We start from the raw sequence: 288358 nt of genomic DNA, 5'->3' as shown, positions 1-288358 counted from the left end.
AATAAGCATTTTTCTAGTTTCCAGACAATAACATGTGTTCAAATGTATGGATCTCTCTGAAATTGTACTGCAAGGTACCATACCACAAAGGGAAGGCTGGGATTGATTTTAGGGGTAATTCCCTCAAAATTTTAGTAATTAGGGGCCATAAAAGGGCAAAAAAACAAGCATTTTTCTAGTTTCAGGACAATTACTTGTGTGTAAGTGTATGGATCTTTATGAAATTGTACTGCAAGGTTCCATATCACAAAGGGAAAGCTGGGTTTGAGTTTGGGGGTAATTGCCCTAAACGTTTAGGAATTTGGGGCCAAAAAACAAGCATTTTTCTAGTTTCCAGACAATAACTTGTGTTCAAGTGTATGGATCTCTCTGAAATTGTACTGCAATGTACCATACCACAAAGGGAAAGCTGGGATTGAGTTTGGGGGTGATGAATCATAAGGGGGTTCAAAAAATTGGGGGGGGGGATTTTTTTTTCCTTTTTTTTCTTTAAAATTTTCCATTTTAAATTGGTTATTTCTGATTTATATATAAAAGCAAATAATAATGATATGGTTTGAATAGGTAAATTAAAATTTTTTAAGTTCTTAGACCACTTTCATTCTGTGTCAGAAACCTATGCTGTGTCAAATATTTAATTACAATCCAAATTCAGTGCTGTATCAAGCTTGAATGTTGTGTCCATACTTGCCCCAACTGTTCAGGGTTCGACCTCTGCGGTCGTATCAAGCTGCGCCCCAGTGGAGCATTTTATTTACATTAAGAGTTACCTCTCTTACAATGTTTAAAATTACATGTATCATTTATGTCGGATCTTTGAGATGATATGCAAATAAGAAGCTGTCATTTTATTTAAAAATGTTACTAACAATTTTGCTGATTCAGATAAATGAATAGTAGTGATTATTGTTTGACCACATTAATTCTGTGACAGAAACCGATGCTGTGTCAAATATTTAATCACAATTTAAATTCAGAGCTGTATCAAGCTTGAATGTCCATACTTGCCCCAAAAGAGTACGACCTTTGCAGTCGTATCTTTTAATCTGCACCCCACGCAGCATTTTATTATTTATTGTTGAAAGACGTAGAGCGACCTATAATTTTATATCCACTTCACTTGAACTCTGGTGGATGATTGTCTCTACATCTCCTTATTTTCATATTAAACTATCCTGTATGGTTACCAAGGACAAGCTTCACATGGTCTATTGAATACAAAACCATGGCCAAGATCAGGGGACAATGACTAGCTGTCAGAATCAAAACATGAAACCATACCCAAACAATTTTGTCCTAAACTAATTGAAGAGCAGACTTGCACATTCGTATTGATATAATTAACATCACTAAGTAATACTCAGGTTGGCAGAGACAATGACCAGTTAGTAATTTTCAAGCAACACCTAGTATCTTCTATATCTTTCCCTGGTTTGTGGTTCAGACTTTGTATTGACCAAGTTATGTTCCAAGTTTTAAGTGTTCTCTGTTAAAACCTTTCCTTGATTGCCAATACACTTGTTGCTTTTGATTTGCCTCGCTTATGTAAGATCTTCAAGAGTTCGCAAAAACTGACCAACAAAATTTTGCAATGGACCGACACAACTTTGGTATTTTGCAATGGAGGTGATAGTGAGGACCAGCCGATTTTCTTCAAGGACCACCAGGGAAATAAACATTTCGCGAACTCTGATCTTCGAATTTCTGATTACTGAGATTGGTACCTTCTAACTACATGTTATTGTTCATGTAACATTGTTCCAGGGACTCATCACAAATAGGTCTTTTTACGCGATGTTGAAAGATTAATCAATTCTAGTTTCAGGGAACGCGGTAATCTGCATATTAAAGTAAAAGGATCTTATATAGAACTACTCAATTTTTGTAAACATTTTTTTATTTCCTAACATAATTGTACAACAACAACTAAAAAAGCTTTCATATTTTCAGCAAAATTTAACAATATTTAAATAGCACCAACATCTTAATACGACAACACTTATACAAAAATCACTAGACTAAACAACACAACATTAATCACAAAATCTTAACTTGTAACCAATAATAAAATAATTCAATGTTTTTTGGCTACAAAGTTTTAACTATTTGTAGATTTCTCAAAATACTATTTGTTCAGAGCATGTTCTTTGATTTAAAAAAAAATCACAATTTCCATACACTGTGGATTCATTTATTTTCTTGTCTACCAATTTTCGTGGATTTAGGAAAAACTGCACTTTCATGGTTTAACAAAGAATTATTTGAATCTGGAATAATTTTGAATTCTAACAAAATTGATAATAAATGTATGATGAAAACTAATCCAATTTAGGAGGGTTAGCCATGCATGCATGGCTAAGCCATGCATGCATGGCTAAGGGGGGGGTTACTTAGTTCATACTGTAATATCAGTGAAAGTAAAATTAACCTGAGCCATGTGTGCATGGCTAACCCTATTTACTTGGTTAGTTTTCATCATACATTTGTTATCAATATTCCAGAATTCAAAATTATTCCAAATTCAAATAATTCCTTGTTGATACTTGATTTTGTGGTTTTGACAAATTCTGTTTACAAGTTTTATAGGAAATTTGTATTTTGTTGTGCACTTAAATTCATAGTTAACTGAAACACAGAAAATCCAGGAAAAATTGGTATCACATGATTAATAATAAATTCACAGGTAAATACTTGTTTATTTTGAATAATCAAGTACTATAAGTAAAGTTTATGACTGAAAGGTCAGATATGAAGGACAGATTGTATCAGGCTTGTAAAAAAATAAGAGTTCAAGGTATGATATGTTTCTTAAAACATTATGTCTTTTCCCTTAAAAAAAATACACCTTGTCTCTATTCGTCCGCCATTACTGGACATCACAAAGGTTCCTGTAAAATTTTGATGTCAAAATAGAAAATATTTGACACCACAATGGAAAAGTGATTGTTGTATGACATCAAAAGTTCAAGAGACGAAGATTCTCAGGTCATGCAGCACAGATTTCCAAATAGCGATCAGGTGTATTTAAAACTAACACTTTATAAATTTGTGGTCTCTGAATTTTCCTTCATCAGGATCACTCATACTCAAAATTTGAATGCCCTGTTCACTTAACAACTCATCTTATTAAAGGGGCACTAGCTGTCAAATTCGTGTTCACCGATTTGACTCAAATTCTCATATTTGTTATATAACAATGTAAAACATTTATCCAAATTATAAAAAATCTAAAATAAACAATTTACAGGGCATAGGGTCAATAATATGTAGCTTCATTTTGTGTGTATTTTAGTCTAGACGCTATCTAATTAACTGTCGAGTTGACTCCCGAAAACCACTGATGCCCATATAAGAGAGATATAAACATAAATAAAGATATAAATAGATAGCGCAACTCGTGCAGTTGGATTCTTCTAGGTCTATTTAATTTCATTTATAGATTAAAAATATATGTTAATCATCATTTTTACCTGTATAAGAATGATTTTTTTGAGGATCAAATCAGTCAATTAAATGAATAACCTTTGTTTACTTTCAGTGTTGACATTCTTTTCCTTTAAATAATCAAATATGCACACAATTCATGTGTTATCCAACTCTATCTAAGGGGTTAAATTGAAGTTCACATGAATACGGATTCAATGAGGTCGAATTATTCATCATCAATATTTATTTGCTTATTTTGACAAAATTAGACAATACTGGCTGCTAAAAGCGAATTATTATTTCACTATTCTACTTTCATTAATGATTGAACAAAAAAAATCATATTTTATCATTTTTTTATATCTCGTAGCTAGTGCCCCTTTAAGTAGGCATTATGTTGTAAAAAGTTATAAAAAAAAAATTTATTCCAGAATTGTGGCCACAAAATATTTTTAAAAAGCCATGTGCCTATTTAAGTTTAACTTGCCTATACTGACCTTATCACAAAGCTTGACTAAGAAACATGATTTCCAAACATTTCAAAAGGAAAACATTATGTCTCGTCTTTTATGACATTTATCACAAACAAAATATCAAACGGCTTTTTTCCTAATATCATAGCATACACTTACATCTAATATTTACCTGATTTAAAAGTTTATAAGTTGTTTTATTTTGTAGTAAAATAAAGTGAACATATTTAACTCTCTGATGACCATCATACTTGTTTGTTTTAAAATAACTTTATAGTAATAATTTTTCATTTCTTTGTTTATATCACCAGAATTACCTCCCTTGAATTTTCACCCTTGAATTACCTCCCTTGCTAAATTTAACCAAATTTAATGTACACATGGATATGATGGAAGCCCTTTTATTTTTTTACTCCTTTGTTGTGACAAAATATTAAATTAATATTAATCATATTGTAACCTGTACCAAAAAAAATAAACATTAAACTTGTCATTCAAAATAAACTTGCACTTTAGTTACCTTAAAAATAAATTTAACCTTCCCCAATGAAGAAAATCCTTACTTATTAGATGATTTAACTTTATTTTTGATACAATTTTCAGTTTAACATCCTTGGTTTTATAAATTTAGACAATTTAACTTTATTTTTAAGACCATTTTCATTTTAACATCTTAGGCTCTTTAAATTACGATAATTTAACTTTATTTTTAAGACAATTCTCAGTTTTAACATCATTGGCTCTAATTTTATTAAGATAACATGAATTTATTTTTAAGACAATTCCAAGTTTCACATCCTTGGCACTTCAAATTAAGATAATTTTACTTCTTAGACATTTTTTCTTCTTCTTAATATCCTGGACTCGGTTTGATTTTATTAATTCAAAATCTTTAGCACTCTACTTCCTTTATTAATGGGAGATAACTGTCTATTTTCTCTATTAATGGGAGATAACCTCTCTACTTCCTCTATTAATAGGAGATAACTCATGAGATGTAAACAATCAAACACTAGACATACAACAGACATACATATTTTGTAAATAAAATATTAATAACAACAATAGCACTTATTGTGATGGAATAAATAACAAAAAAGTTCTAAAATATCTCTAAAATAATAGAAAAAGCAAAAAAAAAAAAATCACTACCAAGTTACAGTTTATATTGCAATTATAAAAATATTCCATTGGGACAAAAGCGTAGAAAAATTTATTATCAAACTGATCAGTATATCAGAAACATATAAAATCCTCAACATATATATATATATATATATATATATTTGAAATAAACTTAAAGATAGAGACCGTTGGGTCATAGGGTCAGGAATTGTTTACAAGATTTCAGTATTTTTTGGGGGGCTAGAAAATCAGATTCAATTTTATTTCAAATCAATTCATACAGATGTAAAATGATATGAGTCATGCAAAAGTGTAAAACTAAAAAAAAGAAAAGTTGCAATTTCCATTATACGAACTACCCTTGTTGGCATGGGGTCTTTCCGAAAAAACAACCTCATAGGACACTATGATATGAAGATGAAATTTGTAATATCATATTTGTGGGGGATAATGCACAAATCTGAAATCAGGTTTTGATTTATGACAATTGGTTGTGTCCCAATGGAATAATTGCACTACATATTTACAGCACAACACTTAGACAATGGAATAAAAGTACAAAAATACTGTCTGATATGGTAAAAACAAAAGTTGTAAAAATAATAACATTATGATGAGATTCTACATGTGAATATTGCAAAAATAATGCTTTGATAAAAACACAGTTATCTTTTTAATAGTAAAAATATCAAACAAGATGACAAAAAAGTTTAAGTTAAGGTGGTTCACTTCAATAAATGAAGTCTTTTAAACAATGTATAATACATAAAACAGTTATCTTTTCATAGTAAAAAAAATGACAAATTTGAAATGTGTTCAGGTAAAGGTGGTTCACATCAATAAATAAAGTCTTTTTTCTTCAACAATGTATAATATATCAATACCATAGAGAATTATAGACATATCTATAGGCTTGTGTTTGAAGAAAAAAATGGCGGGAAAATTATGTTAGGTGATCTTTTGTAAAAAATATACAAATGAAGTCTTTTTCAACAATGTATAATATATGAATATCATAGACAATTATAGACAGGTCTGTATGCTTGAAGGAAAAAATGTCGGGGAAATTTATGTTTAATGATCTTTCTTTCGTAAGAAATATACAAATGATTGGGGAGAAATGAATGTGTCAGTGTGTGACCGATGGAAAATGTAGTAGAAATAGAATCTGAACTTAGAAAAATAGAAAATTTCATAAAAATCTGAGAAAATTTCATAAAAATCTGATGAACAAAAAATAATGAGTCAAATCCAAATCACAGAAACTTGACTAATTTTGATTATAAAAAATCATTTTGTAAAAGAGAGTTTGAGTGTTTTTTAATGAATTATTTGGTAATTCACCCTATATTGCCAGATAAGGGTTTCTTAATCACAACAATGAAAGATATCACTATACTTTTTAGGTGAAATACTGTAAGCACACATTCTTTACCTTAATCCATTGTTAATAAATCATACATATATTCTATACTTTATCTCATAACAAAAAATGTTAGCACCAAAAGACAAAGAATGGAAATAAAATCATTACAAATAGTCACTCTATTAAAAGTTCCTAGTAACAAAATTCCTTCCAAAAGGTTGTGGTTTAACAAAAAAAATTATTAGTAAATTGGTTTATTTGAATAGTACTTTTTCCATTGGCAAATTTTACCTGCCCGATACCTGCCCCGGGGTGACAAAAAGTAGAAATGCGACAAAATTAATGTACCCATAATGCAATGTTTTGTTGTTGATTCAAAACATTACTTTGGTTCTAGATACTGTATGGTTAAAAAAAAAACTTAAATTTTGGCAGTCAAATTAAAATACATTTGATACAAACAAAAATGCTGACATTACATGAAAAAAATGTATATTTTACAAGACAAAATGCTGATAATTATGCCAGTTACATAAATACATAAATACACAATTTACAACAGCTACAATCAGCATGTACATATATTGGAATGAAACTAAATAAATCTACGAGGAATTAATGGTCGCATGATGTAACTGTCACAACTCATGTAAAGGCCAAAATAATAAACATATACTGTAAATTCAGAAATTATTGCGTTCATTTTTTATTGCGATTTTTCAAGCATGGGCAAAAATGCGAGTCTAATTATTGGGATTTCGAAAAAATCTACTTACCGATCTATGTTTCAGTTATCAGAATGCGAGTTCTTATTATTGCGATACTCACCAAATCCCATTTTTCGCATTAATAAAAACCTCGCAATAATTTCTGAATTTACAGTAGTACCTGGTAACTTGATCAACCCTGTTGTTTTAACCACTGACTAAATTTTTTTATTTGCGAACTTGAAAATTTGGGTCCCATCTTGTCATTGTATATGACAAAGGAAATATTTACTACATATAATGTCTGAGCTTCAGAAAAGAATTCTGTGAAAAATCTAAATATTGTGTTTGGCCTACTTTAGTTTATTTTTGGTGATTTACTAGATAAACCTTCTGATAGGCATTACAATTCAGAAAGACTCCAAATTGTTTCCGTAGATTCGATTTTATTCTGTTTTTACACTTATAACATGGTATAAAGTTTGAAAAATACAAAAATTCAACCTTACCAATTTTCAAATTCTTTACCGGGAACATGAAATATTTTTTATTAACCTCAACATTAACATTTATACTGGCCAATTATATATTTACATGTAAATCAAAATCATAAAGCATTAAGATTTCTATTGATTTATTTGTTACCATTTATACTGAGACAGCAATCCAACAACAAAAGTTCACTTAGATATAATAAACGAGTGACAAAGAGATATGTCTCGCTGCAACTTTTGAAATTTACTTAATCTCCATAGAAATGAGATGTGCCAATACTTATTCAACTGCATACCCAATACTTATTAAACTGCATACCAAATATCATTGACTTACAAATCAGTGGCTTGCCTTGAAATTGACCTAATCACAAACTTTAACATTTAACCTTTTTATAATACAACAATTTTTCTGTATGTAAAAGTCCTAAATATCTTTTAGAATAAATTATCTTAAAACTTGGAGTTAGTGCAATTTTCTCGTTTTAACATCTTGACAGTTGAACGATCAAGCAAACCAAAGACTAAATTTGATGTCATAAAAGCAAAATATAAATTGAATCTTTTAAAAGGACTGTTCTGCTTTTTAAGTATACTTAACAGGTCTCTTTATTAATATCACATAGAATAATAATGAGAGAAATGTCAGCCAATCACTGAATCAGATACAAATGTATCAAGTAACAAATATATTACAACAAATGAGGGTCTGGATGGATAATTTTTAAGCCACTTTTTTCTATTCTTGATACTTTTTGCCCATTATTCTCTATTCTTTATATTTTAGCACCTCATTATTCTCTATTCTTTATTTTTTTGGTCCATTTTTCTCTATTCTTTATATTTTTTGCCAATAATTCTCTATTCTGTAAAAAAAAAAACCCATCCACACCCTCAAAAATACTATTTTTATCCTGTAACAAATTTTCTTTTGGCATTAATCTGCAGCAATTGACAATCAATAAAACATGAAATACAACAGTTAAGTCTACAACGGAGGCCATCTTGCATTCAAGCTGTTGTATATTCAACAAGCACGACATCTTCAATGAAAAAATTAAGTACATTTTTGAAACAATGGAATACTGAAATGACTGCCGACATTATGACAACATCAAATATTACAATAATCAACGTCCAAAAAATATTACCGGTACATGTTTAATATTACACCATGTCAACATGGTCAAGACCTATTGGTAAGCATAAAAATTTAAAATACCGATCTTGATGAATTTTCCCTTTAATATATATCAGTTACATGAAGAACTATATTGAAAATTTTCTAATTTACTGAAGCTTGAATTACAGGCTTACAGATTTTGTTTGGATCGAGAGAAATAAGATAATAGAATTGAATTTAACACTGATATAAAAAAAAATCAAATATCAGAAATAAAATTTTTAAGGTATTTCTACATATATATATTTAATTGACCATGTCAAGAGTTTCACATCCAGTTCAATCCCTTTAATCATGCCCTAGAAGTGTATATTTTTTCTTTTACTAAATTTTACTGAATCACTGATACTGAATATTAACATGAACATAATAACATTAATGAATGATTGCAATTGATGTACATGTATGTACATTGTAAACCTACATTAATAATAAGTAAAAAGATCTTAAGAGCTACCCTTCTGCACAAAACATTGCCATTTTAATGCTGTAAAAATACACTAATATCACAACTACAACAAATGGTCCCTAAACTACAAACAACAATAATAATATATATTTCACAATTTAAAGCTGAGAATACGTAGGCACAGCTAAGGTAGTACCTTATTAGTATAAAATATCCTGTGTAATAAAAAATTTCCTTCTGGCCAAAGGGAGACAACTCTATGATAAACTGATAAATCAAAATTGTCTCCCCTAACTTAATCTCTTAAGTACTTAACAATGACTTTTCATGAAGCAATTGAAATAAATAAGATTTAAATTCAAAAAATAAGTTATATCACGAATGTGAATATTCCAAAAACTTTGATTATCCAAGATCATGCATTTTAAATCATTCGACAAGTTGGTAAAATTTATAATTGCCATGATCTTTGTAAAAGTTTCAAAAATACAAATTCAATGTTAAATAGTAATACTTTCAATGATGCAACACTTAAAGTTAAAACACTAAGAAACAAGAGTGCACACGCTGAAATGTCTCGCCTTCTTTACTAATCATTGATATTATGTTGATAGTCCTAAATATAAAGCTTTACTACAACTATCACATACACTTAACATGATCCAAGAAAATGAGGTCAAGGTCATATAAACCAAACAAGAAATACATGTACACCTTACAATCATTCAATACACTAAATATAGTTGACCTATTGTTTATAATTTCTAAGATACAGACTTAACCAAGAAAACTAAACATTGACCAATGAACCAAGAAAATGAGGTCAAGGTCAGATGAACAATGCCAGGCAGACATGTACTACAACTTGCAATCCTTCCATACAACAAATATAGTTGACCTATTGCTTATAGTATTAGAAAAACAGACCAAAACACAAAAACTTAACACTGAGCAATGAACCGTGAAAATGAGGTCAAGGTCAAATAAAACCTGCAAGACTGACAGGTACATCATAAAATATTTCCATACACCAAATATAGATGACCTATTGCATATAGTATTAGAAAAAAAGACCAAAACTCAAAAACTTAACTTTGACCACTGAACCATGAAAATGAGGTCAAGGTCAGAAGACACCTGCCAGCTAGACATGTACACCTTACAATCATTCCATACACCAAATATAGTAGACCTATTGCATACAGTATAAGAAAAACAGACCAAAACACAAAAACTTAACTATAACCACTGAACCATGAAAATGAGGTCAAGGTCAGATGACACCTGCCAGTTGGACATGTACACCTTACAGTCCTTCCATACACCGAATATACTAGACCTATTGCTTATAGTATCTGAGATATGGACTTGACCACCAAAACTTAACCTTGTTCATTGATCCATGAAATGAGGTCGAGGTCAAGTGAAAACTGTGTGACGGGCATGAGGACCTTGCAAGGTACGCACATACCAAATATAGTTGAACTATTGCATATAGTATTAGAAAAAAAGACCAAAACTCAAAAACTTAACTTTGACCACTGAACCATGAAAATGAGGTCAAGGTCAGATGACACCTGCCCGCTAGACATGTACACCTTACAATCATTCCATACACCAAATATAGTAGACCTATGGCATACAGTATAAGAAAAACAGACTAAAACACAAAAACTTTACTATAACCACTGAACCATGAAAATGAGGTCAAGGTCAGATGACACCTGCCAGTTGGACATGTACACCTTACAGTCCTTCCATACACTGAATATACTTGACCTATTGCTTATAGTATCTGAGATATGGACTTGACCACCAAAACTTAACCTTGTTCACTGATCCATGAAATGAGGTCGAGGTCAAGTGAAAACTGTCTGACTGGCATGAGGACCTTGCAAGGTACACACATACCAAATATAGTTATCCTATTACTTATAATAAGAGAGAATCTAACATTACAAAAAATCTTAACTTTTTTTTCAAGTAGTCACTGAACCATGAAAATGAGGTCAAGGACATTGGACATGTGACTGACGGAAACTTCGTAACATGAGGCATCCATATACAAAGTATGAAGCATCCAGACCTTCCACCTTCTAAAATATAAAGCTTTTAAGAAGTTAGCTAACGCCTCCGCCGCCGTAGCCGCCGCCGGATCACTATCCCTATGTCGAGCTTTCTGCGACAAAAGTCGCAGGCTCGACAAAAAACCATTTAAAATGCTGCTAAAAAAATATAATCTCTTTTACGACTAAGCACAGATGAAATTCAAATTGGTTTTCAATGATGGTCAAATGGCACTTGAATAATTTAATACAATATTACTATAAATTCAGAAATTATTGCATGCATATATTATTGTGATTTTTGAAAACAGAACAAAAATGCGAGATTAATTATTGCAACCTCAGGAAAATATGTATTGGACATCAGAATGAGAGTTCTTATTATTGCAATTCTGACCTAGTCGCATTATTCGCATTAATAAAAACCTCGCAATAATTTCTGAATTTACAGTATGTTGAGTTTAAAACAAGAGTGCACACGCTGAAATGTCTCGCCTTCTTTACTAATCATTGATATTATGTTGATAGTCCTAAATATAAAGCTTTATTACAACTGTCACATAAACTTAACATTAACCAAGTAAACTAAACATTGACCAATGAACCATGAAAATGAGGTCAAGGTCAGATGAACCATGCTAGGCAGGCATGTACAGCTAACAATTCTTCCATACTACAAATTTAACTGACCTATTGCTTATAGTTTAAGAAAAACAGACCAAAACACAAAAACTTAACACTAAGCAATGAACCTTGAAAATGAGGTCAAGGTCACATGAAACCTGCGTGACTGACATTTAGATCATAAAATATTTTCATACACCAAATATAGCTGAACTATTGCATATAGTATTAGAAAAACAGACCAAAACACAAAAACTTAACTTTGACCACTGAACCATGAAAATGAGGTCAAGGTCAGATGACACCTGCCAGCTAGACATGTACACCTTACAATCATTCCATACACCAAATATAGTAGACCTATTGCATACAATACAGGAAAAACAGACCAAAACACAAAAACTTAACTATAACCACTGAACCATGAAAATGAGGTCAAGGTCAGATGACACCTGCCAGCTAGACATGTACACCTTACAATCATTCCATACACCAAATATAGTAGACCTATTGCATACAGTATAAGAAAAACAGACCAAAACACAAAAACTTAACTATAACCACTGAACCATGAAAATGAGGTCAAGGTCAGATGACACCTGCCAGTTGGACATGTACACCTTACAGTCCTTCCATACACCGAATATACGAGACCTATTGCTTATAGTATATGAGATATGGACTTGACCACGAAAACTTAACCTTGTTCACTGATCCATGAAATGAGGTCGAGGTCAAATGAAAACTGTATGACGGTCATCAGGACCTTGTTAGGTACGCACATACCAAATATAGTTATCCTATTACTTATAATAAGAGAGAATTTAACATTACAAAAAATCTTAACTTTTTTTTCAATTAGTCACTGAACCATGAAAATGAGGTCAAGGACATTGGACATGTGACTGACTGAAACTTCGTAACATGAGGCATCCATATACAAAGTATGAAGTATCCAGCTCTTCCACCTTCTAAAATATAAAGCTTTAAAGAAGTTAGCTAACGCCGCCGCCGCCGCCGCCGCCGCCGCCGCCGCCGCCGCCGCCGCCGCCGCCGCCGGATCACTATCCCTATGTCGAGCTTTCTGCGACAAAAGTCGCAGGCTCGACAATAATCCGCCAAAAATAATTTCAACATTTTTTAAATTAAAGTTACTTCAGATGACTGGTCAAATGGCAATTAAATTCAATCCTGTCTCGACAAGACTTTCGACAGATGACACATTTAAACGGGTCAGTATCGTGTGAATGAAACCCATTATGAAGCAGATAAAGTGTACAATCTTCATAAATAATATGACAATGGTTACAACGATACTGCTTCTGTGACGTGTTGACCTCATCTCTTCCTTCATCCTCTGTCATCTCCCCAGACATATTTGAACTGGTTTCCACTGATATGTAACTGGTACTGGGTTGAGTTGATGTAACGGGATCCATCGTGACACTTGAACTGTACCTTCTTTGTGGATATCTCTGCTTTCTAGAGTTTGATGATCCACGTAGCTTTGAATGAAGGTTTGTACGACTTATCGTGCCAGGTTCATCACTGACAACATTATCAGAGTGCTCACTGGTTACACTCGAGTTTTCAGATGTCTTATGGTTAATTTCATTAATGTAGGCATCTGAATCCATGTTGGTTTTTTTAGTATCTTCATTATGGTTAGTTCCGTCAGGTGTAGACATGGATCTGGAAGTATGCGAGTCAGAACTGTATTTTCTGTTCCGACATGTAGTTGTACTCACAACATCAGTATCGCTGTTTTCATTGGCTACACGGTCAGAAACAGAGATGCCCACATTTGGCGCGTATGGTTTATGGTAAAATTCAGCAAAAGATCTGGCTTGTAAATTTAATGCTTGCGACTGTAAAATGCTGACCGGTGTTGGTATGTTGCTGTTTGTTGATAAACTTACTGGTAAACAGACAGATCCTGTTGTCACAAAATTTGGTATCTGTGGTGGAAATGGGAAGAGAGGAGACGAGACTTGATCTGCATGACTGCTTCTTGGTGAAAATGTATCAATATGTGGTGATAAGGCATCTGGTGATTCCCCAGTAACCTGGGACCCCTCTGCCATTTTGGACTCTGCCATTTCTGAATGTGTTGCTAAATGACGTTTGGCATCTTCGTAATTTGCAAATTTAATTGGACAAAGTGGGCATTGGTGTAACATTTCCATCATGTGCCTGCGTTCGTGCATGCGAAAACTACCACTTTGTGCAAATGTCTGACCACAAATTTTACAAATGTATGGTTTCTCCCCTGTGTGAACACGTTCGTGAGTTCTAAGTGTTCCTATCTGCGTGAATGATTTTCCACAAATTCCACAACGGTATGGTCGTTCTCCACTATGAATTCGTTTATGTGTTGTTAAACTGCTGGCATTGGCGAAAGCTTTGCCACAAAGTTTGCACTGAAACCCAGTTATCTGTTCTTGTTTTACCTTAACTGGTGGAGAAATTAAAACTGCTTTGGATTTTGAGGACTCACTTCTTTGAGGTGGGGGAGGTGTATCCACTTTAATCCCAAGTTGACGAATATGTATACGTTCATGTTTCTTCCAATTGCTACAGTCACTAAATCTTTTTGGACAAAATGAACAGGCAAATGGTTTTTCACCGGTATGTAGTCTCATATGAGCCTTAATGTAGCTCGACTGTGCAAACTTTTTACCACAGAACTTGCAGCATGGCTTGTTGTCTTCAGAACTATAGTGAACCATGGCTGAATCAAATGACATTTCGCTGACTCCATTACCTACGCAGCTTTACCTTAAACCTTGCTAACTACATCTCTTTTTTGGTTGTTGAAACTTTACAGTATCAATAGCAGAGATACCTGAAACATATAAATATAACTGTTAAAAGTATGCCATTATATTTTATTTTAAAATATCCATTAATATAAAGTTCTGTTAATTCTGAAATTAATGTGTGCATTTATTACTTTGAATCCTCGACCACTTGCAAAAATGTAAAATATAATTTATGCTAATAAAACAAACTTAAGAAGGAAAATCAACACTGAAAATAGGAATGAAAGTTTTTATTATTACGAACCTGATTACTACAGCCTTTTTCACAATAATAAAAACATTCTGAATTTACAGTACCTTTATGTAACATAGCATAACATAATTTATAAAGGTGTTTGTAAATCAAATCAATCAGTTATTTTGCAGAGGCAAATTTTAATAGTAAAAGGGGGGGGATGTGCCAAGCCCCCCTTATGAAGCTACATTTATGGTTAATCCAGACTTTTTAACTATACCACCCCAAATTTTGTCAAAATCCTGGATCCTTATCTGTTTTGTATCTTGTGTAGGATCAATAGACAATAAAGAGCAGCATACAAAATAAGGGAGTTAAGTTTGACGTTTGTTTTAGACTGTGAGTATTTGGCAATCCAAACTTTTACCATTAATCATTCCTTATGAAATATGAGCTGTGTCGGATAGAAATCGAACTTATGCAAGTTCACGTATACATGGTATACATGTTCAAGTATAAGACTTAGATTGATTTTAGAACATTCAAATACAAAATTAAAGATGAATTTTGGTCTGTTCTGTAAGGTTCTTATATCAACTCAATTTTCAAACAGTTACATACTTTGCATATAGATTTTTCAACCCGAAATAAGTTGACAGATGTATTGATATTCATTTGCATGGTCTATTTCTATATACCTCATTTATTAAAAAGATATTTATATTGGGCATCAAGTTTAGAAAATCAATCAAAATATTAGAGGTTTTTTTCAAATCTTATTCTCTACTTTATTTCTTTCATTCCTACTAAGATTGTTAGTGCCGTAGACATATCATATTATTTTTTAGTCTTGTGATAATAGATGTATCTACACTTGTATGCAAATTTGTGCACTATTACTTGAAGTCAAACAAGTTCCCGTAGAATATTGTGCACCATTACTTAGTCAAACAAGTTCACATAGAAATTTGTGCACCATTACTTGAAGTCAAACGAGTTCCTGTAGACGTGGTAGAAATTTGAGCACCATTATTTAAGTCAAACAAGTTCACGTAGAAATTTGTGCACCATTATATATATAATTACTTGAAGCCAAACAAGTTCCCGTAGAAATTTGTGCACTATTACTTGAAGTCATAATAGTTCCCATAGAATTTTGTGTCTCAATTTAAAACATATGTCGTTATAATTAAAATGTAATTGTTCCATGACGTCAGAAGGTTACTCAGAGACAGATCTATGGTCATTTGGAGCAAATTCAGCTAAATACCCAAAAGTGTAAATATGTCTACCAGTCAAATAGCACTTTTCTAAAAATATCATTTCCACAGTGTAAACCTGATAAACAAGGAATATTGTTTAGTATCTGTAAACCTGATAAACAAGGAATATTGTTTAGTACATTGTATCTGTAAACCTGATAAACAAGGAATATTGTTTAGTATCATGTTCAATGATACTGCTACCATTTATACATACTACATGCAATGTCAGGCATGTGTTAAGGATCTAAAATTACTGAAATTTTATTAACAGAAAGGGTTTTGATTTAGTAATATTATAACATCCATACCCTTAAGGTAGATGGGGGGTCTAAATTTAAATCCATAGAATTTTTTAACAATTTGTCAAATTTTGTATAGATTATGCACGGAAAACCCAATTTTGTGTGATAAAAAGAAAACTATACCATAGAATTTTAAGATAAAATATGAGAAGATAAATGTAGCTCTAATAATATACTTTCAGATAAGAAAAAGAAGAAATTGGGTAATGGACTCGTTTTCTTGCTACATAATAAAATAGGTAAATTCACAACACATTCCAATATAAAAGTTACTTTAACTGAGTTATCTCCCCTTATGTGGCAAATTTTAAAAAAAATGAATCAAACAAAATTATTCTGTTTTTTGTAAAATACAGCCGCAAAAACATGAAAAATGATAAAACACATAATTTTCTATATTAACATGAAAAGCCTTACACATGAGTTACAGACTACTCTCGAAATTTGCACATTTCATTAAAGATCTAGACCAATTGCTATCTGCTATTTCAAAATCCAAGATGGAAGAAGACGCAGCTACCTTAAGAGACACCGACCATGCGAGGGCTGTATAGCCAGTCAAGGTCTTTAAAAACTCCCATCATCATACCTTAAGAGAGAGTTCAAGATTACAAACTGCAAAAATGTATATTAGTGGAATAGGAACTGCTTTCATTTCCAGAGAAACTGAGTTAACTCCCTCTTTGCTAGTTGAATAGGTGGTACTCAAAATATTACTTTCTCTGACTTTTTGGACTCCATCTCTACTCTATTTCTCTTTTGTTCATCTTTCTTTAGCTTATGTTTTTGATTCCACCATTGTGTTTCAAACATTTTTCATACCAATAGATACTATGCTCCCTAGTGTTAAATGCAATGGAAAATAAAAGGAGAATGTGTCCATGGGCCACAGATGCACCCGCTTGTAAATATGCATGAGTCAACTTCCACATAGTGATGCAGGATTCATGCAGTTGATCTGTATTTTGTGGTAATAAGCATTGTGTATAAGTTTTATAACATTTGGTTGAGGCAAACTAAAGTTAGAGAACAGAAACAAATTTTGGGGATGGACGGGACAGACAGACAGAAAAGGGTGACACTTAATGCCCTGAAGCCTAGCAGCGGGGGCATAAAAAGTGGCAGAAGATTACAAAGAGACAATCAAAATTCATAAAAAAACTCTGAAAGCTACAACTAACAAAAAAGGTTTAAAAGAAAACAAACAGTCCATTAAAAACTTTATAGAAAACTAAAGACTGAACAACACAAACCCGAAATAAAACAAAAATTCAAACAGGGAAATGAATGAGAATTTGAGCAGATAAATCTGAAGATATATTTAATAAATATGTTGTGATGCAAACATCACTGTTTTTGGTCCCTCCCTGGTAATGCAGACATCACTGGTTTAAGTCCCTTCCTGCTAAAGCAGACATTACTGGTTTTTCAGTCCTTCCTGTTGATGTATACATCACTGGTTTTAGTCCCTCCCTGGTGATGCAGACATCACTGGTTTTAGTCCTTCTCTGATGTTGCAGACATTGTTGGTTTTAATACTTCCCTGGTGATGTTGAAATCACTGGTTTTAGTCCCTCCCTGGTGATGCAGACATCACTGGTTTTAGTTCCTCCCTGTTGATGCAGACATCACTGGTTTTAGTCCTTCCCTGATGATGTAGACATCACTGGTTTAAGTCCCTCCCTGGTAATGCAGACATTACTGGTTTTAGTCCTTCCCTGGTGATGCAGACATCACTAGTTTTAATATTTCCGTTGTGATGCAGACATCACTGGTTTTAATATTTCCCTGCTGATGCAGACATAACTGGTTTTAGTCCTTCCCTAGTGATGCAGACATCACTGGTTTCAATATTTCCCTGTTGATGCAAACATCACTGGTTTGAGCCCTTCCCTGGTGGTGCGGACATCACTGGTTTTACTACTTCCCTGGTGATGCAGACATCACTAGTTTTAGTCCTTCCCTGGTGATGCAGACATCACTGGTTTGAGCTCTTCCCTGGTGGTGCAGACATTACTGGTTTTAGTCCTTCCCTAATGATGAAGACATCACTGGTTTTTGTCCTTCAAGGGTGATGCAGATATCACTGGTTTCAGTTCCTCCCTGGTGATGCAGACATCACTGGTTTGAGCTCTCCCCTGGTGGTGCAGACATCACTGGTTTTAGTCCTTCCCGATGATGCAGACATCACTGGTTTTAATAATTTCCTGGTGATGTATACATCATTGGTTTTAGTCCCTCCCTGGTGATGTTGAAATCACTGGTTTTAGTTCCTCCCTGTTGATGCAGACATCACTGGTTTTAGTCCTTCCCTGGTGATGCAGACATCACTGGTTTTAGTCCTTCCCTGGTGATGCAGACATCACTGGTTTTAGTCCCTCCCCGGTGATGCAGACATCACTGGTTTTAGTCCTTCCCTGGTGATGCAGACATCACTGGTTTTTGTGCCTTCCTGGCGATGAAGATATCACTGATCTGAGCTCTTCCCTAGTGGTGCAGACATCACTGGTTTTAGTCCTTCCCTGGTGATGCAGACATCACTGGTTTTAGTTCCTCCCTGGTGATGCAGACATCACTGGTTTTAGTCCCTCCCTTGTGATGCAGACATCACTGTTTTTAGTCCCTCCCTTGTGATGCAGACATCACTGGTTTTAGTCCTTCCCTGGTGATGCAGACATCACTGGTTTTAGTCCCTCCCTGGCGATGCAGACATCACTGGTTTTAGTCCCTCCCTGGTGATGCAGACATCACTGGTTTTAGTTCCTCCCTGTTGATGCAGACATTACTGGTTTTAAAATTTCCCTGTTGATGCAGACAGCAGGGGTTAAAATTTTTTGTTACAGCTCACTAGCCCAGGACTTATTGGTAGCAGGATTTTACTAGCCCTGTTGAAAGAGTTGCTAGCCCATCAAAACTGACCTGCTAGCCCGAGTATACCTTACAAATTCAGAGTGGGTGTCCCTTGTTTTGAATGCGGCATTATACACGGTATTTGATAAAATAAATCAAATAAATTTTTGTTTTATTAATTATAACAAGGATCTCTAGACATCTTTTTGGATATCCCTTGTACTATGGGTTGTTAAATATTTTCGGGCACAGAAAACATATTCATTGATCTTGTCATGTGAAACCAGTGGTTCAATTCGTATATTTGTTGTTCCCACTTACAAAGTAAAAGTTATAAGCGTGATCAGGAAAATAACGGCAATATTCACAAAACATCATCTCTTGTTTTTCATCAGTAACAGTCGACCTTGCCCATGGGGAATCTTTCTGTCCATGACACTATAAATGTTTTTTTCCGCTTTTCCTGGTCGTATTTGGCATTTTTTGGGATAAATTTCCAGCCTCATTACCCCTTCATCTACCGTTTTTCGTTTTGAAACTGACAAAGTTCCTGTGGTGGCCGTACTAAAATGTTTAGAAATAATTTGTGCATGGTTTCAAGCTCAAATTAACATCTGTCCGACAAGACAGGTCAATATCGATCATTACATCATACACCCAAGTACCATTAATTGAAAATCTCGGCATAAGCAATGTACAATACCCCCTGTACTGAGAAATTGATATTGAAAGTACGTGAATTGCGATCAATACATGATACCGGTCCACCCAGAGTTAGTTGTTCTATTTTTAAAACATGTACAAAATCGGTTCAAATTCTTGGAATCCCGGATGACGTAATTGAATCTGATTGTCTAAGATAGAATAGTGATGAGGGGATTTTCCACTTACTATTTTGGAAATGCCAAGATTTTTTTGTTACTAGTCCGTCGGGCATATTCGGTTACAAGTTTTAATTGCCCGAAGTGTAAAAGTCTAGTCCCGGGCGTCGGGCTAGTGGATTTTTTAACCCCTGAGACATCACTGGTTTTAGTCCCTCCCTAGTGATGTAGACATCACTGGTTTTAAATATTTTCCTGGGGATACAGACATCACTGGTTTTAATACTTCCCTGGTGATGCAGACATCACTGGTTTTAGTGCCTCCCTGGTGATGCAGACATCACTGGTTTTAATACTTCCCTGGTGATGCAGACATCACTGGTTTTAATACTTCTCTGGTGAAGCATGCATCACTGGTTTTAGTCCCTCCCTGGCAATGCAGACATCACTGGTTTAGTCCTTCCCTGGTGATGCAGACATCACTGGTTTTAGTCCTTCCCTTGTGATGCAGACATCACTGGTTTTCATTTGTCCCTGTTGATGCAAACATCACTGTTTTTAGTCCTTCCCTAGTGTTGCAGACATCACTGGTTTTAATACTTTCCTGGTGATGCAGAAATCATTGGGTTTTTTTTTCATCCCTGGCAATGTAAACATCACTGGTTTTAGTCCCTCCCTGGTTATTCAGACATCACTGGTTTTAGTCCCTCCCTGGTGATGCAGACATCACTGGTTTTAGTCCCTCCCTGGTGATGCAGACATCGCTCTTTTTTTAAGGGATTCTCATACATCATTTTTGCACATTGGAATGTCATTGTAGCTGACAACTATTGAAATGAGATCATTATATATTTTGATATAAGAAAGCTTTTGAGCACAGCTTGGTAAAGATTGCTTTAATATTGCATTGGGAACTTAAAAGTTAACATTGCATTGTGTACAGCAAATGTGTATCAAGGCAGTGTTTTGAATTGAGCTACCTCCCTTTATCAATATTTGTAGAACAGATAAATTCAACATGTTCAATGCACTGCTTTGTGTTATTGCAACTTACACAATTTTTAATAAAAAGGTTTTCTTGACAAGTAAGGTTATTCATATACATGTACACATCAGCTTGTAAACTGAATATGATCTGAATACAGCTTGTAAACTGAATATGATCTGAGTACAGCTTGTAAACTGAATATGATCCGAGTACAGCTTGTAAACGGAATATGATCTGAGTAGTCATAATTTATAAATTACTTGAAACGGGGATGGATAAATCCTAAAGAATGTTCACATCACTGCACTTAGCTGTGTGTACTTATCTTAGATAACATATGCCAGTGTCTGCTTCTCTCACAACTGGGTTACAATTCCATTACTCACACTGGAGCCACCCAGAAGTGATGTTTTGCAAGTAATTCATTCCATTTTTATTCAAATTTTTTGTCTATTTTCTCTTAAAGACAACTTTCACAGTTTGAGGTTCTTTTAGAGTGGACCTCCCTTTTTTAAGTTCCATACATAAGCATTTAAAGGGTTGAAATGTGATTAGGACAAGAGAATGATTGTTCCAGATATTATGAATATCCAGCACAATTAAGAGAACAATCGACCAATCAATCAAAAAATTGAGAATAATGAACCAGTAAATAAAAATAGAGAATAGGGTGCTAAGATATAAATCTAAAGAATAAAGTATTATGGGGAAAAAATTAAGAATAGGTTAAAAATGCATTATACAAACTCAATACTTATCATGCTTTTCGGCAAAACAGTTTATTATCATTTTTTGTTTCATTTGTTTCTGTTAAAAAAAACTACAGAAGTTTTTTAGACAAAATTGGACTATTAAACATTGATTTTCATATGTACTGCTACACAGTTATAAAGGCTTCCTGTAAATACTTATATAAATGGCACTAAATCCATTGGATGTGTACTGATTGATATTTTGATTTGGATACATGACTTTTTTACTAGTTGTTATTAAATTTTCAAAAAAAAATTCTATGAAGAAATAACATCATAAATGTGGTGCACACTGAAAAACCCATGTAGCGGGTTATTCAAAAGTGTGCACCACATTTTTTAGGTTATTTCGAATAGACAGAAAAAATATTACAGTCATTTCTTATAATTTAATTCTAAAAAGGAGTAAATCATGATAAAAACCTTGATGACGTCACCGTCACATGACAAAATTATGTCTATGAGCTGATAGACAAAACACTTTCAGCCAATCAGAAGACGCGTTACATCAAAATTAAATTATATGTTGATAGAATTTGAAAGATGTATGATATCCATTTAAAATAAAAGTTGAAAAAAACATCAAAATTTTGTTATCAAAGTCTTTCTTTATAAATGTGTCAGTAAATTATGAAGTTGTAATATCTAAATATATGTGAAACAACTAAAAGTGTATGAATAATATAATTACTGTGAAAAATACTTAATCTTTAAAAAAAAAAGGGGGGTTGGGGTCTGGTATCAAATCAAAATACTTCAATTATTTGGCATTTTAATTTTCAATGCTAAAGAAAATGTAAAGTAACTTAATTCCATATCTGTAAATGCATATATGTATTAAAAATAACCAGGTTTATGTCTATTAAATACTACATGTACATAACCAACATGACAGTACAATGTTACGTCACATCGCTAACGCGTAAGGTGAATCAATCTAATACCACACGCTTACCACAGCACTATCAAAAAATCCTGGGGAGAACACTGCCACATATATTTATAATTTTATTTTATATTGGAACGCTAGGAATATTTTAATAACTTGGACTTCAAAGATACTATTCTTTTCTCTAGATTTCGAATGTCTAATAATAAACTGCTGACTGTAGTAGGAAGGGGGCAAAATTTTATAAGAGAGAATCATTTTTGCTGCCTATGTTACAATCAACAAATTGGAGACAAATATCATATATATTTTGAATGTAATTTTTTCTATCAAAATCTTGGTTTAGACACAAGGAAAATGTCTGAATATTGGTCTTCGGACTAGTAGTTGGAAAAGATTTTGGTGCAGACTGCTTTGACCTGAGGTAAATCGGTTTAAACGACATCATCGAAAAAAACAATCAGTTCTCACTGTGATGTAATGACATAGGAATTATACGGGAAAGTGTTCGAAAGTCGTCTATTGTAATAATTATTCTTGTTGTTTGTGTTGTTATCTCTGTACCATTGTCTTGTATTTATGAGCAAAATTTTAACTGCAATGACAGGATCTACTACGACCACAGGGATCTCCATGGATGAAAATTTAACAATGGATGAACTTTCACCATGACAAATCCCTCCATCTACCGCGTGTCGTGATCAAAAGTATTTCAATCCTCCATTTCTGTGTCGTGATCAAAAGTATTTCAATCCTCCATTTCTATGTAAGGAACGGTGAACAGACTGATATATTGCTTACTATATTTATTTCATTATCATGATTATAGAATAACCAATATTTTCATTGTCATTTGTACCAATTTCAATATCAAGCCTGCATGGCTCCCGTTTATTCAAGAATGGCCACAAGCTGTCCTTAAGGTTTCCAAGTCGTGTCCTTGCTATTTTGGTAATTGTTTATGACTTAAAAATTGAGGGGGGATCTTTTTTTCACTGTCGAATTCAGAAGTCATGAACCGGTATTGATGATTTGCCGCATCAACAATAAGAAGTTTCATACCCATTTTGAAAAACGTTGAATAAAGATTTGGAGGGCAAATGTTTACAACTTAAAATAGTTTTAATGACTTTAAACTGCAAATTTCATAGTAATAGACTATGAAACATGGATCTTTCGATTCTGAATGTAAACCAGATGTAATAATTTGATTGTAAGCTACCAAATGAATTCCAAATGACGATACACAATTTCTTCAGATTATCAAGTTGCAGTTAATATTCATGTATTTACTTTTAAAATTGTAAAGTGATTCAATAATGTCGATAATTTTTGAACTCGTGTTATTTGCATGCAATGATGTTCTGTTTTCATCTTATTTTGTACTCATTTAAAAAAGGGGATGCTGATTGTGTTTCAAGTCAATATATAAGCATGTGTTCGACTTGTTTATTCCGTAAAGAACAAATACAGTGGAGTCCCTGGTGTCAGCGAGGTCGGTGATATAGCGCATTACATGTAGCTGATTTCCTAATATCAACACAGTAACACAAATAAAATCGTTCTAGTTATTGTTTTAACCTTCCGAAGTGATAAAAAAGAATAAAACTGATAAGTTCAAGAGTTAATTAATAACTGCAATCCCGTGATTTACAATATTTGGCCAATTTCCATTAAAAAATTTCATCATCAGATAAAATTTGTTTTATTTCAGAAAAATTTATATCAGACGGAAATTATTTTTGCTGTGCATCCTTGGCATTGTGTTTGGTTCAAATTCAGCTAGGCCAAAAAAAATATATATGTCTGTTTAAGGTTACATACTTTAAAAAAATAGGGTAGGTAGGTCGGTATTTTCATTTTAATTTTTGTGACATGATTTTGAGTCATGCCGTTTTGTTGTCGTGGTCCGAGTTGATCATGGGCCAAGTTTACCCGTATTTTTGATGATTGGATTATTTCCCTTGGAAAAAAATGGCGGCAAAGTGTTTATTTCATCACACGAGTTGCGAATTTCCTTAAAACAGCTGTCATATTCACGATTGTGAACATTGGGATGTATCAGGCAATTGATTTATATCATTTGCAACACTAACTTCGCTTTTGACACGAGTCCAGTTTATTTTTCACTTTATGACGGAAATAAAATGACTTAGGGTCGGCGCTCAAAAGTAGGGTAGGTCGGGTAACCGTCACCTGACATATATTTTTTTTTGGCCCTATATTTCGTAGTGTCAAATCTTTCCTGTATTCAAAATAAGCTATTTTTGGAAAGCATGCACGAAATCACCGGACATCAGAGGAACCCTCAGAACAGGGGTTTCCCTAATTTTGGACACACATTACACAAAATCTTGAGGGTGAAACCATACAAACAGAAGATTTTATGAAATAAAAGTATGTTAGGAATGTGATTACACACTATTATTCAATTATTGATTTTATCAGTTTAATGAAGTGAAGTCATAAGTCTTAGGTGCGCGGATACACCGGACTGCAAAGTACTGTAATATTTGTTACAATATAAACAATATCACAGAATATTTCTTTCACTTGGATCTTATATTTTGAAGGAACTTCTATTCTGTGACACAAGTGATTAGCGATCTTTAGCCGGATACCCCTCAGGGCTTTACAACTGTAATCCAGAGGACCCTTTGGATTATAATACAATAAGGGTTATGCAACTACAAGTAATTGATTATGATTGCTAAGAACAATGGCAACGGCTAGCAAAACGAAAACATTTAGACAATGACGGGGGATCATTTGAAGATGGCAGAAGATAATTTAACAATGGCAGAGATCATTTGACGATGGCGGAAGACAATTAAACGATAGCGGCGTGCCATCATAAAAGTGGTCATGGAGATCCCTGCGACCACCAGATTTGTCTACTTGGCTGTTCTACTGATCAACAGGCTTAAAAAGATGCCAAATATCATTAAATGACTTTAAATACATGTACATGATGTAGGTATCCATTTGACAAGATACAAATTTGATTTTCTTTAAGTGTGGATATGACAAGTACTAATTCGTGGTGTACCCCATGTACATATAGTAGAACGGAATCTTAACCTGTTGGGAGAATAAGGAAACAGGGTTAGGCATCTATAATCTAGCTCTATCTAGACCCCTTTTAATGTCAGCTGCACAGACGTGAACAGTAATATGCCAACTATTTTCCCTACCAGAAGGCCAGTCTCCTGGTCATATTTAAAGATACCAAAGTGCTTTCGGAGAATTAGTTTGCCCAGACAGCTCTGACAGACAGGACCGTTGTTAAAGATATCGACACCAGTGCAACCTGTTTGGCATGACTGCTATTTATAATTGAGTAGTCTTGTCGGGATAACCTGCCATTATGTTAAGATATAGTTCAAATTAGAGCATCTAGCTTATAAGTATTACTTTTGTGACTGCAATGTGCCAAGTTCATTTAAAACTGTCAAGTCTCTTTGTTTTTGCTAACACAGATGGCGCTTTACATACCTTTTTCCGTACTTCACACAGAAGAGTTTTAAATAGCAATATAGAGGTACTCCACAGGATCGCCAGTCTAGTTACTTATCCCTTTAAACTTCCAAACAGAGATATTGGGCTCCCTGTAAGGTGAGAAACGGAACAGAAACGTAACATTGCGAAACGAAACAAAAGAAACACGGCGTATTGTAGGAATTTTGGTATGTTGTATCATGTTATACAATTATCTCGTCAGTCATACTGTTTATCGATCAATTATTGTATAGATAGATTTGCTCATTTATTTTTGTTTTTATACGACCGCAAAAATTAAAAATTTTTTGGTCGAATATTGGTATGACGTTGGCGTCGTCGTCGTCGTTGTCGTCTGGCGTCGTCCGGCGTCGTCCGAAGACACATTGGTTTTCGCACTCTAACTTTAGTTTAAGTGAATGGATCTCCATGAAATTTTACCATAAGGTTCAATACCACGAAAGGAAGGTTGGGATTGATTTTGGGGGTTATGGTACCAACAGTTAAGGAATTAGGGGCCAAAAGGGGCCAAAAATAAGCATTTTTGTAACTTCCAGACAATAACTTGTGTGTAAGTGTATGGATCTCTCTGACATTGTACCACAAGGTTCCATATCACAAAGGGAAGGCTGTAATTGATTTTGGGGGTAATTGCCTCAAAATTTTAGGAATTAGGGGCCAAAAAAGGGGCAAAAAACAAGCATTTTTCTAGTTTCATGACAATAACTTGTGTGTAAGTGTTTGGATATTTCTGAAATTGTACTACAAGGTTCCATATCACAAAGAGAAAGCTGGAATTGAGTTTGGGGGTAATTGCCCTTGAAACGTTAGGGAATTGGGGGCCAAAAAGGGGCCAAAAATAAGCATTTTTCTAGTTTCCAGACAATAACTTGTGTTCAAGTGTATGGATCTCTCTGAAATTGTACTGCAAGGTACCATACCACAAAGGGAAGTTCAAAAAATTTGGGAGGGGGGATTTTTTTTTTTTTTTTTTTTTTTTTTTTTCCTTTTTTTTTTCTTTTAAAATTTTCCATTTTAAGTTGGTTATTTCTGATTAATATTTGAAAGCAAATAATAATGATATGGTAGGAGATACACATCAAACAGGATATGTAAATTATTATATAATAAGTATTGTGCAATAGCAAGAAATTTTCAATTGCACAGTATTGCACAATAGCAAGAAATCTTCAATTGCACAGTATTGCGCAATAGCAAGAAATCTTCAATTGCACAGTATTGTGCAATATCAAGAAATATCCAATAGCACAATATTGCGCAATAGCAAGATATTATCAATTGTACAGTCTTGCACAATAGCAAGAAATATTCAATTGCACAGTATTGTGCAAAAGAAGATACTTCGTATAAATTGCTAATTTCTTGATCAATTTCAATGGGGTTTTATTCTTGAATTCTTGGGGTTCTTTAATATGCTGAATCTAACCATGTATTAAGTTTTTGGATTTTGGGCCCCATTTTTATATCGGTCCACATTGAGGTCCAAAGGGTCCAAAATTTAACTTTGTTTGATTTCATCAAAAATTGAATTATTGGGGTTCTTTGATATGCCGAATCTAACCGTGTATTTAGATTCTTAATTTTTGGTTCCGTTTTCAAATTGGTCTACATTAAGGTCCAAAGGGTCCAAAATTAAACTTAGTTTGATTTTAACAAAAATTGAATTTTTAGGGTTTTTTGATATGCTGAATCTAAACATGTATTTAGATTTTTGATTATGGGCCCAGTTTTCCAGTTGGTCCAAATCGGGGTCCAAAATTAAACTTATTTTGATTTCAACAAAAATTGAATATATGGGGTTCTTTGATATGCTGAATCTAACCATGTATTTAGATTTTTGATTTTTGGGCCCCGTTATCAACTTTGTCCACATTGAGGTCAAAAGGGTCCAAAATTAAACTTTGTATGATTTCATCAAAAATTGAATTCTTGGGGTTCTTTGATATGCTGAATCTAACCATGTATTTTGATTTTGGATATTGGACCATAATAGGTGAATGTCCAATTTAAAATTTTTAAGTTCTTAGACCACATTCATTCTGTGTCAGAAACCTATGCTGTGTCAAATATTTAATCACAATCCAAATTCAGAGCTGTATCAAGCGTGAATGTTGTGTCCATACTTGCCCCAACTGTTCAGGGTTCGACCTCTGCGGTCGTATCAAGCTGCGCCCTGCGGAGCATTTTATTATAACCAGAAACAAATAAGTAACTGCACCAGCCTGAATTAAGTATATTAGTTAATATAGCCAGAGACTTATAATATATAAATAACACATAGCTGAGAGGGCAATTACATATCATTTATGTCTCTGATCTGGGACTATTATATAAAGTATAATAGTCCCAGCTCTGATATAGCCTTAATTCAATATGCATATAAAGTTTATTGATAAAAAAGTTATATATACATGCCATGATTGATAATTGTTTCCGATATGTTTAAATATATTCATAAACATGTTATAAACTGATTAATAATATCACTGACAAATAGGGAATATTCACTTTTTTTTATAAATTCCACACTGACGGCTTGCCATATATATAAATTATCTCATTGATTATCCCCACCCCACCTAATTCTAATCATATCCAATATTTATTACAGAGTATATGAATTCGGTGTCAAAATCATGAGTACATTGTGAGACATACCTAGAAAATTGTTAGGCACGCTAATATGTATTTTATACTAGTACTCTAATCTATTTTTTGGTAATTGAAAGTCATATATGTTATGATATTAGAAACTATTTTTAACATCAATGAATCATTCTTTCATAAAATGACAAATCACGATATCGATTCTTAAGGTAAAAATAATTATTTATGTAAAAATTAATAGTTTAATATTTGTCATTTTGAAATCAAATATTCCATTCGTACATGTAAATTTACAAAGTATATATTATATTTTTATACTAAAAATACATTAATAATATCAATAATCGTTTTTCATATTAAAGATATGAGATCATTAACAAATAACAGGAATTGTATACTAAGAATGAAACTTGTGCAGCTAGTATGCCATTGAAAAATACGAGTATGTTTGATAGGGATAAAACAAATGTACTCTGTGAACCGCACGGGAAGTTGTCGCAAGGATTCTCTATAGCGCAGAGGACCTGGCAAACGGTGCATCTGATTTAACTACATCACCGGCGTATTTATAAATCCTACACAGACAAACAGACGCCCCCACTGTATCTAAGGTTTTTTTCTTCTTAATAGGGGAAGGCGAGGGAGGACCATATTCCAATTGAGATTTGATTCATGCTCATGTTGAACTGACTTTTTAAAAGTTGCTTACAGAAGAGAAAGAGGTCAAACTAAAAATCTGCACTTAGCGAATCAATGGTTGTATACTGCTATACTAAACAGTTGTTACTGCATGCAAAGTTTTGTTGACAACTTTCAATAGTTTGATTAGTTTATTTCGAGTTATTATGTGTTTTGTTAATTTGTATTGTTAAACGGATTATTTAGAAGATAGTTGTACTCTTTTACCTACTCTGTTTTCGTGGAAAAGACATCAGAAAAAGAAAATTTGGATTTTACAATTAAAGCTACATATACAACATTTAAAAATACTCGTGAAAAGTAATTTTTATACGACCGCAAAAAAATTTTGTGGTCGTATATTGGTATGACGTTGGCGTCGTCGTCGTCGTCGTCCGGCGTCGTCGTCGTCGTCGTCCGGCGTCGTCGTCCGAATACATATTGGTTTTCGCACTCTAACTTTAGTTTAAGTGAATGGATCTTTTTGAAATTTGACCATAAGGTTAAATACCACAAAAGGAAGGTTGGGATTGATTTTGGGGGTTATGGTACCAACAGTTAAGGAATTAGGGGCCAAAAAGGGGCCAAAAATGAGCATTTTCTAGTTTCCAGACAATAACTGTGGAACGGTGTATGGATCTCTCTGAAATTATACTACAAGTTTCCATACCACAAAGGGATGGTTAGGATTTGCTTTGGGGGGTTATGGCTCAAACCGTTTAGGAATTAGGGGCAAAAAAGGGGGAAAAACAAGGTTGTCCTGGTTAATGGACAAATACTTTAGTACAAAACATAATTTAAAGCAGTGTAAGGGAGATAAATCAAATACATCATTGAAATTATCTCCCTTACACTGCTTTTAAATTATGTATAAAGTAATGGTTAATGAACAATAAAGATAATCTAAAACAGTGTAAGGGAGGTAATCCAAATACAACGTTTTGGTTACTTCCCTTACACTGCTTTTAAATTATGTTTAAAGAAATGCATATTTATAAAGGAAGACCAGTAAAAATATCTGCAAATGTTTTCATCTTTTTTTTTTTACAAAAAAATCCATATGAAAGATTTGACACTATATTTTTATTAATTCTATTATAAAATAGATTAAGTTAGCACTATGGTAAATTTATATAAATGGGTAATTATGGTTGCCAACTCCATTGGAAATTTGAATTGAGATTATGACCATATCTTGAGGGAAAGAATTTTTTTGGGGGAAAAAGGGGGGGGGGATAAAAAGAAATTGTGGGGGGCCAATTTTTTCTCATTTCAGATTTCAGAAATTAAAAAGAATTATTCTTCAAATATTATTTTTTTTTCAAATTTCAAATATTGAAAAATTTCAAGAAATAATCTTTAATTGCACAGTATGGCGCATTAGATTTGTAAAATCTTTGATCACATTTATTTATTTGTTATGCCGAATCTAACAGTGTATTTAGATTTTTAATTTTGGGTCCAGTTTTCAAATTGGTCTACATTAATGTCCAAAGGGTCCAAAATTAAACTTTGTTTGATTTTAGCAAAAATTGAATATATGAGGTTCTTTGATATGCTGAATCTAAACATGTATTCAGATTTTTGATTTTTGGCCCAGTTTTCAAGTTGGTCCAAATTGGGGTCCAAAATTAAACTTTGTTTGATTTCAACAAAAATTGAATATATGGGGTTCTTTGATATGCTGAATCTAACCATGTATTTAGATTTTTTATTTGTGGACCCCGTTATCTAATTGGTTCATATTGAGGTCAAAAGGGTCCAAAATTAAACTTTGTTTGATTTCATCTAAAATTGAATTATTGGGGTTCTTTGATATTCCAAATCTAACCGTGTATTTATGTTTTTAATTTTGGGTCCTGTTTTTTAAATTGGTCTACATTGAGGTCCAAAGGGTCCAAATTAAACTTAGTTTGATTTTAACAAAAATTGAATTCTTGGGGTTCTTTGATTTGCTGAATCTTAACATGTGTTTAGATTTTTGATTATGGGCCCAGTTTTCAAGTTGGTCCAAGATAGGGTCCAGTATTTAAACTTTGTTTGATTTCAACAAAAATTGAATATATGGGGTTCTTTGATATGCTGAATCTAAACATGTATTTAGATTTTTGATTATGGGCCCAGTTTTCAAGTTGGTCCAAATTGGGGTCCAAAATTAAACTTTGTTTGATTTCAACAAAAATTGAATATATGAGGTTCTTTGATATGCTGAATCTAACCATGTATTTAGATTTTTTATTTGTAGGCCCCGCTATCAAATTGGTTCATATTGAGGTCAAAAGGGTCCAAAATTAAACTTTGTTTGATTTCATCGAAAATTGAATTATTGGGGTTCTTTGATATGCCAAATCTAACCGTGTTTTTAGATTTTTAATTTGGGTCCCGTTTTTTAAATTGGTCTTCATTGAGGTCCAAAGGGTCCAAAATTAAACTTAGTTTGATTTTAACAAAAATTGAATTCTTGGGGTTCTTTGATATGCTGAATCTAAACATGTGTTTAGATTTTTGATTATGGGCCCAGTTTTCAAGTTGGTCCAAGTTGGGGACCAAAATTATACTTTTTTTGATTTCAACAAAAATTGAATATATGGGGTTCTTTGATATGCTGAATCTAACCATGTATTTAGATTTTTTATTTGTGGGCCCCGCTATCAAATTGGTTCATATTGAGGTCAAAAGGGTCCAAAATTAAACTTTGTTTGATTTCATCAAAAATTGAATTATTGGGGTTCTTTGATATTCCAAATCTAACCGTGTATTTAGATTTTTAATTTTAAGTCCCGTTTTTTAAATTGGTCTACATTAAGGTCCAAAGGGTCCAAAATTAAACTTAGTTTGATTTTAGCAAAAATTGAATGCTTGGGGTTCTTTGATATGCTGAATCTAAACATGTGTTTAGATTTTTGATTATGGGCCCAGTTTTCAAGTTTGTCCAAGTTGGGGTCCAAAATTAAACTTTGTTTGATTTTAACAAAAATTGAATATATGGGGTTCTTTGATATGCTGAATCTAACCATGTATTTTGATTTTGGACATTGGACCATAATAGGTAAATTAAAAAAATTCAAGTTCTTAGACCACATTCTTTCTGTGTCAGAAACCTATGCTGTGTCAAATATTTAATAACAATCCAAATTCAGAGCTGTATCAAGCTTGAATGTTGTGTCCATACTTGCCCCAACTGTTCAGGGTTCGACCTCTGCGGTCGTATCAAGCTGCGCCCCAGCGAAGCATTTTATTTAATTTCAAATCAAACACGAGATTAAACTATATATGCATCTGTCGGAATGACTGACGGACAAGAGTAGAATATTGTGATATTTATCTTGCATTATAAATAATCGTGTGTCTTTATTATGCACAACGAGTTTGTATGTTTTGGTTTATTTTAGCCCGCTCTAATTTATTATATAACAGATAGTGGTATGGCGATGTCGTCGTCGTCCGAAGACATTTGGTTTCCAGACAAATAACTTGAGTATAAGAGTATGGATCTCTCTAAAGTTGTACCGCAAGGCTACATGCCAGAAAAGGAAAGTTGGGATTGATTTTGGGGGTTATTGTCTTAGCTGTTTAGGAATTTGGGGCCAAAAGCCAGCATTTTTCTTGTTTTATGACAATAACTTGTGAATAAATATCTGTATTTCTATGAAATTGTACCACAAAGTTCCATACCTCTTAAGGAAGGTTGGGATTGATTTTTGGGGTATGGCCCAAACCGTTTCGGAATTAGGGGCCAAAAAGGGGCTAAAACAAGGATTTTCTAGTTTCTAGACAAAAGCTTGAGTATAAGTCTATAGATCTCTCAATCTACTAAAATATAGATCTCTGCTTTCGTTATCCTCATATACGAGCACGCGAGTAAATATAGATCTAAATTTTAATCAGATTGTGGATCTCTATGAAGTTGTACCACAAAGTTCCATACCAAAAAAGGAAGGTTGGGATTGATTTTGGGGGTTATAGCCCTATAACCGTTTAGGAATACGGGGCAAAAAAAACAATACTTTTCTAATTCTTTGTATAAATTGCTTATTTCTTGCCCAATTTCAATGGGGTTTAATTCAAAGTCTTGAATTATAGGGGTTCTTGAATATGCCGAATCTAACCGTGTATTTAGGGTTTTTGGGCCCGGTTTTCAAATCGATCCACATAAGTGTCCAAATTAAGTGTCCCAAATTAAACTTTGTTTGATTTCAATTTCTTAGACCACATTCAATCTGTGTCAGATTTTTAATCACAATCCAACTTCAGAGCTGTATCAAGCTTGAATGTTGTGTCCATACTTGCCCCAACTGTTCAGGGTTCGACCTCTTTGGTCGTATCAAGCTGCGCCCTGTGGAGCATTTTATTTACAATGTTGTGTTTGTTTAATGAAATTTTGCTTTGGTGTAAAAGTATGTTTTCAAATAAGATTAACGGTAACAGATGTAATGTGGCGTATACCAAATGAGGCTAGCTATATAGACAACATGGTGTATTGACTCCACAATGCTTATTAATTTGAAAATCAATAATGGCAAACCTAAATTAAATGCATGGAATTTTAAATAGTGTCACATGAAATACTTGACATGCATTTATCAACGGAAAGCTAGGAATTGCCATAGTGTTTTATTCAAAACGACTAGACAATTCAGTGCATTCAAATTTGAAATTAAACCCTCTTCCTTTATTGTTATTTTGGATGAATCAGTTGAGAAAAAACCGTCCAAAAAGAAAAGTAAACAAAGGAATAAAAACAAGTCGTCAAACGTAAACAAAGGTGAACACAAAAGTGAACACTTGAATGGTTCAGGTGACTTTCGAAATGTAAACAATCAAACTTCTTCTACAGTAGACAATGTGAATTTAATGTCTAGCTTTAATGATCAACCACGTTATGTTAACGATACAAATTTAATGTATTCACAAAACCCCAGTCCGATGTTCCAAATGCAGAACCAGAGTCAACATCTTTGCTCTACACCTAACCCCGGTATGATGTCGTTTCCAATTCACCAAGTACATCACACATCACCTCTCGCCCAACAAATTCCAGATCAAAGGCCAGGTTGGGTTGACGAACTGTTCCGAAAAATGGATAATTTTGAAATTAAATTGTGCAAGCTCGATCAAATTGACTCGTTAGTTACGTCTATAAATTCTAAAGTTATTAAACTGGAACAAAATGCCAAATCAATAGACGATCGAATGGACCAGGTAGAAAGAAGCTCCCAGCTAATAAGCAACGATTTTGATACCCAAAAAGTTGTTTTTTCTAAATTTAAAACCGAACTTGATAATATTTCCAAGCATATTAAATCAGAGGGAACACATTCTGTCGATAGATTAGGAGAAACTTTAGATGACATTCGGAAAGAAAATACAAAACTGAAGTCCGAGTTAATAGACGTCCAAATGAGGTCCATGCGGAATAACCTGATATTTTACAATATCCCGGAATCGGAAGGTGAACACTGTACCCAAATTATAAACAAATTTTGTTACGAAAGTCTGAAAATTGAAAATGTGGCTACAAAGTTATCTATTGCTGAGGCCTATCGTCTAGGAAAGCATGGTGAGAAGACTCGTCCGATACTAGTTAAGTTTTCAAATTTTGAAAGCCGGGATTTGGTGAAAAAAAGCGCAAAAAATTTAAAAGAAACAGGTTTCGGTATTTCAGAACAATTACCCTTGGATATTCAGAAACGAAGAAAAGAAAAGCTGCCGATCCTAAAGAACCTACGAGAGCGGGACATCAAGGCTTACTTTGTGAAAGACCGTATATTTGTAAATGGGAAGGAATATTTGCCATAGGACAAACCCAGAGAACAATTTTGTAAATTAAAATGTTTATGTTGGAATGTTCATGGATTGACGTCGGTCTACAAAGATAATGACTTTTTGAACTTAATTAATGATTACAATATTTTATTTCTCAGTGAGACCTGGCTAAAAGAAAATAACTTGATAGTTATAGATGGTATTGAAAGAATTTCTTGTGTATTTCGTAATAAAAATATTGGTACTAGAAATGAAGGAGGTATTGCTGTATTTTGTAAAAGTTTTTTGTGTAACGGTATAATTGTTGAAAAAGAATTAAATGATGGTATTATTCTGTTAAAACTTGATCATAATTTCTTTGCTACTGATAAAGATATTTTTATTTGTTTTTCTTATGTACCACATGAAAGATCTAATTATTACCAATTATGTGATATAGATTTTCACGACATTATTGAAAGTATTGTAAATAACTATAGTGATAAAGGTATTGTTATGGTATGTGGAGATTTAAATAGCCGCATAGGTGAATTAAGTGATTTTTTACTCAATGATGATCTAGATAAATATGTTGAAAGTGTTGAGCACGTTGTTAACCCTATCATTTCTGATAGACGTTCAATGGACAAAATCGTTAATGCGTTTGGCCGTAAACTGGTACAAATGTGTTTTAACACGGGTTTAGTTGTAGCCAATGGCAGACTTTGTAATGACAAAGATGGTAATTTTACGTTCTGTACGGCCAAAGGAAGAAGTGTAAATGACTATCTACTCGTGCCCCAGAGCGAATGTAGATTAATAAATGACTTTATAGTGCTACCTATGAACGAGTTTTCTGATCACATGCCTATTTACTTCGAACTAGACTTATCTGTCATTCGTCAACAAAATCTCCCCCGAATTCATAAATTCATCAAATGGGACAACAATAGATGCGATGAGTATATTCAAATTTTACAGTCTCACCGTGACAACCTATTGAGCTTGGTGAATAATGTAACTTCCGAAATTGATATTAATAACGCAGTGAAGGAGATAACCCGAACTATCTACGAAAGTGCATTTAAAGTTTTTGGACACACCATTTTAATTCGAGACGATATATATGTTAAACGACCAAATAACGAATGGTTTAACGAGAAATGTTCAAACGCTCGAATAGAATTTCACACTGCGAGAAATTTTTATATGCGTCATCCGACAGACACAAATAGACATTCCTATGTTACGACTAGAAACAAATTTAATAAGGCTAAACGTAATGCACAGTTTAACTACAAAAAAAGAAAAGGCCTTGAACTTTGTAATATTGCAAAAAGGGAACCTAGAAAGTTTTGGTCCGCTGTAAAACCGAAAAACAGATCAAAATGTTTAGTTGAAAATGATGAAATGTTGAACTATTTTGAAAAGATTTTGGGATCGAACCCTCCAGAACTTTGTGATGAAGTTTTACATTTATTAAACAATACCGACTTTGGTGACATAAGTATTGATATTCTTGATTCCGAAATTACAGAAGATGAAATTAAAAAAGCTATACAGAAACTTAAAACAGGCAAAAGTTCGGGAAGTGACGATATAATTGGTGAAATGATAGCTGCAAATCCTCTTTTCTTTGCGCCTATTTTTAAAATTTTTTTCAACTCTATGTATGACAATGGAATATATCCAGATAATTGGACCGAATGTATAGTTATCCCTGTACCCAAAAGCGGTGACTTGTCGGACCCAAACAATTTCAGGCCAATAGTATTAGTAAGCATTCTTTCTAAGATTTTTACTAGCATATTAACGGAACGATTGCTTTCATGGTCGGAGGACGAACAGAAATTAATAGACAATCAGTTTGGATTTCGTCCTGGTCGTTCAACTGTAGATGCCATTTTCACATTGCATGGAATTATAACACATGTATTAGTAACTTCAGCTGTTTTGTGCCTTCGTGGACTTTCGTAAGGCTTTTGATAAGCTACACAGAAGAATTTTAATATACAAACTGCTAAATAATGGCATAAGTAATAAATTTGTATCTATTGTTAAAACTTTATATTCATCAGTGCGTCTTCGTGTACGATCCGGAGGAGTGCTGTCAGATGCGTTTGATAATTTTCTTGGTGTAAAACAAGGGGAACCTCTATCTCCTTTGCTGTTTTTGTTTTTTATTAACGACATTATTCAAGATATTTCCGTTGAATCAGATAATAACATTGTGTCTCTAAGTGGATTTTTAATATATTTGATCTTATTTGCTGATGATACTGTACTTTTTGGAAAATCACCGAATGTGTTGCAGCATTTACTTGATAAATTACTATTATATTGTAATAAATGGAACATAGAAGTGAACACGGAAAAGACAAAGGTTATTGTTTTTCGAAATGGATGGAGGCCTGTGGTAAACCGTTTTTATTACAATGACAGAGAATTAGAAATTGTGAACTCCTATGTATACCTCGGTGTGTTGCTACACTATAATGGAAAATTTTTGCAAACTCAAAAGCGTTTATCTCAGCAAGGTTCAAGAGCGTTGTCTTCACTTATAAATTCTTTGAAACAATTGTATCTGACTACTGAACAACAGATTTTTCTATTCGATAGTATGGTTGGATCCGTTTTAAGTTATGGGGCTGAAATATGGGGTTTTCATCGTGCTGGTGATATAGAGCTTATACATAATAGATTTTGTAGATTTGTTTTAAAACTTGGCAAGAAAGTCCCTACAAATTTTTTATATGGTGAACTTGGGCATTTGCCATTGCATATTTTGAGAAAATTTAAAATCCTGAAATATTGGATTCATATTGTAACTAATAAACCTCATATTGTATATGAAGTTTATAAACTTTTGTACGAAGATGCAAATAATGGTAAAATTAATTGGGCGTCTAACGTCAAAAATTTGTTATGTAACCTTGGATTTAATGATGTATGGATTTCACAAGATACTAGTAAATTATCATTTGATTGTGTTAAAACACGTATTAAAGATCATTTTTTACAAAGCTGGAATACAGCTTTAGAAGAGTGTAACAAATTATGTATTTATAAACGATATAAACTAGTATTTGGTATCGAAAAATACCTAGATTTCCATTGTAATGTATCGATATTAACTAAATTGCGTAGCGGCACACTTAAATTAAATGTTGAAGTTGGTCGTTATCTAAATATTCAAAGAGAAAATAGAATTTGTATATGTTGCAATATGAATGTTTTAGAGGACGAATATCATTTTGTTTTATCATGTCCAGCATATAGATCTGTGCGATTAGAATTTTTACCTAAATTTTATTATTCTTGGCCAAATCGGTACAAGTTAGACAATTTATTACAAGCTCATTGTAAATCTCTGACAGTAAAACTATGCAATTATTTAAATGCAGCTTGGAAACTTAGATCACATATATTGTCATAATATTATTGTATACTTTGTAACTACTGTTCTCTGCTGTCTTTTGTTTGTCATATATTGTATATATTTTTTCGTTTGCCATAGCATGTATATGCTTCTTGCAAATAAAGTATTCATTCATTCATTCATTGGACAGACATCTTTTTACAGCATTTTACAGAATACAGTTACAAAAATGCCCATATAAAAAGTTTAAAAGATATCCGCAGTTTTCAACTAAACCTCTTCAAAATATTAACATCGATACATATATAAGGATGCCATCAAAGATGGCCACCGTATTTCAATAAAACCTAAATTACCAATATTCATCTAAAGGGGACCAGATTTCAGTTCGTAGCAATTTACTGATTTTATATTCCATGTACTATCACAGTTACGGATCATGAATTCTGTGATACTGTTATTTTCTGTCGAAACATGGATACGTTATTCATCTCATTCTGACCGTTATAGGTGAAGAGATCTGTTTTCCCTTCCGAGGCACCTGAGACCATTCCCTGTCAGTGTTGGTTTGGGTTCGTGCTCAGTATTTAGTTTCTATATATGTTGTGTTTTGTGTACTGCTGTTTGTCTATTGGTCCTTTTCTCTTTTTTTTCCATGGCGTTGTTAGTTTATTTTCGACGTATGAGTTTGAATATCCCTTTGATATCTTTCGCCTCTCTTTGACAAGATGTGCATACAATGCTTAACACGAATGATCTTATACATGTGGGACAAAAGACAGGTTATAGAGACGGAAATTTCGTTAAATATACGATTCACATTTTAACTTAATTATAGTGTCAATGCATACATATTACCGGTATAAATATATGAATGTATTTGACTGGACCACTAAACGATGCATAGAAGTCTTCTTTTTGTTTTATTTAAGGAATGACTGTAATATTTTTTTGTCTTTGAAGAAATAACATAAAAAATATGGTGCACACTGCGGGTTATTTAAAAGTGTGCACCACATTTTTTATGTAATTTCGAATAGACAGAAAAAATATTAAAGTCATTTCTTTTAATTTAATTCTAAAAAGGAGTAAATTATGATAAAAACGTTGATGACGTCGCAGTCACATGACAAAATTATGTCTATGAGCTGATAGACAAAACACTTTCAGCCAATCAGAAGACGTGTTACATCCAAAATTAAATTATCATGGCACATTTTCAACAGATTCGGTCATTAAATATTACAACAGTGGCCTCTTGGAAAAATTATCTAAAATAGGAAAAAGGAAATCTAAAATTAAAATATGGCGTTGGTTACACTACAAAAGTCTAAAAGTCTGAAAAGACCAGTTTTTGTCTTAATTTGCATGAACTTTTACTCGACATTCTCCAAAAGTATGACTTGTGTCTTAATTTTTCTTGACAAATTCTCATTTATATTAAATTTGTATGAAATTTACTCGACATATTCTCGACATTCTGGATATGGTCTTAAAATTTCTTGACAAATTCTTGACATTTGAATACTGTCTTGAAATTTCTCGACATATTCTCGACATTCTTATATTTTCTCAGTATGGCTTGACATATTCTGAACATTTTGAATCGTGTCTTAAATTTACTTGACAGTTCTGAGTTTTACAAATCATGACCAATATTCATGATAGAACTTTAATCTTTATTTCTCTTTATATGATATACTGTTGTTTCAAGTTACACTTCTTTACAACAAAAATAAAAATAATTGAAAATTTGGGTATATAAATATTTTTACAAATGCAAATATGGCTATGAAATCTAAAGTATAAAATAATTCAAACGTGGGTGTGTTGATATAAAACAATTTCAATGTGGGTTTTTAAATAATTACAAATTTTGATTCCTAAATCTTATAAATAAAATGATTCAAACCAATCATACTGTAGACATATTTCATTCTACATGGATTTCATAATATTCTATGTTGATATGGTAAATAATTATTATACCAAAATGTGGTTTATATAAATAGCAAATTATGATGATATACAAATCATTCATTTAACAGAAGAAAAATTTGTGTAATGTCATCTGTTGGAATATATTAAATATTACACATGGACAGGATGTTCCCCATAAAATTAAGGTATTCCACACCCCAGAGTACACGCAACTGTCAAATAGAAGTTATTGCTTTACCTGTAATCAGCCATACAACTTATCAGTTGACCGACCATCATTTTGATGAAAAAAAATTGAATTGAAATGGATTTTCTTCATCAAAATTATGAAGTTAATTATTTTAACATAAAAACAAATTGAATAATTCCCAAAGATTAAAAGAAAATTATTATCTACTCCAGGAATAATAAAAAAATGTATTAATAATGGGTCCCATCAATGATTTCTATAGAAATCATCGGTCTTATGAAATGGTTCTCAAACAGACATGCATAATATAGATCTAAACATTTTTTTTCTTTTCAGGAAGGAGTTATCACAAATATTTATGTTTGATAAAAAATTATAAAATTCAACACTCAAATTTGAATAAAAAATGTTTTTGGGTTGTTCTAAAAAATGAATAAGGTTTTTGAATCAAGATGGGAACAAATTCTTTGACCTAAATGAAAGCCCCTCCCCCCTCTTTTTTTAGCCACACAAACCCAAAAGATGAATTGTGGGGTCCAAAAGAGATACAAGACACCTATTTTAGTAAAGCAAATTTGACTGGCAGTTTTGCGAATGGCAAAAATCTAAATGCTGTTTGTCAATACCTTCGACTTATATTCCAAGTGAAAACAATTACTTAAATGTTTAATAAAAAATAAATCAAAATTAAACTACACGGGGGATTATTCAGGGTATTCCAACTTAGTTGCACCAAAAGGGTATCTTACTATACCAAATTAATCCTTGATTCTTCAAAGTTTAGTTTAGCCATAATAAAAAGGAGTATATAACAGCAATAGAATGTCATAAACAGTGCAGAATAAGTCTGTTCACATTTCAGGCGAAATGTTTACTGTTGAGATAGTGTCAAGACATATTTAAGACTGTCAAGAATGTGTCGAGACATATTCAGACATTATTTAGAATGTCAAGAATATGTCGAGACATATTCAGACATTATTAAGAATGTCAAGAATATTTCAAGACAAATCGAGACAAATTTAAGACAGTCAAGAATTGGTCATTACTAATCCAGACTCTTATCAGATGATACAGGAAGTGTCGAGAAATTTTAAGACAATGTTCATATTGTCAAGACACTTGTCAAGAAAAATCAAGAACCTTATTAGACAAATTCATACTATGTCAAGAATTTTTAAAAATTATTCAGACAAATTAAGAATGTCGAGTAAAAATTCATGCAAATTCAGACAAAAACTGGTCTTTTCAGACTTTTTGACTTTTGTAGTGTTAACGCCACAAACGATATCAAATTATATTTAAAAACGGCATTTTCTCCCATCGCTTTCTTTGCTGTCTGATCTTCGCCGACTAAATCAATGAAGAAAACTTTACAAGGGAATTCTTTGTTTTCATTTTAACTCTTGTTCAAGACACTATTACCAAGGATTTGTATATTAAGACCTTCTTACTATACAAATCCTTGCTATTACCAATTATATAGTCTGCTTAAAGGAAGAAAGACAACTCTGCCATTCTTCACCTATAATTCATTTCATAGCCCGATGTCACTTTTATTTAAAAGTATAATATATATTTGAATGCCGATTATCTATACATAATCAAATCACAGTGTGTACAAAATGTAAGATTTGTATCTAGAAAAGTATTGCCCATTTCATTTCAAATAATATATATAAATATCCTATTATATATAATATATATGTTTACAATCGTTAGGCCATCCTACATTAATTCTGTTATATACCTGTACCATTTTCAAACACAACACAAGTAGAGTTTCTTTAAATTGTTTTACAAAAAACCATTGTGAAACATTTCGTCGTTAAAAAATCATATTACCGAACACATTACAATGCAAAACAGGACGTTCGCGCTTTTTTGTCTCGCCTTGACGGAGTCAAAAAGCGAGAAATAGATATGCTGTTTACTTGGCCCCACCCCCTCAGTCATGGTCTATTGACTTTGAAACTTTTGCTTAGTTTACATGTATTAGTTTGTGATTAGATCAGTTGAACATGAACCGCTAATGTTAAGTCAGTGATATTTGGTATGCAAATTTATTGGCATTTGCAAGTCTCGTTTTCATTGAGATTATATAGCCCCACCCCTTTTACAAGTTAATGTTTGTCTTTAGGTTTGTTTAAAGGGAACGAATTATGATAGGTCAATGGTATTTAATATGCAGTTGTAATAGCATTGGCACATCTCATTTCCATGGAGATTGTTTAGCCATGTACCTTCAGTCATGGTTCATTGACTGAATATTTGCATAACTTACATGTTAAAGTATTTCTATTTTAATTTCAACATTTGCATTATCAAAATTAGAAAAAGGCGAGACATATCTCTGTGTTAACAGTTTATTTTTATAGGACTATGATTTGCGCTTTTTTATATGGTCAATTGCGCTTTTACAAAAGGACATTTTCGCTTTATTTCAGGACATTTGCGCTTTATCAACATAACATTTTAGTGTTGATGCTTTATGATCTCCCTCCTCCAGACAGGAAGAAGTTGATGTAACCATTATCCTACTTCGCATGTACAATTTGTATTCCTTAGAGAGTCCCTGTGAGGGTCTTTATGGGGTCCTTCATTTCTGTATTCTTTAATTAGTCCCCTTCCGACGAAGTCGAAGGGGACTTTAGGTTTGCACTCTGTCCGTCTGTCCGTCCGTCTGTCCATCCGTCAGTCCAGCAAATCAGTTTTCCACACTTTTTTTCTTCGTTCTTGAAGATATTGATTTGATATTTAGTATATAGTTTTGCCATGACAAGTTATAGATCAAGTTAGAATTTTGTTCCGGTCTGATGATTTAGTCCAGATTTATGGACCATAACTCTGGACCATATCTTATGTCAAGAGTACTACTAAGAGTATGTTTAACCATATTTCTGTACAAAGGGAGATAACTCATTTTTTAAAAGAATTCTTTGTTAAATTATTTGAAGAATTTTTTGGCAGGTTTGTTTGTTATTTTGTATAAACTAATTTGCTGAATGCTATATATATATATAAAAAAATATGAAGTGAAATCCCTTTAACTGGATAATAATCTATTTTTATTAATGTATATATTACATTACATTGTGTAGATAAAAAATGTTGACATTTTATAGATAACTTACAAATCTATATTAGTTTGTGACAAATAAAAGAAAAAATATTTGGAACTATTAATTATAATTGATTATAATTTGAAAATAGATATACACTGTATTACATCATATCTAATTTTAGAGAACTATTAATCATATCTAATGTTAAAGTGTTTTCCACTCTTTTTTATCATGCTTGAAGATATTGATTGATAATTGGTATATAGTTTTATCATGACAAGTTATACAGATCAAGTTCGAAATTTTGTTTCGGTCTGATAATTTTGTGCAGAGTTATGGTCCTTGGACTTGAAAAATTCACTCATTTAGTCAGTTTTCCACATTGTTTTTAGTCATGCTTGAAGAAATTGACTAGATATTTTCTTTTTGTTTACACCATGACAAGTTATAGAACAAGTTAGCTTTTTGTTCCAGTATAATGAATTTTTACCCGTTAGGGGACTATGTATTGCCATGCAATACTCTCAGAATGCTTGTTTTTCTCTTTTCTTTATACTTTTTGCCTATTATTCTCTTTTCTTTATATATTAGCACCTCATAATTCTCCATTCTTTATTTTTGGGGGGAATGTTTCTCTATTTTTTTTTATATTTTTGTCCATTATTCTCTATTTTGTAAACCCCCATCCACACCCTTCCCTATGACTGAATATTTCGAGATCATGCTTGTGTCAAACACATGAAAACGACAACACTTTATCAAATTTAAACAAATAGTTTCCCAATAATTACCATGACTCTTTAACATCACCATGTCCCAGAGATATGTACAAATATGGTTTAAAGACAATTGTTATCTACAAATTTTTAAAATTGAAATAGGCTTAGATATTAACAATGATGATAGATTTCCTTGGACTTTCCAGGCAATAAAATGAACACAAGAGGAATGTACTTTCCGTTTTAAATCGAAGAATGGTACAAATATAAGTTTATTTTAGTTTGCGTAATGATTACACCTCATTAAAATTCTATAGATAAAAGCGCAAATGTCCTGTCATTTAAATACAGGTGTATCAAAGTTTTAAACGCAAATGTCCATAGTGTTTGGAGCGCATTATTTTTATATGTCCTTTCGTGTTACATGTAAATAAGCGCAAACGTCCTGTGCCCTTGAAATATATCTGCTCTCCTGATTTTTATACGACCGCAAAAATTAAAAATTTTTTGGTCGTATATTGGTATGACGTTGGCGTCGTCGTCGTCGTCGTCGTCGTCGTCGTCGTCGTCGTCCGGCGTCGTCTGGCGTCGTCCGAAGACACATTGGTTTTCGCACTCTAACTTTAGTTTAAGTGAATGGATCTCCATGAAATTTCACCATAAGGTTCAATACCACGAAAGGAAGGTTGGGATTGATTTTGGGGGTTATGGTACCAACAGTTAAGGAATTAGGGGCCAAAAAGGGGCCAAAAATAAGCATTTTTGTAACTTTCAGACAATAACTTGTGTGTAAGTGTATGGATCTCTCTGACATTGTACCACAAGGTTCCATATCACAAAGGGAAGGCTGTAATTGATTTTGGGGGTAATTGCCTCAAAATTTTAGGAATTAGGGGCCAAAAAAGGGGCAAAAAACAAGCATTTTTCTAGTTTCATGACAATAACTTGTGTGTAAGTGTTTGGATATTTCTGAAATTGTACTACAAGGTTCCATATCACAAAGGGAAAGCTGAAATTGAGTTTGGGGGTGATTGCCCGAAACGTTTAGGAATTGGGGGCCAAAAAGGGGCCAAAAATAAGCATTTTTCTAGTTTCCAGACAATAACTTGTGTTCAAGTGTATGGATCTCTCTGAAATTGTACTGCAAGGTACCATACCACAAAGGGAAGGCTGGGATTGAGTTTGGGGGTGATGAATCATAAGGGGGTTCAAAAAATTTGGGGGGGGATTTTTTTTTTTTTTTTTTTTCCTTTTTTTCCTTTTTTTTTTTCTTTTAAAATTTTCCACTTTAAGTTGGTTATTTCTGATTTATATTTAAAAGCAAATAATAATGATATGGTAGGAGATACACACCAAACAGGATGTGTAAATTATTATATAATAAGTATTGTGCAATAGCAAGAAATTTTCAATTGCACAGTATTGCACAATAGCAAGAAATCTTCAATTGCACAGTATTGCGCAATAGCAAGAAATCTTCAATTTAACAGTATTGCGCAATAGCAAGAAATATCCAATAGCACAATATTGCGCAATAGCAAGAAATTGTCAATTGTACAGTATTGCGCAATAGCAAGAAATATTCAATTGCACAGTATTGTGCAAAAGAAGATACTTCGTATAAATTGCTTATTTCTTGATCAATTTCAATGGGGTTTTATTCTTGAATTCTTGGAGTTCTTTAATATGCTGAATCTAACCGTGTATTAAGTTTTTGGATTTTGGGCCCCGTTTTTAAATTGGTCCACATTGAGGTCCAAAGGGTCCAAAATTTAACTTTGTTTGATTTCATCAAAAATTGAATTATTGGGGTTCTTTGATATGCCGATTCTAACCGTGTATTTAGATTTTTAATTTTGGGTCCCGTTTTTTAAATTGGTCTACATTAAGGTCCAAAGGGTCCAAAATTAAACTTAGTTTGATTTTAACAAAAATTGAATTCTTAGGGTTCTTTGATATGCTGAATCTAAACATGTGTTTAGATTTTTGATTATGGGCCCAGTTTTCAAGTTGGTCGAAGTTGGGGTCCAAAATTAAACTTTGTTTGATTTCAACAAAAATTGAATATAAGGGGTTCTTTGATATGCTGAATCTAAACATGTATTTAGATTTTAGATTTTTGGCCCAGTTTTCAAGTTGGTCCAAATTGGGGTCCAAAATTAAACTTTGTTTGATTTCAACAAAAATTGAATATATGGGGTTCTTTGATATGCTGAATCTTACCATGTATTTAGATTTTTTATTTGTGGGCCCGCTATCAAATTGGTTCATATTGAGGTCAAAAGGGTCCAAAATTAAACTTTGTTTGATTTCATCAAAAATTGAATTATTGGGGTTCTTTGATATGCCAAATCTAACCGTGTATTTAGATTTTTAATTTTGGGTCCTGTTTTTTAAATTGTCTACATTAAGGTCCAAAGGGTCCAAAATTAAACTTAGTTTGATTTTAACAAAAATTGAATTTTTGGGGTTCTTTGATATGCTGAATCTAAACATGTGTTTAGATTTTTGATTATGGGACCAGTTTTCAAGTTTGTCCAAGTTGGGGTCCAAAATTAAACTTTGTTTGATTTCAACAAAAATTGAATATATGGGGTTCTTTGATATGCCGAATCTAAACATGTATTTAGATTTTAGATTTTTGGCCCAGTTTTCAAGTTGGTCCAAATTGGGGTCCAAAATTAAACTTTGTTTGATTTCAACAAAAATTGAATATATGGGGTTCTTTGATATGCTGAATCTTACCATGTATTTAGATTTTTTATTTGTGGGCCCGCTATCAAATTGGTTCATATTGAGGTCAAAAGGGTCCAAAATTAAACTTTGTTTGATTTCATCAAAAATTGAATTATTGGGGTTCTTTGATATGTCAAATCTAACCGTGTTTTTAGATTTTTAATTTTGGGTCCCGTTTTTTAAATTTGTCTACATTAAGGTCCAAAGGGTCCAAAATTAAACTTAGTTTGATTTTAACAAAAATTGAATTCTTCGGGTACTTTGATATGCTGAATCTAAACATGTGTTTAGATTTTTGATTATGGGACCAGTTTTCAAGTTTGTCCAAGTTGGGGTCCAAAATTAAACTTTGTTTGATTTCAACAAAAATTGAATATATGGGGTTATTTGATATGCTGAATCTAACCATGTATTTTGATTTTGGACATTGGACCATAATAGGTAAATTAAAAAAATTGAAGTTCTTAGACCACATTCTTTCTGTGTCAGAAACCTATGCTGTGTCAAATATTTAATCACAATCCAAATTCAGAGCTGTATCAAGCTTGAATGTTGTGTCCATACTTGCCCCAACTGTTCAGGGTTCGACCTCTGCGGTCGTATCAAGCTGCGCCCAGCGAAGCATTTTATTTTAAATGTCCTCTTGTGTCTGTCCCAAGTCAGGAGCCTGTGATTCAGGGATTGCCGATGGTTGCTGCCTGTCATATTTGTTTTTTTGTTTGTTTATTGTCTTGTCATTAATCAGGCCTTTTGATTATTTTCAGTTTAAAATGTTTCACATTTTGTTTTGTCAAGGTCTTTTATAGCTGAAAATACGGTATGTTTTTTTCTCATTCTTGAAGGCCGTACGGTGACCTATACTTGCTAACATCTACGTCATTTGGACTCTGTTCAACAAATCATACGCCATCTCCTTATTTTAAATCGTCTTATTTGTCTTCAGATTTAATGTAGGATGGCCTAACAGTAGTAGATATGGGGTGGGTAATACGACCAAGAGTTGCTCGTCTTTTCAGAAAGAAACAATTCTTGCCAGTCACAAGTCTGGAAAATGTAGAGTGACCACGCCATGTTTGTGCTTATGTTTGTCGTCATTCTTATTTATTCAAGGGAACAACACACTTGGTTATTCGAATGTTAGAAATTGGTGCCCAACTGTTTACAAGTTAAGTTTATTTTAAGACTGTTAAATACTTTAAAGATATGCAGAAGTACCATTAAAACACAACATAGAAATATAAAGACTGAGCAACACGAACCCCACCAAAAAACTAGGGGTGATCACAGGGTTCCGGAAGGGTAAGCAGATAAAAACTGATCCTGTTCCACAATTGGCAACCGTCGTGTTCCTCATGTAGGTACAAACCCGAAATTGAGGAAGTTATATAAAAGAAATGGGGCCATTTTACGCCCATATGCCAATTAGTAGGAACATAATGAAATCTTGATCCTTTTTTGTCTGTTTTTTTTTCTTACCTCTTACTTTTCTGATTTTATTTTGTGTGTGTTGCTTTTTTGGGCAGTTTTCCATTTCTTTTATTGTACTAAAAAGAAGTAGAAACTTTAGAAAATTAATGTTTGAATATATTTTCTCATTGGTATACCACAATCGCATTTTTTTTTAATTGACGTACACTCACATCTCCTTGCAGATATTCAAGTATATCGTCTCACCTGAGCTCACTAGTTCAAAATTTGTTCTATTATCAAATATGGCCACCACGTGCACTTTCCAATAACTTCGTTCTCTCATAAATTGGACCAGCACTCGAAGCGAGACGAGTCATTGTCAATGAGTAATGTAAAAGCAGGATATTAAGCTAATAAAAGCTCATGACGCAAAATCCCTATATGCGAACACTTCCTTAAACCTAGAGAAAAAGGACATATTTTGTTCTTCATCTCAAAGTCACAACAAAAGTTCACACTTCACATGAGGTCAGCTCTACCCCCGTATAACGAGTGTGTTGGTAGTTTTTAACAACATTATATAGTGTTTTGTTGGCTGAGTTTTTGTGCGATGTACTATTCTGATTAACTTTCAACTGATTTTGACGGTTTATTCTTATATTGTGCTGTTACACCATGTCACAGCTTATGGGGAGGGTTAGGCGCCCGTAAACATGTTTATCCCTGTCGCATTCCGTATGTGCCTGTCCTAAGTCAGGAGTCTGTTATTTTTTTTGTTGCTATATGTCATATTTGTTTTCGTGTATTGATTTGTGCATAAATCAGACCGTTGGTTTTCTCGTTTGAACTGTTTTACATGTGCCATTTCTGGGCCTTTTATAGCTTCCTATGCGGTATGGGTTTTGCTCATTGTTGAAGTCCGTACGGTAACCGTGCAGTTGCTTACTTCTAAGTCAATTGGTCTCTGGTGGATAGTTGTCTCACTGGCAATCATACTACATCTTCTTATTTTATAAAATTTTTCACTTCACTGGAAGTTAAGGCAGCTCATATCACCATTATGACGATTTGCTATGGCAAGCCGTTTTACTATTTATTCTCACTTCAATATATTTCATATAATATATAAGATATCTCATATTAAATATATAAGATATCTCATATAATATATAAGATATCTCACATAATATATAAGATATCTCATACAATATATAAGATATCTTATATAATCAAGTTTTTATACGACCGCAAAAAAATTTTGCGGTCGTATATTGGTATGACGTTGGCGTCGTCGTCGTCCGGCGTCGTCGTCGTCCGGCGTCGTCGTCCGAAGACACATTGGTTTTCGCACTCTAACTTTAGTTTAAGTGAATATATCTCTATGAAATTTTATCATAAGGTTCAATACCACAAAAGGAAGGTTGGGATTGATTTTAGGGGTTATGGTACCAACATTTAAGGAATTAGGGACCAAAAAGGGGCCAAAAATAAGCATTTTTGTAACTTCCAGACATAACTTGTGTGTTAGTGTATGGATCTCTCTGACATTGTACCACAAGGTTCCATATCACAAAGGGAATGCTGGGATTGATTTTGGGGGTAATTGCCTCAAAATTGTAGGAATTAGGGGCCAAAAAAGGGGCAAAAAACAAGCATTTTTCTTGTTTCATGACAATAACTTGTGTGTAAGTGTATGGATCTTTATGAAATTGTACTACAAGGTTCCATTTCACAAAGGGAAAGCTGGAATTGAGTTTGGGGGTAATTGCCCAAAACATTTAGGAATAAGGGGCCAAAAATAAGCATTTTTCTAGTTTCCAGACAATAACTTGTGTTCAAGTGTGTGGATCTCTCTGAAATTGAACTGCAATGTACCATACCACAAAGGGAAGACTGGGATTGATTTTGGGGGTAATTGCCTCATAATTTTAGGAATTAGGGGCAAAAAAGGGGCAAAAAACAAGCATTTTTCTAGTTTCAGGACAATAACTTGTGTGTAAGTGTATGGATCTTTATGAAATTGTACTACAAGGTTCCATATCACAAAGGGAAAGCTGGGTTTGAGTTTGGGGGTAATTGCCCTAAACGTTTAGGATTTTGGGGCCAAAAAACAAGCATTTTTCTAGTTTCCAGACTATAACTTGTGTTCAAGTGTATTGATCTCTCTGAAATTGTACTGCAAGGTACCATACCATAAAGGGAAGGCTGGGATTTAGTTTAGGGGTGATGAATCATAAGGGAATTGGGGGTGGGGGGATTCCCTTTTTTATACGACCGCAAAAAAAAATTTGTGGTCGTATATTGGTATGACGTTGGCGTCGTCGTCGTCCGGCGTCGTCGTCGTCGTCGTCCGAAGACGCATTAGTTTTCGCACTCTAACTTTAGTTTAAGTGAATGGATCTCTATGAAATTTTACCATAAGGTTCAATACCACAAAAGGAAGATTGGGATTGATTTTGGGGGTTATGGTACCAACAGTTAAGGAATTAGGGTCCAAAAAGGGGCCAAAAATAAGCATTTTTGTAACTTCCAGACATAACTTGTGTGTTAGTGTATGGATCTCTCTGACATTGTACCACAAGGTTCCATATCACAAACGAAATGCTGGGATTGATTTTGGGGGTAACTGCTTTAAAATTTTAGGAATTAGGGGCCAAAAAAGGGGCAAAAAACAAGCATTTTTCTAGTTTCATGACAATAACTTGGGTGTAAGTATATGAATCTTTATGAAATTGTACTACAAGGTTCCATATCACAAAGGGAAAGCTGGGTTTGAGTTTTGGAATAATTGCCCTAAACGTTTAGGAATTTGGGGCCAAAAAGGAGAAAAAAAACAAGCATTTTTCTAGTTTCCAGACAATGACTTGTGTTCAAGTGTATGGATCTCTCTGAAATTGTACTGCATGGTACCATACCACAAAGGGAAGGCTGGGATTGAGTTTGGGGTGAAGAATCATAAGGGGGTTCCTTTTTTTCTTTAAAATTTTCCATTTTTAATTGGTTATTTATGATTTATATATTAAAGCAAATAATAATGATATGGTTTGAATAGGTAAATTAAAAATTTTTAAGTTCTTAGACCACATTCATTCTGTGTCAGAAACCTATGCTGTGTCAATTTTTTAATCACAATCCAAATTTAGTGCTGTATCAAGCTTGAATGTTGTGTCCATACTTGCCCCAACTGTTCAGGGTTCGACCTCTGCGGTCGTATCAAGCTGTGCCCAGCGGAGCATTTTATCTTCTTTAAAATTTTCCATTTTGAATTGGTTATTTATGATTTATATATAAAAGCAAATACTAATGATATGGTTTAAATAGGTAAATTAGAAATTTTTAAGTTCTTAGACCACATTCATTCTGTGTCAGAAACCTATGCTGTGTCAAATATTTAATCACAATCCAAATTCAGTGCTGTATCAAGCTTGCATGTTGTGTCCATACTTGCCCCAACGGTTCAGGGTTCGACCTCTGCGGTCGTATGAAGCTGCGCCCAGCGGAGCATTTTATTATAAGATATCTTATAAACTTTAAAAGAAATTTTTAAAAGTTTATAAGATATCTTATAAAGTTTATTAGATATCTTTTATAAGTATTTTTTATATAAGATATCTTATAAACTATATGAGATATCTTATAAAATTTATTAGATATCTTGAAGTTAGAATAACTAGTAAAACGGCTTGCTATAATAAGCAGATGTCAACGCATTACTGACTATGAATATAATAAAGGAATTAAGCATATACTGACATAGTTTGTCCGATAATTGCATCTTAACATACATTAATATTACACTCAATTAGACAATGCGTATTAAGAATACTTGTTAGAAATTTTACTTCTAATGAAAATAACTCTTTATAAATTTTTTTGCGTCCCGGAGAAGCGCTTTTCTAGATTAACCATTAACAGGAAGTACAAATGTGTTTGTGTGAATAAAAACATATGCTATGATTTCTGTGTACACATCACGTGTAAAACCTTTAGGGTACACAGCACATGTTTCTGGAATCGCCCTCGTCAGGTTTGATGGACCTTCACGGTACACAGCACATGTTTCTGGAATCCCCCTCGTCAGGTTTCACGGACCTTTTGGGTACACATCATGTGTTTCTGGAATCCCCACGCCAGGTTTGACGAACCTCTTGGGTACGCAGCGCGTGTTTCTGGAGGAGCAGCCCCGATATTCCGAAACCCCATTAGTCCGACACCCCATTGGTCCGACAACCCATTCGTCCGACGCCCCATGGGTCCGACACACCAATGGTCCGACACCTCATTGGTTCGACGCCAGATTGGTCCGACATGGAATAATTGAACAATAGTTACATCTTTTTATATTAGAAAGCCTAAGAACGTGTTTATCTAATATTGAAACTGTGTCTTCAACCGAATGCCTTGTCCATCGAATGATCCCACTTATCAAGGTAGTTTGGTAGACATGTATTTGTTAAAATATTGGGGAAATTAATATTCACCAATACAACATATAGAATGATCGAGACGAGCACATCGTTGTCTTGCTTGGCTAAAAAACGAGTACAATCAATCTGTTAACTACAGTACACATTTTGTCAAACTAGAACATAATTTGTGAAGTTTTTGTCGAATAACTTGCATGCAGATTCTTTACTGTGTATCTCTCCCAAAGCAGAGAATTAAAAAAGTTAAGGCTAGCTCTAATGTTTTTCAAACAGAACTCTTATCTGTACAAAGTTTGACGCGTTCTCCGTAAGGAAACTGTTTTGATAATAACAACAATATAAGAGGTGGTAAATAGTAATTATGATGATAACAACAATTAAACTGGTAATCAAATTAATTATTTCATCATTTTCTAGACATCTAACCATTGCAATGAGGAGATCAGATGGTTATGGAGTTTTGTATGAAATCCGTATGTTGCTATGCAATGAACCACTTTTGATCCTATCAGTCTAACCTCTGTGTATTTTTTTTTCTAGTCAGGGGTGGATTCAGGCGGGGGCGTGGTGGGCTAAAATTTGCAAAGCATGGGTTGTCCTCAGCTCAATAAAGAATATTTCGATAATTTTACCTCAACAAAATTTAAGTTTGCGCCCCACCCCCCTAACCTAAAATCATGGATCCACCCCTGCTAGTGACTGTATGCCAAATTTATAAAGCTAGAGCAGACAAATTTAGGAAGCAATTTATAGAAAAATTAAACGACATGAAGCAAAGGCTTATTCTTTTGTAATTAGGGCACTAAGGTAAATTTTACTTTGATATATGCAGTGCAAATAAATAAAGAAATTTAAGACTGGACATACATCTAAAAAAAAATATGTTGTAATGCCAAAGTAAAATGCTATACATCCACAGGCGCTGGTCTCTTAAAAAAAAATGCTATATGGATAAAGGTAAAAAAAAACATCCAGAGACCGGTAGTACCTTTGTATACATCAGTTATTGTGAAATGCCGTACATCCACGTGCCAAATATAAAATCTTCGTAAAGATAAAACAAAATTCTGCCGCAAAGATAATTACTCCACCAGAAAAAGACGAAAGATAACAAAAAAATGCTTCAAAATTGGTATCTGCTGCTTTTCCGACAACAAAGTCGGAAATTTAATGTATGATAATGCACCTTAATATCCGACATTATATTTTTAACCGGATTTCCACAGGAAAATAACGGTTTTTGATTTGGGGATGTACGGCGGGCGTCCGAGTGGGCGGCTGTCAAAAAGTGTCCGTGCAATAACTTGAAAACGCTCTGACGAAATCTTTCCAAATTTATATATGTTGTTTCTTTTGACTAAAAGAAGGTAAAGTTCAAATTGCACATTCATTCTTCCATCGACCATGCATATATTGCAAGACAACAACCCTTTGAAAGTGGGTTTCTGGAAAGTTATTGGAGTGACCACAAAGTTCTATGGTTTTATATTGAATAAGGTTATAATCTCATAAACATATTTCTTTCATTATTGACTTCATGATTTCTGCCTACCACCCCTGCTGAACAAATGTGTGTGTACTTCTATACCCTCTTAAATTCCAATATTATGTCATTGATGATTATTAGAAGGTCAAGATTCATTTTGGCCTTTCCGTTTCAGAACACTACAATTTAAAAAAAATATTTTTTACTTGTTCCTGTATGGGGGTCCAGATATACAAATATCATTTTCATGTAGGAAAATCCGGTTTGCTGTCAATCTGACAGCCTCTTGTCTTTTATAGTATGTAAAATCGTTTACGAAGAAATGTTTATTTAACAAAATATCTATTCTAACAAAACCTTTGATTATTATGTGAGAATCAGTAAGAAATTTAAGTCAGTTTCAAATTCGTAAACACTTATATTAGCTAAACAATAATATGGATAATTTTTTTTTGTTTTTGGAAAAAGGAAAATTTAAAAAGAAATTTAATTAACAGGACTGTTAAAACATATATATAAGGCAATATCAATGATATGATTTGAAGTGATTTGTACAGGAATGGATTCAAACTGCCTCACTCTCATTGCAATCCTGTGTCACTATCAGAGAAAGAAGTGTTTTGGGTTGCTAGATTAAATTTTTATTAACATGTTTGCTTGTGCTGTACAATGGATTAAACTTTCGACCGGTTATTTATCATTTGTAAAGCGGAAAGAAAGACAACCGATTAGTTTTTAAAGAGGAAAGATAAAACACGAATGGAAATAACAATGTTCAGAAAAAAAGTTTGTTGTTTTATGAATATGCAATTGCAAAACATAATCGCTGATATCAAAAGTATTTTCCCATGGCTATTTGTACATGATTGGGTTTTTTTTTTGGGGGGGGGGGGGAGGGGTTAATATGCAGTGGCAAATGTCTCATGTATTTTTAATACAAGTTCATTCTGACAGCAACTTTCATCTGTATTATAGAAGTTTCAACCTCGATAAAGTCTTCGTATTTTTCATTGATTGAACAATTGTACTATCGATATTTCGATCAAACTTTGAAACTCACCAATTTTCGATTATATTATCAATTAGCAACTCGACAACTTTCATTTTTGGAAGTTTTTGATGTTTAAGTTCGTGGACAGTGTAGATGAACATAATTATTATGCATGAAACAAATATTCTCTTCGGATGGCAAAATGATACTTTTTCGGTAAAGTAAATTCCGAGATAAATTACGTTAACGATGAGATACTGCACTACCGAGGACTGTTCTTTACATTTTCTTTTTAGTGGAGTGTAGTTTCCCGTAGAGCACACCGTGTATGAGTTAACCAAAACTGGCAATGTTCTCGATTGCTTTATATGCATATTGTCATAGTATTTCTTAAATACCAGATAGGTAGTATGGTATTATCTGTTTCTTTAACATACTTATAAAAAAGAGTTGTTCAAATACCCCGAAAACAATTCTATGATTCTGTGAATAAATTTTCTATTACAACAGTAATATAATTATCTTCCTGTGTCGGACTATTGGGGTGTCGGACCAATGAGGCGTCGGACTAGCTGGGTGTTGGAATATCGGGGCGACCCCTTTCTGGAATCCCCCTCGTCAGGTTTGATCAGCAATAAAAGTATGGAAAGCCAAACAAGGCATTAAACATTGGCGAGCTCAAATATTATGACAAAAAGGGCTAAATCAAACCAACTAAAAACATCCAAGGTAAACTTTGCCTGAGGGAGCTCACTTCAAATTTGAAATATCGCTTGCAGATAAAACTTGCAATGATCTATACTGCTTATGGAAAACGGCAAAATTTTCCAAAGGCACTGACAATTTCTCTTTCCAAAAGATGTAAAATGATAGTTAACATACTTTAATCATTCATAAACACAATAACTAATATTTACTACTAAAATATTTACAGATATTTGTGTACTGATACACTACCATACTCGTCCAAAATATTACTTGACGCACTATAGATAATTACGTCATTTTCTGAAACGTCGTCTTCACCTCGCACAGGATGGATTCCAGTCTCTGGATTGGGTAGTTCATAAATCAGTCGGTCCCAGACCGAGTTTGATCTGGCTGTTATATATTGTCCTTGAGACAGCATTACTCTCATTTCTTGTTCTAACATATTTAATTCTATATCACCGTACACAATTAATATAAGTTTGAACATTGGATTTTTTCTTGCATAGTTCCATGCTCTATGGAAGTTTTCTACGCACCAAGAGTTAGACATAACAGTATTGTTTATGATAAATATGCAACTCTTGCTTTCTTGAAGTTGTGCATTTTCAATGTTGGCGACACTTGATAACAGTTTACTTCTATCTGTTGTAACAATTTTATAAGGATTTCTTCGTTTTTCAAGGAATGTTAATAAAGATTTATTTATCCAATCAGAACACTTTGAGTCATTTGTGTCATATATGAGATATGCATCGTATGGTCTGTTAGTTTCGTACTTATGTCGTAAGCAACCAATGCCTAGCTTTACATACAAAATAGCTATCAAGTCTCTTCTATAGTATATTGATGCTGACATAACCACGACAAGACAAATCAATGCAACAATCACAGCTGTTATGATGCCACGTCTTTTTGCATGGCTTTCTTCTACTTGACAAACAAACTCTGACAAGTGAACTGATAACAATGGTTTTGAATCGCCATAACAATCGATATCATACCGATGTCGAACCACTTTTCCGTAAGTTTTCAGCCATATCCTGAAATTTCTATTTTCGCAATCGCACTGCCACGGATTGTTCTGTAATTGTACGTAGCGAAGACTGTGCATGCCATCAATTTTGGACAAAAATGATTGACTAACATGGTGTATCTTGTTCCCGTTTAAATTTAGTATCTTAAGAGAAAGCCCATTAAACCACAAAGGAGAAACAGTTTGTATGTTATTGTCTGACAAATAAAGATTTTTTAGATTCAACAAGTTGTTGAAAACGGCAGTTGGAAGTGTCGATATCTTATTTTTACTCAAATCTAAAGTTTCCAATTGTTCAAAACCAGAAAAGAAAATATCTTCTATGAACCCGATCTGACTCTTGTTTAGATATAATTCTGTTGTATGGAAATCCGGACTATAGTGTTCTGGCAATTTCAAAATGGGTATTCTATTGCCATCCAAATAAATTACTCTGGCATCACGTGACAAAATTTCAGGCATGTAGCCAATCAAGCCGTCGCAATCTATGTAATCAATCTGACTTGTATTGGAGCTATACGAAAAACATTCACACATTCGATCGCAGTCATTAACTACTTTACACCTGAACTGGTTTTTTAGAACCTTTCTAACTGGAAGTTCTATATTTTCTGGCTGCACAACGCAGGTGCCAACCTCGTAATCAAATGTTGACACTTTATGTTCGCCTACTGTTACATAACTGTCTGTTAACCAACTCATGTTACAATTACATAACAGAGGATTGTTTTGTAATAAAAATTCCGTCTTATAAGCAATGTTAAACGGTTGAATTGTCCTAAGCATGTTATTTCTTAAATTAACTTGACGTAAATTCAAAAATCCAAGGAAAGCATCCCGGGAAATATTCAGGATGTAACCATGCTCCAAATTTAGTTCCCGTAACAAGTGATCCGATTGGTTATTGGACTCATGTGACATCAAAGCATTGATTTGTGAAATGGTGTTGAATGACAAATCAAGATGAGTTATAGTTTTCGTCCGATGAAATGAGAAGAATTTTTCGATATTACTTATATAATTCTTTTTAAGATTCAAAATAGTTAAATTTTCTGTTCCACGAAAAACGTCAGCAGATAAATCTCCGGATATGATATTGAAGGATAAATTCAAATCCGACAATGACGTCATGTTTATAAAAGATACATTATCGAACGAGTCAAACTGATTGAAACTGAGATCAAGTCTTTCTAAACTTTGTAAATCCTTGGTACGATTTCCTTTCATTGTAGCAATTATATTGCTTCTAAGATTTAGACTTTTGAGGGTCGTATTATTGAAACATTTTGGAAATTTACTCAAAATGTTTTCTTCTAAATTCACATTTGTCAAGGCTTGTGGCATTGTAACGTTGTCTAGGATATTGTCGATCATATTATGCGATAAATCGATAGTCTCTAATGACGTCAATGGTAGGAGTGATGTTCTGTTTATATCCCGGATGTCATTATGATGAAGGTATAATGCTTTTAGTGACTGCATCCCTTTAAATGTATCGGAAAACGTTTTTGAGATGCTATTGTTAGATAAATCCAAAGTTTGCAAACTCTTTAGAAGCTGAAACGTATCATTTACAATATGACTAATACCATTTGAACTTATATTTAATACTTCTAGATTTTGAGTGTAGTTAAAGATGTCGAGAAAGTCTGCAGTGTCATTGAAGGCATTCCCGTTCAGTTTTAGTATTTTTAATTCTGTCATGCTGTTGAAGACTTCCGCGGATATCTGATGCAAATCGTTGAAAGATAGCTCCATTACATTTATGTGTGTTGCATTTAGAAGAAATTTATCACTAACTTTCTTTATACCGTTTCCGGAAGCGTTAAAAACTTGTAAATCTGACCTCTGTGATAACGATCCCTTAATATCACGTATCATGTTCTTTGAGATATCGAAAACGGTCATTGTTTCACAATTAGACATGTCATCCATATCGAGATGTGTCAATCGATTCGAAGATATGTTAATATACTTAACTTGATACATGAACTTACAAAACGAACTTTGAATTGCAGGAAGATGATTTTTAGATATATCCAAATATTCAAGATTACTTGCCCCAAAGAATGCAGATACGGAAATAAAGTTAATCCAGTTGTTACGAAGAATAAGTGTTTGAACGTTAGGAATACCGTCAAACAGTTGATTTGGAATGCTTTCGATATGATTGTCACTCAAGTCGATGAATTTAAGTTTATTTAGCGCCGACGAACAGTACAGAATTCGTTTATGAAATATTTTGCTGCTCATACTTATATTATTCAGTTTTAATACTTCTAACATGTGCATATCACAAAGAAATTTCACAGCAATAGAACTAATAGGATTGTGACTGAGGTCCAGGTACATCAGAGAATGTAATCCAGCAAAGGTGTTGTCCTGTACGTCCCTGATTGCATTACTTGACAAATCCAAAAGTTTAAGCTGTGATAATTTCGCAAACATACCTTCCGGCAATGTTGTTAGATGGCAGTAATGCAAATTATCATGTTGCTTATATTTCCCAGGATTCGCAGCATCACTTCCGTTCACACAAATACAAGCATGGCGATTATTTGCATAATAGGTCTGTTCCATACAATTAACTGACAGATAATCCAACTGTGTAGGGCGGTATTTCCATTTATCCACTATCGATTTGTACTTCCGTTTTACCATGCATGTGACCTGTTGGTGTTTGGATGTATAAATACAGTCGCCATAATCAGATCTGTTGAAGCTATAAATTATTTCCCTTCCGTCCAGAAATCTGACATCAAACGTAACGACGTCATCAGAAGCTGCCTTAGTACTGGATATTGTTGTGAGAAAAAATGTAGATAAAATAAGCCACAGCATCTGTAAAAAAAGAGATATATTATATACCACATTAACAACGCGTTAAAAAATCAAATTGAAAGTTTATCATGTAATTGTGGAGCATTCCGAGGGAATTTACATTTATATTGACTTAATGGACCACCAGTTAAACAAGTACGGACACTATAAGTTCGCTTCATCTAACAATGACAACGCTTGACTAAAAGTACATAATATGTCGATCTTTCAAAGATATATCTGCACTGCTTATATTTTACCGTAAGCATAGAAAAACGAAGGATGTGTGGTATCCATCCATGACACAAAATCTGAACATGCACAGCAAAAAAAACAACATAAAGAGCAAAGGAACAGCGCTTTTATTGCTGTTCTTCATCTCAAAGTCACAGTGAGGCCTTCAACACGGAGTAAAATAACTCTCACCTCCTAACTGCACAAATAATTTGGATATATTTGAAAGGTGTAACACCACCAAATCCGGCCCGGTCAAAAAAGAACATACTTGAAAGTAGTACAGATTTAAAACAAAATATTTCCTATGCATAGGTTTTAATATAATTTTAGTAATTAAGGTATCAGATGAAAGGTGAAGGACTGGTGATCCTTGTAGAACAAATATTGACTGATAATTTTGAATAATATAAAAATGTATGAATGAATTCTAAAATTGAGTGCATATATTGCCTGTTTTTCAGAAATGAAGTACCTAGTTCGGTGTATCCGAAAATTCTGGGAAATGTTTATTTTTGTTCTTGTTATTGATTTGCTTAGATTTTGCTGATTTTATTTACAGCAATTGAATTTTTTTTTTATTAAATTGTTTCTTATTTTTTGTTTTTTTTTAAATTTTATATTCAATTAACACGTCGTAATTAATATGCATGAAATATTTGGCACTGACCGATAAACATACAATTATGGCCGTTATGTCATAGATTTTAATGAACGTAATCAATGCATCACTGGTAAATTATTAAGTCAGGGATTTCGTTACCATAAACTACGTAAAACTTTTACTAAGTTCTTTCATAGATTCAAAGATTTGATTAGTAAATTTGGCTGTACCTGTAGAAAACTGATTAAAAATGGTATTTCACATCCTAAATTTTACGGTAATATTGTACTTAAAGAGCGGAAATCACTATGCGATCCGTGTAAACTCATCGAACCTTTGAACAAACTTATTAGTAAAGGTTATCTTACCAATGTTGTAATTAGATCTTTGAATATAGTTTACAATGGCACTAATATCGATTTTGTCATCAGCAAATTAAAACATAACTAAATTTGTATTCTTTTCAAACGGGATGTATAAAGACACACCCACGTTCATTTTGATCTATAAAGCGGTTAAACTCCTAACTATCCTACTGTCTGTCGATACATTTATTTTTGGCATTGCACAAGTCATGTCTTCTTTGACTGTCCATGACGTTAAAATACTAAATCCCTGGGATGTGTTTTAGTTGATTTTAGTCTCTGATGCATGATTTTTTTATTATTAATTGTTTTGGTTTTTAACTAGCTGTCTGGAACTACGAGTACTCTCAAATCGTACTTTCTTGTTTATTTGACCTGTTGATACTAATTGTAATTCTTTTTTGGTATTTAATGTTATTCAGGGTTATATCTGGTCTATATACCAGCTTTGATAAGTGTTTGGTATGACTATAAATTTTCACTTCGTACTATGAACATCAAAATTATTTCCTTTCTCTATTGGAACTGTACACGTATACCTAACAACAAAATTATTTTCATTTACCTGTGTTTAAATTAATTGCAAATGGCTGATATTTTTGTTCGAGCATATTGTTTTTCTTAAATTGTTTAACATCTCATACCGGTATAACATGTTACTTTTATTATTCTTCCCTTAGTTTATTTATTTTGTATTTGCATTGTGTCATAGGTCAAATTTATTTGTTCAGTGTATGTTCACTGGTGTTAATATGTCCTTTGATTGAGTTAAGCTATTTCAGTTGATATTTTATAGTGTGTCTTTCTTGTTGTGATGTTACACTATTGTTTCAGGAAAAAGGGTGAAGGTTTGGTACCATTAAAACGTTTAAACCTGCTGCATTTGTTTGCACCTGTCCTAAGTCAGGAATCTGATGTTCAGTAGTTGTCGTTTGTTGATGTGTGTTTCTCGTTTCTCGTTTTTTATATAGACTAGACCGTTGGTTTTCCCGTTTGAATGGTTTTACCGTACTAGTAATTTTTGGGGCCCTTTACATCTTACTGTTCGGTGTGAGCCAAGGCTCCGTGTTGAAGACTGTACTTTGACCTATAAAGGTTTACTTTTATAAATTTTGACTTGGATGGAGAGTTGTCTCATTGGCACTCATACCACATCTTCGTATATCTAATTAATCAATTATCAGGTCATAATTGTTTGAGACTTTAAACGGCATGCCACAAAAGATGAATTGTCGATGTCTTAACTAATATAATCATAAGTTTGTTCGATAACTCGATTGATCCTCATGAATTTTCTGATAAGGTTAGTGTGTTCGATCAACCACAATCATGCCAGAAAATGACAATACACCAGAGAGTTTGTTGCAAAACGATTTTTCAATTCACAATAGAGGTAAACGTACGAAGTGTTTAGCCTCCACTTCAACTCTCAACTAACAAAAACATTCCTCGAGTATATACCATGTTGTATTTGTTTAATTATTCGTTAAATGTTATATGAAATTGTACATCCTTGACTTATGCCCAACACCAAGTTAAATATTTTTAAACACAACAAAATTATAATTTATTTATTAGATATCCCAATTGTTCGACGAAAATATTTCAACAATTTCTTTATGGTATACATGACTATTTTTTATATTTATATTACTGAATTCACGCAATAAAATTTCTGTTGTCATGAGCCTTTGTGATGTTGTAAGCTTTATAGGTACTTTTCCATGTTAAGTAAATTACAATTTATATATTTATATTTACCAAATCCTTGTTTTTGTTAATTCTTTGCTTTTATACTAGTTTGTTTTGTTTTTCATTTTATTTTGAAGTTTGTGTTTTTTGTAGTTTTGTTTTTATTTTTATTTTTTTTCGTTTTTATATAAGGATTCGTGTTTTATTGTTTTCGTTTTTATATGACGGTTCGTGTTTTAGATTGTTTTCGTATTTATACGGGGGTTCGTGTTTAGATTGTTCTTTTGCCTTATCATAAACGTATCTTGGTTTGTATTTTCCGCGTATATTATTTTATTTCGGGGCCTTTTATAGCTTAATATGTGGTATGGGTTTTGCTCATTGTTGAAAGCCGTACGGTGACTTAAGATTTTAACTTCTATGTTATTTGGTCTCTTGTTGGGAGTTTTCTAATTGGCAATTATACAACATCTTCTTATTTTCATATTTTTATAAGTATCTGAGATTTACAGTCGTAAAATGTTTATAGGTAGATTTCTCCTAGTCCTTTTCTATTTTAAACTTCAGTGGAAAAAAAATTGTATGAGTCTAGACAATGTTTACATGTAAATGTAAAATATTTACATTCATACATGTATGTTTATCTATAATTGTAAATAATACAAAGAGTGTAAGGAAAAGATATGTAGTTTAGATTGTACAGGTTGTTCCCACATGCATTGAGAAAAATTCATAACAGGTAACACTGAAGTCTCTTCGTGTTAATATGCAAATGCGGAAGTACATTCATTCAAAATAATTCATAATCATATATGAATAATATATATTTGGTTTAACATGCGTATATACATGACATACGTTTAATCGCATGGCAGCTTCCCATCACGCAACATTTTAGAATATTTTCTATTGCAATATTGTCAATCGATGATGTATTGTCAAAATATTTTGTTCGAGAAGTCACAAGACAAAAAGTCTTAATTAATTTGTTTACAATCGATTGAATATATTAAAGAAATATTTCCTATGAAGTAAATTCAATGTATAGCAGGTCTAAAAATCGTTCATGACCATTTTTAAATGAGGGTCTGGATTGGGGGTGGGGGGTGCCTTTATTTCTATATTAACCGCCTCGGTGATCTCGTGGTAGCGTGTTTGCCTCGAGTGCGGATGTCTTGGGTTCGAACGCCGGACGGGTCAAACCATAAACCTTAAAATTGGTATTTGCTGCTTCTCTGCATTGAGGAGTAAGAGCAAATACACTGGGTCGGTTCGCAGTCAGAAAAATGTATCCGGGTAAGGTGATATGTCTTCCTGCGACTGTTACCTTGTGAACTAGCACGTTAAAAATCCGGCTTAGCGTGTCGATCAAGTACAAAGCAGGGTTAATATTTATATTACATTAACATGTTCTCGTCCTGAATAGGCATATTAATTTGCCGCTGGACATAAAGCAGCCATTCATCATCATCATCATGATTTGTGTATTCTTTAATTTTTTAGTTCTTTTTTCTATTCTTTATATGTTTTGCTCGTTATTCTCTATTCTTGATATTTTTGCACCCCATTTTATCTATTCCTTTTTTTTTTTTATCATTTTTCTGTAGATTTGGTTCATCATTCTCTAATATATAAACCCCATCCAGACCCTCCTAAATGAATATTTATTAATTTTAATCATTCATTATTTGGTGTACACAATGAATCCTTTCAATTAACAGGACAGCTTTTTTTCTAAACAATAATTTGATAATTATATATTACAGTAAACGTTGTTTACACAGTTGATATTAGAAAAAAAAACACTCAAAATTTGATTTTAAAAATCATTGAAATCATTTCTGAAGGTCTGGGTGAGGTTTCCAGAATACAAAGATTAGTTTGCCAAAAAAAATGAAGAATAGAGAAAAACGGGTTAAAAAAGACGGACAGAATAACGGACAACACAAAGTAAGAATAGTGAAAAATTAAAACAATACAGAAATGTAGTCCCCCTTCCTAATGCAGACCCTCGTTTATTAATATAAAGGAAAATTTCAAAACTGAATTGTAACTTTTTATCCTAAGATTAAGATGTCTTGTGACTTTCTGTCTGTCATGTTTTGTCCTAAATTTTCATTAAATGCGTTCTATACATCTATATATAGGCAGACGACAGGTGAGGTTTTCCGAACTCACTATATTACAAGCTAGTTTTATACTTAGTATCCTATGCTGATGCAATGTTATGATGTATAATGATATATGTGTATAATTATAATAACCTAGACGATAATTTTTACATCTAGTCTACTTGAAATATGTTAGTAGAGAATAAACATCAAAGGTATAGGTTATAAAATCGTCTAGAGTCAAAAGTACTTGTATAATGACAACTTATACAGGAAGTTACAAATGTTAGTTTTCACTCAAATATTAGAAGATGTAATTTGTGTTGATGTTTCAATTTGTGTACTTATAATAGAAAAACAAAGGATATTGGGTATCAATCCGTGACACAAAATCAGTACATACACAGCAAAAAACTACACAAAAAGCAAATGAACAGCGCTTTTATTGCTGTTCTTCATCTCAAAGTCACAACCAGGCCTTCAACACGGCGCAAAAAACTCTCACCTCACTGCAAGTTTAAGACGGCTGTTAGCACCGGCTTGAGCGGAATGCTTTGTAAAATTAATTCATTATACAATTATTATATATAATTTATTATGTCTAATTTAAAACAAAAGTCCTAAAATCGACAGTCCGGAATAAATTGCAAATACCTATGCCCAACCTATATGATTTTGGTGATGATATATAGTTACTTTGCCAATTCTCCACCAAAGACAAAAAGACGTAGAAGTTAACAACTGTAGGCCATCGAACGGCCTTCAACAATGAGAAAAAGCCCACACCGCATAGTAAGCTATATAACAGGCTCCAAAATGAAAAATGTAAAACAATTCAAACGAGAAATCTAACGGCCTAATTTATGTACAAAACAATATGATATACATCAACAAATAACAACCACTGAATAACAGGCTCCTAACTTGGGACTGGCACAAGGAGATTTATGAGAATGTGGCAGGGTTAAATATGTTTGCCTGCGCCAAACCCTCCCTTTTATGCCCCACTTATGTGACAGTGGCTATGATGACAATATACTAGTACTTATATTGGAAGGAATTTTGTTAATTGTTTTTCACTTTGACATGCCTGGTCCATATTATAGCTTACTTTTATAAGTCTTGTTCATTGTTGAAGGCAGTACGGCTGTAATTGTTTCATCGGCATCTTATAGACTTTGGTGGATAGTTCATACCACATCTCCTTATCTTAAACATTACTTTACATCCACCCCCTTTTGTTTTTGGAGGATAGTTGTCTCACTGGCATGAATATCACATCTAATTCTTTATATTCCTGCCCTGTTGTCGTTATCGTCCTGAACATGCATGAAATATTTGCCACTGGACGTTAATCAGCGAACAATCAATCAATTTTGTTGGAGAATGTGTCTCGCTGTCAGTCATGCATGTTCATATCTCCTTATTTTCAAAATAATGGATAAATAGCAAAGAGAACAAATTTGAAGCAAAATACAGGTACACTGGGCAACAGGGTCACACTGTAGTTGGGCTTTAATCTGTCTGAACATTTCTAATGTGTTAACCTTTTTAAAATCTTTCATACCATTTCAGAGTTCAGGGACGGATTTACGGGCGTTGGAAAAGGTTCTGTTTGTTAAAATTATGTGACACTGTAGTAAACGCAGTGTAGAGACTTAACTGTTAAAAAAAACAATTTTGATCCTCAAATTTATTATTGAAAATTATCAGCACGTGGTATTGTACATTTCGTTCGTTCCATAACAATGTGTAATCATAATACAACAGAAAAACTGACCAACGGATTTCAGCTTATAACGACAACCACTGGACTACAAGCTCTTGATCTTGAACATGCACAAACAAAAATGTGAAAGGATTAAGCATCTTTGTGAGCGATAAATCATCCCGCCTTATAATCAGGAAAATGGTGCAACAGCAAAGTTGAACATAATGATAAACTGCTATAATCATGCAGTTGGAAAGGGCTTTGTTGACTGTCATGATCAGATCGACACGAAGCGCCACCTATAGATACACGCAATTCCTGAAAGATACCCAAAGTGCAATATCAACGAGCAAATAAACGATGTTTTCCCAAACTTATCAATAAAATGTCTTTGTATGTGTGTACATGCATTGAATTGGAAAAAAAAGACGTACAAAAAATAAAATCATACCTTAGACAAGTTTTTTTTTTAAAGTTCCTTTTGGTTGTATGCCTCTTTAGGTATTTATATAAATTTTGTTTTCCCAACTTATTGCACTGAGTCCATGTGCATCGAACGTAAGACTGTTTCCCTTAAACTTTGAATATATACATACGTACATGTATAAGTAAATGTGTCAAAAACTTACCTTTTGAGATTCAACTCCGCTAAATGAATTGAACAGGTCCCATCAATACTCCAAGAAAATGTTATTATAGGAAAATGATTTATGGTTTATTTTGGCTGTTCCTCTTTTGAAAATATACTTGTCGGAAGGAATATGTGTAAACACTGCCAAAGGCTTGGACATTTGTCAAATTTGTGGAGGAACTCTTGAGGAGAAATTTGTCAATGGCATACGGTCTTTATTACCCGCGGCTATAGTTTTATATAATACACGTAAACTATATTTGATTGACAACGGTAATATGTATATGTATAAGATCTACAAGTACATGATAAGTGTATTTAAGCTGTATAAGTCTAAATTAAGACAAGATAATTTAAATTTGTAAACAATGATAATAATAAAATTGATAGATTTATTACAAAGCAAATTACGGTTGTAAAATTTTGACATGTGTAAAATTACGTCATCTTCTTGGAGATGGGAAAATTATTGTCTCAAGTGTAGATCCTATGCAATGTTGCGAATTCTTTCTTTAGCAAACAGGCAGTAAAGTTAGATTTTCTAAAAGAAATATAAATAATGATTATTTTTTCATAACTTTTCTAGCATGAATGTAGGACAGAAAGTCAGACAGAAAACAAAAAGTAACAGACTACTTTAGTCTCAGTTTCGTTTAACGATGTTTTTTTTTTTATATTCCTTGAACTATTATATATATGTTAAAAAACGCTATAAACACTTTTGTTTACAGAAAAAAATAATAGTTTGATAATCGCCGAAAAAGAAGACGTGACGGTAAAACGGCTCGTCGCTAGAATGACTTCATGTTGCCAAGAAATATATCCTTTGTATGATTAAAGTTTTATAATCTTCGTTACCGATTATAGAAAACAATTTCTGAAATTAGATGCATGAGGGTCTGGATTAAGCAGAGGCGGATTTAGGGGGGCAGGGTACCCGGGTCCCCCCTTTTGTGGGAAAAATTTGGTTGATTATTTAGGGAATCACTGAAGCATGACTAAGCGGACCGCCTCTTATGGGCCCCCTTATGAAAATATCTGGATCCGCCACTGTGGGAGTCATTCATTTTTGTATTTTATTTTTGTAATTAATTTTTTGTGTAATTTTCTCTATTCTTTATATTTAAGCACCCCATTGTTCTCTATGCGTTACTATTTTGGCCTATTTTTGCTCTTTTTATTTAATTTTTATAGCCCTTTTTTTCTGTAGATTGGACTCATTTTCTCTATTCTGTAAATCCCATCCAGCTTCTCAAGCATCTTCCAGAAGGAAATTACTTCCAGAGATTTCACTTACGCGATTGTAATAACTGATCGAGTGTGACTTTTTGTCTTATGACTTTCTGTCTGTCTACCTATATACGACAAACAATTAAACAAAATTTAACTTCAGCGGCAAATATTACATATATATTCAGAACAACAATGAACACTAGACCGACAATCTGAACCTGATTTTTAATATGGCAACTTACTAAGTAACTTTCGGCCTCAGCATGCCACCAATCCCGGACACATTATTCCAAGAGGTTCCGCATAAGTATGGCAGAAGAGACTGATAACATGCACACTCACGACAATACATGTACTTGTGAATATTATACATATATGTAAATTGTAACCAGCAAAATCATTTGTGACTGGCCAAGATAGTTAAAACAGGCAAAATCAATTATTTAACCAGATTATTAACATTAGCCTCCATAAAAGAAATGTAGATCTTCAGTTTTATTATTGTGCAACATAACCCCGCCTTTTTTTTTTTTTTTTTTTTTTTTTTTTCGTGTTGCTGAATATTAAGTGTGTTACGTAGTGATTTGTAAGCTGTTGTTTTGTTTTGTATCACTGTCCAAAATCGACCACAGTTTTAGGTTGGGTTAATGTTTATACTGATTTATGAAGTGTAGGTTGTTGTCTTTTCGTTATTTTGTCACTCTCTCTTTAGTTTAAACATATTTTATTTGTTCAAGTACAAATTGGATAAGACACAAGTCAAACAGACTTATGAAGTCTTCTCCATTTAACATTTAGAGCAATATAATACAAAATATATGTATGAGCATGCATGTATAGAATGGTATATCTATTTAATATATATATATATATATATATATATGGATTTATGTCAAAAGACAGAAAAGTGAAGACAGAAAGAAAACAATCTCTCTCTTTGACTTGTCAGTTTTGAATTTCCCTTTGGTATCTTCTGCCCACGTGGGGGGAGGAGGCCTCCGAGGGGTTACTTCCTATTCATGATTGGGTATACGGGGATGTGCCAAAAATATGGGTCATAATTTAAGATTTATATAAGAATGACCTTTTTAATGACATCCTATATTAAAATGCATTTACATTTGATAACTGTATATTGATTTGGGGTATGATCTACTTATCATATATAAATATGCTAGTGAGAATCTTACATTATTAATTGTCAATTATTATATTAAATTAAATCAACTCATTTGAAAGTTCGCCTTAATGGTAGCTGCATATACATGAATTATGAGTGATGATATAGATTTAGTGCTTATATAAGCATGAGTCCTATTTCAAATATTGTATATAAGTATAGATTATTCTTTCTTAATATTTATATAACTATAGGTACTGAATTTCAGTGAATGTTATATTAAAATGGGTACGTTTTTTGAGGCAAAAATGGCACACCCCTACCAAAAAAATATCGAAGTTACCCCCCGTGCTTCTGCCTCTTTTTTTGTATAATACTGACATGCATTTTCTGTAGTTATGATTTAAGTGTATTTACTAATTAATTGTGATGACCAAACAATGATGACTTGTAGGTCAATCAATACATTTGATGCAGTTGTGTTTGCACAGATAATGCACCGTTACAAGCAATACAGATATACATGTTGTCTGCTCTTTGCTTTGGTCGGGTTGTTGTCTCTTTGACATATTCCCCATTTCCATTCTCAATTTTATTTGACATTTATCTCATTAAAACATCAGCATAAAGGGCAGATTTCACACTTATTCACGGGTTCTCATAATTCTTTCTATAGTTTCATATGAAATTTAAGTTATAGACATATCACCGGGTTTGTACTTACATGAGCAACACGACGGGTGCCATATGAGGGACAGGATCTGCTTCAACTTCCGGAGCGCCTGAGATCACCCCCCGTTTTTGGTGGGGTTCGTGTTGCTCAGTCTTTGGTTTTCTATATTGTTTTGTGTACTATCGTTTGTCTGTTAGTCTTTTTCTTTTTTAGTCATGGCGTTGTCAGTTTATTTTCGACTTATGAGTTTGAATGTCCCTTTGGTATCCGTCTCCTCTTTTTTAAGTTAATCTTTCAACAACAAATTGTTTAATCTTCCCTGTGAATGGGGTGGCGAGACCAAGCAACCACAATGCTGATGTATGATATACAAATAATCTTTCAATGCTAATTAGTTACATGAATCTCCAACCAGAAATAAAACTAATACTTGAACAAAAAAAATCTTAGAGGGAAAATCTGGTCAAAGTTGTGTTTAATGGTTTTTTTCCATCTACTTGCTGGTAGGTTTTTGATGGTTAAAAAAAAACATAGACAAAATATTAATATCATGCATGGGAAAAATATTTAAGATTTGTTTTTTGAAAATCTTAGAAATTGGGATTTATATAGGGACATTTCAACTTCTGCTAGATGTATTTCCTAAATCATTACATTGTTTATGGTTCAAGATAAAAACATTATATGTTGATGTATAGCTATCTATATAAAATTATTGAACAAGAATGATTTTGAAGTTAAACAAGAGTGCACACGCTGAAATGTCTCGCCTTCTTTACTAATCATTGGTATTATGTTGATAGTTCTAAATATAAAGCTTTACTACAACTATCATATAAACTTAACATGATCCAAGAAAATGAGGTCAAGGTCATATAAACCAAACAAGAAATACATGTACAACTTACAATCATTCAATACACTAAATATAGTTGACCTATTGCTCATAGTTTCTAAGATACAGACTTAACCAAGAAAACTAAACATTGACTAATGAACCATGAAAATGAGGTCAAGGTCAGATGAACCATGCCAGGCAGACATGTACAGCTTGCAATCCACAAATATAGTTGACCTATTGCTTATAGTAATAGAAAAACAGACCAAAACACATAAACTTAACACTGAGATATGAACTGTGAAAATGAGGTCAAGGTCAAATAAAACCGGCCGGACTGACATCATAAAATATTTCCATACACCAAATATAGTTGACCTATTGCATATAGTATTAGAAAAAAAGACCAAAACTCAAAAATTTAACATTGACCACTGAACCATGAAAATGAGGTCAAGGTCAGAAGACACCTGCCAGCTAGACATGTACACCTTACAATCATTCCATACACCAAATATAGTAGACCTATTGCATACAGTACAAGAAAAACAGACCAAACACAAAAACTTAACTATAACCACTAAACCATGAAAATGAGGTCAAGGTCAGATGACACCTGCCAGCTGGACATGTACACCTTACAGTCCTTCCATACACAGAATATGCTAGACCTATTGCTTCTAGTATCTGAGATATGGACTTGACCACCAAAACTTAACCTTGTTCACTGATCCATGAAATGAAGTTGAGGTCAAGTGAAAACTGTCTGACGGGCATGAGGACCTTGCAAGGTACGCACATACCAAATATAGTTATCCTATTACTCATTATAAGAGAGAAATTAACATTACAAAAAATCTTAACTTTTTTTCAAGTAGTCACTGAACCATGAAAATGAGGTCAAGGACAATGGACATGTGACAGAAGGAAACTTCGTAACATGAGGCATCTATATACAAAGTATGAAGCATCCAGGTCTTCCACCTTCTAAAATATAAAGCTTTTAAGAAGTTAGCTAACGCAACCGCCGGATCACTATCCCTATGTCGAGCTTTCTGCAACAAAAGTCGCAGGCTCAACAAAAATTGTATAGTATGTCTCTTATGTGCGTTTTTCTTCCTGGCTGGCCAGTAGGTTTTGAAAATTTTACTTGATGCAAAACAAATAAATAAACTGTTGACATAAAAATATGTCTCACCTGTATACAATTTTAATAGTAAAATGCAAACATTGAAATTAAAATACCAATACTGGTAAATGTAAATTATGCAAAATACTCAGTCAATGAACTATGATTGAAGGAACATGCCCAAGTAATTTCTGAGGTATAAGATATGCCAATGCTAATACAACTTCATACTGAATATCATCGACTTATCATAAGTGGTTCTGCTTTTACAGACCTAATCACAAACTTTAACATGTGACTTATGCAAAAGTTTCAAAGTGAATAGACCATGACTGATGGGACAGGACCAAATAATCTCCATGGAAGTGAGATGTACCAATGCTTATACAACCGCATACCAAGTATTATTGATATACTTTTATCATCATAAAATTTGACAAATTGTTTACACCACTGCCACTGGAAACAGTTTACCTAAGTCTCGCTATTTTATTTTTTCAAGACAAATATAAACAGAGGTTCAGATCCACGCAAAGATCAACTCATTATATAAACATAGCTTGATCACTTAAAATTATTACAGATTTAAATGTTACAAAGGATCCATGACTTTGAAAAAAGCATTCTATGTCAATTGGTCTCTGGTGGAGAGTTGTCATTGGCAATCATATCACATCTTCTTATTTTTATATTGAATGATGATGGAGTGCTGTTTAATTTTCAGAAGCAAATTAAATGCAAATTTAGAACATGTTAATGCAATATGAATATGAACCTGGCGAAAGAAAGACAGGTCACCTTAACCATACACATTATTCCGAGTCACTGCTATTATTTCTTAATACAATATGATTAGGGGAGAAGCAGCAAATACCAATATTTAAGTCTTCAGTTTGACTGGGCTGTGGATTGAACCTATGCCACCTCCATTCAAGCCAAGAATACAACCACATGACCACCAGGTTAAATATCAATGACAAACGTCAAACTACTTAGAAAAAGATTTATTTTAAGTCAGTGTATAAATTATTCTCAAAAATGTCACATTTCATCCACAACTGACACATCAGCATTTTATCATATGATATTTACAAATGATGAAAGATGATGATAATTTATACATAATGTCATAATTTACTTTGTTGCATATATGATACAATGTATTACAATGACATAGAGATGATATTTCATGGATGATAACTGTTCAATTCACATTTGAAGAATTGTATATTTAAAATATGATCGGTAATGAAACTGCTGTTTTATTTTTTCCACAAAAAATATATTAGTCTAATTAATATAAATTGTAAATTGATTTCAGTATTACACGGAACTTGGCAACTCAGAAATGTTTTTAATATAATTTTAAGTCAAATAAATTTCTCCTGCACACTTTGTACAATTTATAAATACAAATAGTTCAACTTATTATTTATTTTCATAACTAAAAAAAAGTCTCCCTAAAAAATCCTACAAGTTGAGATGAATTTTCTATTATCAATTAATGAAAGCAATGAAAAATTTCAAATCCTTTCTCCAATAAATTGTACAAAAGCGATGTCTTCTAAAGGTAATTGTATTTCTAAAATAGCCAAAAATACAAATGAAAATTCACAACAAATGAGTAATACACAACATTCACTCAAGCTCCTTCTTTCAGACTAAATATCTGAGAGTTCACATCCACTACCAAAATAGATATTGAAAAAAAAAATGAAAGATTCACTAACTCATTATAAATGTTTATAAAAAAAGTACTTTGATAAAATGGATAAAGAAACAAACAAAAATTCTCATAACAGGTAGTTGCTACTATGCCATATGTGCCCAAAAATTGTAACTTCACAACCTATCTATAAAGCAGTGATGTAAAACTAAGCATATCACAAAACCTATACCTGTATTTTATTAGATACGTATATGATATATCAAGGAGAGACAATGTTTGTATTTTGCTAAAGCGTTCTACATTAAATTCAATATAATTTATAATTTTTCTATAATGAATTTAATGCGATCTTCAATTTTTCGACATTAAAATTAATGTAAATTATAATTTGTCTACATTAAATTTAAAGTAACTTACCATCTTAAAATTAAATTCAATCTAATATATAATTTTTCTCCAATAGAGTTACAAAAATTGTAAAAGTTGAGTAATCAGTACAAATGTGTAATACAGACCAAACTCATTTGAAAAAAATAAAAAAGTCCTTTAAAGTATCTTTTTAACTAAACAAAGATTTAAAATTATATTTGAAAAATAAATTAAATGCTTTCCCAATTCTGATACAATTTAATTTTTATTTAAAATAATAGGTTACTTTTTGTCCCTATGGCTGTTTCAATTTTATTTTCCCTTAATTGAATTTGTTTAACATAATGATTAAAGCAAATGACCTATGACCCTATAACACAAAGATTGTAATACCTGATCAGGAAGATGTCTGATAAATGAATTATGGCACATTATCTAAGATTTTGTAATTAATGACAAAAAGCTAATGGTTTTTGGTGATGCTGAACATTTTATGATTGATTGATCGATTGATTGTAGCTTGTTTAACGCTGTACATATCAAGCCTGAAAAACAACATGGCACTGTTGTTCCAACTTATTTAAACCAGGTTAAAAATTTAACCTCAGGTTAATTGCATTACATTACTATTAAATGTTAAACCAGTTTAAAAAGTTAAACAACTGGTTCTGATAAATGTATAGATGAAACGAAAAATTTGAAGAAAAATAAATTCAATGTTTGTTAATACTTATTGTTAATTCAAAATACCTCAAAGTTTAAAAAAAAGTACATTTAACCATGCCAACAAAAAATAATTTTAATTACAAGGTATAAATTTTAGTTAAGCTACTATTACAATTTCAATGTCAAAATTTTTGACTTGGAACAGTCAAAGAAATTTCGTGTTTGTATGAAAAATAGTTAAGAAAATATTTCTTTGAAATATCTTTGAAGATAATTTTGATGCACTATAACATATGGGTTTTACTGATGGTATAAAATGATATATGAAACTAAAACAAGAAAATCAATTAAAACAGCAACACAATCCCCCTACACAAATTCATTGAATTCTCAAAAAAATAAAAATAAAAAGGTAACTCTTAAGTGCAGATCTATGTATCAATAGAATATCATCTTTTTACCAATGATGATCTCCAGTTATTTTTGAACAAGAGAAGTAACACAATTTATCAGACAAATTGGTTGCCTACCAATGCAATCCCAATGAAGAAGAGTGTAACAGTTGACATAATTTTCAAAGATGTGATGTTTATCAACCAGATATATTTCATCATCATTATAACACTTAAGAATCAAATCATTGAACGTTTTATTAACAGCTTACACACAATATTTAAATGGCACTCACTTGGAAAACCAGTTTGTTAACACTAGTGAATTATCTCCCTTTTGAAAAATAATAGCAGACTCAGTCATCTTAGAATTGCCTATACTAAGTGTAAGCCTCCTCTACACTGCATAGAAGATTTTGACATACAATACATTAAAACTAAGTATCCATAATATATCTCAATTTTATAAGTATAATCTCCTTAAGTCAGCACAACACCAAGAATGCTGCCTCTACTAATTAATAATCATAATAGCCACAACAAAATAATTCTAAGATTTTTTCATTTAAAATTAGGTAAATATTAACTTTTCAAAGACACTAAAAAATTATGTTTATTTTTGAACTGTGTATGCCGTAGAAGTGACTGTTCAAGAAATATTTTCCTTTGACAATTTTCTCTTTTCATTTCAAATAAGTTTAAAGATTAATCAAAAAATTAAATTGAACAAAAAAATTAGCATTAAATTTACATAAAGCGGCTAAAAAGTTACATTTGAACATATGTTACAGATAGGCATATTCTACTATCAAATTTTGATCCATTTAATAGCCTTGGCATTGAGCTTCCCATAGAATGGCGTTATTTTCATTAATCCTTAAAACAAGAAAGTCATAGAATTATTTTGGTGTAAAGTTATCATCAATCAAAATAAAATTTACATCAAATTAAAAAAAATATCAATAAATATAGCTATGACAAATTTTAACACTACTGACATCTTACAATGCACAACATTTAAAAAATGATTTAAAAGTATTCATCTTTAATAACACTACTCTAATTGTAAATGACTGAACATCTAAATATGACATTTAAATCAAAAGGACCGTCTCAATATGAAAATATTTATACATTCTGAGACAGTCCCTATCTTATATGACAGGATTGTCACACACCCTTCACACACATTTTCAAGCAAATACACACAGTACACTTTTATGAAATTTTTCCACACTTTCTTTTTGATTAGATTTTAAATATTAATTTAGTATTGTTTCTCTACAAAAATGAAAAAAATGATCAAAATTTGTTTGCCCCATATTGTTTTATGAAAATAACAATATTTATAAGAATTCTAACCTTGTTTGACTCATTGTTTACTAAATACAGAATTTATAAGAATTCCAAATTTTTTAGACACTTTTAATTGGAATACCGTATAAGAATTCCTAATTGTCTGAAAAAGCAGAAAATACTTGATTTCAAATCTAACATTTGACGTTTACTTCAGGGCAAGGGAAATAACTACTTTGAATATATTATTTTAGTCATAATAATGATTTCCAAAATCAGATCTTAGGAAGGGATACAGCAGTAATATATTTGAAAAAATGACATGTATTAAATTGAAACTGTTTATAAAAAAACCTGATAGGAAAGAAAACAAAACAAATAAAACTTGTGATTAAAAATATACAACCATAAATCAAAACATGATTGTATACCTTATGAATACAAAGTTTCTTAGGGCATTTTAAATATGACAGGGCAGAACTTTGTTTGATTTTTCCCAAAAAAAAATATATATGAATCTAATTGATATTTAATTCTATACTGTTTGAATTGGATATTTCAGGAACCATTTTGAAATATAATATTCTCTGAAAAGTATACTTTCAAGAAAAAATTAGTATCAAATTCCATTAAAGTTTTTTATCAAGAAAATCCTTGTCTTTATAGATGAGGTACTATTTATTTCAGCTATATTTTCAGCCTTATCAAAAGAGACAATGAGAATGCACAATCTTTTGACAGAAATTCTTTTCCTGCATTTAAACTTCAAACCCTATTTTTTTTAACCCATTTATGTTATATTTCTATACAGATCCCATATTTCATATGAAAAATTAAGAGACATCTTTTTTCCTGCCAAAAACGCTTATTTTTTCAAATACTTGTATTTAAATAAAAACAATCTCACTAACCTTATCATTTGTTAATTATTTTGTGGTACATGTAATATACATACATTATCCACTTGAAAAAGACATCCTTTATGAAAAAGTAAATATTCTTAAGTACTTTGTCCTTGTAATGCTCCTACGACATCTTTGTTAATTAAGTATGATATAAAACTATTTGTGTTTTTGTAGATTTTTTCATTAAACATAACAACCAAACATCAATCTAAAACTATCCAAAACCATCTAATTTGTAAAATGTCTAATATCTATAAAAACTGTCAAATAACAAAAGTTTTTCACTAAAACAATACAAAGTCCAAAAACATGATTTACATAATATTAGAACTCTAAAATTCTGCCTAAGTCAGAGATTTCTACTTTTCAGAATTTGCTTTTTCCGTCAATAGAAGTTTATTCAACTTCTATTATTGATGAAGAATGACTTGCTGGTTAAAATAATTGATTTGTTGGTAGTAATGATGAATGTATGCCTCAGTAGCTAGCACCTGAACAGCTTTGGCTTCATAGTACGGTCTATGACAAGTGTCACTCATATGAGAATTTCTCGCCACATCATTTTATAATTCAAGTTCAATAAGCTGTTTTCCTTGCTTCATAGTCGAGTTCTTGACAAATGTCACTCATGTAAGAATTAACTCTTTGTCTCGTCACATCAATTTATAATTCAACTTCAACAGCCAATTTTCCAGGCTTTATAGTGTAGAGTCTTTGATAATGTACTAATTTTCATCAAGCCATTTTCCACATATAAACATTTTTCAAATACTAGTTTATAGTTACTGTCGTTACAAACTGGAATTTTTCTACGAAACAGCTATGAAAATCTTTTAAATTCTCACTGGCAGTCTGATAAGATGGTTCATGAAAATGTATGCATAAAAGATGTGTTATCACAAATCTATATGACTAATTCTCTAACTGTTAGCACTGGAAGTCTTGTTGTGTAATAGCATTTAAGTCTTTCATTAAACAGTCTAAGTTCTCCATTTCTGCTGTTAATTCTTCAGTACTGGCTGACTTCTGCTGTGGAGAAAATAGCAAAAAACAAACTGTTATAATATACCTATAAAGTGAAATGTACATGCAAATAAAATCAACATTTAGCATTGCTCATAGTCATAAGATCCAAGTCTGGTTTAAATGGCTTTGTATCATTTGCTAAAATATTGATATACAAGCATACCATATTCACTGAAAATGATTGAGTGTCTAATTTTAATGGTAAGCATTATAATGTGAAAACCAACTTCAATGAATATCTCACTGTCAATTTAAAGATATTGTACAAGGCTATGAAATGGCAGACCTGCCAATTATCCCGATTTATGGGGATATCCCCCATGAGAGGTGTTGACTTGAAATTTGAAATTCTTTATTATATAAACTGAACACCTCAAAACAGGCATTCAAATGAATTAAAAGGGCATTTAAGCACATACATACTCATTCAAACAATATAGTCTAACCTCGTTGTGTCGAAGTTGAAGGAACCGGACCAAAGTATTCGACTCATCTGAGGTTAGACTCATTCGAGGCCGAGTGTGTCATAAATTTGGAATGTATGAAATACGGTATAAGATTTGTGTAAACTAGATACAATGAACAGTGCGACTTTTTTTTTATGATATGACACTTTATGATTGTGTATTCAATCTCCATTTTTGGTCCTTCGTAATAATTAAACACACAAGTACAGATACAAATCATGCACAAATAAAATCAATAGTATACACAATTATTTACAAAGGTCAGTCACTATAAATTATGAAATCACTTGCGGAATGAAATAAGTTCTGAACGGTCTCTAATGAGGTCGTCTGCTTTACATTAAATTATCATGAATTTATCATAATTGTATTAATCCTTTTATTCATAGTAATTAATGAGTTTTAAATCTAACGATTCATTTAATCTCGGCTTGGGTCATTTAAATTCGTTTCGTTTTTATCTCTTGTGAAAAATGTTCAACACACTAACATTCCACTTGAACAATCAACAAAGGTGTTAATTACAGGTCACCATAAACATGTCATTTTAACTGTTATACAAACAAATATGTTAACTCAGCTTTAATCTCTTTTGAAAATGATTAGGTTGCATAAGAAATACATCTGATTTGAATTTTTATCCTTTCGAAAATTCTTACTTTCGAACTTCGAGACATCGGGGTCAATTAACATTAATTTTACATCGACTGGACTATCAAATTTACTCGACTTAACCGAGTATTCGAATCAACCGAGTTCGACTCATCAGAGGTAATTATGCATTGATCAAACAGGAATTTTACCGGGACCGAGAAATTACTTCGACTCATCCAAGTTTTCGACACAACTGAGTTCGACACAACGAGGTTCGACTGTAGTAGACTTTTTCTGAAGTAGATTAAAAACACTTATGACAATACAAGAGGAGCATTAGGTCTTGTGCTTTAAATCCCCCATGGAGATTTTGAAAAGTTGGCAGGTATGAAATGAGAACAATGAACATAGCAAAGAATTAACTACCCATTCTAGTGACCAAACTGCTAATAACTCCCTAAGCAAAATAACATGATATACAGTACTGAAGATCTTTTTCTAAGCTGGACTAATGGTTGATAGATCTTTTAAACAAATAATTTAAGTCCATACTGCCTACCATTTTTCTGTCTTATAAAAGAAATAGATTGTGACAATCTGCATAAAATATAAGAAAAGATACATATATATATATATGTGTGGCCTATGGGATGACAATTATCGTCCAAAGATTGGTAAAACACTGTAAAAGACTCCATCCTTTAACAATGCTTTGCACTAACAAGTACCCCACCCCCTCCAAAAAAAAAGCTCCATGCACTGACCTGAAGTTCTCCCTCCGGTTCTTTCCCTGTTTTCAGTATTATATCAGGAGCTTTAGGTGGTGGTGGTGTGCTGATGACAGTCATTGTCCTAGGTTTGATTGGAACACTAGATATAGGTGTAGTCTTCTTATATGGAGACTGCTGAGGTTTCACTGTAAATTAAGAAATTTCATTAAATTTACTTTTTTCTGACATTATACTTTTCATATGTTTCCTCAATTATAACCCTGTCATTTCAGATATATTTTCTGAAATGTTCCTTGTTTCTTTGCATGGTTTAACAAGGTTTGTCTCTTTTTAAAATTATCTGAAATGGTCTGCCTGTAAATGCTTATTAAAGATACCAGCGAATCAAATGTACAAAATTCTAAAAACTTGCATTAAAATAAATACTTATGTTACTATAAAACTATATCAGTTAGGAACTTGAATAAAGTTTGAGGAAAAAAGAATAATCTGTCCAAATGGGAGACAACTCTTACATTACTTTTTGACATGAACTGATTGAAAGATTGTTGTTTGTTAAACACCCTATGACTTTATTAGATCTCCAAAACTTAATACAAGCAAAACAGCAAGTTTCAATATATATATATAGTGGATTATTGGAATTATCAAATCCAGATAGTTAAATTATTGAATTCTAAAGTCTGAGCCTTGGGAACTTTAAAATTAATAATTTTAACTATCAAAACTGGATAAATCTAATAATCCATGAGTAACAATGTAAGAATCTGTTTCTTGAATAAATGAAAATCCTCTTAGAGTGCCTTCCACATTCCACAAAGTTGTCTATTTCTCTAACACCTGTAGAGTCAGATGATAAAGGTTATGACCCCTAAACTCAGCCAATCATCATCTGACATCATCTGCAACCACATATGTGAAAATTGTGGGACAGCTTTCGCAAGGTAAAAACTCAAAATCAAACTTTTTATATCATTATTTGTATGCAGCATTTTCTGAAATTGCAATAGTTAAATTGCATTTTTGTCCATTCTTTTACAAACACAATAATAAATACACACACCGATTTCTGAATTTACAACAATTGCAAGTTTGCTGTAAACCAACATTGTTCTAGATTGATAGCTCCCGTACAAACAGGTGTAATTTTAATATCTATGAGCTTACATATTATGCACCTGTTATGTTACATTGGAGGTTTATCATTTAATGACCTTTTAACTTTGTCTTTTGTTCTAATCTATAATTCTATGAAACACCTACAAATTAATTAATAATCCACCTACAAAGTTTTCTGTCCACTATGGTAAATTTTTGTTAAAGTAATCTACAAAGGAACATAAACTAAAACTAAAGGAAAAAGCCAGAAGCAAACTAAGAATGAAAAAGAATGAAGTATCTATGAGTCTATAAATAACTGGTGTTTTGGGTGTGTTTGTTTTGTTATTAGTATACGGTGTAATGGGTGTATTTGGTTCATAAGTTAAAGAAAACAGACAAAATGTGATTAAAAAATGTGATCAATAAAACTAAATTTTTTCATATAATTCTTCTACCAATCTTCAAACACATATAAAACCTCAATAACATAAGCAGTAGTAAACATTCATCTTATTTTTCAAAACAATATCAAGTGTACTGTATAAAAAAATATTTTTTAGAGTACTGTTCACAAAATTTATGATAATAAAATTAACGGTACCAATTTTTCTCATAACTTGAGAAATTTGTGAGCACAACACATATGCCATTTTCACTTTATGCTCATCAATCAACTGTTGTTGCAAATAAACAAATCAAATCAAATCTCAATTTAGAGTATAATGATAAAGAAATTTGACATCTTCAAAAACGTTCATAGTTGCCAAACTTGGTTTGAAATCTGATCTCAAGTGAAAACCAAAAAAGTATACAGTACAATTCAAACCCCATCAGGTTATTCCATTCTACTAAACATAGTTTTTCATTGACAAAATTTGAGTTATTTCCCTTGGTCAATTTGTTGGAAAGCAAGTTTGATAAAAAATCCTTTATAAATCATAGTGATGAATTATACAAGGCAAAAACAAATACAAAATGTTCTTAATTTAAGTCTACTGGTCAGTGTAACCAGGACATATATATTGACATTATATATACTGTTCCCAGGTTTGGCTGATCTATGAAGGAACTTGTGGCTATGCCCTCAAACATGGAAACAAAGGGCATTAATTCTAAATTAAAACTTTGGCGACGAAAAATTAAACAAATATTTACTTAAAGGACTATTTTAGTGTTATGAACTTGTTAACAGGAATGATTAGAATCATCTAAAGAAGATTAAATCACAATACATTAACACCAACACAAATCATTTTTGTCTGTTTTCAACACAGTTAAATTAATTTGAACATTCCATCACCACCTAAGGGTTATCATCTATAGGTAGATACATACCAATCTGATGTTTGGGGGTCAGGCCACCATGTTTATGTCCAAGAGGGGGTGGGGTTGGCACACTGAAACTTCTCATGGGATGCATGTTTCTAGGCAGACTTTTGTGGACCTCACAATGTCGAGGAAGACTTTTATGGCCATCGTTTATCCGTTTATCTGGAGTAACGATGGCCGTGGGCTGAGAACGTCCGGTAATGGACAGGGCTTCTGTGGAACGAGCTGAAAACATGGATTTCAGTTTTATAGACTTTTCTTAGGATGTGTTTTTTTTCTTTTTCTTTTACAAATTCTTGTTGATCATGAGAAAAAAAATTTAAAACGCTGGTAAATCATTTTCACTGTTTTGCCATAATTTCTGACAAGGTAAGTCAAATTTTACTAGAAAATATTCATCGAACTAAACTATCACCTTATTGTATTGCATTGATGGTTACTTGATGTCCAATGGCAAATATTACATGCATATTCAGGAAAGAAGCACATTTATGCAATGTAAACATTAACCTGCTTTGTACAAGCGTGATAAACTGACATGATGAGCAGGATCTAAAATATGTTTCCTCATTAATTAAACATTTGACAGAAGACATGTAATCACTACCTGGACACTGTATTTAGACTTCAAATTGACCAGTCATTGCTCATAATCCTGTATGAAGCATGTATGCTAGAAAAACAGCAAATGCGAGTTTTTAAAGTCTTTGATTTGACCCAGAATATAATGTATCAAACTATCATGTCCTGCATATGACACAAGTACACTATTGCGGAAAAAAGTCAAATAACAAAAATACCTAACTCCAATGAGATTTGCAAAAAAGCTCAAACACATCAAACAAACGGAAAACAACTGTCATATTCCTGACTTGGTACAGGCATTTCATTATGTAGAAAATGGTGGATTAAACCTGGTTTTATAGCTAGCTAAACCTCTCACTTGTATGAGTCGCATAGAATTCCATTATATTAACAATAAGGTGTGAGCAAAACAAAGACAACCTAAGCAAATACTTTTGAAATTAAGTGACAACAACTGCACACTGGTTGTACTTTGATTCAATTGTTTATTTGGATTGGATTATGTTATCTCTGCAAAACAAACAAGTTGCACTGTGAGCCATTGCTCACTAATGATACCAATGCTATAAGTATTCGGTTAACAGGAAGTTAATGAACGAAGGCTGTGAAAACACATTGCATATCATGTTCACAGGAAGCTTAATGCTAAATGTGTATCAAAATTTCAGTAAGTATTGATACACATTAATTTGATGAGCAATGGATTTGAAAATGCCTCACACAGCGTAGCACGCTCACATGAATACTTAATAACAAATTTAATGGGATAGAGGTTATAGTGATATGCAATTTTCTTAATATTATTCACAATGTAAAATTTTGACAGATTATAATTTCCATTTAGATTTGATTTGATTGATTGGTGTTTAATGCCACTTTCAACACAATTGTGCTATTTCGTGGCTGTTAGTTTTTATTGGTGGAGGAAGCCAGAGTGCCCAGAGAGAACCATTGATCTTAGGTGAGAAAACTGACAATCCTAGTCAAATAAGATTGGAGTCGAGTGCACCTGCCACGTGCAGAAATAGAACTCACAATCTCAGTATTGACAGGCTAAGGATACAGTAGTTCAACTACTTAAGACCACTCAGCTACCGAGGCCCCGTTCCATTTAGAACATGAATTGGGAATGACCAATTGTCATAAAGATGGAAATTGTATCATGTTTTGAAACAGTCCATGTAAATTTTCTTGTAAGTTATATGATCAACAAGAATTTGTAAAGTTTTTTGAATGATTATGAATGGAAAAATTAAAGTACCATTTGGATGTAATATGAATCTAAATGAACAAAACCCACTTACTGTCATATTTGAAAGTACTAGTTGACAAAAAGGTAAGATTTTCAATTTGCTGTTTGAAGAAACTTTTAAATAATACATGTACAATATTGTTAATTCTATTGTAATTCTGGAAATTTTCCAACTAGAAAGGTATTATATCATTTTCTGAATTTTTTTTCACTCATAACAATGCACCCCAATACAATTACTTCTGTACCAGAGATGACATAATCAAGGATAATTTTTTCCAAAATCTAAACACATGCCACTTCGGTGTTTTACATTAAAACATTAAGAAGAATTGTTCAGCTTTTAAATCTTTTCAAATATGATAGCAAACATGCAAAACAAACATGCAATAAAAATGCAAAATCTTAAAATGAAATCTGGACCTCATTTGATTCAATTCAGTAAAACATAATAAAAATATGATCTTAAAATGATATAATGTGCTAAAAGCATAAACAAAACTTTGCCAAAATGCAAAAAAAAAAAAAAATAAATTATCAAGCTTTAATGATAAGCTTCAAATATGCTTTGCAAAAAGAAAATATCTAATAATTAGTATTTTCTGACATAATAATGTGAGCATTTAGCAAACTTATTCACACAGAAATTCATAGGCAGTTATATAAATCTTGTAACTTTATCAGCAAAATGTAATAATTTTTTAAATATTTGAACTGGTAACCGTTGCATAATATTTTCAAAATACATGCCATAGCCAACTCTAGCAGGGTAGCAGTCTTCCATGGTGTCGTTTGCACTGCTGAAGTCATCTTCATCCAATGTACACAATTTATCTGTCAAAATACACAACATTGATACATGCAAGAACATGCTAGGAGGTAAAGGTCAAACAAAGGTCAAGAACGTGCAGGTATTGCAAAGCATACTTTTAACTAGAATAAATCTAGCAGATTTATATCATTAATGGTTTTGTTATTACTGAATTTCTAAAGTATGCTTAACATATCTAATTATAGAACACTTGAATAACAATATTTGGAAAATAAAATTCACAATAAAACTAAACATTCAAAGAAGAATTACAAAAATTAAAGTAGTACACTTAGGTCTTACAAAAACATGATCTGGTTGTAGGAAACGTTTCTGATGGTGAGGACGGTTGTCAAATATCACATTTGTTCACAGGCTGGAGACATAAAGTAAACCAACTAATTTCTAAGAGTAATTTATTCATGTGATTCCTAAGGTAGAAATAAATAGTGTGATTATCAACGGTCACAAATATATGTAAATTGGATCTTTTCTTATATGAATCCATTTAAAAAATTTCAAAAGTGTTTTCGGCAATGGTTTAACACAAAAAGTAGGATTTAAATGGCAGAAAAAGAAAATTGATTTAAGTAAAATTGTAATCAATAAAAAGAAGGATACCTATATCATTTGAGTTCCTTGAACCAGACAATTGGTTTCCTACAGCCTTAGATAGACACAATAACAAATAAAGAAATGATTAGCTGAAGCTGAAGATTAATCAAAATATTTCGAACTTCTAACAATATTTCTATAAGGGCTGTACATGAAAAATCTTATCAGCAATATATTTTTGGAAACAAGACATAGTAGCAATTTTACCACTAGTATTTTCTCAATTTTTTCCCTGATACCCTATCATACCTCTACCATTGCCCTCCCCTTATATACCATCCTGTCTTTACTATTTACTGAAATATAACTTACAATGATAATCTGTGTTCAGTATGGGCACTGTTGAAAAATAAAAACATGACTCTGTTAAACTAGTCTACTAAACTAAACAACATATACTAAACTCAGTTGTGTTATAAATTACAGCTAAATTTTCAAAATTTGTAGTAACTACACAGATTATTAAGTTTGCTGTTTAGCTAAGTGAACTCTGAATGCAATCTGATTTAAGGATCTGAAAACATTCTATTGTACTTTCTGTAAAATCTTGATCCTCCGGTTTTATCGTAACGATACACATCATCAAAAATTTGAAGGCATAAATTTAATCAGATGATGTAATATCTACCAGAACAGATTAGTAGAACAGAGCGTTTTCAGATCCTTGTAAGCAAAGGGTGGAGACAGGGTCTGTATTTTAATCAGATTGCTCTGAATTTTTTTATTAGATTTGAAAAATATAGAAAAAAAATGGTCAAAGGAATTAAGGATACACAAACTGATTGGCTAATGATGACAATTGTAACTCCTTCAATGAAAATTTATATTGATTTCATGGTTCATTTAACAAACAGTCAAACTTGAATTCACTGTACTTTGTACAATATCTGAGTTTTAAGCTGTAAAAGACTACAAGAAAGTTATTTTCACAAATTCAAACTTAAATAAATGAGCATTTTATGTATTTATCAAACATTTCAACAATATTGCAGCAAGTCTAACATAATGTGATTTCTATGTTGTTAACTCTGTCACACAGGCAACACAAAAAACATGTGTAAAAACAAAAATGAAGCAAATTCTGATTGGTTGCAATTTTCTCATTCATGATTGCATGCTCTAATGAATTCCACACAAGCATTATACTCATTCATCTGCAAGTCACATGCAAATGAGTACATGATTAGGTAATCAACAATTTAGGTTCTTGATATTTAGCTAATATGTGATACTAACATGATGATGATGAGCGATGATAAACAAATTATCGATCTTTGTATCTTAATAACCTTTTCACTACAAAAGATGATGTGTCAACACACTTACCTTATTACTTCCCTTTGTTCAGTTTCCAAAGCCACAATTATATTTATACTTACGTTCTAATATATAAGGGATATTTACCAGAGGGAATTTTCACTTAAGTACACTACTGTACTGCATTTTGTCATGCATTATATTTAATATACAAGACCATGACTTTATGGCATATGCATTATTACTGTACTGCATATTACATTAAAGTGTGTCAGCTTAATGGACAACATATGCAACCAGCCAGTAGAATGTATTGACATCTATTATTATTTTACTGTACTATATGCACTTTATTCCAATTTTCTTTGTTATTTCCAAACAAATTTCACCTGAGCGGTCCTAATTTGCTCTGTAAGTAATTAGGTCCTATATAAGAATAAGGTAATTGTTAAGTCATAACTGATCAAGAGAAATCAATAGAGCATTACTTACATTTAAGTGGAAGCATGATTCAAATGATTTATCCAATACTATATTACTGACATTTTGTACTTACTTGAAGAGGGCTGTGGCATATCCCCAGCATTCACCCTTGGTGTACTACTGTACTGCATATTGTATTGGGTCCTAGGGAACCCTGGTCTGGGATGACCTTGAGACTGGTTGTCCTGCGACATACCATTAGGAAGGGCTGTTACCATAGCAACTGCTGAAAACATAATTCAAATTATTTTGCTAACTACCATCTATCTATAATCTAAACATATAAATATCTTAACAAAATAAGCATGTAATTAGATGATTTAATTACTGTCATTATAAGTTTTTGTCAGATCATCCATTTGTGGGCTTCTCAGTCTAACTTGAAGATTTTTATAAAATTTTGTTATTCACTGTTGTATATTAAAATCTTTCCTACATAAGTAAAATAGAATGTCGAAGTTTTTAATTTAAATTTTAACCATTAAACTACTTATAGAACAAAGTCCTTTTTTTTCCAAGAGAAAAGAGATGCCTTTTTATCATATAAACATATTCTAGTCCTGATATATATGCATGTTATATTTACTGCTGGATGTTATGAATCCTTCATTAATATAATGAGCCACTTACATTTGGTGTACATAATTATTTGTGAACAATGAATAATTATGTTCCCTTGGTGGACCTTGTGTGTCCACTGATATAGACAATATGGGTGGTTATTGTGAATACTTACGCTACCTTGGTGGACCTTGTGTGTCCACTGATATAGACAGTTTGGATGGTTGTGAATACTTACGCTCCCTCTGTGGACCTTGTGTGTCCACTGATATAGAGAGTTTGGATGGTTGTGAATACTAACCCTCCCGTGGTGAACCTTGTGTGTCCACTGATATAGACAGTTTGGATGGTTGTGAATACTTACGCTCCCGTGGTGGACCTTGTGTGTCCACTGATATAGACAGTTTGGATGGTTGTGAATACTAACACTCCCGTGGTGGACCTTGTGTGTCCACTCATATAGACAGTTTGGATGGTTGTGAATACTAACCCTCCCTTGGTGGACCTTGTGTGTCCACTGATATAGACAGTTTGGATGGTTGTGAATACTTACCCTCCCTTGGTGGACCTTGTGTGTCCACTGATATAGACAGTTTGGATGGTTGTGAATACTTACCCTCCCTTGGTGGACCTTGTGTGTCCACTGATATAGACAATATGGGTGGTTATTGTGAATACTTACGCTCCCGTGGTGGACCTTGTGTGTCCACTGATATAGACAGTTTGGACGGTTATTGTGAATACTTACGCTCCCGTGGTGGACCTTGTGTGTCCACTGATATAGACAGTTTGGATGGTTTAGATCTCATCATTCCTTGAGATCGACGAGGGAAACTGTCTTCACCACAGTAATATACATCTGAATCTGAAACAACAGAAATTGTGTAATAAAATCAACAAGCATTCTGTGAGTATTGCATGGCATTACATAGTCCCTTACCGGTTAAAAATTCATTGTATTGGAACAAAATTCTTACTTGATCTATAACTTTTCATGGTGTAAACTATATAACAAATATCAAGTCAATATCTTCAAACATGATGAAAAAAAGTGTTGAAAATTGATTATTTAAGTGAATTTTCTAAGTCCAAGGACCATAACTCTGCACAAAATCATCAGACCAGAACAAAATTCATACTTGAACTGTAACTTGTCATGATAAAACTATATACCAATTATCAATTCAATATCTTCAAGAATGACAAAAAAAAGTGTGGAAAACTGATTATTTGAGTGAATTTTCTAAGGGCTATTCCATTAAAATGTATGTGGGAGGGTAGGAAGGGACTTTCAAAATATCCCTACAACCAAGAACCATTTTTTAGATAATTTTGCATAATGGTAATAGATGCATACTGAAAAAAGACCCATGACCCACATTCAATAATTAAACTTCCCTTCCTACCCTCCCACATACATTTTAATGGAATAGCCCTAAGTCAAAGGACCATAACTCTGCACAAAATCATCAGACCAGAACAAAATTCGAACTTGATCTGTAACTTGTCATGATAAAACAATACACTAAATATCAAATCAATACTTCAAGCATGAAGAAAAAAAGTGTGGAAAACTGATTTGCCGGACTGACGGATGGACAGACAGACAGACGGACGGAGTGCAAACCTAAAGTCCCCTTTGACTTCATCGGGAACCACTAACTTTTTTTCTGCAATTTACATTTATGCATTTTCAAAATTAAGTAGAGCCTTGAAACCTACCTTGAAAATGGTTCTAGGGTTTCAAATTTACTTTCAGGATGTTCGCTCCTCTTGTTTTGAATTTTTGTCAGATATTCAGAATCCTCTCGTTTTATCCAATGTAGTTTTAATAAATATTTTGCCCGCTAACCCCTACTTTTCATTTCATAATTTTATTACGTATAGTTTAAAAAGCCATATTTGAAATTCTTATAAAATCCTTGTTATTTTTTTCATAGTTTCTGAGAGAAAAAAGGGGCCAATGTTAAATGTATAAAAAGTCTAGAGAGAATCATTTCCAGCCAATTTTTTAATAGCTTATATCTCGAAAACAAAGTCATTGACCCTTCATTTTTTTCTACTTTTTTAGTTCCATTATTTACATACTATCAATTTATAACAGTCTTTTAAAAAGCTTGTTATTTTGAAACAGAGTAGCGAACATCCTTAAAGAATGAAAGGTCCAGCACTATTTGAAGTTTTAAGTAAAAGGTCCTCCCGAAGAAAGTAATAGATCCTATATAAAGCATCAATGTAAAGGATGGGATGTCCTTGACTTTTGTAATTAAAAGAATCAAATGTCACTCCAAGAAAACACTGGTCCTAGACCTTGGACCCACACTAATTTAAGTCCCTGTTATCACATGTAACTTACTAGATTTGTCTATATCAGGTCTGTATGGTGGCAGATTATCGTCAATGGATTTAGAGTCCTGAGAATTACGTCGCAGTGTACTCATCGTCAACATGGAGTCACTACGATCAGGTTTGTTCAAACTCTTCAATTCCATTGGATCATGGTGTATCCAAAGATCTGGAGGTTTTAACTCTTTCTGTCCGGGTTTTTTACTGGGAGACTGGGTGCCTTGTGGCCTTTAATAAAATAAAATCACATATACATATTGTCAAAGAATTGAAATAACTTCAAACAGATATGGAGAAGACGGAACTAAGTTGAAAAACTTGTGTCTAATCCATTTGTTTTGAACAATAAAATATGTTTAAATTAAATTAAACAGATATGGTGGTTATAAATCTGTGTTTTCTCTTTTTATTGGAAGACCTAGGGTCCTTGTAGCATTTAATTTAAAGAAAATCAGGTGAACAAATCAAGGTAGTAATAAACGTGAAAATTGTTTGAATATCTTATAAAATATGTAATTTACTAGTATGCAGTAATCAGTGTTGACAGAAGTAGGGTCCAAAGGTCAATGCATACCTGCCAACTTCTCAAAATCTCCATGGGGGGTTTTAAGTGCAAGAGTGCCTAATGCTCCTGTTATATTGTGATGTGTTTTTAATCTACAACTATATTGTTTGAGTGAAAATATATGTGCTTAAATACCCATTAACTCATATGAATACCTGTTTTGAGGTGTTCAGTTTATATAATAAAAAATTTCAAAATTCAAGTCAACACCTCTCATGGGCGATATCCCCCATAAATCGGGATAGTTTGCAAGTCTGGACAATGGCATCTAAAATTTTACAATAGTCTCCTAAATCATTTTATTCAGTATTCCAGCTTACTGTCAAAATTTTGTTAATATCTTTATGCTTCAGTGCAGAGTGATACTGAAAAATACTGACGATAAGGGAGCTACCATTTGATTTTAATGGGGGGGGCTAGGATGAAAAATTTTGTCCTCCATTTTTTTTAGTTGTAATCTCTGTCCTGCCTTTTTATTTTTCACTCTATTCGGTCCTGCATTTTTTTTTATTAGTTTATCCTGACTTTTTTTACATAAATTTTCATCCTGCAATTATTTTTTTTTTTGCAGTTGCTCATCCTGCCTTTTTATTACTCAAAACTCCTGTCCTGCCTTTTTTTCAAATTTCATCCTAGCTCCCCCATAAAAATCAAATGGTAACTCCCTTACAATAAATGGAAATTCACAGGACCTCATTTATCATCTAGAGTGACACTATTTAGTATTTATTCAACTACACTTACGGTCTTTTTCCTCTTTCTCCGTAATCCCTCCTCCTACAGAACACAATGGCCACCACAATGATCACGACACAAAACACAGCTCCAACAACTGAAGCTATAATTATGATGATAATGTTTGTGGACAGTCCCCCTACTTTATCCTTCCCTTCATCTGCTTTATTTGGTTCCTGGCCTTCAGGTTGTACAGGAGCTGCAAATTACAACATATTCTGACTGTTAATGCTAGAAATGATTAAAATTTAGACTGTTAATGCTAGATATGTTTAAAATTTAAACATAATGTTGGCCCAAAATTTACAATGTTTATATTACAAAAAGCTAATTAAAGTAATTCAAAATGTTTGGCAATGGTGGTGTCTTCCTTTCTTCAATTTAAAGTTTTTTTTATCTCCTCCTAAACATCTTCTCCCCCTTTTTGAAATTTTATCAACAAGCTGTGTAAATGTAGTTTCTTAATAATGATAGCCAAGTATGAAAGACAACTACAATGACCTTTCATCCTTTTCTGACAAGTTTTTTCACTGTCCCAAATTAATTGACAGATGCTATAGAAAGTGAGCCTCCTCATGGGGTTTTTGATTATGTGATTACTTGGTCATTTTTATAGTGATTATTTCATTACCAGACCAAATATTTCATGATTATTTGATTATTTGATAATCTAGGATTGTATTTTTAATTATTTGATTATCTTGTTTAAAAAAATAATTAATGATTATGTGATGATATTGCCAAAACATTTGTGATTATTTGGACACCCCCATGAAGGGCCTCGAAAGTGTATTAAGAGAGAAACCTGTAACAACTTACAATCATCACAGCAATCTAAGAATAGGATTCACTTTCAGTTTAAATGGAAGAGCACTTTCAAGTCCACAAAAAATATTACATATATTGTCAACTTACGAAAATAATCTTTTGCTGGAAAATCCTTTGGATTGAACTGAGTATCAAAGTCTGGTGGGTATTCTGGGTTTATCTTACCACCACCGGTACCATCAGCTGAAAACATAGAGAATACACCATGATTAAAGATACCATTGAACTGAGTATCAAAGTCTGGTGGGTATTCTGGGTTTACCTTACCACCACCGGTACCATCAGCTGAAAACATTGAAAATACACCATGATTAAAGATACCATTGAACTGAGTATCAAAGTCTGGTGGGTATTCTGGGTTTATCTTACCACCACCGGTACCATCAGCTGAAAACATAGAGAATACACCATGATTAAAGATACCATTGAACTGAGTATCAAAGTCTGGTGGGTATTCTGGGTTTACCTTACCACCACCGGTACCATCAGCTGAAAACATTGAAAATACACCATGATTAAACATGCAATTGAAAAGGTTATACCTTATCAAAGATCAATGCATGTAGTTGAACTTTTTTTTTTAGACTCGTTCAATAAGCTTTAATGATTTTCTTTTGTCTGTGGATGCTTAAATAAAACTATCAAGATGCAGATTACTCAATGCAGTTTTTATTGTTTTGTGTCACTTGGATTTGCCAAATGTAGTTTTCAGCTTAATTTTTTAGGAATTTGGATTTGATGCCATAATACCAATGTCAGAAGACTCTGTACTTACATTTTGGTGTTTTATAAATAACAGTAGGTGAGATAGGTCCATATCCTTTACTATTTCGAGTCTGCATTTTGAAGTAATACGTTGTGTCTGGGGTCAGACCTTTGATAGTCGTGGTCAACCTTTCACCAGGCAGTACACCTTCCACGACCCAATCTACATCCTCCAAGTTAGGATCTGTGGTATAAAATATCAGATATCCTGTAATCTGACCATTAGGGGTGACGGGAGGTTGCCAGTTTAGTCTCACAGCCTTTGGGTTCTTTTCGATGCTGATTGTTGTCAAGTCTCGAGGAGCTGATCCTGGGGCTATAAATATAACACAAAGTTAGGTTTACAAAGTTAGAGAATGCTGGTTATAGGTTAATGCAAAGGATACATTAATTTTTTATATTTTTTAGCATTATTCTCTATTCTTTATATTCTAACAACCAATTCTTCAATATTCTTTACTTCTTGGCCTATTTTTGTCAGTTCTTTTTTTTTTACCCATATTTCTGTAGAATTTGTTCAAGATTCTCTCTTCTGTTATCCCTATCTAGACCCTCATAACACTGTGGTTGCTATAGAGATATAAATTATCAATAGGAATTCCTTACCAGCTTCCTCTGTCGTGTTGAGAACACTCATACTCCAAGTACTCTGTCGTCGACCTTTGATGACCTTGACACTGAACTCATACTTAGTGTATGGCTTAAGATTGTCTATGTGACAATTCAGTCCTGTTGAGTTGACGTCTCTATTACGACGACCTGACCCTTGTAAGGGCGTGTAACGAACAGTATAGAATCTGTTGTCAGTGTTACGCTGACTACTTCCAAGTGAAGTGTCCGTCCATGTTAGTAGCACGGTGGAAGATGACAAGACAATGGTCTTTAATCCAACAGGAGGCATCATGGGTGTCAAATGCTCAACAACTACAACAGAGAAATAATAATTAAATACAACTTTTTGCTATTTGTCCGCCATTACTGGAAATTACAGACGTTCCAGTCTGAACCGTTAGCCACTAATCTGATGCCCCAGATAAGTTAAATTTAATTTGGACTAATAAGTATTTGCAAACTTTGTTTAGACACATAAAAAAAAGTTGGAATGTTGTTCTTCAGACTAGGAGTTGGAAAAGATTTTGGTGCAGACTGCGTTTCCGTAAAATTTGATGTCACAACAAAAAAACGATTGTTGTATGATGTCAATAGTTCAAGTGATTTGAATCAGAGATTAGAGGTGGAAAGAAGTTAGCCCTATATTTTTCATTTACCCAGATTATTATTCATTTTGACACGTAGTCGTAATACTGTTCCACTTTCAACAAGAAGGTGTCCATAGAACGTGGATGCCCCACTCGCACTATCATTTTCTATGTTCAGTGGACCGTGAAATTGGGGTCAAAACTCTATTTTGGCATTTAAATTAGAAAGATCATATCATAGGAAACATGTGTACTAAGTTTCAAGTTGATTGGATTTCAACTTCATCAAAAACTTTAACCAAAAACTTTAACCTGAAGCAGAACAGACGGACAGACGGACGGACGGACGAACGAACGGATGCACAGACCGAAAAAACATAATGCCCCTAAGTGGGGCATAAAAATTTTATTGAAACCACTGATTGCTTAGGGACTGTATTTTCTGGTTTCAAAATATCAAATTTTTATATACTTTGTTGTTGTGCACTTGCTTTACGAACATTGATTTGACAGCTTCATGAAAAATAAATGAATTTTAAGTATATACCTTCTGCTTCACTGGTTTTAGCTGTTTGATATTTTGGCGGACCATCTCCTTTCTTGTTATAAGCTCTTACAGTAATAACATACTCAGCGTTTGGTTCTAAAAATAGAATAAGAACTTAATTAGAAACAGATTTTCCAATTCGATTTCTAATCATCTTCTTATAGAAGGCAGTTAATAAATCTTCCTTCCATTAAATCATATTTTCCAATTTTTCATTACAACTATGTTTGCTTTGTTAACTAATCAGTGGTTATTAATAATAAATCTAAGATTATGTATAGCATGTAGAGCGAGCAACTGATATTACATCATGCTATGGATGAAGTTAAATTCATGGCTTTGAAAAAAGTAAAATATTACTTAATAAGCATGTAGAGATTTTTTTTGAACACCAAAATTTTGCAAAGGGCAGACACAATATTGGTATTTAGCAATAGAAATAACAGTGAGGACTAGCAGATTTTCTTCAAGGACCACCAGGGGGGAAAAGACATCAAGAACTCTGTATTACACTGAAATATGTGGAAATAAACCATAAAATAAAACCTACAAAATTTCAGAAAGATTGTGTGTTTAACTAATAAAAATATTTCAGAGGTCTATGAAGCTGACAAATGTAAAATTGCAAATATGTTTCATCAAATTAGGCAGAAGTTTGTTGGGTAGAACTAAAATCTATATATAACTGTGGTTTCATTCTTATTCGTAGGTTACCAATTTTTGTGGATTTGGTGGGTATAGGTAAACCGTAAATTTAAATGTTCAACTAAATACAAATTTTCCATAGGCTTGTATGCAGACTTTGGCAAAACCATGAAATCAAATATCCACGAAAATTGGTAGCCATGAAAAAACATAAATCCACAGTAATGCTTTATATATTTATGTTACCTAAACTTTCTATTGTGAATACATTAACATCAGGTCCCAAGACTTCCATGTACACATCAGCTATTCCTTTACCGTACCCCAGTGTGTATCCCCTCACCATGATCTTAGATTCTGGTTCTGGGGCCGTCCACGATACTCTGATCGATGTGGCATAAGATGTCACTCGTAACTTCCTGGGTGTTGTTGGAACCACAGATTCTAAAGAAAAATATTACACTCTCAGAAATTTCTCATCACATTCAAATTACATAAAAAATATAAAATGCTATTTAGATATCTATTTGTAAACACATCATGTATCTGAACAATTTTTGTACTTTTAAATTTATTCACAACTTGACTTTGCAATTTAGATTTTAGGACATTGCAAATACACTTGTAATGTTGAAAAAGAAAGAAAACAAGTCGACTATATATATCAAAGTGACCAAAAATATACTAACAGAGGCCAACATAGTGGTCAATTATAGATAATCACTCTTTTACAAGGATTTAATACCTGTTACCTTTTACACCAGTGTTTTTTTTTATGTGAAGACTAGATTTTTATGGTTACAATTTTTAGCAGCATTTTTGTATGCACTGTTTATTCACTCTAGAAATAATGTAATACCTCTTCCCTTTTTCTTACAATATATACTGATGGTGAATTTGTAAACCTTTTTTTCTTTTTATTTGCATGATACTTGTATTTTTTTTTCAGATTTTCAGAGTTGATTTTGCTCATCAAATCTATGGGAATGAGTGTAACAAAGGTCAGGTACTATGAGTAATAACTTACATAAAACAACTAAAAAGTTGAATAGAATCTGAATTCAACTAAATGTAAATGTTTATCATTAAAAATCTCACCGTCCAAATCATCCCTAAAGGTTGTAGCCTTCAGTTTATTAGTATAGGGCCCTGTACCATTGACGTTGATAGGAGCTATTTTAACCTGGTACTGTGTGTTCTTTTCAAGATTGACTAGAGCATACAGACGTCGATTGCCATCCGTGGTAACAGTTCGACTTCTCATATCTGTACGCTTCTTGAATCTGATCTTATAACCTGTGATGATGCCATTTCTGGTTTCTTCAGGAGGTGGCTCCCATCTCAATATTAAACTCTAAATACAAAATAAATTTATTTCAGTGAAAAATTAATGACATTTTCTTGTCTTCAAATCTGAATTTTTAAGATGTGTTAGTTATAAATCCCTTTTTCTATATATAAATGATGAGTTTGGAATTCAAATTTCATTCATATTTATTCAATTTTTTGCAATAAATTTTTACTTGAATTTAAATTTTTTTCATATTCATTCTTTTTTCTGCTTTTATCACAAGTTAATTATAACAATTTTATTCTTTATCATCGCAATCTATAGAGTTGCTGCATCTTAAAAGGCTTAAAATACAATAACAAAGAGGAGAATTGGCTTACCGTGGCACTAGCTGCTTCTAATGTGACATTCTGAGGGATGTCACTGGGCCGGTCAGATAATGTTCTGGCTTCGATCTCATCTGACCGTCCACCTTCACCATTCTCATTGAAAGCTACTACACTAATGCTGTACTCTTTAAATGTCTTCAGACCTTGTAGTATGTGGTTGGTTTTTATGATCTGCAAAGAAAATATAAATACTGTATACATGTCTGATCAATACTGAGAGTCTTGATGGGGGTCTTTATTTATATATTCTTTAAACTTTTTAGCCCATTTTTCTCTATTCTTTTTTTTATGCTCATTATTTTTCTTTTCTTTATAATTTAGCACCCCATTTTTCTCTATTCTTTTTTTTTTACCATCTATCTGTGTTATCCATCATTTACTCCCCCTCCCGCTACCCCTTCCACTAAACCCTCAATCATCATGGGTGCAACTTGTTTTAGTTTTCTACTTTAAAATCTGAAAAATGCCATCCAAATACTGTTAATTCAGTGATATTTGTTTTTATTTTTAATTGGACTGTTTAAATATCACACTTATTAGATCTTGCATTTAAAAACCCTTATAGCATTATTTGTGCACAGCATTTCAATCATTCCATTAGTGGAGCGCAGTGGAACACAGAGATATAAATAAACAGAAGTTATCATGCTTTTTAAAAAACTGTTTTTTTCCAAATATAAAAACTCAGTTCCTCCATAAACTTGATGAAACAAAATATTTCAATTATGTACCCTAAGGAGTTTTAAAAAATCTTATGACGAAGATCAATGGAACAAAATAGATGCCTAATTAAATTTTAACGGATAATAGCTTATTAGTACGACTGACTTATACTTCAATGTTGCAAGTTCTTGACACATAAATAAATAAAAGTTGCATAATATGTTACTGAAAAAGCATAAAATAATACACATGGGATTTCACGGTACAGTACTATACAAATGTAATAGTATTGACAGGACTGATTTTTCTGCAACAGATGTGCATTCCAACAATTAATGTCTCTTCAGTGAAACAACTTGAGGCCAAAATATTCGTAAATCCAAAACCTATGCAAACATTGAAGAGCTGATATAAACAAAAATTACCAAAAGTATAGCCAAAACCCCGGACAAGGACTCAGAGATACATGTATATATGAGAGATTTATCTATTTATTCAAAATAGAGATCATTTATCAATCATAAGAGACATAAATGTATTCATTTTTTGACTTTATCTTGATCAATATTTAAGCAAACAAGCATCACAGCTGTACTAAAGGGGTGGTAGGAGGGGGTGTTATCCCGAATTCCTGCATAAATAAAGGATGCTATCCCAGATCCCAAAAAAATTAATCATTAATTCCAGAGTCCAGACAAGAGTAAATCCTGAATTCTCGCAAAAATAAAGGCCCAATCCTGAATTCCAGCTAAATTAAAAACCTAATCCTAACGTCCCGAAAAAGGTCCTTCCCCCCCTTAATTAAGTAATTCTCCTTCTGAATTTCATTTTGTGTGTGCCCTGAAAGCAGTATTAGCTGTATTTCTTGCAAGCATGTAGAAATGAATTGTTAAGAAAAAAAAATCTCAATCAATTTTCTTTTCATCTGAAAACCCTATTTTATTTCTATTTCTGTCATGAACATACACTCTTCCACAAAACTAGCTGTTTCAAACAATAAAGGATTGTGGGAAATGAATAGTTTGTACACCAACAAGATATCATTAAGCTATTGATTTGACATCATAACGTTTAAGAGGTTTAGAGTACATGCACTTTTGGAATAATTACCCTGAAGACATTAAATGGTAAAACAGTGAATACTGTAAATTGAGAAGTTTTTGTGTGAATCTATAATTGTCAATGCACAAAATTGTAAGATAAAAAAATTCAGGGAATTATGCAAAACAAATAATGCTATCAAAATTTAAAATTAATATTTTTTAACCTATCTGTTACAATTTAAGCAAAAACAGTTACTTTGCAAAAAAATTCTGACTGTACAGGTAATCTCTCAAAAACAGAGCATGTATATTTATACTGAAAACAAATAAATGAAGAATTGGTCCATTGGACACAGATGATGCCCCCACTTGCATATAACGTTATAAAGGGACATAACTAGAGAACTGAAATTCGAAATTTGATCTGTGTTTTATGGTAATAAGAATTGTGTATAAGTTTCATAACATTTGGTTGAGGTAAACTAATGTTAGAGAATGGAAACTAATTTTGGGACGTACGTACGGACAAGGGTAACACTAAATGCCCCCCTCCACCTCGGCAGGGCCATACAAATTTACAACATGCAAACAACCTACCTCAATTCTATGTTCCTGTGCATCTCCTTTCATGTAATACATCAGTTTATATTTGGTTATTTTCCCTTTGGCTTGGGCTGGTGGATCCCAGGAAACACGAATGGACTCTGGACTCTTTGCATCAGCATGTACATTAGTCGGTGGTGTAGGCACATCAACTGTAACAATACAATTTTGCTTTGTTATCTTGACATATTTTTATGTTTTGAAGATAATTTCTTTCTTAAAGTGTGTCAATACCAAATTCTGCTTTTCTTTTGCATGATAAGGAAGGCCTTAAAATTGTTGAAAATTAAAATGAAATAGTTAATCTTTTTTTAAATAACTTTGTAAGGGAATACTGTATCAGATTTCCAGGAAATTAAGGAGAATAGGGGTACATTTACTGCATAAGTCTTATTGCTACTTGGGATTTTGACTACTTAAAGTCAAGTGGTATTATTTCATGCATATTAATACATTGGTTGGCTGACCTGGATGAAGGGCAGGACATTTGGAATGCTACTGGAAATGAGGGTATCTTTGAAAGAAGCCAGGGCAGATCCAGCCATTTTTAAAAGGGGGGTTGTACCAACCCAGAATAAAGGGTGGCTCTAACCATATGTCCCCATTCAAAAGCATTGATCGTCAAAAAAAAAGGGGTGTTCCAACCCCAGGAACACCTCCCTGGATCTGCCACTGAGAATCAGAAACTTTCCCTCGCAACAAGCCACCTACAGATCACTCAGAGTGGTTGCAAGGTTTCTTTTATGTGCAGAGTGTGTAGCATTCACCCTACACAAGGCATCAGACTTAACATCCCCATTCTGATTTGGGATTTTGAAAAATATGATACAAGATTTTGCAACACTTAACCTATTGTCATATAATGGCAATTTCTTTTGCACTGTAAGTGAATAAGATTTTCAGATATGATCGTAGAGTTTGATGAACTACTGTATACAGCCAATTACTATCATAATGTGTTTTTAAGACAAATAGATATCATGCGTCTATTGTTTTATGAATACACAGAAGTGTCTTTAAAACTATAATAGAATTTGAAATTTTGCTTCAGACTCTCAGGAGGAAAACCTTGTGTCTTTATCTGATGAAATGAATCAAAATTGCTATTTAAATCTATGATATCATGAAAATATGACAAATTGAAGTAGTTTTTAGAATTTGTTGAATCATAAAATCACAGGTTTCTTGTTTTTATGGATTTGGTGGGTATAGGTAAATCGTATATATAAAGCTCATTATCTACTGTATTCTGTTCAAATTGGTAAAACGCAACATGTAAGCTAATTTTTTTTATAGTGAAATGGCAATTTTATTTCCTGTTTGCCCATGCACATACCACCCCCTTAAACTTATAACTCTCATTACAGTATTGTGTACCAAATTACAGCCTTCTTAACCCATTATTATGTAGCCAATGACAGTTCAGCCTACAATAAATATTTTATGCCTAGTGATCATCTGAGTCAAGAGTTCTTAATAGACCTCAGCCATTATGGACTCGAACCATTTAGTAATTTAGAAGATTCTTTTGACTTACTGTCTCTTTCAGTTGTAATGGAGAGCCTAGCAAAACTGGGACTCGGTCCATTGTTGTTATAGGTCCTGATCCTGAATTCGTAACTGGTATCCGGTTTGAGATGTTGGATGTTAGCTTCATTCAGTGTAGTGTTTAAAACTCTCTCCCTAAAATGACAAAGAATACAATTTTTAACTTCAAACTTTATTTGACATTTTAACTATTTTAACTTTTATATATCGAGCACCACTCAACAGTCTTTTGTAGAAAAAGCTGGTCTGGTGTACACAATTTTAAGCCTGGTATCTATAATTATGTTATTATCAGTATCTGAAATTTTGTTGTTAGATATAGGAAGAAGTGGTATGAGTGCCAATGAGACAACTCTCCATCCAAGTAACAATTTATAAAAGTAAACGTTGTTGTTTTTTTTTTATGACAGAAAAATGACATGAATAAATACAAGTGGTAAGTAAAATATCTGAGGCACAACTTGGAAATTTTCACTAGACAGCAAAAAGAAAATATCTTTCAATAACATGTGTTGAAAAAAATTTCAAAAAAATTAAGCAGGAATGATCGCAATAACTATAATTCCTTCAAACTGGTGTTGTTTTATTTCTTAGGATACCAGTAGAAAGGTGAACAAAAGAAGTCTTCACAATGGAAATTTTGGCCATAAGAGCTTATGCTCTAATACTAATATCAGAAAATTGACCCATTTTACAACAATTAAAATTTCAAATGCCATAATGGCTTATCCATGTACTGGTATTAAAGTCAATTTTTGAATTTAGCCAGCATTCGACATGGAAGTTGGTGTGAATTTGAGACTTGAGCAGGCAGATCTGATGCATTCAAAGTTGTGTTTACACTGGATTTAAGTATACCATTCAAAGTCCATTATCTAATTATTGATCAACACATGTGTTTGTACTTTATGTCATTTACATTGAGATTCTGACAAACATATGTAATTGACATGTGCTATGGGGTTTTACATTTTGACACAAATCATAAACTTTCAACAGTATTTTTACATGCAGTGTATCTAGTTTCCAATGTCTACAAATAAAATGTACTTTACAGATTTAACAATGTAAGCATGGTAGCTGCAATAATTTACATTTCAACACATACAGATCACCATACATAATTTTTAACTAAACAATTTCTCTAAAATTTATGAACTTTCGTCATTCTAGAATATCTCACCTGGCATATAAAACCCTAACTGCTACTACTTCAAACTTCTAAGATGGATTAATTACAATTTTCCCCCTATAAATTGCGATTTTGATTTACAAATGTCATTGAAGGTCAGGTTTTATTGTACAAGATATGCATCTTTCAATTTTTTTTTCTTAATCCCCTGCCACTTCATACAATTCTTCAATATTCCCCTGCCTTGAATTTATTTGCAAATAAATGTAATGTTTTCTTAAACAGAAGATGAAATTGAAAGATACTGCTATAAACCCACTAAATAAAACCAGATTCTGACAAACATATGTAATTGACATGTGCTATGGGGTTTTACATTTTGACACAAATCATAAACTTTCAACAGTATTTTTACATGCAGTGTATCTAGTTTCCAATGTCTACAAATAAAATGTACTTTACAGATTTAACAATGTAAGCATGGTAGCTGCAATAATTTACATTTCAACACATACAGATCACCATACATAATTTTTATCTAAACAATTTCTCTAAAATTTATGAACTTTCGTCATTCTAGAATATCTCACCTGGCATATAAAACCCTAACTGCTACTACTTCAAACTTCTAAGATGGATTAATTACAATTTTCCCCCAATAAATTGCGATTTTGATTTACAAATTTCATTGAAGGTCAGGTTTTATTGTACAAGATATGCATCTTTCAATTTTTTTTCTTAATCCCCTGCCACTTCATACAATTCTTCAATATTCCCCTGCCTTGAATTTTATTGCAAATAAATGTAATGTTTTCTTAAACAGAAAATGAAATTGAAAGATACTGCTATAAACCCACTAAATAAAACCAGCATGAACCACAAAAACTAAGGAACATAAACAATGAAAAGTTCTCTAATCTATCAACACTTTCAAGCTTTAAATTACAAATCCACTTGATGGAAAAAAACCCAAGTCCCACTTGTAAAACACAGAAGTGACTTATCAACTCTGATTAGTATCAGTATATTTATGATGACACTGTGCTTAGTAAAAAGTGGCAGAATTGCTTAATGAGGGTGTGGATGGGGGTTTACAGAATAGAGAATAATGGGCAAAAAGTATAAAGAATAGAGAAAAATGGACCAAAAAAATAAAAAATAGAGAATAATGAGGTGCTAAATATAAAGAATAGAGAATAATGGGCAAAAGTATAAAGAATAAAGAAAAATGGCCTGAAAAATTAAAGAATATAGAAATAAAGGACCCCACATCCAGACCCTCCTTAATGTTCTGCAATTTAAACTATGTATTAGTTTGTACAAGTGGGTATGTATACGGGACAAATTATTAGCCAAGTGTAACCTCCTATTTGTACTTATGATTGAAGTGTCTTCTAAGTTTTTATAATGGTGAAGGGGCAACAAAAACTTTATCTTCTTCAAAATATCCTTTATTTTTTTATATGTTTTGAGATAAGATTGATTAATGGTTGTTTTCCTTATTTCTCCTGGCAAATATTTCAGGCATATTCAGGACAAAAACAAATTGAACTTTTCAATCAAATGAGTTGGGTTGACAGGTATGATGTCATGTTATTCTGACCACTTCTGGAAAAAGTTACATAGAGGCAAAGATTTTTCCCATGCAACAGACCACCTTAGCTATAGACACCTAAAAAAGTGATAGCAAGAATTCTTTAAGGCACAGAAAGCATAACACCTTCCCAACACAGCACTTGGATTCTTAGTCCATTTTCTGACTCATGCAACCATAAAGGGGGTGGGGGTGAGATGAGAAATGCTATGTTTACCTTGTAAGTTCAAACATGAATACAAAATGTTATGTTACATTATATTCAAAGTTGTGACTGAGTGTGAAAATATAAAGATAGATAGATGGATAGTTTGGTTTGTAAGAATATGAACTAAGAATGTCTATCTAGGGTAGATTGCAATGCTGTGTTGTCGACTTATGAGTTTGAATGTCCCTTTGGTATCCTTTGCCTCTCTCTTGCTCTTTGTGGACAATTAAATTACATCTCCTTTGATTAAAATTCATGCATTCTAAAACATCTACAGATCTTTTTATAGAAGTAATCTTTTAAGCCATTTCTAAAGAATTACCCCTTCACATAACTAACTGAAAAAATTCCATTAGTGACTTACAGACCAAGTTTACTGTAAATTGAAAAAAAGGTTTTTTAGGAAAAAATTAAAGCAGCCAGACTGAAAAATGGTACAGAAAAGATTAAAATTTTCATAAATAGCTCTTCTTAATCAATTACAAACCTACTCACACAAGAAAAATATCTATTAAGCCATATTATAGCCTTTTATTAGATTTTAAGACAAACTAATTCATCCCACAACAGACAGAAGATATATTAAGACTAGAGATACCATTAAAATTTAGAAAATAAATGATCAGTCTTTAAACATGCTGATTTCGATAGTCAAACTCGTAAAAATTAATACATGTTCCTTCCAAATTCTAGTCTGCGAAATATATACATCATTTGATTTGATACATGTTCCTTCCAAATTCTACTCAGTGAAATATGCATCACTTGATTTGATACACGTTACTTTCAGATTCTAGTACCTAAAAGATACATCATTTAATTATCACTGAAAGAATGTTAATAGATATGCATATATCCTTCTCTTTGTAAAGATGATATCTGTCTATTTTTATGACATGTGATGTTTGATAATTTACTTCCTTATCTCGAGAAATAAATCAACCAGGAAGTTAAATTAAGATTTCTGACAACTGCTGTAAATTTCATGCTTTTTTTTTTTCAATTCCATTAATTTTTTTTGAAATGCACTTTGGTGCAGATTTCAATTTATTTTCAAAAACAAAGATAACAAAATTCACATTTAATACTTTTAAATGAGGATAATTAACTTCTATTCGAAATTTTGTTGTGAATTTCTCGTAAGTATATACATATAGACATACGAAGATGTGGTTTGATTGCCAATGAGACAACTTTTGTGGATTTTTTGTTGCTGATTCTTTTGTCATCAGTGTAGTATTATGTAGACTGCTGTTTGTCATTTGGTCTTTGTTATTTTGTTGGGACTTTTTTTTGGTTGCATATTTGCTTTTGTTTTCACCCTTTGCCCTTTGTACTTCTCCTGTTTCAGATGTAAATTAGCTTTCATCAGGTTTGATAATGGCTAAAGGTGTTTAAAGGCCACCACATGGCTTAAAATGTAAGATCGTGAGTGCATTATTTTCAATAATAGAGAAAATTAACCACCATATTAATTTTAGTGGTGAAGTTACACATTTTTAACCACCATTTTTAAAGAATAATCCTGATCAAAATAAAATAACTTTATGAACTAAAACATGTGAAATATAAAGTATATATGACCACAAATATTGCCTTTTAATACCACACTAGTTAGCTATATATATAGCCACTCCAAGGATACTAAACAAACCCTAGATTATTCTGATACTATGAAGGAGCAAAGGTGAAAGTATGATAAGGATAAAAAAACCAAAAATTTATGAAGATCTATCCTTCAGAATTTTATCGGTCAGTTAAAATGCACCATAACACAACATGTCTAAATTTTCCATCTAGAAGTTTTGACAGCAAATGTACTACACTTATTTACTTTTCTATTTCTTATTACTATAAAAAAAACAGATATTTGACAGGAGCTGTTTCATTCCTGCATGTTTCCGTTTGTCTTTTATCACATTTCAAAATTTGAACATAAAACACAGGTGTCACAGGTTTCAAATTTGAGTTTTATTTATTTTTGAATGCTTTCCTTCAATTATGATGGACAGTAACTGGTTCTAAAGACAACACAGATTCACTAAAATTAAAATAGCTAATTATCTCTGACAAGTAAAAGTATTGAACTTATCCCTTGAGTTCAGTCTGTTTATCTATATGTTTGGTTAGTATAATTTTCATGGCAGAATTTCTACAAAAGATATCTACTAAAACAGTTTAACAAATTTTTGAAAATAAAAAAAATAAATTTTCTGCAGACATTTATATTATTTCTTTTCAAAATTTTAGTAAGTATCAGTTTCATGTCCATATTTGTGAATATTGTTTTTAAATTCCATTTTACAATTCATTACCTATTAAAAACGTTTTACAAAATTGTGTAAATAAGAAAAGAAATTTTCTCCAGACATTCATATTGTTAATGTTATTTCCTTTAAGCATGAATTAAGAAACCTCTTGAGATTCAGTCACTTTACCCTTTAATAGCCTTTTTTATTTGGTGTTGTAAAAAGCAGCCTTTTAAAAATTTAAATGAACAAATTACAAATTTTTGTTGGACAATAGGACAATATTGATTTCCACGATTTCTCCATTTCTTATCCTTTGTAAATTGACTCTAGTGAAAAGAATTCTATCAAAGTTTTTTCTAAATGCCATTGTTAGTTTACTCAAACAAGATAATTTTTGTCTGGCCTTTAACATGATTATGTATTTGATATTATAGTCTTGCCATTTCAGTTCACATGGCAAAACTCATACTGCATAGTAAATATAAAGTTTATTCTCTTTCTTTTCCCCCGCTTGCATATAACGGTATGAAGGGGCATAACTAAAGAATGGTAAAATTGACGCCACCCAAAGTTGAACTTGATCTGTTATTTGTGGTAATAAGCATTGTGTATAAGTTTCATAACATTTGGTTGAGGCAAACTAGAGTTAGAGAACAGAAACCAATTTCGGGATGTTTCAAAGGATACTGTACAAGGGTAATACTTAATGCCCTCTCTGATGACAACGGGGGCATAAAAATCTAGAAAAGTTATCTAACTGAAATACAGATTCTGTTTCTAAACTTTTACTACAGTAATCTGACAATACTCTGTTCTAGTTTTTATCATGATACATATTGGTTTCATTAAAAATAAAAATACTATTCATATTCAAATGACATTTCTATCTTCAAATAAGTTAGGGTATATTTCTTACATAAGCAAAAGGATCCTAAAATTTCAGAAGGCATACTGTGGTGGCTTGATTATTATTCGTTGGATACCAATTTTCGTGGGTTTTGTGAGTACAGTTAAACCACGAATTCAAATGTTCAACGAATTACCAATTTTCTATAGGCTTTGTATACAGAGATTGGCAAAACCACGAAATCAAATATCCACCAAAATACAAGTTTTCCGCAATCCACGAAAATTGATACCCAGAGTTCACGAAAATGGTCGGTCCTGTCGGTCCTGTCGGTCAAAATGAGGCTCGGACCAGTATTTTGAAGGCTAGTGCCGGTCCGGATGACCGATGTAAAAACGGCCGTTGTAGTGCATATTTCGGCACTTTTTTACATCGGTTATTAGATGTACCGCAACTGTTTACATCGGTTATCAGATGTACCCGCTGCCAATTTCCGGTACTGGTTTACAGATTTATTATAAACAAACCAAAGCGGCGATCTACACGTGGCCTACTAAATTTGTTCATAGAGCCATCCCTGGCAAACAATCGGCAATTGAACCCTACAATGGAGCAAACAAATACTGTAACAGCCGAGAAAGTGATTCAGATGATGAAATGGATAGTGAAGATGACTTTAAATAAGAACAATCAGAAGACCTGAACTGGTCCTTCATTGTTAATTTGCCTGTGGGTGCGAAGAATAAAACTAATATTAATAAAGTTATTTTTCGATAAAATATGTTAATAATTTTATTTCAGGATAAAATTGACAGATTTTGTAGGACTGGCTAAAGTTTTGTAGGACTGACAAATAATCATGCTTTGTCGGTCCCATGACCGACGGGTCAAAATAAGTTTTGCGAACTCTGGATACCCACGAAAATAAATGAATCCACAGTATATCATTATGACAAACACCCGAGTATCCCAAAGAGCTCTTCACAACAGAAGTAAATCAGAGCATAATTGTGATGTGCCTTGTAAAGCAATGCATGGACATATGATCTACAACTGCACATTTCAATCAGATTAAAAAATAAAAAGTGAAAATCCTTTTCGTCTCTTTGATACAATAATCCTTTTCAATCTCATTTGGATTGATCAACGAGTATATGTTTTCTCTGATACAAGAATAGTTTCTCACCTTTGAGATTCTTTCTCCTTCCAGAAGACAGAGTATACTAGACTCCCTTCATTTAATGGACCGGTCTTCTCTGGATCATTCCATTTCAGTGTGACAAACTGCTTTGAGACAATGACAGCTTGGAGGTCTTTTGGTTCACTGGGTAGGTTGATCTCGTTTCCAATGTTACCACCTAGATAAGTTGGTAGTCTGTAGTTTCGGGTTGTTGTAGGGAGGGGTACATCTACAGGGAGGGGTGAAAAGTAGAAGGAAAAACAACATAAGCAAAACAAAAAATTAAACAACATGCAATAACAGATGCCTAGTGCTCAATCTTTTTTAATTCTTTTTGCATTTTTTATAAAGCGTATAATTGTATTACTTAGTTATTTCACCATGCTTTTAAAATGGTTTCCACTAAGCCTAAGGTACATTTTATTTAAGAAATGTGATCTATTAACATTTTGTAATACATTTGAATGGCAATGTTTATTTGATACATAGGACACAGTTGCCCATCTTTTGATGGAACGTATCGAAATTATGTACCTGTTTAAACCATGCTGCCCGATCAAATAAAATTAATAGAGTAATACCCCAAATAATTTCTTAAATGTCCATGTTTTACCAAGTAAACTGCTAAATTTCATGAAATGCTTATACTTAGTTATAGTATCAGGGGTTCAAACTAGTGCGAGTCGGAGGTCCTGGACCTGTCTTTTCTAGGAGGGGACTTTTCATTTTTAAATTACAAAAGTCAAGGACCTACCATTCTTTACACTGATGCTTTATACAGGACCATTGAATTTCTTATAGAGGACATTTAACTGAAAATTTCAAATGGTCCTGGACCTTTCATTTTTTAATGCAAATTTGAACCCCTGAGTATCAACAAATATTTTCTTAAATTTTGCAAGTTTGAGCACTGACTAGTTGAATAGAAAATTCAAACAAATTCAACTTATGCTTTTCAAAAAATAAAAATAAAAATTACCAAAGAGAATAAAAAAGTAAACCACACCACACCAAAGATTAAGTGAAATTAAAATACATTAAGAGTTTGTAAGAAACAACAGCCATATGTAGCTGGTATTGATATCTTACACACTAAGGTTTAACTTTCACATCTTGTGAAGAATCCATTTTGGAATATATTATGTTTCACCCATTTTTTGAAATATTCACTTTTTTGTTAGATTTGGAAATCTACATTATAGTGCTGAGTAGAAATTTACTGTGTGAAAGTTTCTCCATGCAAATCAATGTTGATATCCTGGACCATTTATCAGACCCTCCATGAGAGGTGAAAATCTCAATTAAAAGGGTCCGTCTGCATTTTAAACATTGAGAATGGGATTCATGAGTGTGTGAAATAAAACCAAAATCTTAATGTAGGTCACTGCATATCTACCAACTTTTCAAAATATCCATGGGGGATTTTAAGCACAACAGAACCTAACACAATTACCTATACATGTCATAAGTGTATTTAATGAGAATATCTATGGTTTTGAATGAGTATATATGTGTTTAAATGTATTTTTTACTCATTATTTTTAAAGTATTTAGTCTCAATAATTGAGTTTTATAAAGGTCAGGTCAACACCTCTAATGTGGGGATATTCACTATAAAGCACTCATGTGGGGATATCAACTATAAAGCACTCATGTGGGGATATCCACTATAAAGCACTCATGTGGGGATATCAACTATAAAGCACTCATGTGGGGATATCAACTATAAAGCACTCATGTGGGGATATCCACTAAAAAAGCGGGAAAATTGGCAGGTCTATTCATTTGCTAAAAATTTGGATTTCCACTAAATCTAGGATACCTATAATGCTAACAGTATAAAAATGAATGTAAAAACTTTTGAATATATACCAACGAGGTTGGTATGCTCTAAATACTTAGGAAACATCTGAGTTATAACAATAAACCTTAAGTGACCTGTTCAATCATATTTTATCCAAAGATTTATAACTTTTTATAGTTTTGCAATAGAAATAACATTCTTGTTGACTTACTAAATAAACAAATTCTTTAAACGACTTGAATATGTAAACACAAGAGGGTTATAAAACATTTTATTTAAACATAAAATATAAGTAAGTGGATTAAACTGAAAGACATAACAGTAAAAGAGTTTTTAGTTTATTTTCTCTCCTACTACATCTACATAAATCATTAACTAACAGTTCTCTGTAGAGATTGAAACATTTTCTATGATGAAAATTGCTAAGAATTTTGCCAACTAAACATGTATAAAGGTTTTTATAAGTTTTCCTTGTTCTTAAATTTTATGCAGACCCTTAATATGATGGAGTAAATATAAGACTGAGGCAATATCAACCAAAATTTAGTATATAACTTTATATTGTTTTGGATGGCAAAATTATAATTTTGATGAGTTACTAAAAACCTAAAATTAACATAATTGATATTTTAATATTAAGGGGATAAACTGATAAAGGGGTAACTGACATAATTTCTCTCTTCTTATAAGAATTTCAATATTTGTATTCATAATTTATGACATGCTTGAGATTAAAATGTTCCAATAAAATTGATACCTTAACTTATTTTCTGTAATATTTGATTTTTAAATCAATTGCAATGATTTCAAAATGTGAAAATCTTAAAGATAAGGGATTTTAGGTACTCCTTTTAGAAAGTCTCAGGGACTGTGCATGTTGCCAAAAATATCACGATACTAAAAATAAATCTTATGTAACAAAATACACAACATGCAAAGGGATGAAAGGGTAAAACTAACATTTCTAACAATACAAACAACAATGATTATCTTTTATGTATAAACAATCAGTAGTAAACAGACTTTCTTGCATGTGGCCAATTGTGTTTTAATTCTATCACAAGCCATGTGAAAATGCCGAATATAGGTTCTTAATCATTAATGATTTCTAGCAATGAATTCAGATAAAACCTGTGCTAGGGCTATCTTGAACTTGCAATGAGGTGTCAGGTTTTGATCTGTGTTGATTTTGATTGATTTGTTGTTGTTAAATGCCACTTTCAACACACTTTATTATGGCAGCTAGTGTTTGTATTGGTGGAGAAAGCGGGATTGACATGAGAAAACCCTTGATTTACAACAGGATAGCTAACAATCCTAGTCAATTAAGATCGGAGTTAAAAGCACTTTGCCAAAGCAGGGTTTAAACTCTCAACCTTAATGTTGACAGACTTGTGATCACTATTGAACTACAGGCCTTGATCTGTGTTGAAAGCCTTCACCAATGACTTTGAGATGGAGATTAGCAATTAAATTTTAGCCCTGTTCCTTTGCTAGAGGTTTTGTCAATGTATGAATTCAAGCACTACAACCCTCCTTTTCCATTTAAAGATTGAAATTAAAACTGTATCGATCAATAGAACTTGCATAGATGTATGGCATAATCTTGTACATCTGAATAATTTATTTCAACACCTAACAATTTTTTAAAAAGCTCTCAATAAAACTCAAAACAGAATTATCCAAATGCAAGAAAATAAACGTCATTAATTAACGTTGTTAATGTTTTAACAAATTCAAATTCAATAACAATCGTTTTTCTCAAGGGTAACATGATTACACTATAAAATATTACAAATGATTATCTTCACTGTTTTAAATTATAATTGTCTGGTGTGTTTTGAACACAGAGAGTAAAACGTTAACATAACTTTATTGTTCCGATGGTATATTTACCATATTCTTGAAAAGTTACATAAGTTATAAAAGCTTAAATGGTTTAATTATATTATTTTTTTTTCATTCTCTTAGAAAAAGTGTTTGATTTAAAAAATATATATCTAAAAGAAATTGAATGTACCATACACAAAGGGAGATTACTCACAAATTGAATGCCCCATATTCAAAGGGAGATTACTCACTCTGATTGACGACCATCAATTGAACACTGGCCTGAACATTTCCAACAGAGTTGTTCCCAAAACACTGATACATCCCTGCATCACTCTCGAGCAAGCCAAGTATCCGTAAATGTTTCTTGTCAATGATATGGAAATAATCGGATGGTTTTAACATTACGCCATCTTTCATCCAAACAACTTCTGGCTGTGGACTGCCATTGATGTCACATTTGAATTCGATGTCAGAATTCTCGTGGGCAATCCTGTTCAATGGTTGTTGATTGAATTTTGGTGGAACTGTAAAAACAAATCAACTTTTTAATTTATGATATTTCAAAATCCAGAAACCATATAATTTTAATCCTTTAAAAATGTCTACATAATGTTTTAACCCCTAGATATCTTCAACCTCTTGTACTAAACCTAGTGGGAGGGTTTAGTGCTCACAAACATGTTTAACCCCACCACATTCTTTATGTGCCTGTCCCAAGTCAGGAGCCTGTAGTTCAGTGGTTGTCGATGGTTCATGTCTGCCATATTTGTTTTCGTAAATTGTTTTGTTATAAATTAGGCCGTTAGTCTTCTCAATTGAATTGTTTCATATTTTTCATGTTGGGACCATTTATAGGCAACTATATGGTATAGGTTTTCTCATTGTTGAAGGCCGTACAGTTGCCTATAATAGCTATTTCTTTTGAACTTGAGTGGATAGTTGTCTCATTGGCAATCATACCACATCTTCTTATTTTTATACTAATCATGGTAATATGGTGTATAAACTGACAATACAATGAATTAAAGCCTTGATATAACATTGCCATTGGATTGTCTCTAACCAACTTAGAAGGGTTCAACTTCACTTTCAGTCCTTTGTAGTTTAATCAGATCTTTTGCTTTAGAAAATATTGAAATATTTTGACCTCAAGCATCACTGAAGATATTAATCAGAGTTCACGAAAATGGTCGGTCCTGTCGGTCCTGTCGGTCAAAATGAGGCTCGGACCAGTATTTTGAAGGCTAGTGCCGGTCCGGATGACCGATGTAAAAACGGCCGTTGTAGTGCATATTTCGGCACTTTTTTACATCGGTTATTAGATGTACCGCAACTGTTTACATCGGTTATCAGATGTACCCGCTGCCAATTTCCGGTACTGGTTTACAGATTTATTATAAACAAACCAAAGCGGCGATCTACACGTGGCCTACTAAATTTGTTCATAGAGCCATCCCTGGCAAACAATCGGCAATTGAACCCTACAATGGAGCAAACAAATACTGTAACAGCCGAGAAAGTGATTCAGATGATGAAATGGATAGTGAAGATGACTTTAAATAAGAACAATCAGAAGACCTGAACTGGTCCTTCATTGTTAATTTGCCTGTGGGTGCGAAGAATAAAACTAATATTAATAAAGTTATTTTTCGATAAAATATGTTAATAATTTTATTTCAGGATAAAATTGACAGATTTTGTAGGACTGGCTAAAGTTTTGTAGGACTGACAAATAATCATGCTTTGTCGGTCCCATGACCGACGGGTCAAAATAAGTTTTGCGAACTCTGATTAATTATCAAAATGTGCATCTGGTGCAGTAAAATTGATACCATTAATGCTAGTAGGAAAAAATTGTGTGTATTCAATAACTATCTGAATACTCTGTAGTCATTAAACAGCTTATATTTGTTATTAATAAAATTGAGAATAGAAAAGGGGAATGTGTCAAAGAGACAACAATCTGAGCAAAAGAGCAGAAAAATAGCACAAGGCCACCAATGGGTCTTCAACACAGCGAGAAAATCCCACACTCGGAGGCGGGCTTCAACTGGCCCCTTATCAATAATGTATACTAGTTCAGCGATGGGAAGTCCTACTAAACTCCGAAACACATAAATGAACCAAATTTAAGAAATCATACAAGACTAACAAAGGCCAGAGGTTTTTAACTTGGTACAGGCACAGAAAATATTTTTTTATGACTGTATTCCATATCTGTCCACCTACCAAGCACAATAAGACTGGCATCTGAATCATCTGAGTCCAGGAGATTTTCAGCTCTACATGTGTAAGTTCCAGAATCAGCTTCATTGGCACTGTATATTTTTAGACTCCCTCTCCCTACAATCTCTAATCTACCCTGAGCTTGTCTGAAAGAAAACAAAAAAAGTGAAAATTTAGTGCAAGCCACAATTATTATGCAGAGAATGATTTCATTTCCTTAATTCAGATATCATTCATAATACTCATTGTCTTTTATAGCTGACTCTACGGTATGGGGTTTTCTCATTGTTGAAGGCTGTACAGTGGCCTATCATTGCTTACATCCACTTCATTTGAATGTTGGTGGATAGTTGTCTCATTGGCAATCATACCGCAATTTTACATAATTAGGGCTTCAAATTGCAAAAAGGGTAAATAGTAAGGGTGAAATTTTCATTTATTAACTTTTCAAATGTTGTGCAAAAATCGTTTTAAAAAAAAATTCAGTACTACAAATGTATAATTAGTGATTCAGATGAAATTAGAATGTCAGTTTTTTTCAATTTTTTTCAGATAAATAAACCCCTATACATGCCACAACTATTTGGCCTTATGTCCAACTGGGGTTGGAGAGGATAAGTTAGTACATGCCACTAAACTTAAGAGTGACTTTCAGATGAAGAACAGCTATAAAAGCACTGTTCCTTTCTTTATGTGTGTTTTTTGCTGTGCATGTACTAATTTTGTGTCATGGATGGATACCCCATATCCTTTGTTTTTCTATTAAGAAAAAAAGAAAATGTTTGCCGTCCAGTATAACTGGTATTATGTTTTCCTAGCTACACATATATTTGAATTAAATGTATATAGCCCTGAAATGAGCTTTCTGTATGTGGATATGATTGCCAATGACACAACTAATAAACTATCCTGAAATGGCTTAAGATCAATAAGATAAAAAGACTACAGATTAATATATGACAAAAGCATATAGTAAGCTATAATTGTCACCCACAAAACTGTTCTTTTCAAGGAAAATACTTGGTCTATGGCATTGCCATCTTTAAGCCATGTTATTGATAAAACTTACTTGAAGTCTATGGCATTGCCATCTTTAAGCCATGTTACTGATAAAACTTACTTGAAGTCTATGGCATTGCAATCTTTAAGCTATGTTATTGATAAAACTTACTTGAAGTCTATAGCATTGCCATCTTTAAACCATGTTATTGATAAAACTTATCTGAAGTCTATGGCATTGCCATCTTTAAGCTATGTTATTGATAAAACTTGCTTGAAGTCTATGGCATTGACATCTTTAAGCCATGTTATTGATAAAACTTACTTGAAGTCTATAGCATTGCCATCTTGAAGCCATGTTATTGATAAAACTTACTTGAAGGCTATGGCATTGCCATCTTTAAGGTATGTTATTGATAAAAACTTACTTGGTCTATAGCATTGCCATCTTTAAGTTATGTTATTGAAAAAAAACTTACTTGAAGTCTATGGTATTGCCATCTTTAAGCCATGTATTTGATAAAACTGACTTGAAGTCTATGGCATTGCCATCTTTAAGCTATGTTATTGATAAAACTTATTTGAAATCTATGGCATTGCCATCTTTAAGCCATGTTATTGATAAAACTTACTTGGTCTATAGCATTGCCATCTTTAAGCTATGTTATTGATAAAACTTACTTGGTCTATAGCATTGCCATCTTTAAGCCATGTTATTGATAAAACTTACTTGAAGTCTATGGCATTGCCATCTTTAAGCTATGTTATTGATAAAACTTACTTGGTCTATAGCATTGCCATCTTTAAGCTATGTTATTGATAAAACTTACTTGGTCTATAGCATTGCCATCTTTAAGCCATGTTATTGATAAAACTTACTTGAAGTCTATGGCATTGCCATCTTTAAGCTATGTTATTGATAAAACTTACTTGAAGTCTATGGCATTGCCATCTTTAAGCTATGTTATTGATAAAACTTACTTGAAGTCTATAGCATTGCCATCTTTAAGCCATGTTATTGATAAAACTTACCTGAAGTCTATGGCATTGCCATCTTTAAGGTATGTTATTGATAAAACTTACTTGAAATCTATAGCATTGCCATCTTTAAGCCATGTTATTGATAAAACTTACTTGAAGTCTACGACATTGCCATCTTTAAGCTATGTTATTGATAAAACTTACCTGAAGTCTATAGCATTGCCATCTTTAAGCCATGTTATTGATAAAACTTACTTGAAGGCTATGGCATTGCCATCTTTAAGTTATGTTATTGATAAAACTTACTTGAAATCTATAGCATTGCCATCTTGAAGCCATGTTATTGATAAAACTTTCTTGAAGGCTTTGGCATTGCCATCTTTAAGGTATGTTATTGATAAAACAAACTTGAAATCTATAGCATTGCCATCTTTAAGCCATGTTATTGATAAAACTAACTTGAAGTCTACAGCATTGCCATCTTTAAGCTATGTTATTGATCAAACTTACTTGGTCTATAGCATTGCCATCTTTAAGCTATGTTATTGAAAAAAAACTTACTTGAAGTCTATGGCATTGCCATCTTTAAGCTATGTTATTGATAAAACTTACTTGAAATCTATGGCATTGCCATCTTTAAGCCATGTTATTGATAAAACTTACTTGGTCTATAGCATTGCCATCTTTAAGCCATGTTATTGATAAAACTTACTTGGTCTATGGCATTGCCATCTTTAATCTATGTTATTGATAAAACTTACCTGAAGTCTATGGCATTGCCATCTTTAAGCTATGTTATTAAAAAAAACACTTGAAGTCTATGGCATTGCCATCTCTAAGCTATGTTATTGATAAAACTTACTTGAAATCTATGGCATTGCCATCTTTAAGCCATGTTATTGATAAAACTTACTTGAAGTCTATGGCATTGCCATCTTTAAGCCATGTTATTGATAAAACTTACTTGAAATCTATGGCATTGCCATTTTTAAGCCATGTTATTGATCAAACTTACTTGAAGTCTATGGAATTGCCATCTTTAAGCCATGTTATTGATAAAACTTACTTGAAGTCTATGGCATTGCCAACTTTAAGCTATGTTATTGGTAAAACTTACTTGGTCTATGGCATTGCCATCTTTAAGCCATGTTATTGGTAAAACTTACTTGAAGTCTATGGCATTGCCATCTTTAAGCCATGTTATTGGTAAAAATTACTTGAAATCTATGGCATTGCCATCTTTAAGCCATTTTATTGATAAAACTTACTTGAAGTCTATGGCATTGCCATCTTTAAGCCATGTTATTGATAAAACTTACTTGAAGTCTATGGCATTGCCATCTTGAAGCCATGTTATTGATGAAACTTACTTGGTCTATGGCATTGCCATCTTTAAGCTATGTTATTGATAAAACTTACTTGAAGTCTATGGCATTGCCATCTTTAAGCCATGTTATTGATAAAACTTACTTGAAGTCTATGGCATTGCCATCTTTAAGCCATGTGATTGATGGTTCTTTCTGTTGTGTGTCTCGACCGTTAGCACCACAAAATAACGTAACAGTTGACCCAGCCTCAGCATGTGTGTCTTCTGGCTTGTATACAAAACTTGGTGGTAATCCATTCAGTATCACCTCTGTAATAAAATAGCATTGATATCAAATTAGGTAAGTACTGTGGATTATCTGTATATTACATTTATATTCAGGAATATGACCTGCTTTGTGCTATACACATTAACATTTTTTGTGAAACTTATTAGATAATTGTCCACAGAGGTACATGTCAGCCACCTCTGACAAATCATTCTGACAGAGTCTTTGCTATTACCCAATATTCCATGTGTTTGACCATTTGTAAATCTTTGAGTGAACCAGACATGATTGAACCAAAGACCTCTTGCAATTGAGACAAAAAAAGATACCTCAATGCAACTAAGGAAATATATATTCATTTAAAGGCTGATAAAATGATAATTTCCTTTTTACCTGCATGCCTATGAATGGTGTTCCCTGTAATTTTGTGATCTACCTTTAAGGTCCCTATTTATCTTGCTTTTGCTTAATGTTAGCAAAATTCTTTATTTTTAAAAATCCACATTTTTAGTTTTGGACTTATGTTATTCAAAACTTTATCCAGAATAACCAGTTTTACTCAGAGTACATTAAATGATTAACAAGAACACATGGGTTGTCTTGCTAAGCATAACCCACTCATAAATAAAAGTATCAGAAAACAGGAAGTAGATGTCTGACAGATCTATAATCACACTTAAGTTACAACTTATTACTGTTGAGCTGCTGACCAAAGATGGACAGATCAGGTGATAATGCAATATAGCCACAACTTTTAAAGTGGGGTATAATAATGACTTATAATGGAGAAGACTGTTAAAATAAATTGCAAATACACAAACAGACCTTGACCTTTAAGAGTATACAGAAAAAGTATTCAAATATTTTGTGGCCTTGTAAAAGAGAAAAAAATCTTTGATGTGCAAAATTTACTTATATTTGAAGCCAGCAAATAAAACCAAGTTGTGAAATCTATAGTTCTGTAAAAGAATTACATAACTTCACAGAAGAGCCAGAAACCATCAATCATTAAATTTCCATGTGGAAATTTCAAACTGTTCTCGATTTCTTCCACAAACAGAGAAACGTGTCTGTTCAATGCATTACAATCAATACAAAGAAAATTAATAAAGAATTATTCGAAATTTACATACAATTAACACCTACATCAAAAGACATGTTAAATGTGGTTTCACTTTGACATGTCACAGTGAAATGACTTGTCCGCCATAAATAAGAAATGAAATAGAATTTAACTATTACATTGTCTGAACTTGAAACAATTATTTCTGATTTACATTGTTGTTATTCAAACAAATGGGATGTTTTTTAACTTTAACATTTCCAAATGGAGTATCATACCATGTTCGGAAGAGAGACATTTGACAAGTGACAAAAGAGATATCTTTATTAAGGCCAACACTTATCCTATGTATTGGTTATAATTTGCTAATCTAGAAAAAAATAAAAATCCGGTTAATAAAAGGGGATGTAGAAAAAATGACAAGACTACGATGGAACAACATATGAATCACACTTAACTGGAGGGTAGGAGGACTTAAAAGAGAATGTACTGGCCTGGTAAGAACAAAAGATAAATAACATTGCCCAAAACAAAATAAAATGGATGTTTTGCCCAACATAATGCAGGACATAAGTGTGTACAAAAGTGAAAATAAATTTAAGCATGAAAATGATTAGCCAGATTTGCAATAACTGAAAAAGAATATTCCCTCAGAAAAAAATTGAGAAAGAAAGACTCATTTCAATTATAGATACAGGCCTTTTCTGGAAGACTCGGTAATATCAATTATTCAATAATTAGGCTCAAATTTTAGTATACGTTACATTATTTATTGGACAAAGGCTGAAAGTAATTTTGAACATATATCTGTATACAACATGCTTAAAATTTTCAAAAAAATGAAACTACATATAGTTAAAATTAAAAATATTTCAAAAAATAAAATCATTTAACTTATACCTGCCTACCCTATCATTTTCTGCCAGGAGACAGAAAACAAATATATATTCATTTTTGGCCTAAGTAAGATGCTTACAAAACAATGGAAACATTAAAAGCAATAACACAACAATACGGAAGAGATACATGTATTAACTTAATTTATACGATATATCATATATATTCTGACAGTTTCATCATGATGTTACATGATTATTGTTGTTATCTGAAATCAGTCAACCCTAAAACATAATATCATACTCGCTAGGAACATTGTAGATCTTGTCAGCTGTCGTCTGACAAAAGTGAAGTCATTGGCAAATGATATAAACTGGAGCAAGAAAAAAAAATTTCCAATAAAAATAAACAATTTTTATGGGAAACCAACAAAAAATCAATAAAACCCATAAAATAATATCAATTTGTCATTTCAAAATCTAATGCATTCTTGGTAATATTTTTAAAAGCATACACCAAAACGCTTTGATTGGCTTACAACGTCCCAAAACAATGGAAATTCAACCAATAATGTGACGTTATATTCATTTTGGTGTACAAACAATTAGACTACACATAATCCTTTAGATTCTGATACGGGTGAATTGTTTACCAGTTTGATATTTCTCTATGATAAACACTACTCACTTATTGGTGTACAGTATTGTGATAATTTTGTGATAAACAATATATTTTCTACAGAAGAAGCCAAATTACAAATTCCAAATTTAAGATAAAGTGAGGAAGAAGAGACTAAGGGACATTCAAAATACTCATAACCAGAAGAAGAACTGAAAAACACAATGGACTTGACATTTGACATATAAGCTTGTCTAACAGTGACAACCTATGTTGACCTACAAACGTATTTTTCTTGTTTGTACATTTGTGTAATCATGTTTTCAGTTTCCTGTCTAAATAACATTTACTTTAAAATCTCACATTTTCAGATTATTTTGCACTTTCTAGCCTTAACCTTGAAACTTAACTCAAAACATTGAACAAATCTCCTGCTTAAGGAGGAAGTGATTTGTTAATGATTTACAAACACTTTCCCTCCCACTCTGACTGATCACTCAAAACTAATTATCTAAAGATAGGGAGGATGTAGTAAGAATTATTCTACAATTTACTTAATGAGTTTATAATGCTGGTTTAGTTTGATATTCATCCTAAACATAAATCCCCTTTTATCCAGTGTGTATGTTTCATTAAGCTCAATTCATTCTGCATGTATCATTCTTTAAATGATTAAAATATCAAAATATCTACTGGCTGCTGTCGCTGCACTGTCTATATCGTACAAAGGCAAAAATGTAATGTACAAAGTAAACAAAAATGTATCCTAATTTGGCATATATTATATACTACATTGTGAAAGGTAGCTCCTACTAATTTGTGTAATTTGATAAAACATAGCACTTGTAAGTTCTGAAAGAGTCAACATCTTGATCAGTAAGTCAATTTTCTGGTAGGGCAAGTAAATATAGTCCCTTTAGTTGATGCCAGGGGTTGCAAGGATACACTGTCTGCATTTATTAACCTAAAAATGTAGGATTCAATATGATGAAAGTTTAACACATTTGCACAATGAACTTTTTTTTAGCGGTAGTTGTTTTAGTGTTGTTGAGTTGCTGTCTCATTGACAATATCCTACATATTGGTTTATATATAATGGTCTCGCTAGATTTCATCTAAAACATAACATTCAACTTAATGAAAGTGTAACATATCGGAATTCAAATAAAAGAAATTCAAATACTAACCAACATTGGCATTTTGTTCTAACTTTGCCATCCTACTGCTCATCTTCTTATCAACATTCTCAGCTAAACAATGGTAGGAGCCAAAGTCATTAAACTGTACAGGATATATTTCCAACACCCCGTCCAGATGGACTCTGACATTTTTCTTCTCTTGCAGTGGTATTCTGTCTTTATACCAGGAGATATTTGGTTTTGGCACGCCATCTATGACGCAACCAAACATGGCGGCATCGTAGAGGTATACAGACAAATCTTCAGGTTCTGTACGAAATGTTTTTGATAAATCTGAAAGTGAAATTATTAATAAGAATAGAATGTGAATACAAAGTGGGTCTCATTGGGGTCTAAGCGTGACGCAGGATTGGCTGATTTTTTGTAAGCATGACACGTGAAAGTCAAATTATTTTGCATGAAAACAGGAAACGAAGTCGGGTGGGACACGGGAAATTACAAGAGCTATTATTACAATGATAAGTGGGATACAGGATTCTGACAAAACAATAAGTGAGATCCAGGATCAGACCCCCCCCCCCAATGAGACTCCCTACAAATGCATTGGAACAACTACAAGAAACTGGAAATGGTTTTCCTGTCAATGGTTACAGTTACATGACAATTTTGAATAGAAAAAAGTTCAACAACTTTTATTAAGGGAACAATGTCAAGTGAACATTAATTAGTTATTGACTTTGAACTAGCTGTCCGTAACTACGAGTACTCTCAGATCTGTACTTAGTGTTTTTTTGTTGTGGGGATGTATAAGTACACGTCCACGTCCACTCTGTTTTTTTGTTAGAGGTTAGGGGAGGGTTGGCGCCTTCAAACGAGTTTAACCCCGACATATTCTGAATGTGCCTGTCCCAAGTCAGAATCCCGTAATTCAGTGGTTGTCCTTTTTTGCTGTGCAACATATTTGTTTTTCGTTCATTATTTTGTACATAAATAGGTCGTTAGTTTTCTTGTTTGAATTGTTTTGCATTTGTCATTTCGGGGCCTTTTATAGCTGACTTTGCCTTATGGGCTTTGCTCTTTGTTGAAGGCCGTATAGTGACCTATAGTTGTTAATTTCTGTGTCATTTGGTGTCTTATGGAGAGTTTGTCTCATTGGCAATCATACCACATCTTCTTTTTATATTAACTTTGCACATGTACAAAATATAAATGTACAAACAAAACATTTGGCTTTATTAACTGATGTGTAAAACATATTTACATACCATAAATTAATCAGCAATACACTAAATTATTCAAAAAATTTGAAGGCCTTTATAATTAAACTCATAAAGTTTGGTTTTCTCTTTAATGTCTATTTGGCATTTATCTTAATTACAGCAGTGCATGAGAAACAAGTTGTTGTTTTGTTATCCATAATTCTTTCATCTAAGCTTCAAAAAAGCTAATCTCCTCTTTTCATTTCATAAGAGTACATTAAAACACTTAAAGTAAAGATATTCTATTTGATCTCTTTTATATTTGAAGAATTGCTTCATTCACATCACAGAGTACATAAAAACCTCCTATGAAGTTATTCTCATATTTTGAAATGTTCTGTTATGTCCTGATAATAATCCTTAGCCTATGCTCATTTTTTCTGGGGAAAATTTTGTATAGACTCTATTGGCCTGTAGTTGAAATTCTAACAGGCTCAATATGAATTTTACCAGCCTATGATGGTGGGTCTGTATCACATCATGAAACTGTTAATAATACAATAAAGGTATGTAAAATTACCCTCTTTAATAAAAGCACCTGAGGTCGCCCAGAGTTTTTGGTGGGGTTTGTGTTGCTCATTTTTTTGTTTTCTATACTTTTGAGTTTGTCTATTGATGTTTTTTCCTTTTTTTTTTTTGCCATGGTGTTGTTGGTTTGTCTTTGACTTATGAGTTTGAATATTTCTTTGGTCTCTTGTATGGTATGATTAATCTGATATCTAAGACAGTGAACAAAATAAGAATTTTTTTTTTGGAAGAGGGAAAAGGGGGAGGCATGTGGCTTAGTTGCTTTTTTGTGCTACGTAGGACAGTTGAAACTTACAAGGAGATGTTCAAACTGTTTTCATTGGACTTTTAATACTTACGAGCTATATGAAGATAGGCTTTTCTGCTTACAAGCGTTCCAAGCTCAGGCACTGTTGCTTTACACTGATAAAACCCCATATCTGTCCCCCCTGAATGAACTGGTGAAATAAGTAATGATCCATTCTTTTGTATTAACCTGAAAATAGAATAACACTTTAGTTTCTCAACATTTAAACATTTGCATGTAAGCCGTTCTCTTAGACCATCCACAATGTCAAAGAGAACAAGCATGATTAACCCCGCCACATTCTTTATGTGCCTGCCTAAGTCAGGAGCCTGTAGTTCAGTGGTTGTCGTTGGTTCATGTCTGTCATATTTGTTTTTCGTAAACTGTTTTGCTATAAATTAGGCCGTTAGTTTTCTTAATTAAATAGTTTCATATTTTTCATGTCAGGGCCTTTGATACCCGACCATACGGTATGAGTTTTTTCTCATTGTTGACGGCTGTATGGTTGCCTATAATTACTTACATCCACTTCATTTGAACTTTGGTAGATAGTTGTCTCATTGGCAATCATGATGATACCACATCTCCTTATTTTTATATAGAAATATGTTAAACACGATTCCACCTAACTAGGTTTATGAATCTCATGATGTTTTATGGACTTTTCATCCTACTTCTCTAATGGATTCTTGTAAGGACAGAAACTTCTGAGGAAACTGAAGTCAAAAAGGTACAACATAAAATTAATGATCAGTAACAGAAAAGATTATGTTAATAGCCTGAAGGCCATCAAGAATTTGATTTTTAACACTTTTGTTATATAATTCTTTTTCAACAAGCAAACTGGATTTCTGCCTCAATATTTACAATATATATGTATAATTATAGGGTACCAGTTATGGTTGCAGTCTTGTAATTGACTGCTCCATAGGCTTACATGCAAAACAGCTGATCTTTGAAAATAAAAAAATAAAAAATGCTACATAGAAAAAAATTTTCATGTTCATATCATGTATGTACTAATGTGAAATTGTGATTTAATCGAGAAAAAAAAGTGAATAAAAAGTTATGTAACTGAAGTTAAAACTATTTTTTCTACTTTCTGTTTGCTGTTTTTACTAGGCCACACCACTTCCAGTAAACATGATATCCTCCCACTTTCCATGATTGATATCCCCAAAAAGATGCAAGATTTTTTTTAAATCTATATATACGTTTCAACTCAGTATAAACTTTTAATCAAACAGAAAAAATTGAGTCCAGAAAAGATTCATAAAAAAATGGACTATTCTATTTCCCTCCATGTTTTGACATGCACCGGAAACTGGAGTTGTAATACAAGACTGGTACCTTATATGTAACACTATTTCACTCTTTTTTGTTTGTTACTATGTAATTAAATAACTAGAATTGGTAGTACTTTTATAACAGTTTTGAACTCTGAAAGTTATGAGTCATTTATACAAATATAATGACTGGACAATAATGATTTAGCAATTAACCATATTTGATAATTCAGAGATAAATTTCTCTCTGATGGAAATAGGTTACAACAGGAAAATGTGATTCCAAAAAACACATCATCCTTTTTTTTTAAACCAGATATCTGCATTTATATTAGATTGACGAAAAACCATTGATATATTGCAAATACTGATATGTGCCATTAAATAAGCTGTGCTTTATGTCTTTATGATGAGGAAATGGTTTTATTTCCCCAAAATGACCCCTGTCCAGTATGTCAATGGTGATGGTCAAGTTTTTTATAGTGCAACATTAAACATGGAATATTAATGTCCAGACAATGAATTGAAATCAATATTTCCATATACAGGAAGTTTATGAAGAGAATAAATTATTTCATCACCCTAACATTGACAACTTTCCAGGAAACTGTTTCCTGATGTAAAAATATTTCCAGACAATTTATATATCTAAGCATTTCAGTTCTCACATGATATCATCCATAAAATAATATTTATTACTGAAAAATCTCATAAACAATTTAATTCAAACACATTTCATGAGTTTTATGAAAGTGTTAATTAAATTGCATGAATATAAATGTTTTTTTTATTCTGAATTAAATCTACAAGCTATAGCTATTACAGACATAATTAACCTAACACCTAACTTTTAACAAAAATACTAAAATAAAACATGTAACCTATTTCTGACCTACTATCCTTCAAAGCATTTTGAAAATATTTATAATTAGGTCAAGTCAACATGTAATATTCATTCAAAGCATTTTGTGAATGTTTATAATTAGGTCAAATCAACATATGATATTTAAGATCAAAAAGTATTTCCAGAATATTCAAGTCAAAGAAATGCTTCGAAAACCACACATCCAATCCCGTAATGACTATAGACATTCCTAGTACAAAACTTCTTTCACTAAAGCAAAGTTCACTCATTTGAATCTTTGAAACAAACATTAGTAACTACCTCTCTCTGGAGAGAACACCCTGCACTCAGTTACCTTTTATAAAGTTACTATAATTTTTTAAACATCAATAAGAAATGTTCTAGTTCAGATGTACTTGAAGATACGATAAGATTTTCTGATAATCTTTGATCTGTTTAACTGGTAGAAAAATGAATTATATCTTCATAAATATAAAGAATATTTAATAATATGATGTTTTTATTACCAAAGAATTATAAGCTCTAGCATTATCACAACTACATATGAAGCTTAAGCAAATCTGACTTTTCAACTTCCTGCTGTGTGTGTGCTATGGAACTATGGCTGTTTGCTCTTTTATCATGTTTATCATGTCCAGGTATGGATTGTGCAATTGGACAAGATATTTTTTTTTCTTCAAATTGACAGCTTTTTTCCAATGTGTGGTTCTAGTAAGATACCCCTACCCCCTTAGGTCACAAGGTCATGTTTAAAAATTGCCTCCGGTCACCAGGTAACTTTAAAGCAAACTTATATAATTATAATACATGAATGTTTTCTCTATTTTTTAAAAAAAAATTTGTATAGGAACTTGAATGGACTCAGGGGGGTGGTTTTGGGGACACAAGGCCAAATAATTCATCTGTTTTTGTAATAGGATCTTATGTCAATTTTTTTCTCAGGTCTAGCCAACTTTGGTTTATATATTTGTCCTTCAAAAGGCCATTCAAATTCATGAAACTATCATAGAATATGCCAAGATCTTAGGGTTAATACCTTTTTAAGCAAGCTGGATCACTGGAAAATTTGGGACTTTTGGGCAATGGCATAATGTTGGCAAGGAAAGTCTTTTCAATTTTCAAACTAAAGCACCATTTTGTTCATTTTGACAAAGAACGTCCTACTTTTTTACTTTCTTAACAAATTTACTGTTATATCAAACAAATTCTGACAACCCTATTAATAGCATGATTTAGTAACTAAAATATTTACTTCAAATCAACCTTTCAAATAATGAGTGGTATGGAGCATACTTAATATGGAGGAACAGCTTGATTTCTTAAATACAACAGCTCAACAATCTTATCAGATAATATCAATCCTCAGTCAATATGTCCTCCGTCAATATTGCATGTCTGACAGTAATATTACTATGCTAATCATATCATCAAATTGCATTTTTTCTGTAATTTTTACATCGATGATGCAGGTCTGCTGTCATCGAAAGCCTGTTATTACACAAGATGGAAGATACCGATTAAAAACCAGAAGGTTGAACAATTATTTTCGATTATTTTCGTGGTATTTTTGACATGGGAGAGGCATGTCAGCTGTCATCTTTAGCATGTTTAACCACAAGATTGTAGATATGCTATCCTTATATAGCAGTTTGATTGGCAGGAACAATTAATTCCATGCAATTAGAGAAAATTTGAGAAATCGTAAACTCCTGAATGAATATAATCATATCTTTAGAAACCTCCCCCTTTTTAATCATTTTTTGACAGGATAAGATTAATTTGTGGTTTGTATCAATTGTTCACCATGATTTAAATGTCTTAGTGAAAACATACATACATATGTATCTTACAGACTATAAATTACCAAAGGCTGTTCATTTAATGTCTATCTTGTAATGGGAATTCAATACAATTCCATGGGTAAAACCTTGTGTGTATTTCATGGGAAGATTACAAAGATTAAAGAGTTTTAATAACAAAGTATAATTTCCTACAAGCTCATATATATATATGCAGAATATGTCAAAAATCAAGAATTTAGAAAGAACAATTTTCAACCAAATCCTCCTAAAACAATGAAAACTGGTAACCTTGAAAATAAATGAACCAGTATTTAATTAATATACATATAACTGTTATCTCATATTAATCCATCGGTATATCATCTTTTTCACTCCTTGTATCACAAAAAAAGAAGAAACATTAAATCTTGCTTTGTTCGTTACAAATACTATTAATAGTACATGTATTACAATGTATTGTAAAATTTTTATTATTTACTCATATTCATACATGTGAAAATTATTGAATGTTGATGCAACGATTAACCCAAATCTTTTTTGCTCATGAGAAATTGGCCTTATTTTGGAATTCTTTTCAGATCAATACCAATTTCTACCATCAGTGACTTTTGGTACTTATTTGTGTGGCACAACAACTCTCTAATCTAGATAATAATTAAAGGATTATATAATTTGCCAGTTTAAATTTTGCAGAGACCTGTATCAACTGAAACACTGAACACCCACCCTGTCTGTGTTATTATACAGGTATTTAGTACTACACTAGCTTTACTCATCAAGGCCTGCCAAACTGTTACCTCTTCAAACACACACTGGCACCCTTATCAATAGATATTAAGACAAGAGACCACTCTATTAAACCATTAAAGAGACAGACATCCATTGAAAAAAGATCACAAACAACTATGTTTTTACAAGATTAAACATTGCACTGCAGACAGATGTCGATTTTGTCTGGAGAAGATAATTTCAATTACAAAAATACATTGGCTTTGCAAAAATCATCAGCTTATCTTGTCAAGTGCAATTTTGTCAATGAAAGGATCTCAATAAAAGGAAAGGATGTTATTAGAAGTGTATTCTTATTGGATAGAACAAACCTAGACATTTTACCACTAAATCAAGAGAGTTAATTTGACCCTATATATGACTTTTTACAAATTTACACATTTTTGTATGTTGTATATTAGTCAGTAGACCAAATTCAATACACTTCATCGAATAGAATAAGACTTGACAATTCACCACTAAATCAAGATAGTTTATTATAATTTGCCCTGTTATCTAGCCTTTTATAAATTTAACAATTTTCTATGTTGAATATCAAGCTATCAGTTAAGAGACCAAATTCAATACACTTCAGTGAATAGAACAAGACTAAACAATTCTCTTTTATTTAAGAGAGTTAAATTACCCATTATCTATAAACTTTTTACAAATTTACACAATTTTTTATGTTGAATATCAGGCTATCAGTAAGTTGACCAAATCCCAAATTCAATACATTTCAGCAAACAGAACAAGATTCGACAATTCACTATTATTCAAGAGCGTTAAATCGTCACAATATCTTACTTTTTACAAACTTACACAACTTTTTATGCCGAATATCAAGCTATCAATAATTAGACTTTTAACTAATTTAAACATTTTTTATGCTGTGTATCAACTTCAAGCTATCAATAATTAGACCTGACCAAATTCCATAAATTTTAGTAAATAGAACAACATGAACAAGACTATAAGAATAAGAATATTTATTATTCCAATCAAGGGCCCTTGATGGGCAGCATAACATGTACCCATAAAACAATACATCATGATTTGTAACAGAAAAACATTTTTATATATTAAAATGAAACATTAAAAAGTTCAGACAGATGTTATTATCTTCATTCTATAAAAAATCACATACATTTAATTCCAGGCAGGATCAGACAATACACTATCATTCAAGAGAGTTAAATTGAACCATTATCTAACTTTTATGAATTGACACAAATTTTTATGGTGAATATCAGACTTTCAGTTAGTAGACCAAATCCAATTCATACTTCTGCAATTGTGCACATCTAGTTAAACATGCAATACACAGTACACTCAATATCAATTTTTTTCACTCATTCAATATGAATAACCCTAAAAACCTCAGACAATTTCCCACAATCTTTTTCTGCATCATAAAACAGACCAGAATTTATCAGGAAGTATTGACATCAATTTCCAATACTTCTGAACAGTTATACTATGAGTTAAAATGATGACCTTAATGACCTTTCCTCACATTTTATTGCCATTATTATGCATGATGGGATATGTCATGAGAAAGCCATTATGATACTGATGATTTATGGGTAAAATAATCCCATGGTAACCTCATTATTATTGTCATAACATCACATTAGGAAAGTGCTTTCCATTGTGAACTGTGAAAATGTAAACTGTGACAACTATATATGCACCAATTTCAAAATTTGCGTACATGTTTAATTTTGGTAGTAGACATTTTACAAAGATATAACTGTCCTTGTTAAAAAACCCTGAACAAAATTAGATTCCAAAATAATCTGAAATAAGGAATTTATCAGAGTAAGCTCCCTTCTCTACTAGTTTTAATAAAAATTGGGTTACACATCTCATTAACCTATGCCTTCTACGATATTTTTTTTTTCGAGTCTATCACAAACCTTCCATTGATGACAAATATTTACTTAAATCTAAGGTGGATTAACCATGCCTATATATAGAACCATATAGATTAACAGGGTTGATCACAAAAGATAACTATCCATGGATATAAACAAAATGACAAAGATGTGAACAAAAACAGGTGACATAAGGCCTTCAACAATGAGGAAAATGCATACCATATATATTGTAAGCCATAAAAGGGGCTTGGGATATTTTACACAGATGCGGATCTAGTATTTTGAAAAAGGGGGGCCCACAGGCCTCCAAACTAGACAAAATTTGTAGTGAAAAACCAGTAAAAAGTTTGCATCAACCATAAATAAAGCTCCATAAGAGGGGGCACCCCTCCTAAATCCACCCCTGTAACAAAATGTGAGACAATTCAAAAGATAAAACCAAATCACCTAATTCATATATATATTCAACAACAAAAACAATTCATTGGCATGTGTAGCTCCCTCTAACAGATATTTTACTTTCTGCAGGGAAGAAAGGTCTCCCCCTCTATAACTCCTCCAAATAAATAAACTTCCTCTGTTGCCTGCTTTAAAATTTAATTACCACCCAAGATAAAGTTTATGATAAGATTTCTGAATTTTAAACACATAAATTATAATCAAATGGTAATTACCTTTATCATTATAATGATTTATTTCTTACACAACTTATATTCAATTAAAGATTTGATAAACAAACTATGCAGGGGGTTCTGGGGTAAGATTAGTATGTGTTTCAAAAAACAATGTTGGCGATTTCATTACCTTCAAAACTGGATACAAGGTGTTCATTTATACTGTGTTTAACCTAAATTGATTTCTTTCAATACAGAAACAGGTATCCTGCTCGTTTTACTATTTATTCTAACTTCAAGATATCTCATATAGTTTATAAGATATCTCATATAGTTTTTAAGATATCTCATATAGTTTATAAGATATCTCATATAATATATAAGATCTCTTATAAAGAAAATTATATGAGATATCTTATAAATTATATGAGATATCTTATAAACTATATAAGATTTCTTATAAACTATATGAGATATCTTATAAAGTTAATCAGATATCTTGAAGTTAGAATAAATAGTATTAAGTAAAACGGCTTGCCATTGGATGGTGATATTTGTTGAATACTGTACATTCAGAAATTATTGCTATGTTTGTTTTATTGCAAAAATTGTGATGTTAAGCAAGTAAAGAAAACTGGCATTTAAAATTTAGATAGCCCTATTTATATGTAGCATTTCCAGAAATAGCAATAATCATAGGCATTCAACTCCATTGTTCTCATGATCACATGTTAGTTACTACTCTGCTGACAATTTATGAAGTAACTAATGTGTTGTTCAGTCTGAGAAAAGTGGGACGAAAAAGTTTGTTAAGCTAACAGACAACGGACAAATAAGGGAACAAATCGACAGACAAGCAAACAGATATCGGGGCTTTTTATAGCTGACTATGCGGTATGGGCTTTGCTCATTGTTGAAGGCCATACAGTGACCTAAAGGTGTTAATTTCTGTGTCATTTGGTCTGTTGTGGAGAGTTGTCTCATTGGCACATCTTCTTATTTTTATAGATGAACAGACGGTCAAGGTGAAGGCAATTTAGTCCAAAAGTGGGGTTAATATCATAAATTAAAAGTGAAAGTGGAATTATTTGTAGACTGTCATACCTACGCCTTACAGGTTTATAATCATTAAAAAAAGGCAATTGTACCAATTGCAGTAATGAAGAATAACTTCAAATTTCTTTCACATGTGAAGGTATTTTTAGAATTATGGGCGATCACACAGGGCATTCAAAAACATTTCATAGACCAGGGATTTCCAATTGCTGATCTCTCCTTCTTAATTTTGAGTGTGAATTATCACAATATCGGTGAAATTGTGATTGTAAGCATGGTAAGGAGATTTCAGTAAAAAATAATGTTAGCAAAAGATTGTTTTCTTCAATAAATTTCTTTATAGTCCCCGAATAAAATCCCAGGAGGGCTTTTTCAATTATTACAACTAATAACAGGATATATTTTATGTATGAAACTTATCAGAAAATGGATATTACATGTATTGAATCAAATAATTGGTCATTAACAACATACATTTCAGCTTTTATCTGTAAAATATTGGGTAAAAAATCTCACTGTCAATTTAAATAACCAGAGCATTCAGCATAAAAGATTACAAATAATTTTCATGTTCAGATTAAATGTTTAAACTTCCAATTAATTTCTTGTAAGTGAATAGATTTTGAAGTTTTAAATCCCTGTGTAAATTCAAATTTTATTTGAAATTTGTGTTGGTGTCATTCAATTTGACCTTCAGGGTTGACATCTTGTCACAACCATAAATAAAGATTACATTTCCCTTTTATCCACATGTCATAATATTTACATAACACATGTACAAAATGTCTATGAACAATTCTGATTTCCTAACTTGCTAAAACTATTTAATTTTACATATTCTAAGATACATGTATTGTCAGCATTTTTAGTCTTCATCCTTGGCTTTCAAATTTAAGTTTTAAGTACTAGTGTTCCTGACACTTAGGCGCCAATTTAATACAGCTATATATATATATATATAGGGGAAGGCTTAAATAGCATTACCGTAGAAAGGCTTGTATAGTCCGCGGTTTTATTCTGGAAAATTGGACCTTCCAGACGGGGTGCGGACTATAGAGTACAATAAGCAAGAAATAAGAGAAAAATTTCAATTTCGCGGGCGAGGTGGTTTGTTTACGTTCCGCCATCTTTGTTATTTATATTGTAGAGGGCGCTCTTATCATTTTTCAAACTAATAATTTTAACTCATCCATATTAATAAGTTATTTCTATTTAATATCAAATTAATACTGATAAATACAAAAACTAAACCTTTCATTACAAATTACTCGTTTCTTTTCAATGCATTGAAAGGTTGAAATAAACTGGTATCTGCTTGATTGAAACGATACAAACATAGTGAAAAAGACAACCGTAAACCAGCTTAGAATTTGTAAACTACAAAACGTAATAGGTTATTGTTCGTTCCGTTTTGGTGTTCCATACTGACTAATATGGTTTGTATTAGCTTAAGACCCTTCAAACATTAATGTGATAGATATATTAAAGACTGTTTTACAAAAGGATGGAACTGTTTTACTTTCAAAGTCGTATTATAGTGATATCTGTTATGTACGGATTTCGACTCTTTCCAGTTAATTTCTTCTTTTACACGTGCTTTTTAAACTTCCTGTTTAAACATACACAAGTTTCTAAATTGTTTTTAAGTGAATTAAACTTATTTTAACAATCATGAAGCGTTCTAGAATCACTTACAAGCAGTTTCAGCTTCTGTTTGATGATGGAAAACAGGTTTTTTGAAGAAAATAGGATTTGAAATTACCGGAGTTTCATTAGACCTTTTCTAACAGTTACAAAAAGTATTTTTACCTAAAATTTCGTGGGGAGAAGGGGGTGCGGACTATGTACCAGTGCGAATTATACAAGCCTTTCTACGGTATGTAAAATAAGGAGATGTGGTGCAATTGCCAATGAGACAACTATCCACCAGAGTTAAATGGTGTTGATGTTAGCAACTAAAGGTTGTCTTATAAAGCCTTCAACAATCAGCAAAACAAATACTGCAAAGCAAGCTACAAAAAGCCCCCTGACAAGACAAAATATAAAACAATTCAAATGAGTGAAGCAATGACCAGATTAATGTAAACGAAAATAAATGATAAGTACTTATATAGAACACTGTTTGAAACCTCCAGGAAAACAATTTTCAGAGCATATCATAATTATTTTTCACCCACACCATGCATGCCAAAATATAAACAAAGCCATTGTTGGCTAAGGAGGCATTAAGAAACAAACAAGCAATCAATTTATTTGTCTGAGGCCGAATGAAAAATCTGTGTACAAAACATAGAACAGATGCACAGCGTGGTAATTTTTTGCTCATTTCAATAAATCAGAGCACATCACACTCACTGGACAGATTAAAGATTCATCTGTCACTAAACTACTGCATAAAGATGCTTTATTGTGTAACAAAACTCATTCATAGTGTTCACACTTGAAGTTGTCTTTAATTTAGAAAGACAGGGGATCAAGAGGGGAAATCTCTTACTAAGTATGAAGCTCAATAAAACATGTTTTGTGTAGTTCAGGCTTGCTGTATTTGGCAAAACATTTCTGAGTTTTAGGTCCTCAATGCTCTTCAACTTCATACTTTATTTGGACCTTTTCACTTTTTTGATTGGAGCGTCATTGATGAGCCTTTTGCAGACGAAATGTGCATCTGGCGGACAAAATTTCAATCCTGGTATCTATGATGAGTTTATTTGCTGTCTTAATGACATAATACCTAACATCTCCTTTTATTCTTTTTGATAAAACTTTCTAGGTAAAATAGTCATGGAAATGGAATTAAGAATTAAAGAGATCGTAATAAATTTTCTTTCCCTCACATCTGTCTCGTCTTAATCAGTTCTAAGGAAATGTAATACCGTCTTTGTCAACAAGACCAAATTACAAAGACTTCCAAACAGGCTGCCAATATAACCAAAATTATACTGGCACTTCAATAAAAAAAAAGACAAATCTATCCCATAAACCTCCTTGCCTTTAAAACCAATCATTTAAACTTGACAAATGTATTAAAGAGAGATCTTTGCCATCTGTTAGACTAAAACACATCATGAACGATTGACGATTTTTACAAGTCATTGAATTCCATGTTTTTTTAGAAAGACAGAAATTAATTTCTTATTTTTGATTCCTGTTTGAATCTACCGATAATAATTGATTTTTTAATCCAATATGATTTACATGGTAAAGTGGCTAGGCTTTTAAAGCAATATTTATTAATATAAGAGTATGTTTTTGAATTACTTTCCAATATACCGTTATTAAAATCAGATTACGATTACTTTGTTAAATTCTTTTCAACAATCGTCAGATAAATACTAAATAACATTATTATAATATTATAAAACAATAGCTCAATGTCATTCTATCTTGAGGCAATGCTGTGAAATTACACAATCATATTTAAAAAGTTAAATCAACTAAAAAGACTAATCCTCTTTGTGTTGGATGAAGTCAATCTTCTCAACACATTCAAAACCTGTTTCAAAAGAACCGATACAATACAATGCAGAACAAACTAATTTGAAAGATGGACAGATTTAAAAGACGACAAAAAACTTCATTACTGATTGTATCACACAAGAGCACCGGATTAACTTTGGTAGACAATTAGATAAAATAATTATTCTTTTCTGCATTTTGCATGTTACACGTCGCGTAGTATGACCTTATATCATCAATGTTGCAAAAAAGGGGCCATAAATAGGGTACCATTATTAATTCTAATCATAAAGATCTTAGAAGACTAATAAATTTTGTCTAATACACAAGAAATATCCCGAAAAATTGATTAATTCTAATTGACTTATAATTTATTTAAAAAAAAATAATTTCAAAGTTTCAACACAAAATTTAACACATTTTTTCCCTAACTTATACCTAAAACTTACGCACAGCTATAAGCGCCAAGATGTATTCAGGAGACAGACATATTGGCATTTTTAATTATAATAATTACGAACCCATTCCAATAATTTTTTCTTCTTTTGTCACAATGATGATTCACTTTTTATCAAGAGTGTCAACTTATTCTTTAGTGCCTTTCAAAGTCTCATTTAGATAATTTCTATTTTTTGCAATCAACCATAATACCTGATATTAATATTGGAAATGATTTCAAAACAGGAAAAGAGATATTAAGAACGTTCCAAAGTCCCTTTTCATTTAAACAAAGAATGAAAATTGGCAAAAAGAGAAACAAATAATTATTAAAAAGTTCTATCTTTATTTGAATCGTTTAACATGTTTTTTCTTAATTATCAATACTCAAGTAAATTGCCATTGATTGGTATTCCATAAAATCACAAGCTATTTGCTATTCTAAAAAAAAACATTATTTTAAATGAGTAATTTTTCCTGTTTTGAAGTTCAGGCTTCAGATCATTTTCATTATAAATTATTTTTTATACTGCCTATTTTTACATGTTTAATTACTCCCTTATAATTCATACATATTCAATAAAATAGCAAGCTTTAATTGCTATTCTAAAACAATTTTTATAGATGAATAATTTTTCTAATTTTAGTAGGCTTCACAACTTTTTCAATTAACATTTCTTTATTATATTGTCTATTTTTACAAGTTTATTATTAATAATTCCTTAATAAGTTAAAAGCCTGGTATTCAATAAAATTGCAAGCTAAACTTGCTATTCTTAAAAAACATTATTATAAATGAATAATTTTCCCCACTGGTAGTAGTATACAAGGCTTCACATCTTTTTCATTAAAATTTCTTTATTAAATTGCCTAATTTTACATGTTATTATTTATTATTTATAAATTATCTAGAATTGAAGTCTTTGAACGTTGCATCTCTATAATGTGTGTTAACTAAAACTATTATGCATTTCATACTTTATTATGGAAAAGAAAAGATATGGTTTAACGATTTTATGACACAAATGCACTACCCGCACATAAAACAGTACAATGCTGTTATTCATCTCAAATTCATAGTGATGCCTTCATCTAAGAGCAAAAACTTTCACCTCCACCTCACTGCAAGTGCTAGACAGCTCCTAGCACAGGTGTGAGGAGAATTCTTAGTTAATTGTTGAACAAGCTACAACTGTGCATTGAGCGCAGTTATTCGTAATGCATTTTCCATAGGGTACAAGTGGTGTTCCATATTTTAATTCTCGAAGACTACACAAACTAGGAGAAAATGGGTAGCATTTCCTGTTACTAGAAATGTCAGTGTTGCATAACAACCAAAAAAATATATATGGTCATGCAGCAAAAATTGACTTAAATGCAGTTGAAAAACATCGTCTATTTTTTTCGCTTAATAAAAAAGGCAGATTTTTAATGGTCCCGACATGCAGATATTGAATATATTTTCTATACTTTGTAAAATGTGAATTTGATTTTCTGGATTTTTTCCTGTATCATCCAATCAGAAGCCATACAAGATTCTATGCTGAGTACCATCTTGGGGTAAAAAAACTTGCCGGGAAAATGTAAACAAATAATTGCGCTCTTGTTCAGTGGTGGATCCAGAACTTTTTATAAGGGGGAAGGGGGCACTGACTGCCATAAGAGGGGGTCGGCTACAGTCATACTTCAGTGATTCCCTATATACATGTAATCAACCAAATTTTTCCCACATAAGGGGGGCCCGGGCCTCCCAGGACCCCCTCCCCCTCCCGGATTCACCTATCTGGTAACCAGAGAGCTGCAGCTGTGTTGTCATATTCTTTCCCATGGTCATAGTTTTTCTACATGTTCACGTTAATATTTGTGTTTTTGGTTTATTTTTTGGTTTATCTAGAACTTTGTTTCCATTCCATGTCAGAACATCATCTTAATGAAATTTGAATCAAACCAAGAATTTGCAAGAAAACTTGTTTAACACATGTAGAATTTAGTAAACTTGTTCCTCCTGTTTCAAGAAATCTTATCATCATTCACATGTGTACTGGCAATGTTAAAATATTCATTAAAGAAAAAAAATTTACATTTTCGCCATAACTCTTTCTTCTGTGTATAATATCCCATTTTTAAGAAATAGTTTCTTGTAATTGAAAACAAAGAAATAATCAATTTGACTAAATAAACAAATACCCATGTAATTACAAAAATCTAAGCTATAAATCTATCTTTTATCCATAGTCTATTCTTGGGTAATCATTTATTTAACCATTAGATAACGGTCCATTCTCTATAAACTGAGATTGTTGTAGGGATCTCTTTAATCAATTCTAACTTCTGTCACAAAAATGTTTTTTAACTGAGGCGGAGATTGTTTTCTTTCAAATTAATCAGTTTAATGATAAAATTGCATGCTAACAAATGTCCCATATTGTCAACAAATATCAATGCATTTCATTAAAATTGTTCAATTCTGTTAACTAATTAAAGCTACGCTGAATATTAATCATTCCTATAAACATGATAAAAAATATTTGAATCCCTATCCATCATGATAGAAAAGAAAGTTTTGGTTTTTTTTTCAATTGCCATAAAAATGTCAACAATTTTTTTCAGTATTGTCGGTAATAACATTTCAATTTAGCTTAAATTAAAATTTTGCATTTTGCATCTCAATGTCATTTTCATTTTAATGTTTAAGGAATGAGGAAGGACAATTGACCTTGGGGATTTTCTGTATTCTGCATATTAAAAAGGAAAAAAAATATCAAAGGGAACTTCGAAAACCAATTCATCAAAACAGACAGCTTATATAAAATGTCTTTTTTGGCCAAACAACAGCCATATCAATAAAACACTTGACAGAGAACAAGTGAAAGAGCAACAAACAAACAACAAAAACAAAAACATGGGCAAACTCATGATACTCCAGAGGGGTAAGCAGTTCCTGCTCCACCAGTTGACCCACCAGGCTCCTTATGTCAAATAAAAATTCTGGTTATAAGCCATGAATAAGGGGGTGATAATTGAGGAGAGGACAAGTGAAACACATATATACATGTATGTGGTCATCTGTGACACAGAAATTTCATAATAGTCAACTAAATCACTGTCTGTTAAAGCTGAAGAGAAGTCTTTTACTTCATCATGTTCATCATTTAGAACCAACTCTTTTTTCAACAGCTTCCATGTATCGAGTCAAATTATTTTTTCAATTCTATACATTTTTTTAACAAAACCTGACACAGAAAAACATTTATGGTATAACGATTTTTAGGCAAAACAATGTGTATCATTTTGTGAGAGTGCTACAAACCTTCTATTATCATCTTGTAAATTTAATTTTTGGCCATCTTTAATCCATTCTATCGTAGGAGTTATCTCCCCATTGGCAGTTAAATCCCCTACAAAAACAGCACAATCAAACTGAGCTGTTTGGTCCCTGATAGCTATCACATTCGTTGGTTCCACGGAGAAATAAAAATCAGTAAATTTTGGCACATCAACAGCTGAAAAAAAATTAAAATACAATGTTAAAATAATAATAATCATAATTAAACATTTAAAAAGAAAATAACTTTATGTTTTAGGATTGGCACATGGAGTTGTGAAAGTTTTGCCAACTCTGCAATGTAAGTGGCAAAATCAAACTAAGCTGTATTGACAGTGTGATATATGGCTTGCAATATGGGACATGCACAATTCAATCTTTAAAGATAGAGCTGTGACCTCTGATTTAAATGTCTATTTTTAGTAAATATGTGTTGTGGGATTACTGTCTCTGCGACATTTACCCACATCTTCATTTATTCACAGATGTAACATACCAAAAGTCCAAAACAGGTTGTTTTGATTTTATATGGATGAAATCGTAAATTTATTTTTCAAGGCAAATCGCAATCAGAAACAAATATTGGCATCAATCACATGACTTTGTCAGTAAAATCTATTTCAAACATATGCATGTACAAATGTAACATAAGGAAAGTCGAAAATAAGTTGTTTTGATTTTCCATGGATGAACTTTTAGTTTTAAAATTATTTTTCAAGGCAAATAGCCATCAGAAACAAATATTGGCATCAATCACATGACTTTGTCAGTAAAATCTATTTCAAAGATGTAACATACGGAAAGTCCAAAACAAGTTGTTTTGATTTTAGATGGATGAACTTTAAAAATTATTTTTTCAAGGCAAATAGCCATCAGAAACAAATATTTGCAGCAATCAGTGAATCACATAAACTCCTCAGTAGACATGGTAGAATCTATTTCCCTGGAACATTAGACAAGAAAACATATGGAATCTGTCATGCCTCTGTGAAAAAACAAATTTCATGGGTAATGTTTTGATTGCTCATAATCATGTAAGTTTCTGATTAACAAGGATCGTCAGTTTCCACAAAGGGAAACAGAATATGTAGCTCAAAGTTTTAAATCCTTGGGGAGAGATTTGTCTATGAAAATACAGTTTTTCCCAATTACTAGAGAATTCACAATCAGATATGTCAAGCAGAAGATCTGATTTTTCGATATAAACATACAAAAAGATGTTCTATCAACAGGATGAGTTGTATAATGTTGATTCAGGATTTTAATAGCAATCTAAAAACTTAAGTTATGTTCAAACTTACACAAAAAAATGTATCTTTGTCTTAACATTTTTTTTACAAATAAGCAGTTATTTCAGGGTTGTTGTATTTTGTTTCATCAAAATTATACAGGAGGAGTAAAACAAAAGATTTTCATATTTCAATAAGTGTAATAAGGGATTTTTTTAATCTGTTCCAATTTCCAATATGAAATACTGGCAAGACTCCAATTTGAACCCCATAAATTATAAAGGGACATAACTTAAACAGTGTTCCAGCTTGAATCTCAGGGCAGAAGGGTGCTAGTTGTCTGAAAGGGCACTTTAGCGTTATAACCCAGATTTTAAGGGCAATGTTGGACAGTGTATAAATTACCTTGAATATTGCTAGGCTCAGCTGGAGAACATTAGTTGTATTTAAACCATATTCAGAAATTAATGTTCTTGATGTTGGTTCCAGTAAGAATTTGTTTTCATCAAATTATCATACCATGAAGCAAGGCATATCATTTTGATGTTAATCTAAACAAACTTGTACATTTGGTATGGAAAATAATAATCAGAAATTTCAATGTTTTATAACTTATACCAAAATAAACAAGTAGTTTTGGAAGATGGAGTTATACATGCAAAATTGAATGTTGAATGTAATTAAATTATCTACATTTAAATTACTTGTTCAAACATATAGAATATATGTTATTGAGAGTTATTTATTATCATTTGAATTGTTACAAAAAAGTATTTTTAAGTGCACACCAAAGTGCTCCTCAGTAAGGAGTTTTATAAATATAACAGGTGAGACAGGAGATGATCATATTTTATATTGATGCTATAATATATTGCAGAAGGTATAAAGTTATAAACAGTTACTTTTTTCTCCATCATTTGTTAAAAATAAATTTGTTGAGTGCTCCTATGTCAGGAGGATTATAAAATACAAGAAGTATTAAAAACAGGAAGTGAATATTCAAAAATTCTTGTTATGTTCAAAGATTTCTTTGATTCCTCTTTAAATTTCATACTCATGGTTATGAAACAAAACATTTTTTTTACCAATTAAGTCAAAACTATGTTTGCCTTTAAAATTGTTTAAGATTTTATTTTTTATGTTATGCCTACTGAAATAAATTTTTTCAGGTGTACATGCTGTACATAAACATTACAAATGGATAACATGAGGACATTTCATTCTGTATTAAATATCTAGTATTTGTTCAATTATCTTAAATCTTCTAATTAGCAGTAAACAATCATTAACAAAGGTGATAAAACTACCAAAGCACTAGGTATTTAACTTAATCCCATTGTCAGTTAATTAGTGTTACACAATCAGGTAACAATTTTACCGGAAACGCCGGTAGGCATGAAATTTGGAAATTTTATTTTTTTGAAAAGGCAGAGGGGTGCATTCTTTTACTTTGGAGGGCAGAAGGGCGGGGGTAAGGGCACCAAGGGCGGGCCGTCCTTCTATTTAGGGCACGCGGGAACACTGTTAAAGAGAACTGTAAAAGTGACGCCACCAAAATTCGAAGTTGATCTGAGTTTTGTGGTAAAAAGCATTGTGTAAAAGTTTCATAACATTTGGTTGAGGCAAACTGAAGTTAGAGAATGGAAACGAAAAATTCAGCAGTTTTTCCAGATATAAAGGGGCATAACTCTAAATTGTATAAATGACGCCACCAAAATTCAAATTTGATTTCAGTTTTTGTGGTAATAAGCATTGTGTATATGTTTCATAACATTTGGTTGAGGTAAACTAAAGTTAGAGAAAGGAAGTGAAAAATTCAGCAATTTTTCCTTTTGTAAGAGGGCACAACTCTAGACCAGTAAAACTTTTACCACCAAATTCATACTTTGAATTGTGTTTTGTGGTTAAACTTTTATAAAATTTGGTTGAGGCAACCTAAAGTTAGAGAACGGAAACTAACTTTGGGACATATACATAAGGACAAGGGTACTACTTGTCGCCCCCTCTGATGCAGCTGGGGGCATAAAAAAATAACTCTACATTACAATATTGTATTGATAAGATCATTATAATCTAAACAAAAAAACTAAAAAGGAAACTATTAACTTTGCATCTAAAATAATAACAGAAAACATTTACACCTAAAGATAAAATGTGAAGGTGTACGAACTTATCTGTATTCTTCTTTGGCAAATTTTTGTCCCCTTTCCCCCTACCCTCACCTTACTCCCAAAAATAACAAACAAAAACAAACTAATAAACAACAAAAAACAAAAACATTATCTCTTCTGAAAATATGAAGTCAGACATTCAGCCTTTAATGAAAACATGATAAGTTAGAAGCCTGTAATTCAGTGGTTGTTGTCTGTTGCTGTTTATCATATTTGTTTTTCATTTATCATTTTTATTGTTTTGTACATAAATAAGGTAGTGATAATCGTTCATGTTTGAATTGTTTTACATTTGTCATTTCTTGACCTTTTATAGCTTGCTATGCAAGCAGCAATGCTGGTTTTGCTCATGGTTGAAGTCTGTACGGTGACCTATAGTTGCTTACTTCCACGTCACTTAGTCTCTGTCTGGTGGAGAGTTGATTCATTGGTAATCATACCACATATACATATTTTACATTATAATATTTTTGTTCATGCAATGTGCAATTTTGTTCAAGGAGCACTCTGGTGAATTTACCATGATACCTCCTTCTGGAGCACCTGAGATCCCCCCCCCCCCCCCCCAGTTTTTGGTGGGGTTCGTGTTGCTTAGTCTTTAGTTTTCTATGTTGTGTCATCTGTTCTATTATTTGTCTGTTTGTCTTTTTATTTTTGACCATGGCGTTGTCAGTTTGTTTTCGATCTATGAGTTTGACTGTCCCTCTGGTATCTTTCGTCCCTCTTTTATGTGACCACCTTGAATGCATGGTGCAGACATTTTGAAAGAAGGTGGCATCAAAGTAATTGACTGCTGGTGGTGCAGTAATTATATCTTGGAGACTTTATTTTTGAGCTCTGAGAAACAGGTCTAAAGGCTGATATATATTTGTCTTGGCTTTTGTGCCTTGTGCAGAGGTCAGTTTGTCTTACTGTAGTGAACATTTGGACTGAAAATTTACCAATCCTTAGTCTAATTCTATTGACCAACTACAGGTAGCTTAAATATTCTACAGAATCTACATGCAGAAGACTTAACACCCAGACTCTTCATATCAGTGTTCTCCCCAGGGCCTTAAAACACTGTGGTACCCTAGTGCTACATTTTCTACCATGGTGCTATCGTGGATGATTTTATAATAGAATGTAAAGAGGCCATGGTGCTTTGTTTTATGGAAAACCAGTGCTATGTTAACCTCCATGGTCCTATTTGAAAATTCTGGGGAGAACACTGCATACCCATGGTAAACATTGCTGGCATTGGATGTTGTGTTCAACAGCTGGAATATATGGACCATGTCACATGTATAAATTGTGTATTGAGGCCAATTTGAGGGTATGACATAGTGTACAAGAGAAACAATATCAAATTTCTGAACTGTCCTTGAATTTATGTGTGTAAATGTCATTTGTTTTGTGAATCATATATACATGGGCCATAAAATATACTTAAACAATGATTGAATATTTATAAATGCATGATAATAGTAAAAGTTTGATTTATGATAAATTAATGATAAATTAGTTTATCATTTCGTATATGAAAACATATTAAAATCCAATTTTCTTACTATACAGAAACAAATTTTCAATTAAAAACTGGTACTTAAATATTCATCTATAAATGAAAATTGTGGATTGATATTATTCAAGAACATGTGTACTGTGTGAAAATGAGCTTAAAAACAGGATTATGAAGACAGCAGAGGTTCAAATAATTATAGGTCCGAGGTTTAGTACAAGTTGTTTCTGGGAGGGGACTTCTCATTTTTGAATTACAAAAGTCAAGGACCTCATAATTCTTTATTCAGATGCCTTTTACAGGACCTTTGACTTTCTTAAGGCGGACCTTTCACTTACAAGTTCTAAATGTTCTGGACTTTTCATTATTTCAAGCACATGTTAAGCTTTGAACATGCATTGTTCAAGCAATTAGTCAATTACAATTCAAAATGGTCGATTACATTAAATAGTCATGTTTTTTTTTTGCATTTTTTAAATAAGCTAAGTGCAAAAGAGCCAACAATTGAATTTTGTTCTTAATAATCTGTCTAAACCATTGAGGTACATGTAGGGTACTGAACATTCAAACTGTACAAAAACATTTAAATGTTTTCACAATTCTTACAAAATATTTCAACACTTACCATACAGCTGCTGTAAAAAATCCAAAATCACAAACAGTGAAAAAGTCACATAAAATGTTTCTCTCATTTTGCAATTGAGCATCACAGAAAAAAAAACTTAAATCCAAAATTATTTCCTTTAAGGAGTTACCTCCCCTTTCTCTCAGAAATCAATTATCTCCCTTTGTCAATTTAAGTAGACACACTAATTAACTATAATTCTACATGGTTACTTGTGTCCTTATTATCCAATCTTATATTTCACATGGTATACTTTGTAATCCATATTGAATGGTTTTGTTGGTTGACTGTGTTAATTACATGCTTTTGATGTTCTTGCTGAAAAAGAAAATGTAAAACATTTAAGAGATCTGCTACAAATCATGCCAATATAATAAAGATATATGTACTTTTAAAACTGTCTACAGTTGAGTCTGAATGCTTCACATTGCCTGTTATACTATTTCTGAATTTTTGTTTTTGTGTTCACATTCCATTATCAAAACAATTCATATCTGCAGCTTCTAAACACATACAGCATAGTTCAACCTGCTTCAAAATATTTCCAAAAGACTCTCACTGAACAAATGAATATAAATATGTGGGCCCAATCCAATTTAGTTTCACCATTTTAATAAACTCCTCAGTAAAACTGCAGGCATCACTCAAGCTAAAGGGATAATGCTAACAATTTCATCTATATTTTTTGCATAATTCAAGGTTTCACAGACCATATATCATGTGTACATTCCTTACCAATATAATCAAATTACAAGATATTAGCCACTTTATCAGTTTATACTTATAACTTTTATACCAAGCACAGACTAATTATGAGGATCTTACTACATTCTTGTGAGCAAACATTGCTAGATTTTGTTACCACAATTTCCAATATCATTTCAACTTTCATGCTTACATAAGGGGCTAAGGTTACCATGTTCATACAATTTGCAGCGTGTAACATCCTTAATTGATTTGATAAAGGTTTGTTAAAATGAGGGGGAAGTTCCCTGTAAGCTTAGACATTCAATCACATTGAAAGTTAAATTGTCACTCAACGTAAAACAGATGTATAGAACAATAATACATGTTTTATTCTGTTTGTTTTAATTACTACAATCAATTCTTCATTTTAATATCTATTTACAAGAGAAAGGAAAAAACATCTTTGTCCTTGTATGTGTAGCCAGAGTTGTGCCTTCATTTGCAAAATGGAGTAAAAATTACAAATATGTATGTTTATAAAAAGGCTGATGATACCAATGGAAAAATCAAACTCATAAGTTGAAAAATAAACTGACAAAGCCATGGCAAAAAAAGAAAAGGACCAAAAGACAAACAACAGTATACAAACACAACATAAGAAAACTGAAGACTGAGCAACCCAAACCCCAGCACAAAAACCAGGGTTGATCTTAGGTGCTCTAGAAGGGTAAGCAGATCCTGCTCCACATGTGGCACCCCGACTTGACAATACCCATTGTTGTTTTAGGGGTTGTCGAGAGGGGTGATATTATCTGTTTTTATTTCACTGGGAAGTCACCTTAGTTCATCGCAACCAATGTAATAAACAAGTGTTATTTGTATATTTTCTCAATGTTTGCCAACTCAGGCAGTCAAACTGAGGACACTTTTAAACAACAATAGAGTCTCAGCCATAACAAATCGCATGTTTACACCTGTAATTCATCATAAAAGCAATTCAGAACATGAACATCTTGAAAAAATGAGCTTGGGTTATTTTGATTAATATTTACTTCATCCATCATCTAGGGAACATAATTCTACTCATTAAAATTTCATCAATATCCAATAAAGGGGAGATAATTGGTAGGTTGTCTCCCTTTTTCTTTTATGAAGTTCAAGATCAGTGAACTGCAGAACATCCATTTATCATATCTACCCTCTGCATCAATATACTGTTACAGTGATTGGTGGTCCATTCATTTTCTATACAGACTTCATGAAATAATGAGAAAATAAATGCAGAGATTTTTTATCCTTCATTGATTGAGTTCAAGATTGTTGACCTGTTCGATGTCCTCATTTATCATAAATGCCAGAAAAGATACAACAAAAGAATATCAACTTTATACATATCAACAGACTATTTTTTGTCCTTTGCTATTGTAAATCTGTTTTCTTTTGTATTTTTAAGTTCTAGTTTGTTAATGTTGGCACTTATTGTTTTTTCTTCTGTCTTTTCAATTAACTTAAGCCTTGCTAACATAATACTTGTAATAAGTGGTGGTTTTGTTTTGTTTTTTTGTTTTCCTTTCTGAATGTCATCTCATTTTGAAGTTTAAATCATCTCTTAATTCATTTAACATCAATGCAGTATTTCTGAACTTAACAACAATTTGTCCATCATTAACAGACACGTCATGTGCATGACCAGATACAAAATGTACATGTAGAAATGGGAAAAGTTTTATAAATATACCACTGAAATTTCATATGCTGTACTCTTAGTCAGAACTGACAATGCTACATCTCAGATAAATTTCTATTGTCTTATGGTCTGAGGGTCTGAATAGGGGGAAAAGGGGGGGGGGGGGGGGGGGGGGATGGGTGCTTTCATTTCTGTATGCTTTAATTCTTATGGTCATTTTTCTCTATTCATCTTTACTTTTCATATTATTCTCTATTCTATATATTATAGAATGATATTATTCTCAATTCTTTATTTTTTAGCCTTTATTTCTCTTTTCTTTTTTATTTAGTCCATTTTTCTTTAGTATTAGCCCATTATTCTCTAAACCCAATCAAGACCCAAGATTACTAACAATTGATAACTGTTTTATCTCACCTACAAAATGGACTAACCCATATTTACACTATGAATTGACTTTAAACATCCATTTATCACCCATTCCCTTAAATAAGGTAAAATTCATGAAAGAATCCCCTTCTTCAATACTGAACAGTTTCATTTTGCTTTAAACCTTAATAAAAGATACAGGGCTAACATCATGTTATACATGTATGTGATCTAAATTTAATCATAGATTTTCAATGACATTCTTAAACATAGCATATCTGCAATTGTAATTATAAAACGAAAAGGCAAATTTTGTTGTACTTTATGGTACATTAAACTATTATGTTTGTTGCAAAATTGCTGATATAACGTTTAATCGATGAAAGCAAAAATTTGAATTTCATAATTTTATTGTAAATTTCATTTCAAGTATGTACCATACACAACAAATTTTCACTTAGCCAAACATCTGAAGCCAATTACACCTTGCAAAGATTGCAAAATATTCAGCACCCCCTGGGATAATTACATTTTTCTTGTTTAGTGCCTTTTCTTCCACTTCTAATCTTTTCTTTGATGATTACTATGTCACGCTGACACTGTAGTATTCACTAATTACATACCAAGCAAAAATTTTGATAACTTTCAGCAACTAGTTTATACACCTCACCACAAACATATGGACAAAATTGAAGCTTAGTAGCTGACCTTCAATATAATCACTCTAGAATGTTAGCCAGGAATTAGAAAAATGCTTACCAACCAAACAACTACTTTGCAGAACCGAAAATTCAGACAACTCGTACGAGAAGGACTGTATAAGTCTACCAAAATGAACTGATATTGACAGAATATTGCAGAAAGTACTATATGTAGATATAAGAAGATGTGGTATGAGTGCCAATGAGACAACTCTCCATCCAAGTCACAATTTGTAAAAGTAAACCATTATAGGTCAAAGTACTGCCTTTAACACAGAGCCTTGGCTCACACCGAACAACAAGCTATAAAGGGACTTAGTGTAAAACCATTCAAACAGGAAAACCAACGGTCTAATCTATCTAAAACATTTATGAACCACATCAACAAACGACAACCACTGAACAACAGGTTCCTGACTTAGGACAGAAGCATACAAATACAGCAGGTTTAAATGTTTTAACAGGCGCCAACCTTCACCCTAACCTGAAATAATAGTGTAAACATGTATGTACTTCAAGATATCACTTGATTGAGCAAGTTATATTTTCAAATTTAATTTGGACAATAAATTTTACCATGATGTCAAATAATATTCACTCCTTTAACTTCTTTTCATATGTAAGAAATATTTGGAATGAGTGGGATAGATATAAATAATTCACATGCATATATCATTTTGGGATTCATAGAAATAAGAAGATGTGGTATGAGTGCCAATGAGACAACTCTCCATCTAAGTCACAATTTGTAAAAGTAAACCATTATAGGTCAAAGTTTAAACCATTATGGGTCAAACATGTTTAAAAGTTTTTTTTTGTAGATTTTCAAACCGTTTGAGTCGATCAATGGAATGTCAGAACAAAAGTTTCATATTAGAAACAGAATATTTGCATAAACGTGTCAATAAAATATTAAGGGAGGACATTTGGAGGCAGAGAATAGGGAAAGTCAGGAAAATCATAAACACAAGATTTATTTGTAATTTTTGGCCCTTAGTATCCAAAGTGTTTTCCCAGCCTATGTAACTAGATTAATGGTTAATAACTGGCAACATTATTGGTCTAGAAATTTACTGACCTTTACCTGCCCATATTGCAAGAATTAACATCAATATTTATCAAGGTTAGACCAACCTGCAATTGCTTTTTTCCATGTAACGGTAACGAATTAACATTCTACATTTAATAATTTTGAACCTGTCTGAGAATTTGGAAAATCGTCAAACTTTCTCCTACTTTAGAATGACATACAACGTAATTACCACCTATACAACACCTGAGATTGTGATATACCTGTTAATTACCTTCTTCACTTCAAGTCCCATCAGCCATGTAATTGCACGCTTATTTACTTTTATTAGCAGTTAACAAGTTTTCTTACAATTTTACAACAGGACTTTACCTAAACGAATTCAAATTTTACAGATTTATCTGTGTTTGAATGGATTCTTTACAAATTTACTATCAGACAATCCATTAACATTAAACTCTATAGAACAGTGTTTAATTGTATTTTTTTTATCTCCAAAAGCTGTAAAATGCTTTCTATTGGTTTTTAGTTATGATTGCTTTCCTTAGTAAAAATCAAGATCACTGTCTATACAAAATTCATAATTCTTGAATTGTGGAAAATTAGAGAGTTAGGTTTGAAGAGCCCAAAAAATAGAATTCTAGAGGTCACAACATGACCTTAATGCCATTGATGAAACAGTAACTTGAGTTAATAGGTCAAGTTCACAAACTTTACACAAGCTGACAACTATTCAACTTTCAAGAAATCCAACATTTGAGAATATTTATTACTATTTGTGTGAAAAGACCCTACCTTCCTTTCATAAGAATGAACTCCCTAAATAACATGACATTTCTTCCCTGATTATGGGTCCTGAACTTTTCTTTTCAAATGGATATTGGATGAAACTTTTAACAATTAAAATATATGGAAAAGATTTTTTTTTTTATTAGTCTGATATGCCTGTGAGAGTATGAAAACAACATATTAAAATTCATTCCAAATCAAATATTTCTTATATACGAAGAGATCACTATAATAGTCCCAGAATAATAGACAACATCTAAGAAACACTGACTTCCACAAGTCCATTAATTTAAGATATGTTAAAATTCAATTTCAATTTGTGGATTTTTTAAAAATTAAATTCTCTTACCTTTCGTGGATGTATTTGTATATGATTAATCCAATAAATATTAATAATTTACATACTACAAATTATATCAAAGTCCTCTCTTACTTATCACAATATAATTTATATATAAACTCACTGCAACTTTATTTTTAAATGATAAAACAATTACTCATAAGTTTTCACACATGTTTCATTTTTATGAAATCTCCATAAATTTAGTAACAAACTAATTCTCACTTTGTATTTTCTGATTGTAATCCTCAGGTTACATAGATAAGACTGACATATTTCACAGATAAAGTTTAAAACCACAGAATGGATAATTAAATCCCAAGATGATAAGTGTCATAAATTTGTGAAATTGACATCACCCCCAGTTAATAACAATAACATGTGCTTGTTTTTAAATTATTTAAATTTATTTTACCCTGTCTGTTCTCCTTTTAATTAGCTGTATGTATATAGCCCTCTAATCAACAGCTGTATAATATTAAATTTTATAATCACTTATGATATCTTTCTTGGCTACAGGGCATGCTGTAAAATCTGGATCAGACATATTATGACTTTTTACAAATTAACAAAAGATTTCAGTAACAGACTTTTGGAACACAGATTCTGTAAATTCTTACAATTACCTGAATATTTATAATAAATTTATTTAAATTTAATAATGTTTGAAATTTATAAGATTTTGAGGGTGCTGTAAAGGTGCCCTCTTTAAGACCAACAATTTCAATATTTCCTAATTTGACAGACTGGCATCTGCATCAATTTACAAATGAATAAAAAGATATGACAATGTTCTTTTTTTATACTGACTGGGACTGGCAAACAACAATTATTTTAAACTGTTTAAAAAAGGCTTTAAATCATATTATTAAACATTATACACATTCCAATAAAAAGCAAACTTATATTAAATGAGATGATGAGGTATTTTGCTAATTTGCCAGTGAGACAATTATCCAACAGAGACCAAATTCATAGATGGTTCCTGAACGATCTTCAACAAAGAGCAAAACAAATACCATATAGTAAGCTTAAAGGTGCCCTGACAGGACTAAATGTAAACTATTGAAACAAACAAAAAACAAGAAAAACAATGGTCTGATTTATTCTAAAACAATATTCCTTAAACAAATTTGACACAGAAACAAACAATCACTACTGAATTACATGGACAGTCACATACAAAATGTTGCTTAGGGTTGAACATTTTTATGAGCCTTCAACCCTCCTTTACCCTATGGACTCCAAAGTCCAAAGTAGAGATTTCATGCATTATTATGAATTTATTAACAAATTGAAAATGTTATATTTTTTATTAATACCATGTAATTTTAAGCTGACACCTGAAGTTATTACAAGACTATCATATTCTTTAGATTGTCTCCTGAGGGTCAAAGACCTAATATCCTGATAAATAAACCAAGGAGGTCAGTTACTTCCATTGACCTTTCAACAACAACAACAACACATGACAGAAATTAAGATGACCAAAATACAAGGACCCAGTGGTATGATGTGAGTTGGTGACCAAAATACAAGGACCCAGTCAGGTATGATGTAAGTTAGTGACCAAAATACAAGGACCCAGTGGTATGATGTAAGTTGGTGTGCTGTATATATATGAATACAAAAAAGGCACAAACTTTTAAACACGTTATGCTTACAAGGACCTGACAATGCTCTGTTCTTTCTTTTTTAGTGATCTTTCGGAATCCTCTGGTTTTGTTGTAAGAATACATGTGCTCACCTTCAAAAATTTGAAGGCTGAAAATTACATTAGCTGATGTACTAATTAACAGAACAGAAAGTAGAACGGCATGTTGTCACAGGATCTGAATTCTAATCAAATTGAAACTTTAGATTTTTAACATGCAAGCTGCAGGAAATGAGACAATGATAACAAAATATGATATTTTAATAAACAAATGAATAACAAAACTTCAATGACAACCTGACCAATAAAACATGTTGCCCTCACCAATAAAGATGAAGGGATAAAGGGAAAAATTACCTAGTCAATAAGATTTGAGATGATAAAAGGATATACAGTGCATGGTCAATAGATTCCAAAGATAATTGATAAATAAACCATGAGATTGAAATCAACACACACTGACACTAAACAATTACTACTTAGTCATCAAAGATTAGTCCAGAATCAACAATACCACAAATTTGCATGAATAATGAATTAAGTGACTCCTATTTAATCCTACAAGATGTCACAATGACCATTCAGGAATATTACATGCACATTGAATTTATAATTTGAATATATAAACAATGTCAACAAGCTTGGATCCAGAGCTCTGAGCATTTGATGTAAAGAAGGGGAGGGGAGGGGAAAGGGGGGGATGGGGCTCCTCAGAATAAGGAGTTAGAGGACCATACTTTGACAATGTAATTGGCTGTAAATTTTACATTAAAAATATGTGTTTTCTCTATTTTAGGGGAGTGCACCCCCGTTGTCTGATGCCTGGTCACGGTGAATTAACTTGATTCTGCCTTTGATCATGTACTTGTACATTTTATCATATTTACGTAACAGTTAATGAAATCTCCTTTATTTCTATGTCCATCAGGCATTATGTCCGCCAAAATTTGGAAGTAACCCTGCTTATATTAAGGGTTTGAATAGACTCGAGGATCCACAGACATGATCATCACATTGGCTTGCACACAAAAACTACAACTCTTTTCCAGTTAAAGTAACACAATTACAATTACATAAAAGGGCTCCTGAAAATTCAAAGCCTAATTGCTATCTACAACCTTAATTTTAATATAAAAGTTTATACTTTGACTTCCAAAATGTTGTTTTTTTTTTCATTCTTGTGGCAACAGATGATTCCATTCTTTTTGGTTTATAATATATATAATCTCTTAATTTTTTAATAAGTTTTGGATTTTAAAATATTTTAGCCTCAATCGTCACTGAAAAGACATTGATTGTCTAAATGTGCATCTGGTGCAGAAAAATTGCTACTGATAGTGATAATGTTATGATGAGACATAATTTTCAACACTTCTCAAATCTGGCTAAACACATTCCAAGAAATCCCTGGGGACTAAAACCATTATCAATCTTATGGTTTCATGATTTGATATTGCCTAACTTATAATCAGATTAGCTGCCCAGGTCTACATAATCAAAGAAAAACAAGAATGATTAGCTCTATATCTATGTTTCGTTCTTATAACAATATTATTACTCAGATTGAAGATTAGCTGATGTTTGATAAACTGACTCTTGCTTATCTCAAATGTTAGGCATTCTTGCTTTTATAAGTTTTTACAGAGTCAAGAAATCTCAATTAATTATCTAAGATTCTAGGCAAGCTCTCTTTAAAGGTTTTTTTTATAAAGATTATTAAAGGACTTAAAAGGAGACTTTAAGTGAATAATAATCATTTTTATCATTCACCAAGTCATTTGTTTGGACTAACATTTAAAAGAGTCAATATACATTTTAAATGGGTTTAAAGCTCAAATGTATGTATGTTTCAATTCAAATTGATTTTTGTTTGTTCCTAATCTTAACGGGAAAAATCCACGATTTTTTATTTATCATCTAAATATGTTCATTATCATATAAGCAAAACACATTCACAAACTTTTAAAGTTATATTCCCTCTAATAATGGAGAAAATTGAATATTTGTAACTTTTTTTGTTGACATACGTCATTGGGTTGTGACGTTTTAGCCCGATTTTGAATGCTGGGTAGGAAATTAAAAGACAACAACTCCAAAACACACAATTAATGAATCAATAACACAAAAAAAAACCAAAAGACCTGCAGAAATCAACAAAGGTGCAGTCTTCAACAATTGACAGGTGTCTATTACAATGTTCGTCAAGAGCTAGATCCCTCCGAGTCTACAGGCCTCTAGACAGGAAGTCTCTGAGGGGTTCAAACCACCCTGGCTACCCCTGTTAGGTCTTTGAAAATGTGACTAAATTTCTCAGGAACCATCATAGACCTGATTCTTTGACCTTAAAGATGTTCGCTACTCTGTTTCAAAATAACAAGCTTTTTAAAAGACTGTTATAATTAATAGTACATGTATATAAATAAAGGAACTAAAAAAACAGAAAAAAAATAAGGGTTCATGTGCTTGTTTTCGAGATATAAGCCATTGAAAATTTGGCAGGAAATACTTCTCTCTAGACTTTTCATACATTTAACATTGGCATCTTTTTTTGTTTCAAAAACTATGAAATAAAATTGAGAATGGAAATGGGGAATGTGTCAAAGAGACAACAACCCGACCATAGAACAGACAACATTCAGAAGGTCACCAACAGGTCTTCAAAAAATACATTTTTGTAACAAGGATTTTATAAGATTTTCAAATATGGCTTTTTAAACTATATGTAATAAAATTGTGAAAAGAAAAGTAGGGGTTAGCGGACAAAATTATTTAATGGCACTACATGGATAAAACCAGAGGATTCCGAAAATCTGGCAAAAATTCAAAAACAAGAGGAGCAAACATCCTTAAATACATTTTTTCAGAACTAAGCTTAATAACACAAACTTCTTCAAAGTGTTTAGTAGCAGTTCGGATACTGAAAAATCTCATAGTGATGGCTAAAAGGTTCAAAATAAATAATAAAATATCCATATATATATATTCATTTACCACAGACTGCCAGTCAATTACTTGTGCAGTCCACAAAAGGTTAAATGCAGGATATATTCTTAATTAAGCACAAATTTTCTAAAATTTCCAGTAAATTTAATACACACAATATATTAATCAATCACTCAACTGATTAATTCTCAGATTGAATACATTTTTACTTTCTTACATCTTCTGATTGAATAAATAATCAACCGATTGGTCTGTATGGATTAGTTACTACCCTTCAAACATATTCTTATACTGTAGGAGTTAGTTAAGTAGTGTCTTCTTCAGGAAATGTGTGAGAGGGGGAAATATTGTCCCCCTATCCCCCTCTCAAGCTTATATTCCAGTGTACACTCCCCCTAAGGGAAGCTGACACTGCTCGGTTGTACTAATAAATATCTGTTTGTCCTAATGAAACACCCTCACCTCACCTCACCTTTCCTCTTCATGATGTGGGCATTTAAGACCCTCATCTTCAAATAATTTGAAGACCAAAAATCATTGCTTGAGGTCAGAATAGAAATTTGAGGAGAACAATGTCAGATCTTTGTATAAATCAATCATGGACAAAGGTACTTCTCTTTTAGAAATACATTACTCTTATCATCCATCTAACCCAACCCTTACATTTTACATGTCAATATTGTCTAAGCCATTTATCAGAAATTACATACAGTTACTATTTCAACTTCAGGATCTTAATATTATGTTTACAATATATATACAGTAAATCCTTCAGTTCCACGATAAAAAAATAATATTTCACACAGAATGACATTTATGAGGCATATCCCATTATTCTTTTTGGGAAACATAAAAATTCCACTTTTAATTTCTGCCATACTGACAAATGTTTAAATAGTTTTTCCAGTAAGAAGAGAAGATATTTGGAATATTATATTGTAGGGCTCTCGAAATGTGACTGTTTTTAATTATGTCTATTGCCATTTGGAAATGTGAAATTGATTTTTCATGAAAGGAGAGATGGCAAAAGGAACTCTAGCAATGCATTTCATTGCATTTTGTTGAGAATACAGAATTTCTATATTATCATAGCTATAAATTTGGAATTGAAAAAATGTGTCCAGAGCTAGAAAAATTCACACCCTGCTCTTCCATTTGTGTCTTAAAATAAAATAAAGTCCATGGCTTGATCTGAATAGCAAATAAAATATGAGGTCACTAGATCACTTTCAATTATTTAATCAGAAGGTTAAGAGTATATAACCAAGATGAAAATTTCAACAAAACCTGTGTACTTGTTTGATTGTGGATTCATTTACATACATGTATTGTCATGGTTTCAGAAAAATTTGCTATATCAATGGGTTTTTTTTATGTGGTGGTTTTATTGATCATTACATCATTATGGTCACTTTCGTTAAAGTAAAAAATGGAAATTCATTGAGTATTTGAATTCAAGGTTTTGCATTACTCACAAATCCTGAGTATTAGCATCCCGATAGTTTTAATGAATCCAGAATGTGTAAAACCCTGACAGATGTCTTTGTTGATGTACCCACTCTGTTTAATCATCCAGCACTTTAAAATACAAATTCCTACATGTAAAACTACAAACTGCGTTTAAAATGTCAACACGATTACAGTTACAAATGTATTTGAATCAATGCTAATTTCCGTTGCAAAGTGAAAGCTATAACTTTCGGCCCGTTTAATTACCACAAACATTTATTTCTGCCATCCTCAGATTTATATGCATGTATACAGTTCAAGTTTAGAAAACAATATCTAATTGGTTTGTTATAGACCTGTATGTTGGAAAGTTTATATAAATTACCTCCTAAGAACCTTGTTTATTTGTATAAAATATATAATACATCCCTAATAAAGATGTCAACTAACCAAATAAAACACAGGTGTTCAGGCAGGTAAATTCTCACCTGCAAAACCTTTTGAGAAATTACTTTCTTATATTATATGCTTACACTTTTCTAAGTTGACTGTTTTAACCATCTTTATTGTCTGCTGTGCATTTTTCAATCATTTATTATGAAAGGTATACAAGTTATTCATTGTCATTAAGTATGCGACCTTTACGTACAAGATCATTTTTTCTGGGTTAGATTTAGATTACCCAACATATAGCATCCACAGGCCCAAAGCTCCATTTTACTATAATTTCAGATGGACTCTATTGGCCTGTAGACCTGATTTTTACAGGCCAGACATCATTTTTACAAGCCTGGGCTTGGGCTGGTGGTGCTGTGGTTCAGCATGAAGACTGTATAGACATTCTCTGGGACAAACAAAAGTGATGAACCAGTATACCTTTTTAAACGACAATTTGGATTTTGCAGAAGGCAGCTTGTAGCTGTTTAGTCCTGAGACTTAAAAGATTTAAAGTTTATTGTAAAAGAGAGGCAAAAGATACCAAAGGGACATACAAACTCAAAAGTCAAAAACAAACTGACAATGCCATGGGAAAAACCGAAAAACGACCAAAAGACAAACAACAGAATATATATGTGTGTGTGTGTGTGTGTGTGGGGTGGGGTGGGGGTAATCTTGTGTGCTACTGAAGATCAGCAGATCCTGCTTCACATGTGACACCTATGGTGTTACTCCTCAAACATGCAATAAACAATAGTAAAACCTCACAATTCCAGGTGATTTCAAAATTTGGGATGGGTAAAAGGTACAAATGTACCTATTACAGCGCCAGTGAATGCCAGTCACATTAAGCCCTAGGGCTCTTTTCACAAAAAATCTTATGACAAAAATTGTTCACAAGTTATTCTGAAATGTTCATGACTTACAAGTAGTATTTCTCATAAGATTGTTTTGTGAAATTAATTGCCGGCTGGAAGTCACTAAGGGTTCTAACCGGAGGCTTTTGTTTCACTTTACTACAGTTTTCAAAATTTTGGAATGTTTTATTCTTGCGAAAATTGCAGTTGGACTTTTTCATTGCATTATTTGTTACATAATGCAGCAAACTTTGAAATCACAATAATCATGATAATTATTCTCACATTAGTGTGTTATTCAACAATATAAATAAGAAATGCTCTAAAAAAAATCTTAATTTTATACAGTTTACATATGTATGCATGGTATATGAAATCAAAACAAATTTTGAAGAAAGCCAGCTTTTATAGCAATAAATAAAATTCTCACCACTTCAGAGGAACACACCAACTAAATATCACCTACTTGTGCAAGATGAATACCAGCACACTTTAAAGATAAACAAAGCCTGGCATATTATAAATGATCCTGGTCTTTGAACTTAGAGTACTTACTGATAATTAGTAAATAAATTTGACTTTTATTACTTTGATGTGTTCCTTCCCATGATAAAGGAAATAAAACTGATCACTGAAAGGGAGATAAGCAGAAAGTGTGTGTTGATCAGGAAAGGGAGATAAGCAGAGAATGTGTGCTCCTCATGAAAAATAACTTTTATTAGTATTACACTACTTTTATTTAATTAAGTTGTTTTTCATCACATATAAATTGCTTCATCATTTCTAAATTACTATGAACACAGCCTGTGAACATGATGAAAGTCTGTCTTAAAGTTTACATACATGTACATGCACCAATGGAAGGGATTGAGTGACCAAGAGTAGCTGCCTTGATTGTTTATGCCTGGTTTTTAAAAATGTGATTTTGGTTAAAGGTGTGTCAATGAAAGTTTGCCAATTAAAGTTTAAGTCAAGATAATTTAATTTCACTACATAACAAGAGCAAGTTTTACTTAGAAACTTGAAAATTGTGGTCAAATTTAATCTGTTTTATACTTTTCCCCCTTAGAACATTATAGGCACAATTTTTTCCAATACAGATTTATTTAATAAGTTAACCCCAAATCCTTATTTACATGTATATATTGACACATTAACTTATTTCTATCACTTATCTGAATTACTCCTTTATTTAACAGTAAAAAGAAATTTTAGACATTCCCACAAAAATTAGTTCAAACCTTCAGGGTTAAAATTGTACATTTGTAAACCACAACCAGCTATTCATATTATAACCAGATTATATACTGTCCTGCAGACAAGTTATATTTTATTACAAAGAGTTCTGAAATAATCAATCCAAAACTGTCATCGCCATTCTAGTGTATTGTTTACACAGAATTAATGTTACAATTTCTTCTTTATTGGATTCTGTTTAAACTTGCATTTAATCTTCTATTTTACATGTTTACATTTAATTCCCTATGATCAGGTTATACAGGCCTCTGGTTTTTTGTAAATCCATCTGTATAAAATGTGTGACATTAGGTTTTTTTGGATCAGACTTTATTTATTTAATGTGCTTCTATGTTTCAAGATCTTGCTTTCTAATGTTTAAGCATATAGTACACGGACAGTGTTGTTCCTCTGCTTTTTGCAAAGGTTTGAAATATTATTTGTTCATGAAACCATTAATGTGCCTGGTTGTACCACCCTCATCCCTACATTTTCACAATTATGCGTACATACACATGTATACATGTAAATGCACCTACATGTATATCTATCTCGTTTTAAGTTGTGCGAGAAAATTAAAAGTATCACAATTATTTCATTTCCAGTCAAATGTAATAATAATCAAATTCTATCTTTTGCATTATGCATATCAATGTTTGCATTATAAACAAGTCACAAGTTTTTAGATTTGGAATAATTTGAGCATACAATGTATGTTTTCCCCTAAGTTTACAAACCATATATAATGATATATGCATGAATACAAAAAAAAATTGTGTTCACCAAATTTGAAAATAAAAAATTGAATAAAATCACCTGCCAAATTGATCAGGTCTATGGATGCATACCACATGGGCTGATCATATGAATATAAAAAATATTTCTAAAATGAAAAATCTTTTATAGGGTGCTTTCAAGTTTCCATAATCCATTACAACCACTGACTCATGGAAAACATTACGTTAGTCATTAAATTATGAATTTTTTATAAGACCAACAATTTCCAATTTAAGCCGAAAATGCCTTTAGGCAATAAAATGTGTAATATACAAATTTAATAATCTGTTTACACTTTCTAACATTCTTTTCACTGACTAATTGAACAGATTTACATGCAAATGATCCAATAAATAAGCTATTTCTTTAATATCGAACTTGTTCGGCTCTACACCTTACTCAAATATGCAGAACAACATCTTTCCTTGACCTTAAGACTTTGATGAGACATTTTTATAATATATTCAAGTCAGACATAAAATCATTAAGTCATCTTGCATATATATCACTACATATAATTGATACATGTACATTTGTTCAAGAAATTGACATTCTAATTTTAATACATATCAGTTTGTATTTGCTTCAAAGATTCCTATTTTTGCTGTTTAATTCAAACAAGTCCATTTTCCAATAAACTGCTTCGCTGAGCGCAGCTAGATACGCCTGCAGAGGTCCAACCCTGAACAGTTGGGGCAAAAATGGACACAATATTCAAGCTTGATTCAGGTCTGAATTTGGATTGTAATTAAATATTTGACATATTATAGGTTTCTGAATAAATGTAGTCAAAGAACTTGAAATAGGTTATATGAATTGAATTTATATTCAATTAAGGTTTCTGGCTGTTGTGCAATACTTAGTAAATCTGTTGTCAGACTATAAACAAATAAAGTTCAATTAATTCTCAATGTCATATTAGAAATTTATGAAAATAAAAAGGGAGCTTACATCAATAGATATAAACAATTCACCAAAGTTTCATGAGAATTGGTGACAGCATTTTTGAGTTATTGTTTGAAAACTGGAAAATCACCACTTTTTTTAATGAATAAAACCCCATAACTCAGAAATGTAAAATGTAAAATTTATAAAAATCTAAAGGGAGCTTACATCAATACATACAAACAATTCACCAAAGTTTCATAAGAATTGCTGAAAGCATTTTTGAGTTTTTGTCCGAAAACTGGAAAATCCCCCCTTTTTTTATGAATAAAACCCTGCAACTCAGAAACGTAAAATCTTAAATTTATAAAAATCGAAAGGGAGTTCATGTCAATAGATATAAACAATTCACCACAATTTCTTGCAAGTTGGTGAAAGCATTCTTGACTTATTGTCCAAAAACTGTAAAATCCCCCTTTTTTTTTAATGAATAAAACCCCATAACTCGGAAATGTAAAATCTAAATTTTATAAAAAACGAAAGGGAGCTCACGTCAATAGTTATAAACAATTCACCAAAGTTTTATGCAAATTGGTTAAAGCATTTTTGAGTTAATGTCCGACATGTTGACGACGGACAGACGGACGGACAGACGGACGGACGGACGGACGGACGGACAGACGGACAACGGTATACCATAATACGTCCCGTAAACGGGCGAATAAAAAGAATAACATGTTATTTTTAAAGAGGACCATTCTCTTTGTAAACAGAACATATAGACTTCACCTTTTTAACTCTGGAAATACAGTTTTTCCTAGGCTGCCTCAACAAACAGGGCATTCTTTCACAGATATGAGATGTTCTTATTTAAATAAAATAAATGGGGAATGTGTCCAAGCGACACAGAGATGATGCCCCCACTTGCATATAAATTTATAAAGGGACATAACTGAAGAACGGTAAAAGTGATGCTACCAAAATGTGTACTTGATCTGAGTTTTGTTGTAATAAGTATTATGTATAAGTTTCATAACATTTGGTCGAGGCAAACTTAAGTTAGAGAACGGAATCGAATAGTTCAGTAACTTTTCCATTTGTAAAGTGGCATAACTCTAGAACAGTAAAAGTGACACCACCAAAATTCAAACTTGATCTGTATTTTGTGTTAATAAGCATTGTGTATAAGTTTCATAACATTTGGTTGAGGCTAACTTAAGTTAGAGAACAGAAACAAAAAAATTCAGCAATTTTTACATTTGTAAAGGGGCATATCTCTAGAACTTTTAAAGTGACGCCACCAAATTCAAACTTGATCTGTGTTTTGTGGTAATAAGCATTTTGTATGAGTTTCATAACATTTGGTTGAGGCAAACAAGAGTTAGAGAACAGAAAACAACTTTGGGACGTTCGTACGTACGTACAGACGGACAAGGTTAAAACTTAATGTCCCACTGCTACAGCGTGGGCATAAAAATTCTAAATTTACAATAACCTCCTGATCTGAGCTCTGGAGTATAAATATATGAAGAGGGATTATAGAACACATACATGTACCTACATGTCCGTACAATGATGTACTCTGAACCTGGCAATTTTCTGTACTTTATACACTGCCAGATGCAGTCTATTGTAACCACAAGGCTGTTTGTATAGACAGTAATATGAAACATTAAAAGGTTCACTACTGTTGCACTACCTGAACTAAGTTGTAAAACATCCCAATAAATATAATTACTACATGTAAATTACTTTAACAGACATGGGTAATTGCAATATGCCCAAAAATCCTAAAAATAGACAAAAAATCTGCTTCACTGATCTCTATCAATAAACTGTTTGATTGCATTGTCTTGTATGCTGTTAATTAAAACATAGAAAAGATTAAAGTGCTAAATGGAAAAAGATCAAAAGGTACTGAAAGAATTGCAACAAAGGTTGAAATGAACAACATTAAAAATGTACCAAATATTGATCAGAAATCGATATCATTTAAAGTCAGTCTGAATGGCAACAAGCTATGTAAAATCTGGAGTTCTGCATCAATAGTAAAATTTAAAAAAAAACTTTACAATGTTTCAAATGTTACAGTCCAGCTAGCTAGATAGATTGATTTTTTAATTTTCACCTGAAATTGTCTTTGAAAACGCATGTTTCAGTGTTGAATGACTGAAAACAAAATGAACAGGTAAAATGATATCAAGACTGACACTTTTCTGCTGTTGGAGAAGAAGCTGGCATTAACTGACTTGCTTGCCCTTTAATATGAGCGTACATACATTTAATGAGCAGGATTTGCAAGAAAGTTGTCTTCTTGTTAAATTGCTCTGTATTAATCCACTTATTGGGGATCAGTGGGTGACTTATTGTTTTCCCCCTGTTATTAATAAGAAAAACATCATCAAATGAGAAAAACTATGCCCCAATACATGTACATGTATATATACATTTTTGTACTTGTATAAATAAAAAGTTATATACTCGTATATATATATCTATTAGATTTTTACTTTCAAAATTTTGGGAGATGGGACCTTGGAGGGGTGTCATCCCACATTCCGGACAAAATAAAGTATTCTTTCCCAGATCCCTAAAATTAATTATTAATTCCTGAGTCCCGATAGGTGTAAATCCCGAATTCCCACGATAACAAAGACCCAATCCTGAATTCCCGCAAAAATAAAGGCCCATTACCCATGTCCCGAAAAAGGTCTTTTCACCTCTCAACTTGATTTTAAATACATGTACATGTACATGTACATGTACACGTATGTATTAACACAGTCTATTGGACCAATAAGGTCAGTTATAAGTTTAAACAATATTGATTTAAATTAATCATACTTAACAATTTAAAATAAATTCATAAAATAAATATTTATGATTCAGAAACAAGCTAAGTTACTTTTACAAAGCTTGATAAAAACATTCTAGACTGAAAAACAATGAATACATGTAAAGAACATGTGTATTTGTATTATGGCACCAAACAGTCTTAAATTTCTAGCACCTCATCTATTTCTTCTATCTAATAATAATTTAAGGTCTCTCAAACAATATATTACATCACATTTAATGCCTGGATTGACACAGTGAGATCATTACCATAAACCAATTAGTGTAATTGCAGTAATGATAAACACCCTATAGGAGAAACTTGCAGGGAATCACTATAAACCCAATCTAGAGATCAATGGTTTTATATCCCCTATCATGTAAATATTGACACAAGACAATTGACTTGTATTTCTAAATATTGACATTTCTGCCTGCTTATTATACCATAATTCTATAATTTATTGGTCTGTGGAAAGATAGACCTTGATCAAGTGCAATTTATTTGAAAAATTGTTAAAAATCCTGTTTAAAAAAATATTTTCACTTCCTCTTGCCAACCAACTCCTGTGGATTCATTTATTTTTGTGGACCTGTACCAATTTAGGTGGATTGAAGAAAATTTAAATTTTTCGTGGATATTTGATTTTTTGGTTTTGCTAAAGTCCATACAAGTATTTACATTGTAGGAAATTTTCACTTTGTTGCACATATATACAATGTATAAATTTGTGGTTCACGTTTACCCATAAAATCCACAAAAATTGGTATCCTATGAATATTAATGAATCCACAGTACCGGTACCAGATTTTTTAAAGCTTGGGTAAACTTATATTTTTCCAGGCAAATGAATTTTATAAAAGTGTCAATTTGTCAAAATTAAAGAAGACTTAAAACTGTCTACAGTCCATCCTCAAGGCACTTTATATCAATTAGCAATGAAACACCAGTGAACTGCAATATTATTGATTGATTGATTGTTGGTTGCTTAACATCCAGTGGCAAATATTTCATGCATATTCAGGACGAGAACAAATTTACAATAAATACAATAGGTAGGTTCTGTAATAGGGGCGTCCGGGATTAAGGTCGGAGAAATTTAGAGTGCCACGGGAAATGAGGGAATATTGGATAGGGACAGAAATTAAGCCTTGCAACAGGTCACCTACGGACCCCTCAAAAACTGCAATATTATGTTCATTTACAAATGTTAAGTAAACACAAAGAACAAATCAAGGAAATGTGGTATGATTGCCAATGAGACACCTATTCACCAGATACCAAATGATGAAGATGATAGCAAATATAGTTTACCGTACAGCCTTTTCAAAGGGCAAAGCTCATTCCGCATAGAAGCTATAAAAGGCCAGACCTAATAAAATGTGAAATAATTCTGATTCACTTAAAATTCTTTTTCGACAATTACAGTAAATGGTACTTATAGCCTGTGTTTCTCTCTGAATTCCTAAAATGTGTTACTGTGCATGTTCTATATCTGAAAATGGTCCTTCATCAGACATCTGACGGAGAGTAAGCGCTATAAGAGCATTAATGAAAAAGAAATCACAGTCAAGAGTATGGTTTCTACTGATCTCTTTGGCAAAAAATAAAATGAGAATGTGTCCATGGGACACAGATGATGCCCCCACTTGCTAATAACATTATAAAAGGGCATAACTCGAGAACGGTAAACGTGAGGCCAACCAATTTTGAATAATCATTGTGTATAAGTTTCATAACATTTGGTTGAGGCAAACTCAAGTTAGAGTTCTAATAGAAAGCAATTTTAGGATGTAAGATCAAGGGTATGTAACACTTAACATGCTTAATGCCCCCTGCAGTGTAGGCAGGGGCATAAAAAATCCCTGTCCAGTTTTAAGCAAAGAATAATCTAAATTTACACATTAGAATATTTTGGAACTACACTTCACTTCACTTCAGTATTTAAATGTCTCTATAAATATAGTACTGGTAATTTGTAGCCGCAATGTTAAAATTGTTATTTCCATGCATTATAAGTCATATAACCTATAAAAATCATAAATTCCCCTTTCTCTTCATTGGGCCATGTCATTTTAGCCCCTGAAGGAACAGTAGAAATTTCTAAATTGTTATTGGCCCAATCATTGCTAATCAAACTCTGTTTATTACCTTAAATCACCCTTTAGGAAAATAATACAGATGAAACTAGAATCTGAATCATATATATTTAGTTATGTTTTGTGAATAAAAAAAGATTAAGGTTCATAATCTGTCCTCCCAATCACTGGTTACTAAACTTTTGCTGTTTTCTATCAAATAAAACCATGTTATACCTTTAACTTCATTTGTACTACTCTGTTTACAATAATCTTTAAGCATGTTAAGTGAGAAATACAAGATGTACTTCTTATAAAACTCAATCAATTGAAACTTGATTAGTCTCTCTGGCACCAACTGCAAAATCGTCTTTTATCAAAGCTTGATTTTCTATCAATTATTCATATCTCACAAACATGGAATTACGCTGTAGAATCTCTTTACTATTAAGGCATGTTAAAATGACATTCTTTCCAATAAGACTTGCTTGCAATGAAGTACAAAATAATCATGTCTCATGAGAGAATTTTAAATACATTTTCTTGTATACTAAATTACATTGTACAGGTCTAAGAGGTTCTCATTTGGGAGATTTTGTGTTTAGAGCCCCAAATTTGAAATATTACATACACGTATACAAATACAATGCATGGTAAATATGTATGCATTGCCAATCACATTCAAATATGCACACATCTAGAGCTTTAAACAGATACATGTAGCAGCATGGTGCTATAGGAATAGATTTGATATATATTTTAACATGACTACTTAATCACCTGACTGTATTGTTTAATATGCACGGTCCCCTTTCACCAATTTTAGAAATTTAGGGTACAAGTATGGGGTATTCAGGTAAAGTTGACGGAAAAAGCATGAACACTCAATTTCTGTTTAATAAAATCAAGAAAATTGGGTTGGCAAATGAATCCTCAAACTGAGAAATCAAGAAAACCTACCCCATACCTGTCACCTAGTCTTTATCTTCCTCCTCTAGCAGGAGATTAGCTTTCAAAGCAGAATTAATTTGCACCCTTAACCCTTACACACAGAGCACTCTTAGTAAGTTACAGTATACAGTGTTTGTACATAAACGTAAAACCTCTTGATGAAACAAGAAAGACCTAAAACGTTGTGTTCAGTGATAAAATTCATCATATACTTAGCATTAATATGATAGTTTTTGCATATGTGTAACAAGCGGAATTAAACTAAATTCACACCCAGGCTGATAACCCATATCAGCCCTATGTGACACCATGTGGTCAGGCTGATATGGGGTTACCAGCCTGGGTGCATTTTTTGACCACCAAAATGCACAGGACTGACATAATTTTGTATTTTGCAACAGCAGATTTATTCAAGGAAAATAGATTTCGAGATCTCTGGATATGGGGGTATAGGGATGATACATGTACCTGGGGCCGGCATGGAAATGGCATGTATTAATCTATATTTCTCACTCTTACATACAACTATATAAGTACATGGACATTGTCTATTTTTAGAGAGATTTTTAGCTATGACATTTTATCAATTATCAAACATTGTACACCTGGATGTCTACTAACATAAAATGATTTGTTTGCCTTTTAAAGTAGCAATTTACGGTGATTTATAGCACGACCTTACCGTCATCAAGTTTTAAATTAGTTTTTTCGAGACTTTCAAACTTCTTTTCCAAATCATAATTAACCAACGACTCCTTATGTTGACGTACTATTTTTCATTCTTGAAAGTTAAATAATTTGATAATACTATCAAATTTAAAGTTATGTATGTCTTCTTTAAGAAATCTTTACATGAAATTTAAAACAAACCTTTCAAATATCTTTCTGAAGTTCGACAACACAATAACAAAAAGTTTAACCTAATCACACAGCGTATCCAAACTTGTAGAAAAAATCCTTTGCTTCTTCTGCGATAAAGTTATGAAATATGATTCTAATACACAATAAAACTCCAATTTACGACTCTTAATGAACTAAAAACGGTTAAAATTCCAATGTGAAGCCTTTCTTTACCCGTACGCCATGTTGGTTTCTTTCACAATGAAAACGACTGGGTGAAAGGTTAGATCAGCCATATAAGGAACTCATTTGCATACACAGATGTCGCTTTTTTGCGCACCTGTTTAAAAACTTTAAAAGAAAACTGATGTCATATGACAATACAATTTTATGCAATCTTTTATATTTATTTCAAATGCACAATTATGATTATGAGTGTTGATATGATTGATTTCTCTTTTTATCTCTGTAGTACAAATATTTTGTTATAATGACGAGGGTCTGGATGGGGTTTACAGAATAGAATATAATGGGAAAAAAATAATTAATGAATAGAGAAAAATAAGCCAAAAAAATTAAGAATATAGAGAATAATGGAGTGTAAAAGTCTAAAGAAAAACTGTGGAAAATAAATGAATAGGGTAATACAATACAGAATATCATCATGTATACTCTCATCGAAAAACTTATTGATACTTTAGTCTTAGATATATACTGTACATGATTTATGTACTAAATGTTATTGGTTTTGAATTAGTTCTCTCAGATCTGTACTTTGTGTTTTTAGTGTTTTGTTGGATTTTTTGCGTGTTTTGTATCGATTCAATCTGATGAGTTAAGACCTTTCTAACTGATTTTTATAATTTGTTCTTATATTGTGCTATTACATCACATTCCCAGTTAGGGGAGGGTTGGGCCCCCGCAAACATGTTTAACCCCGCTACATTCTGTGCCTGTCCCAAGTCAGGGGCTTGTTATTTAGTGGTTGTCGTTTGTTGCTGTATATGATATTTGTTTTTTCGGTTATTGTTTTGTACATAAATCAGGTCGTTATTTATTTTTTTTACATGTGTCATTTTAAGGCATATAGCTTAGGAGGAGTCTGGCGAACCTAAGAATTTCAGCATATCGTTTGCAAATAAAAACTGGCAGATTCCAAGGTATTTCTCCCCACCTAAGATGTTTTGTACATTGTGGCTCAGGTGATATAGAGGATGAAATTCACCTTATCCTTTACTGCACAAAATTTCACGCGTAGCTACACAATTTGTTAAATCTATATCTTAGTTATCGCAATAATTTTGCAAAAAATTCCTCCTGAAAATTCTTTTGGATAATGACCTGTGAGGACATATCCATATTAAAACATTTGAGGAACTTTATTACATATTTACTGTAGATGTTTTAATGCTTTTTATTTAATAACTAAAACAAATTTATGATGTGCTGTTATACCACTGTCCCAGGTTAGGGAGAGGGTTGAGCGCTCACAAACATGTTTAACCCCGCCACATTGTGTATGTGCCTATCCCAAGTCAGGAGCCTTTAGTTCAGTGGTTGTCGTTGGTTCATATCTGTCATATTTGTTTTTCGTTATTTGTTTTATTATTATAATTATATATATATAGGCCGTTAGTTTTCTCATTTGAATTGTTTCATATTTTTCATGTCGGGGCCTTTTATAGCCGACTATAAGGTATGGGTTTTTCTCATCGTTGAAGGCCGTACGGTTGCCTATAATTGCTTACATCCACTTTATTTGAACTTTGGTGGATAGTTGTCTCATTGGCAATCATACCTCATCTCCTTATTTTTATATTGTTAAATTCATATTTTTTTAACTGCCTGCTTGGCTGGCTTAGTCCCGGGGGAATCATATCCATACGATTCTTAAGCACCGTCCTACCAGTTAAGCAATCAAATAATATATATATACATATATAATTCGCCTAAACAACAGCCCAACAATGTTAGATCTGTAAATTTGCGGAAGCAATTTTTTTGTTCTTCCCTGGCCGGGATTCTAACTCATGCTACTGATATATCGTGGCACCAAATCGCCTTGCAGTGGCGGATCCAGAAATTTTCATAAGTGGGGCCCACTGACTGCCTTAAAGGGGGCCCGCTCCGGTCATGCTTCAGTGATTCCCTATATAATCAACCAAATTTTTCCCAGAAAAGGGGGGGGGGGGCGGGCCCTCTGGGCCCCCCTCTAAATCCGCCTCTGCCTTGCAATATGCCCGACGCTCTAGGCCACTTGACCACCTAGGCTCTATAAAAATAAAGCTTTCGGTGGCCGGGTGTTACCTTTCCTCGTCAGTTTTTATCTAGCGTCGTAACACAGTACATGATATATAAGGCATGAAGATGTTACAGATCAGCTGAATTATCTATTGAAAAGGATCATACAAATTAATGTAAGATGCAGTCACAGAAATAATTAGCTGGTTTAGAAACGGGGAAATTCGTATGAATCTTAAGCGCCGTCCCCTGGTGTCTCTTTCAGCTAAGCAATCAATTTACCAAAATGTTTGTCTACCCACGTGTCGTACTGCCACAAACATTATTACTGCAGAGTACTAAACATTTAAAATCATCTTATATTGTTTTTGTTGTTACCACATCGGTATTATACATTGTATTCTTGTACTGTATACTGTTGGTACAACCGAATTTTGATTGTATCTTTGTCATCACCCACTGTGGGACTGTAACTGGAATATACACATACTAGTATTGCAATGTGTTGTATTGTATAGCTTTGCTATGCGGTATTGGTTTTGCTCATTGTCGAAGGCCATACGTTGCCTTATGGTTGCTAACTTCTACGTCGTTTGATCTAAGGCGGAGAGTTGTCTCGTTGACAATCATACCATCTTATCTTTATATTAAACCATATTAACCATTCAAATCAAACTTTAATTTTGAACCATACTTCTTGAAATATACAAGATGGATTTTGCTATAACTATTATGACCTAATAACTAAATCTAATACTGACCAAAGAACCATGAATTTAGGACAAGGTCAGAGTAACCCTGTCAGACGGGTGCTAATTCTACTATACATTGAATGAAGTCATTTATCCGCAAAAACAGACTGTATCACGAAAACTTTGGCAATGAACCACGAATTGAAATCAAAGTCAAGTGAACCCTGTTTTACGGACATGTGTACATTACGATAAATCTGTACACCAAATATACACAATGTATTAACATCACTAGGTCTCGAATTCTGTGCATTTCGTTTCGGGCGAAACGAAAACCCTATATAGATAAAAACAAAACCGAAACAAGCAAAAAACAAGGAATGAGCTGTCAAAATGACAGCAAACTGGGTTTTCTGTATTTTAAAAGGCGCTTTTAGGCTTTTTGTGACCTGCAACGTTATATGCCTATTTTCAAATCTATGAAGGACCATAACTCCTTAATAACAAGATGAAAATCGTCATTATCGAACTTGATCACTATTTTATCATCTGGAACAGCAAAATATTTTTTCTATCATTGGTTGAAGGGTTCATAATTAAGTAATTGCACGGAAACGTGCCATTTTTCAATTTATCAAGAACCATAACTCCTAAACGGCAAAAGTGAAAATCATCAATATCGAACTTGACCTCCATTTTTTCATCAGTAACACCATATTAAAATTTTAAAAGCATTGGTTGAATCGTTCGTAAAATGTCATAAAAGAAAACTATTGACGAGGTACCTGACTATAGCATGTATAGTGACACGTACATGAATATATGGCGGAATTTCACACCACAACATCCCCCTTCTTTTAAATCTCGACCAGTGGGCTTACAAAAAGTATACATAAAATGACATTCAATAACTGGTATACACATGCACCAGGGTTATTGAAATTTTCCTATTTTTAACCCATGACATCATTGATGCATTTTTTTCTGTATTAGATAGAAATGTAGACATCTCTTACATCAATTGTGTCAAACATGGTTCGATTTCCTATAACCTTAGTAAAAGTAAACATATAAAGTAAATACTTATTACCAAAAACATCGGAGCTTAGTTGACTGATGGACAAGCTTACATACGTATCAACCTCTGCAGAAGGAAGATAAGCTGTTATAGCTATTTCTGAACTATGGTAATGAAAGAAATCAGTTCCCAGAGTTGTGCGTGTGTGTATATGTCAGAAGTCTGTTTATTTTAAAGAGAGAGAGAGAGAGAGAGAGAGAGAGAGAGAGAGAGATATTTTAAAACACAGTAATCACTGTAAAAGTTAATTGTTACAATTTTGCATTTTGTTTAAAGAATTATTAATTTCAACACTGCATGCAGGTAGGAACATACGACACATGAAATGGAATTATGAACCAACATAAATGTGCGAATCCTCGAAGGAATACGCGTGTTGCTTGCTGTTTCAAAGTATTGATTTGGATACTCGCATAGCCCCCTGGAAAACACAATACATAATGCATCACCCAAGCACTTATCTTTATTGCATTCAAATTAAAGCTTAAAGACATCAAGTCTACTAAACATATAGTAAAGATGGTGTGCCTGATTGGTAATATTTCATTAAACAGTTAACGAGATGAATTGTTGACATAGCTAACGTATTATCAAGTAATACTGCGTGTCAAATGAGCCGAATATATTGATAACCTTTTACTCGAACGTGCTAATGCGCGTGCCGTTCTCTCATCATAGTTTTATCTCCAGGCTGATCGACTCCAGTAAGCAGAATAAAAACTAGTTTTGATTTCAATTACAATTTCATTCTCATGATAGCGATAACTATGTGAATCATCAATCTGTAAACCTGCTACGAAGATAAATGCAGTTTTAGTCTATTTGATAATTACCGTTGTGAAATAATAACCAACCTATATAGTGTTATATCTTTGCTTTAACAATATATGAAAATCTGTACTCAATAAATGTGTGATGAGGGAAAACAGGTGTAATATATACCAAGGGACAATCTAGTAAGCTTTGAAACGTGTGAACTGGGCGGAGGGCAAAGGGTGGATATATTTCTTGCAAATAAGGGAGCTACCATTTGATTTTTATGGGGGGGCTAGGATGAAAAATTTTGTCCTGCATTTTTTTTAAATTGTAATCTCTGTCCTGCCTTTTTATTTTTCACTCTGTTCGGTCCTGCCTTTTTTTTAAAGTTTATCCTGACTTTTTTACCTAAATTGTCATCCTGACTTTTTTATTTTGCAAGTGTCTCACTCATCCTGCCTTTTTTTTTACTCAAAACTCCTGTCCTGCCTATTTTTTTCAAATTTCATCCTAGCCCCCCCCCCCCCCCCCCCCCCCCCATAAAAATCAAATGGTAGCTCCCTAAGCGATTTAAGTACATATGACATGAACACTGTTATATCTAATTTAAGGCTTCCTTACGAAGATGTGCATGACATATACCTGTTTGGTTTCCCAATATCAAAATATGAACTTTGCAATTTGAATACTTATAAGGGAGTTTATCACTACAAATACCTTACGTTACAATTAAGTTTAACACATCGGGTGACCTTTTGTTGATGTGCCTTTTTTTGTTTTTAAATATCTTTAATTAAAGTTTTGATATATTGCTTTTTTTACAGAAGTTTCCTATATATTTAGCATTACGTAGACTATCTTTTTCCAGTCATGAAGTTTGTAAATGCATTTTGTGCAACGGTTTACACTAGAATGAAGTTGTGTATACGATAATCTAAGATTTCCAGTTGACAAATATTGGGGTCACCTTTTTTTTCTTCAAAACTTCATTATATATTGAGACCATTTCATCAAAAAAATATTCAAATATTTGAAACTATTGATTTTAGTAGAATTACGAAATTTTCTATCATATTCTTAGTAGAAGTAGCCATGTGGATTGGTAACCAGAAATCGCTGTTAAGTTGTAAGATGACACCGTACTAGAAAACCGATTTCAACACTTCAGCATAATTAACAACTAGACCCTAATGCTATATTTGTAGTAAAGAGGTCATATCAGCAGGCAGTTGGGAATAACAAAAATATTTAAACTAGTCACCCAAAGACGATTGTGGGCAAATTTAGAAAAAAAGAAATACGACGACGACAAACGATGTCAGCATAAGCAAAGTGATAATACAGGGGCGGATCCAGCCATTTTCAAAGGGGGGGGGGGGGTCCAACCATATGTCCCCCATTCAAATGCATTGATCGTCCACAAAAAAAAGGGGGTTCCAACCCCCGGAACCCCACCCTCCCCTCACCCCTAGATCCGCCACTGCAATGTCTCATGTTGCTCTTACGACAGAGTGAGATAAAAAGGCAATGGCTAAAGGGTAAATCAAATTTATCATAAGACGTGAATAGAATTGTCACCAACCGTTAACCGATCATGATGTGCGCGGGAAAAGCACGTGCTTTGTTATGCTCACCTTTGAATATGCGAAAATTGTTTGAATTTCAGTTGCATGAAATGTTATGTATGACTAAGTTGTCTTTTGTCTTTATTAATAAAAGTTATTATATATCTTCAGTCGATTCCGTTATGTCTTCCATGTTTTGACTAGATATTTCACTCAAGCAGAATCGCATTTGGCAATGACGGTTAAATATCGATAGGGACCAATAATGAAATCATAAATTGATGAATTGGTTAAATATGTTTTACCACATTTTTTTGTACTTAGAAGTCAGCTTGAAATATGATTAACACTAAGTTCTGTAAAAAAATGTTTACCATTTCCGGCGCAATATTTTTTTTTTATAAAAAAAATGAGGAGATGTAGTATGATTGCCAATGAGACAACTATCCATCAGAGATAAAATGAAGTGGTAGTTTGCATATATAGCCACCGTACGGCATTCAACAACGAGAATCACCCATACCGTATAGTCGGCTAAAGAAAGGCCCCGACATGAAAAATGTGAAACAGTTCTAACGAGAAAACAAAAGGCCTAATTTATAACAAAACAATTTACGAGAAACAAATACGACAGACATGAACCAACAACAACCACTGAACTGCTGTCTCCTGACTTAGGATAGACACATTAAGAATGGTTTTATTCACCATCCAACATTTTCTTTCCTGTAACATATCTCGCCTGTTCCTCTTATTCAAAGCTTTTTAAACACAAAATTTGGTTGAATGTACTAAATAAAACAAATGACTATTTAAGTAAAATGTTGAAGGACAATCAAACTTTATTATTTCGTTACATATAAAATATATCTAAGAAGGCACAAGAAGTACGCACTATAAAGACCACACACACATTTAGACAAGTTTCGTATTGGTAAAAAGCTTTTGTTAGTATGTCGGTGGGTGACTTGTGTGACTAGTTAAACGATTTGTTTGAATATAAACAAATAGATAAAAGATATACTGAACATAACATACGTTTTGACTTTCAATAGCCTAAATTGTGACCGAGGTAAGAAATGTTGTTTCAATTGCAAATTTTTGCCGTGCATACAGTCTTGTCATTATTTATGTACGCGTAAAGAGCGACAACTCTTTCTTTTTTACTCCTGTGAAAAAATGAAATGTAGGAAATCTGCCTGCAACTCGTAGAACAACATGCTACTTAAGAGCAGATGATAACTCATACTATATAAGTAAGTGGTATTCTTCGGACAAGAATCTTGGATTTTATTATATGTGTGCACGGTATTGTAATTTGCATGAATGCAAGAAATATGTATGGTTTTTGGTGGGGTTCGTGTTGCTCAGTCTTTAGTTTTTTATGTTATGTTTTGTGTACTTTTGTTTGTCTGTTGGTCTTTTTCTATTTTAGCCATGGAGTTGTCAGTTTATTTTCGACTTATGAGTTTGAATGCCCCTGTGGTATCTTTCGCCTCTCTTTTAGAGAAAGATTTGTTAAATATTCCGGGGAGTGCAGAATCCACAGACTCAAGACTAATTGTGGTAATAACTGAATAAACGGAATATAAAATACTGTTAGTCTAGTTTTCAACGTGGGTAATACGAGGGCCCGGATGAGGTTTACAGAATAGAGAATAAATGGCAAAACGTGCAGAATAAAGGGTAAAAAAGGGAAGTATAGAGAACAATTGGGTGCTGAAATATTAAGAACAAGGAATATAAATGGAAAACGTTAAAAAAAAAGAAACGAAGGACCCCCATATAGGTCCTCTAATATAGGTGGAGTTCAATGCTCATTGAACAAAAATGAATGTGATGACTTCGTAGACTATTTTGTAGTAGTTAAAAAGCATTTGATTTTTCAAACTTCACCTTGGCATGAGGCTGCATCGTCCATCAAAACGAGAAAAAAAACCGTACCAACTATAAGCTGGCAAATCTAACGCAAACCCGTGCATATATATAGACATTTTTGAGTTTTTATGGAAAAACTTTATTCTGGAGGAATTTATAAGACGAGAGAATTTTAACTGTACTTAATTTCACAGTATAATAGGGCGATTTGGTTCAATTTGCAGTTTGAATGAATTTATTTAATCTGACCAACAGGTGAAATTTTGCTCCGAAATTTTTGAAGTATAAAGCAACTATAGTGTAATCAAAATATTCGATTTTCTGTTCCATGAGAATTTTGAATAAATCAAATATTTATTTTCGTGGAAACTAATTTCAAATATGCCTGGCTTGGATAAGATGACTTTAATGTTTATGATGATGATGATGATGAATGATGGATAGCTGTTTAACGTATAGCAGTAAATCAAGATGCATATTCAGGACGGGGACATGTTAATTTGTTAATGTATTATGAATATTAACCCTGCTTTGTACTAGACCGACATACTAAGCCGGATTTTTAATGTGCTAGTTCACAAGGTAACATGCAAGAAGATTGAATTTATAAATAAATGGTCTTAAACATTGATTTAATTGCATCTGTCATATCGGGGCCTTTTATAGCTGACTATGCGGTATGGCTTTACTCATTGCTGAAGCCGTACGGTGACCTATAGTTGTTAAATTCTGTGTCAGTTGGTCTCTTGTGGAGAGTTGTCTATTGGCAATCATACCACATCTTCTTATTTTTATAATTGTAACTCTAGAACGGTAAAAGTGACGCTACCTCAATTCAAACTTGATCTGTGTTTTGTGGTAATAAGTATTGTGTATAAGTTTTATAACATTTTGTTGAAGCAAACTAAAGTTAGAGAACGGAAACCAATTTCGGAACGTACGGATGTACGGACGTACGGACTGTCGAACAGACGAACAAGGGTAAAACGTAATGCCCCCTCCGCTACGGCGGGGGGATAATACCGCTGTTGGTCGAAATTCCGTTAAATGAGTACTTACTGTTATTTCCAGAGTATTGAAATAATGTAGACCATTACACTATATTCAGAAGCAGCTATTTAGTCTGTTATGTATTTCAGAGAGAAAATATTTTTCCTGCATATATGATTTTTTTTCTAGCTCTCTTTAAACTAAAATTGCAAGCTACCTAAAATGAGCAAGTGTCTCATAAGAGCCTGAAAAGCTGATCATTTTACAGTTTCGACCCATCTTTTATTGTTATCGAAAAATTTCAGATGTAGCTTTTGAAAAGTAATGTTTTGTTCTTTTTTGTTCAGAATATTGTTTTCTGATGGCTATTTTACCTATACATTATGTTACAATCCTATGAACTCCATTGGAACTGTTATAGGAAATTTATTCTCAAGTGGCATGGTATGTAATACAAATTTGACAAAAGATGAATAAATGCTTCAGAAATTATATTCACTGCATTGGAAATAGCCAAACAATTTTGGAAATTTAACAAGTTTTTAGAACAATATATCATTATTTAGCTTGGTTGAAAGTTTTACTGTCCATATTTTGTGTCAATGAATAAAAAAATGATAAACAATAATCATAGTCAATAAACATCAACACTTGCATTTTGGTATAAATAATTCTTTTTTTAAATCTTAATGTAGAACAATAAGTTTACAAGGTAGATTATAAAATAAGAATAGACAGTAATGTCCCCTTAAACAATAAAAATTCTAAAAAATCATTTAAAGAACCCCAGAAAACATGTTGGGTTTGAAATATAATTAGTATAATAAGATGAACATACCAGGGTTTTTCTATAACACATGCAATAATTGTACAACTAATACAAATAATGAGGAAAAATAGGCCCAATTGTTATTCATTGTCTGTGAAACCAAGTGTCATTAATTTAGATTAGAACAGAGTAGAGAATATGCATGCTCTAAAGTGATAATAAAATTAATCTGATAAACACTTTTAAATCTTGTACTTCTTTTAGTACCTCAACATTTCTAGGGTGTGTTAATGTGGCAATAACACTGCCCTTCACTTTGATTACAGTTTTATTTTGATTCTAAAGTTATGCAACAGAGATAGAAAAAAATATTTATTGCTCAGAGAAGTTTCATGTTTTATAAACAGTTTTATTTTTTTTACATAAATATCACAAGATATCAATTTTGCTTGTTTATACTGTTAAAGCCCTCGAAAGTAATACCTCATTAAAATGCTAAGATTTGGTTTGGTGTGTAAAGATGTGTCTCAAATGATTAAAATGCCATATGGATGGAATAAATAATTCTGTATGAAACTGAAATATATCACAAAATGTTTTCAAAATGATTTGTATAACAAAACTGATGGTCAAAGAAAACAGCAGTAACCGATTTGTTCTACCTTTTTTTTCAGAAAAAAACCAAATACTAGAATTTCCATGTATACTTAACCAATCTAATTAAAAATGTGGTGTCGACAAGATAATAGCCATCCGACAGTCTTAAAAGTTATTCCCTTGAAACAGTCATTTTGAAAAGCTATGGAGGTCGGATCAAAGCATTTTTCTATGATTCAATATCAATTCAACATCACATTTGGAAAACTATACAGTAACTATAAAGGATAAATTTACAAAATAAATACGGAATGGAAACTTTTTTGTCTATTTTTTCCACTTTGGTTGTGTTTTACACTGAATGGTTTTGTTTCTTCAATGGAAACACTGGATAATCAGCAATTACGTAATATAATCAGCTCACACTTATAAAAAAAAGATACATCTGAAATGTCTCAACAGCTAGTTTCACAGCCTTAAACATTCAAAACAAAAAATAAACTTAAACAACACATTAAAACCACCTATTGTACATCCACTGTTGATCTGATACAATTTAATCTCACAAACACATTTTTTTTTATCCAGAAACAAAACAACTGAAACATGTTCATTGATTTACCTTTTTCAAAATAAAAACTTGTTACTAGTCGTTACATTCCTTCCTTGTATGATTTGTCACCTCCGTTAGAGAGTTGATAGTCTTTTGAAACCAAGTGTTATTAGAAGATTGTAATTCAGTTATAGTAGAATTTAACTGATGTGTTAAGTCTTGTGATTTACATTCACTTTCTACCAAAGCTAGCTTTGTTTGAGCTAGTTCGAGCTGTAGCTCATTTGTCTGTGCCTGGAGGTCTAAATATTGACTGTTCAGAGAATGAGAATCAACCTTTTGTCCAGGAAGCTCTATCTTTTCGTCATCTTTAAACATCTTTGAACAATTGTCACATGACCTTACTTGTCCCTAAAATAATATATAAAGAGGCTAACATGAAGAAATAAATCATGAAATTTCTTATACTTCAGATTATATTAAAACATTTCAAACTAAAACTGTTGTCATTGCTACTTTGCTACATTGCTACATTGCTACATTGCTACAGAGAGCTATAATGTTTTAGTAAAATAGAATAAACGAGTTTTTCAAAATTTTGCTCAAAATACTAGCATATGAAGAAGCTTCTGTAGAAGTTTTATAAAATTCTGCGAATGTTTGACAAGTCATCAATATCTTTAAAAACTTTAATCAAAAACTGAAACTAAATGTTGCAATGCAGACGACGATGGATCACTATGTCTAGTTTTCACCTCAACTTTTGTTTCAGAGACAAAAATGTATAATCTGGAAGTAAACAGGACAGGTAATAATAATGAATACCTCTAAAAATTTCCTTTCCATGAAAATACTATGATTCATTGGATACAAATTTTTGCATGATGTATTCCATTGATATTAATATATAAACAAACATTAAATGCTCAGCGAGGCGTAGCTTGATAAAAGATGTGGCAAGTATGAACACTACATTAAAACTTGATACAGCTCTGAATTTGGATAGTGATTAAAGTTTTTGACACAGCATTGGTTTCTGACACAGAATGAATGTGGTAAAAAAAGTGAAAAAAATGTGAAGTGGGACTTTTACCTATTATGGTCCAGGGTTTCCGCTGGCGGTCGCCATTTTCGCATTTTGCGAAAAATAATAATTGTGGCGATTAAAATTCATCATTTGCGAAAGAATTTGGCGAAAGAAATATGAATAACGATTTAATTTCATCCATCTTGTTTATTTATTTTTACCTGATCAGACAATACTCGGAATTCACCTTGAAGTCGTTAAGATTTTGACAGAAAAGCAATAATCAGCTGATTGCATTTTGAAGCTGTAGGCAACAAAGGACTAATTAATAAAGGTGTTGATTGTATTGTTTGGCAAAATGATATGGTAAAATAGCGTCCGTAACATGTCACATAAAGGATTTATTAACCACTTTGTGACGCACGTGTTTGAAGCCAACTTTTGATGTCTCCTCTCCTTCTTTTAACGATGGGCCGGATAGGAAAACTGTTGTTATGACCAAAAATGTTCAAAAGCAAGAAAAATCTCCGACTTAAAACTTTATCCTTTGACTTTGATATAGATTATTGATTTGAAAGGGTACTTTTAAGTCATTTTGGCGACGCACGTGTTTCAAGCATATAGTTTTACGTCTCAACTTTTTCATTTACGATGGTCCAGAAAAGAAAACTGTCTTTATGAAGAAATATATTCAACACTTTGGTAACAACCCCTCAAATAAGGGGTAACCCTTCAATGAGGGATCAATTTCAAGTGAAAAAAAAATTATTTTGTTGTAAAAACCACTTCTTAGTACAAAAGGCAACATATTTATATTATTTGGACACCTCTTTTAGAAAAGTTGATCCAAATACAATTAACAATGATGAATTTTCCCCCTTTTAAGTTAAAAAAGCAAAGTTTTTCTTTTAAAAGTAAAAGTTTATTGTTAATTCATTACAATATAGACTAAAAAATAAGTTTACGAGAATTATCATAGACAACAATGGGGCAAACTCATCTTTTTTTTGTTGCGGGGGGGGGGGGGGGGGGGTTAGAAAGAAGGAAAATGTTAGTGAGGCGAGAGTTTTTTTTTTTGCTCCGTGTTGAAGGTCTCACTGTGACTTTGAAATGAAGAACAGCAATAAAAGTTTTTTTTTTCCTTTTATTTTTCTTTGTTTTTGCCGTGCATGAACTGATTTTGTGTCATGGATGGATACCCCATTTTTATTATACACAGTTAGATTTAGCATATCAAACTACACCAACAATTTAATTAATTTATTTGTTAATGGACAATATTAGCTAAGTTTTAAAAGGGGTTGGCTTCTTCAAAACAAATATGTGTATATAGCATTCTGAAAATTAATTTATACAGAATAACAAACAAACCTACTACGAAGTTCTTCATTTCTTCAAAATATTTACAAAGAAAATGAAGATACAATTTCCAAAATATCCTTTATCATTAATACAATGTCGTTAAAAAATTTGTAAAACTTTTCTTTAATTATTTTTTCAAAATATCTAATAATGAACAGTAAATTTCAAACAGTATCAATAATTTTTTCTCTAAATTAGACCTTATTGATAAATATTCCGTATCAACTTCACAAATAATACATGATCGTCTTGAAGTATAGATTTTTTGTACTGACGCTGTTTATCATCTTAATAACGTGTTAAAGTGTTCTTTTATTTGTATTATTAATATTACTTTTAATGTTTGGTCTGTTTTTGGTGATATACACATTTGACGTGGCTCTGTACTTATGCACCCCGTCATTGTGTTGTTTGTATTATTTTTCATTTTTACTTTTGTGCTTTGTCCGTGTGACTTTTTATGTTTCTTTGATACATATGAACTGTCTCTGTACTTTAAACATCCCTTATTGTGTTATTGTTCTATTATAATTTTTGCATACTTTGAACGACAAAATAATCTTATATCTCTACCTGTGTGACGTTTACAATCTGACGTCAAACACGCGATTCTACGCCAGAGTTAATGTTAAAATTACGATTCGATCCCAGTGCTTGAAATCCCTCGATCCTTTATGGGTTGATTTGGCATACATAAATAAAATACAAAAATAAGTGAGCAATGAACGAGGTTGTTAAATGTGATATATGCTTTTTTGTGCTTCTTTGTTAACTATTTGTTTGTTTTTGTTGTGATTAAAATTGTGACACGGTGTTGACTGCTGTACCCCTATTTTGACATTTTTACCTATTATGTCTGTTTGTTTTATTCACGCATCGCTGTCAATATAATGGAATTTGATGCGACTGTCATACAAGTGAGAGGTTTAGCGCTATAAAACCAGGCTCAATCCACCATTTTCTTTATAAGAAAATGCCTGTACCAAGTCAGGAATATGACAGTTGTTGTCCATTCGTTTGATGTGTTTGTGCTTTTGATTTTGCCATTTGATTAGGGACTTTCCGTTTTGAATTTTCCTCGGAGTTCAGTATTTTTGTGATTTAACTTTCTTGTATAGTATGCTGACAATTCATTGGTTTTAAAAATCCTGGTTAGAGACTGATATATAATGACATTATAACTATGAACCTTAATTCTTCCTATCTCTTCTTTATTGGCTGTTTGTTGTTTTACGAGTCTTTCACTTAACTGAGAACAAATCTGAAAAAAAACCAAATTGAAATTTAGTCAATAAATCAATATTGTTAGAAGAGTTAAAGACTGGCAAGAAGTTTATATGAATACATATAAATTCATAAAGAATGAGGTTGATTTTCTTTCCAAAATCACACTCTTAAGTAAGATTTTTTTTTCACCAAATAGTATATTGATATTAGGTTATTTGTGCAAAGACTTCTTCCATCCCGTATGTGTCCACTTTTTTTTTTACAAAAGCTACTTTATGTTAACTCTGTGATATGTTTCTTTAGTTTTGCATCTAAAAAAAAACAGTTCTGCGACCAATTATTTTTGTTGCCTGTGTTAATTTAAGGGCATGTTGCCATTTTTTTTTCTGTAGTTATTATTTTATGTTGACAATATTGTAATATTGTTGTTATATTTATGAGGAATTCACCTTTGCCAACTATTAATTACCTGTTTATACTCCGCAATTATAACAGCATCTCTTACACCGTCAGTATAACATTTTTCCAGTTCTCTTTTACACATTTTTCTACCTAAAATCACAATGTTTCTGAAATAGTTTTATCAGTTGAACGACACACGCCTGGGTTTGACAGGTACAGGTCAAAATATCGACACAAAAAGTACCCGTATGTAAAAGGTTCGCGCCCATAAACAGCGCCACCTATATTTTTATCATCGTCGTCTTTTAAAACGAAGTCCGGTTCATTAGGAAATAAAAACATTTAATTGACTAAAAAATAGAATAGTGAGTGTAGTAAACAAATTTATCGATATATTTTCAAATGACTGGTTATGCATAATATGCTGGCAATGTGCGCAATGTGCTTTAATCCAAAATTGAAAATCAGTTTGTTGCCTATGTAATAATGGCGGTTTCCAATGTTTAAATTTCTCCATCAAAACAAAAGCTGACACAATTGCGTGTCCGGCCATGAATATGCAAATTATTGATATTTTTTGGTAGCTTATACAATGACATTTACTGTTATATAAGTGGCTTTACTTTACCGTCCATCGTTACAAAAGTAGAATGTGTTTGATGTGTACATCTCCGTTATGTTGTGTACTAGTATTCATTTTTTACGGTAAAATCAATGTTATCTTCATTATATTTCCATGCATACACAAGTAATAACAACCAATACAGTTTTTGTAAAACGTATTAAGTATACAGACTTGTTTATTTGATTGGCTCAGCAAAAATTCGTGTAAATGAAGCTGGTGGGTCGTTTTACTATTCAAACACAGCAAACAAACACGTGGTCGTTAATTGATGTTTGTTTACTTAAAATGCACGTTGTTGTCCCTGCATACTTAGCAATAACCACTATTTTAGTATTATTGTTTAACAGTAAATATAGTATCAGTATTTACAGATGGTATTTTATGGCTTTCAAGAGTTATATAATACACCTTGCCCAAAAAATAGGTCTACCTAGGTCCCTTTAAAAAATTGAGGCTATAATGACGTAAATTTACCATGTTCACATTACAGCTGCATTTTTTGCATTTAATATATTTTATATATGTATATAGAGAACAATGGTGTAGATTTACATGGGTTCAATTCCCACCCTAGGAATTACTTTTAATCAAGGAAACAGGTATGACAATGGACAATTACAAACATAATGACACCATTTATACAACCAAATGTTATTGTTGTTGATATATAAATGTAAACTGAAATCTTTAGATGACTTGTAAATCATTGCAGAATTTTTTTTTCAAATGTTTGAATGTCTCTTAATCATCTACTTCAAATAACCCATACTTAAATAAGGAGATGTGGTTTGATTGCCACCGAGACAACTATCCACCAGAGTTCAAATAATGTGGCTGTTAGCAGTTATAAGTCACAGACATAAGCAATGAACAAAACAGTACATTTGTTTTAGGCAGCATAGGAAAAAGAGGAGTTGTAGGTTGTTGGCTTTCCAGGGGGTGACTTACAAGGGATGCTCTAGACTCAGAAATATAAAAAAATAGGTACAGAACTTAGACGCTGGACTTTATATAAAGTGCCCCCTTACTTCACCTTAGAGGAGTTGCTCTATGCTTAGAAAAGAAAGATGTTGGGGACTTAGCCGAAGCGAGCAGAATTTTGAGACATAGGAACAACAGAGTAGATGCGGGGACACTAGGCCAATCCCCCCGCTTTGTATGGTGTCACTATGTTTGTAATTATCCACTGTCATACCTGTTTAGTATTAACACTTTATTTGATTAAGTTCCCTGATTTAAAGTATAAATGTACTGATTGATTCCAGATTAATATTTTGCGGCTATTAAAAATGAACTGTAAATTCAAAAAATATTAATGGTTTTTGTTAATACGAATAATAACTTATTAAGTATTGCAATAGTACAAACATTCTGAAATCTGATACAAATGTATCTACATGCAACTTTTTCTTAAATGGTAAAAATCTAGTTTTGTTGTGGACCTAAAAATAATATTTTAGTAAAAATTGTCAGAATTTTCAAATTTAATACTGTTCAAAAATCATATTGAGGTTTTTATGTAATGCAAGTAATGCTACTTGATGATTATCGTAACAATAATAACTCGCATTCTGATATCTGATACAATATAGATTTTTTGAAATTGCAATAATCAATCTTGCACTTTTTTTAAATTCTTCAAAAATCGTTATAACAAATGCACGCAATAATTTCTGATATCACTTTTGTATTGATCAAAATTCAATTAACAATTTAAAGGCAGTGACGGATTAGGGTGTGTGTGTGTGTGTATAGAGAGCATACCCCTCCCCCTTGATTGGAAAATATATAATTGTTTGCATGAATTCGACGATATTTGTTCTTTTATATGAAATATCCAAATCTCCCTCCCCTGTTCAAAAATCCTGGATCAGGTGAAAGGTTCTTGATTTCCTCTGAATTTTCTATTGTTACAACAGGCAAAAGGCTACCAAAACTTTAAATACGTACATTGCTCGGCAAGCCTCGCATCTAGAAAATTCAAATGTCTCGAGGAGAGATATGTTGTTTCACAACTGATGCTGTGTTACATGTAGAATGTATAATATATCTATGTTTTTTTTCAATCTAAATAACTTTTTTAAATCTTATTACTGATGCAAAGTTTTTTTTTTGCACCAGAGTAAAAGCTTTATATTTTAGATACTTTTTTTAATATAAATTAATTAAATTGAAGACTAAATTTAGTGTTAATATTAATTTTTTTTTCAAACAAGCTACATATACAAACACTGAGTTAATTTTCATATGCTTTCTAAGAATATTTATACAAAGAAAGTGGAACAACGACTTGTATCATTCCATCTATCAAAAGGGTGTTTGAGAGTAGAAAACAATTTATAAGTTCCAAGTTTCAGAGGAAAGAAAGCCATCAATAATTTTCTTCATATGATGGGAAGTTTCAAGATCGGTAATTACTTGACAAAATGCCATATTCAACCATTCAATGACTATTTTATTTTGGTATCAAATGTGAAGGAACATGAAATATTAAATACTTATTTAAGAAAGTGTTGAAATATAACTACAATCATTACATTTACTCAAATTTCTGTTTTGAACAATTTTCTCGTTGCGTGTACGGAGTCATCTCCCTTTGATCATAACTTCGCCACGAATAAGCTGACACAATTGTGTGTCCGGTAAATTCAGGGTCAATTATAACTTAAATATTATCCAAAAAAATGGTTTTATTTCATATTCTATACCCCTCCATATGTTACCATACATATTTAAGAAATAATTTGGGATTTTCCGTGGACCTTTGAAAATTTTTCTCACTCGTCATTTAAGAATACTTCAACAACACTTGTATATAAAAAAAAAATATAAAAAATAATGAAGCTTATTCACTCAAGATTTGAACAATGTAAGTTTATATATGAACAAGTAATAATAAGACGAAACGAGTTAAAAAAAAACACGAGGCATGCACGTTTACAAAAAACCAAAACTCTGACCTTTTGTCACGTGACCAATGTCTTGACCTAAGAAGCCATTAAATCGTTTGCCACCCAACTGTAATATATTTTTCTCATGCTGGAGTAAATGAGACCTTAAATTGTCTTCAAATCATTCAGTAATTTTAGTTATTATATTTGCTTCATGTTTCAAATTTTTCTTAATTTCAATTTGGAATTTAGACTTTTAAATTTTCAATCGTCGTTAACTGTTCTCCATAAAATCTATTAAAACTGATGTAAATTAAAAAAAAAAAATACATCATAATCTGCGCTTCCTTGTTCATGTTTTCCCTTACATTTTTTTTAAAACTGCCTTGATGATCTAGTTGTTAAATACCTGTGATGTTAGAGGTCATTGTTAGAATACTCGTTTGGTCAAACCAGTTGTGAGGTTTTCAGTTTGATAAATGACTAGATTGCAACACAGACTAGTATTTGCTTCTTTTCAATAAAACTTGTAGCATTTACGAGAAGGCAAATATTTATCAGTTTAAGTCAGAATAAATTTTCCATGAGGTGGAGATATGTGCTGACTGAGACGAGCATGCTTCCATGTAAAAACTCTCGCTAAATGGTTCAGTTTAGATTAAACCATTGTGGTGACGTCAGCCTATTCATTTACCGTGGATTCTTTTTCTAGAATCAACGCTTCCTAAATCTGCCACTGAAATGGACTCACCAAATTATATTCAATTGTTTCCTTTGTGCGTCTATTTTCATTAAGTTTGAATTGGCTAATTTACTGATTTCTGTTCACTAATGGAATTAATTTAAAAACTTACCTTTAATTTTTGTAATTTGTATATGCCTTCACTGGGAATCGAACCCTTCATTGAAATCTGTTATGAATGACTGACATCAACACATCGACGAAACCTCTCGGCTACCAATGGGTTACAACTTAGATGTCTATTATATATATATAAATGAACATCGATCACACAGGGGTTGTACCTTTATATATTCACAATGGGCAGTCGTATAGTATAAGTTGGTAGCCGCGAGGTTAACATGCTTAAAATCAACGAGTTAAAAGATAGGGATTTGTCGGTTTAGGTTCGAATCCCTGTATTATCTCTGTTGTCCCAATTCTGTTTTTTTTTCTAATTTTGCATGTTATAGTGGACATTTTGTTTTAATAATAGCGAGTTTTACCGTTAATTTTTGGATTATTATTGGCTATTTCACATGTTTGAAACAAAAATGATTACATTCTATTTGTCAAGAAAAAATCGTGATGTGCCTAGAGTGCTAGAAATTTCGGTAACATACTTATTATATATACTTTATATATGCTCTTTGGTCGGGTTGTTGTCTTTTTGACACATTCCCCATTTCCATTCTCAATTTTAATAGAAATAAGTTCGAATATGTCTTATTTTGTAAAAACAGATAATATTCAGATGCCTGATAATATAAAGATCTTTAAAGGTAGAAGTGTTATATTTGTATTTTGTTAACCAATTAATTGTGATCTGAGATTTATCAATGCATTGTTAGACACGATAACATGGTTATTTAAACTCACTTACAATACCTCCTAATTAAGAAAAGGCTTTAATTTTGAAAAGAAATTAACACAATAGTTTAAGTTATAGATACAATGGATAAGCGTAGATTCATGAAAAACAAACCATTCGCCCTCCGGGCTCATGGTTTCTTTTTCAAGAATCCACGCTTATCCATTGTATCTATATAACATAATGGACGATTTATCTTCATATCACTTCAACATATATTTGTCCTGAGTCGTTTATCCCTTCATTCTACAATTTTTAAGATATTTTTACATTTAGACAGAAGGAATAAGTTGCATGACCCAATAACTACCATGGATGCTTTTTGTAACTTTGTAAAACCTTTTTGAACATTGTACAAATGTACAGCATTCCTCACCTGTGATGATTCTACTTCTAATCTCTGTTTTTCCTCTTGAATATCTTTCAGTAATTGTTGAGCCATGACTAGCTCACCAGATAGCTCTTCGCATTGATCTTTATACTGAAAGTTAGACATAATATTAACAAATGTTAACAAAATTCATCCACTCTGATATAGTCATTTATTTTACTGTTAGTGCCCAGATTTAACAGTAGGTCAAAGTCAATTTATCAACGTCAGTCATGCGTACAATCTGAAAATTTCAATACTTACTTTTGAACATTATTTCAATTTTTTAAAATAAAATATCATTTTAAAACATAAACACAGGTAAGTTCCTTCTAACCGATTTTGTATTAAAGGGATATAACTAATTTTTTTTTAAAGTTTTTAAAAGTTTCATGTTTTTAAAAAAATCAATGAAATAAAACCTAGGACTTGTACATTGCTAAATTTTATACACTGTATTAGAGCAAAAGTAAATTTCACACTCCTAATACTGTACATGTTTTTAATAGTTAGACATATGGTTATAACATACAATGTACATCAACTTAAAATATTGTTTGAAGCTAACCGTTTTCAACTTCAATATTTTTGATGGAAATGAGGAATTAACCCAAGTGATATTGCCATTTTTGAATGTATATGTTAACCATCGATGAAATTTATATCGGTTGTATGTCCATAACTTGAAGAAAATAAAAGGAAAATGTGTCCATGGAACACAGATGATGCCCCCGCCTGCATTAAACGTTAAAAAGGGACATGACTAGAGAACTGTAAAAAAAGTGAAATGACAGAAATACTGAACTCCGAGGAAAAATCAAAACAGAAAGTCCCTAATCAAATGACAAAATCCAAAGCTGGAACACATCAAACAAATGGAAAACAACTGTCATATTCCTGACTTGGTACAGACATTTTCTTATGTAAAAAATGGTGGATTGAACCTGGTTTTATAGCTAGCTAAACCTCTCACTTGTATGACAGTCGCATACAATTGCATTATATTGACAAAGATGTGTGAACAAAACAAACAGATATAATAGGTAAAAATGTCAAAAATAGGGGTACAGCAGTAAAAGTGACGCCACTCAACTGCAACTTAATCTGATCTGTGTTTTATTGTTATATGCAAGTTTCAAATTATCAGCTAGACAAGATTTACAGATATGTTTACAAAGCGGGAAGTGAAAGACAACTTCGTATAACACGTTGCGCTTGAGTGACTATTATATATACTATATACTATATATTTGTTGGCAAAATCTATAATAGATAGAGTAAAACCGAAGGCAGGTAAATTGATCAGCAAAGCAATCTGAGTTATGATTTTTGTTCTAGTCTTTAAAGATTGAGTAAGACCATTGTTGAAAATGTACAGGTCAAGAGTGTTTAAATCAGTTGTTAGAAATAAGAAGATAAAAAGATGGGACAACTCTCCATCCATGTCACAATGTGTAAAAAGTAAACAATTATATGTCAAAGTACGGACTCCAAAACGGAGCCTTGGCTCACACCGAACAGCAAGCTATAAAGGGCCCCCAAAATGACTAGTGTAAAACAATTCAAACAGGAAAACCAACAGTCTTATCTATATAAAAACGAGAAATAATTATGAACCACATCAACAAACGACAACCACTGAACAACAGGTTCCTCACTTAGGACAGGTGCAAACAAATGCAAAGGGTTTACAAGTTTTAACAAGCGCCAACCTTCACCCTAACTGGAAACAGTAGTGTAACATTACAACATAAAAAGACACTATAAAATATCAATTAAAATGGCTTAACTTGAGCATATAGACATATAGACAAAAAAAGTAAACATACACTGAACGGATAGATTTGATCTATGACACAATATAAATACAAAATATGTATTTCAATTGTGTAGCAATTAAGTGTTATAAAATTGTTATTTAGTGTTGTGTGTTAAAATTTTAGTACAATTATAACTTATATACTCTCAACTATGACATTTACAAATACAATTAATCTTTCTAGTCTCAATGTCAACAGAATTATTTCAAGGGAAAAGAGAAGTAGGGTTATAGAATGGATTTACCTTTAGAAATTGACAATTGCTGTCGGGTGATTACTTAACTTTTAGACTAGAAAGATGAATTTATGTTTCCGATTGGGTATTTTCGATTTCCAAGTAACAATTTCCAGCAGAACCTGCCTATGGAATATGTGTCTCCCAGTTGATATGCCCTTCCAGCGCTTGTGTTTTTTTGTCATGATTTTCCTTGAGAGTCGCTGCTTACAAAGAAGCTATTGAATCGAGTGTTCAAAATAGTAAAATTGAAGTCATTCCTTCGAAAGGTTCAAAGGCACCAACATGATTTGGTTGACCGGTATCGAATATTGTTTCACAGTTAGATGACCACGGTTTTTTTTGTAGCTGACAGCTTTATTTGGTAGTCGTTTAGTTTTGAACAAAGAACATGTACGTTTTTAAAAAAAGTTTATCTCCAGGATGCAGTTCGTAATTTATTTGGCTTTTTTAATTTGTTGATTCGAGTGTCTCTGATGAGTCTTCAGTGGATGAAACGCAAGTCTGGCGTACAAAATTACAAGCCTGGTATTTTTTGTTTTTGCTATCATTGGCCGTGGAAACGAAACTAGTCTTTGTTTTACATTATCTTCAATACATTATTAAAAAAGGTCAATCTTGTATGTAAAAATAGCTCTTTTTTCATGTTTTGTTAACGCGTACTAGAAAATCGTCGTGTGAATATTATAATGATATATTTTCATTTTTTTCCATTGTGTTTTCAGTATTGTTGTTTTTCCCATGGTCTTTTTTTTGTTGCAATGGCTTTGTCAGTTTATTTTTGACATATGAGTTTGAATGTCAATTGGGTATCTTTTGCCTCTCCTTTCTAAAAGAGGGACGAAAGATACCATAGGGACAGTCAAACTCATAGATCGAAAACAAACTGACAACGCCATGGCCAAAAATAAAAAGACAAACAGACAAATAATAGTACAGATGACACAACATAGAAAACTAAAGACTAAGCAACACGAACCCCACCAAAAACTGGGTGTGATCTCAGGTGCTCCGGAAGGGTAAGCAGATCCTGCTTCACATGTGGAAAGGAATTTAAACCATGCAAACAGTTTCAACATAGTACTATAAGATAATTTTGATACCCATATATCTCGTATTATAGTAGTATAGGGAGATAGACCATTGCACTTCGATATCAAATATATAGCTACATATATCTCCATTGGTATAAAAAATGGACATATAACTCTATCAAATTCACGCGACGAAATGCAAACCTGTTATTTATACAGCAGTCCGTATTGGTTACCGGAATTTTGGTTGCACCAAAACAGGTACTTCATATCTGAGTAACAGGCAATATATGCCCCTATTTTATAATTCTTTCATACATTTTTGTATTCTTCAAAATTATCAGTCAATATGTGATCTACAATGATCACAATTACTTCACTTTTCATCTAATACATTAACTACAAAAATATATTCTTCATGGTTTCATATTTACACCTATGCGTAGGAACTATTTTGTTTTAAAAATGTTCTACTTTCCGGTGTTTTCTTTTTTGACCAGGCCAAATTTGGTGGTGTTACATGTAACGCTGTCTATCTAAATTATTTTTGCATAGAATTCCGCTCAAGCTGGAGCTAGAACCCGTCTTAAACTTGCAGTTTTTGCTCCGTGTTGCATGCCTTCGTGACTTTGAGATGAGAACAGCAATAAAAGCGCTTGTCCTTCGCTTTTTGTGTGTTTTTGCTGTGTATGTACTGATTTTGTGTCATGGATGGATAACCCATATCATTTGTTTTTCTGCTATAGGAGAAATAATGTATACATGACAAATACAAACCGTTCGTGCAACGGTTACATTTAACGGTTGCTTGAACGCATAATCGAGTACACACAATATTAGTTCCTATGAATACGAAAATTACCGACGTGAAATTGATACCGAGATGCAGCTTAAAAATTCTCAAAATACTTTTGATTATAAATTCATAAAACATACGTTGATATTAAGTATATACATTGATTATTTTCAAGAAATCAATGACGGCTCCCAGTTCGTAGTACGGTTTATACGATAGCAAGCCGTGAAACATCTGCGAGACGTTTGTCACGCAGTATACGTGAATTGCTAAAATTAATCCCATATTCGATGTATAAACAAGACGTCCTTTTATGAATTGTCCTTTTCATTGTCTGAAAATAAGGCTGTTATTTTGTCGAAAACGTCGCATTGTTTGTTTTTCAAACGGTTGTTTGAGACGACAATATGATAAATGCCTACTTGCAAAATGACCACTACTCCACAACACTTTAACCGAAGACAGTGCTTATAAACTTTTCACCGTTTTGTTTAACTAATATTTAAAAACCCCCAAGAAAGTTAAAACCAGTATTTTAACACCGAACAACCGTTGCTACTCGAAATTTTTAAGCAATTCCATAGTGTCGTTATGTGAAGAATATGTGTCCATACGACATTATCTTCCAATTAAATCAATAAATTTCAATTTGTTATGAACCGTGAATTCTGGATCAAAATCCAATTATGGCATATATATACAACAGTTCACTTAGGATGAACATGTCTACTAATTTTTAAGTTAATGTGACCACACAATACATAAACTGTAACCAACAATTTGATCCCAATATCAGACGGACGAACGAATTAATGACGGAAAGACACATAAACCAGAACACATAATGCCCCTCTTCTATTTTAGCCGAGGCATAACAAAAAAGGTGAACAGTAATATACAGACAAAAAACTTTCTGTGAAAATAGCACGAATATACGAATTCTTGATACGAACATGCTCATTTAAAACTTATTTTGTTTTTCTATTTTAAGGACACTGCTGATTCTTCCAATTTATAAATGGTCAGTGTCTGTGTCATGTGAGATTTGTTTGTAAACAATATTCCTCAAATATAAGTGGTATATATATGTACTTTACCGATACAAAATGACTACTTCAAGTTTGAAGGCATACAGACTGTTATTTTTCTTTGTCACAAACCACAGGTGCAAAATCTATATTAAATAGCCCAATCATTGTTCATTAGTTCATTTATATATATCTTCGTTCACAAGCAAGAGCAAAATTAGCTTGAATGTAGCTCTTAAGATTAGCCTAAAATTCAAGTTATGATCAAATGATGGAACAGGTGGAAAGACTTAACCATCAATAAGAGTATCAATAATTTATTTACCACTAGGACATGGGAAATATTTATTGCAATGAATTTCGAATAATTGAAAATTTCCATAGCATTGAAATAGAGTCAATAAGAACACCTCTAAAAAATTGAATACGTCATACCCTTCGACAAAAAATAATGTATTTACCAACATTCTTTCATTTTTTGGGGGCTAACAAAACACTTACCATTTTGTTCATCCATAAAATTTACTGATGCGACTATACGTGTTGTGTGTCCATTTCCGTAATGTGGATACATTTGCAGTAATTTTGACAATAAAGTATCAATCATTGCGAGAAAATTCCCGACAGTATAAAGAGCTGATGTCGATACCTTCAAACCAATAATAATAGATCCCTCTTTAGCGAACGTTATTCGCATGTCGTCACTTGATAGATCGTTAGAACGCTTTTTAATTTCCTCAACTAACGGAATATTCTTTCCTTCTATCCTAAACTCCAAAGGTACGCTGCCTAAACAAACAAAGAAATGTCAATACAGATATAATCATATATCATTGTAAATCCGATTCCAATATAAGTTTTGTTTTCACTGAATGTTGATTCAAATTCAAGCAGCACATGCATGCTATGCGTTTGCATTTCATATAAAACCTTGAATGGTCCGTTATATTTTGAATATACAGGAAAAACGGTAGAAAGCACATATAGTCTTTGCAATTAAAAAGAATAATAAAAAATTTGGCCTACAGAATCTTAGCTTTAATATGTTTAATGTAAACCTTTTTTTATCTACCGTTTTTTGGGGAAATGGCCAATACTAAATCAGGAATATAACATTTGTATTTTAATAGTTTTAATAGTTTTATCGAGCGCGAGCATTGATCTTGTCAGCTTTTTTGACTTTTCCTTTTTGAATTTACATTGGAGTATCGTATGTGTGTCATTGTATTTCTTGCATTATTTTCCCAGAAACATAACAAGCATTGAATTAGTAATAATGTCATTTAAGCTTGTCTAATATTAAGATCATCTGATTCTGAAACACATGATGCGTAATTGCATAATGCTATATTCTATGTCATTTTGTGTTTCTCTGTTGAAACAATTATTTGTTTTTATAGTGATTAAGATCATATTACAATGTTGATTGCTGTACCCAAATTTTTGACGTTTTTACTTATTATGTCTGCTTGTTTTGCTCACACATTGTTGTCAATATAATGAAATTCTATACGACTGTCATACAAGTGAAAGGTTTAGCTAGCGATAAAACCAGGTTTAATCCACCATTTTCTACACAAAAAAATACCTGTATTAATCAGGAATATGACAGTTGATTTCCATTCCACATGTGCTTGAGCTTTTGGTTTTGCCATTTTATAAAGGACTTTTCGTTTTGAATTTCCCTTGAGTTTGGTATGTTTGTTGTTATACTTTTTTTCTAATTTCGGTGTACTTGTATTTTTAAGGCGCGTCTAGTATTCAGATTAACTGATTTGAAAACAACAAGGATCAGTTATGGCATTATACTACATTGTATATTCATATTCGATGTAACCACATGATAAAAAGTCACAAAATGTTTCTCAGTCTAAGTGAAATGATATACAACCGTGTTTTGGAACACACACTTTACCTAATGAACCATTGGGAGCTTTTGCAGTGTCTGTGGGTTGCCTATTGTTCATACGTAGATGTTGTTTTATTTCATTTAAATCTTCTGAAAAAAATAATATTTCAAAAGTCATATTTCATTACATACAAAGGAATGAAATCACTGTCCTTACAGTTGCGGGTAAAATGGGGTCTTTTCATTGTAAGAAAGAATACATAAAATATGAACAGATTATAAATATGCGTTAATTCTCTTGTAAAATCATTGAATAATAAGCGGGGATGGTAGTTAAGGGAATCAAACTCGTTCTTAGTCGTTTCTTTAGTAGCATTAATGAAATAATCAAAATAGTGTATAATAAATGAGTGTGTAAATATAAAATCGCGCTGGCTTATTGTTCGATAGCTTGATAAACCTTATTGTTCGCTGGCTTATTGTTAGCTTGTTTAATACAACTTTTTTCACAGACTTATTGTTCGCCAGCCGGAGTTCGGTGACAGAAAGCTACTTAAAAGAACATAATTTAATGCATTATAAATGATATATCGCCATGATTAAAGTGTATTATTGAGTTTTATTGTAATAAGTATGTCTTATTTGGTAAGCCTTATTTACCAATCAAAATAGGCAAACAAAATTTCATACATATGTTAGACAGAACGCTATCTAAAACAACATAATTTTATTGCTTTAAAATTTGATATATGGATATATATATACCGTCTTTCTGCACTATGAGGCATTTCAGAGAACTTATTTCAGGCTTTTTATTTTCAGAAATTTGCCCCCTTCCAACACACTTTAAACAAACCCTTTTCTATAGTCAAATAGTCTAGAAGTAAGTTAGATTCCTATGCATGCTAATCTTTTTGGCTATTTTGCTGACCCGTTGAATTTTACTGGTTATCTCCTTATTCTTAAAAAAATAGTATATTATAAGGTTTGGCTCCTTCCTCCTCCCCTTATTAACATGAAACAACTCCCCCTTTTAAAAGCCCTTGATCCACTACTGATAAAACAAAGCAAACCAAAAATAGGCATCTATGATTTACCTCTTCTGCTTGAACAATTCATCAAGAAAAATTAAACAATTTAGATTTATCAGTAAATGTCTTTAAATTAGACGACCTTAAAAAGTTCTACATTTTCTAGAAAATCCATGCGATCTTCGCTGTATTTAGGACATTTAAGTCAAAATGTATTTCATCTTCAATTTCTCTTTTGAAATTGTAATCATCCATTTTCTGTTTCTAATTAATGTAAAATTATAGTCAAAATTTAAAAATCTATTAATAAAATTTTCCACCAAATAATGGTCGAGGTAGTATAATGTACATCAAGCAAGAGCTGCAAGCAGTAGAGATAACTTTTAAACACGACTTTAAGGAATTCACATGTGCTAAGATTAATCTAATGAATAATGATAAACTTTTAGTAGGATGTATATACAAAAGTCCGTCATCAACAGAAGAGAATCATAGATTATTAAATGAACTATTATTGAAAATAAGTAACTTAGAAGAAAAATATACACATATACTTCTAACTGGAGATTTTAATTTTCCGTCTATAAATTGGGAAAGTTGGTCCGCCAAAACAGTGTAAGTGAAAACTTTTTAGAATGTATAAGAGACTGCTTCTTCCAGCAAATGGTAGATCAACCTACGAGATATCGCATAAACCAGGAACCATCACTATTAGATTTAGTATTGGTAAATGATAAAGATTTTATTAACAATATAGAATCTAAGTCGGAAAAGTTTAATTATTTTAAAGCAGACTTTGAAATGTTACGTCAAGATTTAAATGTTAATTGGGAAGAATTATTAGCAGACAAAAACACTGAAGAAAAGGTGAGTGCTTTTGTGGATAGATTACAAATAGCAATAAACAACCATATTCCTAAAAAGAAAATATCGAAAAAGAAGTATAATAAAGAACCTTTAAGTGTAGAAGCTAGAAGAGTAATAAGGAAAAAACATAGAGCATGGGAAAAGTATTCAAATAAGAGAGACAATGATAGTTATAGGGAGTATACTAAAGCTAGGAACAAGGCAAAATCAACTGTAATTAGAGAACGTAAAAACCGTGAAAAAGACATTGCTGAATCAGCAAAGACAAATTGTAAAAATGTTTGGCCATATATTAACTCAAAGAGAAAGTCGAAAAGTGGTATTTCTGAACTTCACGATAAAAGAGATGGCAAAACGTTTATTGCAAGCAATGATACTGATAAGGCTGAAATACTTGCCGAATTTTTCACAAGTGTATTCACTAAAGAAGATGATGAGGATGAAACTTTTTTAAAAGATATTAAGTACGATGAATCGTCTAGTGATGAAGTCTTTAAACCAAAAGAAATTAACAAATTACTAAAAAACCTAAATACGTCAAAGTCACCAGGGCCTGACCAGGTACATCCTAAAGTTTTATATGAACTTGCAGATATAATCGACATTCCACTTTGTATCATTTTCAATAGTTCATTTTCATCCGGTATTGTACCAGAAGGTTGGAAATTTTGTCAGATAACAGCGTTGTTTAAAAAGGGAGATAAAAAGCTTGCGTCGAACTACAGACCAGTTAGCCTTACAAGTATTATATGTAAGATCATGGAAAAATTAATAAGAAAGAGAATTGTTGACCATATGAACAAATACGGCCTATTTAGTGATAGACAATTTGGATTTATCGGGGGACGACCAACAGGATTACAACTATTAAAAGTACTAGACCATTTGACTGAAATTCTAGATAATGGAGGATCTATTGACGCTATCTATACTGATTTTATGAAGGCCTTCGACAAGGTTCCACATAAGCGTTTAATTAACAAGCTAAGATCATATGGAATTAGTAACCAAACATGTAACTGGGTCCAGAGCTTCTTACATGGTAGAAAGCAAAGAGTACAAGTTAATGGAAATTACTCACAGTGGCATAATGTAACTAGTGGCATACCACAAGGGTTAGTTCTCGGACCAATACTGTTTGTTCTTTTTATAAACGATTTACCCTTATGTGTGGACTTTGATGTATTTATGTTCGCAGACGATACAAAATTATATAGAGAAATACAAACCCCAAATGATATAGACATAGTTCAACAAGACATAGATAAGCTGTTCAGATGGAGTGAGAAATGGCTGTTACGGTTCCACCCTGATAAATGTAAAGTGCTGCCAATATCCACGAAACAAACGAAGAACCAAGATGGGAGATACAAGATGCCAACATATGATGGTGCAGAAACAACTTTAGAAACTGTGGAATGTGAGAAAGATGTAGGTGTAAACATAGATTCTAAGCTTAAATTTGACAAGCATATACAAACACAGGTTAACAAAGCCAACCAACTAGTAGGACTAATCCGAAAGTCATTTAAGTACTTAGACTACAAGAGTTTCTGTTTACTATTCAAAGCACTAGCTAGACCCCATCTTGAGTATGCCAGCAGTGTTTGGAGTCCATATAAGAAAAAAGGATATTGAATCAGTTGAAAACGTACAAAGAAGGGCTACAAAAATGCTTCCAAACTTGAAAGATCTATCATACGAAGACAGATTAAAACTCCTGAAATTACCAACACTTAGATATCGTAGACTACGAGGCGACATGATCGAGACGTACAAGATTGGCAATAACATCTATGATGAAAGGGCATCAAGTGGTATTTTCACATTAAGTAGTGGTTCAACAACAAGAGGGCATTCTTTGAAGTTAGTCAAGAACAGGAGTAGGCTGGATGTTAGAAAGTACTATTTTACCAACAGAGTAGTGGAAGTCTGAAACAGTTTTCCTGAGACAATTGTAACTGCCAAAAACGTTAAAACATTCGAACGAAGACTAGATAAATATTGGAAAGAACATCCTATGATTTATGACTACACAGTAGATTACAACTTCACGATCGGAGGTAGCACAGTAATCAACAGTGAAATAGAGCCAAATATAGAGGAGCAAGCTGATCTCCTGCGTTTGGAAACACTTAGGTAGACTTAGGTAGGTAAATAAGAAGACAATCGAAAATAAATCAAGACCAACATATTAGAGGGTATAGTTAAGTCCTGGAATTGAGAAAGTAGCTAAATCGTTATAACGAGTTAGCTAAGTTGTTTTAACAAGTTAGCTAGTCGTTATAATAAGTTAGGGTAGCTAAGTCGTTAACACGAGTGAGGTAAGCTAAGTCGTTATAACGAGTTAGCTAAGTCGTTGAAACAGGTTAGCAAAGTCTTTATAACGACTTAAAAATAAAACTACACCCTGACACTAAACGGCTCCCGTAATTTCACCACTTGTATAATCAAAATATATCATTGAAAATCAACACTGAAAGACGACCAATTGCAACTAATACTTCTTTATTAACATTCAACCTTTGGAAGCATACCATGACCTTTTCTTATAAAAAAACTATTCCATCGTTCTCTTTATAAATCATATATACTAGATTTATTTCAAATCAACGATGTATTTCAAATGTACATCCCAAAAATAAATGTTTCAGAAAGTTTCTACTTAAACCATATGACTCCAGAACCAATATACTTCTATCTCTTCGTTATATCGTCAATGTGTATCGGTAATCAAATGAATTAAACCGGATTCACATTACCATCCGAAAACCATTTTTATAAATTATAAAATATCTGTTGTATCTTATGACTTTGAACTTTCCCCTATTGAGTCTAAAATCAATGTTTCTTTTTCGGTTATATATCTTGAATCGATATAAGATTCATTCCAATCAAGAAATGGAAACTGACGTTACTATCTAGAAAACAATGTGTTTCATACACACAAACGAACTACGAACAAAACACTATATGCTCCCTTAAATAATTTAGGGAGCTTTACATTTCTTGCTTATAACATGGTTACTGAATACCTCATAATGTTCGTTTCTACGAAAAGCAAACCTTTTCGTATTTGTTACGTTTAAACAATAATTCATTCAACATCAATTGAATTAAATGGCCGACATGTAAGCCTATGCATGTTCTCTTCAATTTTTTCTAGAATCTTGTCTGCTTCATGTTTATCATGTTTATGTTGATGTAGGAGAGAAAAAAAATCTTAGTGACATATTTTATAAAGTAAAATATTGAAAATGACAGATTACAATGATATATGGACATATTAATTACCTTTGAATTGGATAAAGTTCAATTCATTTTGTCTGTCCGCGTCCTTGAGTCTTTTTAGAGTATTACAAAGTTCCTTTTCCATTACAGGATTAATTTCTGATGTCAATAGAAAATCGATTTTACTTTTGTATTCGGCTCCTCCTAATTCTATGATGCATTTGCGGATTTCCTGCCAGGTTTGCAGAAAGTCTTGTTCGTCTAGTGACAGATTTGAGCAATGAGAAACATACTTATTTTTGAAAATACGAATTCTATCAATATTTGCAGACAAACTTCTATCATTATCTTCTGGTATGTTTCCCCAACCATTGCACTGGGGTGCAATTGTATTCATATTCCTTAAAATGGTGTAAATCAGACTTATATCAAGATCTGACAAGTCACCGCTGTAATACGACCCATCTGGGTATAACAATTGGCATCCATGATTATTCAACTGTGGAAGTATTCTGTTTTTCATTCCATTAAATGCGTATCCGAAATTAGCACCTGGTAGCCTACCTTTCAGAACACCAACCAGAACATCTTTGGCAATGTCTGTAATCAGTTGTACTATTTTCAAATGACTGTGTTTGTTGATACTTTTTTGTATATCTAAGAGAATTAAATATACGTTATATTTTTCTAATATTAACACAACAGCATCAAGCTGAAAATTAAAATTATTTGTTGCCGTATCATTTAACTATGCGTGAAAATGCTGCAAGGAAACTGACCATAGGTGTGTTTGTATGTTTTGATTTGATTTTGTCACTTTGTAGATCGTAAAACAATAATCGTTTCCGGTCAAACCCGATATAGTTAATATCTGAAGCCTGTGTGGTGCGTATTGATATGGCTACGCCACGTTTACTGGTATCTAACCACAATGCAATATATTTTAGAAAATAAATATGCAATAACTTTCTAATTAAACATTATTTGTTTTTATTTTTTGTAAATTTACCATCTGCTTGCATGTCATCTTCTGTCTCGTTTTGGTTAGCCTCCATAACCTGATCAAACGAAAAAGAAATAAATAATCGTGTAACTTCAAACTTGTTTTTTCCACTGCACATATCCAATTTTAATTGTGACTTATCCAACTAAAGAAATTTTATGTTAGCCATCACTGAGGGGAACGCTGCTTGTGAATAAGTAAATTATTTCTATGCTATTGATTGATTAACTTGTGCATTACGTCGCCTTCAATAGTGCGAAAATGCTTTATCGCTGCGAAAGCTCATTGAAACATGTTTACAATAGGAGCTGTTTAAAAATCAAACAGTAAGTTCTTTAATATATTAAAATTTAAGTCCAAAGCGAAAGAACTTAATATTATCTACAAACGTAAAATACATCACTAAGACCACGTGATAAAACTTTAGATTATTGTAAACAGATAAAATATATCTACATTTTGTAGTACATTCCACTCTCTTTGAAAACTTCAATCTAATACCTATAATTCAAGTTAACATGTCTCCTCCAAGGACCGATAAAATCAATGCATTCAATTATAAAATGTTAATGGTTTCCCTTCGTTTTTAAGAAGATATCCATGTTTTATTCTGGAATAGCCGATACGGCGTCTTTAAATAACAGACTGATCTGTGAAAAATGAAATGTAGGTTACTCTGCATGGCTTAATATCATGGGATTTTCGTTCCGTTTACTCCATGCATTCTCCATAATATTGATATCCTATATTATTAGGATTTAAGACCTAAAATTGGTTTATGCTATTTTACATTTTTCTTCTTCATGATCTTCAACTGCAACGAATGTTTTTATGCTTTGGTACCCCCTAAAAAACCCACACAATTTAATAAATTAAAATTATTCAAATTTCTCATTACACATAGGATTTCCAGAAGGACTGTGTTTCTCTTCTTTAATTTTTGACTTTGTAAATCTGAAGAAACAATACGAAAGGCGAAAGTTACGGATATTCAAACACCGACCAAAATACACTAGGAAAGCCGTCTTAATCTGAAATCGTCATTGTGATCTGAATACCTCTTAGAAGACTAAACAATAAACTTTTAAGTCATTTTCAGTCTCTCGGTAGATGTTCACACTTATCCACCGCGGTAAATGCAGTACTGTCAATACAATTCGCTTACAATCAATTTAGATATGTTCAGACTTTTCAGTAGTTTTTATCGGCCTGTACACATCAATATCATACAGATCAATTCCCTAAAAGCATATTTGACAACCACTGCAGTTGGTTCAGAGAACATAGGAATACCGAGTGTCCGTCCGTGTATCTATGCGCCCGTGCAATCATCTAAGGACTCTCACATGTACAATTGTTGACAGAGGTTTATAAAATTGATTGCAAAGAGTTATATCAGTTAAGCAATGTCTTGAACCCGTTTGACAATTCGCGCGGATCAGTCAATTATAAATGGTTATGACACTTTGAAATGTCAATTCTAAGCGCTCTTACTCGTACAATTCAACCAGTTTTTATGAAATTTATTTAAAGGTATATAAGCGTTGTCATTGTCGAGTAAGAAAATCAGTGCCGGCCAAACATTTTCAAGTATAAATGTCCCTTTAAAATCTTAATTATATGGAACATTGCATTGTTAACTCTCTATCGTTTGCTAACTAGCAATGTTTTTAAGGTCGAACATTGGTCCCAAAGAACTATAAAAGAGAAATTTGGGTCACTGGAAATATGAACTTTCTAATTGCATTTCATTTCCCGAAGTATTGTTATAAACTCAAATCAAAAGTTTACAACAGCTTTGTTTCGGACGAGTTTGAAAATCACCGCTGATCCTGTATTTTAAATTAGTTTTGTCCCTTTGATATATGAATTATATGGAACATTTTTGTCCCTTGGATACATGAATTATATGGAACATTTTAACTGAAAGCGCTCTCAAACCTACATTTTTATAAGATTTTTATGAAATACATATGAAAAGTTTATATCGCCAATGTCTTGTTTGAGATCCAAAATCAATCCTGATTAGTACTTTTAAAAAGAATTTAGGTTCCGTTGAATTATACTTTATATTGGAAACTACCTACAAGTCTTTTATGTTATGAAGTTCATATGACAAGTTTATCTTCCTCCTGGGAAATATTAACTATTTGAAAAATAGAGTTAGTGCATAACGAAGTTGTGGCTTACCGCCTAATATCGTTTCTATCATTTATGGGTCTTTTTGATTTGCTTTCAAATTGATTTTGTCAAAATTTAATTTGCTAAGGATCATGTCACACTCTTATACTTGTACCTGTAACGGTTTCTGTGTTTTAACAATGACATGGTTTTTGTCATTTGTGCAAATAACTCTTAAATCAAAAGTGTGTCTGTCACGTTTAAATTCAAAAATTTGGGTCGGCCAAATACTAATTATTTGCAATTCAATATAAAAAAAAATCATTTGAAATGTCGTGTGTTTTGTTAAGAGGTTTACACATTTGATAACAAGAAAGACCTTTATTACTTAGTATTTGACCAATCAAGATTATGAATCTCGGTTAGAAAATTGTCTAAAAAAGTACAGAAAGGAACTAAATTGGCACTTAAATTGTGAATAAATTCAGAAAAGAACAAGAGAAATCATTCTGTTTGTTTTAGATCTTATAACCACTCCAAATTAAGACAAAGATGTTGTGTGATATCTTTTTAAACATAAGCAACATTTGACTGACTGCTATTGTAAAGAATATCCTTTCGCATACACGTTCATTGTGTTTTAAGATATCCAATGAGTTTGTTTAAAGAAATAGAAATGTGTTAATACAAATTTAAAGATATAGTGACAATTTACAATTTAAAGCCAACAAATTAACGCAGATTTTCGTATATCTTTTTCGTATCACACTCCGTGCAGTGTGATACGAGACATATCTATTCATGCAGAAAATAAATAACAAGCCTAAACCATAAGAGAAAGTCTAAAATTGCTAGCTATTTGTTTTGTCATACCTGGTTACTGCAAACAGATTTCATAACTTGCAGGTCTTCATCTAAAATATATTTTGCTATATTTCAATATGTCTACGTGTTATTCATATATTTCTTTGTGAAACATTATACGTAATGTCCGAATGTGTTGAGAATATAGATGAATATCAAAATTTGTAAATAGGTTAATTTCTTTTGAACTGATTTTTACTGTGTGTATTGCTGTTTGTTTGTTTATTCTAGAGATATAAGGAAGGGTTGAGATCTCACAAAACATGTTTAACCAAGCCGCAGTTTTGCGCCTGTTCCAAGTCCAAGTCTGGCCTTTGTTAGTCTTGTATGTTTTTTTTAATTTTAGTTCATTTATATGTTTTGGAGTTAAGTGTGACCTCCATTTTCATTGAACTAGCACACATTTTGTTTAGAGGCCAGTTGAGGCCGCCTCCGGATGTGGGATTTTCTCGCTCTGTTGAAGGCCCATTGATGGCCTTCGGCTGTTGTCTGCCTTTTGATCAGGTTGTTGTCTCTTTGACACATTCCCCATTTTCATTCTCAATTTTAATGTTGTTTCTGCATTGGTGATTAATACAAAAGTATTTCAACATTAACGCAAAAGTTTTAAAATCGCTTAAGATTTTCAAAAATATCTAGGGAAAGGAAACTATGTATCCGTAAATATATGTAATTATGATATTTTATTGTCCATTTAATGGGCAATCGGGAACATTCAACCTAGCTGACAGTCAAACTAGTCAACTCTTATCAAATCACAAAACATGACCAAATGAAATGAGGACAATTTGACTAGATGTATGTTTGTTTACCTGCATTTTCAACTAAACTGAGCGAGTATGCACCTTTTGTATATTTTCCATCCACAAGTAAAATTGGTATTTCCTTACCTGAAATAATGAAGTATACTTAATGGTATTAAAGCTAAATCTTTTAACTGCAATACCATTCTTTTTACCAAATGTTTTTTTTTAATGTGAAGGCATATGAGATATATATTCATTCCGAGATCACCAAATGTATTAGTTGACAATTGTATGTGATAATGTAATGTTAATAAGGCTTGTTTGCTTATCATTGTTTCCTCTATCCTGTATCCGTTTATTCTGTTTTGAATCATACAAATAACAAAAAGACACGTTTGAGCAATTTTTATCCATACAAATAACATGGACAGTAACAATCACAAATCATGGGTTTAATATAAAAACGAGAAGAAACAAACCAATATGAATTAAGAATATTTCAAAGTTGTATATGTATTTGCGAAGAAGAAAAAAATGCATTCCAGGAGTATATAAGCACTGCTAATGTTTTGTTTGTATATATGCATGGCTTACATTTTTGGCATATATTTTATATACATTTTGTTAGAAAAAAAGTAAAACATAAAAAAAACCGAACTCCAAGGGAAGTTCAAAACGAAAAAACTCTTATCACACTAGAAAACCGGTCACATCTGAACAATGTTTAATATAATATTCATTAAAATTATTTGTGTTGCTCCTTCATTTTTATACGATTACAATTGATATTATGCAAGGTTTACTAAGGATATGTTCCTATTGTCGTAACTAAAATATTGCCTTCTTCTTTTTTTAATAAGCGAATGAGACATAACCAAAGTAGACCTCACCGGATGAGACATACAATGATTTTGGAATTTAAACGATTAAACACGATTCTTCATCGTCAATATTGTCTGTAGGGAAAAGCCAATGATTGGTTGATTGATTGATTGATTGATTGATTGATTGATTGATTGATTGATTGATTGATTGATTGATTGATTGATTGTAGCTTGCTTTATGTCAATTGGAAATTATTTGCAAATACAAGAATAGAACAATTAAAACAACTTGTAGGTTCTACACCTGAATGAAGTGAGATATTTGGACTTCCAGTTGAAATAAGGATTTTTGGAAAAGAAATTTTGACGTGAATCAGACCTAATAGAAAATTAACAGACTTAAAGTGTGATGATTTGCTAGGTGAAGAGGTATGGCATTCTCCTAAACGAGGCAGTGTATTTACAAATCCAAACAGACGCCTCGAATAAAAAAGGTGTAACTGTCAAGTGATTACCATTATCTAAATGTATATCACAGCCAACAGTTTGGTTTGAAACGGTTAGGCACATCAAAGTCGATACGGAAGAAGTGTCAAACTAGCCATTACTGACTACATAATATATGGAAGCCTATGTAACTATATATACACACCACAGAGTTTCCTGGCAAGATTCAAATTGTCGTCCATTGTAATAAGGTCAAGCTCCTTCCGTACTCGATTACAAAATTGTTTATTCTGTAAGAAAGGAATTAAATCAATCGTACTTAAAGCACATGTTTTGTATATTTTTTCAACATTTGTGTTGCAGTTTTTGTCACTAATTCGCGTAAATTTCACTTTATTCGCTCCCACTGTTGTTCGTTAAAAACAGAGATCAGTCAAATTATCGACTACAAATACATCACTCGAATGCATTTAAGCGTCACAAGACAGCAATTTTATGTAGCTCATCTTTATAAAGAAAAAAACCCTATAGATGAACAGTAACAATGTATTATATAACACATTGATCAAATACTTGCAAAGATGTCTATTCCTCAGTAATAAAAATATATAACCTTAAAGTTTTTAATTGATGAAATAAAACAATTATATACAAATAAGTATCATTTCGTAGTTTTTGGATACATTCTGGGTACTGACGTTGTTTATCATCTTTATAACGTGTTATAGTATTCTTTTATTTGTCTTTATGAATATTACTCTTACTGATTAGTCTGTTTTAGTGATATCCATTTGACGTGGCTCTGTACTTATACATCTCGTCATTGTGTTATTGTTGTATGATAATTTTTGTATTCGTATCTTTCATTTTTGCTAATATGCTTTGTCTATATACACTTTTGTGTTTCTTCGTTACATATGACGTGGCTCTGTACTTATACATCCCGTCATTGTGTTATTGTTCTATTATAATTTTTGTATTCGTATCTTTCATTTTTGCTAACATGCTTTGCCTATTCGACATTTTGTGTTTATTTGTTACATTTGACGTGTCTCGGTACTTATACATCCCGTCCTTGTGTTTTTGTGCCATGGTAAATGTTTGTTTACATATTTCTTTGTTTTTATAGTGATTAAGATAATAACACAATGTTGACTGCTGTACCCCTATATTTGACATTTTTACCTATTATGTCTGTTTGTTTTGTTCACACATCGTTGTCAATATAATGGAATTTTATGCGACTTTCATACAAATGGGAGGTTCAGCTAGCTATAAAACCAGGTTTAATCCACCATTTTCTACATAAGAAAATGCCTGTACCAAGTCAGGAATATGACAGTTGTTGTCCATTCTTTTGATGTATTTGAGCTTTTGATTTTGCCATTTGATTAGGGACTTTCCGTTTTGAATTTTCCTCGGAGTTCAGTATTTTTGTAATTTTACTTTATACTAACCCTAATAAAATCAGGATTATTAAAAGCGTCCTCCAAAATGCATTTCCGGTTCTCTTGAGAAAGGGTTTTGTTAAAAAAAGTTTGCTTTGTTGCTTCGCATTTTCTTTTGAAGTAACCAGATAGCTTACAATGAGCGGCTATGCTTATTATATGTGATTCTATTCGGTTCCAAAGATTCTCAAACGCAAACCGTTCGCATTCAGAGTGTAGGACTGCAATTTTTGATATCTGAATCTGACATTCAGAAACGGTATTCACTGATTGAAACAATGGGCAAACTGTGTATAGCAGCAAAACATTTAGCGTTTCGTCTAAATTGGATAGTGTTATATCTTTAGTTGCAGAAATGTCAGCAGCATTTCCCTCTTCTTTGATTCCACAACTTTCCCCTGATTTGAAGAGTATTTCCCATTGCTTTTTCGTTAAGCTTGGTGTATATTGCTCTGTCGACAAAGAAGGGAGACCATGTTGTCCTATTGAGTTTTGATAAATTCCTAACAACTCTTCCTTGTGACTATTTAAAATTTCTTCAAGTCTAGTATTCAACAAACAAACATCCCAAAACAAGTCAAAACAGTTAAATTTAAGAAGAATGTCTATAGTACTCAGCTCCAAATCTTTCAAATTAATTGTTGACGATCTTTTGATGGCACGTTTAATGTCGTCAAACTTCAGAAAAGTCTGATTCAAATCAGTTAACCAATCAAGTAAATTTAAATGTTTTTCTCTAAGATATTGTTCAAGTAAAGATCGCTTAACATCTGTTCCAGTATGGAAGACTGACAATAATCTGTCGTAGTTTTCTTTTCCTAGGCCGTCATGTTGAGTTCTAAAGTCCAAAGTATCGTTGTGTGATTTCGCCATTTATTTTATGACTGGATTCTTACATTATTATTTTCTATTGATCCTATCTGTGATTCAGATAAAAAAAGAAGAAATATATAACAACAATTTGTAGTTATTTTAATGCACAGCAATAGCAATAATAACAGTAGTATGATGTAAGGCAAATTTAATAAAACTCCGTCTAAATTACATGCGGGTAAAATAAGATATTTTTATCACTTTACGCTGACACTATGATGAATCAGGAGCAGGAATCTTTTACTATTCTGCAGAAGTGTACGCCGAATGCACATACTTTAACACAATTTAAAAGGCACACCAATACCTTTCCTTTTTTATTGGATATTTCTAAGTCAAAAAAAGAAAATTCTGTACTATAAATGACAACAAAAAGACCATATTTTGTTCCGGATTGTAAATTATTGCTTTTTCTCGACGTAATCTAACGTTGGATATCACTAGTAAACGAATTTAAGTCTGAAATTGTCATTTCGATGTAAACAGCTCTTAAAAGACTTAATACATTATTTAGTAATTTTCAGTGTTTTAGTCAACTTTCAGACTTATCCACTGCGGTAAATTCAGTACTGTTCAGACTATTCGCTTGCAGTCAATAAAGACCTGTTCAGTCTATGTTCAGACTGTTCAGTGGTTGTTTTATCCAGATCAACACCATACTGAATTGTATAAGAAGCTACCGGACAGTACTGAATTGACTGCAAGCGAAAACATGTCTAAACAGTACTAAATTCACGGCAGTCAATAAGTCTGAAAATTATTTGAAAGGCAGAACATGACTTTATAATGTATTGTTCATACTTTTCAGATGATATTAAGATTAAAATGACCGTTTCAGACTAAAATTTGTTCACTTGACAATGTGTATATTTCCAAAATCGTAAGCTATGCAGGTTTCTGTAGTTGGTTCTTTTTTTAATGAAAGTTATCTTTCAATCACTAGTAAATAATGAAGTTATTGATTTCTTTGAATCATACTACAAACAAACCTTTTATAACTCATTCATACATACAGATTTTCTCGTGATTTGGTTAGCGTTTTGATATCCAGGGTTCTTTATAAGTTTCGTAAAGTTTTGATTTTGCTCAGTGTTGAGAGCTGTACCACTACTTAGTTGTTGATTTCATATTTTTGAAAATTGATAGTTGTCTCATTTTGCATTAATACCACATCGACTTATTTCTATATGGACTTGTTCGACACATACCTGAACAGCTTTTTCGTAGACCATTTAACAATTTTTCTGTAGATGAACTGTCTTATACAAAATTAAAATTGACCAAAGTTTTAAACTTTTTCGATAAAAAGGAACTACCAAAAAAAAAATAACAATGCCATCTCAAACCACTCGACTGATAATGTTTTTTTTTCTCAGTCGAACAGTGTGTAAACATGATGACGTCGTAAGCAAACGTCACTGTCTTTGCCTAGGAAAATAGCGATAAACAGATTAACTATGTTCTCTAAACTCGAGAAAGTATCTCGGCTGCATCTCATATCAGTGCTATCGTCCGTCGGAGAGATTTTAGCCTAGAAATTCACTCTCGTTTTCAAAACCATAGATAATCTTGTAAGTATAGAATCAAGATAAAGAAAAATGGACGAAAGTTGCATTAACTCAAAACATATTCAGACCAATGGGTTTAAAAAATAAATGTCTATTGCAATAGATCTTTTCGTATCAAGCATTAGTCCAAATTGATTCCGAGGATTTCCAATTTGCATCATTTGAAAACTCGGGGAACAAGTGGTAAAAAGCTAATATTTATTTTAAAAATTCACAAACGATTTTCATCTTTTTGTGCTAGGATTTCAACAACAATTAATATTTAGGAAAAATAAAGAATTCCAAATTAATTCACAAATTTTATGAACGAAATGAAATAAGGTGCATAATGATATGCTAAATTGATTAGCGTTGTCCATAATGCGTTAAAAATGAGCTTTGAAAAAAATCTTTTCGTGCTACAATTTTTAACGGAAATTGAAACATACAGATAGGTATTATAAATCTTCGGAATTGATTCCTGGTGTCAAAAATTATCCGTTGGCTGCCATTTTAGATATCACCGTCAAAATGTATGAGCAGTTTATTAGAAGAAATTTTGTATATACATATATTATACTCCGAGATAATTCCGGGTTTAAATTTGTTGTGTTTAAATGTGTCAATGCCACGCAATGTCTACATAGCGACAAAGCAAGCAACGAATGGCACAATTAGAAGAAAGTCCTCTCTTTATTGTAATAGATACTCTGAGCTGAATTATTTATTCTCGAGCTGAAAAAAGGTTAACGGTTCGCAGATCACTCATGGTATCCGGACATATGATTTTGAGTCAGTATTAGACAGTGTTATTAGTGATGCGTCAATATATTTAAAGATACAAACCAAGAGAAAAAAAAAACTTATTGCAACTAATTCTCTCCAATCAGAGCGAGATCGGATGTGTTCACAAGATAAGCGTCTTCTGCTATGCATGCATCACCAGGTAAGCGAATCAAGACTTCTTACGATTCGGGAAAAGAACTTAAATCGGTAAATTTACAGACTAGATACCATCACACTCTAGGTACCTATGTTGGTACTTTCACCACCTAGTTTGGTACTATGACGTATATCATTGCGTAAATGGCGTAACACGCCTAACAAAAAAAACGTAGATGCGTACAAATTGAATATATTATCACCCTTTCGTTTCGTGCATTTGCAAATGCATTATATAGATACAAAGATACTTATTTTTTACATATAAGGCTCCTGATGGCCTTATTATCTGGGTTGTCTAGGTATTATTGCCTCTTAAGTGAAAGCAGTGACTTTATACAATGAGTCTTTATACAATGCAGATATAAATAAACATGTAAGTAATCATAGGTCACCGTACGACCTTCAACAAGTAGCAAATCCTTTACAATCTGGTCTGGTCATGCATTGCTTTCACGATCAATCTAACGCGTTGCCTGATCCTAGGATGAAATTTGAAGACAAAAAGGCAGGACAAGAGTTTTGAGTAAAAACAAAAAGGCACGATGAGCAACTTGGCAAAAAAAAAAAAGACAGGATGTCAATTTATGTAAAAAATGTCAGGATAAACTAATAAAAATAAGGCAGGATCGAATAGAGTGAAAAATAAAAAGGTAGGACAGAGATTACAACTAAAAAAAATGCAGGACACAATTTTTCATCCATTGGTTCTGAGGAGGTACAGACAAAAAATTAGTTAAAAAATCTGGTTCTGACAGGGTATTGTTTTATTTTACTGTAAATAAAGGTTGATTCTGATGAGGTACCAACATAAAGTTTACATAAAAAATTTAGTTCTGACCAGGTATTGTTGTTTAAATGGTAAAAAACTGTTGGTTCTGAGGAGGTACCGAGATTCAGTTTACTTTAGAAATTTGGATCTGGTAAGGTATTTTACTTTGAAAATTTGTTCTAAGAAGGGATTGTTGTTTCAACTGTATATAATGGCTGGTTCTGAGATTGTACAGCCATAAAAGTTACATTTAAAATTTGGTTCTGACAAGGTATTAATGTTTTTACTGTAAAAAAAAATTGGTTCTTAGGAGGTACCGACATTCACTTTACTGAGAAAATTTGGTTCTGATAAGGTATTCAAGTTTTTACTGTAAATAAAGGTTGGTTCTGAGGAGATACCGACATTCAGTTTACTTAGAAAATTTAGTTCTGACAAGGCATGGTTGTTTTTATTGTTAATAAAGGTTGGTTTTGGGGAGGTACCAACATAAGATTTACTTAGAAAATTTAGTTCTGACAAGGTATATTTGTTTTTATTGTAAATAATGGATGGTTCTCTGGAGGTACCGACATAAAAATTACTTAGAAAAAATTTGGTTCTGACAAGGTATTGTTGTTTTTACTGTAAATAAGGTTGGTTCTGGGGTAGTACCAACATAAAGTTTACTTAGAAATTTTACTTCTGACAAGGTATTGTTGTTTAACTGTAAATAACGGTTGGTTCTGAGGAGGTACTTACATTTAAATTACGTAGAAAAAATTTAGTTCTGACCAGGTATTGTTTTATTTTTACTGTAAATAAAGGTTGGTTCTGAGGAGGTACCGACATAAAGTTTACCGAGAAAATTTGGTTCTGACAAGGTATTGTTGTTTTACTGTAAATAACGGTTGGTCCTGAGGAGGTACCAACATTCAGTTTACTCGGAAAATTTAATTCTAACCAGGTATGGTTGTCTTTACTGTAAATAAAGGTTGGTTCTGAGGAGGTACCGACATACAGTTTAGATATAAAATTTGGTTCTGACAAGGTATAAATGTTTTACTGTAAAAAAAAAAGGTTGGTTCTGAGGAGGTACCGACATTCACTTTGCTGAGAAAATTTGGTTCTGATAAGGTATTGAAGTTTTTACTGTAAATAGAGGTTGGTTTGGAAGAGGTACTGACATTCAGTTTACTCAGAAAATTAAGTTCTAACCAGGTATAGTTGTTTTTACTTTAAATAAAGGATGGTTCTGAGGAGGTACCGACATAAAGTTTAGATATAAAATTTGGTTCTGACAAGGTATATTTGTTTTTATTGTAAATAATGGATGGTTCTCTGGAGGTACCGACATACAAATTACTTAGAAAAAATTTGCTTCTGACAAGGTATTGTTGTTTTTACTGTAAATAAGGTTGGTTCTGGGGTAGTACCAACATAAAGTTTACTTAGAAATTTTACTTCTGACAAGGTATTGTTGTTTAACTGTAAATAACGGTTGGTCCTGAGGAGGTACCAACATTCAGTTTACTCGGAAAATTTAATTCTAACCAGGTATGGTTGTCTTTACTGTAAATAAAGGTTGGTTCTGAGGAGGTACCGACATACAGTTTAGATATAAAATTTGGTTCTGACAAGGTATTAATTGTTGTTTTACTGTTAATAACGTTTGGTTCTGAGAATGTACAGTTATAAAAGTTACATTTAAAATTTGGTTCTGACAAGGTATCGTTGTTTTTACTGTAAAGAAAGGTTGGTTCTGAGGAGGTTCCAACATAGGTTTACTTAGAAAATTTAGATCTGACCAGGTATTGTTGTTTTTACTGTAAATAACAGATGTTTGGTTCTGAGGAGGTACCGATAAAAAATTTATTTAAAAAATATGGTTCTGACAAGGTATTGTTGTTTTTACTGTAAATAAACGTTGGTTCTGAGGAGGTACCAACATAAAGTTTACTTAGAAAAATTTAGTTCTGACAAGGTATTGTTGTTTTTACTGTAAATAAAGATTAGTTCTGAGGAGGTACCGACACTTAGTTTACATAGAACATTAGTTCTGATAAGGTATTGTTTTTGTTTTTTCTGTTAATAACGATTAGTCTTGAGGAGTAACCGATATAAAATCAACTTACGAAATTTGTATCTGACAAGATATTGTTGTTTTCACTGTAAATAAAGATTGGTTCTGGGGCAGTACCAACATAAGGTTTACTTATAAAACTTAGTTTTGACCAGGTATTGTTGATCTTAATGTAAATAAAGGTTGGTTCTGAGGAGGTACCGACATAAACTTTTTTGAGAAAATTTGTTCTAACGAAAAGGTATTGTTGTTTTCACTGTAAATAAAGGTTGGTTCTGAGGAGGTACCGACATTCAGTTTACTTTGAAAAATTTGGTTCTGGCAAGGTATTGTTTTTACTGTATATAACAGTTGGTTCTGAGGAGTATCGACATAAAGATTACTTATCATTTTTTCTGAGAAAGGATTATTGTTTCAACTGTATATAATGGCTGGTTCTGAGAATGTATAGTTATAAAAGTTACATTTGAAATTTGGTTCTGACAAGGTATAAATGTTTTACTGTAAAAAAAAAAGGTTGGTTCTGAGGAGGTACCGACATTCACTTTGCTGAGAAAATTTGGTTCTGATAAGGTATTGAAGTTTTTACTGTAAATAGAGGTTGGTTTGGAAGAGGTACTGACATTCAGTTTACTCAGAAAATTAAGTTCTAACCAGGTATAGTTGTTTTTACTTTAAATAAAGGATGGTTCTGAGGAGGTACCGACATAAAGTTTAGATATAAAATTTGGTTCTGACAAGGTATATTTGTTTTTATTGTAAATAATGGATGGTTCTCTGGAGGTACCGACATAAAAATTACTTAGAAAAAATTTGGTTCTGACAAGGTATTGTTGTTTTTACTGTAAATAAGGTTGGTTCTGGGGTAGTACCAACATAAAGTTTACTTAGAAATTTTACTTCTGACAAGGTATTGTTGTTTAACTGTAAATAACGGTTGGTTCTGAGGAGGTACTTACATTTAAATTACGTAGAAAAAATTTAGTTCTGACCAGGTATTGTTTTATTTTTACTGTAAATAAAGGTTGGTTCTGAGGAGGTACCGACATAAAGTTTACCGAGAAAATTTGGTTCTGACAAGGTATTGTTGTTTTACTGTAAATAACGGTTGGTCCTGAGGAGGTACCAACATTCAGTTTACTCGGAAAATTTAATTCTAACCAGGTATGGTTGTCTTTACTGTAAATAAAGGTTGGTTCTGAGGAGGTACCGACATACAGTTTAGATATAAAATTTGGTTCTGACAAGGTATTAATTGTTGTTTTACTGTTAATAACGTTTGGTTCTGAGAATGTACAGTTATAAACGTTACATTTAAAATTTGGTTCTGACAAGGTATCGTTGTTTTTACTGTAAAGAAAGGTTGGTTCTGAGGAGGTTCCAACATAGGTTTACTTAGAAAATTTAGATCTGACCAGGTATTGTTGTTTTTACTGTAAATAACAGATGTTTGGTTCTGAGGAGGTACCGATAAAAAATTTATTTAAAAAATATGGTTCTGACAAGGTATTGTTGTTTTTACTGTAAATAAACGTTGGTTCTGAGGAGGTACCAACATAAAGTTTACTTAGAAAAATTTAGTTCTGACAAGGTATTGTTGTTTTTACTGTAAATAAAGATTAGTTCTGAGGAGGTACCGACACTTAGTTTACATAGAACATTAGTTCTGATAAGGTATTGGTTTTGTTTTTTCTGTTAATAACGATTAGTCTTGAGGAGTAACCGATATAAAATCAACTTAAGAAATTTGTATCTGACAAGATATTGTTGTTTTCACTGTAAATAAAGATTGGTTCTGGGGCAGTACCAACATAAGGTTTACTTATAAAACTTAGTTTTGACCAGGTATTGTTGATCTTAATGTAAATAAAGGTTGGTTCTGAGGAGGTACCGACATAAACTTTTCTGAGAAAATTTGTTCTAACGAAAAGGTATTGTTGTTTTCACTGTAAATAAAGGTTGGTTCTGAGGAGGTACTGACATTCAGTTTACTTTGAAAAATTTGGTTCTGGCAAGGTATTGTTTTTACTGTATATAACAGTTGGTTCTGAGGAGTATCGACATAAAGATTACTTATCATTTTTTCTGAGAAAGGATTATTGTTTCAACTGTATATAATGGCTGGTTCTGAGAATGTATAGTTATAAATGTTACATTTGAAATTTGTTTCTGACAAGGTATAAATGTTTTACTGTAAAAAAAAAAGGTTGGTTCTGAGGAGGTACCGACATTCACTTTGCTGAGAAAATTTGGTTCTGATAAGGTATTGAAGTTTTTACTGTAAATAGAGGTTGGTTTGGAAGAGGTACTGACATTCAGTTTACTCAGAAAATTAAGTTCTAACCAGGTATAGTTGTTTTTACTTTAAATAAAGGATGGTTCTGAGGAGGTACCGACATAAAGTTTAGATATAAAATTTGGTTCTGACAAGGTATTAATTGTTGTTTTACTGTAAATAACGGTTGGTTCTGAGGAGGTACCGAGATGCAGATTACTTATAAAATTCTGAGAAGGGATTGTTGTTTCAACTGTATATAACGGCTGGTTCTGAGAATGTACAGTTATAAAAGTTACATTTAAAATTTGGTTCTGACAAGGTATTAATGTTTTTACTGTACAAAAAAAGTTGGTTCTTAGGAGGCACCGACATTCACTTTACTGAGAAAACTTGGTTCTGATAAGGTATTGAAGTTTTTACTGTAAATAAAGGTTGGTTTGGAGGAGGTACCGACATTCAGTTTACTTAGAAAATTTAGTTCTGACAAGGCATGATTGTTTTTATTGTAAATAAAGGTTGGTTCTGGGGAGGTACCAACATAAAATTTACTTAGAAAATTTAGTTCTGACAAGGTATTGTTGGTTGACCGTTATGGAATAACCGTTTTACAGATGATATCGGATATGTTCCTTATGTCGTAACTACAATACCGGCCCTTCCCTTTTCACTAATGTGACCTACCGAATTAGACTATTTACCGGATTTGTAATAACATAAGCAACACGACGGGTTCCACATGTGGAGCAGGATCTGCTTACTCTTCCGGAGCACCTGATATCACCCCTAGTTTTTTGTGGGGTTCGTGTTGCTTAGTCTTTAGTTTTCTATGTAATGTCATCTGTACTATTATTTGTCTGTTTGTCTTTTTTTTTTGGGCCATGGCGTTGTCAGTTTGTTTTCGATCTATGAGTTTGACTGTCCCTCTGGTATCTTTCGTCTCTCTTTTGATTTTACTGTAAATAACGGATGGTTCTCTGGAGGTACCGACATAAAAGAACTTAAACAATTTGTTTCTGACAAGGTATTTTTGTTTTTACTTTAAATGAGGTTGGTTCTGAGGAGGTACAAACATAAAGTTTACTTAGAGAATGTTGTTCAGACAAGACATGGTTGTTTTTACTTTAAATACAGGTTGGTTCTAAGGAGGTACCAACATAAAATTTACTTAGAAAATTTAGTTCTGACCAGATATTGTTGTTTTTACTGTAAATAACGGTTGGTTCTGAGGAAGTATCGACATTCAGTTTACTTTGAAAATTTGGTTCTGGTAAGGTATTGTTGTTTTTACTGTAAATAACGGTTGGTTTTAAGGAGGTACCGACAGTCAGTTTACATAGAAAATTTAGTTCGGACAAGGTATTGGTGTTTTTACTGTAAATTAAGGTTGGTTCTGAGGAGGTACCGACATAAAGTTTACTTACAAAATTTGATTCTGACAAGATATTTATGTTTCATCGTAAATAAAGGTTGGTTCTGATGATGTACCGACATTCAGTTTACTTAGAAAATTTAGTTCTGACAAGGCATGGTTGTTTTTATTGTAAATAAAGGTTGCTTCTGGGGATGTACCAACATAAAATTTACTTAGAAAATTTAGTTCTGACAAGGTATTGTTGGTTGACCGTTATGGAATAACCGTTTCACAGATGATATCGGATATGCTCGTTATGTCGTAACTACAATACCCTTCCATTTTCACGAATGTGACCTACCAAATTAGACTATTTATCGGATTTGTAATAACATAAGCAACACGACGGGAGCCACATGTGGAGCAGGATCTGCCTACCCTTCCGGAGCACCTGAGATCACCCCCAGTTTTTGGTGGGGTTCGTGTTGCTTAGTCTTTGGTTTTCTATGTTATGTCATCTGTACTATTATTTGTCTGTTTGTCTTTTTATTTTTGGCCATGGCGTTGTCAGTTTGTTTTCGATCTATGAGTTTGACTGTCCCTCTGGTATCTTTCGTCTCTCTTTTGTTTTTACTGTAAATAACGGATGGTTCTCTGGAGGTAACAACATAAAAATTACTTAAATAATTTGGTTCTGACAAGGTATTGTTGTTTTTACTGTAAATGACGGTTGGTTCTGAGGAGGTACCAACATAAAGTTTACTTAGAAAATGTTGTTCTGACAAGACATGGTTGTTTTTATTTTAAATAAAGGTTGGTTATGAGGAGGTACCAACATAAAATTTACTTAGAAAATTTAGTTCTGACAAGGTATTGTTGTTTTTACTGTAAATGAGGTTGGTTCTGAGGAAGTATCGACATTCAGTTTACTTAGAAAATTTTGTTCGAACAAGGTATTAATGTTTTTACTGTAAAAAATAAGTTGGTTTTTAGGAGGCACCGACATTCACTTTACTGAGAAAATTTGGTTCTGATAAGGTACTGAAGTTTTTACTGTAAATAAAGGTTGGTTCTGAGGGGGTACCGACATTCAGTTTACTTAGAAAATTTAGTTCTGACAAGGCATGGTTGTTTTTATTGTAAATAAAGTATGGTTCTGGGGAGGTACCAACATAAAATTACTTAGAAAATTTAGTTCTGACAAGGTATTGTTGTTTTTATTGTAAATAACGGATAGTTCCCTGGAGGTACCGACATAAAAGTTACTTAAAAAATTTGGTTCTGACAAGGAATTGTTATTTTTACTGTTAATGAAGTTGGTTCTGAGGAGGTACCAACATAAAGTTTACTTAGAAAATTTAGTTCTGACAATGTATTGTTGTTTTTACAGTAAATTATGGATGGATCTAAGGAGGTACCGACATTTAGATTACTTAGAAAAAATTTAGTTCTGACCACGTATTGTTATTTTTACTGTAAATAAAGGTTGGTTCTGAGGAAGTACCGACATAAAATTTACCGAGAAAATTTGGTTCTGACAAGGTATAATTGTTTTACTGTAAATAACGGTTGGTTCTGAGGAGGTACCGACATTCAGTTTACTCAGAAACTTTAGTTCTAACCAGGTATAGTTGTTTTTACTTTAAATAAAGGATGGTTCTGAGGAGGTACCGACATAAAGTTTAGATATAAAATTTGGTTCTGACAAGGTATTAATTGTTGTTTTACTGTAAATAACGGTTGGTTCTGAGGAGGTACCGAGATGAAAATTACTTATAAAATTCTGAGAAGGGATTGTTGTTTCAACTGTATATAACGGCTGGTTCTGAGAATGTACAGTTATAAAAGTTACATTTAAAATTTGGTTCTGACAAGGTATTAATGATTTTACTGTAAAAAAAAAAGTTGGTTCTTAGGAGGCACCGACATTCACTTTACTGAGAAAATTTGGATCTGATAAGGTATTGAAGTTTTTACTGTAAATAAAGGTTGGTTTGGAGGAGGTACCGACATTCAGTTTACTTAGAAAATTTAGTTCTGACAAGGCATGGTTGTTTTTATTGTAAATAAAGGTTGGTTCTGGGGAGGTACCAACATAAAATTAACTTAGAAAATTTAGTTCTGACAAGGTATTGTTGGTTGACCGTTATGGAATAACCGTTTTACAGATGATATCGGATATGTTCCTTATGTCGTAACTACAATACCGGCCCTTTCCTTTTCACTAATGTGACCTACCGAATTAGACTATTTACCGGATTTGTAATAACATAAGCAACACGACGGGTTCCACATGTGGAGCAGGATCTGCTTACTCTTCCGGAGCACCTGAGATCACCCCCAGTTTTTGGTGGGGTTCGTGTTGCTTAGTCTTTAGTTTTCTATGTAATGTCATCTGTACTATTATTTGTCTGTTTGTCTTTTTATTTTTGGCCATGGCGTTGTCAGTTTGTTTTCGATCTATGAGTTTGACTGTCCCTCTGGTATCTTTCGTCTCTCTTTTGTTTTTACTGTAAATAACGGATGATTCTCTGGAGGTACCGACATAAAAATTACTTAAATAATTTGGTTCTGACAAGGTATTGTTGTTATTACTGTAAATGAGGTTGGTTCTGAGGAGGTACCAACATAAAGTTTACTTAGAAAATGCTGTTCTGACAAGACATGGTTGTTTTTATTTTAAATAAAGGTTGGTTCTAAGGAGGTACCAACATAAAATTTACTTAGAAAATTTAGTTCTGACAAGGTATTGTTGTTTTTACTGTAAATGAGGTTGGTTCTGAGGAAGTATCGACATTCAGTTTACTTTGAAAATGTGGTTCTGGTAAGGTATTGTTGTTTTTACTGTAAATAACGGTTGGTTCTGAGGAGGTACCGACAGTCAGTTTACTTAGAAAATTTATTTCGAACAAGGTATTAATGTTTTTACTGTAAAAAATAAGTTGGTTCTTAGGAGGCACCGACATTCACTTTACTGGGAAAATTTGGTTCTGATAAGGTATTGAAGTTTTTACTGTAAATAAAGGTTGGTTCTGAGGAGGTTCCGACATTCAGTTTACTTAGAAAATTTAGTTCTGACAAGGCATGGTTGTTTTTATTGTAAATAAAGGTTGGTTCTGGGGAGGTACCAACATAAAATTACTTAGAAAATTTAGTTCTGACAAGGTATTGTTGTTTTTATTGTAAATAACGGATGGTTCTGAGGAGGTACGGACAGTCAGTTTACTTAGAAAATTTAGTTCGGACAAGGTATTGTTGTTTTTACTGTAAATGAAGTTGGTTCTGAGGAGGTACCAACATAAAGTTTACTTAGAAAATTTAGTTCTGACAATGTATTGTTGTTTTTACAGTAAATAATGGATGGATCTAAGGAGGAACCGACATTTAAATTACTTAGAAAAAATTTAGTTCTGCCCACGTATTGTTATTTTTACTGTAAATAAAGGTTGGTTCTGAGGAGGTACCGACATAACGTTTATGGAGAAAATTTGGTTCTGACAAGGTATTGTTGTTTTTACTGTAAATAACGGTTGGTTCTGAGGTACATAAAGTTTACTTAGCAAATTTAGTTCTGACAAGGTATTGTTGTTTTACTGTAAATAAAGATTAGTTCTCAGGAGGTACGGACATCAAGTTCACTGAGAAAATTTTTTTCTGACGAAAAGGTATTGTTGTTTTCACTGTAAATTAAGGTTGGTTCTGAATAGGTACCGACATAAAGTTTACTTACAAAATTTGATTCTGACAAGATATTTATGTTTCACCGTAAATAAAGGTTGGTTCTGAGGAGGTACCGACACTTAGTTTACTTAGAACATTAGTTCTGATAAGGTATTGCTGTTTTTTCTGTAATTAAAGGTTGGTTCTGAGGAGGTACCAACATAAAATTTGCTTAAAAAATTTAGTTCTGACAAGGTATTGTTGTTTCAACTCTATTTATCGGCTGGTTCTGAGAATGTACAGTCATAAAAGTTACATTTAAAATTTGGTTCTGACAAGGCATTAGTGATTTTACTGTAAATTGAGGATGGTTCTGAGGAGGTACCGACTTAAACTTTACCGAGAAAATTTGGTATTGACAAGGTATTGTTGTTTTCACTGAAAATAAAGTTTGGTTCTGAGGAGGTACCGACATAAAGTTTACTTAGAAAATTTAGTTCGGACAAGGTATTGTTGTTTTTACTGTAAATTAAGGTTGGTTCTGAGGAGGTAGCGACATAAAGTTTACTTACAAAATTTGATTCTGACAAGATATTTATGTTTCACCGTAAATAAAGGTTGGTTCTGAGGAGGTACCGACATTCAGTTTACTTAGAAAATTTAGTTCTGACAAGATTTGGTTGTTTTTACTGTAAATAAAGATTGGTTCTGAGGAGGTACCAACATAAAATTTACATAGAAAATTTAGTTCTGACCAGATATTGTTTTTGTTTTTACTGTAAATAACGATTAGTTCTGAGGAGTAACCGACATATAATCAACTTAAGAAATTTGTATCTGACAAGGTATTGTTGTTTTTACTGTAAATAAAGATTGGTTCTGAGGCAGTACCAACATAAAGTTTACTTATAAAACTTAGTTTTTACCAGATATTGTTGTTTTTGATGTAAATAAAGAATTATTGTTTTCACTGTAAATTAAGGTTGGTTTTGAGGAGGTATCGACATTCATTTTACCAAGACAATTTAGTTCTGGCCAAGTATTGTTGTTTTTGCTGTAAATGAAGGTTGGTTCTGAGGAGGTACCGACACTCAGTTTACTTAGAAAATTTAGTTCGGACAAGGTATTGTTGTTTTTACTGTAAATTAACGGTTGGTTCTGAGGAGGTACCGACATAAAGTTTACTTACAAAAGTTGTTTCTGACAAGGTATTTATGTTTCACTGTAAATTAAGGTTGGTTCTGAGGAGGTACCGACACTTAGTTTACTTAGAAAATTTAGATCTGACCAGGTATTGTTGTTTTTACTGTAAATAACAGTTGGTTCTTATTAGGTACCGACATAAAGTTTACTTAGAAAATTTAGTTCTGACCAGATGTTGTTGTTTTTATTGTGAATGACGTTTGGTTGGTAGGAGGTAACGACATAAAGTTTATTTAAGAAATTTGGTCCTGACAAGATATGGTTGTTTTTACTGTAAATAATGTGTCATTACATCTTCAAATGTTCAAATTATAATGAATGTGTGGTGGTTCCAGTGACTATTTATAACTGCTTCGTTGTTTTTTTTTTCTTTTTTGGGGATATTTATTAAAATTTATCATTTGTTACCTTAAACTAAATATACTGTTGGCTAGTCATATTGTTTGTTAAATAGATGTATTTTGTTCAGGAGACGGATTCATTAATGTTTTTACAAACTTGTTTCCGAATCCCATATCTGAATTTTATGTAAAATTGTAAGTACTTCATTGTTATAATTTTTCGTTAATAAATACTTTTTAAACTAATCTACCGGTTGGGGTACGGTTACTCTGGAGCAATATAAATATAGCCAAAAATTTATAAATCGATAGTGGTTCGCTTCCGTCAATCCTAATGTGTTAAAATTTAATTAGTATTTACATGATGATCGGTTCCCATAAATTTCTCTGATGAAACTAAATAATGACGAACGGACAGACGTACTATGTTATACCATAATATGTATTGACGGGTGTAAAAAAAAAACTAGCAGAAGAAAAACACTTATCATATAATATAAGGTCCAGTATTAAAGTCCATTCTACCATTCAATTTCAATCTACTTCTTATGCGTTTTTAGCACTTTAAGATTCTTTTATAAGCATAATTTATCGAACAGTTTCTTGATAAGTTCACATAAATTTGAGTGATGATACTAAATGTCGACGAACGGACGGACGTACTATGTTATACCATAATATGTATTTGACGGGTATAAAAACAAAACCTAGCAGAAGAAAAGCACTTATCTTATAATACTTGGTCCAGTATTAAAGTTCATTCTACCATTCAATTTCAATCTCCTTCATATGCGTTTTCCCCTAGCACTTTAAGATTCTTTTATAAGCATAATTTATCGAACAGTTTCTTGATCAACGGTTAAACCTTTGATCAAGGCATTTTAAATGCTTCCACTTATTTCAGAAGCTTGTAAATCAGTCATAAATTTTGCTACATTAACGACACAATAGCTTTTTAAAACTCGTTGGTTTCCTTCAGTTTATTCAAATGTCCTTGTAGTAATTTCTTACTCATTATTATGCCATGACTATGTGTCGAAGGGTAAAATTTCGCGAAGTTTGCCAAATAACACAAAACTTTGCGAAAATATGCAAAATTTTTCGAAATAAGGCAAAATTTAAAAACAAATCACGCGGCGCTTATATGCGTCCGCATTTTTCCTATATGTTCATCTTCAGTTTGTTTTAAATCTTGTATAGGTATGTGGTAACTTTCTATACGCTCTATGATTCGTAATGGTATTATGTCGTTGCTCGTTTATCCGTTAGTTCATTATTTCCACACAAGGACTATTTTCTAAATGTCCTCAAATATATACTATACTTTGCTGTATTATAGATTCACATTTATAGATTTTAACAAATTGTTGGCGTATTTTGCGAAAATGTGACCAAATTGTAAATGCCTAAAGATGCACCAAAACAGCAATATTGATAGTTTTGCGTTGTTATTAAAAGATTGGAATATCGTATTAACCAAGCCCAAAATTATTTGGACGGTATTCTATATGGTCTTTCAGATGCAAATTTATTAATTTTTTGTTAACAATATTTTTTTATGCAAAATTTCACAAAAAAAACACGAAAAATGTGCAATATTGTCTTCACCAGCAGTGTTCATGTAACACTAAACATAATTTCAATAATTATGTATATTTAAGGTATTTGGATAATTCGTTCCAACTCCGATTCGTACCAACCAATTCGTCCCAAGTTGCTTGGTCAGTTCGTTACAACTTTTTCAAGAACAGTATTAAACAATATTAACCATTTAAATTTAAATTATTTTAATTTTTAATGCTGTATTTATATAAATTGTATATAAATAGTTATTAAAAAAAATCTATGGTTTATTAATTGGGAAGAAAGATATGATTCGTACCAACCAATTCGTCCCAAGTTGCTTGGTCAGTTCGTTCCAACTTTTTCAAGAACAGTATTAAAAAAATCTATGGTTTATTAATTGGGAAGAAAGATATATTGGGAATGATATATTGATAATTATATTTAGGTTAGTATTTCATGACAATTTAATATTTTAAATATGAAAACTTTCCCCACACCTTTATAATGACATTTGTGTGTATATAGGTTTGTGTGTGTGTGTCTTTTTAATAAAATTGACTTAAAATACCGAGATTAATTTGGGGAATGAAAAATAATAACTTTATTTGCTTATTTCACCTATACCACGAATGTCATTCGGTATATTGAGAAAAATGATCGTGAAAAGTACCTAACGGTGGTCTAGCATTGCGATCGGATCGTGAATCAAATTATTTGAAATTCTACTTCAAAATCTGTGAAAAATTTGCTGTACTTTCAAAACGCGGAACAAATCCGAAAAAAAATTTTGTCTGTCAAAACGATTCTTAATAATACTGTGCAATAAGATAAAGAAAATATGCAGTATTTTATGAGAAAACACAAAAGGCGCAACACAAGTCTATGTGAGGCATTAAGATCAAAACACGTTTTGTACCCATATTAATGGTCACATTCCAAAATATAATGATATATTTGAAACTGGATCTTTGGTGTGTCAGATAGTACAGTAAAATACAAAGTTTTTCCCCTTGAAACCGTTCATTTTGATTTTGAAAACAGTGAATTGATTTTTCATCAAAACTGATCGTGAAAGACAGGGCAACGCATTATCTTGATCGTGAAAGACAGGGCGTGACTAGACGGACACAAGACGTTTGCGCTTTTTTACCTATTATAGTTTACCTGTAATCTTTAGGAAATTTACCAAAGCTATAGAAAGATGTTCACGTATTCTTTGAAAGTTCTTCCGAACAAACGACAAAATCAGAAAAAAATTATTCTGGTAAACCAGACATCTATACTACTAATGGAAGAGACCGATTTCATTGAGGCGCAACTCCTCCAAGCCATACAAAGTCGGAAGTATTTGTGATATGACCTATAAATATAGTGTTTTTACTTCCTAAATTTGTCTTTGAAACAATCTTTTTTCCCCAGAAAACGCCAAATTTTGAGAACATATCCAAATTCGGAGACCATTATTGATTCGTGTCTTATACGCTTTCGCGCATGCTCAGTCGACGTACTGCCCGCAGAATTTAACTTTGGTGGCAGGTACCAGTTTTGGTGTACCAGAACATGTGTCCCACGCAGAAATTTTGTTATAGTTAAGCAATATACAATGAGGTATATAATTGCACCATGTGGACTGAAAAAATAAATGAATGTAAATTCAAGGCTATTATACTACATAAGTAAGTAGTTGCATACACAGGTTGGGGATCCTCCCTCCGCCTGAATCCCGATTCCCTCACCCTGGATCCCCGTTCCCTCACTCCGGAATATTCCGGACACTCCGGAATATTCCGGAGTCGACATGGATCCCGGTTCCCTCACTCCGGAATATTCCGGAGTCGGAGTGAATCCCGATTCCCTCACTCCGGAATATTCCTGACCACTCCGGAATATTCCGGAGTCGACCTGAATCCCGGTTCCCTCACTCCGGAATATTCCGGAGTCACCTTGGATCCGGACTCCGACCACTCCGGAATATTCCGGAGTCACTTACCATGTCCATAATTAAAATTTCCGTCCACTCCGGAATATTCCGGAGTACCTGTTTATGACCCTTTCATGTTACATAAGAACGTTGAAATCAAAATGAAGGACAAAATTCGTTAAAAATACTGAAATTTCTAGATATTAAATATGCATCCAATACCCAGGATTAATGAGAGGAGGTTTGTTCGTGCGTGACTTATATATGAAGTAGCTACATAAGATGAGAAGAATTTGAATGAACAATTCAAGTCAAAAATTGTTAAAAAAAGAAAAAAGAAAAAGAAAAAAAAAGAAGAGATAGATGACTATTCGACTTGCCGTGCATTAAATATATATACTGTTTAGTTTGGAAGCTCTTCTTTCGCTTTATATTTCACTTTCAATAAAAATATTTTCTGTTTTCATGGAAATATAGGGTACTTTAGAAATGAAACATGAAACATCAGCTTGATCTTAAACGACGCTTGAGATCAAAATTTACATTTTGTGGGTGTTGTTTGCTTTGTTTTCGATAATATCTTTTAAAAATGATATATGTACTTACTGTGAAGCATCACCGCCAGATAAAGGAACCCCCAAAGTGGTCAAAAGCAAAAAAATATCTACTCCCCGTACAGTAAAAAACCATTCGACGTTCAATTTATTCTCTTCATTTACATGAATTTCTCCGTGAAAACAAAAGTTTATTTCGAAATACAGTGTTGTTCGTTAAATATGATATAACTTTGTTCTACAAAAACGTAAAATAAATAGTTGAAGGAGAAATGTGGTTGTACATTTAAGAAGGTTGAACTCGTCACATACTTCTTTGAACAGGCACCACCCTGTCCGATTATAATAATTTCAGCCTTAAATAGAAGCTACATTATCGGGAATCAGTATAAAACAAACTTTGAATGTCAGCAAAGGGTAGAATATAATGAAAATAAGAATAATTTGACCTTACCTGACTTAACAATCGGGGGTACCTATATCCGGTGGTGAAGCTTCACAGTTTCACTTGCTAGCTTTAAATTGCAAAATACTTCTTATACCGGTTTTGCTTTAAACAATTAAATGGCTGTCATTCTAATGTAGCAGAGAAGCGAAAGATACCAAAGGGACATTCAAACTCATAAGTCGAAAATAAACCAACAACACCATGGAGTAAGATAGAAAAAGACCGATAGACAAAAAATAGTACACAAAACACATCATGGAAAACTAAAGACTGAGCAACACGAACCCCACCAAAAACTGGGGGGTCGTATAGGTCCGCTTCGAAAGAGTAAAAAAAACTTCTAAATTTTACTCTTTGTTGAAGGCCATGCAGCGCCCCACAGTTGCTTACATTTAAGTCATTTGATTTTTAGAAGAAAGTTGTCTCATTGGCAATCATTCAACATCTTACATAGAATATGACAAAGTTTAAACTATTTTTAGATTTGAGGTAAAAAATTTACACCATCTGAAATAAAAAAAGGTATTCACAAAAAATGCTGACATTTACGGAAGCGTATAAGCGCCTCACAAACTTTTCTTTTTAATATTTCTTCTTATGTTTGCGTAAACACAAACCTTTGCGAGATAACGCAAATTTTTACGTTATAACGCTAACTTTTGCAATATAGCACAAACCTGTACAAGATCACGCAAAATTTAGCGATTTAACACAAGCCTTTGCGAGATAAGGCAAACTTTTGCGTTATAAAGTTAACGTTTGCGAGATAATACAACCTTTATTTTGCAAACATAGGGAAAAATTAAAAAAAGTGTGTGGCGCTGAAACTCTTCCGTAGACATTCCTGAATAAAAAGTGTTTCTAACGTTTTAATTGTCCACGTCTTATATTGTTTGAAGAAGAACAAACACGTAGTTGTATAACATTTGAAAAACCCGTCACCAAAACTTTTCAGGAAAGTGCTTCTTATGTTTAGAAGGTAATTCTAAAAACATCATCCCGAAATAGTAAGATACTATTTATAGAAAGTAGTTTTTGATTGTGTATGCTTCTTTATTAACATCAGATGGTTATTAATATGTCTTAGTATCTATAGTTACATTGCTTTAATGGGAACCAATTTTATAAAAATATAAACCTTATGTTTGTAAATGTTTATGTTTGCAACTTAAAATATATTTCAAATATTATCTTTGGGAACTTGTATATTTTGCAAAGATTCAGATTTCAAAGATTTTTAAAGTCTCACCTCGTCTTATACATATAATACACAATTATCATAATACATACATTGTTTAAAACAGAATTTGATAAGTTTAAATACAAATGTTATTTTATAAAGAATTATGAGAGACTGTAGAAATTTAATTCAATTAAAACTATATATTTATCATGTCTATAAAGCATTTCAATTCTATAACATTACTATCAATCAAGCATATAAAAAAATATTTCTTTTACTTAGAATATTAAAACAGATCTTGGCAACCATATCATAACGCTCAGTATTTTTGTTATATCAAAATTCTGTCTTTGGAAATTCATAGTTTTACCATAACAAATAGTTGCTATAGCAAAATTATGAATTGACAAAGATAAAACTTAAATATTATACTTTTAAAAAGATACATAAACTTATCATCATCAGATAGAATAAAAAAAATCAGCATTACTTCTTTTAGTTTCATAAAAATAAACTTTTACGTCAATTTGCATACAAAGGGCAATCTTATAAACAAATAAAACATCTTCTAACTGTGTTTTAACATTTTAATGCAAAATGTTATCTGAAAATCAGCATATATTCTAAATTTTGTCATAAGTCTTTTACAGCAGTTTTTCATTATTTCGATAGCATATCTTAAAGCCCATTCTTCTTCATAATTTTCTGTGGCATGATTGTAAAGAAGATAAGATTGTGAAGTGACTTTACCATTGACTTGTAGCTTTTTGTTTATAATTTCAAAATAATTAACTGATTAATTATGACTTTTTGTTTTTGACTTTTTTACCTTTCATCTTTGTGACTTTCTATCTGACCTATCACTGTCTGTCCCGGCGCTTTACGTTTGCTCGAGAGCAATTTCCACGTTTGTGCGAGTAATTTTCCACTTTTGCGTGACACAATGCTACAACGCGTTTGTGCGAAATTAACGTGTTGAAAAGTTACTACGATTGCGCGTATAATTAAAATTAAAAAAGTAACTAAAAATTCGTCAATTGAAATAGGAAAATGTTTAGCGTGATTGTCATTCTTCCAGCAAGGTTGAGCAGAGAAAGTTGATGGCAGTTGTGCAGATTATATGATGGAAGATGTTACTCAAAATGAAAGTCGAAAAATTTCGTCACCAGTGCGTCTATAACAAGAATATGGACGACTGTCCATAATGAAAGCACAAAACGTACCGTTTTATTTTTGAATATAGTTTATAAAACTTAGAATGTTCTCTTACCTTAAAATGTATAGGGACAACCATTTTATATTTGGGGGGGGGGGGGGGGGGGGGGGGTGCAGGACTATTTGTTTGGCATTGAATTAATTAGTAGTGTTCATTTTTTCCCACGGCTTCGTGTTGCATAATATTCATTTTTAATCCATTTTTTGGCAAAATTATCATTGTGTTCAGTTCTTTCTAGGCCATGTAATTCATTTTCAAGATCCTCCTCCTCCTGTCACACACCCCAAAAAATCGTAATTATGGTTATCCTCTTATATAAACGAATAAAGACTTATTTGATTTTATAAATTGTTTATCAATTTCATAAATTTTCAACAAAAGTTCCATGAAGTTCAAGTTATTCTCTGGATAAAGACACAAATAAAAACCCAGGTAATATACTTTTTTGATAGTTAATTCGGGCAAAGAATATACCATTTGTTCCCGCAAACGTAATACCTGTCAAAATTCAAATTCGCGCAAAAGTAGTAGCCCGTCTGACCGTATATTCGACATAGGTAAACGTAAAAAATGGTCACAGAAAAAAAAGTCACAACTGTGTTAGGAAAAAGGAATAAATTTGATTAATGTAGGAAAAAAGTCACAAATCTGATACCAAAAAAAAAACGGGAAAAATGTGTTTTTTTTTTAATGTAGTCAAAACGATTTATTTGTAAAATTGTAAATTCTATGTCTCTGTTTTAATGCAAAACGTCACAGGACAATTATTTGAAATACACTGACAAATTGTGTCATATATACGTTAATATGTTTGGACAGCGTAACAAAATTTTTCAACATAGTAAATGAGCAGAAAATTGAAAAAAATAAATTGCATTTTATCATAAGTTTTAAGAATCTTATGCTTTTAATACTACATATAGTTATAATTGAAACCCTTTTGTTTCTCTGAATGAACTAATAAAGTGAGAAAAGAGGGATGTACTATTTCAAAGTTTGTGATTGATTGATTGGTTGATTGGTGTTTAACGCCACTTTCAACACTATTGTGCTATTTCGTAGCGTTCAGTTTTTATTGGTGGAGGAAGCCGGAGTGCCGGGAGAGAACCACCGACCTTCGGTAGGAAAACTGACAATCCTAGTCAATTAAGATTAATTAAGATTGGAGTCGAGTGCAACTGCCCCGTGCGGGATTCGAACTCACAACCTCAGTGTTGGACTACTTAGACCACTCGGTCACCAAGGTCCTTCCAATGATTGTGTTTATTGCAATTAGATAAACTGTCCAAGCTTATAAACGGTTATTACTTGAATGCAAACATCCTTTGATATGCCGACAAAATACAGCTAAAAATATGTTGGCATTAAAGGAACAGTGTCTCATTAAAATTAATTGTAGTCAAAACAAGAAGTATTATTATTTGTTCAGGTAAGCTTAGTCTTCCAATTATTATTGAAAATAATACCATTCTTCTGTTTGTAATGAATAAACATCTTTTTCTGTTTGTTTGAAATGAGGAATTTTAAGGGGGGGATTGATAAAAAACGTTTAGCTCTTGTTAACCACTCAGTGACAGCATATTAAAGATAACTAGAATAAGGAGTTTTAAAAAAAAAAATATTGATCTCATAAAGCAACGATCTCAATACACAAATCCTTGCATAAAGTAAGAAACTTCGATAGATACTTTGATTTTGTCCATAATAAAATTTGGTAAAACAGTATATATTGGCATTTCTGAAATACGGGTTAAAAAATATATTAATTTCATAGCTTTAGAAGTTCTACCATACCGATCCCGTTTTGTGAAAGATCTTCATAGCATTTATGAATCGTAAAGCAAGAACATTTCAATATAAATACAATGTTTTTGTGCAGAATAAATTTTGATAAAACAAAGTCTATATTGTAATATATTCATTGCTATCGACAACAGGACATACGAAAAAAACTTAAGAACTATGTAAAGCTGTGACTATATTCTATTATTTACAAAAAGAATTATTTAGAAACAAATCTCCGACTTTGTGAAAATATACTGACACTTAATTGTTACTTATAACACAACAAGCTTTATAAAGAAAAATCGTTACATCATAATAAAAGTACTTTGACGGAAAAATATTGCAAATAAAATGATTTCGATAAAATAATAATTAGTTTAACAATATAATGGCAATTTATGACCGAGCAGTTTGTCAGTGAAATTCCAAAATATCAGATTTAAGAAAAATGATCTTTTTAAATACTTCCAAATGAAGATGCATAATTTACAACAAATTATCGCTATCCCAATATTATATTCAAAGAAACGAAATTACTGCCATACCGACGCTTTTTGTCTCTTGTGAAACATTTTTCTCATAGTAATTATGATTCATAAAGCAAAATAAAAATTTGATATATACTTGGTTTGTGTCTAGAATAAAATTTGATAACACAAATAGACTTTTGACATTTCATAAAATACGGATCATCAAAATTCATATGCCTAGCTTCCGACACCACTATTCAAAGACACCCAGTTACTGCAATACCAGTTTCAATTTGCGTCTTGTGAAACATTTTCTTCATAGCATATAAATTTGAAAAAGCATAGTTTTATTGCGTCATTGAAAAAATCAAAATTAATGTAATCATAGCAAAATACTAGTATTTGAGACTGCTTGTTTAATGGCCAGTGACAAACATTTCAGACATATTCAGAACGATTTTAAATATATGTTTAATCTAACTCATTCTAGTTTGTATTTGATTGGTGTTTCTTTTGCGTCCCTTCTGGGACTAATTGCATTTATATATTGGTCATAGGTTCAGTGGCAAATATTGCATGCATGTTTAGGACGAGTAATAGGTAAATGGGGTTACTGTCGGTGTACTCTTCTACAGTCAAACCTTTCCAAAAAGTTAGTAATTTTGAATAATAAATTGTAGTTAATTTCTCTGATCATGGTTTGAGGACTGGGACTAAAACCATTATTTATATACTAGTATTTAAAAATCCAAGAGAAGAGAAACTTCCTAAAAAATCAATAATATTCATTACCTTCTAAAGATAAACGATCAGAGTATATCGTGTTACATTACATGATAATTTACCTGTATATGTTAATAGTACAATAACCGGAAATGTCAAGTCTTCCTGGTGTGGATTGCAAATGTGGATTGAAGTATAGTTTACCTGTAATCTTTAGGAAATTTACCAAAGCTATAGAAAGATGTTCACGTATTCTTTGAAAGTTCTTCCGAACAAACGACAAAATCAGAAAAAAATTATTCTGGTAAACCAGACATCTATACTACTAATGGAAGAGACCGATTTCATTGAGGCGCAACTCCTCCAAGCCATACAAAGTCGGAAGTATTTGTGATATGACCTATAAATATAGTGTTTTTACTTCCTAAATTTGTCTTTGAAACAATCTTTTTTCCCCAGAAAACGCCAAATTTTGAGAACATATCCAAATTCGGAGACCATTATTGATTCGTGTCTTATACGCTTTCGCACATGCTCAGTCGACGTACTGCCCGCAGAATTTAACTTTGGTGGCAGGTACCAGTTTTGGTGTACCAGAACATGTGTCCCACGCAGAAATTTTGTTATAGTTAAGCAATATACAATGAGGTATATAATTGCACCATGTGGACTGAAAAAATAAATGAATGTAAATTCAAGGCTATTATACTACATAAGTAAGTAGTTGCATACACAATTGGGGATTTCCTTCACATATGGGTCCAATCAGAGGTCAAAATTGTGGTCTCCTCACTTGATGGCATCCAATCAAAGTGGGGAAAAAATTCAGTTTTATGTAAGCAAAAATATCTTGAGATTTTGATGGTAAGGATAGGTGCGGACAAGGCTCTTATTCATTGAACATCATTTATCTCTTGAATTTTGCCTAAAATTCTTGTCTGCTATTAGCAGGATTCTGAAGGTGAGGATTAGATTTGTATCAGAGCATCATATTTTTGCCTTATTTGCAATGCATTTATAAATTTTAAAATCTCCATGCTGGACAGACGTCCAAATTTAAAGGTTTTCTATATATTCACATAAGCACGCACACATCTTAGTTACTCGAAACCATACATTTTATTTGTATATAAGCTTGAAATATTTTTCAAGAAAATTAAATCATAAATCCTTGAAATTCTAAAGATTTATTGTAAAATAACTGGTTTCTGCAAGATTTATATATAAAAAATATAGGACAATGGTGTAGATTAAAAATTACACCATTCCAGGCCCTTTTGTTTTCCACATAATAATTAACAAGTTCCGGGTCGAATCCAATAGTATATGTCACAAAATTACCTGATCCCTGTTACCTTATCTGTAGGTTCCGCCTTTGTCAGGCGCACAACCAAACGGTGTCAATGATTCAGGATTTGCTATAAAAACGGGTAATAATCACACCTGAACTTCGTCATTATACAAGGAATAACTGTGCACCTTATAATCAGCGTGACTTTACCAAATGACAATACGAATTCTAAAAATCCAGGCTAAAAATAAGGCGTAGGTACTTTATTTCAGTCACGGACCCGAGATGTCGCGGGTATGGTCTAGTATTATAAAAAAAATATAGTTTCTTGGTAAACGATAGAGAAAACGAAACTTTTATAGATGGAACATTTTAATTTAAACGTTCCGCACCGGACCAGACTTAATAATAAGAGAAAAATATTTCTCTTACCAATTGATAAACTTGCAACTAGTTGAAGCGTGTAACTATTTTTTGTTTTTTTATTTCAACGCTTTTCCTTAAAAGTTATTAAAATAACTAAAAACGTGTAAAGATAAGTAGATTTACAAGATGAAAGAACCTTCAGGAGCGAAAAATTTCGAAAAGTAAAAGAATATATGTATCTATAATGCTTAATGTATCGGCCCTTGAACTATATGCATGTTTACGCATTGTACCCAACTTGGTGGGGAAATTACCAATCCACGTACCTCGATAGTGCATGGTGCCACGCTTGAACTGTAATTCAGTCGATTAAGTTCTATTCTCAATCTTAAATTTGTATAAGAAATCAAAACTTATAGAGAACGGACAAATATACTGATATTGCTATAAGGCACCTAAAGTCGGTGTGGTATGATAAGATTATCAGATCAAAAAGCATTGAATGATTATAGCCCTATTCACCAACAAAAGAGAACCGGAATGAGTCATGCAAATCCAATATTTGCTATACCAATTAAAAATATAAGTTATCCTATAATTAAATAATGATTTGAATGTTTTCGTAGAATTAGATCTTTCACGATCCTTTTCACGATCTTCAAAAAGCGGTACGCCATCTTTCACGATCCAAAAAATCAATATTTTGTAAATATCTCAATTTTTGCTAAATTTCTTATTATGCTAACACAAAGTAGCTTGAAACTACTCTGACCTATAATGGTTTACTTTTATAAATTTTGACTTGGATGGAGAGTTGTCTCATTGGCACTCATACCACATCTTCTTATATCTATTAAAAACCATTTGAATCATCAAACTGGAATGATATTTTACAAAGAAAAGTTGTTAAGTCATTTGAATTATGAAAAACAACTTGTTTGTTTACATATTTAATGTCATTGAAATGTCGAGGAGCAATCTGCCTTTTGTAAAACTTATGTTAAAACGATGTACTTTTAAGGCTTGATTTTTCTCACATATTGATCATTATGTTGAACCTTTTTGACAGACAGTTTTATTTTTTGCAAATTTGTCCGTATAATTCATTAAATTAGATTAGTAATTGACCTTGGATATGTCTTGAACATCTCGATAAGATTTCCTTCACGATCCTATACCAGAACTTTCACGATCCAATCACAATACTTGACCACCGTTAGGTATTCTTTACGATCATTTTTCTTTTAAACTGATTGACATCCGTGTATACGGGCCAGACAGAAACAAACACAAACATTAACGCAGAAAAAAGAATAACATGATGCCGCTCTATTGAGTCAATAAGAACAGTTGGGCACCTTATATAAACCACTGTTATTGTAAAATCGTATGGATAAGAGTAAGAACACATTAAATCTCAGAAATAAGTCAAATATTAAAGAATATATATTTAAAAAATTGAGGAAAAAAAAAAAAAAAAAAAACAAAACAGAAAAAGGGGTGTTTATTTTTCTGTATCAGTACTTTTATGAGATTTTAGTATGACAATGATAAGGATCTATGACGTTAAATTTGCTTAATTGGTAGTTTTAGTATTGCATTGATTTATATTTTTATTACTGCTATCTTATGCGCCATCTCAGTGCGTTACGAGCTGAAAATGGGGGATTAATGACTAATAAAAGTGTCATTCTAATTAAGCTTCTGTTATTCAAAGTTTGTGAAGATCACAATTAATCATTTTATCTATTTTATTTCTTTGATTGAGCACGGAAGTATCATACTGCAAAGTAAATATTTCAATGGATTTTAGAAGTTAACATAAAAAGTTGAATTTCCGTTAAGCTCAAATTTAGTATAGGTGTAAAATCATACAATAAAATATCTAAGGTTCATTGCAGAATTGAATATTTTTCAAAATTCTCTAAGGCTTCCGCGTATTTCGACTGCGATTGTTGCGGTCATAAGTGAAATGTTGACTGAAAGAAAAAGATATTTTCACAATTTTCTCCATATTCTATATCCATTGATCACGGAGAAGCTGGTATGTCGTGCTGGTTTTATAAATTTCCAAGAACTTTTTGACAGAGTTATTTTCTTTTACTTTATTATCATATGACTTGTTTTATCGTAAAAAAAAATACACGTTAAAAGTTATCAAAATATACGATATTGTGATGAATGAATAAAGCACTTCTTTGGTCCTAATTGGCACCACAAATCGCAGATATCAACAAAAGCTAGGCTATAACAAAAAGATGTCTGCAGAACTCAAACTTTATTGAAAGAACAAACAACCTGAAAACTAGTTTACAATCCCGACCCAATTGTCGTCAAACATAAACGTTACACTATGAGTATATGAATGATGTAATCTGCACTAGTGCATTCATTCACGACCATGACGTTGATAATAGAAAATAAAGGGATATGGAGTAATTGTACATGGGACAAAATCGCACACAGTACATAGAAAAAAAAATATCAATGAACAGGGCTTTTATTCCCGTTCTTCATCTTGACAGTTGATGAAGGGTCTTCAACAATGAACGAATCATTCATACCCTACAACAAGGTTAAGACGGCCCCTACCGTCGACTTAAGCGGTACTATTGATAAAAATAAACCACAGTTCACCTTCTTGCTCCCCACCCGCCTCGGAGTGCCAACTTGTGCGATGCTTGTGTACGACGGTTCTCCAGTCGAAAGCACCAGGGATACAAGAAAAGTGCAGTAATTTTGAAAAACATCGATCTCCACTGAAATATGCTTTGAAGTTAGACATGTCGGGAGCGGTCAATGAATTACATAGTTTATAATTACGAGCGAGGTTTTTCAACATATATTTGTCATAAATTGCCAAACAAAAGACCAATACATTTGAAACAACAAATGATAGACAATACATATAAAACTAAACAACAAATGATAGACAGCACGGTGCACATTGAAATATATGTAAGAAAACCTAGCAGTTTAAAACAGTATGAAAGGCCAATATACAAAACAGATGACCAGACCAGTATTTGGAAGAAATTGAGAAAATATAAAATAGTAAAATATGAATTTTTGACGGTGTATTTTAAAATATGTGAAATTCTCACATGAACAAACACACCATAACTGTAAATACTATAAGAGCATACACCTCAAGCACAGGGAAACGTTCTATTGCATCCACGCAGCACTAGAGACAAACTCTAGAATCAATAGAAAATAAAAGGATACGGAGTAAATGTACATGGGACAAAATCCACAATACATAGAAAAAATTAAAAAATATCAATGAACAGGGCTTTTATTCCTGTTCTTCATCTTGACAGTTAGTGTAGGGTCTTCAACAATGAACGAATCATTCATACCCTACAACAAGGTCAAGGCCGCCCCTACCGTCGACGTAAGCGGTACTATTGATAGAAATAAACCACAGTTCGCCTTCTTGCTCCCCAACCGCCTCGGATTGCCAACTTGTGCGATGCTTGTGTACGACGGTTCTCCAGTCGAAAGCACCAGGGATACAAGAAAAGTGCAGTAATTTTGAAAGACATCATTCGCCACTAAAATATGCTTTAAAGTTACACGTGTCGGGAGCGGAAAATGAATTACATAATTTATAATTACAGGCGAGGTTTTTCAACATATATTTGTCATACATTGCCCAACAAAAGGCCAATACATTTGAAACAACAAATAATAAACAATATATATAAGACTTAACAACATATGATAGACAGCACGGAGCACATTGAATACATTGTATAACTCTTAAGATATGACTTTTTTGTACACTTCATCCCCGATTAAGGCGTTAAAAACCCTACCATTTAAGAGGAGATAAGAAATTAAAATACCAAATGAACATTCAAACTCATAAGTCGAAAATAAACTTACAACGCTATATGACTAAAAAAAAAAAAAAAACAGTACACAAGACACAACATAGAAAAACAAAAGACTGATCAACATGAACCTCACCAAAAACTGTTGATAGGAGGGGTAATCAGATCCTGCACAGTTATTAACAGTAAAAACAGCAATACCTTCTCAGAACCAAATTTTCTAGGTAAATTTTATGTTGGTACCTCCTCATAACCAACCTTAATTTACAGTAAAAACATTAAAATCTTGTCAGAACCAAATTTTATAAGTAAACTTTATGTCGTTACCTCTTCAGAACCAACCTTAATTTACAGTAAAAACATAAGTACCTTGTCAGAACCAAATTTTCTAAGTAAACTTTATGTAGGTACCTCCTCAGAACGAACCGTTATTTACAGTAAAAACAACCATACCAGGTCAGAACTAAAATTTCTAAATAAAATTTATGTTGGTACCTCCTCAGAACCAATCTTTACCTATAGTAAAAACAACCATACCTTGTCAGAACCAAATTTCCTAAGTAAACTTTACGTCGGTACCTCCTCAGAACCAACCTTCATTTACATTTAGAAAAAAAACAATACCTTGTCAGAATCAAATTTTCTAAGCAAACTTAATGTCGGTACCTCCTCAGAACCAACCTTAATTTACAGTAAAAACATAAGTACATTCTCATAACCAAATATTATAAGTAAACTTAATGTCGGTACCTCCTCAGAACCAACCTTAATTTACAGTAAAAACATAAGTACCTTGTCAGAACCAAATTTTATAAGTAAACTTTATGTTGGTACTTCCTCAGAAGCAACATTTATTTACAGTAAATACAACAATACCAGGTCAGAACTAATTTTTATAAGTAAACTTTATGTCGGTACCTCCTCAGAACCAACCTTAATTTACAGTAAAAACATAAGTACCTTGTCAGAACCAAATTTTCTAAGTAAACTTTATGTCGGTGCCTCCTCAGAAACAACCGTTATTTACAGTAATAAACTGTTAACACAGAGATATGTCTCGCCTATTTGTTATTTTGATAATGCAAATGTTGAAATTAAAATAGCAATACTTTAACATGTAAGTTATGCAAATATTCAACGTCAATGAACCATGACTGAAGGTACAGGGCTAAACAGTCTCCATGGAAATGAGATGTGCCAATGCTAATACAAGTCAACTGCAAATCAAATACCATTGACTTTTCATAAGTCGTTCCCTTTAAACAAACCTAAACACAAACATTAACTTGTAAACTATGTAAAAGTTTCAAAGTCAATGAACCATAATTAGGGGTGGGGTTATATAATCTCCATGGAAATGAAACTTGGAAATGCCAATACATTATAATACCGAATAGCAATGACTTAACATTAGTGGTTCATCTTAAACTGACCTAATCACAAACTTATACATGAAAAACTAAGCCAAAGTTTAAAATTCAATAGACCATGATTGAGGGGTAAGGACCAAATATTCTCCATGAAAATGAGTTGTGCTACTGCTTATACAACTGCATACCAATTTTCATTGACCTACCACTAACGGTTCCCCTTAAACTGACCTAATCACAAACTAATACATCGTTGAAGCCGCCGGAAACAGCATACCTATGTCTCGCTTTTTGACTCCGTTAAGGCGAGACAAAAACCAAAATTTCTATGTAGACTTAATGTCGATACCTCCTCAGTACCTTGTCAGAACCAAATGTTATTAACTAATGTTTAAAGTGTAATCTCCTCAAAACAAACTGTTATTTAAACTAAAAACAATACCTTATCAAAACCATTTTTTTTTAATTTATACTTAAGATCGTTACCTTCTCGGAACAGACTGTTTGTTCCAGTAAATATAATAATACTTTTCGGAATAATTTTCTTTCTATGCAAGCTTTCTCAAATACCTTTTCAGAATAACTTTGAAAATCAAGAATACCTTGTCAGAACCAAAATTTCTATGTAGACTTTTGGTCGTTTCCTCCTCGGGAACAAACCGTTATTTTAAGTAAATATTTCAATACTTTTTTTGAATAGTTGTCTTTTTATGCAGACTTTAGGTAGTGACCTGCTACAACTTTTCGTTATATACAGTAAAAACAAGTATGCCTTGTCACAACCAACATGTTTTCTCACAAATAGATAAAAGTATTCTAATCCAAGCAACTGTTTTACACATATGATCAGTATAACTAAAATTATATTTATACGTTATATCGCTTCTTTTATTACCGTTTGATATATTAATGAATTATATGTTAGCTCGGCTACACAAAATGTTGTTTGAATAATTTTCATTGATTGAATAATGCACACTTTTATTGTGATTGGGGTAAAACTCAATGTCACCTAGCTGTGGTTTCCATTGACATTAAAATTAAAAAAAATTCTACTATTAGTTCAGGGGACAACACGGAAAAGCCCCTGAAAGGAACTGGAAGAGAAGGTGAGAAGATACTGAAAGAAATTCAAAAGAAACATATTCATGAAATGAATATTTGGAAGCGACCCAATGGCAATTTGAAAAAAATGAAATAAAAATCACTACTTTCATTTCCGGGGGCATCGCTCGCAAATTCGTAAACTGTTGAAGAATACTCTTGTACTGAGTAAATTACAAACTATACACTATACAATACATTATACAATACAATGCAATGTGTGTTAATTCCAATTAAGGTTCCCTAGGGGGCAGTGACAAAGATACAGACACTGATAGGACTAAAGGATTGTTTATATTAGTAAAATCTTAACATCAAAACTTATCTTCGTACACATTTTCAAATGTGTAACGTCTCTAAAGAACTGACTTATTAATCTTTCTTTTGGTGGAGTTTGGAGGGGATTCCTCGTGACTTTAAATATTGTTGTTGCAACTTGAAAAAAAAATAAATATTTGTTTTATCACGATATCGAACGGGTGTTTCATGTATCATCCGTGTCAGCTAGTGTGGGGTATAAATACTTATTATGTATTTTGATAAAAATAAGAGAGCTATATCATATTGAAATTGACCTATATAATGTTGGGGTTATCTATCTCTGATGTTTTTACATGTCTCCTGTTTTTCTAATTAAGTTAAATCTATATTTGTAAAATTACAATAGTTTGTCGGCTGCTTATTTTACTTAAATACTAATTTGTAATTCATATAAAATTTTATTATATAGCTTATATAACCTCACATGGTAAAGTAATCACCACGTAGACATTTTATTTCGCCGGCTCTGTTAATGCAAACAACTTTAATGTTTTCTTTCAGGGTCTGTCTTAATTTTACGGGAGTGAGATGTCGATCAAAGACATATCTGCGCAAAACTTATATTGGTTCTGAGAACGTACTCCGGTTCTGCACAAGTAATGGTTCTGGGGAAGTGCACCGCTGCCGTACCCTGATCTCATTGTAGACTAAAATATAGTTCACGACTTCTCTTTTTTGTGATCTTGTATAGCTGATTATATTTTCTGTTTTTAGTTTCTATCTATTATTGTTTTTGCCAAAACACAAAAAGAGTAAGAATTGCATTCAATATCCTATAAGAAGTGATCTGACTATTTCTGTTTTAGCACCAATTTACAGAACATTTGTGCTGTATACAGTTTATCCCTACCTTTTATAGTGTTTGATCAAAACTTTATCAGGTTCAAATCGTAATTTGAGGGTTGTAACTCCTATAAAACTTAACTGACAATTTATGCTACAAAACTTGTTTGTAGATATAGTTTTTTGCTGACGATTTTGCTGTATTTAGTTCTACTAAAGTTACTGTCAAAAATACCAAAAAAAAAGGTAAACATCATCATTAAAGGGCATTCACTCCTAAAAAATCAACTCAAAATTTCGGCTATGTTGATTTTTTTGTAGATCTTGTCTTTCAAACCATTTTTTGCTGTTTACAGTTTTCTCAATTTTCTAAAGTTTTCGTCGAAAATGCAAAATATGGATACAAATCGTTTTATGGGCAATAACTCCCATAACGAGTCAAGTGACGATTCCAACCATGTTGAAATATTTGTAGATCTTGTTATGATGATCATTTTGATATTAAAGTTTTAAAGATAATTGACAAAAATGAAAAGAAGGGTAAAAACATCATTTAAGGGCATTAAGTCCTTAAGGAGTATCCAGACATTTTTTTTTCAAATCTACATTTGGTAGAACGTGTCGTTTTGAACATTTATGTGCTTAAAGATTTTCTCTATCTATAATAATTTTCAAGATATTAGACAAAACTTTCATTTTAGCCCTATGTCACAATAATGATTTTGGCCAAGTTTGATTTCAATTGGCCTAGTAGTTTCAGAGATGAAGGTTTTTGTAAAAATAGTCAGAGGACGGACGATAGACGACGGACGCCAAGTGATTACAACAGAAACAGAAACAGAACGTACATATATCTTGTGTATGCTGTTCATTCTTCTGATTGGTACATGTAGTAAAAATTTCGTCTTTTTGATAAAAAATGTTAATAAATGTATAACACCTCCGCATTTAAAATGTGCAACTGTATAAAGTTTATGACGGTGTGTTTATTCGCATATTCAAATTTACCTTATAATAATGGTCATAGTTATAAATTAACTATGTACAAAACTTTGAATTTTTCTAAACTATGCCAGAATTAGATTACCTTAGTTGTACTTGGCAAAACTTTTTGGAATTTTCGTTTCAAAGCTCTTTACATTCGTACTTTTTTTGGCCTGTTTAAGTCTTTTCATTCGAGCATAACTGATGAGTCTTTTGTAGACCAGACGCTCATCTGGCGTACAGAATGTTAATTCTGGTATCTCTGATGAGATTATGATTATATGAAGAAGCCTTTTTTAGTCCCAGTATGAAAGTAAATTAAATTTTTCACAGCAGTTTAGTTTGATCACTTAAACAGTTATTTTACAAACTGAATATTTCATGTATATATATCATTTGAATAGAGTGTTGAGGTTTCCATTTCCTCAATTCCGGAAGTATTTCAAGATACGCATGACTAGTGTACCTTGTGATATTGATTTGTAATGATGCTATTTTTATGATCGAATCATGATGTAAACGTACTTGTACTCGTATTTTTTAATATATAAATGGTCCTTGTATAATCAATTAATTATTTTAAATTTGAGGTAAATAACGATAGCAAATGATCTGACCTATTTGACCCTTCAACAACTTTTGACAACGTCACCACTCGGACAGTCAATTAAAGATAGGCAGCAATTGTAACGAATACTTAAAGCATATTGCTGTCTACCATTAAATACACAGAGTCATTCCCAGAAATTAAACATGCAATTAATAATAACCTAGCACAAAAAAATGCATGAACAAACTTGTATAATAACAAGCTTTGAATATGTATTCAGCTAAAAAACGATTATCATATTTTGTTACCTTTTCTAGAGAATAATATTTATATAATAAAAAAAAAATGAATAAAAAATAGGTAGAACCAGAAAAGATTTGTTTTGACACACAATATTAAAAATCGATCTTTTTATACAATCATCTAATTATATTGCTTTCAAATGTTTGGGCTTGAGAGTTCGTGATGAAGTTAAATCCGGAAAAGCGCCTCGAATGCACGAAATTTCGATTTTTATGAAGCTATTCGTATATCTTAAATGTTCCTTATTCTAATAACTAAGATTATGTATATACAAGTCCAAATCGTTGACATATAAACAAAAACAGATGTGAATATGACTAGTTTAATAGTGTGACACCGGTGATTCAAACGGATCATTACCATAATATAATTATACTATACGTTTATATAAAATATCTTATTGTGAATGTTGAATTGGTATTTGTTGGCTAAGCAATATACTATAACAGGAGACAAGTCTTTGTTGATAATAATCGTGGGTACATGACGACCAGTGCATACGATTAATTTCAACAATTCTCAGTAGTTTTTATCTGCATGACATATGAGACTGAATACTATCCATATACAGTAATATACTAGTAGTTTGGAAGGGACAAATAACACATTTTTTATTTTGGCTTATTTTCACCTGTATTTATGACATGTATTTAACAACCTATAGGCTTCATACCCTTGAAAATACTCTTGTGTTATTTGATTATGACCTATATATCATCTAGAAATAACACACTAAACTGATCTACATATAACATATAACAAAGGTTTGCTTACATTTGGTTTTATTTCATTATTATCGTTCCTTTCACTCCCGTTTTCCTGTACATTAAAACATATTCTCTAATATAAGATCTGAAATTGATATATGGTATTTCACATTTAGACATAAGATCAATCAGAGCATTTTTTGGTCCCTGATCTACATCATATTTTATGTAATCCAGTTTTACTTGGCACCCATTGAAAACATATTTTTTTATTGAGAATTTAAATTCCATTCTAATCAGATGTTTTATTGTAAATTTAATTGACATGAAGTAACTCAAAAACTGTTGCTGATTTCTTGTACTTGTTTTCATATAAATAACAACTAATTTACGACCAATTGAATAACTTAACATATATATAGTGTGTGTCTTATTCCAAACTTAATAAGACCAGGAATTTTTTTCAATATGTACACCATTCGTATTATAGTTTACCTTAACCATTAACAATCACGGAAAATGATTCATAGAAACAGTACATGTAACACTCATTATATTTACCCCCTTTGTATAACTTTTCCTTCAAAAGATATAATTAACCTTTTTATCATCCGTTATACATTGCACATAAACATTTTCGCCAGACGCGCGTTTCGTCTACAAAAGACTCATCACATCTTGCTATGTTTTAAGTGTATTTGATTTGGAATATTTTCACGTTTATATCTGATATTTTATTCCAATTTATCCTGTTTTAATGACTCACATAACATAAATTTTCGACACAAAAGCCGTGTTTATCATTTGTCATTCAACAGCTTAATTTATATTTTTTTGTCATTTAAAATATAGTGAACTACTAACCTCTTCCAGAATCATACAAAGAATGATCAACTATCTATGTTATTCCTGGTAGCGATAGCGCAATATAACTCGTCCATTATTGAATCAATAAAATACAATGTGTATTTCCTTGTTCATTTTACTGACTCACCATATCCGTTGTATACAAAATCAAACTATTTATATACAAACAAGAAAAACGGAAGTGGACCATTAGATATGCGAACGACTCATACACGTTAAACTTTTGAAACTACAATAAATTTAAGTTTGTCAAACTTCACACTTTGTGTAATTTTTATTACTTACTACTTAACTAACGGTACTAAATAGAACATATGAAAATATGCACAGTGTAATTTTTATCATTCAATATTACTAGCCAAATACTATTGATATTTATAGACATGATAACCTAAAATAGCATTATTCGGAATAAAAAAAAGACACGTTTCGCATAAAAAAGCAATCCAAACCCACATCCAAAACCAAGCATCAAGATATCTAGACATCATTTTAGGAATGCAATAATTTTTCAAATTGTTTATTTCTGTTTGTCAAATTGTCTCAGTTGATGAAAGTTAAAACATGTAAAACTCGATTATCGTATGACTTGAATAAATTGTTATCTTAAAGACAAACAGCTTTACTACACAAAGAATGTTGGTATTGTAAGAATGTTTTTCTCGTTCATTTGTCCTATAAAAACTCGAAATTGATTGTTTTCGATTTGTTCCTCAGAAGAGTCAACTTTATGCACTTATAACGCTCACTTTACTGCATGTTACAATGTTCCACATAATGTTATATCAACCATAAAATTATAAATGTTCAAATAAAAAGCTGCAATACTGTCACTCTAAATAAAGATTGAAGAAGCTATTAAGACCAAACATGTTTTAATATGTCATAAGAAAATAAGGGAGAATTGATCTCTTTGTTTTCATTTAGTTAGACTTTTCAAAATTATAAAAAAATGTTGATTATGAAAAAAGGCATGCGTATTCCTTATTATTTAATAAAAACTGTATAAACCACTTTCTTTACTTAAGGTCTCCACTGATAACTGAATTTTTTTTTGCGTATGTAGCCATTTTCTTATCATCCGATGCCGTCGGAGCCTTTTCAATGTGATCCAATGTGTATAGTTCCAAGTCACACTGATGTAAAACAATGAAATACAAATTATTAATTCTAATTTACCAAGTTCATACGAATATTTCTGCGATGGATTTATTGTAACCACATTTTTGTTCTGATTTTGTGTTTGTTTGTGCAGGTATGAATAAGTTATTTCCGAACTATGGTTATGGAAAAATTGGAAGAAATTGTTACGGGTGCGCGTGTATGTGAAAGAGAGATAGAGATTTATTTTAATGGTGTTAACAATACATAAAGTTTGTTATAACAAGGTGGCTTTTTTTATCAAAACTAGCGGTAAGAATATACTCATGTGAAACGAGAGGTGAAACCCATGTGAAACGAGAGGTGAAACAAACATGAACCAAAATACATTTGTTAATGTGTGAGTTTTCCAAGGAATATGTTTCAAAATAATATAAACAGTGAAGTCCATGTTTTGGTAAGACAAACTTCCAAAATCACTCAGATTATAATAATTACAATTATCCTGCTAAAGAATTTGCGAATCTAGTGGAATTCTTTTGGGTCGTTTTCAACTGAGGAGTTGTGAATTATCAAACTGATTGAACAGAAAAGGTGCATGATTTGGTCCTATTAAAGAATCTGCGAGTTTTGTGGTATTCTGTCGAAAATAAACTAACAACGCCATAGCTAAAAAAGAAAAAGACCAACAGACAAACAATATTACACGAAACACAACATAGAAAACTAAAGACTGAGCAACATGAATCCAACCAAAACAGTGGGTGATCTTATATGCTTTTGTATTGCTGTTTTCAAGGGGTTTCGGAAAAGCAAATCGTAAATAGTTAGTGCTTCATTTGGTCCTGTTGAATAATCTTCGAGTTCTGTTGTATTCTGCCAGACTGTTTTCAAGGAATTGCGGATTAAGAAACTGCATTAGCGGAAGTGGCTAGGTTCATTTGTTTGGAAACCGTAAAAATCACTCATCTCAAAACCAAAAAAAAAAAAACGAAACGTAGGTAAAAAAACTCTATTCCCTGCGAAAGAATTTGGGCAAAGTTTGGTGGAATTCTGTCAAGCCGTTTGAAGTAACTGTAGATTTACAAAGTTTGAAGTGGACGACACAAGACGACAGAAGTGAACATAGCTATACAGTTTCGTTGTCGGAAAACACATTAAAAGATTCCACATATACAGTAAGCTTGTCTCATAAATTTTTGAATTACATCTACACAAATCATCAATGTCATCGGTTGATATATAAACGTTACAACAAACGAGTTGATTTTAATTTTCCCATTTTGAAATTCCATTTCTATGTTATATTATAATAGCACCTGTATATGGTGTATACAACTCCAATTGATAAGATATCCCAGGGTTTGCATTTACTTTAATTACTTCTTGACAGAATGTTGCTGCTAACAATGGATTTCTAGAACTTTTAATTTTGAACCAAGACTTTCGTCATGATTTGGTTGTAAGCTATTGAATATCTGTCACCACAAAAGATAATTAATCACCCCATTCATTTATTACATTTTAGTTTGGTTTAACGAAATTTATACGATATATTTGTTTTACAGTTTGATTCAGAAGAAACACCGACATAGCTAGATAATACAATTAATTATCTAATTACTACCACCATTTGATAAAAATAGTATTGTAATTTTCATTGTTATTATTAAATGTAATGTCAGTATTACAGATCTGATCTTGAACCAATCCTATTTCTATCTTATTTTTGGGAAATATTTTTACAAATTCAAATGTGACGTCACTTTGTGTGTTTTTTTAGAATTTCAAATGTGACGTCACTTTGTGCGTTGAGGCTTTGGCTAACTCGGCTGTGTATTTTTATGTGTTGGATTAAGTTGTTTTATGTAATGTATCCGTTTTTATTCTGTAGTTAGTCCCCACTTCGGTTTTATCATTTATATCTATTATATAGTCATGTTATAAAATTTACTGTTTGCAAAAGTATATATTTTTCTAAATAATAAGGATGTTCTTGTCCCATGCAGAAAACGCTGGCCGTGTTAGGCGCAACTTTTTGGAAGTTTTGGTCCTCGGTGCTCTTCAGCTTTGTACTTGTTTTGGCTTTCAAACTTTTTTCATCTGAGCGTCACTGGTTAGTCTTGTGTGGACGAGACGCACGTCTGGCGTATTAAATTCTAAACCTAGTACCTTTTGCTAGCTATTATTCGTGTGTTTCTTTGTCCTATATGTTCTCCCATTTATTTGTATTGTAGTCATGTCATGTAATGTTGTCATTTGAATGTTATATTTAACATTGCCATAAAGCGGGAGGTTTGGCATGCCACAAAACCAAGTTCAACCCACCATTTTTTTCTTAAAATGTCCTGTACCAAGTCAGGAAAATGGCCATTGTTATATTATAGTTCGTTTCTGTGTGTGTTACATTTTAATGTTGTGTTTTTGTTGTGTAGTTGTTCTCCTCTTATATTTGATGCGTTTCCCTCAGTTTTAGTTTGTAACCCGGATTTGTTTTTATCTCTATCGATTTATGAGTTTCGAACAGCGGTATACTACTGTTGCCTTTATTCGTTACAGATTGGAATTGAATACATCCGATAACACAGAAGAGAAAACCAAATAAGGCAGAAAGGAACATAACAGAACAGAAAAGAAAAGACACAAACACCGAAAATCAATACAATCCTATGTATTTCTGATCCTTTAGAAATCTTACACAAGACGTTGCTGCATATGTATAGCCAAATCAAACTATTAGTTCACATCAAAGACACTATGATTTCCTTTCTTGGACTGAAACCCCTTATGATAAAATATTTTGAAAATAAAATGATATTTTTCTGATACAGGTTTAGTCATTAATTTCCGGACATGTAGGTAAGAGGGAGAAAGAAAGCTTCATTCAGCCTACAAAAGAACACACTAGTACCGAATTCTCGCCACACTTCAAGCAGACATGGGGTAATTGAAATATGTAATTGCAATTGACCGTAATTAATTACAATTTCTCAAGTAATTGAATGTAATGTGTTATTGAGCATTTTTTCAATTACAAGTAATTGAAAGTAATGAATTATATAGCCAAAATTGTCTGTATTGACAAGTACAACTCAATTACAACTCAATTACATTTGAAGTTTTGGCTAAGAAAGATTGAACTTGTGTTTTCTCAAAAAATGATGAAAAGCCATGACCTTAGTAAATGTAGTTAGATGACAAAGCAAATCCTTCACAGTACACTTTCTGTAATTACATAACAATGGGAGACTCTTTATTTTGTATTGAAAGAACAAAAAATAAAAAGAAGAAAAAAAAAGATTGTAGAAACATGCCATTATTTGTGTTAAAGCAACTATTAGTAAGTCACTGTCTTATACTTTAATTAGCTTGTTACCTACATGTATATTCCGACTATTGTTGGAAATTGATTTAAATGGATAGTCAATCAATAATTATAACCTTTGGCTATTTGTTTTATTATAAACTATGTATATGTAAGAGAATGATAATCCCTTTCTTCATGATTAAGTAAGAGCGTTTGCCATTTAGAGAGAGATAAATATACCCCTAGATACATGAATTATTTTTAAATCAATTAATTGTGATTAAAACTAAAGTATATTTAAATAAAAGATCAGGCTTTCTAAATCATTTCTTTCGGAAAAATAATTTTAATAAGTTGTGATCAAAATATAAAATCATTTCAAAATATTAAAATTATGGATCTCTTTTTGTATCATTTTCAATGAAATACATAAAAAAATATAAAATTTCAATAGGTAATTAAAAAGAAATATAATATCTTCAAAAAATGAATACGGCTTTTTATCATTTTTAGCATTAAATTAAATCAGACCTCTAGTCTTAAGGATTCCTGATAGACAACGTATTATGTGCACTTCAGATTTATAGATATAAGAAGATGTGGTATGAGTGCCAATGAGACAACTCTCCATCCAAGTCACAATTTGTAAAAGTAAAACATTATAGGTCAAAGTACTGACTTCAACACGGAGCCTTGGCTCACACCGAACAGCAAGCTATAAAGGGCCCTAAAAATACTAGTGTAAAACCATTCAAACAGGAAAACCAACAGTCTAATCTATATAAAAAACGAGAAACGAGAAACATTTATGAACCACATCAACAAACGACAATCACTGAACATCAGGTTCCTTACTGTTTTTACTTTATTCCCGTACAACGTCATATATCTAACTTTTACTCTTCTTTGATACGGACTGAATTTGAAAATAGAGCAATGTATGATACTTATGTACATATCATAGAATAAATGCATGTTTTCAATATTTTATCTAAATTTTCCTTTCAAAAATAATTGAAGTAATTAATAATATTTGCCAAGTAATTAGAATGTAATTAATTACATTGGTAAAAAAGTCAAATGTAATGTGTAATTTAATTGAAGATTTTGTAATTGTAATTGAACGTTATTAATTACTTTCAAAAGTAATTGACCCCATGTCTGACTTCAAGTTCAATATCAAGTTCTTGCGTTCGCGAGCTTAACATTTGATCTTGGAAGTAACTGGTAAGGGTTTCTAAATAAGTTTGTAAAGTTTGTAGAAGTATCTAACAACATTGTGTGTCCCTGATGTATATACGATTTTTTTAATAAATCATCGAATACAACCACATGAATAGCAATAAATTCTTGCCCTTCTGGAGCAGCATAATTTTGACTTGTTTAGTATTAATTATCCCCTTTGGAGGAGAAAAACACATTAGTCATTGTTAGTGTGATAGTAATTCTTCTCTTTTTCGTCTGCATAGTATTTTTACCTCAAGACAATGCGTCAACTGTGGTGTTTCATTATGAAGTAATGCTCTGCACGTTGACTGTAAATTCAAGTAATTGGCTTTTGAGTTATCTTTTGTCTTGTTCATTTCTTTGTTTATAATCTTTTGATATTTGGCAGTGGAGGGGGTTCTTCGCGTTCTTCGTGTTTTTCATGTTCAATGTCATGCATTTACTTTTGTTTAGAGATTAATAGTGAACAAAATAACCAGATAACGAATTAAATGTGATGCCTGTAACGGTTTACTATTGCAAACAATAAGTTCCTTTCTTGAATGTCATGTATATAGAAGATATCAATACAGCCAAAATAACACCAAAAACAAAGGACGCCAGACAGCTTTAAAAGCCCACCTGTATATTTGTAGGGTGACATTTATTTCATTCAAATTATAGCTTACAGACAACAAGTTTACTAAACATATACTTCAGATGGTGTGTCTGAATTGGTAATATTTCATTATAAACAGTACTGTGACTTATAGTTGCTAACTTATACGTCATTTGGTCTCTGATGGAATTAATGTTGGCACATGGTCAATCAAACTACATCTTCTTATTTTTATATTATAAACTTATATACAATGGGACTATCTAGCAAAATGAATTTAGATTTTAAGAGGACGGTTAATGATAGATATATGTTCGCTAATATTAACACCAACTAAGTACTTAAGGGCATAAACACAGTTCTATTTATGCTAAGGTTTGCTTACGTTCAGATGTCTTTACATAATATATGTTTTATATATATCGGTTTGGTTCCCCATTTAACAGTATCAAATTATCAAGTTGAATATGTTAAAGAGTACGTTACTACAAATACATCTACTACACAGTTTAGACCGAACAAAATTGATTTTACTTTGGGCGTTGGGTTAATGTAAATTTTTTTTAAGTAACAGTCTTGATCAAATTGCGATTTTTGTTTTTTTAATTTTTTTTAGTTTCCTGTATAAACAGCAGAACACAGACTCTGTTCCATTTACACATATGAAGTTTATCAATGTAAAATCGCCAAACTGTTTACTCTAAAATCCCCAGTTTACTAAAATTTGTCTGATCTGCTATTTCTCTGAAAGAAATGTATAGTAAGACTATTTCACGAAAGATCACACTTTTGATTTTATTAATATAAAAATAAGGAAATGTGGTATGATTGCCATCATCACATTTCTGATGGTTGACTTTCTGTGCTATGAATAAAAGCATCATAGTATACCGCTGTTCAATAAAACACCCTTCTGATGGTTGACTTTCTGTGTTCTAAAACACCCTTCTACTGGTTGACATTCTATGTTATAAAACAACCTTCTGATGGTTAACTTTTCTGTATTATAAAACGTCCTTCTAATGGTTCAATTTCTGTGCTATAAAACATTCTTCTGATGGTTGGCTTTTCTGTATTATAAAGCACCCTTCTGATGGTTGTCTTCTCTGTGTTATAAAAACCCTTCTGATCGTTGACTGCTCTGTGTTATAAAACACACCCTCGGATGGTTGACTTTCTGTGTTATAAAAACCCTTCTAACTGTTGACTTCTCTGTGTTATAAAAAACCCTTCTGATGGTTGACTTTTCGGTACTTTAAAATGTCCTTCTAATAGTTTAATTTCTGTGTTACAAAACCTAAACTTAGGATGGTTGACTTTTCTGTGTTTTAAAACACCCGTCTGATGGCTGAATTTTCTATATTAAAAAACACCCTTCGGATGGTTGACTTTCTGTGTTATAAAACATCCTTCAGATAGTTGTCATTTCTGTGCCAAGGGATAAAGGGAAAAATTACCTGGTCAATAAGATTTGAGATGATAAAAGGATATACAGCGCATGGTCAATAGATTCCAAAGATAATTGATAAATAAACCATGAGATTGAAATCAACACACACTGACACTAAACAATTACTACTTAGTCATCAAAGATTAGTCCAGAATCAACAATACCACAAATTTGCATGAATAATTAATTAAGTGACCCCTATTTAATCCTACAAGATGTCACAATGACCATTCAGGAATATTACATGCACATCGAATTTATAATTTGAATATATAAACAATGTCAACAAGCTTGGATCCAGCGCTCTGAGCATTTGATGTAAAGGAGGGGAGGGGAAGGGAAAGGGTGGATGGGGCTCCTCAGAATAAGGAGTTAGAGGACCATACGTTGACAATGTAATTGGCTGTAAATTTTACATTAAAAATATGTGTTTTCTCTGTTTTAGGGGAGCGCACCCCCGTCGTCTGATGCCTGGTCAAGGTGAATTAACTTGATTCTGCCTGTGGTCATGTACATGTACATTTTATCATATAAAACAGTTAAAGAAATCTCCTTTATTTCTATGGCCATCATGCATTATGTCCGCCAAAATTTGGAAGTAACCCTGCTTATATTATGGGTTTGAATAGACTCAAAGATCCACAGACTTGATCATCACCTTAGCTTGCACACCAAAACTACAACTCTTTTCCAGTTAAAGTAACACAATTACAATTATATAATAGGGCTCCTGAAAACTCAAAACTCTGCGATCTACAACCTTAATTTGAATATAAAAGTTTATATTTTGACTTCCAAAATGTTGTTTTTATTCATTCTTGTGGCAACAGATGATTCCATTCTTTTTGGTTTATAATATATATAATCTCTTAATTTTTTAATAAGTTTTGGATTTTAAAATATTTTAACCTCAATCGTCACTGAAAAGACATTGATTGTCTAAATGTGCATCTGGTGCAGAAAAATTGCTACTGATAGTGATAATGTTATGATGAGACATAATTTTCAACACTTCTCAAATCTGGCTAAACACATTCCAAGAAATCCCTGGGGACTAAAACCATTATCAATCTTATGGTTTCATGATTTGATATTGCCTAACTTATAATCAGATTAGCTGCCCAGGTCTACATAATCAAAGAAAAACAAGAATGATTAGCTCTATATCTATGTTTCGTTCTTATAACAATATTATTACTCTTAGCTGATGTTTGATAAACTGACTCTTGCTTATCTCAAATGTTAGGCATTCTTGCTTTTATAAGTTTTTACAGAGTCAAGAAATCTCAATTAAGTATCTAAGATTCTAGGCAAGCTTTCTTTAAAAAGTTTTTTGCAAAGATTATTAAAGGACTTAAAAGGAGACTTTAAGTGAATAATAATCATTTTATCTTTCACCAAGACATTTGTTTGGACTAACATTATAAAGAGTCAATATACATTTTAAATGGGTTTAAAGCTCAAATGTATGTATGTTTCAATTCAAATTGATTTTTGTTTGTTCCTAATCTTAACGGGAAAAATCCACGATTTTTTATTTATCATCTAAATATGTTCATTATCATATAAGCAAAACACATTCACAAACTTTTAAAGTTATATTCCCTCTAATAATGGAGAAAATCGAATATTTGTAACTTTTTTTGTTGACATACGTCATTGGGTTGTGACGTTTTAGCCCGAGTTTGAATGCTGGGTAGGAAATTAATGTTAAAAGACAACAACTCCAAAACACACAATTAATGAATCAATAACACAAAAAAAAAACCAAAAGACCTGCAGAAATCAACAAAGGTGCAGTCTTCAACAATTGACAGGTGTCTATTACAATGTATGTCAAGAGCTAGATCCCTCCGAGTCTACAGGCCTCTAGACAGGAAGTCTCTGAGGGGGTCAAACCACCCTGGCTACCCCTGTTAGGTCTTTGAAAATGTGACTAAATTTCTCAGGAACCATCATAGACCTGATTCTTTGACCTTAAAGATGTTCGCTACTCTGTTTCAAAATAACAAGCTTTTTAAAAGACTGTTATAATTAATAGTACATGTACATAAATAAAGGAACTAAAAAAACAGAAAAAAATAAGGGTTCATGCATGTGCTTGTTTTCGAGATATAAGCCATTGAAAATTTGGCAGGAAATACTCTCTAGACTTTTCATACATTTAACATTGGCATCTTTTTTTGTTTCAAAAACTATGAAAAAATAACAAGGATTTTATAAGATTTTCAAATATGGCTTTTTAAACTATATGTAATAAAATTGTGAAAAGAAAAGTAGGGGTTAGCGGACAAAATTATTTAATGGCAATACATGGATAAAACCAGAGGATTCCGAAAATCTGGCAAAAATTCAAAAACAAGAGGAGCAAACATCCTTAAATACATTTTTTTCAGAACTAAGCTTAATAACACAAACTTCTTCAAAGTGTTTAGTAGCAGTTCGGATACTGAAAAATCTCATAGTGATGGCTAAAAGGTTCAAAATAAATAATAAAATATCCATATATATTTACCACAGACTGCCAGTCAATTACTTGTGCAGTCCACAAAAGGTTAAATGCAGGATATATTCTTAATTAAGCACAAATTTTCTAAAATTTCCAGTAAATTTAATACACACAATATATTAATCAATCACTCAACTGATTAATTCTCAGATTGAATACATTTTTACTTTCTTACATCTTCTGATTGAATAAATAATCAACCGATTGGTCTGTATGGATTAGTTACTACCCTTCAAACATACAGTCTTCTACTGTAGGAGTTTTTTAAGTAGTGTCTTCTTTAGGAAATGTGTGAGAGGGGGAAATATTGTCCCCCCTACCCCCTCTTAAGCTTATATTCCAGTGTACACTCCCCCTAAGGGAAGCTGACACTGCTCGGTTGTACTATATATCTGTTTGTCCTAATGAAACACCCTCACCTCACCCCACCTATCCTCTTCATGACATCGGCATTTAAGACCCTCATCTTCAAATAATTTGAAGACCAAAAATCATTGCTTGAGGTCAGAATAGAAATTCGAAGAGAACAATGTCAGATCTTTGTATAAATCAATCATGGACAAAGGTACTTCTCTTTTAGAAATACATTACTCTTATCATCCATCTAACCCAACCCTTACATTTTACATGTCAATATTGTCTAAGCCATTTATCAGAAATTACATCGGTTACTATTTCAACTTCAGGATCTTAATATTATGTTTACAATATATATACAGTAAATCCTTCAGTTCCACGATAAAAAAATAATATTTCACACAGAATGACATTTATGAGGCATATCCCATTTTTCTTTTTGGGAAACATAAAAATTCCACTTTTAATTTCTGCCATACTGACAAATGTTTAAATAGTTTTTCCAGTAAGAAGAGAAGATATTTGGAATATTATATTGTAGGGCTCACGAAATGTGACTGTTTTTAATTATGTCTATTGCCATTTGGAAATGTGAAATTGATTTTTCATGTAAGGAGAGATGGCAAAAGGAACTCTAGCAATGCATTTCATTGCATTTTGTTGAGAATACAGAATTTCTATATTATCATAGCTATAAATTTGGAATTGAAAAAATGTGTCCAGAGCTAGAAAAATTCACACCCTGCTCTCCCATTTGTGTCTTAAATCAAAATAAAGTCCATGGCTTGATCTGAATAGCAAATAAAATATGAGGTCACTAGATCATTTTCAATTATTTAATCAGAAGGTTAAGAGTATATAACCAAGATGAAAATTTCAACAAAACCTGTGTACTTGTTTGATTGTGAATTCATTTACATACATGTATTGTTATGGTTTCAGAAAAAATTGCTATATCAATGGGTTTTTTTTATGTGGTGGTTTTATTGATCATTACATCATTATGGTCACTTTCGTTAAAGTAAAAATTGGAAATTCGTTGAGTATTTGAATTCAAGGTTTTACATTACTCACAAATCCTGAGTATTAGCATCCCGATAGTTTTAATGAATCCAGAATGTGTAAAACCCTGACAGATGTCTTTGTTGATGTATCCACTCTGTTTAATCATCCAGCACTTTAAAATACAAATTCCTACATGTAAAACTACAAACTGCGTTTAAAATGTCAACACGATTACAGTTACAAATGTATTTGAATCAATGCTAATTTCCGTTGCAAAGTGAAAGCTATAACTTTCGGCCCGTTTAATTACCACAAACATTTATTTCTGCCATCCTCAAATTTATATGCATGTATACAGTTCAAGTTTAGAAAACAATATCTAATTGGTTTGTTATAGACCTGTATGTTGGAAAGTTTATATAAATTACCTCCTAAGAACCTTGTTTATTTGTATAAAATATATAATACATCCCTAATAAAGATGTCAACTAACCAAATAAAACACAGGTGTTCAGGCAGGTAAATTCTCACCTGCAAAACCTTTTGAGAAATTTCTTTCTTATATTATATGCTTACACTTTTCTAAGTTGACTGTTTTAACCATCTTTATTGTCTGCTGTGCATTTTTCAATCATTTATTATGAAAGGTATACAAGTTATTCATTGTCATTAAGTATGCGACCTTTACGTACAAGATCATTTTTTCTGGGTTAGATTTAGATTACCCAACATATAGCATCCACAGGCCCAAAGCTCCATTTTACTATAATTTCAGATGGCCTGTAGACCTGATTTTTACAGGCCAGACATCATTTTTACAAGCCTGGGCTTGGGCTGGTGGTGCTGTGGTTCAGCAAGAAGACTGTATAGACATTCTCTGGGACAAACAAAAGTGATGAACCAGTATACCTTTTTAAACGACAATTTGGATTTTGCAGAAGGCAGCTTGTAGCTGTTTAGTCCTGAGACTTAAAAGATTTAAAGTTTATTGTAAAAGAGAGGCAAAAGATACCAAAGGGACATACAAACTCAAAAGTCAAAAACAAACTGACAATGCCATGGGAAAAACCGAAAAACGACCAAAAGACAAACAACAGAATATATATGTGTGTGTGTGTGTGGGGGGGGGGGGGGGATGGGGTGGGGGTAATCTTGTGTGCTACTGAAGATCAGCAGATCCTGCTTCACATGTGACACCTATGGTGTTACTCCTCAAACATGCAATAAACAATAGTAAAACCTCACAATTCCAGGTGATTTCAAAATTTGGGATGGGTAAAAGGTACAAATGTACCTATTACAGCGCAAGTGAATGCCAGTCACATTAAGCCCTAGGGCTCTTTTCACAAAAAATCTTATGACAAAAATTGTTCACAAGTTATTCTGAAATGTTCATGACTTACAAGTATTATTTCTCATAAGATTGTTTTGTGAAATAAGTTGCCGGCTGGAAGTCACTAAGGGTTCTAACTGGAGGCTTTTGTTTCACTTTACTACAGTTTTCAAAATTTTGGAATGTTTTTATTCTTGCGAAAATTGCAATTGGACATGTACAGGTTTCACAAAAGCATAAACCATTAGTAATGAATTTTTCATAGCATTATTTGTTACATAATGCAGTAAACTTTGAAATCACAATAATCATGATAATTATTCACACATTAGTCTGTTATTCAACAATATAAATAAGAAATGCTCTAAAAAATCTTAATTTTATACAGTATACATATGTATACATGGTATATGAAATCAAAACAAATTTTGAAGAAAGCCAGCTTTTATAGCAATAAATAAAATTCTCACCACTTCAGAGGAACACACCAACTAAATATCACCTACTTGTGCAAGATGAATACCAGCACACTTTAAAGATAAACAAAGCCTGGCATATTATAAATGATCCTGGTCTTTGAACTTAGAGTACTTACTGATAATTAGTAAATAAATTTGACTTTTATTACTTTGATGTGTTCCTTCCCATGATAAAGGAAATAAAACTGATCACAGAAAGGGAGATAAGGAGAGAAAATGTGTATTGATCAGGAAAGGGAGATAAGCAGAGAATGTGTGCTCCTAATGAAAATAACTTATATTAGTTTTACACTACTTCTATTTAATTAAGTTGCTTTTCATCAAATATAAATTGCGTCATCATTTCTAAATTACGATGAAAGTACATGTACCCATGGAAGGGATTGGGTAACCAAGAGTAGCTGTCTTGATTGTTTATGCCTGGTTTTTTAAAATTTGATTTTGGTTAAAGGTGTGCCAATGAAAGTTTGCCAATTAAAGGTTAAAATTAAGATGATTTAATTTCACTACAAAACGAGAGTTAGTTTTACTTGGAAACTAGAAAATTGTTGTCAAATTTATTCTGTTTTGTACTTTTCCCCCTTAGAACATTATGGGCACATTTTTTTCCAATACAGAATTATTTAATAAGTTAACCCCAAATGCTTATTTACATGTATATATTGAGACATTAACTTATTTCTATCACTTATCTGAATTACTCCTTTATTTAACAGTAAAAAGAAATTTTAGACATTCCCACAAAAATTAGTTCAAAACCTTCAGGGTTAAAATTGTACATTTGTAAACCACAACCAGCTATTCATATTATAACCAGATTATATACTGTCCTGCAGACAAGTTATATTTTATTACAAAGAGTTCTGAAATAATCAATCCAAAACTGTCATCGCCATTCTAGTGTATTGTTTACACAGAATTAATGTTACAATTTCTCCTTTATTGGATTCTGTTTAAACTTGCATTTAATCTTCTATTTTACATGTTTACGTTTAATTCCCTATGATCAGGTTATACAGGCCTCTGGTTTTTTTAAATCCATCTGTATAAAATGTGTGACATTAGATTTTTTTGGATCAGACTTTATTTATTTAATGTGCTTCTATGTTTCAAGATCTTGCTTTCTAATGTTTAAGCATATAGTACACGGACAGTGTTGTTCCTCTGCTTTTTGCAAAGGTTTGAAATATTATTTGTTCATGAAACCATTAATGTGCCTGGTTGTACCACCCTCATCCCTACATTTTCACAATTATGCGTACATACACATGTATACATGTAAATGCACCTACATGTATATCTTTCTCGTTTTAAGTTGTGCGAGAAAATTAAAAGTATCACAATTATTTCATTTCCAGTCAAATGTAATAATCAAATTCTATCTTTTGCATTATGCATATCAATGTTTGCATTATAAACAAGTCACAAGTTTTTAGATTTGGAATAATTTGAGCATACAATGTATGTTTTCCCCCAAGTTTACAAACCATATATAATGATATATGCATGAATACAAAAAAAATTGTGTTCACCAAATTTGGGCTAATTCCCCCCCCCCCCCCCCCTAAAAATCAGGGCCACTCATCATTTATAGAGAATAAAATTTGAAAATAAAAAATTGAATAAAATCACCTGCCAAATTGATCAGGTCTATGGATGCATACCACATGGGCTGATCATATGAATATAAAAAATATTTCTAAAATGAAAAATCTTTTATAGGGTGCTTTTAAGTTTCCATAATCCATTACAACCACTGACTCATGGAAAACATTACGTTAGTCATTAAATTATGAATTTTTTATAAGACCAACAATTTCCAATTTAAGCCGAAAATGCCTTTAGGCAATAAAATGTGTAATATACAAATTTAATAATCTATTTACACTTTGTAACATTCTTTTCACTGACTAATTGAACAGATTTACATGTAAATGGTCCAATAAATAAGCTATTTCTTTAATATCGAACTTGTTCGGCTCTACACCTTACTCAAATATGCAGAACAACATCTTTCGTCGACCTTCGACTTTGATGAGACATTTTTATAATATATTCAAGTCAGACATAAAATCATTAAGTCATCTTGCATATATATCACTACATATAATTGATACATGTACATTTGTTCAAGAAATTGACATTCTAATTTGAATGCATATCAGTTTGTATTTGCTTCAAAGATTCCTATTTTTGCTGTTTAATTCAAACAAGTCCATTTTCCAAAAAGAATAACATGTTATTTTTAAAGAGGACCATTCTCTTTGTAAACAGAACATATAGACTTCACCTTTTTAACTCTGGAAATGCAGTTTTTCCTAGGCTGCCTCAACAAACAGGGCATTCTTTCACAGATATGAGATGTTCTTATTTAAATAAAATAAATGGGGAATGTGTCCAAGCGACACAGAGATGATGCCCCCACTTGCATATAAATTTATAAAAGGACATAACTGAAGAACGGTAAAAGTGATGCTACCCAAATTTGTACTTGATCTGAGTTTTGTTGTAATAAGTTTCATAACATTTGGTTGAGGCAAACTTAGGTTAGAGAACGGAATCGAATAGTTCAGTAACTTTTCCATTTGTAAAGGGGCATAACTCTAGAACAGTAAAAGTGACACCACCAAAATTCAAACTTGAGCTGTATTTTGTGTTGATAAGCATTGTGTATAAGTTTCATAACATTTGGTTGAGGCTAACTTAAGTTAGAGAACGGAAACAAAAAAAATCAGCAATTTTTACATTTGTAAAGGGGCATATCTCTAGAACTTTTAAAGTGACGCCACCAAATTCAAACTTGATCTGTGTTTTGTGGTAATAAGCATTTTGTATGAGTTTCATAACATTTGGTTGAGGAAAACAAGAGTTAGAGAACAGAAAACAACTTTGGGACGTTCGTACGTACGTACAGACGGACAAGGTTAAAACTTAATTTCCCACTGCTACGGCGTGGGCATAAAAATTCTAAATTTACAATAACCTCCTGATCTGAGCTCTGGAGTATAAATATATGAAGAGGGATTATAGAACGTACGTACAGACGGACAAGGTTAAAACTTAATTTCCCACTGCTACGGCGTGGGCATAAAAATTCTAAATTTACAATAACCTCCTGATCTGAGCTCTGGAGTATAAATATATGAAGAGGGATTATAGAACACATACATGTACCTACATGTCCGTACAACGATGTACTCTGAACCTGGCAATTTTCTGTACTTTATACACTGCCAGATGCAGTCTATTGTAACCACAAGGCTGTTTGTATAGACAGTAATATGAAACATTAAAAGGTTCACTACTGTTGCACTACCTGAACTAAGTTGTAAAACATCCCAATAAATATAATTACTACATGTAAATTACTTTAACAGACATGGGTAATTGCAATATGCCCCAAAATCTTAAAAATAGACAAAAAATCTGCTTCAATGATCTCTATCAATAAACTGTTTGATTGCATTGTCTTGTATGCTGTTAATTAAAACATAGAAAAGATCAAAGTGCTAAATGGAAAAAGATCAAAAGGTACTGAAAGAATTGCAACAAAAGTTGAAATGAACAACAATAAAAATGTACCAAATATTGATCAGAAATCGATATCATTTAAAGTCAGTCTGAATGGCAACAAGCTATGTAAAATCTGGAGTTCTGCATCAATAGTAAAATTAAAAAAAAAACTTTACAATGTTTCAAATGTTACAGTCCAGCTAGCTAGATAGATTGATTTTTTAATTTTCACCTGAAATTGTCTTTGAAAACACATGTTTCAGTGTTGAATGACTGAAAACAAAATAGACAGGTAAAATGATATCAAGACTGACACTTTTCTTTAATTCCTGAGTCCCGATAGGTGTAAATCCCGAATTCCCACGATAACAAAGACCCAATCCTGAATTCCCGCAAAAATAAAGGCCCATTACCAATGTCCCGAAAAAGGTCCTTTCGCCTCTCAACTTGATTTTAAATACATGTACATGGACACGTATGTATTAACACAGTCTATTGGACCAATAAGGTCAGAAGTTATAAGTTTAAACAATATTGATTTAAATTAATCATACTTAACTATTTAAAATAAATTCATAAAATAAATATTTATGATTCAGAAACAAGCTAAGTTACTTTTACAAAGCTTGATAAAAACATTCTAGACTGAAAAACAATGAATACATGTAAAGAACATGTGTATTTGTATTATGGCACCGAACAGTCTTAAATTTCTAGCACCTCATCTATTTCTTCTATCTAATAATAATTTAAGGTCTCTCAAACAATATATTACATCACATTTAATGCCTGGATTGACACAGTGAGATCATTACCATAAACCAATTAGTGTAATTGCAGTAATGATAAACACCCTATGGGAGAAACTTGCAGGGAATCACTATAAACCCAATCTAGAGATCAATGGTTTTATCTCCCCTATCATGTAAATATTGACACAAGACAATTGACTTGTATTTCTAAATATTGACATTTCTGCTTGCTTATTATACCATAATTCTATAATTTATTGGTCTGTAGAAAGATAGACCTTGAGCAAGTGCAATTTATTTGAAAAATTGTTAAAAATCCTGTTTAAAACAATATTTTCACTTCATCTTGCCAACCAACTCCTGTGGATTCGTTTATTTTTGTGGACCTGTACAAATTTAAGTGGATTGAAAAGAAAATTTTGTGGATATTTGATTTTTTAGTTTTGCTAAAGTCCATACAAGTATTTACATTGTACAATGTAGGAAATTTTCACTTTGTTGCACATACAATGTATAAATTTGTGGTTCACGTTTACCCATAAAATCCACAAAAATTGGTATCCTATGAATATTAATGAATCCACAGTACCGGTACCAGATTTTTTAAAGCTTAGGTAAACTTATATTTTTCCAGGCAAATGAATTTTATAAAAGTGTCAATTTGTCAAAATTAAAGAAGACTTAAAACCTTTCTACAGTCCACCCTCAAGGCACTTTATATCAATTAGCAATGAAACACCAGTGAACTGCAATATTATTGATTGATTGTTGGTTGCTTAACGTCCAGTGGCAAATATTTCATGCATATTCAGGACGAGAACAAATTAACAATAAATACAATAGGTAGGTTCTGTAATAGGGGCGTCCGGGATTAAGGTCGGAGAAATTTAGAGTGCCACGGGAAATGAGGGAATATTGGATAGGGACAGAAATTAAGCCTTGCAACAGGTCACCTACGGACCCCTCAAAAACTGCAATATTATGTTCATTTACAAATGTTAAGTAAACACAAAGTACAAATCAAGGAAATGTGGTATGATTGCCAATGAGACACCTATTCACCAGATACATGTACCAAATGATGCAGATGATAGCAAATATAGTTTACCGTACAGCCTTTTCAAAGGGCAAAGCTCATTCCGCATAGAAGCTATAAAAGGCCAGACCTAATAAAATGTGAAATAATTCTAATTCACTTAAAATTCTTTTTCGACAATTACAGTAAATGGTTCTCTCTGAATTCCTAAAATGTGTTACTGTGCATGTTCTATATCTGAAAATGGTCCTTCATCAGACATCTGACGGAGAGTAAGCGCTATAAGAGCATTAATGAAAAAGAAATCACAGTCAAGAGCATGGTTTCTACTGATCTCTTTGGCAAAAAATAAAATGAGAATGTGTCCATGGGACACAGATGATGCCCCCACTTGCATATAACATTATAAAAGGGCATAACTCGAGAACGGTAAACATGAGGCCAACCCAATTTGAATATGATCTGCGTTTTGTGGTTATAATCATTGTGTATAAGTTTCATAACATTTGGTTGAGGCAAACTCAAGTTAGAGTTCTAACAGAAACCAATTTTAGGATGTAAGATCAAGGGTATGTAACACTTAACATGCTTAATGCCCCCTGCAGTGTCGGCAGGGGCATAAAAAATCCCTGTCCAGTTTTAAGCAAAGAATAATCTAAAATTACACATTAGAATATTTTGGAACTACACTTCACTTCACTTCAGTATTTAAATGTCTCTATAAATATAGTACTGGTAATTTGTAGCGCAATGTTAAAATTGTTATTTCCATGCATTATAAGTCATTGAACCTATAAAAATCATAAATTCCCCTTTCTCTTCATTGGGCCATGTCATTTTAGCCCCTGAAGGAACAGTAGAAATTTCTAAATTGTTATTGGCCCAATCATTGCTAATCAAACTCTTTATTACCTTAAATCACCCTTTAGTAAAATAATACAGATGAAACTAGAATCTGAATCATATATATTTAGTTATGTTTTGCGAATAAAAAAAGATTAAGGTTCATAACCTGTCCTCCCAATCACTGGTTACTAAACTTTTGCTGTTTTCTATCAAATAAAACCATGTTATACCTTTAACTTCATTTGTACTACTCTGTTTACAATAATCTTTAAGCATGTTAAGTGAGAAATACAAGATGTACTTCTTATAAAACTCAATCAATTGAAACTTGATTAGTCTCTCTGGCACCAACTGCAAAATCGTCTTTTATCAAAGCTTGATTTTCTATCAATTATTCATATCTCACAAACATGGAATTACGCTGTAGAATCTCTTTACTATTAAGGCATGTTAAAATGACATTCTTTCCAATAAGACTTGCTTGCAATGAAGTACAAAATAATCATGTCTCATGAGAGAATTTTAAATACATTTTCTTGTATACTAAATTACATTGTACAGGTCTAAGAGGTTCTCATTTGGGAGATTTTGTGTTTAGAGCCCCAAATTTGAAATATTAAATACACGTATACAAATAAAATGCAAGGTAAATATGTATGCATTGCCAATCACATTCAAATATGCACACAACTAGAGCTTTAAACAGGTACATGTAGCAGCATGGTGCTATATGAATAGATTTGATATATATTTTAACATGACTACTTAATCACCTGACTGTATTGTTTAATATGCAAGGTCCCCTTTCACCAATTTTAGAAATTTAGGATACAAGTATGGGGTATTCAGGTAAAGTTGACGGAATGAAAAGCATGAACACTCAATTTCTGTTTAATAAAATCAAGAAAATTGGGTTGGCAAATGAATCCTCAAACTAAGAATTCAAGAAAACCTACCCCATGCCTGTCACCTAGTCTTTATCTTCCTCCTCTAGCAGGAGATTAGCTTTCAAAGCATAATTAATTTGCACCCTTAACCCTTACACACAGGGCACTCTTAGTAAGTTACAGTATACAGTGTTTGTACATAAACGTAAAACCTCTTGATGAAACAAGAAAGACCTAAAATGTTGTGTTCAGTGATAAAATTCATCATATACTTAGCATTAATATAATAGTTTTTGCATATGTGTAACAAGCGGAATTAAACTAAATTCACACCCAGGCTGATAACCCATATCAGCCCTATGTGACATCATGTGGTCAGGCTGATATGGGGTTACCAGCCTGGGTGCATTCATACATGTACATAACATTGGTAGTATATGATTAAAAGATTAATACATGTCCTTTGGCTGATACAATGTATATATATGCAGAGTTCTCGAAAAGTGGTGGTCCGAAAATTTTGACCACCAAAATGCACATGTACAGGACTGACATGACTGACATAATTTTGTATTTTGCAATAAAATAATAGTAACAACAGATTTATTCAAGGAAAGCCAAGGAAAATAGATTTCGAGATCTCTGGATATGGGGGTATAGGGATGATACATGTACCTGAGGCCGACATGGAAATGGACATGTATTACTATTAATCTATAAAACTATATTTCTCACTCTTACATACAACTATATACATGTAAGTACATGGACATAGTCTTTTTTTAGAGAGATTTTTAGCTGTGACATTTTATCAATTATCAAACATTGTACACCTGGATGTCTACTAACATAAAATGATTTGTTTGCCTTTTAAAGTAGCAATTTACGGTGATTTATAGCACGACCTTACCGTCATCAAGTTTTAAATTAGTTTTTTCGAGACTTTCAAACTTCTTTTCCAAATCATAATTAACCAACGACTCCTTATGTTAACGTACTGTCTTCATTCTTGAAAGTTAAATAATCTGATAATACTATTAAATTTACAGTTATGTATGTCTTCTTTAAGAAATCTTTACATGAAATTTAAAACAAACCTTTCAAATATCTTTCTGAAGTTCGACAACACAATAACAAAAAGTTTAACCTAATCACACAGCGTATCCAAACTTGTAGAAAAAATCCTTTGCTTCTTCTGCGATTTATGAAATATGATTCTAATACACAATAAAACTCCAATTTACGACTCTTAATGAACTAAAAACGGTTAGAATTCCAATGTGAAGCCTTTCTTTACCCGTACGCCATGTTGGTTTCTTTCACAATGAAAACGACTGGGTGAAAGGTTAAATCAGCCATATAAGGAAGTCATTTGCATACACAGATGTCGCTTTTTTGCGCACCTGTTTAAAAACTTAAAAAGAAAACTGATGTCATATGGCAATACAATTTTATGCAATCTTTTATATTTATTTCAAATGCACAATTATGATTATGAGTGTTGATATGATTGATTTCTCTTTTTATCTCTGTAGTACAAATATTTTGTTATAATGACGAGGGTCTGGATGGGGTTTACAGAATACAATAAAATGGTAAAAAAAATATTTAATGAATAGAGAAAAATTAGCTCAAAAAATTAAGAATATAGAGAATAATGGGGTGTAAAAGTCTAATGAAAAACTGTGGAAAATAAATGAATAGGGTAATACAATACTGATTACAGAAATGAATGAAATGCAGAATAAAGAAATCATATAATTACACTGAGATAAATTTAGTGGTAAAGTAAATTTTTTTGAGAATTTTACAGAATAAGCGTTATTTTAAAAGTTAAAGAAAAACGCCCCCAAAATTAGAGAATACTGAAATGTAGGACCCCAATCCAGACCCTCATAAACATGGAAATCTAGTTGATTTCTTATTTAGGTCGATAGTGCAAGTATGATAAACAAATATTTTTGTGATTTTTGAGAAAAAAAAATAACAGTTTTTGATGAAATTGCGAGATTTTGAATAGTAAGCAATCTCTTGTATATTTTATGTCTCTGCTTGTCCTAAGATGGGACCAATAGATACAGACAGAGGCTTATAGAAAAAAATGTTAACAAAAATACCAGAACTCCAAGGCAAATTCAAAAAGGGGAAGTCCATAAAAACCGATAAAATAAAACGTTAGACATTATTATCAACCAATGGAGAATTGAAAACAACTGGTCAAACCAAAGACTTGAAAACTGGTATTTGCTGTTTCTCTGCTAAGCACACGGCATTTTGGAGTAAGAGCAAAGATTGGTCGACTCGGAGTCAGAAAAAAGGGTCCGTGTATAGGATCAGATGTCTTCCTATGTACTGTATGTCACTGAAACTAGCACGTTTAAAATCCGGCTCAGCGTTTCTGTCTAGCGCAAAGCATGGTTTATATTCATATCACACTATCATGGTCTATATGCATTTAACTTGCCACTGGACGATAAACAGCCATGCACCCATCCATCGTAATGTTAAATATGTTAATAAACTTGATCAAAATATTGTAGATCTAGATGTATTCATTATGTCCCGTAATTGCTTGATTTACAAGAACATCATGTATACTCTCATCGAAAAACTTATTGATACTTTAGTCTTAGATATATACTGTACATGATTTATGTACTAAATGTTATTGGTTTTGAATTATATATATATAGTTCTCTCAGATCTGTACTTTGTGTTTTTAGTGTTTTGTTGGATTTTTTGCGTGTTTTGTATCGATTCAATCTGATGAGTTAAGACCTTTCTAACTGATTTTTATAATTTGTTCTTATATTGTGCTATTACAACACATTCCCAGTTAGGGGAGGGTTAGGCCCCCGCAAACATGTTTAACCCCGCTACATTCTGTGCCTTTCCCAAGTCAGGGGCTTGTTATTTAGTGGTTGTCGTTTGTTGCTGTATATGCTATTTGTTTTTCGGTTATTGTTTTGTACATAAATCAGGTCGTTAGTTTTTTTTTTACATGTGTCATTTTAAGGCCTTTCATATAGCTTAGGAGGAGTCTGGCGAACCTAAGAATTTCAGCACATCGTTTGCAAATAAAAACTGGTAGATTCCAAGGTATCCCTCTCCACCTAAGATGTTTTGTACATTGTGGCTCAAGTGATATAGAGGATGAAATTCACCTTATCCTTTACTGCACAAAATTTAACGAGGAGCTACACAATTTGTTTACGTAAATCTATATCTTAGTTATCGCAATAATTTTGCTAAAATGATTCCTACTGAAAATTCTTTTGGATAATGACCTGTGAGGACATATCCATAATAAAACATTTGAGGAACTTTATTACATATTTACTGTAGATGTTTTAATGCTTTTTACTTAATAACTAAAACAAATTTATGATGTGCTGTTATACCACTGTCCCAGGTTAAGGGAGGGTTGGGCGCTCACAAACATGTTTAACCTCGCCACATTCTTTGTGTGCCTGTCCCAAGTCTGGAGCCTGTAGTTCAGTGGTTGTCGTTGGTTCATATCTGTCATATTTGTTTTTCGTTAATTGTTTTGTTATTAAATAGGCCGTTAGTTTTCTCATTTGAATTGTTTCATATTTTTCATGTCGGGGCCTATTATAGCCGACTATAAGGTATGGGTTTTTCTCATCGTTGAAGGCCGTACGGTTGCCTATAATTGCTTACATCCACTTTATTTGAACTTTGGTGGATAGTTGTCTCATTGGCAATCATACCTCATCTCCTTATTTTTATATTGTTAAATTCATATTTTTTTAACTGCCTGCTTGGCTGGCTTAGTCCCGGGGGAATCATACCCATACGATTCTTAAGCACCGTCCTACCAGTTAAGCAATCAAATAATATATATATACATATATAATTCGTCTAAACAACAGCCCAACAATGTTAGATCTGTAAATTTGCGGAAGCAAATTTTTTGTTCTTCCCTGGCCGGGATTCTAACTCATGCTACTGATATATCGTGGCCCAAATCGCCTTGCACTATGCCCGACGCTCTAGACCACTTGACCACCTAGGCTCTATAAAAATAAAGCTTTCGGTGGCCGGGTGTTACCTTTCCTCGTCAGTTTTTATCTAGAGTCGTAACACAGTACTTGATTATAAGGCATGAAGATGGAATTGTTACAGATCAGCTGAATTATCTCTTGTAAAGGATCCTACAAATTAATGTAAGATGCAGTCACAGAAATAATTAGCTGGTTTAGAAACGGGGAAATTCGTATGAATCTTAAGCGCCGTCCCCTGGTGTCTCTTCCAGCTAAGCAATCAATTTACCAAAATGTTTGTCTACCCACGTGTCGTACTGCCACAAACATTATTACTGCAGAGTACTAAACATTTAAAATCATCTTATATTGTTTTTGTTGTAACCAAATCGGTATAATACATTGTATTATTGTACTGTATACTGTTGGTACAACCGAATTTTGATTGTATCTTTGTCATCACCCACCTAACTGGAATATACACATACTAGTATTGTAATGTGTTGTATTGTATAGCTTGCTATGCGGTATTGGTTTTGCTTATTGTCGAAGGCCATACGTTGCCTTATGGTCGCTAACTTCTACGTCGTTTGATCTAAGGCGGAGAGTTGTCTCGTTGACAGTCATACCATCTTATCTTTATATTAAACCATATTAACCATTCAAATCAAACTTTAATTTTGAACCATACTTCTTGAAATATACAAGATGGATTTTGCTATAACTATTTTAATGACCTAATAACTAAATCTGATACTGACCAAAGAACCATGAATTTAGGACAAGGTCAGAGCAACCCTGTCAGACGGGTGCCAATTCTACTATACACTGAATGAAGTTATTTATCCGCAAAACAGACTGTATCATGAAAACTTTGGCAATGAACCACGAATTGAAATCAAAGTCAAGTGAACCCTGTTTGACGGACATGTGACATTACAATAAATCTATATACCAAATATACACAATGGATTAACATCACTATGTCTCGAATTCTGTGCATTTCGTTTCGGGCGAAACGAAAACCCTATATAGATAAAAACAAAACCGAAACAAGCAAAAAACAAGGAATGAGCTGTCAAAATGACAGCAAACTGGGTTTTCTGTATTTTAAACGGCGCTTTTAGGCTTTTTGTGACCTGCAACGTTATATGCCTATTTTCAAATCTATGAAGGACCATTACACCTTAATAACAAGATGAAAATCGTCATTATCGAACTTGATCACTATTTTATAATCTGGAACAGCAAAATATTTTTTCTATCATAGGGTTCATAATTAAGTAATTGCACGGAAACGTGCCATTTTTCAATTTATCAAGAATCATAACTCCTAAACGGCAAAAGTGAAAATCATCAATATCGAACTTGACCTCCATTTTTTCATCAGTAACACCATATTAAAGTTTTAAAAGCATTGGTTGAATCGTTCGTAAAATGTCATAAAAGAAAACTATTGACGAGGTACCTGACTATAGAATGTATGGACACGTCCGGTATAGTGACACGTACATGGATATATGGCGGAATTACACACCACAACATCCCCCCTTCTTTTAAATCTCGACCAGTGGGCTTACAAAATGTATACATAAAATGACATTCAATAACTGGTATACACATGCACCAGGGTTATTGAAATTTTCCTATTTTCAACCCATGACATCATTGATGCATTTTTTTCTGTATTAGATAGAGATGTAGACATCTCTTACATCAATTGTGTCAAACATGGTTCGATTTCCTATAACCTTAGTAAATGTAAACATATAAAGTAAATACTTATTACCAAAAACATCGGAGCTTAGTTGACTGATGGACAAGCTTACATACGTATCAACCTCTGCAGAAGGAAGATAAGCTGTTATAGCTATTTCTGAACTATGTTAATGAAAGAAATCAGTTCCCAGAGTTGTGTGTGTGTGTATATGTCAGAAATCTGTGAGAGAGAGAGAGAGAGAGAGAGAGAGAGATATTTTAAAACACAGTAATCACTGTAAAAGTTAATTGTTACAATTTTGCATTTTGTTTAAAGAATTATTAATTTCAACACTGCATGCAGGTAAGAACATACGTCACTTGAGATGGAATTACGATGAACCAACATAAATGTGCGAATCCTCGAAGGAATACGCGTCTTGCTTGCTGTTTCAAATTATTGATTTGGATACTCGCATAGCCCCCTGGAAAACACAATACATACTGCATCACCCAAGCACTTATCTTTATTGCATTCAAATTAAAGCTTAAAGACATCAAGTCTACTAAACATATAGTAAAGATGGTGTGCCTGATTGGTAATATTTCATTAAACAGTTAACGAGATGAATTGTTGACATAGCTAACGTATTATCAAGTAATACTGCGTGTCAAATGAGCCGAATATATCGATAACATTTTACTCGAACGTGCTAATGCGCGTGCCGTTCTCTCATCATAGTTTTATCTCCAGGCTGATCGACTCCAGTAAGCAGAATAAAAACTAGTTTTGATTTCAATTACAATTTCATTCTCATGATAGCGATAACTATGTGAATCATCAATCTGTAAACCTGCTACGAAGATAAATGCAGTTTTAGTCTATTTGATAATTACCGTTGTGAAATGATAATCAACCTATATAGTGTTATATCTTTGCTTTAACAATATATGAAAATCTGTACTCAATAAATGTGTGATGAGGGAAAACAGGTGTAATATATACTAAGGGACAAACGTGTGAACTGGGCGGAGGGCAAAGGGTGGACATTTCTTGCAAATAAGCGATTTCAGTACAAATAGGACATGAACACTGTTATATCCTTCCGAAGACGTGCCTGACATATATCTATTTTGGTTTCAAAATATGAACTTTGCAATTTGAATAGTATACTTATAAGGGAGTTTATCACTACGAAACATTTGAGTTAAACACATCGGGGGACCTTCTAGTAATGTGCCCTTTTTTCAAATATTTATAATTAAAGTTTTGATATATTGCTGTTTAAGAGTTTCCTAAATATTTAGAATTAAGTAGACTTTCTTTTTCCAATCATGAAGTTTGTAAATGCATTTTTCCAACGGTTTACACTAGAATGAAGCTGTGTATACGATAATCTAAAATTTCCAGTTGACAAATATTTGGGTCACCATGTTGTTTTTCGAAGAAAGTGCTATGCATATTGAGACCATTTCATCGAACAAGTATTAAAATATTTGAAACTATTGATTTTAGTAAAATTACGAAATTTTCTATCATATTGTTAGTAAACGTAGCCATGTGGATTGTGGATTGGTGAGCAGAAACCGCTACTAAATTTTAAGAGGACACCGTACTAGAAAACCGATTTCAACATTTCATTAACTTCAGTATAAATGACAATTATATGTATTTGACCCTAATGCTTTATTTATATTAAAGAGGTCATATAAGCCTGTAGCTGGGCATAATAAAAAAAATCTTTTAAAGAAGCCACTCAAGGACGACTGTGGGCAAATTCAGAAGAAAAAATACGACAACGACAAACTATGTCAACATAAGGAAAGTGATAATACCTCATGTTGCCTTTACCACAGATTGAGCTAAAAAGATAAAGTCTAAGGTAAATCAAGTTTATCATAAGACGTGAATTAAATTACCACCAACAGTTAACCGATCTTGATGGGCGAGGCAGGAAAAAGCACGTGCTTTGTTATGCTCCCCTCTGAATATGCTAAAATGTCAGTTGCATGTAATGCTATGTATGACGAAATTGTATTTTGTCTATATCAATATAAGTTATAACATATCTTCAGTCGATTCCGTTATGTCTTCAATGTTAGACTAGATATTTCACTCAAGCAGAATCGCATGTGGCAATGGAAGCTCAATATCGGAAGGAATCAAAAATGAAATCATAAATTGATTAATTAGTTAGATATGTATTACCAATTTTTTGTAGTACCCAGAAGTCGGCTGGAAACAATTCAATACGAACATTAACACTAAGTTCTGTAAAAAAAAATGTGTACCATTTCCGGTGCAATGATTTTGTTTTTATCAAAAAAAATTAGGAGATGTTGTATGATTGGCAATGAGACAACTATCCATCAGAGTTAAAATGACGAGGTAGTAAGTATTTATAGCCACCGTACGGCCTTCAACAATGGAAAAAAAAAAAGATTTATAATAGTCGGCTAAAAAAAAAGGCCTCGACATGAGAAATGTGAAGCAATTCATACGAGAAAACTAACGGCCTAATTTATAACAAATATGACGACACGAATCAACGACAACCACTGAACTGCTGGCTCCTGACTTGGGACATGCACATGTAGAATGGTTTTATTCATCATCCAACATTTTCTTTCCTGTAAGTTATCTCGCCAGTTCCTCTTATTCAAAGCATTGGGCGTTTGCTTTTTAAAACAGAATTTTTGGTTGAACGTATACTAAATATAACAAATAACTATTTAAGTAAAATGTAGAATGACAATCAAACTTTTTTATATTTTACATAGAAAATATGTCCGTGAAGGCACAATAAGAACATCACTATGAAGCCCACACACATTTAGACAAGTTTCGTGATGTTAAAAAGCTTTTGTTAGTAGGTCGGTGGGTGTCTTGGGTGACTAGTTTAAAGATTTATTTTGAATATCAACAAATAATCAAAAGGTATATTGAACGGATCATATCATAAGTTTTTACTTTCAATAACAGTGTGACCGAGGCGAGGAAAGAAATGATGTTACAATTGCAAACTTTTGTCATGCATACATTCCTGTCATTTTTTTTTTTATCTTACTTCCTATACATTTCTAGGAATACGATTGGTTAAAAGCAACCGCGTGGAGACCGTGTATATTTCGTATTAGGTTAGTAGGCGGGGCTTATTTCAATACACGGTTAGTAGTGGTGTTACGTACCTCCCTTTATAAAAACAACACGGTGTTGAAGAAAAATCTGAAAGGCTTCAACAGACGAAGAAATTGATGATGAACGATTGAAATAAATTCATAAAACACATTTAAAGCTAACAAGTTGTTATTGTTGGCATTTGTTTTTGTATAGACCAATGGTAGTAGGTTCTTAACACTAAGTATTGAAGACTTAATCATTTTGATAGGCCACTAGTCTAAATACCATATGTTAAGATAGTCGGTACGATAAATTCGTTACACACTGTGTTATTGATCCCATATGGAATTTACTGACCCCATATATATCGTATTAGGTCACTAGCACACTATGTAAATAATAATGTTTGCGTAAAGAGCGACAACTCTTGCTTTTTTACTCCTGTGAAAAAATGAAACTAGGAAATCTGCATGCAATGCTACTAAAGAGCAGATTATACCTCATACTATAAATAAATCTTATTCTTCGGACAAGAATCCTGGATTTTACTATATGTGTGCATGGTGTTGTAATTTGCATGAATGCAAGGAATATGTATGGTTAGAGAAAGATTTGTAAAATAAACCTCGTGGGAGAAAAAAAAACAAGAAAAATTCCGAGGAGTGCAGAATCCACAAGGTCAAGACTAATTGTGGTAATAGCTGAATAAACGGAATATAAAATATATACTGTTAGTCTAGTTTTCAACGTGGGTAATATGATCGAGGGTCCGGATGAGGTTTACAGAAAAGAGAATAAATGGCAAACGTGCACAATTAGGGTAAAAAGTAGAGAATAATGGGTTGCTGAATATTTTAAAGAACAGGGAATATGAATGGAAAAATGTTAAAAAAAATATAAAGAAATGAAAAACCCCATATAGGTCATCTAATATAGGTGGAGTTCAATGCTTATCGAACAAAAATCAATGTGATGACTTCGTAGACTATTTTGTAGTAGAAAAACATTTAATTTTTCAAATCACATTGGCCTGATATCTAACGCCAACCCGTGCGCACATGGCGGATCTAGAAATTTTCATAAGAGGGGGGGGGGGGGGGGGGGGGGGGGGGGGGGGGGCTCTGGGCTCCTCACCTAAATCCGCCTCTGGCATATATATATATATATAGACTTTTTTGGGGATTTATAGAAAAACTTGATACTGGAGGATTTTATAAGACGAGAGAATTTTAACTGTACTTATACAATTTCACAGTATGATAAGGCCGTTTTGTTCAAGTTGCAGATTGAATTAATATTTTTAATCTGACAAACTAGTGACATTTAGCTCGGAAATTTTTTAAGTATAAAGCAACTGTAGTGTTATTAAAAATTCGATTCCATGTTTCATTAGATTTTTGAATAAATAAAATATTTATTATCGTGGAAACTAGGTTAAAATAAGTCTGGCTTGGACAAGATAACTTCAACGTTTATGATGATGATGACGAATGATGGATAGCTGTTTAACGTCCAGTGGAAAATCAAAATGCATAATCAGGACGATAAGATGTTAACTTTATATTAATAATTACCCAGCGTCGTACTAGACCGACATACTGAGCAGGATATTTAACGTGCTAGTTTACACCGGGCTGAAGTACGTTCACTATTCACTTTTCACTTTTCACTATTCAAAATTCATGAATAGTGAATTGTGTTTTTTTGCACTATTCACTATTCAAGTTTATTCAAATTGAATAACTTTGATATCTACTTGTATATATAAAAAAGAAGATGTGGTATGATTGTCAATGAGACAACTCTCCACAAGAGACCAAAAGACACAGAAATTAACAGAAATAGGTCACCGTACGGCCTTACACAATGAGCAAAGCCCATACCGCATAGTGCAGCACTAAAAGGACCCGAAATCACGAATGTAAAATTAATTCAAACTAGAATACTAACGTCCTAATTAATGTACAAAAAAATTAACGAAAAACAAATATGTAACACAGAAAAAAACGACAACCACTGAATTACAGGCTCCTGACTTGGGACAGGCACATACAATTAGAATGTGGCGGGGTTAAACATGTTAGCGGGATTCCCCTAACCTGGAACAGTGGTGTAACAGTACAACACAAGAACGAACTATAAAAATCAGTTGAAAAAGGCTTAACTCATCAGATAGATACAAATAGAAATACAGCTAACAAAAACATAGAGTGAACGCGGCCGGGTATTTGTACATCCCAACAACAAAAAAAAACACTACTGAGAGTACTTGCAGTTATTGACAGTTAGTTTAAAGCCAATAACAACTAATAAGAAAATCATGCATCTAAGAATAAACTGATTATCAATCAGTACACATGACACATGGATTTAATGTTAAGACGTCATAAGCAGTCAGAGAAAAACATGACATTGTGCAATGCCAGGATACAGGAATCGACAGATTGAAGATCCATATAAGAGGGTCGAAAGATACCAGAGGGACAGTCAAATTATGTATATGTATATAACAATAATATTTAGTTTGCTTTTAATTTACTGATAACAAAATCAATCATAATACACAAAAAAAAAAATATTCAAAGATCTATTGACAATGATGTATGTGAAGTTAGCAGCCGGTTCGTTATTCGATATTCGATATTCAATATCCAACCAGCTGCTAGCAGTCGGTTGGATATTCAAAATTTAGTTGAAAATCATAAAAAAAAATTAAATACTTGATAACATTAAAAGCACGATTTTCATAGTTAAGAGGACTGATAAGATACGTAGGAAATCGTTTAATGACCTCTTCAAGCCAAATATAAACCCTTTTCTAAGTTGCATATTTGTCTTTATATAATATAGATTTTTATCAATAAAACAAATTCAAATATGTACTTTTATATATGGTATTTCTAAACACAAAAGGAAAAACCTATAACTCTAGAAACATTTAGAAATATAAATAGAAATATTTATGGAAAGCCCAAAAAAGAAATATATAGTGAAAACCTACCTGAGACCGCTTAAATGAGGGTGAGACCCCCTGGTCTTTCAATGTCCATAAAATTCAACTTAATCATAGACTCTGTATATGTAAATGTTGTATTAGAAGGATTTCCTAGAATAATGTAATCTTCGATATCTACGGAGGGCTTAGATTGTCACTTTTCAGCAAAAAAGTGTCAAAATTTTAGGACAAAGGGCACAGGGCAATGGTGAGAGCCCCCTGATCTCTCAATCTTTTTAATATTATGCAGACATTTAGTTAATATGTAGATACAAACGTGACTAAAAGGAATTTGGGTACACTTCCTGTCTTCCATGTTTACGGAGCGCCCAAAGTGCCAGTTTGATATTCAAAATATATAGTGAAAACCTACCTGAGACCGCTTAAATGAGGGTGAGACCCCCCTGGTCTTTCAATGTCCATAAAATTCAACTTAATCATAGACTCTGTATATGTAAAGGTTGTATTGGAAGGATTTCTCAGAATAATGTCATCTTCGATATCTACGGAGGGCTTAGATTGTCACTTTTCAGCAAAAAATTGTCAAAATTTTAGGACAAAGGGCACAGGGCAATGGTGAGAGCCCCCTGATCTCTCAATCTTTCTAATATTATGCAGACATTTAGTTAATATGTAGATACAAACGTGACTAAAAGGAATTTGGGTACACTTCCTGTCTTCCATGTTTACGGAGCGCCCAAAGTGCCAGTTGGATATTCAAAATATATAGTGAAAACCTACCTGAGACCGCTTAAATGAGGGTGAGACCCCCCTGGTCTTTCAATGTCCATAAAATTCAACTTAATCATAGACTCTGTATATGTAAAGGTTGTATTAGAAGGATTTCCCAGAATAATGTCATCTTCGATATCTACGGAGGGCTTAGATTGTCACTTTTCAGCAAAAAATTGTCAAAATTTTAGGACAAAGGGCACAGGGCAATGGTGAGAGCCCCCTGATCTCTCAATCTTTCTAATATTATGCAGACATTTAGTTAATATGTAGATACAAACGTGACTAAAAGGAATTTGGGTACACTTCCTGTTTTCTATGTTTACGGAGCGCCCAAAGTGCCAGTTGGATATTCAAAATATATAGTGAAAACCTACCTGAGACCGCTTAAATGAGGGTGAGATCCCCCTGGTCTTTCAATGTCCATAAAATTCAACTTAATCATAGACTTTCTATATGTAAAGGTTGTATTAGAAGGATTTCCTAGAATAATGTCATCTTCGATATCTACGGAGGGCTTAGATTGTCACTTTTCAGCAAAAAATTGTCAAAATTTTAGGACAAAGATTGAGAGATCAGGGAGCTCTCACCATTGCCCTGTGCCCTTTGTCCTAAAATTTTGACAATTTTTTGGTGAAAAGTGACAATTTAAGCCCTCCATAGATATCGAAGATGACATTATTCTGGGAAATCCTTTTGATACAATCTTTATTTATACAGAGTCTATGAATTCGTCGAATTTTATGGACAATGAAAGAACAGGAGGGTCTCACCGTCATTTAAGCGGTCTAAGGTAGATTTTCGCTATATATTTTGAATATCCAAATGGCACTTTGGGCCCTCCGTAAACATAAAAGACAGGAAGTGTACCCTAATTCATTTTATTCACGTTTGTATCTACCTAGTAACTAACTATCTGCTTAATATTAGGCAGATTGAGAGATCAGGGGGCTCTCACCATTGCCCTGTGCTCTTTGTCCTGAAATTTTGACAATTTTTAACTGAAAATTGACAATCTAAGCCCTCCGTAGATATCGAAGATGACATTATTCTGGGAAATCCTTTTGATACAATCTTTATTTATACAGAGTCTATGAATTCGTCGAATTTTATGGACATTGAAAGAACAGGAGGGTCTCACCGTCATTTAAGCGGTCTAAGGTAGATTTTCGCTATATATTTTGAATATCCAACTGGCACTTCGGGCCCTCCGTAAACATAGAAGACAAAAAGTGTACCCAAATTCCTTTTAGTCACGTTTGGATCTACCTATTAACTAACTGTCTGCATAATATTAGGCAGATTGAGAGATCAGGGGGCTCTCACCATTGCCCTGTGCCCTTTGTCCTAAAATTTTGACAATTTTTTGCTGAAAAATGACAATCTAAGCCTTCCGTAGATATCGAAGATGACATTATTCTGGGAAATCCTTGTAATACAATCTTTATTTATACAGAGTCTATGAATCCGTCGAATTTTATGGACATTGAAAGAACAGGAAGGTCTCACCGTCATTTAAGCGGTCTAAGGTAGATTTTCGCTATATATTTTGAATATCCAACTGGCACTTTGGGCCCTCCGTAAAAATAGAAGACAAAAAGTGTACCCAAATTCCTTTTAGTCACGTTTGTATCTACCTATTATCTAACTGTCTGCTCAATATTAGGCAGATTGAGAGATCAGGGGGCTCTCATCATTGCCCTGTGCCCTTTGTCCTAAAATTTTGACAATTTTTAGCTAAAAAATGACAATCTAAGCCTTCCGTAGATATCGAAGATGACATTATTCTGGGAAATCCTTTTGATACAATCTTTATTTATACAGAGTCTATGAATTCGTCGAATTTTATGGACATTGAAAGAACAGGAGGGTCTCACCGTCATTTAAGCAGTCTAAGGTAGATTTTCGCTATATATTTTTAATATCCAACTGGCACTTTGGGCCCTCCGTAAACATAGAAGACAAAAAGTGTACCCAAATTCCTTTTAGTCACGTTTGTATCTACCTATTAACTAACTGTCTGCTTACTATTAGGCAGATTGAGAGATCAGGGGGCTCTCACCATTGCCCTGTGCCCTTTGTCCTAAAATTTTGACAATTTTTCGCTGAAAAATGACAATCTAAGCCTTCCGTAGATATCGAAGATGACATTATTCTGGGAAATCCTTTTGATACAATCTTTATTTATACAGAGTCTATGAATTTTATGGACATTGAAAGAACAGGGGGGTCTCACTGTCATTTAAGCGATTTCAGGTAGGTTTTCACTATGTATTTCTTTTTTGGGGGCTTTCCATATATATTTCTATTTATATTTCTAATTTTTTTCTAGAGTGATCGGTTTTTGTTTTTGTTTTAAGAAATATTAGATATAAAATTAATGTTTTGATGTCGTTTTATTTATAAAAATCTATATTACATAAAGACAAATATGCAAATTACATAAGCATTGATAAGGGTTTATATTTGAGGACAACGAGAGTTTAAGACAACTTGAAGGGGTCATAACACGATTTCCTACGTATCTTTTAACTCCTTTCAATTATAAAAATCATGCTTTTAATGTTATCAAATATTATTTTTTTTTATGATTTTCAACTAAATTTGAATATCGAACCGACTGCTAGCAGCCGGTGGATATTGAATATCGAATATCGAATAACGAACCGGCTGCTAACTTCACATCCATTTGATGACAATGTTGAATGAATTTTTTATCTTTTAGAATAAGTTTAATAGGATCGATAGGTTGGTTTTTGTAATAATTTTTAGAATTCGATTAAAATTCTATCAGCTTAAAACGTTGAGGCCTAGTATTATATGGTATTATGGTTTAAAGAGATAGGCTATTTGTTAGACCTGCCCCTTTTACCTAGAATTATTTATTTTTGACGTAAAATTGCACTTGATCATTATCAATTGCATCTGAAATCAACTTCGGTCAATGATACATAATACATTTGGTGTATATCTAGAAGCTTACGGTACAATTGTCGCACTCAATGTGTTACATATATTTCAAGGGGGTGGGGTCCAAATTACAGGTATATCCTATATATCATAAGAAAGCTAATAGAATGGGGAACAAAACCTATATAGTGAATATAGGGCACAGATCCGGTTTAAGGCGTAATGGAGCACCCGAATGCCAAAAACGGCCGGACCTAAGAAAAAATACTTCAACAAGCACGTTACGATCGATTTTTGAACCCTTGAATCCCCTAATTACAGGTATATCCTATATATCCTAAGAAAGCTAATAGAATGGGGAACAAAACCTATCAAGTGAATAAACGGCACAGATCCGGTTTAAGGGGTAATGGATTGACCTGTAATTAGGGGATACGGGGGTTCAAAACCCGATCGTAACGTGATTTGTGTTGTATTTGTTCTAAGGTTCCTCCTTTTTCGATATTCGGACGCTTCATTATCCCTTAAACCGGATCTGTGCCCTATATTCACTATACAGATTCGGCCGTTTTCGGTTTTCGGTCGCTCGTTACCCCTAAAATCGCATATGTGCCACATATTCACTATATAGCTTTTATTCCTCATTTTATTACCTTTCTTGTGATATATAGGATATACCTGTAATTAGGTGATACCGGGGTTCAAAACTCGATCGAAACGTGATCTGTGGTGTATTTTTTCTTAGGTTCGACCGTTTTCGGTTTTCGGTCGCTCGTTACCCCTTAAATCGCATATGTGCCACATATTCACTATATAACTTTTGTTCCTCATTTTATTACCTTTCTTGTGATATATAGGATATACCTGTAATTAGGGGAAACGGGTGTTCAAAACTCGATCGTAACGTGATCTGTGGTGTATTTTTTCTTAGGTTTGGCCGTTTTCGGTTTTCGGTCGCTCGTTACCCCTTAAATCGCATATGTGCCACATATTCACTATATAGCTTTTGTTCCTCATTTTATTACCTTTCTTGTGATATATAGGATATACCTGTAATTAGGGGATACGGGGGTTCAAAACTCGATCGTAACGTGATCTGTGGTGTATTTTTTCTTAGGTTCGGCCGTTTTCGGTTTTCGGTCGCTCGTTACCCCTTAGATAGCATATGTGCCACATATTCACTATATAGCTTTTGTTCTTCATTTTATTACCTTTTTTGTGATATATAGGATATACCTGTAATTAGGGGATACGGGGGTTCAAAACTCGATCGTAACGTGATCTGTGGTGTATTTTTTCTTAGGTTCGGCCGTTTTCGGTTTTCGGTCGCTCGTTACCCCTTAAATCGCATATGTGCCACATATTCACTATATAGCTTTTGTTCCTCATTTTATTACCTTTCTTGATATATATAGGATATACCTGTAATTAGGGGATACGGGGGTTCAAAACTCGATCGTAACGTGATCGGTGGTGTATTTTTTCTTAGGTTCGGCCGTTTTCGGTTTTCGGTCGCTCGTTACCCCTTAAATCGCATATGTGCCACATATTCACTATATAATTTTGTTCCTCATTTTATTACCTTTCTTGAGATATATAGGATATACCTGTAATTAGGGGATACGGGGGTTCAAAACTCGATCGTAACGTGATCTGTGGTGTATATTTTCTTAGGTTCGGCCGTTTTCGGTTTTCGGTCGCTCGTTACCCCTTAAATCGCATATGTGCCACATATTAACTATATAGCTTTTATTCTTCATTTTATTACCTTTCTTGTGATATATAGGAAATACCTGTAATTAGGTGATACCGGGGTTCAAAACTCGATCGTAACATGATCGGTGGTGTAATTTTTCTTAGGTTCGGCCGTTTTCGGTTTTCGGTCGCTCGTTACCCCTTAAATCGCATATGTGCCACATATTCACTATATAGCTTTTGTTCCTCATTTATTACTTTTCTTGATATATATAGGATATACCTGTAATTAGGGGATACGGGGGTTCAAAACTCGATCGTAACGTGATCTTTGGTGTATTTTTTCTTAGGTTCGGCCGTTTTCGGTTTTCGGTCGCTCGTTACCCCTTAAATCGCATATGTGCCACATATTCACTATATAGCTTTTGTTCCTCATTTTATTACCTTTCTTGTGATATATAGGATATACCTGTAATTAGGGGATACGGGGGTTCAAAACTCGATCGTAACGTGATCTGTGGTGTATTTTTTCTTAGGTTCGGCCGTTTTCGGTTTTCGGTCGCTCGTTACCCCTTAAATCGCATATGTGCCACATATTCACTATATAGCTTTTGTTCCTCATTTTATTACCTTTCTTGATATATATAGGATATACCTGTAATTAGGGGATACGGGGGTTCAAAACTCGATCGTAACGTGATCTGTGGTGTATTTTTTCTTAGGTTCGGCCGTTTTCGGTTTTCGGTCGCTCGTTACCCCTTAAATCGCATATGTGCCACATATTCACTATATAATTTTGTTCCTCATTTTATTACCTTTCTTGTGATATATAGGATATACCTGTAATTAGGGGATACGGGGGTTCAAAACTCGATCGTAACGTGATCTGTGGTGTATATTTTCTTAGGTTCGGCCGTTTTCGGTTTTCGGTCGCTCGTTACCCCTTAAATCGCATATGTGCCACATATTCACTATATAGCTTTTATTCCTCATTTTATTACCTTTCTTGTGATATATAGGAAATACCTGTAATTAGGTGATACCTGGGTTCAAAACTCGATCGTAACGTGATCGGTGGTGTATTTTTTCTTAGGTTCGGCCGTTTTCGGTTTTCGGTCGCTCGTTACCCCTTAAATCGCATATGTGCCACATATTCACTATATAGCTTTTGTTCCTCATTTATTACCTTTCTTGATATATATAGGATATACCTGTAATTAGGGGATACGGGGGTTCAAAACTCGATCGTAACGTGATCTTTGGTGTATTTTTTCTTAGGTTCGGCCGTTTTCGGTTTTCGGTCGCTCGTTACCCCTTAAATCGCATATGTGCCACATATTCACTATATAGCTTTTGTTCCTCATTTTATTACCTTTCTTGTGATATATAGGATATACCTGTAATTAGGGGATACGGGGGTTCAAAACTCGATCGTAACGTGATCTGTGGTGTATTTTTTCTTAGGTTCGGCCGTTTTCGGTTTTCGGTTTTCGGTCGCTCGTTACCCCTTAAATCGCATATGTGCCACATATTCAGTAAATATATCTTTTGTTCCTCATTTAATTACCTTTCTTGATATATATATGATATACCTGTAATTAGGGGATACGGGGGTTCAAAACTCGATCGTAACGTGATCTGTGGTGTATTTTTTCTTAGGTTCGGCCGTTTTCGGTTTTCGGTCGCTCGTTACCCCTTAAATCGCATATGTGCCACATATTCACTATATAGCTTTTGTTCCTCATTTTATTACCTTTCTTGCGATATATAGGATATACCTGTAATTAGGGGATACGCGGGTTCAAAACTCGATCGTAACGTGATCTGTGGTGTATTTTTTCTTAGGTTCGGCCGTTTTCGGTTTTCGGTCGCTCGTTACCCCTTAAATCGCATATGTGCCACATATTCACTATATAATTTTGTTCCTCATTTTATTACCTTTCTTGTGATATATAGGATATACCTGTAATTAGGGGATACGGGGGTTCAAAACTCGATCGTAACGTGATCTGTGGTGTATATTTTCTTAGGTTCGGCCGTTTTCGTTTTCGGTCGCTCGTTACCCCTTAAATCGCATATGTGCCACATATTCACTATATAGCTTTTATTCCTCATTTTATTACCTTTCTTGTGATATATAGGAAATACCTGTAATTAGGGGATACGGGGGTTCAAAACTCGATCGTAACGTGATCGGTGGTGTATTTTTTCTTAGGTTCGGCCGTTTTCGGTTTTCGGTCGCTCGTTACCCCTTAAATCGCATATGTGCCACATATTCACTATATAGCTTTTGTTCCTCATTTTATTACCTTTCTTGATATATATAGGATATACCTGTAATTAGGGGATACGGGGGTTCAAAACTCGATCGTAACGTGATCTTTGGTGTATTTTTTCTTAGGTTCGGCCGTTTTCGGTTTTCGGTCGCTCGTTACCCCTTAAATCGCATATGTGCCACATATTCACTATATAGCTTTTGTTCCTCATTTTATTACCTTTCTTGTGATATATAGGATATACCTGTAATTAGGGGATACGGGGGTTCAAAACTCGATCGTAACGTGATCTGTGGTGTATTTTTTCTTAGGTTCGGCCGTTTTCGGTTTTCGGTTTTCGGTCGCTCGTTACCCCTTAAATCGCATATGTGCCACATATTCAGTAAATATATCTTTTGTTCCTCATTTAATTACCTTTCTTGATATATATATGATATACCTGTAATTAGGGGATACGGGGGTTCAAAACTCGATCGTAACGTGATCTGTGGTGTATTTTTTCTTAGGTTCGGCCGTTTTCGGTTTTCGGTCGCTCGTTACCCCTTAAATCGCATATGTGCCACATATTCACTATATAATTTTGTTCCTCATTTTATTACCTTTCTTGCGATATATAGGATATACCTGTAATTAGGGGATACGGGGGTTCAAAACTCGATCGTAACGTGATCTGTGGTGTATTTTTTCTTAGGTTCGGCCGTTTTCGGTTTTCGGTCGCTCGTTACCCCTTAAATCGCATATATGCCACATATTCACTATATAGCTTTTGTTCCTCATTTTATTACCTTTCTTGTGATATATAGGATATACCTGTAATTAGGGGAAACGGGGGTTCAAAACTAGATCGTAACGTGATCTGTGGTGTATTTTTTCTTAGGTTCGGCCGTTTTCGGTTTTCGGTCGCTCGTTACCCCTTAAAATCGCATATGTGCCACATATTCACTATATAGCTTTTGTTCCTCATTTTATTACCTTTCTTGATATATATAGGATATACCTGTAATTAGGGGATACGGGGGTTCAAAACTCGATCGTAACGTGATCTGTGGTGTATTTTTTTCTTAGGTTCGGCCGTTTTCGGTATTCGGTCGCTCGTTACCCCTTAAATCGCATATGTGCCACATATTCACTATAAAGCTTTTGTTCCTCATTTTTTTACCTTTCTTGTGATAGATAGGATATACCTGTAATTAGGGAATACGGGGGTTCAAAACTCGATCGTAACGTGATCTGTGGTGTATTTTTTCTTAGGTTCGGCCGTTTTCGGTTTTCGGTCGCTTGTTACCCCTTAAATCGCATATGTGCCACATATTCACTATATAGCTTTTGTTCCTCATTTTATTACCTTTCTTGATATATATAGGATATACCTGTAATTAGGGGATACGGGGGTTAAAAACTCGATCGTAACGTGATCTGTGGTGTATTTTTTCTTAGGTTCGACCGTTTTCGGTTTTCGGTCGCTCGTTAACCCTTAAATCGCATATGTGCCACATATTCACTATATAGCTTTTGTTCCTTATTTTATTACCTTTCTTGTGATATATAGTATATACCTGTAATTAGGGGATACGGGGGTTCAAAACTCGATCGTAACGTGATCTGTGGTGTATTCTTTCTTAGGTTCGGCCGTTTTCGGTTTTCGGTCGCTCGTTACCCCTTAAATCGCATATGTGCCACATATTCACTATATAGCTTTTGCTCCTCATTTTATTACCTTTCTTGTGATATATAAGATATACCTGTAATTAGGGGATACGGGGGTTCAAAACTCGATCGTAACGTGATCTGTGGTGTATTTTTTCTTAGGTTCGGCCGTTTTCGGTTTTCGGTCGCTCGTTACCCCTTAAATCGCATATGTGCCACATATTCACTATATAGCTTTTGTTCCTCATTTTATTACCTTTCTTGTGATAGATAGGATATACCTGTAATTAGGGGATACGGGGATTCAAAACTCGATCGTAACGTGATCTGTGGTGTATTTTTTCTTAGGTTCGGTTCGTCGTTGATGGTGATGTTTTTGGTATTCGGGCGTAGTATAACATAGATCTCCTATTAGTGCTATTATTAGATTTTTCTTTAAGGAAACACCCCTCGTTTTTTATATGAAACTTTCATTACTTGTGTATATTACCTCTTCTAGACTTTTTATATTGACAATATTTTTTATATATAAATGTGTAAATTTTTGAGAATTTGAAAAGAATTATTGGCACTCAAAGACGTATTTTATTTTCACTCCCCTGACACAAGGTGTACCGTTCAGTCGGTAGATTACGTTAAGTGTGGACATCTTGATAGTGAAATGAGTCTGAAACGAATGCTCACTTTAATGCTTTATGAATAAAAGTAGACCCCAACCCTAGAAATATACGTAACAAACTGAGTGCGACAATTGTACCGTAAACTTCTAGATATATGCATAAGTGGGTTTTAGATGCATGATCAAATGTAATGTTACGTAAAAAATAAATAATTCAGTCTAAATATTAAAAAGAGATAGGCCTAACAAATATCTTTTCTCTTTTCTCTTTATACCTTAATACTATATAATTCTATAGAGATTTCTACTTACGTTACTTTCGTTTTTGACTGCTAACCTATCTAAATTATCGTTTGCAAAATAATATTTATTTATTAAATGATTACTCATAAAAATATTTTATTTTATGATATAGATTGATAATATGAAAATATTGTGTCGTTAGAAATATATATATATAATATAAGTAAAAAATCATGGATATTTTTGCACTCGTTTAGAAGAATAACAATTATCCCGTTAGTTTTCTCTTTTGAATTCCTTTTATATTTATGATTTATGCGGTATGGGATTTGCACATTGCCGAAGGCCGTACGGTGACCTTAAGCTTGTAATGTCTGTGTCATTGGCAATCATACCAATTTTTTCTAATTTTTATATATACAAGTAGATACTACAGTTATTCATTACAATTTTTATAAACTTGAATACTAGTAGTGAATAGTGCAAAAAAAACACAGTTCACTATTCATGAATTTTGAATAGTGAAAAGTGAATAGTGAATGTACTTCAGCCCGGTCTAGTTTACAAGGTAACAATCCGCATGCAGGAAGAATTAATTTATAAATAAATGGTTGTAAACATTGATTCTATTGTCACTGTTGTACTTTAAGTTTTTTTTAACAAGCTTTTAGTACATTTGTTACTGGCGAGTGACAATTTTGTGGAAAATTTTCAGTACATGATATGAAAGGAAGATAACCTTCGTCGTGCTAACTTCACGAATTAAAATAATTGATTAATGCAACATTAAACGTAATTTTCATTTGTATTTGATAAATGCACACATTTCATCACATCACGTCCACAACTAATTAGGCGGGTCAGTAGTCAATTCGCAAGACTTCGTTACTTTGGTATTGAATTATTCGGCTATAAGCATTTCTG

At 32.5% G+C, this 288358-nt stretch overlaps 4 protein-coding genes and 1 long non-coding RNA gene across 13 annotated transcripts; 1 reads left to right on the top strand and 4 right to left on the bottom strand.

Annotated features, from left to right (window-relative positions):
* Positions 1 to 12988: 12988 nt before the first annotated feature.
* Positions 12989 to 26236, bottom strand: LOC127721690 (zinc finger protein 271-like). The gene is made up of 2 exons (XM_052228492.1): positions 26152 to 26236; positions 12989 to 14718 (listed from the first exon to the last, which is right to left on the bottom strand). Exon 2 carries the CDS (start codon positions 14618 to 14620, stop codon positions 13025 to 13027), a length of 1596 nt encoding a protein of 531 aa, XP_052084452.1. The 5' UTR covers positions 14621 to 14718; positions 26152 to 26236; the 3' UTR covers positions 12989 to 13024.
* A 30261-nt stretch (positions 26237 to 56497) lies between these two features.
* LOC127721685 (slit homolog 1 protein-like) lies at positions 56498 to 67763 on the bottom strand. 2 transcript variants are annotated; one of them, XM_052228485.1, is made up of 2 exons: positions 67541 to 67763; positions 56498 to 60215 (listed from the first exon to the last, which is right to left on the bottom strand). In XM_052228485.1, exon 2 carries the CDS (start codon positions 60213 to 60215, stop codon positions 56559 to 56561), a length of 3657 nt encoding a protein of 1218 aa, XP_052084445.1. In that variant the 5' UTR covers positions 67541 to 67763; the 3' UTR covers positions 56498 to 56558. The 2 variants fall into 2 exon arrangements, with proteins under 2 accessions (XP_052084445.1, XP_052084446.1); XM_052228486.1 differs by lacking the exon at positions 67541 to 67763 and adding an exon at positions 65706 to 66793 and having other exon boundaries at positions 56498 to 60620.
* A 5761-nt stretch (positions 67764 to 73524) lies between these two features.
* Positions 73525 to 266688, bottom strand: LOC127721682 (neogenin-like). 8 transcript variants are annotated; one of them, XM_052228477.1, is made up of 27 exons: positions 266592 to 266688; positions 145209 to 145526; positions 139668 to 139860; positions 124245 to 124381; positions 122168 to 122452; positions 118338 to 118503; positions 114891 to 115033; positions 112910 to 113185; positions 109031 to 109253; positions 101801 to 101946; positions 100258 to 100415; positions 97946 to 98125; positions 97373 to 97628; positions 96521 to 96718; positions 95630 to 95725; positions 94490 to 94807; positions 93894 to 94199; positions 93206 to 93301; positions 92300 to 92489; positions 91001 to 91218; positions 89393 to 89509; positions 88157 to 88309; positions 86656 to 86682; positions 85668 to 85751; positions 83087 to 83305; positions 80684 to 80835; positions 73525 to 78861 (listed from the first exon to the last, which is right to left on the bottom strand). In XM_052228477.1, the coding sequence occupies exons 2-27, from the start codon at positions 145288 to 145290 to the stop codon at positions 78760 to 78762; spliced, it is 4521 nt and encodes a 1506-aa protein (XP_052084437.1). In that variant the 5' UTR covers positions 145291 to 145526; positions 266592 to 266688; the 3' UTR covers positions 73525 to 78759. The 8 variants fall into 8 exon arrangements, with proteins under 8 accessions (XP_052084437.1, XP_052084436.1, XP_052084438.1 ...); XM_052228476.1 differs by lacking the exon at positions 266592 to 266688 and adding an exon at positions 167786 to 168005; XM_052228478.1 differs by lacking the exon at positions 266592 to 266688 and adding an exon at positions 167786 to 168005 and having other exon boundaries at positions 73525 to 78858.
* LOC127721684 (uncharacterized) lies at positions 108144 to 114319 on the top strand. The gene is made up of 2 exons (XR_007991395.1): positions 108144 to 108251; positions 113949 to 114319. It is a non-coding gene; the product is annotated as an uncharacterized LOC127721684 (long non-coding RNA).
* On the bottom strand, positions 178084 to 208628 carry LOC127722390 (uncharacterized). The gene is made up of 11 exons (XM_052229264.1): positions 207724 to 208628; positions 206472 to 206556; positions 205062 to 205139; positions 204259 to 204299; positions 201271 to 201319; positions 198380 to 198480; positions 188365 to 188481; positions 186478 to 186556; positions 182960 to 183042; positions 182453 to 182524; positions 178084 to 179285 (listed from the first exon to the last, which is right to left on the bottom strand). Exons 1-11 carry the CDS (start codon positions 208585 to 208587, stop codon positions 178968 to 178970), a joined length of 1887 nt encoding a protein of 628 aa, XP_052085224.1. The 5' UTR covers positions 208588 to 208628; the 3' UTR covers positions 178084 to 178967.
* Positions 266689 to 288358: the final 21670 nt, after the last annotated feature.

The sequence above is a fragment of the Mytilus californianus genome, unplaced genomic scaffold, assembly GCF_021869535.1.
Source record: "Mytilus californianus isolate M0D057914Y unplaced genomic scaffold, xbMytCali1.0.p SCAF_12, whole genome shotgun sequence".
Taxonomy (NCBI): Eukaryota; Metazoa; Mollusca; class Bivalvia; order Mytilida; family Mytilidae; genus Mytilus; species Mytilus californianus.
The sequence above is the reverse complement of the archived record's forward strand: the minus strand, read 5'-3'. Positions and strand labels throughout refer to the sequence as shown.

Excerpts from the sequence above, each read along its gene's own strand:
- LOC127721690 (XM_052228492.1), bottom strand. The coding sequence starts at position 14,620 with ATGTCATTTGATTCAGCCATGGTTCACTATAGTTCTGAAGACAACAAG.
- LOC127721685 (XM_052228485.1), bottom strand. The coding sequence starts at position 60,215 with ATGCTGTGGCTTATTTTATCTACATTTTTTCTCACAACAATATCCAGT.
- LOC127721682 (XM_052228477.1), bottom strand. The coding sequence starts at position 145,290 with ATGCTCAATTGCAAAATGAGAGAAACATTTTATGTGACTTTTTCACTG. Across the intron at positions 109,254-112,909 it reads ATTGATGGTCGTCAATCAGA|ATGTACCCCTCCCTACAACA; the intron begins GTGAGTAATCTC and ends CCCTCCCTGTAG. Across the intron at positions 94,808-95,629 it reads TAAAACCAGTGAAGCAGAAG|TTGTTGAGCATTTGACACCC; the intron begins GTATATACTTAA and ends TCTCTGTTGTAG.
- LOC127722390 (XM_052229264.1), bottom strand. The coding sequence starts at position 208,587 with ATGGCGAAATCACACAACGATACTTTGGACTTTAGAACTCAACATGAC. Across the intron at positions 206,557-207,723 it reads ATAATCCTGATTTTATTAGG|AATAAACAATTTTGTAATCG; the intron begins GTTAGTATAAAG and ends CCTTTCTTACAG. Across the intron at positions 188,482-198,379 it reads ATCTCCCATCTTGGTTCTTC|TATAAAGATCAATGCGAAGA; the intron begins GTTTGTTTCGTG and ends TCTAACTTTCAG.